The 288358-nt window shown below is 43.5% G+C and overlaps 9 protein-coding genes, 1 long non-coding RNA gene and 1 pseudogene across 42 annotated transcripts in view; 5 read left to right on the forward strand and 6 right to left on the reverse strand.

Moving 5' to 3' along the window:
* Window positions 1-20878: 20878 nt before the first annotated feature.
* On the forward strand, window positions 20879-26747 carry LOC118398019 (protachykinin-like). The gene is made up of 5 exons (XM_035792962.2): window positions 20879-21566; window positions 22489-22591; window positions 22821-22844; window positions 25697-25753; window positions 25912-26747. Exons 1-5 carry the CDS (start codon window positions 21456-21458, stop codon window positions 25956-25958), a joined length of 342 nt encoding a protein of 113 aa, XP_035648855.1. The 5' UTR covers window positions 20879-21455; the 3' UTR covers window positions 25959-26747.
* Window positions 26748-29883: 3136 nt separating this feature from the next.
* Window positions 29884-48622, reverse strand: asns (asparagine synthetase). Of its 3 annotated transcripts, none has more exons than XM_035792964.2 (12): window positions 48152-48622; window positions 46048-46303; window positions 39281-39521; window positions 38781-38966; window positions 38327-38428; window positions 37964-38091; window positions 37022-37148; window positions 36387-36493; window positions 36044-36144; window positions 35742-35823; window positions 34779-34934; window positions 29884-33308 (listed from the first exon to the last, which is right to left on the reverse strand). In XM_035792964.2, exons 2-12 carry the CDS (start codon window positions 46294-46296, stop codon window positions 33099-33101), a joined length of 1689 nt encoding a protein of 562 aa, XP_035648857.1. In that variant the 5' UTR covers window positions 46297-46303; window positions 48152-48622; the 3' UTR covers window positions 29884-33098. The 3 variants fall into 3 exon arrangements, with proteins under 3 accessions (XP_035648857.1, XP_035648856.2, XP_035648858.1); XM_035792963.2 differs by lacking the exon at window positions 48152-48622 and adding an exon at window positions 46422-48107; XM_035792965.2 differs by lacking the exon at window positions 48152-48622 and adding an exon at window positions 44752-45004 and having other exon boundaries at window positions 46048-46188.
* A 338-nt stretch (window positions 48623-48960) lies between these two features.
* On the reverse strand, window positions 48961-62792 carry LOC118398021 (anillin-like). 3 transcript variants are annotated; one of them, XM_035792968.2, is made up of 24 exons: window positions 62567-62792; window positions 61011-61164; window positions 60523-60570; window positions 60079-60438; window positions 59532-59887; window positions 57874-58264; window positions 57446-57696; window positions 57151-57258; window positions 56880-57021; window positions 56450-56655; window positions 56099-56244; window positions 55403-55550; window positions 54898-55033; window positions 54558-54734; window positions 54189-54315; window positions 54045-54093; window positions 53887-53940; window positions 53307-53339; window positions 53016-53034; window positions 52674-52786; window positions 51877-51963; window positions 51523-51630; window positions 51105-51277; window positions 48961-50761 (listed from the first exon to the last, which is right to left on the reverse strand). In XM_035792968.2, the coding sequence occupies exons 1-24, from the start codon at window positions 62582-62584 to the stop codon at window positions 50647-50649; spliced, it is 3519 nt and encodes a 1172-aa protein (XP_035648861.1). In that variant the 5' UTR covers window positions 62585-62792; the 3' UTR covers window positions 48961-50646. The 3 variants fall into 3 exon arrangements, with proteins under 3 accessions (XP_035648861.1, XP_035648860.1, XP_035648859.1); XM_035792967.2 differs by having other exon boundaries at window positions 57874-58261; window positions 60079-60570; XM_035792966.2 differs by having other exon boundaries at window positions 60079-60570.
* An 11632-nt stretch (window positions 62793-74424) lies between these two features.
* Window positions 74425-90048, forward strand: LOC118398022 (putative tyrosine carboxypeptidase MATCAP2). 4 transcript variants are annotated; one of them, XR_004828545.2, is made up of 8 exons: window positions 74425-74777; window positions 76232-77001; window positions 78860-79003; window positions 81020-81152; window positions 81571-81876; window positions 84735-84832; window positions 85560-86079; window positions 89666-90048. XR_004828545.2 is itself a non-coding variant. In XM_035792971.2 (7 exons), exons 1-7 carry the CDS (start codon window positions 74753-74755, stop codon window positions 85731-85733), a joined length of 1650 nt encoding a protein of 549 aa, XP_035648864.1. In that variant the 5' UTR covers window positions 74425-74752; the 3' UTR covers window positions 85734-87241. The 4 variants fall into 4 exon arrangements, 3 of the variants coding, with proteins under 3 accessions (XP_035648864.1, XP_035648866.1, XP_035648865.1); XM_035792971.2 differs by lacking the exon at window positions 89666-90048 and having other exon boundaries at window positions 85560-87241; XM_035792972.2 differs by lacking the exon at window positions 89666-90048 and having other exon boundaries at window positions 74430-74777; window positions 76236-77001; window positions 85560-87241.
* A 1367-nt stretch (window positions 90049-91415) lies between these two features.
* On the reverse strand, window positions 91416-122221 carry LOC118397661 (endonuclease/exonuclease/phosphatase family domain-containing protein 1-like). The gene is made up of 7 exons (XM_052470116.1): window positions 120955-122221; window positions 104768-104819; window positions 97333-97443; window positions 92819-92953; window positions 92529-92661; window positions 92166-92360; window positions 91416-91921 (listed from the first exon to the last, which is right to left on the reverse strand). The coding sequence occupies exons 1-7, from the start codon at window positions 121803-121805 to the stop codon at window positions 91734-91736; spliced, it is 1665 nt and encodes a 554-aa protein (XP_052326076.1). The 5' UTR covers window positions 121806-122221; the 3' UTR covers window positions 91416-91733.
* A 12081-nt stretch (window positions 122222-134302) lies between these two features.
* On the forward strand, window positions 134303-145052 carry LOC127909333 (uncharacterized). Of its 3 annotated transcripts, none has more exons than XR_008070798.1 (7): window positions 134303-136639; window positions 136780-137004; window positions 137146-137329; window positions 144258-144392; window positions 144483-144662; window positions 144752-144841; window positions 144887-145052. It is a non-coding gene; the product is annotated as an uncharacterized LOC127909333 (long non-coding RNA). The 3 variants fall into 3 exon arrangements; XR_008070797.1 differs by lacking the exon at window positions 137146-137329 and adding an exon at window positions 137420-137464 and having other exon boundaries at window positions 134313-136639; window positions 144213-144347; XR_008070799.1 differs by lacking the exon at window positions 137146-137329 and having other exon boundaries at window positions 134314-136639; window positions 136780-136914; window positions 144258-144347.
* LOC127909331 (septin-7) lies at window positions 138092-191324 on the reverse strand. Of its 4 annotated transcripts, XM_052470120.1 has the most exons (14): window positions 190979-191324; window positions 190342-190343; window positions 183162-183264; window positions 173896-174002; window positions 161738-161838; window positions 161489-161623; window positions 160022-160139; window positions 155187-155279; window positions 152077-152173; window positions 148751-148802; window positions 148314-148439; window positions 147221-147356; window positions 145852-145997; window positions 144735-145365 (listed from the first exon to the last, which is right to left on the reverse strand). In XM_052470120.1, exons 1-14 carry the CDS (start codon window positions 191031-191033, stop codon window positions 145329-145331), a joined length of 1308 nt encoding a protein of 435 aa, XP_052326080.1. In that variant the 5' UTR covers window positions 191034-191324; the 3' UTR covers window positions 144735-145328. The 4 variants fall into 4 exon arrangements, with proteins under 4 accessions (XP_052326078.1, XP_052326080.1, XP_052326077.1 ...); XM_052470118.1 differs by lacking the exons at window positions 144735-145365; window positions 190342-190343; window positions 190979-191324 and adding exons at window positions 138092-138741; window positions 147916-147936 and having other exon boundaries at window positions 183162-183283; XM_052470117.1 differs by lacking the exons at window positions 190342-190343; window positions 190979-191324 and adding an exon at window positions 147916-147936 and having other exon boundaries at window positions 183162-183283.
* A 21820-nt stretch (window positions 191325-213144) lies between these two features.
* LOC118398023 (leucine-rich repeat-containing protein 3B-like) lies at window positions 213145-225900 on the reverse strand. 16 transcript variants are annotated; one of them, XM_052470130.1, is made up of 6 exons: window positions 225711-225900; window positions 216558-219778; window positions 215973-216149; window positions 215443-215474; window positions 215182-215271; window positions 213145-215104 (listed from the first exon to the last, which is right to left on the reverse strand). In XM_052470130.1, exon 2 carries the CDS (start codon window positions 219587-219589, stop codon window positions 218768-218770), a length of 822 nt encoding a protein of 273 aa, XP_052326090.1. In that variant the 5' UTR covers window positions 219590-219778; window positions 225711-225900; the 3' UTR covers window positions 213145-215104; window positions 215182-215271; window positions 215443-215474; window positions 215973-216149; window positions 216558-218767. The 16 variants fall into 16 exon arrangements, with proteins under 16 accessions (XP_052326090.1, XP_052326088.1, XP_052326086.1 ...); XM_052470128.1 differs by having other exon boundaries at window positions 213145-215271; XM_052470126.1 differs by having other exon boundaries at window positions 213145-215474.
* A 25338-nt stretch (window positions 225901-251238) lies between these two features.
* On the reverse strand, window positions 251239-259397 carry LOC118398025 (3-oxoacyl-[acyl-carrier-protein] synthase, mitochondrial-like; annotated as a pseudogene).
* A 76-nt stretch (window positions 259398-259473) lies between these two features.
* Window positions 259474-269487, forward strand: ngly1 (N-glycanase 1). Its single transcript, XM_035792976.2, has 12 exons — window positions 259474-259649; window positions 262834-262948; window positions 263126-263326; window positions 263629-263791; window positions 265123-265342; window positions 265580-265701; window positions 265997-266142; window positions 266410-266520; window positions 266881-267057; window positions 267317-267508; window positions 267799-267976; window positions 268220-269487. Exons 1-12 carry the CDS (start codon window positions 259549-259551, stop codon window positions 268396-268398), a joined length of 1905 nt encoding a protein of 634 aa, XP_035648869.1. The 5' UTR covers window positions 259474-259548; the 3' UTR covers window positions 268399-269487.
* Window positions 269488-269657: 170 nt separating this feature from the next.
* Window positions 269658-288358, forward strand: part of LOC118397662 (DNA topoisomerase 2-beta) — a 39282-nt gene continuing 20581 nt past the window's right edge. For 2 of the 6 annotated variants that reach the window (XM_052470138.1, XM_052470140.1), the window contains exons 1-11: window positions 269658-270174; window positions 278634-278867; window positions 279637-279727; window positions 281369-281432; window positions 284997-285142; window positions 285407-285504; window positions 286167-286379; window positions 286620-286793; window positions 287033-287134; window positions 287281-287418; window positions 287669-287807. In XM_052470138.1, the coding sequence (XP_052326098.1) occupies window positions 270133-270174; window positions 278634-278867; window positions 279637-279727; window positions 281369-281432; window positions 284997-285142; window positions 285407-285504; window positions 286167-286379; window positions 286620-286793; window positions 287033-287134; window positions 287281-287418; window positions 287669-287807 (1441 nt within the window). In that variant the 5' untranslated portion in view covers window positions 269658-270132. Of the gene's footprint in view, window positions 270175-278633; window positions 278868-279636; window positions 279728-281368; window positions 281433-284996; window positions 285143-285406; window positions 285505-285605; window positions 285625-286000; window positions 286074-286166; window positions 286380-286619; window positions 286794-287032; window positions 287135-287280; window positions 287419-287668; window positions 287808-288358 lie in introns of those variants that run through there. The other 4 variants (XM_052470137.1, XM_052470139.1, XM_052470142.1 and 1 more) reach the window with 4 other exon arrangements.

Consider the following 288358-nt stretch of genomic DNA (forward strand, 5'->3'; position numbering starts at 1 on the left):
CCGTAAAAATGAAAATTGTGTGCTGACCGCCGATGTAATCACACATAAATTATTGTGTACTACCGTCACATGTAAATTACTGTGTACTCTGGCAGCTAAAGTGGCATGCAACAAGTGGAATAACAGATTACTCAAACATAGTGGTTGAACTCGTGGTGCTTTTGAGTTGATGAGAATAGGGCATAGGCTACCCAGTAAACATGTCATATGCTTCCATAATACTGATGCCCTAGAGGGGGGTCTTTCAAATGCAGGCTTTTTCCACAGACCCTTCCACACTGATGGTTAGAAGGGTTTGTCAAACTGTACATACACCTCTGATACCTCTTAAATAATATGTCAATTATATTACACTTGTCATAATTGTCTACTGTGTATGGTTTGGTATACGTAACAATATGTGGCTTACATTGTGGCTGTAGACAGGGGTATACAGTCTAGACTACACAATAATAACAGAAGAAGTGAGACACGTCAGTAAATACAGTAAACCAGTAAAGTACTGTAAAGTAAATACAGTAAACCAGTAAAGTACTGTAAAGTTTATTTTATGGAGTCTTCACAGTCATCAATAACATCGTATAACTTTCTTTTAGTAGTAAATCTAATGCCGAGCCCCATAAAACATTTTATCAATCGTTTAATCTCTTGCCGTAAAACCTGCTACTATAAATTTAATGTATCTGGTTCAGCTTTGTGTGTACAATGTGAGTTCAGCCTCAGCACCCAGGAAATTTGATATTTTGTGTGGATACAGGAGGAGGCAGATATGGCCTGTACTAAACATAGCTGTATGTGTGCGCGTGTGCGCGTGTGCGCGTGAGCGTATGCAAAGTACTCTGGTTCCTCCAGTGTGTGTGTGTGTGTGTGTGTGTGTGTGTGTTCATGGATCTAATTCTAATAGTACTTACAGTTCCAATATATTAGTACCTACCTGTAGGCCTATGTGGCTGGGATTCAAAATAAAAAGAGAAGTGTATTTTTTACAATTTTAAAGTTAATATGTGGCTGAATAGGAAATAGACGTTTGTAGGGGAGCGTTCCCGTTCATTATTTTGGAAATTCCTGGATTGATCTCTGGTGCTTCTCCCAGTGGGCCTAAGACTGTCGCTGTCCAGTGTCATGTTGTGCTGAGCTTCAGAATTCCAATTCCGTCGCTGCAGTTCATTTCATAAATGTATTAGACCACAAACTAGTCCATGAACTCAATGAAACTCATACAAAACTATATTACCACATGGATATTGATACTCAGAGAAACCTTTACAAACATTTTACTGGACATGTTTGACATTATCTTTCATTAACAGGCATATTTCCTTGTTGGAATTCCTGGAAAAGTCATGACCTTGAAAATCATTTGTTCACAGAATACCATTTTCAAGGTCCTTTTCAAAAGAGAACTTTTACTCTTACTTATGATTTTGCTTCCTTCTTCAATCGATTCAGTTATGGGCATTAGGTCTAGTGTAGGCCTATAAAAAGCAATTTTCTCTAGTCAGCCTCATTCAGTTTAAAGAGAAATTACAAATTACAACCTAACCTTGAGTCAAGGATGTTCCTCCACATACAGTATGTACAAGTATCTGTTCACTACATTTGTTGACCTCTTTTTCTGTGAATGGACTGAAGGACATGTTTTCAGCTTGCCGTTCATTTTACGAGTGTTCAGGAAAGGTGGAGTAATTCACATTGGAAGAGAGATTTGTCAATATCTCATAAATTGGAGTCAGACACATGCAAAGATTGTTTTCGGTTGAAAAACCATCTCCTTAAGGCTCTCTAATGCATTAACTCTCCATGGAATGTCATGCCTACGAGGGATGCATTACACAGAGCCATTTGCCGTGTCTCTTTCTGATTTCGCTCATGCATATTATTTCAGCAAATAAACTGAAACCAGAGTTCAGATAATTGAAAGCAGTGAAAGAAGTAAAAAAGCGTCGAAGAGACTCATCTCAATAGACATATAATTTGACACAACTGACAGTGTATCCCATGCACCTCTCCACTACAGGGACATGACATCTCTAAAGGGACAAAGAGGATTGAACAAGCTAAGGATGCTTTACATGCTTACATTATTCTAAAGCACTTTCTATGTGCTTACATGATTCTATGTGCTTACATGATTCTATGTGCTTACATGATTCTATGTGCTTACATGATTCTATGTGCTTACATGATTCTTACTTATTGTATTTTTTTACCCACTTATTTTTATCTCCAATTTCGTGACATCCAGTTGCGATCTTGTCTCATCGCTGCAACTCAATAACGGGCTCGGGAGAGGCAAAGGTTGAGTCATGCGTCCTCCGAAACATGACCCGCCTAATCGCGCTTCTTTTAACATCCGGGTATGTAGTGACGCCTCAAATTCTGCGATGCAGTGCCTTAGACCGCTGCGCCACTCGAGAGGCCGTGCTTACATTATTCTAAAGCACAATATATACTGAGTGAACAAAACATTAAGAACACCTTCCTGTGGACTGTGTCGAAAGCGTTCCACAGGGATACTGGCTCGCATTGACTCCAATGCTTCCCACAGTTGTGTCAAGTTGGCTGGATGTCCTTCGGGTGCTGGACCATTCTTGATACACATGGGAAACTGTTGAGTGTGAAAAACCCAGCAATGTTGCAGTTCTTGACAGACTCAAACCGGTGCGACTGGCATCTACTACCATACCCCGATCAAAGCCACTTAAATCTTTTGCCTTGCCCATTCACCCTCTGTTGTCTCGAGGCTTAAAAATCCTTCTTTAACGTGTCTCCTCCCCTTCATCTACACTGATTGAAGTGGATTTAACAGGTGACATCAATAAGGGATTATAGCTTGCACCTGGTTACACCTGGTCAGTCTATGTCAAGGAAATAGCAGATGTTCCTAATGTTTTCTACACTCAGTGTACAGTGCCTTCAGAAAGTAATCATACCCCTTGACTTATTCCACATTTTGTTGTGTTACAGCCTGAATTCCAAATGGATTCATTTGTATTTTTTTCTCACCCATCTACACACAGTACCCTATAATGACAAAGTGAAAACATATTTTTAGACATTTTTGCTCATTTACAAAAGTATTCACATCCGGAGTCAATACAGCTTTGCCAGCGATTACAGCTGTGAGACTTTCTAGGTAAGTCTCTGAGTGCTTTGCACACCTGGATTGTACAATATTTGCCCATTATTCTTTTCAACTTTATTTAAACTCTGTCAAATTGGTTGTTGATCATTGCTAGACAACCATTTTCAAGTCTTGCCTTAGATTTTCAAGCAGATTTAAGTCAAAACTGTAAACTCAACCACTCAGGAACATTCACTCTCATCTTGGTAAGCAACTCCAGTGTAGATTTGACCTTGTGTTTAGGTTATTGGCCTTTCTGAAAAGTGAATTAATCTGCCAATGTCTGGTGGAAAGCAGACTGAACCAGGATTTTCTCTAGGATATTGTCTGTGTTTAGCTCCATTTTGTTTATTTTTTATCCTGAAAAACTCCCCAATCCTTAATGATTACAAGCATACCCATTACACGATTCAGCCATCCATATGTTTGAAAATATGGAGAGTGATACTCAGTAACGTGTTGTATTGGATTTGCCCCAAATGTAACACTTTATATTCAGGACAAAAAGTGAATTGCTTTGCCAAATTGTTTTGCAATATTGCTTTAGTGCCTTCTTGCAAACAGGATGCATGTTTTGGAATATTTTTTATTCTGTACAAGTTTCCTTCTTTTCACTCTGTCAATTAGGTTAGTATTGTGAAGAAACTACAATGTTGTTGATCTATCCTCAGTTTTCTCCTATCACAGCCATTAAACTCTGTAACTATTTTAAAGTCAACATTGGCCTCATGGTGAAATCCCTGAGCGGTTTCCTTCCTCTCCGGCAAGTAAGTTAGGAAGGATGCCTATATCTTTGAAGTGACTGGGTGTATTGATACACCATCCAAAGTGTAATGAATAACTTCACCATGGTCAAAAGGATAGTCAATGTCTGCTTTTTTATTTTTACCCATCTACCAATAGGTGCCCTTATTTGCAAGGCATTGGAAAACCTCTCTGGTCTTTTGTGGTTGAATTTGTGTTTGAAATTCACCGCTCGATTGAGGGATCTAACAGATAATTGTATGTGTGGGGTAAAGAGATGAGCTTGTCATTCTAAAATCATGTTAAAGACTATTATTGCACACAGAGTGAGTCCATGTAACTTATTATGTGACTTATTAAGCACATTTTTACTCCTGGACTTATTTATGCTTGACATAAAACAAAATGTTGAATACTTATTAACTTAATTAAGACATTTCAGATGATCATTTTTCATTCATTAGTAAAAGTTTCTAAAAACATAATTCCACTTAGACATTGTGGGGTATTGTGTTTAGGCCAGTGACCAACAATCCCAATTTAATCCATTTAAATGCAGGCTGTAACACAAATAATTTGGAAAGAGTCAAGGGGTGTGAATACTTTCTGAAGGCACTGTATGTACTTAACCAGCCATGACCTCTTAACACCAATCATAAGCCATACAGAAGCATAGACATCAGCCAATAACAATAGAGTGATATGTAGCATGTGATGTGTAAAATAATACTGCCTATTAAGTACTGTGAATGATACTGTATATTTGTCTATGATTCCACAGCCTTGTGAACACTAAATGTTCACATTAAACTAGAGAGCAACAGAGTTCCACAAGAAACACATAATTGCAGTGTAATTATAGCAATGACAATGGAACAGAGACATGTGGCATGTTAAATAGACCTTAATGTACTGTTAATGGGCTTTGTCAACTGTTTTAAACAAAAAGCATCTTTGAGAAACCAAAAGGTTATTCTGTGGTTCGGATGCTTAGGGTGGGGGTTTATATAAAAATTAGACAAGCAGAAATAAGTAGCTATTATCAATCATTAATGCACTCTGGTAGGTATATTGTAATCATGTACAGTGACAGAGTTTTTGTTTGCTTAAGTCTTACAGTCTTACCATGATTTAAAGTCCAGAATCACTTTTAAAAAATTGCAACAGCACAACTGTCTACTTTGACCTCGTTCAACAATCCCTCAATCATGGACCAAAAACCTTCTCATTGGACCACAGCCATTCAGGCTGTCAGATTTAGCTAGAAAATCAAATTCTGTCTAATTTCCATATTTGGTAAAGCAATCTAGGAGTCCTGCATCTTATTCACTCTGACCGACAATCTGTGAATCTGATTTACTTTGTCAAACTTCAGAGAAAAGAGAGGACATCCGTGTCTGTCTATTGGGACTGACGTGCGTGAAGAGCATATGAATAGGACCAGAGCCACAATAGATACCTCTCTATACAGGAATACTGTGTATGTGTATACAGTGCATTCTCAAAGTGTTCAGACCCCCTTGACGTTTTCCCCATTTTGTTACATAACAGCCTATATCTTAAACTTGATTAAATATAACATTTCCTCATCAATCTACACACAGGTTTTTAGAATTTTTTGCAAATGTATTGAAAATTTAAAAAATGAAATACCGAATTCACATACAGTATATCACAAAAGTGAGTACACCCCTCACATTTTCGTAAATATTTGAGTATATCTTTTCATGTGACAACACTGAAGAAATTACACTTTGCTACAATGTAAAGTAGTGAGTGTACAGCTTGTATAACAGTGTAAATTTGCTGTCCCCTCAAAATAAGTCAACACACAGCCATTAATGACTAAACCGCTGGCAACAAAAGTGAGTCCACCCCTAGGTGAAAATGTCGAAATTGGGCCCCAAGTGTCAATATTTTGTGTGGCCACCATCATTTTCCAGCACTGGCTTAATCCTCTTGGGCATGGAGTTCACCAGAGCTTCACAGGTTGCCACTGGAGTCCTCTTCCACTCCTCCATGATGACATCAAGGAGCTGGTGGATGTTAGAGACCTTGCACTCCTCCACCTTCCGTTTGAGGATGCCCCACAGATGCTCAATTAGGTTTAGGTCTGGAGACATGCTTGGCCAGTCCGTCACCTTTACCCTCAGCTTCTTTAGCAAGGCAGTGGTCGTCTTGGAGGTGTGTTTGGGATTGTTATCATGTTGGAATACTGCCCTGCGGCCCAGTCTCCGAAGGGAGGGGATCATGCTCTGCTTCAGTATGTCACAGTACATGTTGGCATTCATGATTCCCTCAATTAACTGTAGCTCCCCAGTGCCGGCAGCACTCATGCAGCCCCAGACCATGACACTCCCACCCCCATGCTGGACTGTAGGCAAGACACATTTGTCTTTGTACTCCTCACCTGATTGCCGCCACACACGCTTGACACCATCTGAACCAAATAAGTTTTGGTCTCATCAGACCACAGGACATGGTTCCAGTAATCCATGTCCTTAGTCTACTTGTCTTCAGCAAACTGTTTGCAGGCTTTCTTGTGCATCATCTTTAGAAGAGGCTTCCTTCTGGGACGACAGCCATGCAGACCAATTTGATGCAGTGTACGGCGTATGGTCTGAGCACTGACAGGCTGACCCCCCACCCCTTCAACCTCTGCAGCAATGCTGGCAGCACTCATACGTCTATTTCCCAAAGACAACCTCTGGATATGAAGCTGAGCACGTGCACTCAAGTTCTTTGGTCGACCATGGCGAGGCCTGTTCTGAGTGGAACCTGTCGAGTTAAACCGCTGTATGGTCTTGACCACCGTGCTGCAGCTCCGTTTCAGGGTCTTGGCAATCTTCTTATAGCCCAGGCCATCTTTATGAAGAGCAACAATTCTTTTTTTCAGAGAGTCATCAGAGAGTTCTTTGCCACGAGGTGCCATGTTGAACTTCCAGTGACCAGTCAGTATGAGGGAGTGTGAGAGCGATGACACCAAATGTAACACACCTGCTCCCCATTCACACCTGAGACCTTGTAACACTAACGAGTAACATGACACCGGGGATGGAAAATGGTTAATTTGGACATTTTCACTTAGGGGTGTACTCACTTTTGTTGCCAGCGGTTTAGACATTAATGGCTGCGTGTTGAGTTATTTTTAGGGGACAGCAAATGTACTGTTATACAAGCTGTACACACACTACTTTACATTGTAGCAAAGTGTCATTTCTTCAGTGTTGTCACATGAAAAGATATACTCAAATATTTACAAAAATGTGAGGGGTGTACTCACTTTTGTGATATACTGTAAGTATTCAGACCCTTTGCTATGAGACTCGAAGTTGAGCTCAGGTGCATTCTGTTTAATTTGATCATCCTTGAGATGTTTCGACAACTTGATTGGAGTCCACCTGTGGTAAATTCAATTGATTGGACATTATTTGGAAAGGAACACAACTGTCTATATAAGGTCCCACAGTTGACAGTGCATGTCAGAGCAAAAACCAAGCCATGAGGTTGAATGCGAGCCAGTATCCCTGTGGAACGCTTTCGACACAGTCCACAGGAAGGTGTTCTTAATGTTTTGTTCACTCAGTATATATTGTGCTTTAGAATAATGTAAGCACGGCCTCTCGAGTGGCGCAGCGGTCTAAGGCACTGCATCGCAGAATTTGAGGCGTCACTACATACCCGGATGTTAAAAGAAGCGCGATTAGGCGGGTCATGTTTCGGAGGACGCATGACTCAACCTTTGCCTCTCCCGAGCCCGTTATTGAGTTGCAGCGATGAGACAAGATCGCAATTGGATGTCACGAAATTGGAGATAAAAATAAGTGGGTAAAAAAAATACTATAAGTAAGAATCATGTAAGCACATAGAATCATGTAAGCACATAGAATCATGTAAGCACATAGAATCATGTAAGCACATAGAATCATGTAAGCACATAGAAAGTGCTTTAGAATAATGTAAGCATGTAAAGCATCCTTAGCTTGTTCAATCCTCTTTGTCCCTTTAGAGATGTCATGTCCCTGTAGTGGAGAGGTGCATGGGATACACTGTCAGTTGTGTCAAATTATATGTCTATTGAGATGAGTCTCTTCGACGCTTTTTTACTTCTTTCACTGCTTTCAATTATCTGAACTCTGGTTTCAGTTTATTTGCTGAAATAATATGCATGAGCGAAATCAGAAAGAGACACGGCAAATGGCTCTGTGTAATGCATCCCTCGTAGGCATGACATTCCATGGAGAGTTAATGCATTAGAGAGCCTTAAGGAGATGGTTTTTCAACCGAAAACAATCTTTGCATGTGTCTGACTCCAATTTATGAGATATTGACAAATCTCTCTTCCAATGTGAATTACTCCACCTTTCCTGAACACTCGTAAAATGAACGGCAAGCTGAAAACATGTCCTTCAGTCCATTCACAGAAAAAGAGGTCAACAAATGTAGTGAACAGATACTTGTACATACTGTATGTGGAGGAACATCCTTGACTCAAGGTTAGGTTGTAATTTGTAATTTCTCTTTAAACTGAATGAGGCTGACTAGAGAAAATTGCTTTTTTATAGGCCTACACTAGACCTAATGCCCATAACTGAATCGATTGAAGAAGGAAGCAAAATCATAAGTAAGAGTAAAAGTTTCTTTTGAAAAGGACCTTGAAAACGGTATTCTGTGAACAAATGATTTTCAAGGTCATGACTTTTCCAGGAATTCCAACAAGGAAATATGCCTGTTAATGAAAGATAATGTCAAACATGTCCAGTAAAATGTTTGTAAAGGTTTCTCTGAGTATCAATATCCATGTGGTAATATAGTTTTGTATGAGTTTCATTGAGTTCATGGACTAGTTTGTGGTCTAATACATTTATGAAATGAACTGCAGCGACGGAATTGGAATTCTGAAGCTCAGCACAACATGACACTGGACAGCGACAGTCTTAGGCCCACTGGGAGAAGCACCGGAGATCAATCCAGGAATTTCCAAAATAATGAACGGGAACGCCTCCCCTACAAACGTCTATTTCCTATTCAGCCACATATTAACTTTAAAATGGTAAAAAATACACTTCTCTTTTTTATTTTGAATCCCAGCCACATAGGCCTACAGGTAGGTACTAATATATTGGAACTGTAAGTACTATTAGAATTAGATCCATGAACACACACACACACACACACACACACACACTGGAGGAACCAGAGTACTTTGCATACGCTCACGCGCACACGCGCACACATACAGCTATGTTTAGTACAGGCCATATCTGCCTCCTCCTGTATCCACACAAAATATCAAATTTCCTGGGTGCTGAGGCTGAACTCACATTGTACACACAAAGCTGAACCAGATACATTAAATTTATAGTAGCAGGTTTTACGGCAAGAGATTAAACGATTGATAAAATGTTTTATGGGGCTCGGCATTAGATTTACTACTAAAAGAAAGTTATACGATGTTATTGATGACTGTGAAGACTCCATAAAATAAACTTTACAGTACTTTACTGGTTTACTGTATTTACTTTACAGTACTTTACTGGTTTACTGTATTTACTGACGTGTCTCACTTCTTCTGTTATTATTGTGTAGTCTAGACTGTATACCCCTGTCTACAGCCACAATGTAAGCCACATATTGTTACGTATACCAAACCATACACAGTAGACAATTATGACAAGTGTAATATAATTGACATATTATTTAAGAGGTATCAGAGGTGTATGTACAGTTTGACAAACCCTTCTACCCATCAGTGTGGAAGGGTCTGTGGAAAAAGCCTGCATTTGAAAGACCCCCCTCTAGGGCATCAGTATTATGGAAGCATATGACATGTTTACTGGGTAGCCTATGCCCTATTCTCATCAACTCAAAAGCACCACGAGTTCAACCACTATGTTTGAGTAATCTGTTATTCCACTTGTTGCATGCCACTTTAGCTGCCAGAGTACACAGTAATTTACATGTGACGGTAGTACACAATAATTTATGTGTGATTACATCGGCGGTCAGCACACAATTTTCATTTTTACGGCATTAGCATATGACTGGTGTGTAAGTATTCAGACCCTTTGCTATGAGACTCGAAGTTGAGCTCAGGTGCATTCTGTTTAATTTGATCATCCTTGAGATGTTTCGACAACTTGATTGGAGTCCACCTGTGGTAAATTCAATTGATTGGACATTATTTGGAAAGGAACACAACTGTCTATATAAGGTCCCACAGTTGACAGTGCATGTCAGAGCAAAAACCAAGCCATGAGGTTGAAGGTATTGTCCGTAGAGCTCCGAGACATGATTGTGTCGAGGCAGAGATTTGGCGAAGGGTACCGAAACATTTCTGAAGCATTGAAGGTCCCCAAGAACACAGTGGCCTCCATCATTCTTAAATGGAAGAAGTTTGGAACCACCAAGACTCTTACTAGAGCTGGCCGCCCGGCCAAACTGATCAATCGGGGGAGAAGGGCCTTGGTCAGGGCGGTAACCAAGAACCCGACGGTTCTCTGGTCTGATGAAACCAAGATTGAACTCTTGGAATGTGAAAAGCTGTCATCAAGGCAAAGCATGGCTGCTTTAAAGAATCTTAAATCTAAAATATATTTTGATTTGCTTCACACTTTTTTGATTACTACATGATTCCATGTCAAATCAAATCAAATGTGTTATTTCATATTTTTGATGTCTTCACCATTATTCTACAATGTAGAAAATAGTTTTAAAAATAAAGAAAAACCCTTCAATGAATAGGTGTGTCCAAACTTTTTACTGGTACTGTATAAAGGAAATCTACATGGATCTGTCTCTGAGTAGGACCAAACATGCAACAAAGGAAGCATAAAGGAGACATGAAGTAGATCCTTGTCTCATCACGCACCAGTGACTCCTGTGGCAGTGCGCGCTAACCAAGGTTGCCAGATGCACGGTGTTTCCTCCGACACATTGGAGCGGCTGGCTTCCGGGTTGGATGCGCGCTGTATTAAGAAGCAGTGCGGCTTGGTTGGGTTGTGTTGTGTATCGGAGGACGCATGACTTTCAACCTTCGTCTCTCCCAAGCCCGTACGGGAGTTGTAGCGATGAGACAAGATAGTAGCTACTAAAAAACAATTGGATACCACTAAATTGGGGAGAAAAAGGGGTACAATTAAATAAATAAATTTAAAAAATTAAATGACCATCCTACCGATCCTCGACTTCGGCGATGTCATCTATAAAATAGCCTCCAACACTCTACTCAACAAATTGGATGCAGTCTATCACAATGCCATCCGTTTTGTCACCAAAGCCCCATATATCACCCACCACTGCGACCTGTACTCTCTCATTGGCTGGCCATCGCTTCATACTCATTGCGAAACCCACTGGCTCCAGGTCATCTACAAGTCTCTGCTAGGTAAAGCCCCACCTTATCTCAGCTCACTGGTCACCATAGCAGTACCCACCCGTAGCACTCGCTCCAGCAGGTATATCTCACTGGTCACCCCCAAAGCCAATTCTCCTTTGGCCGCCTTTCCTTACAGTTGTCTGCTGCCAATAACTGGAACGAACTGCAAAAATCACTGAAGCTGGAGACCCATATCTCCCTCACTAACTTTAAGCACCAGCTGTCAGAGCAGCTCACAGATCACTGCACCTGTACATAGACCATCTGTAAACAGCCCATCCAACTACCTCATCCCCATACTGTATTTATCTTGCTCCTTTGCACCCCAGTATCTCTACTTGCACATTCATCTTCTGCACATCTACCATTCCAGTGTCTAATTGCTATATTGTAATTACTTCTCCACCATGGCCTATTTAATGCCTTACCTATCTTATCTTACCTAATTTGCACTCACTATATATAGATTTTTATTTTTTCTACTGTATTATTGACTGTATGTTTGTTTATTCCATGTGTAACTCTTGTGTTGTTTTATGTGTCGAACTGCTGTGCTTTATCTTGGCCAGGTCGCAGTTGCAAATGAGAACTTGTTCTCAACTAGCCTACCTGGTTAAATAAAGGTGAAATAAAAAAAATATATATATAAATACTGAGTGAACTATGTCATACAGCCTACTACAATTCTATACAGCCTACTACTACAACCCTACTGAGTGAACTATGTCATACATCCATTCTATAGATTCCTACTGCAACACTACTGAGTGCAACACTCTCTACCATGCCCCTTTCTGTTTCCATCCTCACGATTTCTCTCCTCCTAATCCTACTCTCTCTCTCTTTCTCTCTCTATCTCCCTCTTCCTCTCTCTCTCAATCTCTCCCGCCCTATACCCAGTCCCCAAACCTCTTTCTTTCTTTCTCTTTCTCTTTTACTCTCTCTCCCTCACTCTCACTCTCTCGCTCTCTCCCTCTTTCCCTCTTTCCCCTCCCTCCCCCTATCTCTCTCGCTCTCTCTCCCTCTACCAAGAGGAGATCCGGCATATGCCCATATCTGTCTGGCAGTAAATGATGACGTCTGAGGCCAGTTACATAGGCCTTCCCATCACTCAGAGGTGTATCCGATCTCGCTTGGCATAAGGAGGACATCACTCACAATTTTCTACTTCCTTTATCCACCATCGTTTGGATTCCATGACATCTAAACGTTCCTTCTCTGGTCTCTCAATAAGCTACGTACAATGTAATGGTCAGTTAGATTCATTCTGGACAAATGCATACAGCTCAGCTCAGGAGACTGGGTAGACCAGAGAGGATACATTTTATGTCTCTATATTACTGCAGGTGGATCATGAACTCGTTGACCAAAAGACTGTACCAGACGAACAATCAAGAATCAAATATGGCACGATACCACACAGCTTCAGGCATAGCTAATCAATCCAAGCCCTTCTGATCAATAATCTTATTAAATGTGCACTTACACAGCATTCTCTCTTCCTCATGTTAACTTTTAACACCAACTGTAAAACCAATGAGAGACATAAACTCTTTATTGTTCCACAGGCTCTTGAACATGGCTTGGGTCTGTTTGTGGAGCCAGAGATCAATGATAAAGGCACTGATAGTCAGAGTGTTTTAGAACCTGCCCATTCATGTTTCATTCATATTCAATATCTCTCCTGAATTTCCATATCCTTCAAGTTATTCTCTTTGACTGGATCTGTGGGAATAGGTAGGACGGGGGTCCCAGGTGGGCTAGTGATATACTATGGCCTTTCAGACAGGCTCTGTATTTCCACTCTACTCTTGTCTGCTCCTTTGTGTCTCTCTTCAGAAAGAAAGAAGAAGAGCTCTGCTACCTGAACAATGATGTGACCTTCTGCTTCAGATGATCTCCTGAGATACACTCATCTGAATGAGACAGTCGAGTGTATAGCTAGAGGATATACTATTGTGGAGGAAATACTGATAAAAGACACTAGGAAGGGATTGCATTTTCACCCGCTTGGACTCAGTGCCTGCCTGCCTGCCTGCCTGCCTGCCTGCCTGCCTGCCTGCCGTCACAGCCAACTGAGTTCTCTGGTTCTACGAATGAATCATCCCAGTCGTTTTTCAACGGCGCTCCGCCCCGGGGCGCTATTCCATTCAGGATCATTGATAGAGTGCTTTTAATTAAGGTGGCTGGGCTACTTAAGCTGGCGGTGGAACGTTGCCGACGGGCGATGGCAGGGCTTGCCAAGTCTAATGGAGGTATAGCATGGTACTCAGTCACTCTCATCCCCTCCCTCTGCTAGCCAGCCCTCCATTCATCCGCCTCTCACTGAGGTCCCATATGGCAAGCTGCAAAGACAAAATTGTCTATATCGTGAAAATGTATGAACACAACAAATATGTTTTTTGGTGTAGGCTTAAGGTCAGGGTAAGGGCTAGTAGATAGTTAGTTGAACATCTACAAACCACCTGTAGGGGACATTCCAAATAAGGTGTTATCGACTGCTCTAACTTATAAATATTCATGGACATATTTTGGTAATTAATGAATGATTTAATTAATTGGCAATTTAGAGGATTGTCTCTGTTGTTGATCACTCTTCAGATATCTACTGGAATTCAAACAACAACCAATAAGTATCTGCTCCACTGAAGCTGAATATTCATAACTTCCCTTTCAAAGAGACTTTAAGCTTTAACAATCTATAGATGAATTCAAATAACTCAATAGTCAGTACAGTATGTGTACATGTATGTATGGACTGTCCTTAACCTTTAACTCATTCAGCAAACTTCCTTTTATTCCTCCGTATTCTCACACACACTCCGTCACACACACTCCGTCACACACACTCTGTCACACACACTCTGTCACACACACTCTGTCACACACACTCTGTCACACACACATGCAAAAACACACACACAAACAGACACACACACAGACACACCATTGAACACTGGAGTGGAGCCAATGAAGTAACATTGTCTGTGACTCACCAAGCACAGTCTGAATGATGATGAGGCTCCCTCTGAGAAACAACCTACATTAATAGGATTGTTTTCTTGTCTTGCCCAAATAAGGTGGATGGATGGCAGTAGGATGGTCAGCCCTGGACTGAAGGTGTTACCCATATAAGGTGGATGGATGGCAGTAGGATGGTCAGACCTGGACTGAAGGTGTTGCCCATATAAGGTGGATGGATGGCAGTAGGATAGTCAGTGCTGTACTGAAGGTGTTGCCCATATAAGGTGGATGGATGGCAGTAGGATGGTCAGTCCTGGACTGAAGGTGTTGCCCATATAAGGTGGATAGATGACAGTAGGATGGTCAGTCCCGGACTAAAGGTGTTGCCCATGTAAGGTGGATGGATGGCAGTAGGATGGTCAGTCCTGGATTGAAGGTGTTGCCCATATAAGGTGGATGACAGTGAGATGGTCAGTCCTGGACTGAAGGTGTTGCCCATATAAGGTGGATGGCAGTAGGATGGTCAGTCCTGGACAGAAAGTATTGCCCATATAAGGTGGATGACAGTAGGATGGTCAGTCCTGGACTGACGTTTTTGCCAAGTTGGATGACAGTCGGATGGTCAGTCCTGGATTGAAGGTGTTGCCCATATAAGGTGGACGGAGGACTGTAGGATGGTCAGTCCTGGACTGAAGGTGTTGCCCATATAAGGTGGATGGCAGTAGGATGTTCAGTCCTGGACTGAAAGTGTTACCCATATAAGGTGGATGGGTGGCAGTAGGATGGTCAGTCCTGGACTGAAAGTATTGCCCATATAAGGTGGATGACAGTCGGATGGTCAGTCCTGGACAGAAGGTGTTGCCCATATAAGGTGGATGACAGTAGGATAATCAGTCCTGGACAGAAAGTGTTGCCCTTATAAGGTGGATGACAGTAGGATGGTCAGTCCTGGACAGAAATTGTTGCCCAGATAAGGTGGATGACAGAAGGATGGTCAGTCCTGGACTGAAGGTGTTGCCCATATAAGGTGGACGGATGACAGTAGGATGGTCAGTCCTGAACTGAAGGTGTTGCCCATGTAAGGTGGATGGATGGCAGTAGGATGGTCAGTCCTGGATTGAAGGTGTTGCCCATATAAGGTGGATGGCAGTAGGATGGTCAGTCCTGGATTGAAGGTGTTGCCCATATAAGGTGGATGGATGACAGTAGGATGGTCAGTCCTGGACTGAAGGTGTTGCCCAGATAAGGTGGATGAGCGGAGGATGGTCAGTCCTGGACTGAAGGTGTTGCCCAGATAAGGTGGATGACAGTAGGATGGTCAGTCCTGGACAGAAAGTGTTGCCCAGATAAGGTGGATGGATGACAGTAGGATGGCCAGTCCTGGAGAGAAAGTGTTGCCCATATAAGGTGGATGACAGTAGGATGGTCAGTCCTGAAGAGAACGTGTTGCCCAGATAAGGTGGATGACAGTAGGATGGTCAGTCCTGGAGAGAAAGTGTTGCCCATATAAGGTGGATGACAGTAGGATGGTCAGTCCTGGACAGAAAGTGTTGCCCATATAAGGTGGATGACAGTAGGATGGTCAGTCCTGAAGAGAACGTGTTGCCCAGATAAGGTGGATGACAGTAGGATGGTCAGTCCTGGAGAGAAAGTGTTGCCCATATAAGGTGGATGACAGTAGGATGGTCAGTCCTGGACAGAAAGTGTTGCCCACATAAGGTGGATGGATGACAGTAGGATGGTCAGTCCTGGACAGAAAGTGTTGCCCACATAAGATGGATGACAGTAGGATGGTCAGTCCTGGACTGACATTTTTGCCCATAAAAGGAGGATGACAGTAGGATGGTCAGTCCTGGACAGAAAGTGAAATGAATAGGTGAAATAAGTGAAATTGTTCAAGACTGAAACTGAAAAAACCCTGCCTTCAGAAAGTAATCATACCTCTTGACTGGTTCCACATGTTGTTGTGTTACAACCTGAATTCCAAATTGATTAAACTTTTTTCTTTCTCACCTATCTACACACAATACCCCATTATGACAAAATGAAAATATGTTTTTCAATACTTTGTAGAAGCCCATTTTACAGGTGTGAGTCTTTCTGGGTAAGTCTCTGAGAGCTTTCCACACCTAGATTGTGCAACATTTGCCCATTACTCTTTTCAAAGTTCTTCAAGCTCTGTCAAATTGGTTGTTGATCGTTGCTAGACTACCATTTTCAGATCTTTTTTTCAAGTAGATTTATGTCAAAACTGTAACTCGACCACTCAGGAACATTCATTGTCTTCTTGGTAAGCAACTCCAGTGTAGATTTGGAGTTCTGTTATTGTCTTGCTGAAAGCATACTGAACCAGATTTTCGTCTAGGATTTAGCTTGTGCTTAGGTTTATTCCACATATTTTTTATCCTGAAAAACTCTCCATCCTTAACGATTACCAGCATACATACCCATGACATGATGCAGCAACTACTATGCTTGAAAATATGGAGCATGGTACTCAGTAATGTGTTTTATTGGATTTGCCTCTAACATAACACTTTGTATTCAGGACAAAAAGTGAATTGCTTTGCCAAATTGTTTTGCAATATTGCATGTTTTGGAATATTTTTTATTCTGTACAGGTTTCCTTCTTTTCACTCTTTCAATTAGGTTAGTATTGTGGATTAACTGCAATGTTGTTGATCTATCCTCCGTTTTCTCCTATCACAGCCATTAAACTCTGTAACTATTTTAAAGTCCCTATTGGCCTAATGGGGAAATCCCTAAGCAGTTTCCTTCCTCTCCAGCAACTGAGCTAGGAAGGGTCTTTTTGGTTGAATCTGTGTTTGAAATGCACTGCTTGACTGTGGGGCCTTGTAGATAATTGTACTGTATATATGTGCCCCTGGTCCTTTTTGGTTATTGTTACCATGTCCGTTGGACTTGTACCTGTGCTGTTGTATCGGCTTCTATGCTACATGTTATTGTGCAGTTGTTTTACGGGTCTCTTCCTGTGTATTATTTAGAGGTTTACACATCGCTCTTTTGTTTGGGTGGAGAAAATTAAAAACCCTATTACATATTCCTGCACTTGTCCTATCATTATACAGCGTGACAGAACCACTGCAATGTGGTCTGACCTCCAGTCTGGTATAGTTGGTCACCTTGTGAATATGAACATTGATTCATGTTAACAAAAGCCTTATAATCCCTTTGTGACAGTGACACCATTCTGTTTGAACGAAGCCCAGTCATTGATAATCTCACTCAATGTCATTATTCTACACAATCCGAATTAACCAAGTGACAGAAGAGACCATGTACATGAATAGAGAACAGTATCCTTCACCGTGACCTAAGGCTGCATCCAAAATGGCACTAAGTGGTGCACTATATAGTGGATAGGTTGCCCTTTTGGACACAACACTAGTTATCATGGATACATTCATCTGAATCTGTTTCAATGTCCACATGTCATGTGATAAAAACCCAGGATAAACACAGACATGCATTAATCTAACATCAACGGTTTGACATTTGAGAGTCATTATTTCTACCATTGATAGAGCCTACAATTTCTCATGCTGTTTTGAACCTATAATGCTATAGGGATAATACGGAAGGGAGTGGTTTGTGGCACACACCAGTGGAGGCTGGTAGGAGGAGCTATAGGAGGACGGGCTCATTGTAATGTCTGTAATGGAATGAATGGAACGTTATCAAACACATCCAACACATGGAAACCACATGTTTGACTCCGTTCCATTTATTCCATTTTAGCCATTTCAATGAGCTTGTCCTCCTACAGCTCCTCCCACCAGCCTCCACTGATGTCAGCTCATACCGCAGTTACACCTCCAACACCATCAAAACATCTGCTATGTGGATGTCGGCCAACGCTGGTTAACATCTTTTTGGACAGAATAATGTTGTTTCTCTCATATTTTATGTGCTGATTCACTTTAACCTCACGTATTCAGAATTCACTCTGCTTTGCCAAACAATTGCATGTATCACTGTGGGATATGTACAATTGTCCACACACAATCAGACTATCCTTTACTCTTACTATCTGTTTATCTATCTGCAGCAGGCTGACTTGTTGATTACACATTTTATGCACCACATAATGACTCGCAATTCAAATCCACTGACACTTTCAGTAAGGTACAAAAACCACAATATGATCTGGGCCAAGAGACACATTATCCTGTTTTATATGTTTTAGGATTCATTGTTGTGGGAAAGTCTCTGTCTCTAAAAGGAGAGAGAAAGGGAGAGGATACAAGAGGAAAAGGGAAGAAAGAGAGAGAGAATGAGAGGGAAAGAGAGAACATGTTATTTTGTATAGTAAAAGCCCAAACAGAAACATCATATGCTTTTTCAAAAAGATTTTCTGACACGGGACTTGATGACAGTTGGTTGTGATCCTGTAATCTCAGAGTTCCATACAGCCCTGTGTTACGTTATCAGATGGAGATAGTAGTGACATGTTGAGTGATACCTGCTGGGAATCAAGCTTGATTCTATTATCTACATGGTGGTGACATAGAGCCTCACCCCGGTCACCTGCCATGCCATGCTGTGTCATATCATGCCATCATATCTCTACAGCTTTTTATATAAATAGCATAGCTGTCTGTTTCTCTCTGCCTCTCCACCCTGCTAACCTCCCCTTTATCTTCCTTGTCCACCCTGTCTCCTCCTCTATCTACACCTTTACTCCCTCTACCTCCTTTTACCTCTCTCTACCTCCCTCTTACCTCTCACATCTCGCCATGTACCGCCCACCTCTCCCCTTCTACCTCTGCCTTTTATCTTCCTTCTTTACTCCTATAGCTCCCAGGGCTCTCCTCACATTCTTCCTCTACAGCAGCACGCCCACCTCTCACTCCTTCTCTCACTTGCTCCCTCTCCTCATTTCTCTTTCATATTCTCTTTCGCTCAGTCTCCATCTTCCATTGTCTCTCCCACAGAATACCCGCTTCTTCTGATTTAAGAGCCCTTTCCCCTTCCTCCCCCTCCCTCTCCCTCTTTCCCTCTCCGTCCCTCTCTCTTTTTTCCCTTCTTCTCTCTCTCCTCAGTACCTCTCCTCTTCCCACTGTTAATTCGATAAGCAGTCCTAGTTGTGAGGATGATTAAAATCCATCTAAAGTGTCTTGGTGACTACAGATACCGTGGCAGCACAGATAATGTCATTAATATTAGCAGCAGCGTAAATCCATCCACCATAACTCTGTCTTCAGACCCGCCACTGCTGATGAACTAATCCTGATCCATAAATGTAATATTTGTTATTTATAAATTGAACGTTTTAATAATATATGCATGTGATCTAATGACAGGCACAATGTGACGAGGCAAAAGGTCAAATTTCAAAAAGAGGAGTAGATTCAGGTGTCATTAGAACACATCCTATAGGTTGGATCACTGTAAAATGTCCACATTTTGACTGGGTCAATCCTAAAGTACTCATTGTAAATTATGCACATCATCATTGTATCTCTGTCTCAACATATGCTCAAGACTCATGCTCTTTCAAGGCTATTTGTATTATGGTGTATGTGTTATAAATGTACACATCCCACTATGTGATTGATGGTGACAGTGTGACCTATTAGACCATCCATAGACTATATATACTGTACATGACAGTGACATTATATATATATATATATATATGCATCGTGACTGAAAGACACCTCATGTTATTTATTGGTCAAATTAAAATGAGCAATTTTCCATTAACAACATGTTTAAATAAAAGGAGTCCGTTGTGGCTGGGAGAAAGGCACTTGAGTTGTCAAGCACTCGGTGAGCTGCGTGGACACTGTGAACTGTGTGTTGTCAGTGTCAGTGCATCTCTCTCTTCACATCCAACACCTTTCTGCTAAACAAGCCAAGCTTTGTAATGAAAATCAGCTGGCTCCTCTCTGTCTCTGTGGGGTCAGACACCTGTTTAATTCTATTCTATTTCAGTTTAAGGGCTTTATTGGCATGGGAAACATGTTAAAATTGCCAAAGAAAGTGAACTAGATAATAAACAAAAGTGAAATAAACAATAAAAATGAACAGTAAACATTTCACTCACAAAAGTTCCAAAAATAATAAAGACATTACAAATGTCATATTATGTGCAAATAGTTAAAGTACAAAAGGGAAAATAAATAAAACATAAATATGGGTTGTATTTACGATGGTGTTTGTTCTTCACTGGTTACCATTTTTTTGTGGCAACAGGTCACAAATCTTGCTGCTGTGATGGCACACTGTGCTATTTCACCCAATAGATATGGAGTTTATCAAAATTGGGTTTGTATTTGAATTCTTTGTGGGTTTGTGTAATCTCAGGGAAATATGTGTCTCTAATATAGTCGTACATTTGACCGGGAGGTTAGGAAGTGCCGCTCAGTTTCCAGCTCCTTTTTGTGGGCAGTACATATAGCCTGTCTTCTCTTGAGAGCCAGGTCTGCCTACGGCAGCCGTTCTAAATAGCAAGGCTATGCTCAATTATAATGATTCAATTTCCAATGATTCATTTTTAGAAAAGTGACTTTCAGAATCCAAACTATTGTCAATGTGAAGAAAAACATGTTCCACTGATGAGTAAGATGCAAATCAACTTTTTTTGCTTTGGCGTAGGACAGGTCTTAAAGACTTACGTGAAACCTTCAACTTCAGTGCGTCATCAGACTCACTTACTTCCTTCGCTTCACTTGGACAGTCCGATTACAACGGGAACAATACACTGAGTGCCAAGGAGGGTCATAGGGGAACGTTTGAAAGTAATATTGACCATATGCAAAATATCACAACGGATATTAGTCATCACACAGCTCAGAGGAAGTACCTGTCAAGTAAATGTACTTGCTTAATTGATATAAAGCGAATTAGATACCTGTCACCCTTCTATCCCTTGCTATATAACCTAGTGCCGTGTGGTCACAAAGACACAACAGGACCAAAGTGAAGGCATTAAAGAGCAGCAGAGCTCGCTTACTGGAGCAGAGATAGAACTGAGGCGAGGTTGCAACCAAGGAGGGAACATATCATTTTTGTGCACGCTTGAGGCACTTATATGGAGAGAAGATACCAATTTCCGCAGGTGTCAACATCGAGCTCTCAAAAGTCATAGAGAGTGGCTAAAAAACATTTATACTCAGTTTACAAGTGACCGAACAGCCTATTTCTATTTTTGAAAATCGAAAAAAACGAAGAAAGAAGACTTAAACGGCTGAAGAGTTGCACGCAACAGATTGCTGCATCATGAAATTACTGCTACCGCTTGTGATAGCTTTTCTTGCTATCGCCCAAGTTTTTAGTGAAGAAATTGGTCCAAAGGAAGATCTTGATTATTGGATGGACGATCAAATTACGGTAGGCATTAATGATTTGATGTAAGACAAGAAAATATGTTAGGACAATTGTTTGTTAGAATCGCCTGTTAAACGAATTGTAAAAAATTGACATGGGAAAATGTAGGATTGCTTAACTATGGGGAAAATACTTTATTAATTGGATGGCACAGCCTTGTGTTTTGTTTCATCAAAATTATTGAATGGAATTTCAACCAATTTCAATAAAATAAAATAAAATGTAAAATATTTGTATGCTTTTATAAAATAAGTCACCTGTTTGGAGAGCTTGGTCATGCGTAATTACGCATGTATACAGACAAAACATCACACATTCTACCAGCAACACTAATTCTATGTCCGTGAAAGATGTATTATGATTCAATGGGGATAAAGTATGAGCTCTTAGCTCAGTGTGCTTCCACCATTACCTTAGTCCCAGAATGAAGCTCTATTCACATGTAGCGCACGTTCTCCCTCTGACATTGCGGGTTGGGCGACTGCCAAGTCTCCGGGCGGGGCTCTTATTTCTCATCATCTGCAGTCGGTTTGGGAACATTCAGCAGGTTACGCAAAGCGTTTTAACAAAGCTAGGGGGGGCTATACAATAGGGAAGGAACCCACTGAATTGGTTAATTGATGGGCACTTTCATGTGCATGGTCCATTAGCCATAGCAGCGGTTGGACTACTACTTAGACTAATGCTGACCTGTAGGCAACCCCGTCAGATAAAAATAGGTCGGATATAAAAGTTCACACGGGGGTGTCTTTACTGTTTTATATTGATTGCTCTGCGAGATTAGATCTAGTGCTTTACAAGTGTACAATATTTTACGCGAAGGTATAGGTTGGAAGGCAATAAGGGAGTCAGTTTCCCCACCCCTCGTCCTATTCCCTTCTCTGGTGTCTAATGTTGCATTAATTAGATTTTCTCCCTCGTGCAGGACGAGTGGCTGTCATCTGACCCATTCGGAGAGATACTGCGGAGAATGACGCGGAAACCGAGGCCGCATCAGTTCTTTGGCCTAATGGGGAAACGCTCCTCCGGTAAGACTGTGCTTCCTCGCGCCTCGCCCTGTCCTCACCCTTCACGCTCTTGAAGGCACTTTCCCGTTTATTGAAATGAAATGCCAATATTGATATGCATTATTAATGCCTTTAATAATTACATATTGTATATCAATATATTTATGCACGTTTTTAAGCGTATTCATACATTCTTAAATTAGATAATTATAGGCCTACATTGACTGAAGTCCCCCCTTTATTCCAACAGCAAATCCACAGATAACCCGAAAAAGTAAGTGAAAAACGTATTAATAATTACTTAATTCATCTTTTAAATTAATCTTGGAGAACATTTCCCAGGAAATGTTGCAATTGTCCATGCATACCAACAAATGAAGCCATGATTGAGTTATAATGATTTTTTCTGCCATTATGTTACAAATGGAAAGGGACTGTGTGGGCAGTGTGTAAGGCAGGCAGGGGAAGCCAATCAGAACATTTGGCAAAGTTGGGGAAAATCTATTGTGACATCAACCCAAGTGATGATGGCTTTATTTGCACATGGGCCAGGTAGACCATGTGACAAGTGATGAAATGTGATGAGTTAACTCAATGAGTAGGGGGGATTAGGGATGACACAGGTCCTTCACCTGTATTTCACCAGTACTTCACCTGTATTTCACCAGTACTTCACATGTACTTCACCAGTACTTCACCAGTACTTCACCTGTACTTCACCAGTACTTCACCAGTACTTCACCAGTACTTCACCTGTACTTCACCAGTACTTCACCTGTACTTCACCAGTACTTCACCTGTATTTCACCAGTACTTCACCTGTACTTCACCTGTACTTCACCTGTACTTCACCAGTACTTCACCAGTACTTCACCAGTACTTCACCTGTACTTCACCTGTACTTAACCTGTACTTCACCAGTACTTCACCTGTACTTCATCTGTATTTCACCTGTATTTCACCAGTACTTCACCAGTACCTCACCAGTACTTCACCTGTACTTCACCAGTACTTCACCTGTATTTCACCAGTACTTCACCAGTACTTCACCTGTATTTCACCAGTACTTCACCTGTATTTCACCTGTATTTCACCTGTACTTCACCTGTATTTCACCTGTATTTCACCTGTACTTAACCTGTATTTCACCAGTACTTCACCTGTACTTCACCTGTACTTCACCTGTATTTCACCAGTACTTCACCTGTATTTCACCAGTACTTCACCTGTACTTCCCCTGTACCTCAACTGTATTTCACCAGTACTCCTATGTGGGCGAGAGGAGTCGTGCTAACCAGAGTGGTGACATGATGTGAGAGGTGGGGTGAAAAGAGGGGTGTGAGGGAGAAGACAGGCTGGTGTCACATATCCAGTGCCATAGGCCAACAGGTCCTCATTATCATTCATGGGAGGGAGAACACAAACCACATGTTGCCCAGCAGCAAAAAACTAACAAAATGCAGGGGTTGAATAATTATATTTATTTTTGCATAATGGTAAATAAAAGTAGAGAGAGAGAGAGAGAGAGAGATAGAGAGAGAGAGAAAGAGAGAGAGAAAGAGAGAAAGAGAGAGAGAGACCGGAAAATAAACCTGACAAATGTTTTAATTAAATCACAACCCACACAGCTAACAGGTCGTTTGATGGGATTTTAAGATGCAGTAGGTGGTAGTCTTAGTTCTGCCTTGAAGACAACTCTAGTCCCTCGCTAGGATACATAGTCTTAATTCTGCCATGAAGACCCCTCGCTATGTCTCCCCTCTGTTCAGTCATTGAGGCATTTCCTTAATGACTCCCCCACTCAGCGATATGAGGCAGCAAGTATGTCATAAATACGTGTAGACCAACGTGTTGCTGGAGCCTTGATGCAGGCATGACTATGTCAGTCATTACAGGCATAGAGAGAGAGAGAGTGAAGGATAGAGAGAGAGAAGGAGAGAGATAGAGGGAGAGAGAGTGAAGGAGAGAGAGAGTGATGGAGAGAGAGTGAAGGAGAGAGATGGGGGAGAGAAAGGGGGAGAGAGAGGAAGAGAGCGAGTGCTTCGATCAATGCCCCAAGGACATTTAGGCGTTCAATTATATTGGTTACGCTGATGATGGAAAGATGGTTCCGAGCAGCTCACCCTTCCATTGACACAAACCTATAATATAATATATACATTGTACAGTGTGCATATATATAAATATAATATGATCTATACATTTTAAGATATATATAGTATGCTACACACAGCAAGGGGCCAAGCACTTATGATGTCCGGAGGGACAATTGTGAAGTGACTCGTGACTAGACCACCAATGGAAGATGCACATGATGCCATCGTCCCTTTATGATCGTCATGATTCCCATATTTCTGATGGGAATATTGAAGCATTTAAGTAAATTGATCACATTTGAGTTTACCCCACTTAATTTGAATGAGTATGATGGGTGGGTTGACAGATAGGGTATCCCAGGGGTCTCACACAGAGTTTTATAACCCCACTACTCCCCCGTATCCCCATTCCCTCCACCCTTATATTATATTCCATTAGGGGGATTGACAGAGGCTGACAGAGACAACAGTCAGTCTGGGACGCAAATGTCCCCTCAGTACGTACATCCTATCCCCGCCCTCTTAGGAAAAAATCTCCAATCACAACCCTTCGTTCCTAAACCTGTGGGTGGGCGCCGCTCTATCCCTCAGTCACTAGGGCAAGGGGATGGAGTCCGTCAGTCAATTTGTACGATACTAGAGATCAGTAGGAGAGGTCACACTCTGTCACCATCGAGGTTATACACCAGGCATTGCATCATTAACAAAAAATGATGGGTCACACTTTATATGGATATTCCCATATAGATGATCTACACATGGTCATACTATCAACACACTATCTGTTGATAAGCAACCGCTTGCTAAGGTAACGGTTAGGTTTAGAATAAAGGTAAGGGTAAAGGTTAGGGCTAGGTTTAGTTTAGGGTTATGGTGTAAATAATATTGGCAGTTTTTGGAAGAACTCACGCCTTTTTGTTCTGCACACTAGTCACTGCATCACTCGCTGTCTGTAATTGCAGTGACAATGGTTTTAACTGTTACAGGAAGAAACTCACACCTTTTTCTCCTCTCTTATCTTCTCTTTCAGGGCATAAAATTAACTCCTTTGTTGGACTGATGGGTAAGAGGAGCCAAGAGAAACCAGGTAAGGGTCTCATATGAGCTTTTTACACGACTTATCAAACCGAGCTGTTCTTATATGGCCTGGTTACAAATCCACAATAATTGCTGGATCTGTGCTTAAAATGACAATCTGAAAATAAACTGTGCTGTGTTATTTACAAGCTTTTTCTTCAACTACAGATTCATATGAGTGGAACGCACTACAGAACTACGACAAGCGCCGCTAACCGGTTGGTCTTTTTCAGTCCTCTGCTATTGGTCCGCTTCTCATCCAGTCATTCCTACAGACAAGTGGAAGGGGTGTCTGATGCCGAGTTTTGTTTTGTGCAAAATATGGATAGTTAGTCAAAGTTATTGTAAGTTACCATAATAAAATGTCTGTTTTCACATCGTGGTTTTGTAGCTGTATTGTACCTGACAGTGCCAATTTCATTTGTCCAGGAAGAAGGGAGCTCAAAGGAGGGCAGGAGTGTGATCTGAAGAGGGTTACAAAATTACGGTCGTTTTCCCCAAAATTCACAGGTTTTCCGGAAATCCCTGTTTTAAGATTAAATCAGAAGTGAAATCGTAAACCAGAAATTCTCAGAATCCTCCGATCAGGATTTCTGGGAAATCCTGGGACATTTGGGAAAGTTTGCGGAATTTTGCCACGCGCAGTGTGATCTGGTACTCCTACCGTACTTTACAGAAACATAATGTTATTTAATGTATGTCACAGTATTAGTGCCATCAGCATAACATTTGTTCCAAAGAATGCTATTGTCGTGGAACATCAAAGCAAAGCTCTACCCCAGGGTATGTAGAAAATTGCACTGCCAAGCCCACTGTCTAGTGCCTCATAAATGATTGTGCTGTAAATCAACTACACACTCTGGTACATGCTGCTCTATCAGAGCACGCTCTCGTTTAAATTGACTGTAAATCAAACCGTCATGTTTATAAAACCAAGATGTATGGTATGATATGACAATACTTGTGTGTGATTATGGCTTGATATATTAAAACTATTTTCTTTATTGGTGGAACGTGAATTTCTTATTTTCACCGATAGGAATATGCTGTGAAAGCGAAGAAAGGAAATTGTTCAACGGATGTAGATGTCGTGGAGTGGTGCACCCTCTGAGGGACAAAGAAAGTAGCACACAGAGTTGGAAAATTGGGCAACCCCTCCCTCTCACACTGAAGAACAGACAGTACACACATTCAGGCACTTTCCACAGGTGATGGAGTTGTAGGCAGACTCATGGAAAACAGAAAGCAAAACGCTGCACACTGCTGGTCATGCTCCCAGGTGATATTTATTTACGTTTCGACCCTTAGGTCTTCATCAAGCATCCATATCCCAGGTGGGGGTGGAAGGTCCTATATATAGGGGCAGTACCCAGTGACATCACTTCCTGAAACAGGAGGTAAAAAATATATGACAGTTTCACAATTTTAACACTCAATGTATCAAAATATATGATCATACACAGGGAATGTGATCAATATTTACAGTAATATACATACACATACAATATTCAACAAGGATTGTTTTTAAACAATTTGGACATATTGAAACTATAAAAACGGTTTCAAGTCAAACTCCTCGTTAAGGCCAAGAGGAGACAGTGTGTTGAGCCTGTGTATCCAGAAAGATTCCATTTGAAGAAGTTTCCTCTCAATGTCCCCTCCCCTGCATGACATCTTGACCATTTCTATTCCAATGTATCTCAGAGAACTAATAGGAAGTCCAGCTTGTACAAAATGAGCAGCAACAGGATGTTTTGTCTCACCTGTCCGTATATTGCTGCAGTGCTCACTGGTCCGTGTCTTAAGGCTTCTATGGGGTTTCCCTGTGTAAGACGGGCCACAAGGACATTTCAACATGGAAATAACAATGGTGGACATGCAGGTAATCACCACTAACCTCCAACTGTCTTCTTTTCAGAGGAGACATTCCTCCAGACCAAAGGGAGAGCGACGGGGAGTACTATGGCTCCTAATTATGCAAACCTATATCTAGGAATGTTTGAAAAACAGGTGGTGCTGAATCCAGACCTTTACCCCTTTCTCTCCAATATTCTCCTAATTCGGAGATATTTGGATGACATTTTTGCGATCCATACAGGGACCCAGGAACAACTTTTGGAATTCCATGCTTATCTAAACTCTATGACTCTAAACTCTCTAAACACCTTCACCATTAACTATGACCTATCACAAATCTGTTTTCTTGATGTGATGGTTATTATGGACAAAACCACCCTCTCGACAGATCTCTATAGGAAACATACGGACAGGAATACCCTCCTCAGAGGTGACAGATTTCATCCACGTCCACTTATTAAAAAGCCTCCCGAAAAGTAAATTCAGTCGCATCAGAAGAATATGCAGCTCTGATACTTCTTATCAGAAACAGATCACGGACCTCACACAAAGGTTTAAGGAAAGGGGGTACTAAGACAATTGGGTAAAACATGCCAATGATTGTTTTGAAGGACTAACACAGTTGGAAAGCCTTTAACCAAAAGCTGAAGCAAAAGCACATCTTCCATCATGCTTTACCCAACACTCACCATTGGGGAAGGCATTTAAGGACATTATCAGGATACACTGGTACATTATTCATACTGACCCACAATTTAAACCCATTTTTAAATATCCCCCATGTATGATCTTTAAAAGACCCCCAAATGTGAGAGATGTTGTGGTTAAATCTGATTATCCACCAGAGAAAAGGGAAACTTTAGTGGACAAGGTTCCGGAGGATAATTACAAATGTGGCCAACATGCTCATTGCAGCTTCATGTACAAATGCAACTCATTTACCCACCCCCACATAGGACAAAGATCTAACATCAAGGGTCTGATTACCTGCATGTCCACCATTGTTATTTCCATGTTGAAATGTCCTTGTGGCCCGTCTTACACAGGGAAACCCCATAGAAGCCTTAAGACACGGACCAGTGAGCACTGCAGCAATATACGGACAGGTGAGACAAAACATCCTGTTGCTGCTCATTTTGTACAAGCTGGACTTCCTATTGGTTCTCTGAGATACATTGGAATAGAAATGGTCAAGATGTCATGCAGGGGAGGGGACATTGAGAGGAAACTTCTTCAAATGGAATCTTTCTGGATCCACAGGCTCAACACACTGTCTCCTCTTGGCCTTAACGAGGAGTTTGACTTGAAACCGTTTTTATAGTTTCAATATGTCCAAATTGTTTTAAAAACAATCCTTGTTGAATATTGTATGTGTATGTATATTACTGTAAATATTGATCACATTCCCTGTGTATGATCATATATTTTGATACATTGAGTGTTAAAATTATGAAACTGTCATACATTATTTACCTCCTGTTTCAGGATGTGATGTCACTGAGTACTGCCCCTATATATAGGACATTCCACCCCCACCTGGGATATGGATGCTTGATGAAGACCTAAGGGTCGAAACGTTGTAAATAAATATCACCAGTGTGCAAAGCTGTCAAGGCAAAGGGTGGCTACTTTGAAGAATCTCAGATAAAATATATTTTGATTTGTTTAACACTTTTTTGGTTACTAAACAATTCCATATATGTTATTTCATTGTTTTGATGTCTCCACTATTATTTTACAATGTAGAAAATAGTAAAAAATAAAGAAAAACACTGGAATGAGTAGGTGTGTCCAAACTTTTGACTGGTACTGTCATACATTTTTTACTTTCTGTTTCAGGAAGTGATGTCACTGAGTAATGTCCCTATATATAGGACCTTCCACCCCCACCTGGGATATGGATGCTTGATGAAGACTTAGGGGTCGAAAAGTAAATAAATATCACCTGGGAGCATGAGCAGCAGTGTGCAGTGTTTGCCATATTAGGATACCCATAGTACTTAGAATGCATTCCCAATATATTGCGTTATACTTAAGTTGTATGATAATAATAATAATAATATATGCCATTTAGCTGACGCTTTTATCCAAAGCGACTTACAGTCATGTGTGCATACATTCTACGTATGGGTGGTCCCGGGAATCGAACCCACTACCCTGGCGTTACAAGCGCCATGCTCTACCAACTGAGCCACAGAAGGACCACAAGTGCGGATATTGTAATGCAAACTCATGAATATCATGACCACACACACACAACAACAAAAAAACACATCAGATAGATATTGTCAAGGGTATGGGGCACTTTTTATATCAGTAGTGGTTAGGATGAAATACAGTAGACAGACACATAGCATTATGTACATCACTTTAGACATCTAATGCTGTAGTTTCATACATTTCCATCAGTCTAGACTAGATGGATCGTAGTTGAGAAAACAAAGTGCAATTAAATGCACCATGGTTAGCATCCAACTTCCAGTGTGTCTTTTGGTTTCACTATTTTCCTTAAGTAATGTAACCCATTATACGAGTCTGTCTCAAGTATGTTTTGTCTTCAATTGAATCATGTTGTTCCCAGCTTGACATTCAATCTGTAACACATTCGATTGTTATCTCAACGACACACTCACGCAAGAACCCTCACATAAATCTAAAAACACACATCCACGCACACACACTTTATTATGGTTTATAGACCACTATTACACCATGTCATGGTCTTTGCTCTGATTTGGGGGGTGAAAACATGTTATGATTATGGCCCAATAGTCAAGCTTTTATAGTTGCTTCAATAAAATACTACTTTTTTAATGGTGAGTGAGTGTTGAGCATTATCCTTTTCAATAAGAAATGTTCAAAGAAAGAACCTTGGGGATTGATCAAAGCATTACAAAGTTTCATCATAATTCTGTTCTGATATTTAAAATGTTTAAAAGACATGAGTTGAATTGGGGTACTTCTCTTTATCAGGTTGGGTAAAGAACAGGAGAATGTCTATACCATCTATACCAGGGGAGGCTCCTCAGAGGCGGATGGGGAGAACCATCCTCAGTGAATTTTCTAATATATTTTTTTAAGTAAAACTTTTTAAAGTAATTATTTTTTAGATGAAACAATACTATAATAAATATAAGCACTAACCAAATAATTGATTAAAACACTATTTTGCAAAGAAGGTCTACAGTAGACTCAGCAGCACTCTGTAGGGCAGCACCAAGGTGTAGCAGGAGGACAGCTAGCTTCAGTCCTCCTCTGGGTACATCGACTTCAAAACAAAACCTAGGAGGCTCATGGTTCTCAACCCCTTCCATAGAATTACACAGTAATTATAACAACCTCTGGAGGATGTCCTCCTCCCTATCAGAGCTCTTGCAGCAATGGGGATCCATAATCAATACAAATACAAAATGACATGTTGTCCACCCAATCAAAGAATCAGATAATTAATCTAGTACTGAAAGCATAAGCTATAAACTAGCTCGCACTGCAGTGCATGTGGTACATAGTTGACTCAAAGAGAGAGAGAAAGACAATAGTTGAACAGTTTTGAACAAATTAATTTCTTCAATTTGCAGGAGAAGCAAGAGAGAAGTGTATATAGAGTGTGTCGTTTTTTAGCTAGTAAATGCAGCTAGCGAGTTTAGCATACTGAAATACTCCGCCCAAACAGCAGGATGCTGCTATGTTAGCGAGCTGGCTATGACCAACACAACACTGGAACTCTTCCAAGTCAAGGTAAGCTTGTGGTTTTATTAAATTATTGCCCCCGGCTTGGAAAGTTTTTTTTTTGCCTGATCACATACAGCTGATGTGTTGTGCATTGAAGTCCACAAGCGACAGGAAGAGGTAAGAGGAGCGCGCAGATGCGAGAAGAAATACAACGTGGCTGTGTGTTTACGCGTGATCAGTGGTGTATTAATTCCGCGGATTCTGTTGAAACGTGTTTCTTAAACAGTAAGCAAACGGAACAAAACGGGGAGACACAGAGTTGTGTCATTGTTAGACATCGCAAGTGTCACTGATAGTGACAGTCCATATGAGAGACCCAGGCCGTGCAGGGTGTTACCCTCCAGTCTAGGCGGGGGCGCTGTTTCAACTGTTGGACCAATGATTACGTCCTATATCAGCTAGATGCAGGACAGAGTGTACAAGGCGGTATTGACTGTCACCTCAAATATGTCTCTGTGTGCAGCTACGTTATAAATGTTAATTCATAAGCTAGGTTGTAGCAACCTCATGATGGGTATAGGGAAAATATGAGAAGCACGTATTAGCCTGAACCTATCGCTGTTACATTGAACTGGCTGAATGGAATATGAATGACAGTCATCCAACATGCTGAAATAGAACGGCACTGACCGCAACTGATCCATACCTAAAAGCTATCCTGTCTATTGTCTCCTGTGACATAATCAAGACATCTTCTTGCACGGAACTGAACCTATTACAGCCTACTCCCTGTCTGGGTAAGAGGCAAAAGGACAATTGCAGTACCGGTTATACGCATCTAACTTAATGTAAATAACAGAAAAAAACACTCATTAGGAACAGTTAAATATCATGTTAAGGTTTAGCCAATGTCTGAAGCTGTTAAAATATGTATGTAATTAAGATAGTACATATTATTATATGTAATCACCATATGGTACAAAAATCGATGAAAGCATTACAGTAGTGCTACTGAATTCAAGATAGATGGCCTACAGCATCATTCCAGTCTTCCAACATTATCAACTATTCCTAGTGAAACAGCAGTTTCCCAAATCAGTACCGACACTGTAACTGTAATTAACACTGGTTAAGTACTAGAGCTTGATGATTCCTCCATAGAGCTGCCATAATTATCGCATAATTGTGTAACCGACAATTATGGTCAATAACGTGAACTAAAAAAATAGTCTTAATAAATTCATTTTAGGAAAAGGAGGATTCAACTTTATATTCAAGTAGAAATAATTTACCCAATAGCAGTTTTACATGAAATGGGTAGTTGGTAATCATTTTATGAGCGGAACGGCACGGTTGGGAGAAGTTTCATCTCCAAAAGTTCCAAGAGGTCAAATCCATTCGTTTTTGAAACAGGAATGTCACCAATGCTGTGTTCTATTCATTAGGTTTATCGTAGCTAATTAGATATGACTTATCTAAAGATGCATTATGAAGCGTTACAAGGTCAAACCATTTTTAAACAAAAATTACAATAACCGTGACCATTTGCATGAAAAGTAAGCCTAATCGTTACCCAAAATTCCATAAAAATCACAACTTTAGCATCAGACTGTTTCCAGATAGATATGTGGTGAAGGGGGGGTGTAGTAATAGTGTGAAGATGAGGTGTAGTAATAATGGCACAAGTGACTGATTGACAGCTGACAGTCTACGTTCCAATATCTATACTAGCATAGCACTTAGAATGCATGCATGCTCAATAGACTGCTTCACTCTAAGTGCTACGCAAGTGAGGACACTGGAAAAGAGCCACTGTTGTTTCTGTATCACTGGTCCTTGTCAGGCTTGTAGATGGAGAGGGTTCTGGCTGAGGGGTCTGTCGCATTGATCCAGCGGGGCATCCAGTAGTGACTGAGCCACTCAGCTTGGCCCGGGTAAAGCTTCTCAAACACCTGGCGGTAGAAGTACGCCTCTTTAGTTCTGGGAGGGAGGAACGGGAACGTCTTAGGAGACTTCTCCAGCTGGAAGTCGTTCACCTTGGAGGAGTGAAAGAAGGAGTCAGAATGTGTGGGTGTGTATATGTCGTGTGCCAGCGTGCCTGTGTGTGTGTGAACATGCGAGCCTGCTGTGTGTGTATGACTGCGTGTATGTGTACCTTGCTTTTTTCCATTTTTACTAACGACATGCCACTGACTGAGTAAAGCCAGAGTTTATATATATGCGGATAACTCAAAACTATACACGTCAGCTACTACAGCGACTGAAATGACTGCAACACTTAAAGTGCTGCAGTTAGTTTCAGAGTGAGTAGCAAGGAATAAGTTAGCCCGAAATATTTCTAAAACTAAAAGCATTGTATTTGGAACAAAACACTCACTAAACCCTAAACCTCAAATAAATCTTGTAATAAATAATGTGGAAATTGAGATGACTAAACTGCTTGGAGTAACACTAGAATGTAAACTGTCATGGTCAAAACATATTGATACAGTAGTAGCTAAGATGGGGAAAAGTCTGTCCATAATAAAGTGATGCTCTGCCTTCTTAACGACACTATCAACAAGACAGGTCCTAAAGGCACCTAGTTTTGTTGCACCTGGACTACTGTTCAGTCGTGTGGTCAGGTGCCACAAAAAAGGAGTGTTAGGAAAATTGCAATTGGCTCAGAACAAGAGGAGCACAGCTGGCCCTTGGATGTACACAAAGATAATATTAATAATATATATTATTTTTATTTTACCTTTATTTTACTAGGCAAGTCAGTTAAGAACAAATTCTTATTTTCAATGACGGCCTAGGAACAGTGGGTTAACTGCCTGTTCAGGGGCAGAACAACAGATTTGTACCGTGTCAGCTCAGGGATTCGAACTTGCAACCTTTCGGTTACTAGTCCAAAGCTCTAACCACTAGGCTACCCTGCCGCCCACAATTGTATGAATGTCAATCTCTCCTGGCTGAAAGTGGAGGAGAGATTGACTTCATTACTACTTTTATTTATGAATGCACCATGTTGAATGCACCGAGCTGTCTGTCTAAACTACTGGCACACAGCTCGGACACCCATGCATACCCCACAAAACATGCCACAGTCCCAATGTCCAGAACAGACAATGGGAGATACACAGTACTACATAGAGCCATGACACAATGGAACTATATGCCACATCAAGAATTGACGCAAGCAGTAAAATTAGATTTTTTTTTTAAATAAAAAAGATTTTTTTTTAAACGTATGGAACAGCGGGACTGTGAAGCAACAAACATTGTCAGACACGTGCACACACACACACACGACAACACTATACATACACATGGATTTAGTAATGTAGTAATGTTGTGGTGGAGTAAAGGCCTGAGGGAACAAACAGTGTGTTGTGAAATCTGTGAATGTATTGTAATGTTTGAAAATTGTATAAACTGCCTTAATTTGGCTGGACCCCAGGAAGAGTAGCTGCTGCTTTTGCAGTAGCTAATGGGGATCCATAATAATACAAATACAAAAATACCTCAGACTCCATCTGGTCCTGCAGGCTGTTGTACCAGGACTTCTTGACAGACATTATTCCGTCACTGAAGGCCTCTTTACGCCGCCATAGGATCTCGTCTGGGATCAGGTTCAGACCTTTAAATGAGTCTCTGAGGAGGTGCTTCTCCACTCCATCCTGGTTACACAACACATCCCTCAGTCAAACTGAACTGTGTTTGGAATTATAGCACTGGAACCCTTTACATGTTTAGAGACAGATTTTTATTGCAAGGACTCTTGATTTGGATACACAACACTTACAATCACTCAATAGACATCTTTTCCACTTTTGCAATAATACTGATGGGTTCTGACTTCTAAACATGAAAATATGAAATATCCTTATTCATGACACTGAGGGAGAGAAAGGGCATTGAAGACCGTTTATGTTATTGTTAGACATCAGGTATCCTATGGAAAGGACTTGCTACACCAGAAGTTAATGGTAATCTGTAGGAGGAATGTATACGGTGGGGTCAATTAAGGATGGATATGAGCTAGGGCCTTGGAATGTTACTGAGTAAGGGAAAGGCAATCACATGGATGTGGTCATTGATCAGGGTGGAGAGCTGTGGATTAGTGAGGAATGGGGGCCGAGGTCAGGTCACATTAAGGGAGAAGGAACAGTTTATTACCCACATCACTACGCTTCCTGCCTAGCAATAAAGATGTAAAGTTTAGAGGGAAGGAGGAGACTTCACCTAACGTGGGGTAGATATACTTGGGCTGGTGGGAACATGTCTTTGTCTGTGCGTCTGTCTGACCCATTGGGTGAATAAACTTGGTTTGAGCTTTTCATAGTTGCCCGTCAGTTTTTACTCTTATTTAGAACCTAACAGTACATTACTTCCGATTTCATACCCCATTATCTCATCAGAGACAAATGTAGGGGATAGGGAGATTGGGATAGTGAGCATATGGTGATAAGGCTGAGAAAACTGACCTTAGGTTGCCTCATCTCCTCAGGCAGGGAGAGGTAGTATGCTGTGAACCTGTGGTCCAGGAAAGGCACTCTTAGCTCTAGACTGTAGAGAGAAGAGGAAAGTCAGAATCCTAGATCTTCTGTATTAAACCTATAGCTTCTGAAAAGAAAGAAAGAAAGAAAGAAAGAAAGAAAGAAAGAAAGAAAGAAAGAAAGAAAGAAAGAAAGAAAGGAAAGAAAGAAGAGCAGATAGCGGTCTGACAAGTTTGAGGAATGGATGTAAAAATGAATGAATGTATTGAAAAATAGGTTGATGCCCCTACCCATGTGCAGAGGTGGTGCGGTCTGCTCTGAGCACGTCAAACAGGTACAGCTCCTTCAACAGACGAACACTGTCCTCTGCTGCTGCCTTGGGAGTGGGAGCCTGGAACAGGAAACACAACAACTCAGCTCATATTCCCAGACATAACAACTGGTTCCAGGGTTGGGTTCAATTCCAATTTCAATTAAGTCAAACCAGGAATTTCCCATTGATTTCTAATAAATATTTTCAATTCCTGCACTTCCTGAATTGACTACTGCAGTCAACACAACACTGTCTGGTACATGAAATTTGGTGAGGGGGAGAGAACGACACATCTCTGATGTGGAACAGACTTACAGTACCTTGTGGAAGTAGATGTATCCTTGTGTCAGCTCGTCAGAGCCTTCCCCAGAGAAGATCACCACGCTGTCAGTCTTCTCACGGATGTACTTTGACACTAGGTACATGCCTGCAGAATGAGAAAGGATTATTGGAAACAGAATTGAGTTGAAGTACTCCCTTGGCTATAACTTAAGCCTTGCCAAATATACTGTACATTTCTTATAAAAAAAGGTTATCGCGCCATCAAGAGACAAATAAAACCATCTGTATTTAGCAGGAAAAAAGTAAATGAAAGTAAACTGATCATCACATGAACTTTGGTCTTTACTTCAAGTTTGCACTTTTGGGACTGTTCAATTGTACCAGACAAACTGAACCAAGTATTTCATCAACATATTAGGCCAAGGTCTGACTGATTGCTTCTCTCTATTGACAGGCTTTTACAGGCCACACTCACTAATCTCCCAGGATTCCACTGGGATTCAATCCAGCCAATCAGGAGGAAAGGGAATGCAGCCTGTCCAGACTCCCTTTGTCCAGGTCATTGGGCACATTGACAAGGTACAAAGAAGCTGTCTAGTGTCTCGGTATTTCACAAATGTGTCATTCTCATAGCCTATTAATTCATCTTCAATGGGACAGTGTGCTCTCTCACCGACAGAGGCGCGTATGGTGGTGATGTCATAGGTCTCCAGGTGAAAGATGACCTCCTCCACAGCTTTGAGACCCTCCTCAGGGGTGAAGTTCACCTCGTGGTGCTCACTGCCGATGTAGGACGCCACCTGGAACAACACAAGGCATTCACCAAGACATTCATTCATGTTCTATCTATTTATTGCCTTCAGTTTATTGAGAACACATACTCTTTTACAATTACAGGGAGCAATGAGTTCACAGGCTTCTTCACAAAGGAGTCTTTGCTCCTTTGTAATGACCTGGGAGCTGTAATGTATTGGGTAAAAGGTGATACAAAAATAAAGTTAGATTATTACTGATTATGAAGTTTTTTTGTTACGAAACTGATTAACTAGCCTGCTAATATTGTTGGGCTCGCTAAATCTACAAGTCTTAGGCCTGGTTAACTGGTCTGTAACTTGATGTAAGATGTGCAACTATGTGAGAAATCAGCGTATGAGGTCAGTGCTGTATGTACATGCGCTCAGAAGACAGCAAACTTACAGGGATCCAGGGCCAGTTCAGTCCTGAGTCCTATGGGTCAGCTAGCCCAAGCAGATTATTATTTGTTGTTGAAAAGGGTGACCAAAATATATATTTACAAAAATAAACTTCAAAAGACCGCTCCAAAACTGAAAAGGTTAACTAAAACAAAAAAATAAAGACTTGCAGGCCGAGGGGCTCTATGGCCACCTCTCTCTGAATCGTTCACGCTCAACCTGATTGCCTGTACTTATGGGCTTCATCAAGGCTTGACAGAGCACCTGGACCCGGTTGCTGCTGCCCCCCTGGGGATGGAGTGTAGAAGTGGTAGTGTCTAATCATGCTCCTAAAACCTACCCAACCAGTTCCATAACAATATCATCACCATTATATTATAAGGCAGAGTCTCTCTATGGAGGCTGGAGAGAGCCTCACTCACCTTGCGAGCAGCCAGAATGTCTGGGCTGTCTTCAGCCCCGATAGCGAAGGTCTGGATGGGGTACTTCAACTTCTCCTCTTTGGCCAGTTTAACCAGCGTAGCTGCCACCAGACTAGAGTCCAAACCACCTGATAGAAATATATAATAACAGTCATACACCTCATTTACTAGATTATCACACGTTTAATTTGACCTATGGTGTAAAGATAATAAGAATGTATTATCATTGATGTATTTGCACAGACAAGTATTACTGAAAACAACAAGTAAAAGACCTCAAGCATTGCTAACTCAAGGCACAAGCTTTCATGTGTGACACTACACAAAGAGGCAAACATACTCTGTAATAATCATTATTTGTACCTGAGAGAAGACAGCCGATCCTCCTGTGGGCCATGAGGCGTTTCCGGACAGCGTTCTCAAACAAAGACCGGATGTTGCTCTTCACTGTCTCTGGGACAAAACCTAGAGGACAGCAAGACATCTTACTGTCATCACACAGGGACCAGTCAACTGAATGGTTGAAGACCAGCAAATCAACTCTAGCATACTACACATCCAACTCCCATTGTCGGTGACTACAATGATTTCAGTTGGACAACAGGCTTCATTCATGGCAATACCCTTAATACCAAAAACCTGCATCCTAAAAGAACAATCAGTGACCCATTCCTCTCTTCATCTTATGTGTCAAACAACATCTGTCATCTTTCACTGATAGCTAGCGACAGGTAGTGGCACAGTTAAATAATCTGTAACCTTGGCCGCTGTCAATCATGATGCTGACATTATGGAAATACTATGGATGGGTGTGTACCTGAGGGGAGCCTCTCTACTGTGTCATAGGCAGCATGGTTGGGCTCCTGGGTGCAGCAGTGGAAGCGATCCATCTGAATAGACCCTACCTTCCCTGTGGGCTTCAGGTCAAACACCTCAAAGTGTCCTGGGAGGAATGGAGTGATCTTAGGAGGTGAGGACATTGAGTGGGTGATATCAGTCAGACCTGGGAACAAACAGAAAAAAACATGTGTTTAAGAACAAACATGGAAACACTTTACATTAAGTTGTTATCAGACCTGTGTATTAACACTGTTGTTACACACTAGAAACAACATCTTAGCATTTTGTTACAATTGTACTTGACCGAGTGAATTTCCATTGAATAGCAATAGAGTTGAGTAGTTAATTTTTTTCCTACACTCTGTGACAAAGTTCATCCTATCCTATCCTGAATAGGTATTGTTCTTTAATCCACTTGTGTAGCAACCAAAACAGCTCAACCCCAATGGAGATATCAAGTAAGTAGTCCCCTCTAACCTTTTGCCTCAGAGCACACAGCCAGGAAGCCGTCGTCAGTCAGTAGTTTGAACAAAGGCCGCACGCCATACGTATCCCTCCCCAGGAAAACCTTCCTATTGGCTGTGTCCAGGAGGACGAAGGCGAACACTCCATCCAATAGGGACGCCATCTTCTGAATGCCGAAGCGCTCATACAGGTGAAGCAGGATCTCACCATCTACTTTGGTCTGGTAGTCAGTAAACTCAAACCGCTCCTTCAGCTAAAGAAGGAGGAAGATGGAGAAAGGTATTAGGATTATTATGAGACATAAGACATTACAAGTGGTCATACATGCTCATGACATACACTCACCAACATATTTATTTGGACAGTGAAGCAAAAACTTTTAATTTGGCTCTATCAGAGGTGGAAAAAGTACCCAATCATCTTATTCGAGTAAAAGTAAAGATACTTTAATATAAAATGACTCAAGTAAAAGTCACCCAGTAAAATATTACTTGAGTAAAAGTTTAAACTATTTAGTCTTAAGCATCAATAGTAAATGTAATTGCTAAAATATACATAACTTAAGAATCAAGAGTAAAAGTATAAATAATTTCTAATTACTTATATTAAGCAACCAGACGGCACAATTTTCTGTTTTTTTTTTATTTACGGACAGCCAGAGGAACACTCAGACATAATTTACAAACGAAGCATTTGTGTTTAGTGAGTCTGCCAGATCAGAGGCAGTAGGGATGACCAGGGTTGTCCTCTTGATAAGTGAGTGAATTGGACCATTTTCCTGTCCTGCTAAGCATTCACAATGTAAATTCTTTAGAAATGTATCAAAATAAAAAAACTACTTTGTAAGTACTTTAATTTATTTACGTAAGTACTTTACACCACTGGGCTCTATACTCCAGCATATGAGGTGACAGTACAGAATGTCCCCTTTTATTTGAGGGTATTTTCATACTTACAGTGCCTTAGGAATGTATTCAGACCCCTTGATTTTTTCCACATTTTGTTATGTTGGTTACAGCCTTATTCTAAAATGGATCAAATTTTTAAAATCCTCAGCAATCTACACACAATACCCCATAATGACAAAGCGACCCTTTGCTATGACTCAAAATTGAACTCAGATGCATCCTGTTTCCATTGATCATCCTTGAGATGTTTCAACAACTTGATTGGAGTCCACCTGTGATAAATTCAATTGATTGGACATGATTTGAAAAAGGCACACACCTGTCTATATAAAGGTCCCACAGTTGACAGTGCATGTCAGAGCAAAAACTAAGCCATGAGGTTCAGGAAATTGTTAGTGGAGCTCTGAGACAGGATTGTGTATTGAGGCACAGATCTGGGGAAGGGTAGCAAACAATTCAACACAACAACAAGTCTGGAACCACCAAGACTCTTTCTAGAGCTGGCCACCTGGCCGAACAGAGCAATTGGGGGAGAAGAGCCTTCCCTGGTCAGGGAGGTGACCAAGAACCCGATGGTCACTCTGACAGAGTTTCAGAGTTCCTCTGTGGAGATCGGATAACCTACCAGAAAGACAACCTACCAGAAAGACAACCATCTCTACAGCACTCCACCAATCAGGCCTTTACGGTAGAGTGGACAGACAGAAGCCACTCCTCAATAAAAGGCACATGACAGCCTGCTTGGAGTTTACCAAAAGGCACCTAAAGACTCTCAGACCATGAGAAACAAGATTCTCTGGTCTGATGAAACCAAGATAGAACTCCTTGGCCTGAATGCCAAGTGTCACATCTGGAGGAAATCTGGCACCATGTTGCATTTTTCAGCAGCAGGGAATGGGAGACTAGTCAGGATCGAGGCAAAGATGAACGGAGCAAAGTACAGGAAGATCCTTGATGAAAACCTGCCCCAGAGTGCTCTGGAACTCAAACTGGGGTGAAGGTTCACCTTCCAACAGGACAACGACCCTAAGCACACACCCAAGACAATGCAGGAGTGGCTTCAGGACAAGTCTCTGAATGACCTTGAGTGACCCATCCATAGCCCGGACTTGTGGATGCTACAATGATTACAGATAATCATAAATGAATCGTGAATAATGATGAGTGAGAAAGTTACAGATGCACAAGGATCATGCCCTCAAAACATGCTACCCTCTCACCATTACAAATAACAGGGGAGTTTAGCATTTTTAGGGGGTATGATATTTATGCCTCTGATACTTTCTCACTCATTATCTAAACAGTAAATCAGATATGTATGAAAATACCCTAAAATAAAATGTACATTCTGTACTGTCACCTCATATAAAACATTTGATCTCAAATCCATAATGCTAGAGTATGAAGCCAAATTAAACGTTTTAGCTTCACTGTCCAAATACATGCTTATAACTGAATCACAATGGATTGTAAGTAATGTATGCACAATCACATCCAACAATTGTGCATACTACATGTAGTATCTGGGATCTACATCTGTTTATATTAGTTACTGTGCTGTTACTGAGCAGTAATGCATTATGGCAGTGTTACGTTACTCCACCTAATAGGAAATGCACATGCGCACTGGGGTGCCGGGAACTCTCGAGCACGAGGGGTTTTGACTAAACGAAAACTAACTGTACTCCCGTCTCCTCCCTGGTCATTTCTCCACAACACAAATATTAGTGGCAACGAGGTGATTAAACTACATAAACGGACATTGCTTGAAGGGGAGAATTTTGCGTGAATAATGAAACTCAAAATAATTATGTAATTCGTCAGTTATTTTTTATTTTCTTTCGCCAGTAGAGAAGGCTAAGCACTGCTAGTACAGTATTCAGGAGCTGCCAAGTAGCAAGACTATTGGAGTCCAGAATAGCGACACTGCCCTCTGGTGGTTAAAAACGGCCTCATTGAACCCATTGAAATTAGGCGATCTCAGTGGAGAAATATTGTCAAGAAAAAAAAAGGAAGAAGGAACGTAAACACAAATGAGTGCAGTGAATGAAGTAATTGCAGAAACTTCTGAAGTGAAGAATTAGATGAAAATTAAGGAATACAAAGGAATAAGGAAACTGAACAATTAACGGTGAAAATGGCAACCATTGGTCGAGTACCAGAGTTTGATTCCTATTTGGAGCGTTTTGAGCGTTGGCTGGCTGCAAATGAAATCAAAGATGGAAAGAAAGCAGATGTATTTCTCAGTGTTTTGGGTCCAACTGAGTATGGATTGCTGAAAGGTCTCATTGAACCAATGAAAGCAGTGGAGTTGAACTATGCAGAACTGACTGAAACTCTTTCAAGGTATTTCAAGCCTAAGCCAATTCTCATTGCAGAACGTTTCAGATTTTACCAACGTCACCAGAGTCAAGGGGAAACCGTGGCTGACTACATCCTTGTTTTGAAAAGGCTGGCAAGTACATGCGAGTTTGCACGATTTCTTGAAGATGCTCTCCGAGACAAGTTTGTATGTGGTCTCACAGGTGAAGCATATCACAGAAGGACCTGACCTTTAAGAAAGCCTGTGATATAGCACTTTGACTCGAGCTTTCCCACAGGGATACTGAGCTATCGGGACATGCAGAACGTCAGAAAGGTGTTCACAAGGTCAGTGATGCACGTGGTGAAAAAAGCTCACAAAAGTCACACTTTTTTCAGTCCCGTCGTCTAGGTTACACAAGAACAAAGCAGCCCACATCTCAAAGGTTTAAGCCAAGTTGCTACAGATGTGGGGGAGATAATCATCAGCACAGTGAATGTCGATTCCAAAATGAAAAGTGCCACAATTGTGGAAAGGTTGGACATTTACAGAGAGTGTGTAAAGCCTCGAAACGCACGGCAAGAGCACACAAAGTGTCAGACGCAGCACAAGAAGAGGAAGGTACAACTGAAACAGTAGTGGAACTGTTCACAGTGTACACAGCTCAACAACTAAAAGATGGAATCTATCTCAACATGGAGTTAGCGGGAAAACCAGTAAGAATGCAGCTGGACACCGGAGCGTCTGTATCTCTGGTTCCAGAGAGACTCTACAAAAAAAAAGTGCCCTCTTCAGCCCGCGTCCATCCGCCTTTCTTCATACACTGGTGACACTATTCCTGTGTTAGGGCAGATCCAGGTACCAGTCCGGTATGAGGGGAAGGAGTGGACGCTACCGCTTGTCATTGTTAAAGGAGAAAAATCAGCCTTGCTAGGCAGAAACTGGCTACAAAAGATCAAGTTGAACTGGGGAGAAATCTTCAGTCTGAGAAATGACAAACCAGTGAGTCAGGCTACACTCACTAACATGCTGGAGAAGCACAAATAACTTTTCAAAGATGGCTACGGTGAAATACAAGACTTCACAGCAAAAGTCAGAGTGCAAGAAGGAACCAAGCCTATCATTCACAAACCACGTCCAGTTCCCTATGCTCTTAAGGAAGCAGTAGAGAAGGAACTGGACCGCCTACAGAAGAATAACATAATCACGAAAGTAGCGAGAAGCAACTGGGCCGCTCCGATTGTTGTAGTCCCAAAGAAAGACAAGACCGTCAGAATGTGCGGTGACTTCAAGGTCACAGTAAATCACTGCATACTACCAGAGGAATATCCACTACCAAACGCTGAAGATCTGTTTGCCACTCTAGCTGGTGGGAAGGTTCAGTAAGCTGGACCTGGCATTCGCCTATCAGCAACTGAAGCTGGATCCGGAGTCAGAACAGTATCTGACCATCAATACACACAAGGGGCTATTCAGATTCAATCGCTTGGCCTATGGAATCTCGACAGCTCCAGCGATATTCCAACAAATGGATCAGATCTTGGACGGTATAGACCATGTTGTGTGCTTCATGGACGACATCCTCGTGTCAGCACCAACCATTGGAGAGCACCTGGTAGTGCTGGACAAAGTGATGTCAAGACTGGAGAAATACAGAGTGAGAATGAAACGCAGCAAGTGTGAGTTCCTCCAGGACTCAGTTCAGTATCTCGGATACAAGATTGATGCACAAGGTCTGCACCCAACCAACAGCAAGGTGGAAGCAATCGTAAACGCACCAGCACCCACAAATATCTCAGAGCTGAGGTCATTTTTGGGGCTCCTGAACTATTACGGAAAGTTTGTGGCAAACTTGTCCACATTGTTGCATCCGCTTCACCAACTTCTGCAGGCCGATACAAAGTGGAATTGGTCCCCACAATGCGAAGAAGCATTCAAGACTTGCAAACAGCGTCTGCTAAAGAGAAAGTGGCTTGCCCACTACAACACAGAGATGAAGCTGAGACTCGCGTGTGATGCATCTCCATACGGAGTAGGAGCCGTCATCTCACATGTTCTACCCTCAGGTGAAGAACACCCTATTGCATTTGCATCACGGACTCTGTCACCAAGGGAGGAAAATTATGCTCAAATTGAGAAGAAAGCTCATGAGACACTCAAAGAATGTCAGAGAATTAAAAGAGGAAGAGAGGGTGATGGTACGTGATTTCAGACACCCTAAGCGCCTGTGGAACTCAGGTGTGATCTTGCAACGCAGAGGACCTTTGACTTACCAAGTCCAAATTGGTCATCGCCAGGTCAACGTTCATGTGGATCATCTGCCTACGGTCCAACGCCCCAGCAGAGACATGCCGAGAGAACAAGAACAATAACGACCCCCAGGACTATTCTCCTGACTGTGGACGTACAGGAGAGACAGAGCCTGACCTTCCACCCGAACCTGGCCCACCACAGGAAGCCCAGGAGGAGCGGATATATCCTATTCGACATCGAAGGGCACCTCAAAAGCTTGACCTGTGAGTTGAGCTGGTTAAGGAGGTAACAGACAGTAAAACAAACACTTTAATATGTCCTAGATAAAAGGAAAGAAAAAGGACATTACCTGGGTTAGTTATTAGGACACAAACTCCATCTTCGGGGCAGAATAATCCCCTGGATTTGTGCTGGGCTCTGAAAAGTCTGCTTCAACCCAGTAGTTGAAAAATGTTTAAGAATGCATTGTTCAGATATTGCATTAGTAGTTACCTAACATATTTACCTTGTTCTCTGGGAGTTAAACACTATGGGTGAGGAGTGTAGTATCTGGGATCTACATCTGTTTATATAAGTTACTGTGCTGTTACTGAGCAGTAATGCATTACGGCAGTGTTACGTTACTTCACCTAATAGGAAATGCACATGCGCACTGGGGTGCCGGGAACTGTAGAGCACAAGGGGTTTTGATTAAACGAAAACTAACTGTACTCCCGTCTCCTGCCTGGTCATTTCTCCACAACACAAATATTACACTACAAAAGATGAGATAATAATTTAATGCCATTTTTTTTTTAAAGACAGATAATACCATTATCAATATGATCTTTGAAGATATTACGACTTTCTTCCCTCCCTGTTTTCACAAACTCACATTAACAAAAGTTTACTTAACTTCTTTGGCCACGTAAGTCTATTTGTCATAGAAATAGTACCTTTTAAGAAAGGAGGAGTTAACTGGACTAAAGCCATACTATATCCCTGCTTCGTGACCTGCAAGTAGAAACTCAATACGTTCCACACCAAAACTTGGCCAGATACTAGGGTTCCTTGAGGCCTGGTACCATCTCCATTCCTACAGTAGCCTGGGGCCCAGAAGTTTGGATTTCAGGCAATATCTTACTATATGTCTATGGGCCGTAACTACGGTGTGATTTGTAGATCTCCTACCATAGCCTGGGATTTGTGGCATAAAACAGTAACACAATCTGGATTCCAGGCTATACCTTATGTCTATGGGCCATAACTACTGTGGTGTTTGCAAATCTATTGAGCCTGGGATATGTGAAACAATGTGGAGTCCAGGCTAGACCTACCGTATGGTGGTTGTAGATTTCTCCGTTGTAGACAAGCCAGAGGTAGGGGAACTTCTTGATGCGGATGGGCTGCATGCCATACAGCTGGTCTACAATAGCCAGGCGATGGAAGCCGAAACAACAGTTAGTGAAGCCGTTGATGTTCTCAAAGCGAAAGGCGTCAGGGCCCCGGTGGGCAATCTTCATAGCGCTGGTGCACTGAACCGACAGGCACTCATCACTGCCAAACAAGGCCCATATACCACACATCCTGGGGCTGGAGAGAGCGGGGCGGGGGAGATAGAAAGAGGGAGAGGGTGTAATAAATACATGCCACAAAGGGCAGAGAAGATGGTCCAGAGACTAGTGCCCCTTTCGTATCTGTTCTTTACAACCTTTCAACCAGTGGAGGATCCTCAGGAGGAAGGGCAGGACCATCCTCAGTGAATTTCATAAAAATAGTAAAACATGTAAAAAGTTATCCTTTTTAGATAAAACAATACTAAATATAATCACGCCACCAATTAATGATCAAAACACACTATTTTGCAAAGGTCTACAGTAGCCTCAACAGCACTCTGTATGGTAGCACCATGAGGTAGCCGGAGGACAGCTAGCTTCTGTCCTCCTCTGGGTACATTGACTTTTTAAAAAATCTAGGAGGCTCTTGGTTCTAACCCCTTACAATAGACTTACACAGTAATTATGACAACCTCCGGAGGATGTCCTCCTACCTATCAGGGCTCTTGCAGCACCAACTGACATGTTGTCCCCCCAATCAAAGGATCAGAGAATTAATCTAGTACTGAAAGCATAAGATATAGCTAGCTAGCATTGCATGTGGTGAGTAGTTGACTCAAAGAGAGAGAAAGACAATGAAAATTAAGGAGAAGCAAGAGAGAAATGTATAGAGAGATTGTCATTTTTTCCCCCACTTTCAGTTTTACTTACTTAGCTAGCAAATGCAGCTAGCTAGTTTAGCCTACTGAAACACTCCGCCCAAACAGCAGGATGCTATGTTAGCTAGCTGGCTATGACCAACACAACACTGGAACTCTTCCAAGTCAAGGTAAGCTTGTGGTTTTACTAATGTATTGCCACAGGGGCCCGACACTGTAAAGTTACGTTTTTTTTTGCCTGATCACATACAGCTGATGCGTTGTGCATTGAAGTCCACAAGCGACGGGAGGATGTAAGAGGAGCGCACAGAAGGAATAAAACGCAAGAAGAAATACGTGGCTGTGTGTTTACGCATGATCAGCGGTGTATTCATTCCGTGGATTCTGTTGAAAAAAAAGTATCTTAAATGGAAGCAAACGGAACAAAACGGGGATTAACATACTTGAATTTGTCCAATAGAAACTCTCGTTTGCATCAGTCTCTCGGCCTGTGTGCACCTACATTATAAACGTTCATTAATAAGCTAGGTTGTAGCAACCTCGTGATGGGTATAAGGAAAATGTGAGTATCACGTAGTAGTAGCTATACCCATCGCTGTTACAACTGGGTAAATGGAATATGAATGAGTCGTCCAATATGCTGAAATAGAAATGGACATAGTGCACCTTTGCTAATCTGATAGGAAACTATAACACACCACACTATCATACCATACTTTTGGGTGGGGGCCACAAAATCTGAACTCATCATCACGAGGGTGCGCAGTGACTCGCAGGTCTGAGTACCCACATCCATAACCACACATGCAGCGAACTTGCGAGCAAAACATTTTAGCGGCCCTTTTGACAGGGGAGAGAAAATGTTTTCGTTAATTTCCTGCAATTCTACACATTTTGCCATGGTCGGAAAGAAACGTTTGCAGTTAATGACGTCTATAAACTATTGACGTCAACGTATTAAACTGTGTATTCGAAGTAGTATTTATTACTGTTAAGACATCAAAACCGGTTTCACAAAGCGAGCCCCCATCACATTTATTAATAAACAAAATACTGTGTCGCTCTCTGCTCCACACATGGTCATGTAAACGTATGTGCCATGTGGCTTTGTCAAGCCGCACGAACTACCCGGTCATAGAAAAGACAAGTTAAGATTCACACCGTGATAAATACACATTCGATTGAAATGTCTAAAATGCATTAACATAGTTTAGTGAGAAACATACCTTTGTCGTTGACACAAAGGGGTGAATTAATAGTATTCTCCTCAGCGCCTGAAATGATGCAACGACAGAACTTCTGTACACGGTAGTGATGACTATGTCCTTAACTGAACTGGGAGGGGCGTGACTTGCAACTTGATGTTCGGTTGCATCACTTTATGGTTATATTTGAGATTCACATTTGACATACATACATTCTGGTTAGTTTGCGAGCCAAAGGGTAACATGTTACAATAAACATATACTACATGACCAAAAGTATATGGACACCTGCTCGTCGAACATCTCATTCATTAATCATTGCATTAATATGGAGTCAATCTTATTCTAGCAAAGACAGTTTCAATTTATACTGAATAAAAATATAAATGTAACAATTTCTAAGAATTCACTGATTTACAGTTCATATGTAAATCAGTCAAGTGAAATAAATAAATTAGGCCCTAACCTATGGATTTCACATGATTGGGCAGGAGTGCAGCCATGGGTGGAGTTTAGATGGCAAACAGCCCCCCCCAACAAATGTGCACAACATTTTAGATAGAAACTTCATTAGTGTGTGGAACATTTCTGGGATTAAAATAACATGTACAACTTTTTTTTTTTTTTAAATCAGGTCATGAAACATGGGACCTACACTTCACATTTTTGTTCAGTGTAGATAGGTTTTGGAAGTGACCATGTACAATTTAACAAACACTGAAATATTTCTCACCCTTCATAGCCAATTTTAGATTGACATGCTACATATGGTCTAAAACACCAGAAAGTACCTTAAAATGCAACCCTAATTGTCTTTAAACAAAACACTATTTTGGTTAAAGCTGGCATTTATTTAAGTCTCATCGTTTCAGAATTACCAGTACATCAGGAATATTTGGAGTGCTTGTTGTGCCAATGAAAGACCAGAAAGACAGGACAGATCAGAGGATATAATAGAACTGCCAACATGTGGAAAATTAATATTGTGCATTAATTAATGGGTAGATAAGACATACTATTCCCCCCAAAACATCCACGTAAAAGCACAAAAAGGTGATGCACTCAGTCCTCTAAGCACATGCTTACAACTTGGACTGAGAATAAGCTTTGCAGTTCATGACAGTGCATAGCTAAACTAAAATCAGAATAGAAATGTGCCCATAGCTTATTGCAATAACATCAACTGTCAAAGTTCACCATTACAATATAATGGTGGTAAAATACTCATATCTGCTGACCCACACCCAGTTTAACTGTAACCATTTAAAACATGTACACAAAAATAAAACATCTACATAAAACAATATTAAGGGTTCTCATTTTGTAGTCTCATTGACCTAGAAGTTTATAACCAGAGTTTGCAACATGATAAATACAAGATTAGCTATAGTTAAGATTGCAAAGGGGAAAAAGTGAATAGCAAAACAAGAAGGGTATTGGAGTGGATAAGTGTGCGGCTAAATCTAAAATCCTCTTATGGTTGTTCAACAGTGCTTCCAAATCATGCCATTCTCCCAATACTATGAGAAAGAGGAGCATTCACATGTATGTATATAGAATACAATTCTGGTGCATCACCTTGGCACTGACGCAGATTATTCTAGAATTGGGTGTGACAAAGTTAAATATTTAATAATGTTCCTCAAATCATGTGAGTAACAGCACAGAAAACCAAAATGCAACAGTCTCAAAATTCTCTCAAAGTTGGTAGTATGGCCTCAACACGTTGGAAATGCATAGAAAATACAGGGTCAGCATGGATTGTGTAAAAGCACCAGCAGCCCTTGTCAATACTGTAATATCTACTAAAGTACAGCTTTATTGATCTCTCTCGCACTCATAACTTAAACCAGGGATGGGAAACTTCGATGTGGGTGGGGGCCACAAAATCTAAACTCATCACGAGGGGACGCAGTGCTCACAGGTCTGAGTACCCACATCCATAACCACACATGCAGCGACCTTGTGAGCAAAACATTTTTAGCGGCCCTTTTGACAGAGGAGAGAAAATGTTTTAGTTAATTTCCTGCAATTCTACACATTTTGCCATGGTCGGAAAGAAATGTTTGCAGGTAATGTGCCATCTGAGTGAGAGTAACTAAGAAAATCAATGGGGGTCCCCCCCAGACTGTAATTCGACTATGACTACCACAAGTTTAGATAGCTGGTTAGACTAGTTTACCAATCTAAATAAATGTTAGCTGACGCGGGCTTATCGAGTGACTGACAAGATAAAAACTTCTGATTCACAACCAAATTACACCTTGTATAGTCTACTATAACTCTCAACAGTAAATTGAGACCCCGACAGAGTTGAGGGGGGGATTGATCCACCAGTTGCCCATCCCAAACTTAAACTGTCTTAAAGCACCTCTAAAAAATACCACCCACCGGTAAATCTTATTCAATAACTTTCATACTGTATTGCACTTAGTCATCGTGTCACTGATAGTGACAGTCCATATAAGACCCAGAGCCATTCAGGGTGTTAACCTCTGGTCCAGGCGGGGGCCTGCTCAAACAGGCCTGTAGCAGGAGTCTGGCTGCCACATGCGCAAGTCCACTAGGATCTGGTTGAGCTTCTGCATCCACACGTTCCTCTCGTCCTTGGTGTCGGCACACAGCCAGTTTCTGCAGGTACACGGAAAGAGTCATGTGTTCCAGTATACAGGAACGGAGGCCCAAGTCCAATTCAGTTTCCTTCTCCCTTAAGTGTGTACTCGTTAACTTCCTTGAAGGATTTGAAGGCATTGGATTGGTTTAAGAAATATGTTAATACTCGACACTGCCTACTCCAATCCAATTGTTTTAAAATCTTTGAAGGGAGTAAACAAGTGCTCACTTCAGGGAGAAGAGTGCAAAACATAGGAAACTTAGGGTCAAGTGCATTAAATGTAAAAATCAGCCAACATTCTTCACGCAAGGTATTTGCCTATAAAACACAGTGCGATGGCAACTTCGACCAGAGACTTACTTGGTGACACACATTGTGTTTTTACACTGGCTGACAAGCGTCTCTATGTCACTCTCTCTCTGAGGCCGGACGGTGATCAGCTCAAATGTGTTGGGCCGGGCACAGAATTCCCTGTTGGCTGGCTCCACCTTATAACTGGTGCAGTTGGCCAAGTTGATGCGTCCAATTGGCTTCTAGAAAGACATGGATCCGCCCAAAGAAATAAACTGAAAATTAAAATATAAAAAGCTACTAATTGGAGGCAACATGAATTGGCATACGGGTACATTAAAACTCAATTACCTAAATAAAGCCTGAAGGCTGATTTCCACTAGAGTCCTACAGTATTTTGAAATTAGGCTCACAGGGCTATTCATTCAAGAATAAAGGCTCCAATAATAGTGATCAGAGGCAGGTTGGCATCCACGTCCTCTCTTACCTTGCGTTTCTCATCATCAGGGTAGGTCCAGTAGGAGATAGAGTATCCTGACAGGACACACCATCTCCTGTGCCATGCTCCGAACCCACTCACATCCTCAAACATTGTCTGAAAAACAGAAGGAAGCTATTGAAACTGCTTGTGTAATAAACCTTGACAGACATGAAGACATGAATGCCTAGGCTTGGTCTCTGTTTCCTCTGTGGTCTAAGCAGGGTTTCTATAAACACACTGACAATTAATGTGTAAAAAGGGATTGATAAATACATTTCATTGATTGATATGATTTAGCTCAGCATGCCAACAGTCTTGAGGTGTACAGGGGCCCTGCGTTCAAAGCCAGTGTGTACTCACCAAGAAGCCTCTCTCCTCCACAAAGGAGCCCACCTCACACTGCATCCTCAGGTAGAGGTGTCCCTCCAAGGGGCACAGGAAAGGCACCTACAGATTACACAGGACATGTAACAGTCCTCAGCTGTAAGACTACCAACACAAAATGCTTTCATCGGGTGACAGATTGTGTTAATCGGGCTTTAGACTGAAACGCAAGACTTGTCTTCTTTTAGAGAAGATTCAATTGGATGGTGAAATACATTAACTGGACACTGCCTGAAACACCCCAAAAAAACATCCAGCAGAACTTATTTTCCTTACAACAATACCAACCAACTTGTAGATTGAGGTTAGAAATGTTAGATGGTGCCACAACAGAACCACATTATGTCACAAACCCCAAAATATTAGTGGTCGTGGATCGATTAGTAACCTTGCTGTGAAACATATCTCTGAGAAGTGCTCTTTCAATGCCTTCATTGATCTAAGAGAGAGAAACACGGTATGTGTGAGTGAATGAGTGTCAGAGTCTGGCAGGTAGCACACAGACCGTGCAGGTGGGGAAAAAAATAAAATTAAAATAAAAAACTCAGAATGGGAGGTCTTTCTCCCTGTCAGTTCCAAACGCTAGAAATGTTACCCCCTCCCCTACAACTACACTCGACATTAGCTGGCATTGTGTGCAGAGATACAGCCAAACTAGAAATAGAGGGTGAATTCAGGATATAATGAAAGTGACTGCATTGTACAACAGTGAAAGCAAATGAGTTAGACAATTAATATTATATATTTTTATGTAAAAGGTCTATGGATTTTACCTTCTCCAATGAGAACTTGTTTTTCCCAATAGAGGCTAGCGTTAGCTTGTGAGACCCGACCAGGACAAAGTTACTGGTTCGTACTGCATTAGGGCCCCCAGGACTGGCCACCACTGCAAAGAGCATTAGGAGGATGTTTCAGCAATGTTTTTGTAATTGCGCAGACATTATCGTCATCCAGAGACTTGCAACAATAAGTTCCATTTAAGTAGGTGAGACAACCACACATCACAACAACTGCAAGTAAAACCTTCAAAAAAAGATTCACTAGCAGCAGAATTATTTAAACAAGCACAGTAAGACATCAGGGTTCAAATTCATCAATCGAAAAAGTATCCTTACCTGGAGTCAGACTGCTCTTCTACAGGAGCAGCGAGCCAGATATGTTAGAAAGAGAGGCATGTTTTGAATCATTTACAAGATGGCTGGCTGTGCATACAACATGCATGACAGCATAATCTACACTGTAACAGAATATTACTATAATGCATTCACCGATGCAAGTCTACATTTCTCATGTGGCAATCATTCCTACTTATCGCCCCCATAACAGATCCGATGTGTTAAAACATTCCGCATATGACCACAAGGCAGTACGGTCTGTATTAGAGGTTGGTAAGAATGAAAGCTTACAGTGATGGCGAGGAACCTCTTGGGAGTGATGGCCTAGAAAGAGAAACAGTGATTCAGTTTCAGAAGAGGTTACGTTGGGACACAAACAAGTGAATGGGTAATTCAAATCACTGACTAAGCCAACTGCATTGCCAGCTGTGAACAAAGCCTTCCATCGTACAAAAGGGACCCTTCACCGTGTGGAATGAAAAGTAGAGCCTGCAGGCCTAGTGTGTGTATTTGGCAGCAGCAGGCCCAGGGCCTGGTAACACCAGCATTAGATGTGTTCTACTACCGAGTAGTAACATTAATTACAGTACACCCACACAAAAAGGTGAATGGGGGTTTAAAATCAGTCCCTACAGACAAGCACAACGCGTGGGCCTTGTGAACATGGCTCCAGAGTATCTGAACACACACCATCTCATCTTAGAGACAGGACATCATTTGAAAGTGGCTCTACATGCATATTCTGATGCATAACAATGGCAGTGTATTCAAGCAGAAAATAGCAGCCAAGATACAAGACTATACTCAGTTACAACATTCAATAAACTGTTTGTAGTTTGTTATGGCACATTTGAGAAAATATAATAACTACCTTTGACTTGCTGGGCTTCTTCCTCTTGTCAGGGTTCAACTCACGCTTCTGCTCCTGAAGAAATAACTAGGGTTAGAGTAATATCCCAGTCCCAGACCAAAGAAGTCAGAGACCTCCTCAAACAATATTTGCATTTGCCGAAAGTAGCAAAAACTCACCAGGCAATAAACCTCAATATCAATTGCAAATTCATTAGAGACATCAGGCCTAAAATGGAAGCCAGAGAAAGACATTAGAAAACGACATGACAGTGATATTATTCTACAGAATTCCAAAGAGAGAATGTGTGTAGTTTAACTCACATGGTGAACTTGGTAGAGAAGGTGATCGCGTCTCCACTGATAGCGCTACGTGTGCTGGCTAGGGGAGTAGCAACTGTATTCTCAGCTCCAGCACGGATCATGATGAAGAAGTAATGGCTGGACCACTCTTGAATAAACACATACAATAGAAAACTTAACGATTTCAGTCTAACACACTATACATGAAGTATATTGAGCAATGTACATTTGGATCTTGTTTTTGACAGCACAATGTGGGAAACAGGAGATCAAGAACTTTGTCCATTAAAAGCCATTTGGTTGCAGGCAAATTACAAAAAAATATCCATCATAATTCAAATAAATAAATTCTGAGATAACCAAGTAACAATATGCGTGTTGGATCTCTACCTGAATTGTTACCAGTGGAGCAGACAAAGTCAGCTTTGAGGGGCAGACGTAGTTCCAGGAGGGAGATGGATCCCTTGGAGGCTGTGACCCCCATGTCCCCACCCTGCCCCATTTGACCGCTAGGACCCTCTCCCTTCAGACGGTCCAGCTCTGCCTTCAGGGCCCCCCGCTTCTCAGCTGGAGGGAGACAAGAACACAAGACTGATAAGAAAACTGAATGCAATGTTAATGCATGTAGATAATCTCAAGATATAACAGCAGGTCCCCAAGGGGTATGGAGCAAATTGGGATTGGCTGTCAGTATGTCCACCCATGTTGTAGGGGTGGAATGGGAACTCACTGGCTATAAGCAAAAGCCTCTCAGCCTCTGCCTCCACCTGCGAGCCTTTCCCATGCTCCTCATCAGTACAGCAGTTCAGGGCCCGACTAGCCTGGCTGATCACCGTTTGCTGCAGGTTTATTTCATTGGTCAGAACCTACAAGGAATCAGAAAGAAGACATCTCATTGGTCACATGGAATGAGGAAATCAACATCAGTGGTCAGAAGAAACTACACGGAATGAGGGGGAAAGATAATTTATTCTATGAAATCAGGTTTAGTACAGAGTGAGATCCTTCTCACAGTATGACACCGGAATTGTTATTGTGCTGGCATTGTGGTCGAGTCTGTTTCTATCCAGCCAGACTGTTGGGTCTGCACAGTACAGGACCATTCGTTTGCTTGCTGTCAGCACGGCGTGTTATAGGGACCTTGTGCAAATTACAGCCGGCACTCTGTTCAGAGGTGCTAAGTACTCTTGGCCGGCAGACGCACAACAATCCTACCGGTCTGTTCATGCCTTTACCTTCATCTTCTGTTTGATGTTGGTGTGTCCTTGGCTCCTGGGTTCCTCTGCTGCTCTACGAGACACATCCTCCTTCCTCACGATGACCTGCCTCACACGAGGCCTCTCCGTACTCTCCTTGATCCTGGTCGACCTGTACGCATCAATACTGGAGGAGAATGGAAAACATACGTATAGGCTAAAATCGATAGTTATATATGGCAATATTACTTTTTGGACAATAGATATTTAACTCAAAATCTAGATTTGAAAGAAAATATATTAAAAACAAGTTTGCTACTGTAGGTAGCGTTAGCTTGCACTAGTCGGCTGTACCTGCGCCAAAACGCCAGTATTTTCCTCCTATAGTTCGTTACCCCATCTTCGTTAAATAGCGAGCCAACAATTTCAGCACTTTCATTTCACTGACTGATCCAAATGCATTTGCTCATGCCCTCTCTGCAGCAGACAGTGAGCAATATCAAATCGCAATATTCAATCACAATACACACAGAATTGTGAGAATGGCAATAGTATCAATTCATATGAGCACCTATATTGTGGATATATAATATTGTGAGGTCCCTGGCAATTCCCAGCCCTAGCCTACTGAAACTAAATAAAAATTCAAATGAAAGTTGTTGATGTATCAGTAGAAGGGGTGAAGCTCAGCCAGCTACATTAGAGTTTGGGTATGGGCTTTAACTGGTCGGTTACCTGTAGGGCAGCTTGTGGCCATCATCGCTCTCTAGCCTGTCTGATGACCCAGCCCGGAGCATGCGAGCCCTCTGGAACTTACTGGGTCTGGAAACACTGTCAGGAGTTAGGCTCTTAGCGTTGAACGAACTGGCTGGGGTTGACATCTGTGCAGGGATATACATGAAAGTAATTAGGTTGACCCCAAAAAATACATAATTCGCCATAACATTGTATCTAGTCCATGGGGGCAAATAAAATATGACAAGCTGGCATTAAAAAGCAGTTGTACGTCCCCAAGACATTAAATGGCAGAAAGATTTTACTACTTTGTATGCTTTAAGTTGTTTCCAGCTTTGTACTTTAACTCACCATCATCTTCACTGGGCTCTTCACCACAGCAGCCACAGTCTCAGAGAAGGGGGTGAGGATGGACATAGAGGAGATGTTCAATTCATCTTCCTCCTCACCACTCTGCACCTCGCTCTGGTCATGGAGCCCGTCAAAGATCCCGTTGATCACATCAGAGTTGATGGACTGGTCCACGTTCACCTCTAGCTCATGACTCACATCTTCGTCTGCAGTGAGACAATCGTGAGTGGAATATTATATAGTGACGGCAAAGGTATGAACTTAGATTGTAAGGACTGCTCTAATTAAGTTAGTTGTTGACCGAAACCATAGGACATTAAAACACTGACTTGCAAACGATTCAAGCATCCAAATACTTATTTTTATGATCAGTGTACTATTCGAAAGCCAAGTTAGTATGATCAAGTAGTATACTCAGTAAGTACAGTACCTGATTCCTCCACTGAGAATTCTACTCGCTTCACAGGGCTGGAGGTTGGGTTGGTGGCAGCAGGTACATTGGGTTTTTTGGGTGCTGAATTCAGGCTATCCAGAGGGGAATCGGTTTGCTCATCAGGCTGCTCAATCAGATCCTGAGAATAATCATTACAGGATCATTTAACATTTCCTTCCTAATTGCTTTGCAGTCATCCATCATACAACAGTCTGCACATAAAAGGTTGGTCCAAGCGTGGTCAAAAGAAATATACTTCACCACCAACCTTGGCCTCTGTGTTTCTCTTTGTGTCTGCCTCTTCATCCTTGATCTTCCAAATGTTGTTCCCTTTTTGGAACCGGTTCCGAATCTGAGCCAGTTCCGACTCGCGCTCCTGCAATAAAGAACAAGGAAATGACGATGTTTCATCAGTTTGGTAACAAAACAAATGTCGTAATTACATGTGTAATACTATATTTTCAAAAAGAGCGTAGAAAAATAAAATGCCAAAGTGCTGTACAAAGGCAAAACTGAAGACATTAAGGCAGAAGGTCTGAGCAAATAAAGTGAACTGTACGTACCAGTTTCTGTTTCTGTGCAAGATCAGCGGTGGTGGTGTTGGCAACCTGGGCAGCTCTCAGCCTCTCCTGCACCAGCCTGGTGTTGGGGGTTCCAGAATGGCTCACCACAGGGGTATGACCAACCAGGCCTGCCCCAGACGTGTTTACTACAGTTGGAGTATGAGCGGCAGCTCCATGGCTGGTATCAGTGGAACTCAGGCCGGAGCGCTCCTGGCACCTCTCCCCAAAACGCTCCATGAACGACTTGACCCCTGTTGGAAACAGAAAAATATTTAGTAACTCTTGTGAGGACAATGGAAGTGGACAGCAACCGACAAATGAGCAGAGACTGCATATTAAAACATCTGATATTTTAGAACCACCTAATAAGTTGTCAACTTCAGCTTAGGAAAAATAAAAAGCTAAATTGAGTGCTCATTCTAGCTCACCTGGAGTTCCAGTTGCTCCTGCGGTGCCTCTCTGCTGCAGGGGAGTGGCCAGGGTGGCTTCCTTGGTGAACCTCTCCCTGGTCTGCAGGACAGAGGGCCCAGTGTTAGAGGGCTGTGTAGGGAGCTCTGACTTCTTGGGGCTGGCATTGACCTCCAGGGCTCGGGACAGGGCCTGTTTCTTCAGGGGGCTCTGAGGCACAGGTGAGGGAGCACCTTTTTGGGAGCTGGGTGTGAAGGCTGAGGCTCTAACCTGGCAACTCCTCTGGGGACTGGGTAAAGGAGAGGGGAGACCTCTGCTCGTCTGTCTAGCTGGTCTGGCTTCAGGTACTTCAGTCTTCTGGTGGCTGGGGGAAACCACTCCGGTGGACTTGACTGGGGAGTTGAAAGGCTGCTGAAGAAATGCAAGAGGGAAATTTATTAACCAAACAATTTAAAATAACTTGTTACTGCACACTGCTTTCTTGCAAAGCATCACCACTTCCTATCTTAATTTCTACTTTGAATCATTTTCACATCCAAAATGCCTCTGTGGAATCAGCCTCTCCCATGGGAGGACATATTACTCACACAAGTTACGTACATCCTGATTAACCTGTTAATCCTACCCCCTACTTTTTCGAACATTCTGTTAAAAATCACGCAACATTTCAGCGTCCTTCTACTCATGCCAGGAATATAGTATATGCATATGATTAGTATGTGTGGATAGAAAACACTGACGTTTCTAAAACTGGTTAAATCACGGCCGTGACTATAACAGAGCCTGCGTTTCATCGAAAAGCGGAAGAAAATCTGATCACTGAAAAATATATCAATGCGCCACTTGCATGTATTGTTGAATGGAAACCAAATTACATGGGGCTTAGATATCAATTCCTACAGCTTCCACACGATGTCACCAGTCTTGTCAATTGCCTGTGCTTTGTTTCTTGGTCAAACGAGTAAGAGAGAGCCCATTTCTTTCGGTCTCCGACAGGATGTTTTGGATGAGAAATATCCGGACATGATTTGAAGACGTGGAGCTATTGAATACACATCGCCCCGTGATCAATTTGATAGATTATTAACGTTTACTAATACCTAAAGTTGGATTACAAAAGTTTTTCGAAGTGTTTTGTGAAAGTTTATCGTCAACCTTTTTTTTATTAAAAAAGGACGTTGCGTTATAAAACTGTCTTTTTTCCTGGATCACACAATCTTCATAGATCGATAGTTAGGGTATATATGGACCGATTTAATCGAAAAAAAGACCCAATAGTGATGTTTATGGGACATCTAGGAGTGCCAACAAAGAAGATTGTCAAAGGTAATGAATGTTTTATATTTTATTTCTGCGTTTTGTGTAGCGCCGGCTATGCTAATTATTTCGTTTACGTCCCCTTCTGGTATTTTGGGGTGTTGCATGCTATCAGATAATAGCTTCTCATGCTTTCGCCAAAAAGCATTTTAAGAATCTGACTTGTTGGCTGGATTCACAACGAGTGTAGCTTTAATTCAGTACCCTGCATGTGTGTTTTAATGAACGTTTGAGTTTTAACAAGTGCTATTAGCATTTAGCGTAGCGCATTTGCATTTCCAGATGTCTGGATGGGACGCCTGCGTGCCGGGTCGACTTAAGAGGTTTTAATAACCAAACCAACTGTCGCATTATGACTCGCCTGGGTGGAGTCCAGAAAAGGCTTGCTGTTTGATGACTGACTCATTTGTGTCCGGTCTGCAGCCACAGAGATAGGTTTGATACCTGCCTCTCTCCTCCAAGCAGAGGTGGCGATTCTGACACTACCAGGGTTCCCTTGTGCATGGTCTCTGCTACGAGGGGCGGTGTGGCTGAGGTCATCCTCCCAGGACCCAATGCTGGCAGCAAGGTTGGCCAGGCGACCCTTCCTGCCCACGGGGGCTTCTGAGGATGCAGCAGCAGGGACAGGTGTGGGGACCAGGGCCAGAGCCTGCCTAGGGTGGGTCTGGTTCTTTACTGGGGACAGGGCTGCTGGGATGTCTCGAACCTCAGAGGTACCTTCGACAGGAAAAACATGGGCATTCATATTTGTCAGGCAAAAACAAATATGCTTTTAATATGATTGTTAATATGATTGTAGGAGTCCAATTCCAAACTGATATTGTTGTGTAAAAATGTTGGTTTTCAGGTGATCTATAAAGGTTGTGCAAATGAAATTATCTAGCTAGTCAACAGGCCATGTGCCTTACCTTCAGAATCCCAGTACTGCCTTTGTTCAGCCAGTCTGGCCAGGCGAGACTTCATGGCAGCAGGGGTAGAGGAGGTGGGAGCCTCCCTCTGCTCTTCTCGGTTCCCCTGAAGAACCGGGCTAGCAGGCACCACCTCCACATTCTTGGTCCTCTGTGGCTGTGGAGCAGCACTCACATCCACCTTCTCTGGTTCTGGGGCAGAGCGTGCTACCTCCCTGGCCTGCTCCGGGATAAGCTGTGCTGCCAACATGGGCTCTGGTTCAGGAACGGGAGCAGGAGGACGGACAGCCACCCTCTCCAAAGAGGCGGCAGAGCGGACACTGGCTGGGCCCGTTGGGGGCTTCCGGTGAGTCTGGGGGTCTGTCAGAGTAGGGGTCAGGGTACGAGAAGTCATTGAAGGCTCCCTGTTCTCCTCGCCAATCATGGAGGGCTGGCCAAGTTCACCTGAACGACTCCGCTTTGAGGGAGAGGGCTTGCTGGATGGGTGAGGGGCTGGGGGTCAAGTGAGAAAGACCATAAGTTTACAGTGGGAGATTTCCAATCCACAAAATTAATATTTAAGTATTTACCCTGAGTACCATATTAAAGCTCACAAATATACATAAACAGACGATCTAAAACTTCACTATTTTGTCTATATTTGAATACAGCCTAGGGAAAGCTTCAGCCATAGACCCATCCCACCGACTTGATTTGAACATAAATCTCAGTGAGCTGTTTCAAAGGTCAAGCTTCCGGTATGGAAAGCCATACACGTGCAGGGCATGAAGTTCAACCACCTAAAGGCTAATGGAGACATCTATGGGTTAAATTAAAACGATTCCCATCAATGCAATACTTACTATCGCAGCCAGAATGATCACAGGGCTAGAAAATGAATGTATTGAGAAATTATGTTGTATCATATTGATAACAAATGAGTAAGATCGTACCTTCTTCGATGACAGGCACTGTGACCAGGCTGTTGCAGGTCTCAGCAAGAGGCTCCCTAGCTCGCTTGGCCATCTGTCTGTTAGCAGCAGTGGGTCTCTCTGCCATCTTCTTCTGCAGGTTCTCCCTGCGAGCACGGGTCCTCTCCAGGAGTTTCTGAGCAGGTAAAAAAGCACATTAGAAAATGTAACACATTTGCAATTAAAAGCAATGTCTACACCATTTCTTGCTTTTTTTTAATTCTAATTTAAATTTCCTTTCTGCTATTGCACCCATATTGAGCAGTGGTCTATAGCCTTAAAATAGTGAATAAGTTTTAGTCCATGTCATAGGGTAAAGAAAAACGACTAGGTCTGGGGGAGATAGGGCTGCAGTTGTCTCTACACTCCTCCCTGGCCTCCTCTCCTGTCAATTGAACACCAAAACCCTAGCTGGCCTCCCAGTCCAAGGCAAACGGTCCTGAGGCATGATTTATTGCCCTGGCTGTTACAGTGCAAGACTCAACACATTCCTGCCTGTTTCAGTTGCCTACACGTCTCACACCCAGCCAGGATGTGTGGAAAAGTTGTTAAAGTGTGTGTGTCATTCCTCAGGAATGAGCCACTTCTGACGTGTTCTGGCTACTGGATTTGAAATCTCCCAGGCATTTCTATTGGTTGGAATTGACATTTTATGGATTTTGCTGCCAGCCACTGCTTTTCTATATCAGTGTTGTTATGAAACACACTTAGTTCCTAACTTGAGGGACTTTAAAAAAATAATAATATACACTCAATCCCCCTGGCACATTTGGTAAAATTGATAAAGCTGACAGGGTGCATCAGAAAGGGAAATTGACAGACAGATGTATGGAAATGAAGGTGGAAAACATTACTGTATTCATACTGTAGTCGACCAAGGAATCCATTCATTACCTATTAAGGGAATTGTAGTATTCTCAGATTCCTCTCTCCCTGCTCGCACGTTAGTGGAGGGGCTGAGGTTTTTTTGACAAGATGACAATCATCTGACTGCCTTGTGCTGGCATGCAATTTTAGTACAGTATTATGAATTATGAAGAGGAAAGGTAGCAGGCTAACATTAGCTATAAAATGATATACGTATGGAAGGTGTCAGGGTTTAGATGTCACTTCTATACTATTTGACTTGGCTATCTAACGTTAGCAACGTTTCCAACAACTTTCAGTTAACGTCATACATTTGAATTAAGAAAGTTACCCAGCAACACTAGTTAAGATATTTAAATTCACAGTTGTTGAAGAACAAGTATTAGTTTGACTCCAACCAATACTTTCAATGTTTTGTCCCAAACGTTACTACCAGTTAAAGTTAGCTACCTAACATTACCACACAAACGTTAGATATTTAACGTAACTAACGTTGTTTTGAATCCAGGTTTCACAACATTATTTCAGTTCTACAAATATGGGTTTGACAGTGACTATCAAACAAGATCACCATCTTTATGCAATGCAACAAGAAATACTGTTTTGTTGGCTAACGCGTTACGTTATCGTTTGCTGGCCATGGCAGTTAGCTAGAAACAAACTGCACTCACCTCGGTAAACGGATCCATTCCGATAAGAGTTTCTTTGTTCAAATCTATTGATTTAGCTAACGTATACTGAATAATCGTCGTTTATCTATCCTAATACACTAAACGCGGACAGCTTCTCAGTCGCTGTTTCTGCAGACGCGTAGTTCGTTCCTTCTTTTTTTAACAAACAGGTATGTTCAATATTTGAATTTCAGTGCTGTGTTCACTGCGCAGACTCCGACGGTTGGAATCACGCGACAGCCAATGATAAACCCGATGGGCGAGGACAGACGCAGTCCAGCCATTCAAGTCTCTCTCCATTTAATTCAAGGACTTTATCTCTCTCTTTCAATTCAATTTCATTTAAGGGCTTTATTGGCATGGGAAACACATGTTATCATTGCCAAAGCAAGTGAAGTAGATAATGAACAAAAGTGAAATAAACAATAAAAGTTAACAGTACACATCACATTCACAGAAGTTCCAAAATAATAAAGGCATTTCAAATGTCATATGTCTATTTACGGTGTAGTAACGATGTGCAAATAGTTAAAGTACAAAAGGGAAAATAAAAACAAATATGGGTTGTATTTACAACGATGTTTGTTCTTCACTGGTTGCCTTTTTATTTTGGCAACAGGTCACAAATCTTGCTGCTGTGATGGCACACTGTGGTATTTCACCCAATAGATATGGAGTTTATCAAAATTGGGTTTGTTTTTGAACTCTTTGTGGGTCTGTGTATTCTGAGGGAAATGTGTCTCTAATATGGTCATACATTTGGCAGGAGGTCAGGAAGTGCAGCTTTAGTTTCCACCTCATTTGGTGGGCAGTGCGCACATAGCCTGTCTTCTCTCAAAGGTCTTTATTCTCATGGGAAACATGTTTACATTGCCAAAGCAAGTGAAATAAACAAACAAAATAACAGTAAACACTACACTCAAAAGTTCCAAAGGAATAGAGACATTTCAAATGTCACATTATGGCTATATACACAGTACCAGTCAAAAGTTGACACACTTACTAATTCCAGGGTTTTTATGTATTTTTACTATTTTCTACATTGTAGAATAATAGTGAAGACATCAAAACTATGAAATAACACATATGGAATCATGTAGTAAGCCAAAAAGTGTTAAACAAATCAAAATATGTCCAAACTTTTGACTGGTACTGTACGTTGTTGTCTCTCACACACACACACACACACACACACACACACACACACACACACACACACACACACACACACACACACACACACACACACACACACACACACACACACACACACACACACACACACAGTCTTGTACAGCTAACCTTCTGGGGACACACAATTAAGTTCCATTCAAAATCCTATTTTCCCTAACCCATACTCTTACCTTAACCCAAAAGCCTAACCTTAACCCTAGCTCCAAACCGTAACCCTAAAAATAACCTTAAATCCTTATCCAAGCTCCTAACCCTAACACCAATTCTAACCCTAACCATAAACCCCCTAGAAATATAACTTGACCTCGTGGGGACTAACAAAATGTCTTCGGGTCCCCAAAAAGAATAGTTAAACACATCCACTATTCTGTCCTACGTGTGTGTAGACTGGCCACGGTCGGAGACAATGTCCTCCGGAAGGCCATAATGCTGGAAGACCTGCCGGAACAGTGCCTCAGTGACCTGAAGAGAGGTAGGGAGACCAGAGAGAGGAATAAACTGCCATGATTTAGAAAATCTGTCCACAACCACCAGAATGGTGGTAAAACCGTCAGAGGGGAGATCTGTCCATTGTCGTTACTGATGAGACCAGGGACACTGAGGCACGGGATGGAGTTTCCCTGCTGAAGCATGTCGGGGAGACTTAGTTTAGACACACACAGAACAGGAGTTGACATAGCGAGTAACGTCCTGCTTCAAGGTGGGCCACCAATACTTTTCGGAGAGTGATTGTATAGTACAGGTGATCCCAGGATGTCCAGCGATGAGAGATGTGTGTGCCCAGGTCAACAGTCGCGTCCTTATCCCCATGGGAACGTAGAGACGCTCAGGAGGACAGGTAGTGGGAGAGGGTTCCCTCTCCAGAGCCTGGTGAATGTCCACATCTACGTCCCAGACCACAGGGACTATGACACAAGAGAGAACATGAAAACAGGTCCATCGGCATTCGGGGGACCAGTCCGTGATTCTCATCTCTGACCATGAGAGGCCGGCTCATAGCCTGTGGCAAAAATGAGGGGACGCGAACAACAGGTATAGGCCAATCAAAAAGGTTCTTTATTGTAAACCAAAACTATTAACTTTAAACAAATAAAAAGAAATGAGGTGTGACAGTATCATAATGTAAGGTGTATGTAAAGTGCAGGGATGCATGAATCTGTGTGTGTGAATGACTGAGTGAAAACTATGCACAAAGGAACAAACAAAACAGGATCATACCTGGAGGAGCAGAGAGAGAGAGAGAGATTAGTGAAGCAGTTTAAATACCCTGAGCCCAGGTGACTCCAATCACTAACGACACTCCTCTGCCTGCAGGAGGAACCGCCCCTGCACTGCAGAGTGGCCGTGACACCCCCCTCCTTAAAACCCAAATTTCGTCCCAAACATATTCACAACAATAAAATTCCCCAAAAAGAAAAAAAAAGGATACCAGTCCCGGCTCCTAGTAGTGGCCCCGTGTCCCCCAACTGACTGTCCGCCCCTCAAACCCAGCAGCCCTGGTACCTGGGGAGCAATTTAAGAGGAAAGAGGTGCAGACAGCCCGCAGGGGTCAGCAGAGAGAAGATACAAACTAGGTTAAAGGAGCACGGGACAGAGCATCAGCAATGATATTATCCTTACCCCTAATATGTCTAATATCAAGGTTGAATGGTTGCAAGAACAAAGCCCAACGCATCAGGTGCTGGTTCCGATTTTGCAGGGACCTCAGAAAAATAAGTGGGTTGTGGTCAGTGAACACAGTTAAAGGGGTCAAACCAGAACCAACATAGACCTCGAAGTGCTGTAAAGCCCAAATGAGACCTGAAGCCTCCTTTTCAATTACAGAATAGTTTTGCTGATACTTATTACATTTCCGGGAGAAGAAACTGACTGGACACTCAACATTGTTATTATTCTCCTGGAGAAGCACAGCCCCAGCACCGATTTGACTGGCGTCTGTCTACCTGCGATTTGAAAGGTTTCTCAAAATTTGGTGCTACCAACACAGGTGCCAAACACAAAAGAGCCTTAACTGCATCAAATGCCTCTTGACACTGGGTGGACCAGATAAATTCAGACTTGGCCTTCAACAGATTGGTCAGGGGGGACACTACTACCGAAAACTTTTTACAGAAAGCACGGTAGTACCCCGCCATTCCCAGGAAGCTTATCAGTTCTTTCTTTTTGGAGGGCTGTGGGAACTAAAATATATAATTTATTATTTTGTGATATCATTAAGGATAGTATAACAAGACAACTGTAACTCTGAAGGTGTACACTTTCTAGTTATCAGGTTTGCATCTAATGTTGTATAAAATAAATGATTAAGTTTAAGAATATTTTTGTGAAGATAACAATGTGATTTTAGCCTTCTAAATGAGAATTGTTTTTCATGGAAACTTTTGCTCAGTCAGTAATCATGATCAAGTGAGCACAGAAATTGTGTCGGAGTAATGGAACGCCCCATTTTTACTCAAGAATAAAAGGACTCGTGACGAAATTTACATTAGACCAGAGAACGTGAGGACATGGTCCACATGTTGAAATGGTTGGAATTTAAATAGAGACCAGACAGCATGGAGCGGTGGCTACACGGCTGACAAATGGTTTAAAACTACAACACCAGAATGAGTGAAGAAGATAGACTACACCGAAACATTCAGTCTGTAGTTAAGTCTGGTAGCCTAGTAAACTCGACCAAAGACCACCGCGTGTGTAAAATTTGGAGTATACTTTGTAACAAACACTCAGAGACAAAGAAGCCTACAACTGCAAATAACAGTTCTCTCGTAGGTACTCCAGAGTATCCATTCTAAGGACACTCTAAGATAAAGAAGCTTCTACAACTAAATGCATTTTGAGCTCTGGTGGACAACCAGAGATTTACACAACCAGAGACTTACATCGAAATACTCATCATAGATGGATAAAATGGTTTCATCAGAGAGACGACAGAGAAAGACATCTACGTGTAAATATATGTTGCATTTCCAATCCGAATGAGCGGTTGTTAGGGTGCTAAATATTCATATTTACGGCGAGCGTAGTTTCCAAATGTAGGAACATATAAGCCCACTCTCTTTGTCTCTCCCACTCCTTATCGTTCCCGACCTCCTTTCCATTGTGTAACAAGCCGTCATATCGTGTTAGTCCACTAGGGACTGTGTTTCATTGCATTAGGTTAGTAATCAATAATGTGTTTATGTATTTCTGTGTGAATTTTTAGTTAGTTGGTAAATAAATAATTAAGCCAATTTGTGTATCACTTTGCAGATTACATTTTTTATTTATTTATTTAACCTTTATTTAACCAGGTGGACCAGTCGAGAACAAGTTCTCATGTATAACTTTCCTGAAGTCCACAATCATTTCCTGTGTTTTGTTGACATTGAGTGTGAGGTTGTTTTCCTGACACCACACTCCGAGGGCCCTCACCTCCTCCCTGTAGGCCGTCTTGTCGTTGTTGGTAATCAAGCCTACCACTGTAGTGGTGTCTGCAAACTTGATGATTGAGTTGGAGGCATGTATGGCCACGCAGTCATGGGTGAACAGGGAGTACAGGAGAGGGCTTAGAACGCACCCTTGTGGGGCCCCAGTGTTGAGGATCAGCGGGGTGGAGATGTTGTTACCTACCCTCATCACTTGGGGGTGGCCCGTCAGGAAGTCCAGGACCCAGTTACACAGTGCAGGTTCGAGACCCAGGGTCTCGAGCTTAATGGCGAGTTTGGAGGGTACTATGGCATTAAATGCTGAGCTGTAGTCGATGAACAACATTCTTACATAGATATTCCTCTTGTCCAGATGGGTTAGGGCAGTGTGCAATGTGATTGCGATTGCGCCGTCTGTGGACCTATTGGGGCGGTAAGCAAATTGGAGTGGGTCTAGTGTGTCAGGTAGGGTGGAGGTGATAGGATCCTTGACTAGTCTCTCAAAGCACTTCATGATGATGAAAGTGAATGCTCAGTTACCTTAGCTTTTTTGGGAACAGGAACAATGGTGGCCCTCTTGAAGCATGTGGGAACAGCAGACTGAGATAAGGATTGGTTGAATATGTCCGTAAACACACCAGCCAGCTGGTCTGTGCATGCTTTGAGGACATGGCTGGGGATGCCGTCTGGGCTGGCAGCCTTGCGAGGGTTAACACGTTTAAATGTTTTACTCACGTTGGCTGTAGTGAAGGGGAGTCTGCAGGTTTTGGTAGCGGGCCGTGTCAGTGGCACTGTGTTGTCCTCAAAGCAAGCAAATAAGTTGTTTAGTTTGTCTGGGAACAAGACATCGTGGTCCGCGACGGGGCTGGTTCTCCTTTTGTAGTCCGTGATTGACTGTAGATCCTGCCACATACCTCTCGTGTCTGAGCCGTTGAATTGCGACTCTACTTTGTCTCTATACTGACGCTTAGCTTGTTTGATTGCCTTGCGGAGGGAATATAGCTACACTGTTTGTATTCGGTCATGTTTCCAGTCACCTTGCCCTGATTAAAAGCAGTGGTTTGCTCTTTCAGTTTTGCGCGAATGCTGCCATCAATCCACGGTTTCTGGTGGGTACAACATCACCGATGCACTTGCTAATCAACTCGCTCACCGAATCAGCGTATTCATAAATGTTATTGTCCGGCGCTATGCGGAACATATCCCAGTCCACGTGATCGAAGCAATCTTGAAGCGTGGAATCCGACTGTTCGGACCAGTGTTGAACAGACCTGAGCACGGGCGCTTTTAGTTCCTGTTTCGGCTGGGAGCAACAAAATGGGGTTGTGGTCAAATTTTCCCGTCCGGATGAAAAGCATGCCCAAAGTAAACTGCCTGCTACTCAGGCCCAGAAGCTAGGATATGCATATAATTGGAAGATGTGTTAAACTTATGTCTGTGAGTATAAGATAACTAATCTGGCAGGTGAAACCCCAAGGATTTTTAAAATTGAGGTGACAGTTTTTTCACTGGGTTTTCTATGTGGGGTTTCTATGTGGATCTAGATTTCTAAGGCACTGGCTTGCAGTTCCTATCGTTTCCACTGGATGTCAACAGTCTTTAGAAATTGGTTGATGTTTTTCCTTTGTGTAATGAAGAAGTAGGGCTGTTCAGAACGAGGGTTGAGTTTAGTGTACTGTTGTGGTTGGGGCGCACAAACTGAAAGCTCACTCCACTTTGTTTTTATCCGCTATTGAACGCAGTTTGGTTTGGTTCCAACCACTGTGTATTTGTGAGACGTGGTGTGGGTGAACGGATGATCTCCGCATGTGTATTTCCCACCTTAAAGCATGGAGGAGGAGGAGGTGTTATGGTGTGAGGGTGCTTTGCTGGTAACACTGTCTGTGATTTATTTAGAATTGAAGGGACACTTAACCAGCATGGCTACCACAGCATTCTGCAGCATTGCATCATCCCATCTGGTTTGTTTTTCAACAGGATGATGACCCAACACACCTCCAAGCTGTGTAAGGGCTATTTTACCAAGAAGGAGAGTGATGGAGTGCTGCATCAGATAACCTGGCCTCCACAATCCCCCAACCTCAACCAAATTAAGATGGTTTGGGATGAGTCGGACCGCAGAGTGAAGGAAAAGCAGTGCTCTGCATATGTGGGAACTCCTTCAAGACTGTTGGAAAAGCATTACATGTGAAGCTGGTTGAGATAATGCAAAGACTGTGCAAAGCTGTCATCAAGGCAAAGGGTGGCTATTTGAAGAATCTCAAATAAAAAGATATTTTGATTTGTTTAACACTGTTTTGGTTACTACATGATTCCATATGTGTTATTTCATAGTGTTGATGTCTTCACTATTATCCTACAATGTAGAAAATTGTAAAAAATAAAGTAAAACCCTTGAAAGAGTAGTAGCTTTAAAACTTTTGACCGGTAGTGTATGTCATACTATAAGGGTACAGGGCGAGACCCAGATTCAGACACAGGAGGCAGATGGTTCGAGTCTCTGATATTTATTATAATTCAAGGGACAAGCTAGAGAATGGTCGTGGACAGGCAAAAGATCATAAACAAGGTCAGAGTTCAGGAGGTACAGAGTGGCAGGCAGGCTCAAGGTCAGGCCAGGCAGGCGGGATCAGAGTCAAGGCAGGCAAGGGTCAAAACCAGGAGGACTAGCAAACGAGAGATAAGGAAAAAGCAGGCGCACTGAAAAGCACGCGCACGGAAAACTGACTTGACATGACAAGATGAACTGGCAACAGACAAACAGGGAACACCGGAATAAATACCCAGGGACTAATGGGGAAAATGGGTGACACCTGGAGGTGGGTGGAGACAATCACAAAGACAGGTGAAACAGATCAGGGCTTGACACATACAGTTCACAAAATATCAACACATGCTCCACCGTTTTCTCCATTAAACACTCATCACACAGACCTGTTTCATGTCTCCCTGTCATCCGCAACATGGCATTCAAACCTGTGTGCCCAAACCGTAGTCTACTACACATAACTTCCTCTCTCCGACATCCCATACATCCCACTTATTTCTTTACTGACCGATGCACACAATCAAATGTTATCCCCTTACTACTACAGTAGCTTCTGATAAAGTAATTTAATTATGCCAATGTGCTTTCATTAAATGAAAACCCTTAATCTATTTTATGAGAATTTGTATGATTCTTGTTTGCATAAAATAGACGCAGACCAATCTTTCAATAATAGGTAACAGAATTTATTCTCGGAGTGCGCTGCCACTTAACCACGAGCAACAGTTTATATACAGATCATGACGTCATTTCATTGCTTTAACAGAATCCCCTCCTCTCGACCGGGACAAAGTGAGGTGAAAAGTTCATTCTAACTTACTAACACACTCCCAGGTAACTTTTGACCACTCAACTTTTTGTATTATTTCTTACACTGTTACCCCAGGAAATCTTAAGTCTCATTACATACAGCCGGGAGGAACTATTGGATATAAGAACAACATCAACTTACCAACATTACGACCAGGAATACAACTTTCCCGAAGCAGATCCTCTGTTTGGTCCACCACCCAGGACAATGGATTGGATCCCAGCAGGCAACCCAAAACAACAGCGCCGCAGAAGGACCAGACGGAGCGGTCTTCTGGTCCACTGCTCCGAGTATCGCCCACTGCTCCGAGTATACTACTAGCCAATGTCCAGTCTCTTGACAACAAGGTAGATGAAATCCGAGCAAGGGTTGCCTTCCAGAGAAACATCAGAGATTGTAACATTCTCTGTATCACGGAAACATGGCTCACTAGGGACACGTTATAGACACCTGGTTTCTTCACACATCGCACCGACAGAAACAAGCAAGGTAAGAAGAAGGGCGGGGGTGTATGCCTTATGAATAACGAGTCGTGATGTGATCAAAACAACATACAGGAACCCAAGAGAATTATCTTTGATTATAATCACAGTCATGTACACCCCCCCCCCCAAGCAGACACCTCAACGGCCCTGAAAGAACTTCATTGGACTCTATGTAAACTGAAAACCACATATCCTGAGGCTGCATTTATTGTAGCTGGGGATTTTAACAAGGCTAATCTGAAAACAAGGCTCCCTACATTTTATCAGCATATCAAATGCACGACCAGGGCTGGGAAAATTCTGTATCATTGTTATTGTAACTTCCGCAACGCATACAAAGCCACCCCTCGCCCTCCTTTCGGAAAATTTGACCATGACTCCATTTTGTTGCTCCCAGCCTATAGACAGAAACTAAAACAGGAAATGCCCGTGCTCAGGTCTGTTCAATGGTGGTCCAACCAATCTGATTCCACGCTTCAAGATTGCTTCGATCACGTGGACTGGGATATGTTCCGGATAGCGTCGAACAACAACATTAATATATACTCTGATTCGGTGAGCGAGTTTATTAGCAAGTGCATTGGGGATGTTGTACCAACAGCAACTATTAAAACCTTCCCCAACCAGAAACCGTGGATTGATGGCAGCATTCGCGCAAAACTGAAAGCGCGAACCACTGCTTTTAATCAGGGCAAGGAGACCGGAAACATGACTGAATACATGTTCCCTCCGCAAGGCAATCAAACAAGCGAAGCGTCAGAATAGAAACAAAATAGAGTCGCAATTCAACGGCTCAGACACGAGACAGGGTTTACAGTCAATCACGGACTACAAGAAGAAAACCAACCCCGTCGCGGACCCCGATATCTTGCTCCCAGACAAACTAAACTACTTCTTCACTCGCTTGAGGAAAATACAGTGCCACCGACACGGCCCGCTACCAAAACCTGCGGACTCTCCTTCACCGCAGCCAACGTGAGTAAAACATTTCAACGTGTTAACCCTCGCAAGGCTGCAGGCCCAGATGGCATTCCCAGCCGCGTCCTCAGAGCATGCATAGACCAGCTGGCGGGTGTGTTTACGGACATATTCAATCAATCCCTATCCCAGTCTGCTGTTACCACATGCTTCAAGAGGGCCACCATTGTTCCTGTTCCCAAGAAAGCTAAGGTAACTGAGCTAAATGACTATCGCCCCGTAGCACTCACTTCCGTCATCATGAAGTGCTTTGAGAGACTAGTCAAGGATCATATCACCTCCACCCTACGCGACACCCTAGACCCACTAGTGAGGTCTGCACAACGCATCACTGGGGGCAAACTACCTGCCCTCCAAGACACCTGCACCACCCGATGTCACAGGAAGGCCAAAAAGATCATCAAGGACAGCAACCACCCGAGCCACTGCCTGTTCATCCCACTATCATCCAGAAGGCGAGGTCAGCACAGGTGCATCAAAGCAGGGACCGAGAGACTGAAAAACAGCTTATATCTCAAGGCCGTCATACTGTTAAACAGCCATCACTAACATTGAGTGGCTGCTGCCAACATATTGACTCAAATCGCTAGCCACTGTAATAATTAAAAATTGGATGTAATAAATGTATCACTAGTCACTTTAAACAATGCCACTTTATTTAATGTTTACATACCCCACATTACTCATCTCATATGTATATACTGTAATCTATACCATCTACTGAATCTTGCCTATGCCGTTTGGCCATCGCTCAGCCATATATTTTTTGTACATATTCTTATTAATTCCTTTAAACTTGTGTGTATAAGGTAGTTGTTGTGAAATTGTTAGATTACTTGTTAGATATTACTGCACGGTCGGATCTAGAAGCACAAGCATTTCGCTACACTCGCATTAACATCTGCTAAGCATGTGTATGTGTCCAATAAAATTTGATTTGATCACATAACATACCCTATCTCTAGGAGCAGCTTGCCCACAGCCTTCCAACGCCAACTGACTCCCCCTTCCTCTTAAAGACATCTCCATGCTTCTTTAACTTTTCCCTTGTAAAGAATTGCTATTTCTTATGCAAGTGACCAGCCTACTGCTAAATACATGGCTACAACTCACAGTAAAGCCTGTGGGGTCCCCTACAGGATAGCTCCCACATTACACACATAATCTCCCTTTTAGTCGAACACTGTGTGCCCGAAGAGGATTCTACGATGACGGACAGACAACTGAGCCAATGGCGGAAGACTACAGACACCCCAGCTGAACCAATCCAAAGATCCGATCTCCCAGAATCAACCCACTTTCTGCTGTATATTAGGGCTGTACTGATTCTTAACGGCCTCTTTTCCTGCTGTTCTGTGCGAGCGAACGGGAGAGCCGTATTTACGTGTACCAGATATTCTCACTCTGAAATAAACTGTCGCTTGTCGTACAAATTTTACCACCTTGTCTGAATGGATCCTTGACCGGCTCGCCCTTCTACATATCCTATTATCAACACCCTACATCTCCTCTTACTCTCATCACACAGGTGCTCACATCTATGAACCGCTGCAAATGCACCACGTAGGACATTTGACTTTTCTTTACTTGATACAGCTGTGATGTTTCCTTCTACCAACACTGCAATTCCATCAGTTTTATCTTTCCCCGTATTTAAAAAAAAAAAAAACATTTTCCAAAGTGTACCAATTTCGGTTCCTCTAACAATAGTGGAACAAAATTCCTGCCATGCGTCCCTTTTCACTGTCTTAATCATTATTCTGGCCATTGCTCTCTGTCAAGCCATTCTTAAGTACCTGTAGAGTGGTCTGGAGTTCATCTGAAATGTACCATTACGTTTCACATGATAAAAATGTTTTGATTGATGGAACAATCCAGCCAATGGTTAGGCAGCTGTGGTTTTGGCAGAGGAAACTGATTGGTCTTGACTCAGGAGTAAAAGGTCCTGCCCCAGCGCAAATCTCTACAAATGAACAAAACTTTCTACAAATGTACAGATCTCTTGGTAAGGTGATAACAGTGACATAACATAAAGAAATTCAAAATACAAACCCAGGTAGTTCTGTGCTTCTGTCATCATTATAATCCCATGATTCAAGGCCTTTACCTTCAGTGAGACATAAAGAGGATGGAATTTGACCTGCCCGGTTAAATTAAGCATATGCTTTTCTTTATGCCATTGAGTCTGAGTCACAAATGTAAAACATGCAGAAATACATGGAATCAGATGAGCAGATATTGAATGAAGCTACATTTATTAAACAATTTGGTGGAGGTTTAGTAAAAAAAAAAGTGAAAAACATAATGCAAATATGTATAAACTGTAATGACACTATGGAATAATATTAGTTGCAAAAAATCGAATCTCTTGTCTTTTTACTGAAAACGTAATCTCACAGAAGCACAATCGTTTCTGTGTGACGTTGCCTGGGCACCATGGAAACCGCTCTTAGCTTGTGTAATTTCTTTCTTCAGTCTCTATAACAGTTTGAGAGCTCCAGGAGTACGGAATGACTGATGACATTCTCAGTTAGCTGGTTATCTGTTATCGTTATTTGACCATCTAGTTAGTTCGCTAGCTAGCTAATCTTGTTTAGTTTGATCTAGCTAGCTAGTTAGGTTAGTGACAGTTGGTAAACTGGTTAGCTAGCTACATTAGCCAAGGTTACGTATTAGCTAGCTAACGTTAGCTAGCTACTAGTTTTTTTTTGCTTGGAAGACGTTGTTGTCAAGAGGTGGTCCACAGAACAAAGACTCGAATCAATGCTCGAATCAATAAAAGTCACTGGTATGTATGCACTTCATCTGTGTATGACTTGAATTTGCTAGATTTAGCTAACATTAGCTTTCCAATCTGTCCAGTAAGCCATCAACAACAAAAAGACATTGCACTTCAAACAGATTAAATGCTTATAATAAGTTGTGCTGCATATATGCTGCATTTCCACCCACTCTGAAACTGGCTGTTGTTTTGACATCCGTTAATTTTATGTTTTTAATAGTAAAAATGTATTCTATTTTTAAATCCGTTCTAGAGCAAAAAACAACAAGCACTAGTATCATGACAGGTCAACAGATAGAGGCCAAGTTGAAAGCTGCATCCTCTGAAGATGGAGAGGGTCAGTTTATGGCTTGAGCGGGGTGAGCTGGTCAGGGAATGGTAGACGATGGTGCTGGAGTCTGCTGATGATCTTGTAGAGACATAATATGTTAGACATTATAAAGCAGTCATAACGTACATGCTTAACTTTTCAAGCACCTTTCAAGACACCAAAAGTCACTTTTACATACACAAGATAAAAAATCTATAAAAGCACACATTTAAAAGAGTAAGCATATAAAAAGTACACCAACATTGTTATAACAAGTCTAACAATGCATTATTACTGTCAGTAGCTGTTGCAGTACTTGTTAGTAAATTGACATGGTCAAGGGATATTTATCCATTCTTAATGTATTTGTTCCATGACCAGCTACTGACTCATCTTTTGGAATGATTCAGCTTGGGCACTGTTATCTGAAATGGTTTGTTTTGAAATCTGTTGTTGCCATGTGATCTGCAGAAGTCCTGAATTGGTTGAGTTGTTAGTGCAGTGGTTGCATAGCTTCCACATCAGTGCTCCTGTCTGAACAAAGTAGTTATACACAGTGTGATGACGCTCCTGGTCAACCAGCCCATCTCACTGGAGCACAGGACACAAGGCTCTGCACTATGGCTGCTACCCTGTCAGACTCTGGAGGCACGATGGGAATCATTTGGCGACACGCCTACATCATAACTGACTGTGCTTTGTGCATAATAGTCCCACTAAGGACTGCTGGTACAATTGCTATAAAGCTGTAACTGGAGAGGTTGTCGGAAATGTCCATTTGGATATGTCCATTTGAGGTCTATGCACTGTGATTCTATGAAATGGAGGGGGATAGAAGCAGCCTTTATTGCCTTGGGCTGAGTGAGTCAGTGTTGCTCTGCAAACATAAACTAATGATATCACCCTCTGAGCTATTGAATAATCCTCTATTGGGTTCTGTAAACAACACATGCACACATGACATAATTCACAGAAATCTAGCTTTAGAGCTGAACTGGCTGCAAACTGAAGAAGCTCCTCTGTCTCGTTCTGTAAGAGGATTAGTCTATGTACTGTTCAGTGGGTGAGTGAGAGAATCTAAAATAAGTAAGCTGCTGCGTCAGTATTACTGACTCAACCCTCGGTCAGTCATCATCACTTGTTGTTTCAGAAAGGCTTCATTGGCCAGAGATGGAGCAGTCTAAGAAGTACCTCCTGAGCTTGACAGTGCCGGTAGAGATGGAGATCTCTAAGAAGTACTCAAGCCCCACTGTGCCGGACAAGCAGCCTCTGAGCCCCACTCAGGTGTGCCTGGAGAAGCTGTCCTCCAGCATCCTCAAGGACCTCTTCACCACAGGAACCAGCAGCTACAATGTGCTCCTGCAGGGCGAGGAGGAGGAGAGACAGAGCCCAAAACACTCCCCGTACCGCAGGCCCAAGAAGACTTTGAGATGTGCCTCTACATCCAGCAGGTCACACGATAACCACCGCCATCCGTCTGTAACTCCTCTGTTACTGTTGGGCCAGCAGGGCAGCGGAGACACCAGGGACACTAGGCACTCCTCCCACCACCATGTCTTCTCCTCCCGCTCAGGGGGCTTTGCCAGCGGACAAAAGGCAGCCCACAGCATCACGGTCCTGGGTAGCACCATGGGCCTGTCCCCCCGCCCTGTCGCCCGGCCACGGAAGACCTGCTTTTCCAGCTCACCCCGTACCAAGCTGCCCTCTCTGCCCAGAGGAGGGGTGATACGGGAAGGGGAGAACGCCGGAATCAAGAAGCTTTGCATCCTCACTGCCATTAAGCCGTCCAACGTGGAGAAGGAGAAGGTGAAGTTCTTCAAGTCGGACTTTAGCTACAATCCTCAGTTTGAATACAGCAACCCTGTGTCTCCGCTGGTGCTGGCTCGCCACAACAATGCCTCCGACCGCTTCCTGACACAGGTGAGACCCAGGTCAATTAATTAATAGTGTTTTTTTGGGCCATTTTAAACCATAAATGTCCCTACACATCAGCTATAACAGTGGAGAGGTGAGGAGCGAATTATCATGCCAATTACTGTTACAGGTAAGTCTAAGGACAGGAGACACATTTTATACAACTAAGGTAAGAAGTAGACTAGGCACAACAAACAGTAAGCACTTCCAGAGGTCGGTACAGATGACCTACCCTGTCCTAAATCATGTCCCAAGTGCCCAATACTACTGCTGAGCCGGCAGATTTTAAATAGTGAGGCACATTGTGCCGGGGTCAAGCCCAGAGCCTGTGGCCAAACAATTTCTCTCTGCCAAACCTCTTATTCTCCCAGGACTGAGCTGAAGTAAATATGCTCACTCGGTGAAAGCCACGTAGCCAGGCAGCAGACAAACCCTGACAGACAAGCTTGGATAGATTAGTTGGGGGGGAAAGGTGCTTTAAAACTCAAGCTTAGCACACCAGTCAGGGGGTGGAAAGAGACACCAGTGCTCTCTCTGTCTGAGCTGTAGTCTGGAGATCTATCCACATTAGTATTTATCAAATGGCTATCCACATTAGCCCTTAGAAAGGCCAGATAGCCAACAAGCTACTCTAACGACAGATCAATAGCTGGGTGAGTATGTTAAAAGTCATGTTGTGATTACCCCAACAAGAGAGACAAGAGAAATCAGACATCATAAAGGTTATTGGATACATGAATATTACTGCACATCTTTGTACCTCACGCAATAGTTAGCGGAGCTTCAAGAATGAATTGAGGGAGAAATCAATTTCCAAGAAAATATTATTTCAAGCACTACTGTAAATGACAGTGATTGTACTAGGTAGCCTGCTGTATAACATATAGTCCAGTAGAATGAATATAATGTAGTCTGGGCTAGTGTTTTGACTGCGGTTGGAGTTTAATAGCAACCCCTAAGGTGTTCTGTTGTGTGCTTGCTATCTGGGTGACACTAGTATACTGATAGGAACCTATGGCAGCCTCTTTTGTTGAGTGAAGACTACAGAAAATGTAGGTAATGTGATCCTGTGGTGGACGTTGCCGTTTGTGCTATCATGTTTACTTTCTTCCACTCCTGGTATTAGTATCGTTTTACATATTCCCATTGTGTATAGCTGTGTGGCCATTCACTACACTGATGTAAAATAGAACCCCTTTTTTTTTGTTTTGATCCTCAATGCTGACAATCAACTGTTATTAAACTTCAAACGATGAAACACAAATTAGCCTATCTGACCAACTTCATGTTGTTTAGGCTACCTCATGCAGTTATCTTAACCCTGATAAGCTTCAGGAACTCATTTACACTGAGTGACTTCAACAGCTAATTGTGCTGTTGCGCAACAACTCCAGTTACTGTACATTTAACAGAACTGACTTGATTTCCAGTCTCTATTTGATCTCTATGGCGTGTGCGCTGGGGCGAGAGAGAGGATGATCTCTGTAATGATCTGTAGGGAGCAGGGACTGTTTCTATTAAGCCTAGTCCACAGCCCTGACCACACCACAGAGAGAAGAGAGAATGCACTGACCTGTCCTGCCCTGGCCTTGCCACCTGACAAAACAACTCCAAGTGCTATTCCTAAAAGGGAGCTATTTATATAGCCTAATCATAGATAGCTCTTTGCTATGCAGTATATCCCTCCAAACAAATCAACTGAAGGATGGGTCAAGATCTTGTTATTTCCCTCAATATCATCTGAACACAATGTACTCCTGAACTGAATCAAGCCTTTGTAGCTGTATCCTCACTGAGATAACACCTGTCCATCATTAGATTTTAGCATAATGTTTTCTGTTATTGTGTTTCTCTCCCCCTCCAGGCGGTGCGTATCATGGAGTTGGCCCTCCAGAAGTATGGGAATTATGAGAAGTTTGAGCAAGCCACAGGAGGGAACCTGCTCACCAAGTGCCGTATCTGGTACCTGGTCAAGAAGTACATGGAAAAGGAGGGTTGTATTGGGGAGGTGAGAGGACATGAGCCAGCTGGAGTAATCTGATTCTAGAACAGTGGTCAAGGGCAACTTTTACCTGGAGAATGGTAGAAGGAACCCCTTACCACAGATCCAGGGTCAACTACAGTGCCTTCAGAAAGGATTCACACCACTTTATTTTTTCCACATTTTGTTGCTACAGCCTGAATTGAAAATAGATTAAATATATTTTTTTTGTCACTGGCCAACACACAAAACTCCATAATGTCAAAGTGGAATGATGTTTTTAGAAATCTTGAGTCAATAAGTATTCAACCCCTCTGTTGTGGCAAGACTAAGTAAGTTCAGGAGTAATGTGCATAAAAGTCACTTAATAAGTTGCTAACCAAACATAGAGAATAAATAAGGATCTCTAAGGTCAGGACGTGACACCTAGTCACTACAAAGATACAGGCGTCCTTCCTAACTCAGTTGCCGGAGAGGAAGGAAACCGCTCAAGGATTTCACCATGAGGCCAATTTTTTATTTATTTTATGTTTATTTAACTAGGCAAGTCAGTTAAGAACAAATTCTTATTTACAATGATGACCTACCAAAAGGCAAAAGGCCTTCTGCGGGGATGGGGGATTCAAAATAAATAAAATCAAAATATAGAACAAAACACACATCACGACAAGAGAGACAACACTACATAAAGGGAGACCTAAGACAACATAGCATGGCAGCAACACATGACAACACAGCATGGTAGCAACACAATATGACAACAAAATGGTAGAAACACATGGCAGCAGCACAACATGGTAGCAGCACAAAAGAGGGTACAAACATTGTTGGGCACAGACAACAGGACAAAGGGAAAGAAGGTAGTGACAACATGATTGAGTCTTTGAATGAAGATATTGAGATAAAGCTGTCCAGTTTGAGTGTTTGTTGCAGCTTGTTCCAGTTGCTAGCTGCAGCAAACTGAAAAGACAAGCGATCCAGGGATGTGTGTGCTTTGGGCACCTTTTTAACTTAATGTGACTGGCAGAACGGGTGTTGTATTTGGAGGATGAGGGCTGAAGTCGATATCTCAGATAGGGGGGAGTGAGGCCTAAGAGGGTTTTATAAATAAGCATCAACCAGTGGGTCTTGCGACAGGTATACAGAGATGACCAATTTACAGAGGAGTATAGAGTGCAGTGATGTGTCCTATAAGGAGCATTGGTGGCAAATCTGATGGCCAAATGGTCAAGAACATATATTTTGGTGACCAATGGTGACTTTAAAAGAGTTTATTTGCTGTGATAGGAGAAAACTGAGGATGGATCAACAACATTGTAGTTACTCTACAATACCAACCTAATTGACAGAGGGGAAAGAAGGAAGCCTCTACAGAATAGTGTTGACTCAGGGGTGTGAATACTTGTGTAAATTAGATATTTCTGTATTTCATTTAAATACATTTGCAAAAACTAAAAACATGTTTTCACTTTGTCATTATTGGGTAAAATATATGTAATCTATTTTTAATTCAGGCTGTAACACAACAAAATGTGGTTTAAGTCAAGGGTATGAATGCTTTCTGAAGGCACTGTATGTTCATCCATCTCGTGGTTATGTCAGAGAGCAGTTCCCAGGTGTCCTATGGCTATAAAAGAACAGCCACACAGATACAGGAGAAGGCTGACATCCCCGACTTGTACAAGGTTTCCATTTCCATGAGCACATCCGCTTTACAGCCCTGTTGTTTTTGTTGAATAAATGAATAATAACTTCTGACACGTTCTGAGCCATGAAGGTCATAGAGACCATGGGAAACAGACATAAGAAAATACCACTCTCCCAGGGCCTGGTTAATCTTGTTCCTCCTAAATCTCCCAAAAGAACAAACCCCCTAAGATCACTATAATTAACATTCTGCACACCAGAATCAAAGCAATTTCCCACATAGTAACTCCATATTCTGCTATGGTACCATAGCGCTTATTAAGGTAGACGTTTCTTAACCACATATGGTGTCTTTGCCAGAAAAATCTCAAAATCTCTCCCTCTCTCTGTTGTCAGATAGTGGTCAACGTGACAGACGACCTCCTCTCCAGAGCGTCCATGACGGTGGTGAACAGCCGGCCCACTCTGACCATCAACATTGCCACAGCCCGGGAACACTGGCTGGAGGGCATGCTACGACACGAGATCGGTTGGTACTATAACTCCATTATACCTCTAGGGGTGCTTAGTTTTGTCAAGAGGTGCACAAATCCCAGTGTTTGTTCCAGTATTGCAGCCACACAGTAATTCAAGGGTAACAATGCACACAGTTGTCCTGGATCAGGGAGAATGGGTCAGGAGTGCTAGGTGCAAAATATGTATTGGTTAATAAGAGGTACTTCCACAAGCACAGCACATTTAAATGAACACAATCATTACTCATGGTCCTGGACCACTCAATACTGAACTTGCTGTTCGCTCTCAGTAATTCACCGGCCCACTAGTCTGCTCTGCTGTTCTCAGCAGCACTGTTATTTTTTCTAGGATGAGGTCAGCTTGGGACTCCTCACCCTGGTGGTGCAATATAGCCATTGCGATCATTTCCTGTGTCTGTGCCCTCTGCCCAGGCACACACTACTTCCGGGGCATCAACAACGCCCAGCAGCCGTGGAACAACGGAGTCGGCAGGAAGAAGCACAACCTCCGACCTTTGAACCCCACGGAGGAGGGGCTGGCCAGCATCCACTCTGTCCTGTTCCGTAAGGACCCTACCCTGTGGAGGGCTGCCTTGCTCTACTACACTGTGTACCAGGCCAGCCGCATGTCCTTCTCTCAGCTGTTCCACAGCCTGGGACGCTTCGTCCAGGACCCCAACACACGCTGGGACTATTGTGTACGAGCCAAGAGGGGACAGACCAACACCGCACAGCCAGGTAACTAACACAGACATAACCGTTTGTTCACACGCTCATCCAGATGTAGTATCTTAATTTGAGCCGGGTTGCTACAGCAAGAAAATAATCAATCCTACAGCAACAGGAAATGTGAATTATTATGTGGATTATAATTAATGGACATTTTTGTAGGGGTCGATACATCTTTCTTAAGGGAAAATCAAGTCTGAAATTTGAAGGTGTAAATTGCAAACTTCAGAAGCCTTTTTAAACCGCCGATACACTACATGTTCTGAATGTTCTGCATTTCAGGAAAGTTTTCCTGCAACAGGGTGATCAAATTAAGCTCCTCCATCTGTACATAGGCAGTCCTGCATGCAGCTACACGCCTATCTCTTACTTGAGCTTTTCCTCCTACTGGAGTCAGCATTTTCTACCAGGCCTTGGCTGTTTTTAACTTAATGAATGTGGATTTGGCTGTTAATAATTTCTGATGTAATGAATGTGGACTTGGCTGTTTTTAACTTAATGAATGTGGACTTGGCTGTTTTTAACTTCTGATGTAATGAATGTGGACTTGGCTGTTTTTAATTTCTGATGTAATGAATGTGGACTTGGCTGTTTTTAATTTCTGATGTAATGAATGTGGACGTTGTTTTTCATTTCTGATGTAATGAATGTGGACTTGGCTGTTTTTCATTTCTGATGTAATGAATGTGGACTTGGATGTAATGAATGTGGCTGTTTTTAACTTCTGATGTAATGAATGTGGACTTGGCTGTTTTTCATTTCTGATGTAATGAATGTGGCTTGGCTGTTTTTAACTTCTGATGTAATGAATGTGGACTTGGCTGTTTTTCATTTCTGATGTAATGAATGTGGACTTGGCTGTTTTTCATTTCTGATGTAATGAATGTGGACTTGGCTGTTTTTAACTTCTGATGTAATGAATGTGGACTTGGCTGTTTTTCATTTCTGATGTAATGAATGTGGACTTGGCTGTTTTTAATTCTGATGTAATGAATGTGGACTTGGCTGTTTTTCATTTCTGATGTAATGAATGTGGACTTGGCTGTTTTTAACTTCTGATGTAATGAATGTGGACTTGGCTGTTTTTAACTGATGTAATGAATGTGGACTTGGCTTTTTCATTTCTGATGTAATGAATGTGGACTTGGCTGTTTTTAACTTAATGAATGTGGACTTGGCTGTTTTTAACTTCTGATGTAATGAATGTGGACTTGGCTGTTTTTAATTTCTGATGTAATGAATGTGGACTTGGCTGTTTTTCATTTCTGATGTAATGAATGTGGACGTGGCTGTTTTTCATTTCTGATGTAATGAATGTGGACTTGGCTGTTTTTCATTTCTGATGTAATGAATGTGGACTTGGCTGTTTTTAACTTAATGAATGTGGACTTGGCTGTTTTTAACTTCTGATGTAATGAATGTGGACTTGGCTGTTTTTAATTTCTGATGTAATGAATGTGGACGTGGCTGTTTTTCATTTCTGATGTAATGAATGTGGACGTGGCTGTTTTTAACTTCTGATGTAATGAATGTGGACTTGGCTGTTTTTCATTTCTGATGTAATGAATGTGGCTGTTTTTTAATTTCTGATGTAATGAATGTGGACTTGGCTGTTTTTCATTTCTGATGTAATGAATGTGGACTTGGCTGTTTTTAACTTCTGATGTAATGAATGTGGACGTGGCTGTTTTCATTTCTGATGTAATGAATGTGGACGTGGCTGTTTTTCATTTCTGATGTAATGAATGTGGACTTGGCTGTTTTTCATTTCTGATGTAATGAATGTGGACTTGGCTGTTTTTAACATTTGAATGTGGACTTGGCTGTTTTTAACTTCTGATGTAATGAATGTGGACGTGGCTGTTTTCATTTCTGATGTAATGAATGTGGACGTGGCTGTTTTCATTTCTGATGTAATGAATGTGGACTTGGCTGTTTTTAACTTCTGATGTAATGAATGTGGACGTGGCTGTTTTTCATTTCTGATGTAATGAATGTGGACTTGGCTGTTTTTCATTTCTGATGTAATGAATGTGGACTTGGCTGTTTTTAACTTTGATGTAATGAATGTGGGCTGATGATGTAATGAATGTGGACTTGGCTGTTTTTCATTTCTGATGTAATGAATGTGGACGTGGCTGTTTTTAACTTCTGATGTAATGAATGTGGCCTTGGCTGTTTTTAACTTTTGATGTAATGAATGTGGACGTGGCTGTTTTTAACTTCTGATGTAATGAATGTGGACTTGGCTGTTTTTAATTTCTGATGTAATGAATGTGGACTTGGCTGTTTTTCATTTCTGATGTAATGAATGTGGACTTGGCTTGGCTTTTTTAACATTTGAATGTGGACTGATGATGTAATGAATGTGGACTTGGCTGTTTTTAACTTCTGATGTAATGAATGTGGACTTGGCTGTTTTTAACTTCTGATGTAATGAATGTGGACTTGGCTGTTTTTAATTTCTGATGTAATGAATGTGGACTTGGCTGTTTTTAACTTCTGATGTAATGAATGTGGACTTGGCTGTTTTTAACTTCTGATGTAATGAATGTGGACTTGGCTGTTTTTAACTTCTGATGTAATGAATGTGGACTTGGCTGTTTTTAACTTCTGATGTAATGAATGTGGACTGGACTGTTTTTCATTTCTGATGTAATGAATGTGGACTGTTTTTAACTTCTGATGTAATGAATGTGGACTTGGCTGTTTTTCATTTCTGATGTAATGAATGTGGACTTGTTTTTAACTTCTGATGTAATGAATGTGGACTTGGCTGTTTTTAACTTCTGATGTAATGAATGTGGACTTGGCTCTTTCAGTACGTACTGGTGTCATCTCCATGGGCTTGTTGTTGTATATTTCAGGTTGTTTCAGTAAGGACCAGGTTTACCTGGATGGCATCCTGAAGATCCTGAGACACAGAGAGAAGATTGACTTCCAGCTGCTAATGTCCCTGGGGAAGGTGGGTAACAGGGGGTCTGTTTAATATATCAGACTAGGACCCATAGACATAGCAACAGTAGGTTTATCAGGAGGCTGCCTAACCTGCATCCTATGCCTTTTTGTGCGTAATGATTATTTTTCAAAGGGTTTGCATTACACTGCAGACAGGAGACGCAAAGGGCGATGTGTTTGACTGTACAGCTTTCGTATCGCTCTCCTCTCTCCCTCTCTCTCCTTCACCATAACTACAATGCCTATTTGCACATGAATTTAAATGAGATGCCAGGCTGAAAAAGCTTACGTAAATACAGCAGTATGAGGAGAAAGCAGAGCAGACCATAATATGACTTCAGGCATAGAGAGGGAACACATGACTTAATGTGTTTCACACAGATGGGCTTCCAGTGTTACTGCTGTCTGTTCTAGGCATATCTGTATAGCACAGGTGGCCAACCCTCCTCCTAGAGAGCTACTTGGTATGCAGGCTTTTGTTCCTGCCCTGCTCTAGCACATCTGATTCTAATGAGCTGCTCATCAGAGCATGGATTCACAGTTCCTGGTGTGTTAGAGTAGGGCTGGAACAAAAGCCTGCCTGGAGAAGGGTTGGCCAGTGGCACTCCCTGCTGAATAGAAACTTGCTTGTATTACATTATTCCATCTGGATTGTTTCTGTCTGATGTTTTTATTTGCTTGTTCTAAAACACATTAGCATGATCTCGATTGTTTCTGTCTGTCTGCTTGCCCAGGTGTCGTACGAGGACGTGGATCGGCTGAAAGGCCTGGCGCAGATGGAGCCTGTGAGGATACCTCACTTCCTGCAGGACACAGCGTGCTATGCTGAACAGCTGGAGAAGATCATGGAGGTCAACCAGCTGACTGACGAGGAGCTCAGGGTGCTCATCCGAGACATGGAGGACTAATGGGCCTGCACACTCAGTTACTCCAACACATAGATTTTATAGGTTAACAGCAACCGGACCAAGATCCATTTGGGATTGGAACGTTTTGTAAATAACAAAGGCATAGAGGTTGTTATAAGGTTGTTATAAAGGTATGTGTTGGAGTACGTGAGTGTGCGGGTTCTTCTGTCCCAGTACCCCATGAAAAGTGACCATATGCTCCTCATCTGAGCATACCCAGAAAGAAGTGACCCCTGACCCTCCAGCATGCCACACTTCCACCGAGCTACTGAGCTACCGAAACCTCATTAAAGTCAGTGACATCATTCAGTGACAACCCTGCATCTCTCACTACCATCCCCAACAGGTAAAATGGCATATGATGTCATGATGATGTAGTTTTCTGGTTGAAAAATGGTTTTCTACTACGTATGGTAGCTGTGTGACGTGACATGACTTGTGCAGCGTACTGTATTGTATGTAGGGTTTCCCTCTCCATATTTCTCCATCTCTCTATCTCTCTCTTGCACCCCAAAGGTAAGTGCACTTCTATTTTCAATCTTCTGTTCCAAAGACTAATGGGTTCCTATGCTTTTACTGTACCCTTGGTTGGTTGCTGTTCTGATAGTTGATGTTCAGGGAATTACCCATGAACCAGAGAGAGTGTGTGGTTGTCAGGATCGGGCTGCAGTAAGAGACATACAGGAGAGAGATGGCTATGGTGTCATAAAAGCACAACACTGGTTCATGATGTGCCAGGTCACAGTGGAGGAAGGCATGTGGAAGAGGCAAACTAACAAAGCACAAGACAGCAACATAGTGCTGAGATAGTAGGATTGTGATAGCATAGAAGTGCATTGTGGATCATATGTATTTGTGCCCCGTTGATGTATCCGGCAAGAGGTTACCTTGGTGCAGCAGCATCAATCCCTTCAAACACCCACCGTCTTAAGATTTGCACTTTTCTCTCCAGTATTTATAACCTTTCACCTATGAACTTTGAACTGCTTTGTTTCTGGCAGTTTCCTTAGAGATAACCTTATAACCTTACACTGATAATCTCTCCTTGCTGCATTTTAAAACCAACCAATAGGCCTGGTGTTTTCAAAGGCACAGTACAACAGTAATATTGTACTGTAATGTTTTTCTCCATTTGTCAAACATGATTGACAGGTTGTGTATGTTCTTGCTTTTGGTACCTGTTATGAGAACTGAACACTGATATTTGATAAATATTGTTCTATTGACACTTTCACCTAGCCTGGTCCTAGATCAGTTTGTGCTGTCTTGCCAATAGTTATTTCTAATGACCATAGGAGTTGGCAGGACATCACAAACTGATCTGGAACCAGTCTAATTTTGACCTGATGTAGGTAGCATGTTTGCTGCCGATACTTCACCACAATTGGCTCTGGGCATGATCCAACTGTATGATGAGCACTATGTATTGTATTGCACTGTATTTTAATACCTCCTGATGTTCACTGAAGCCCTGGGAAACCCAAATAAAGTGGATCCATCACCTTGGAGACTTCTGTCTCAATCTGAGGAAAGAGGTGTTGCAGTCACCTTGTCGCTTCATTAATCTCCGGTTTCGCTGTGAGACGACTCCATTGTGGCTCTGTGTTTATTGGCACCTACAAGTACTGACATGCTGGACAATAGGCCTTTGTCTACACGGATCACTAACAAGAACAGGGCCTCTTGTCCTGGGCGGTCACTCTGCTCCATAGAACCTGTGTTGTATTCACTTGGCATGAAATGGAAGAAAACAGGCTGAAACAGGGAGGTACTATCTGAACTTGTCCAATAAGAAATGCTTGTTTTAATTTTCTGTTCCAGAATGTTTTTCTACTGGTGTGCCCTGATTTGTTAAACTGATAGGTGCTTGTCCTACTGGAGGAGACAACTTCATAGTGGGGGCTGGTCAGGAGGTGTTTTATATGGTTAGATATGGATGTTTATCAGTGGAGGCTGCTGAGGGGAGGATGGCTCATAATAATGGCTGGAATGGAGTCAGTGGCATGGTATCCACCACATAGAAACCACGTGTTTGATATCATTCCATTGACTCCATTTCAGCCATTATTATGAGCCTTCATTCCCTCAGCAGCCTTCACTGGTGTTTATAGCCTATCGGTCAAGCTTGACCTGGCTGTGTTATACTACTAACAATGGAATCAGGTTCATTTTAACATGGAAACCAGATGATAAATGTAGGAGATTCTACTTTTTACGCAAGACAATGTCAAAAGCCAAGTTTCTAAACATTCTGAGTCAGTTTTTATTTTGTTATGGCGTGTTTCACATGGCTTGGAAGCCAACCATAAATATTTCACAGAGCCATTTTGTTTTAGAAGCTTGTCTGGTAGAAGTGGGTTAAATGTTTGTAGGACATGTGTGACAGCTGATGTGTGGGTGGGCTCAATGAGAGGAGGCCTCTGCAGTCCACATCTTTCACCGCTAGAGGGCAGTCCCATCCACTACTTTTTCCATAGCTCTATTCGCCAGTGATATGATTAGACTATGATATGTGAAATCACTTAAAAAACGGAAGAAAGCGGTAACTCAACTCCCAACATCATATACCAATGATGAAAGTAGAATTATGAACATTATAAAAGGTGCATTTTACTTCAAACACATTCCATCCTAATGTGACAAGAGCCAGTATTGACCGATAATAACCACACTCTTAGTGAGGATATGCTTGTATACATGACATCACAGACCGAAGGTTCCTTCTGAACTTCCTCATCCTGTAATACATGATGTTGACAGTGATGTAACCATAGCAACAGAGGATGTAACATCCCCCAAGCACAGTTCACTCCGACACGTGCCACTGAAAGAAGAACTTGGCTGAACTGAAACAGATAAGCTGTCGCAAGAGCAGAGCTCGAAACTTTCCAGGCACACTTACCTTCAGGATGTCCCGGCTTCCAAAATAGGAACCTCAGCGACGAATAGTCCTTATTTTCACATTAATCATCTGGTTGGAAAGCCAGGTCTACTTTTTTAGGATACTGATAAAGAATACTCTTAAATGTCTGCCCACATGACAAAATTCTACAGTTTACTATAGAATAGTACAATACTTACTATAGAATTATAACAGAAACTGTAGTATACTGTAGAATACTACACCACACACTGTAGGATCCATCGATCATGTGTATTGTAGTACTTACTATAGAATGTTGTATACTGTAGAATACTATAGTAAATACTACAGTGCTATCTGCAAAAAAAACTGTACTAAATACTACAATAAGGTCTGAAAAAACACTGCACTTTCAAATAGTAAATACTACAGTGTTTAATTTGCATATACCTTGCCAATTCCCCTCCCCCATATCGCAGTTTGAGCCACCAACAGACCATATATTGTGTTCCCTACAGATTATAGAAAAGGGCAGAAGCTCTCAACTATCTGTTCCGACCCCAGTCCTACCTACCTACAGGTTATGGAAAATGTGTTATTTTAGTATTTCTCCAGTAGGTTTCCTGAAGAAGAAAGCCTCCACTTCTATGTCAAAGATAATAAAACAAAAACACTACAGTAAATACTACAGTATACTACAATACACAAAAAAACTACATTAATTATTATAGTATATTCTACAGTTGTCTTTTACCACAGTATTTATACCATAGTTAACTGTAAATACTACAGTATACTACAGTAAATACTACAGTATCCACTGTAGTGTTTTTGCAGACTACAGTGAATACTACAGTAAATTCTGCATGAACACTACACTGAATACTATAATAGCCTATCTAATAGGCCCAATTAAATTAGATGCTCATAGTAATTTGTTGTATGGCTACTTCAGAAATATGAAGTCATCATAGCCAGAACAGGTGCAATGGTTATGATATACACTGCATTTACAAAACATTAAGAACACCTTCCTAATATCGAGTTGCACTCCCCCTTTTGCCCTCAGAACAGCCTCACTTCGTGGACACATGGACTCTACAAGGCGTCGAAAATGTTCCACAGGGATGCTGGCCCATGTTGACTCCAATCCTTCCCACAGTTGTGTCAAGTTGGTTGGAAGTCCTTTTTAGCAAAGTAGCTAAAAAGTAGTAAGTAGTTGAAAAGTTGCTAATTAGCTAAAATACTAAAGTTGTCCATGACGAGATTTGAACACACAACCTTTGGGTTGCTAGATCAAATTATATGCCCACCCACCTTTTGTTTTTGCCTTAGGTAACCTTTTGTCTTAAGAATCGTATCACTGGCTGACACACAACACCCCATAATGTCAAAGTGGAAGTATGTTTTTATATATATTTTTACAAATAAATGAAAAATGAAAAGCTGAAACATCTTGAGTCAATAAGTATTCAACTCCTTTGTCAACAGCTGAACTCCAGCCTCCCATTTCCCTCACAGAGTCAAATGTATCAGTATTACTGTGCATCAGTGTGGAAGCTATAGGCTACAGCTACGTTATGTACAGTGCATTCAGAAAGTATTCAGACTCCATGACCTTTTCCACATTTAGTTACATTACAGCCTTATCCTAAAATTGATTATTCTGTCCCTTCATCAATCTACACACAATACCCCATAATGACAAAGCAAAAACTGTTTTTTTTTTTGCAAATATATAACAAATTACTCAGTACTTTGTTGAAGCATCTTTGGCAGCGATTACAGCCTGGAGTCTTCTTGGGTTTGACACTTCTCTGCAGATTCTCTCAAGCTCTGTCAGGTTGGATGGGGAGCGTTGCTGCACAGCTATTTTCAGGTCTCTCCAGAGATGTTCGATTGGGTTCAAGTCCAGGCTCTGGCTGGGCCACTCAAAGACATTCAGAGACTTGTCCCGAAGCCACTCCCGCATGGTCTGGCTGTGTGCTTAGGGTCGTTGTCCTGTTGGAAGGTGAACCTTCACCCCAGTCTGAGGTCCTGAGCAGGTTTTCCATCAAGGATCTCTCTATACTTTGCTCTGTTCATCTTTCCCTAGATCCTGACTAGTCTCCCAGCTCCTGCTGCTGAAAAACCTCCCCACAGCATACAATTGTATGGGGTGGTGCCAGGTTTCCTCCAGTTGTGACGCTTAGCATTCAGGTCAAATAGTTCAATCTTGGTTTCATCAGACCAAAGATTCTTGTTTCTCATGGTCGGAGTCTTTTAGGTGCCTTTTGGCAAACTCCAAGTGGGCTGTCATGTGCCTTTTACAGACAGGTCTAGGTCTGTGCCAAATCATGTCCAATTGAGATGTCCACAGGTGGACTCCATTCAAGTTATAGAAACAGCTCTAGGATGATCAATTGAAACAGGATGCACCTGAGCTCAATTGAGTCTCATAGGGTCTGAATAGTTATGGAAATAATATAAGTTTTTAATAAATGTGCAACAATTCTAAAAGCCTGTTTTCACTTTGTCATTATGGGGTGGCATGTGTAGATTGTCATTATGGGGTGGCGTGTGTAGATGTGGAAACAAAATGTGGAAAAGGGGAAGGGGTAAGAATACCTTCCAAATACACTGTAGGTCACAGGCACAAGTACAACAAAATCATGAGAAATTCACATTAGTTGTGTTTGCTTGTATAGTATTAGGGTAACACATTCAGATTCAATTCCTGGTGGCATTAAAAATCACTCCATAGCCAAGCTCATAACACTGACAGACATGAACATGCTAGGGCTCTAGTGGTTGGATCTCATATCAAAGATGAGCACAGGGAATGTCCATTTCCTTTTATTTCATATACATTTTTAAAATGTTTTGGCACACTGATGTCTAACACACTATCAGTTTTAAATGATTTACTGCAAAACAATGTCATGATAAGTCTCTACTGTACATTGATAAAGGAAACTAAAAAGGCAATCTCGGTGCTTCAATTCACATTCGTCAGGTAAATCCACCCTTCGATCCACTGCAAAACCCAGGCCAAAGCAGGATCCAGTCCAGGGCAAAGTCAAGTCAGTCTGATATCACATCAACCCCACCGTGCCACAATCTTCCTTCTGTATCTCTGTGGCGACCGCGAGCCACAGTCACCGCTCGTGTTTCGACATACTTTCTCCTCTCTCTACCACGGAAACTCTGTTTCTCAGCTCCTTCTGTGCCACGTCCACGTAGAACTCGGCCATGACAGGACAATGGTCGGACACTACCCCGCCCCACGACCAGTTGTCAGGTATCCAGGGGTTGGTCAGGCCCTCTCGCACCACCAGGCAGTGTCCTGCAGGGGGCAGCACACACATGGAGATATAGTCAGGTCAGAGGGTAACACATTCAGATTCAATTCCTGGTGGCACTAAAATCACTCCATAGCCAAGCTCATAACACTAACAGACAAATTCAAGTCTAGCATTCATGTGCCAATGGTTAGATTGGTATGTTAATGCAGTGAGAATATGTAGCGTTCATACCATTTCTAGTTACACCGACACACAGTTACATCAGTAGACATCAAATAGACGTACCTGCGTAGATCTTCTTCAGTGACTTGCTGACCCAGATGTTGTCCAGACAGAGGGAGCCCTTGGGGGAGCGGGTGCTGATGTTGGTGAACATGTTGGGGGGCACCAGTGGGCTCAGCCTCTCCTTCCTCAGCTGGTCCAGCTCACTGCTCTGGGGGGGCAGGCCAAAGTCTCCCAACACCACCAGGCCCTTCTGAGCTGTCACACAGATGAACCACAGATGGACATTAGCAATGTAGCTACATTAGCTTTGTAACTAGGTCAATTCAACTAAAACATTAAACCACTGAAGAGAAAGACGGTAAGAATAAAGGAAGAGGACGTAAGGTTAGTAAAGACAGAATAGGGTGACCTTCAGCTACTGACCTTTCAGTGTGTCCTGGATCCTGGAGGTCAGTCTGTGGGCCTTGACTTCCTCAGAGGTGTGGTTCCTACAGTTGGACTCCCAAGCCCCAGCACTCATGTGGACATTGACCATTGTCATCTCCAACGATCCAACCTAGTCACATATTAACCATTAAAATGATGTTAGTCTCTCTGGCAGGACATTATATGGTTATAATGGTTTTGATAGGGGCAATAAAATGACTCATGCATTCTATTCGTAATATCAGTTTAGGGAGTTCCAACCAAACACACACTCCTTGTTGACTTACATAAAAGTGGGCGAGATATGGCCGGGGGTGGGGGTGCATCCCGTTGCCGTTGACGACAGGACTCTCCAGGACCGAAGCATCTTTCAGGTCAATCCCAGAAGAGCTGTCCCACAGGAACCCAGAATAACTGACTCCCTGGAAGAGAGAGGACAACAGGAGACACAGTCAGACAAATAACGTCTTCCCTTCGCTCAGGGAGTCAGAGAGGAATAAAGAACACTAGTTCAACTTCCAGGATGCCCTTGAAACAGTATTGGAGTCAACTCAGTCTTCAGTGAACTTCTCAAAGCCAGAGCTCAGCCTCTAGCCTCTATACTATATCTATATCACACAGGCTGACAGTACAAGAGGACAGAGCTCAGCCTCTAGCCTCTATACTATATCTATATCACACAGGCTGACAGTACAAGAGGACAGAGCTCAGCCTCTATACTATATCTATATCACACAGGCTGACAGTACAAGAGGACAGAGCTCAGCCTCTATACTATATCTATATCACACAGGCTGACAGTACAAGAGGACAGAGCTCAGCCTCTATACTATATCTATATCACACAGGCTGACAGTACAAGAGGACAGAGCTCAGCCTCTAGCCTCTATACTATATCTATATCACACGGGCTGACAGTACAAGAGGACAGAGCTCAGCCTCTAGCCTCTATACTATATCTATATCACACAGGCTGACAGTACAAGAGGACAGAGCTCAGCCTCTAGCCTCTATACTATATCTATATCACACAGGCTGACAGTACAAGAGGACAGAGCTCAGCCTCTAGCCTCTATACTATATCTATATCACACAGGCTGACAGGACAAGAGGACAGAGCTCAGCCTCTAGACTATATCTATATCACACAGGCTGACAGTACTAGAGGACAGGGCTCAGACTCTAGCCTCTATACTACAGAGCTGGGAGGCTGAAAGTACTAGAGGTCTGAGGGGAGGATTTGTTTTCAACCCCCCCTCCCCTTCACATCATCTGTACTATCATCTGTACTATCCATCTGTACTATCCATCTTATTGACTGGAGGCATCACCACAGAATAAAGTCCAAGTTTATATCAAGGGTCCACAGCGTTCCTCATTGAGTTCCCTGAATTCCTATCGGACCTTGTAGTCATAGAAGATAATATTCTAATTTTTGGTGACTTTAATCTTCACATGGAAAAGTCCACAGATCCACTCCAAAAGGCTTTCGGAGCCATCATTGACTCATTGACCTAGTTTTGTCCCATGGAATAAATGTTGTGGATCTTAATGTTTTTTCTCATAATCCTGGACTATCGGACCACCATTTTATTACGTTTGCAATTGCAACAAATAATCTGCTCAGACCCCAACCAAGGAGCATCAAAAGTCGTGCTATAAATTCACAAACACAAAGATTCCTTGATGTCCTTCCAGACTCCCTCTGTCTACCCAAGGACGTCAGAGGATGAAAATCAGTTAACCACCTAACTGAGGAACTCAATTTAACCTTGCGCAATACCCTAGATGCAGTTGCACCCCTAAAAACATTTCTCATAACAAATTAGCTCCCTGGTATACATAAAATATCCGAGCTCTGAAGCAAGCTTCCAGAAAATTGGAACAGAAATGGTGCCCGACTAGCTTGGAAAGACAGTACCGTGCAGTATCGAAGAGCCCTTACTGCTGCTCGATCATCCTATTTTTCCAACTTAATTGAGGAAAATAAGAACAATCCGAAATGTATTTTTGATACTGTCGCAAAGCTAACTCTAATGTAGCATTCCCCAAGAGCGGATGACTTTCACTTCAGCAGTAATAAATTAATGAACTTCTTTGAGAAAAGATCACAATTATTAGAAAGCAAATTACGGACTCCTCTTTAAATTTGCGTATTCCTTCAAAGCTCAGTTGTCCTGAGTCTGCACAACTCTGGCAGGACCTAGGATCAAGATAGACACTCAAGTGTTTTAGTACTATATCTCTTGACACAATGATGAAAATAATCATGGCCTCTAAACCTTCAAGCTGCATACTGGACCCTATACCAATTAAACTACAGAAAGAGCTGCTTCCTGTGCTTGGCCCTCCGATGTTATATTTTACCTCTATATTTTACCTCTTGGGGATGTCATTCGAAAACATAAATGTTAACTTTCACTGCTATGCGGATGACACACAGCTGTACATTTCAATGAAACATGGTGAAGCCAAAAAAATTGCCCTCGCTAGCAGCCTGTGTTTCAGACATAAGGAAGTGGATGGCTGCAAACTTTCTACTTTTAAACTCGGGACAAAACAGAGATGCTTGTTCTATCTAGGTCCCAAGAAACAAAGAGATCTTCTGATGAATCTGACAATTAATCTTAATGGTTGTACAGTCGTCTCAAATAAAACTGACGGACCTCGGCGTTACTCTGGACCCTGATATCTCTTTTGACTAACATATCAAGACTGTTTCAAGGACAGCTTTTACCCATCTACGTAACATTTCAAAAATCAGAAAGTTTCTGTCCAAAAATTATGCAGAAAAATGTATCCATGCTTTTGTTACTTCTAGGTTAGACTACTGCAATGCTCTACTTTCCGGCTACCTGGATAAAGCACTAAATAAACTTCAGTTAGTGTTAAATACGGCTGCTAGAATCCTGACGAGAACCAAAAAATGTGATCATATTACTCCAGTGCTAGCCTCCCTACACCGGCTTCCTGTCAAGGCAAGGGCTGATTTCAAGGTTTTACTGCTAACTTACAAATCATTACATGGGCTTGCTCCTACCTACCTCTCTGATTTTTGGTCCTGCCGTACATACCTACACATACGCTATGGTCACAAGACGCAGGCCTCCTAATTGTCCCTAGAATTTCTAAGCAAACAGCTGGAGGCAGCGCTTTCTCCTATAGAGCTCCATTTTTATGGAATGGTCTGCCTGTGAGAGACGCAAACTCGGGCTCAACCTTTAAGTCTTTACTGAAGACTCATCTCTTCAGAGGGTCATATGATTGACTGTAGTCTGGCCCAGGAGTGTGAAGATGAACAGAAAGGCTCTGGAGCAACGAACTGCCCTTGCTGTCTCTGCCTGGCCGGTTCCCCTCTTTCCACTGGGATTTTCTGCCTCTAACCCTATTACAGGGGCTGAGTCACTGGCTTACTGGTGCCCTTTCATGCTGTCCCTAGGAGGGGTGCGTCACTTGAGTGGGTTGAGTCACTGATGTGATCTTCCTGTCTGGGTTGGTGTGCCCCCCCCCCCCCCTTGGGTTGTGCCGTGGTGGAGATCTTTGTGGGCTATACTCGGCCTTGTCTCAGGATGGTAAGTTGGTGGTTGAAGAGATCCCTCTAGTGGTGTGGGGTTGTGCTTTGGCAAAGTGGGTGGGGTTATATCCTTCCAGTTTGGCCCTGTCCGGGGGTATCATCGGATGGGGCCACAGTGTCTCATGACCCCTCCTGTCTCAGCCTCCAGTATTTATGCTGCAGTACTTTGTGTCGGGGGGCTAGGGTCAGTTTGTTATATCTGGAGTACTTCTCCCGTCTTATCCGGTGTCCTGTGTGACTTGAAGTATGCTCTCTCTAATTCTCTCTCCCGGAGGACCTGAGCCCTAGGACCATGCCTCAGTACTACCTGGCATGATGACTCCTTGCTGTCCCCAGTCCACCTGGCCATGCTGCTGCTCCAGTTTCAACTGTTCTGCCTGCGGCTATGGAATCCTGACCTGTTCACCGGACGTGCTACCTGTCCCAGACCTATTATTTGACCATGCTGGTCATTTATGAACATTTGAACATCTTGGCCATGTTCTGTTATAATCTCCACCCGGCACAGCCAGAAGAGGACTGGCCACCCCTCATAGCCTGGTTTCTCTCTAGGTTTCTTACTAGGTTTTGGCCTTTCTAGGGAGTTTTGCCTTGCCAATGTGCTTCAACACCTGCATTGCTTGCTGTTTGGGGTTTTAGGCTGGGTTTCTGTACAGCACTTTGAGATATCAGCTGATGTACAAAGGGCTATATAAAATAAAATAAATTTATATCAGGACTAACTTCCTCTGAGGATAAACACTGCTATTTACGCCTTCTGGTGGTCGGGAAGACAGAGTGTGTGTGTGTGTCCTCTCAGAGAGATTCTTAGTGGTTTAAGACAGACATTCTGGGAACTGAAAGGTCCTCTAAAAAGGGTCCCATAAATCAACCCCCTTTTAAATCATACCGTACTAGACCTTTGATCCCTACAGCAGGCCTTAGATCATGTGAACTATTTTGATACGTCTGGTCATCGATAACAACCCCTTAGTTGGTTTTCTTTAATAAGTGCAGAAAGGTTGTTCAAGAGTTTATAGGGTTAGTAAATGTTTTACTGATAATGGCTGTGTTTACATCTTGGCTGTGTGAACTATTGAGATGGGTGGTCTGTTTCAGATGGGATGTGAGAGAGGGGTTGGGGGGGTAAACAGAGCGGGAGAGAGTTGGAAAAAGACAAGCAAGAAAGACAGACAGATTGGGAAAGAAAACAATTTTTTAGTGCAGTGATGTAATCAGTACCCCTACCTTGTTGAACAGTCCTGTGGGTTTCTCAGAGACGGTACTCTTCCATACTCCCCGTGGTCCTCTCCACTTCCGCACACTGTCCAACGAGCCCTGGTTCAGTTCCACACAGAACTGCAACACAATAGAGGGGTACGTATTATTACACAACAACGGACAGTCGACCATTGAAATAGTGTACTAGTCATTCTACATTCTCATCATTCCATTTTAATGAAGTGGGCATTGCATTGGATGTAGGGTGTGTATGACTACACAGAGCAGTACATCACAACTACAGTCAACACTATTTTTGTCTCGGTTTATTTATCCTCTACGATCGGTTCTTAAAATAGCCACAGAAGATATTTAAAATACATACAAATAAATTAGCACTATTTTAGTATGAAGTGAAAGATAACTGAAATGTCTCCTCAAATGATACCTTTAAACCAAAATTATACCATTTGAAATTACCTCAAGTAGTACCGTATTCTACAGGAAATAGACTCAGAAAAAGGAAGCGACCAAATATATTTCAGGGTGCACCAGACACCATTAGTGTTGAAACGTGTGAAAGGTCACTGAAGTTTGTCAACGATGGAATGGGAGAAAGTCCTTCTCTTCCTGGCTGAGCTGCTACCAGGTCTACTATAAGTCCCGGAGGGAGAGCTTCCCTATGGGGAACCAGAAAAGCAGAGGGTCTTTAACGCAGTGTGACTACCATCAATAAATACCCCATCGTCCTCTCCTGTCGGCCTCATTAATGTCAAGAACCAACTCAGTCTGACACAGCGACAAGTAGCCCACCATAAATGATGCTAATAACAAAAGTTTCAAAATGGCAGCCGGAAGAAAGGAAGCAGGATTTACTATCGCCATGATGCCTGGATCCGACAGAAGTGGAGGGAGATATGAGGATGGATGGAAGGCAGCTCTACCCAGGAACAATAAACACACAGCCATAATTCAACCAGGGATGAACCAAGACGTGGGTATAGAGGAGGCCTTGGCACAGCTCCCGAGACCTGCGAATGTATTCATCTAGCACAGCTATTCCCAAACTGGGGTAAGCAATACCGTCGGGGCAATGCAAAATAAAAATGGGATTCACATAATTTTTTTACCCTTCACATTTTCAAACAGTACATTTATATTTTCCAAAGGGGCTATACATTTGGATGAGGGTTTTTCCCCCCCTCGCCTGAGTAGCCTTGTTTCACAGCCAAAAATAAAAGTAAACCATCTGGTGTTCAGCGAAATAACAACGTCAAATACAGGTAGCCTCATAAAAGAATTAACATCCAATCACATTAACCGTTACTCTCTCACTGGAAACCTTCCCTCTTGCGCAGACATTTAGAAACATGACAATTTGAAAACTAGTAAGACATGTATAGTAAGTAGTAAGACGTATAAAAGCAACAGATACCATTAATAGGAAGGGTCTAGAAGCGTCTTATATGGTGAGCTACCGAGTGGCTAGGACAGGCAAGCCCCATACTATTGTGGAGGACTTAATTCTTCCTGCTGCCGTGGATATGGCTGGGACAATGCTGGGGGAAAAAGGCCCCCAAAAAAACACTATACAGACAATGTTTTCATCAAACAACAGTTTCACGACGCATCAGTGACATGGCAGGAGATGGTTTGAAACAATTACTGCTTCGCATACAAGCTAGTGAATTAAATGTGTTACAGCTGGATGAGTCAACAGACGTGGCGGGCCTGGCACAGCTCCTGGTATATGTTCGTTACATTTATGGAGGGTCAATTAAGGAAGACATCCTCTTCTGCAAACCACTGGAAACCAGGACAACACGAGAGGATATGTTTAAAGTACTGGACAGCTTTGTGACATCAAATTGACTTTGGTGGTCAAGATGTGTTGGTATCTGTACTGATGGTGCAAAATCCATGACAGGGAGACATAGTGGAGTGGTAACGCGCGTGCAAGCAGTTGCTCCCGACACCACTTGGGTACACTGCAGCATCCGCCGAGAGGCTCTTGCTGCCAAGGGAATGCATGACAGATTGAAAGACGTTTGGGACAATAAAGTGAAAATGGTTAACTTTGTTAAAGCAAGGCCCCTGAATGTGTATTTTCTGCATTATGCAATGATATGAGCAGCGACCATTTAATGCTCTTACAACATACGGAAAGAAGTGCGCTGGTTATCAAGGGGCAAAGTATTGACACATTTTTTTTTTTAAACAGAGACGAGCTTAAAGTTCTTTACTGACCATAATTTTCCCTTGTCTGACCGCTTGCATGATAGAGTTTGGGTGATGTTTTTTCCTTGCCTGAATGATCTGAATCTAGGATTACAGGGACTCTCCGCAACTATATTCAATGTGCGGGACAAAATTGAGGCTATGATTAAGAAGTTGGACAACTCTTGTCTGCATTAACAAGGACAACACGCAGGTCTTTCCATCATTGTATGATTTTTTTGTGTGCAAATGAACTCAAGCTCACGGACAATGTGAAATTGTCAGAGCACCGGAGTGTCTGGGTGCACAATTACGCAGGTATTCTCTCGAAACGAACTACAAACACCTGGATTCATTATCCATTTCATGCCCTGCCTCCAGTCCACTTACCGATATCTGAACAAGAGAGCCTCATCGAAATCGCAACAAGTTGTTCTCTGAAAATGTAATCTGGATTGGGCTGCGGTCAGAGTATCCTGTCTTGGCAAATCGCGCTGTTAAGACATGGATGCCCTTTGCAACCAAGTACCTATGTGAGAGTGGATTCTCGGCCCTCACTAGCATGAAAACTAAATACAGGTGTAACAGTATAGCTTCCGTCCCTCTCCTCTCCCCAACCTGGGCTCGAACCAGGGACCCTCTGCACACATCGACAACAGCCACCCTCGAAGCATCATTACCCATCGCTCCACAAAAGCCGCGGCCCTTGCAAAGCAAGGGGAACAACTACTTCAAGGTTTCAGAGCGAGTGACGAGTGACGATTTCATGAACAAATAAGGCTTTATATGTAAGATGGCTAAATAAAGAGAAATTATGGATTATTATTATTTGTGCCCTGGTCCTATAAGAGCTCTTTGTCACTTCCCATGAGCCGGGTTGTGACAAAAACTCACACTCGTTCTTAAGTTTAATAAATGTATTGTATAGTGTGTGTGTGTGTGTGTGTGTGTGTGTGTGTGTGTGTGTGTGTGTGTGTGTGTGTAGTAGGCTTACAATGATGGCAAAAAACAAGATTTGAGAGTGCGTTGACCCTGGTGCTAGAGGGGGTACGTAGCTGGAGGTTGAGTGTTTGAAGGGGTACAGGACTATAAAAAATTTTGGGAACCACTAATCTAGCACAATGATGGGAAACTCTGATGGGGTGGGGGCCACAAAAGAAAATCGGAACTGCGGGTGGCAGTTGGGCCACCATACCCCACCATAGAAAACTCCTTTTACGTTGTAGAGTTCATGTTGTGTCATTTCTTTTTGGTTTTAAAACAAGTTTCCTGCAATTCTACACATTTTGCTGTAGGGCGGAGAGAAATGTTTGCAGTTTTTAATGACATCTTAGTCACTGACAACAACAAACAAATCTATGGTGGCCCCACTTGGCAGTTATTCATCCATGAATATTACAAGTTTAGACTAATTTACCAATCAAAAAATATTTAGTTGACATGGACTAACTGACTATCAGTGACTGACATAAGAGAAAAACTTAATGCACCATCAAATTTCAAAATTGCACCCATTGTAACTCGCAACAGTAAGTTGAGACTGACTGAGCCATCCCCCTGGTTGATCAAAGGGCCTTCAAAAGGGGGGCAGCCCTAATTAAAGTTAATCAGCCTTGATCAATACTGCGGACAGGGGGCCATAAAACACTACCTGGTCACCATGGAGACATTGGATATTTTAGCAGCAGTGAGTGCTTTATTCCAGATAGTTACTTGTTGTCATGGAAATAAGGAAGCATAGCAAATCCACACCACTACCACATTTCACTACTGTTACACATAGATACATACAGTACTAGTCTGAGGGAAAGAAAAAAGGAAATGTGTGGGAGTGTGAAACGGGAAGATAGACAGCAATATTGTGGGGGGTGTTCGTAAGGGTGAAAATTGTAAATAGTGTGGGTGTGTGTTGTGATGTAACCAACTGACTAGATGATGGTTACCTCCACCATGTTACTCTACTACTGATTGTTGTTTGGTTAGCTCAGGGTTAACAAGTGCTTGTGTGAAGCAAGGGTAAGTCACCGTGGTCAGATTTAACCTAGGTTTAATGATAGCACTGGGCTAAGAAATGTGAATGTGAAAGTCCCTACTGCCAGTCAGCCTCAGCCCTAATGAAACTCAGGTTGACACAGTCAAGTTGTTCTGAAGCTTACACTAGCAAAGCCTGGTAAACTAGAAGAACACCAAGAGTAATCTTTTAGGGGAAGAGGAATCATTGCTCAGTAATTCACCATAAACCACAGAAGGTTCCTTAACTACAAAACAGAACAAGAAAACAGTGACCAAGACTGCTACATGCTTAGAGTGACTAAACAGTGAAAAATGTCAACTGTCAGTAAATATGCCAACTCAAACTGCTGCTTTAGTCATAGTGTCATAGCGTGTGGTGTGTCATGCTGCATCACAGATGGACACCTCATAAAATGTGTTGACCATATTTGCAGAGATTAAAGGTAAACAAATGACAGAAAGCCAATCAAATAATGTATTTGTGTTGGGGGTTTGTCCAGTAGTAGTGCCATCACCCCTAGAGGCAGCTGCTCAATCAGCGATTACAGCCTGGAGTCTTCTTGGGTTTGACGCTACAAGCGTGGCACACCTTTATTTAGAGAGTTTCTCCCATTCTTCTCTGCAGATCCTCTCAATCTCTATCAGGTTGGATGGGGAGCATCGCTGCACAGCTATTTTCAGGTCTCTCCAGAGATGTTTGATTGGGTTCAAGTCCGGGCTCTTGCTGGGCCACATAAGGATATTCAGACTTGTCCCGAAGCCACTCCTGCATTGTCTTGGCTGTGTGCTTAAGGTCATTGTCCTGTTGGAAAGTGAATTGTTGCCCCAGTCTGAATTCCTGCGAGCTCTGGAGCAGGTTATCAAGCATCTCTCTGTACATCTTTCCCTCGATCCTGACTAGCCTCCCAGTCCCTGCTACTGAAAAACATCCCACAGCATGATGATGCCGCCACCACCGTGCTTCACCGTAGGGATGGTGCCAGGTTTCCTCCAGATGTGACACTTGGCATTCAGGCCAAATAGTTCAATCATCAGACCAGTGAATCTTCTTTCTCATGGTTCATGAGTCCTTTAGGTGCCTTTTGGCAAACTCCAAGTGGGCTGTCATGTGCCTTTTACAGAGGAGTGGTTTCCTTCTGGCCACTTTACCATAAAGGCATGGTGGAAAGCTGCAGAGATGAAAGAACCTTCCAGAAGGTCAACCATCTCCACGGGGGAACTCTGGAGCTCTGTCAGAGTGACCATTGGTCACCTCCCTGACCAAGGCCCTTCTCCCCCGATTGCTCAGTCTTGGTAGTTCCAAATTACTTCCATTTAAAAATGGAGGCCACTGTGTTCTTGGGGACCTTCAATGCTGCAGACATTTTTTGGTGCCCTTCCCCAGATCTGTGCCTTGACACAATCCTGTCAGCTCTACAGACAATTCCTTCGACTTCATGACTTGCTGTCACATGCACTGTCAACGGTGAGACCTTATATAGACAGGTGTGTTCCTTTCCAAATCATTAACAATAATTTGAATTTATCACAGGTGGACTCCAATCAAGTTGTAGAAACATCAAGCATGATCAATGGAAACCGGATGCACCTGAGCTCAATAGCAAGAGTCTGAATACGTATGTAAATAAGCTATCCGTTTTTTATTTGTAATACATTTGCAAGAAATTCTGAAAAACATGTTTTCTTTCTCATTTCGGGAGAAGAGGTATGAATACTTTCTGAATGCACTGTATGTATCTACAGTTAAATCTTGTTTTGTCTGATTATAGGGGGGGTTATGAAACCATTATGGCCCATTAATTGCCTTCCCTCCCTAATCTTACTACATTTGCACACACTGTATATAGACTTTTCTATGTGTAACTCTGTTTTTTTTTTTGTCGCACTGCTTTGCTCTCTTGGCCAGGTCGCAGTTGTAAATGAGAACTTGTTCTCAACTGCCAACCTGGTTAAATAAAGGTGAAAAAATAAAGTCATTTCAGTTTTGGAATTTTATCTAACATTCAATTTGTGGAATTCCATTGGAGAGTTAAAGAAACCCTACAGGGAGTTGATGAATTAGTTGGAGGAATAAGACAAGGAGGACAGATGTGATGTTAGAGCAGTGACTGCGTCGCCTTTGGGTTTGGACATGGTGTGAAATCAGAACCGTTCAGACTTCATGACTCACTGACTGCCTGCACTGCAGAGATAGAGAACATTGTATATGTGGAAGACGAGCGGAAAGAGGAATCGATGGACCATCTCTTCATCGAGCAACCCCCTTCCTTCCGCCTGTATTTTCCTTTCAGCTCTCTTCCCTCCTCTCTTTAGAGAGAAACTATCAATCCCTCTCTTTAGAGAGGACCTTTCTCTCTGTAACTCTCTCTGAGAGACAGCAGCTCTGCCGACCTAGTTCTCTCTCCAGGAGCACATCACATACGGTCTCTCTCCCCCTCGGTGTAAACTGTTCTATTTCAAGGCAAACATTTAGAGTGTGAACTGTGAAGCCACTCTCCTGTGCTTTCACTACTATAAATCAGTCAGTAGTTGCTACGGTAGGTGTGGAGAAAGGGAGAGGGTGTCTTCTTTACGAGTGCGAGGAGATAGAAATGGGGGACACTGCCCTGGTATGCTGCTGTATACCGCTAAAATACCTGCTTCTCCATTACTGGATGTAATGTCATCAACCCGTTAGGGGTTCTCTATGCACATCCGTGCTCTACTTTGGTAATGAGGTCAGGAGAATGTAGCTGTGGACAGAGTCAGAGAAGGTCATATCTAGGGGCTGCCTGATGTACAATAATGAAGCAATAGGACGGTGATGTTTGGTGAATATGCACTCAGTTAAAGGGATAGACGTGTAGATAACAGATCAGATCTAGTCTGAAGATCATTTGTGTGTTTACAAGTAAAATGTTGGCCAGTGTCTAGATGATATTGGTGTTTATAGCAGTGCTGGAGCAGACTTTTAGTAACAGCTGTGTGAGTGAGAGAGAGAGAGAGAGAGAGAGAAAGAGAGGGAGAAAGAGAATTATGCTTAATTGAGAAAGAACAGAAGGTTAAGTGGGTGAGAGAGACAGCAATCGAGGGAGGATCGCTACATGTTTTTATTGTCAAGAGCATCTCATAATTATCAAACATAAAGATGATCTGTACTGGTGGACTTATAGGTACACACAGCTTTACTCCCCAAATCAATAAGAAAAGGTGTTTTATCTAGTAGGTGAAGTAAGGGACTGCTACACTGTACCTTGTCAAGGGCCTCCCGATCTACCAGGTCTTGGACGGCCAGTAACTTGATGCTGGAGAGAGAAAACGAGACAGAAAGATGGTGTAAGACACATGGATGCATCAATAAAACAGTGGTGATTTAATCTCTGTTATCCAAGCCACACACACACACACACACACACACACACACACACACACACACACACACACACACACTAAGAGGCCAATGCATTATTTACACAACAACCACAAAAGTTATGAGTAAACACAGCGGGCCTCCGTCCATATCCAGGATGTTCCTGTCTCTACAACACATAAGATGACTCAGTCTTTTCCCCTGAAGCACCATGTGATTAACTTCAATGGATATGTCTGAAATGGCACACTATTCCTTACATAGTGCACTATACACAGCGGCTCTAATCTAAAGCAGTGCACTATACACAGCGGCTCTAATCTAAAGCAGTGCACTATACACAGCGGCTCTAATCTAAAGCAGTGCACTATACACAGCGGCTCTAATCTAAAACAGTGCACTATACACAGCGGCTCTAATCTAAAGCAGTGCACTATACACAGCGGCTCTAATCTAAAGCAGTGCACTATACACAGCGGCTCTAATCTAAAGCAGTGCACTATACACAGCGGCTCTAATCTAAAGCAGTGCACTATACACAGCGGCTCTAATCTAAAGCAGTGCACTATACACAGCGGCTCTAATCTAAAGCAGTGCACTAGGGAATAGAGTGCCATTTCGGATGCATGCAAATAATGTATTATGCAGAGAATAGCAGAGGGGGGAGAGGAGACTGAACTATGGGTGGCAGGTAGCCTAGTGGTTAAGAACGTTGGGCCAGTTGGTGCAGAGATAGTAAAGTAGGTTCCATGCTCTCGTAAACTTTCATCTATTTACTTTCTAATGGTTTTTCTAGCCCACTAGTCAGCATAATAAAAAAGGGCAAAGCACTATTCTCTCTCTCCATCCTGCTGTACACACTGTGTTCACGTCTCCTTCACTGCTGTCTATTAACTAAATGAGTAAACTGAACATTCCTCACTCGTTCACTGACTCATTCAGACTTGTTTAAAACAAATACGCCCCAGAGAAACCTCATTTGATAATGGGATTTAGATTTTTTTTAATCTCCAACGGAGCGCTTAGACTATGGACTACTGTTATAACAAGAAGAGGTATTTCACAGGCCTATTTCACAGATGGGATAACACACACCACTGTTACATTATGTCCATTATGGAAATATTTCACAGATGGGATAACACACACCACTGTTACATTATGTCCATTATGGAAATATTTCACAGATGGGATAACACACACCACTGTTACATTATGTCCATTATGGAAATATTTCACAGATGGGATAACACACACCACTGTTACATTATGTCCATTATGGAAATATTTCACAGATGGGATAACACACACCACTGTTACATTATGTCCATTATGGAAATATTTCACAGCGCCTCATGTTTTACTGCACATCTTCAGGCTCCAATGCCGACCAGGTAGTGTTTTATGGCCCCCTGTCCACAGTATTGATCAAGGCTGATTAACTTTAATTAGATAATTACATCTACGGCAGTGAAAAATTAAAATCCATTTTCTCCAGGCTAAAACATGTAGTCTAGTGTATTTTATGCCTATTGTGAAGAGCCTCTCGCTATGTGCTAGATAATCCTAAAAAGAGGCAGCGAAATGAGGTTACATAGGCAGGGGGGGGTTCTATTTGTGAAACGCTGCTGCTACTGCAGAGGCCACCACAAGCTTAGCTCCACGCCGATCATTAAAAAAAAGCTTTTCAACAGATTGCATTCTTTCATAAAGTATTTGTGAAACTGGGCTAGTTACATGGTGGGTTGCTGTGGCCCACATGTACTCCATGAATGAAGACAATCTGTTGGGATAACAGTAATGATGTAAGACACAATCACGATATGTGGCTAATGTAGGTGGCAGTAATAATAACGGCCCTAAATGAGTTGGTTCTGCGTAGTTGTGACAGACTTACGTCATGTGATGCAGCAAATGTTGACAAGGCGTTGGGAATGAGATTGGCTGCGGGGATGTTTGTCACGACATGATTTCATAATTTGTGTTCCTACAAGATGGTGAGTGGCCAACCACAGATGCAGTCAGGCTTCTCAATGGTGTATTATTCAAGTTCATACCTCCTCCCTCTCCCCTAAGTACGCTGCTCACATTATCCTTCTGCAAGAAGCCCCATCCTCAATTAGCATTTTCTGCATCAGGGCAATCAATCAATATGAAGGTCAAAGTTGTGGTCTCTACTTCACCTGGTGCCAGGTCCCATAGGTGCTCACTCCACCTAGCTGCTGCACTGGGCACTCACTCACTCACTCACTCACTCACTCACTCACTCACTCACGACAGCACCACCCACAGGGCAGTGGACTTCCGTTCTCTACCACCACGCAACAGCCTGGGGAAACGTTTCTCACGTTAGGCCCCTCACCCCGCAGATCCAGAATGCTGTGGAATCTGTTATCTTCAATCCTCAACCTTCACTTCAGTTAGTTCTGGAACCAGGGGTCCAGTACATTAATATCAACTAAGCAAAAAAAAAGAAAAACGTCCCTTTCTCAGGAAATATCATTCGTAAAAATCCAAATAACTTCATAGATCTCCATTGAAAAAGTTTAAACACTGTTCCCATGCTTGTTCAATGAACCATAAACAATTACTGAACATGCACCTGTGGAATGGTCGTTAAGACACTAACAGCTTACAGACGGTAGGCAATTAAGGTCACAGTTATGAAAACGTAGGACACTAGAGGCCTTTCTACAGACTGAAATAGACCAAAAGAAAGTTGCCCAGGGTCCATGCTCATCTGCGTGAACGTGCCTTAGGCATGTTGCAAGGAGGCATGAGGACTGCAGATGTGGTCAGGATAACGGTAATAAATTGCAATGTCCGTACTGTGAGACGCCTAAGACAACGCTACAGGGAGAAAGGACGGACAGCTGATCATCCTCGCAGTGGCAGACCACGTGTAACACCTGCAAAGGTACATCCGAACATCACACCTGCAGGACAGGTACAGGATGGAAACAACTGCCTGAGTTACACAAGGAACGCACAAGTCCTTCATCAGTGCTCATACTCTCAGCCTATTGCAGTGAGGCTGGACCGAAGGCTTGAAGGCCTGTCGTAAGGCAGGTCCTCACCAGACATCACCGGCAACAACGTCGCCTATGGGCACAAACCCACCGTCACTGGACCAGACAGGACTGGCAAAAAGTGCTCTTCACTGACGAGTCGCGGTTGTCTCACAAGGGGTGATGGTCGGATTCGCGTTTATCGTTGGAGGAATGAGCGTTACACCGAGGCCTGTATTCTGGAGCGGGATCGATTTGGAAGTGGAGGGTCCATCATGGTCTGGGGTGGTGTGTCACAGCATCATCGGACGAGATTGTTGTCATTGCAGGAAATCTCAAAGCTGTGCGTTACAGGGACATGACCTGACATGACGCTCCAGCATGACAATGCCACCAACCATACTGCTCATTCCGTGAGTGATTTCCTGCAAGACAGGAATGTCAGGGTTCTGCCATTGCCAGCGAAGAGCCCGGATCACAATCCCATTGAGCACGTCTGGGACCTGTTGGATCGGAGGGTGAGAGCTAGGGCCTTTCCCCCCAGAAATGTCCGCGAACTTGCAGGTGCCTTGGTGGCAGAGTGGGGTAACATCTCACAGCAAGAACTGGCAAATCTGTTGCAGTCCATGAGGAGATGCACTGCAGTACATAATGCAGCTGGTGTCCACACCAGATACTGACACTTGATTTTGATCCCCCCCCCCCACCCCCTTTGTTTAGGGACACATTATTCAATTTGTGTTAGTCATATGTCTGTGGAACTTGTTCAGTTTGTCTCAGTTGTTGACTCTTATGTTCATACAAATATTTACACGTTAAGTTTGCTGAAAATAAACAGATGTTGACAGTGAGAGGACTTTTCTTTTATTGCTGCGTTTATATCAGGAGACAGACAGGACAGCTAAGCCTAGACTGATATCCTAATTCTAGCATTCAGCTCAGTCACTGTGGATGTGACTGGAGAAGTGGACTAGCAGGATTCGTGCCCTGCCAGTCTCTACTGCCAAACACGTCTCAAGCACAGTAGGTTGGCTGTTTTCCAGCAGTTATTATTGAACATTACACAACACTGCCGTTGCATCTGTTCTGACTTTGACCCATTATGCAACGCCGCATCTGCTAATATAAGTAGAAGAAAAACGTGTCAACGTTAACCTCTCGGTCTTCTCTGCTAGGGTCTGATGAGGTGGTGGTGGTGGTTCACAGGAGCACCCAGTCCATAAAAAGAGGGAGGAAATGACATAAAGAGCATAAACGAGAGAAGGCAGGGATGACTGACGAGACTAAACTGATAAGGACAGCAGAGAGTCCACCCAGAGATAGGAGACTATTTCGCAGCAATATAAATCGACTGATAGTATATGGAGACAAATTATTACATAATGTACTATGGACCCATTTGCAAAGGAACACTCCATAACCAGCACTTAAGGAACTTTTTTTAGCTGCTTTGGTTGTAGTCTTCAAATGGTTTGATGCTTTTGCTTACCCACCACACTAGAGCTTTCACCCTACCCTAAAACCCTAATTCTTTCATAATAGATTGTGAGAGCGATCTCGACATCTCTGGTCTCCAAACAGGAACTACGCAATCAGAGATAGTGAACACAAACAGTTCTGGAGCCAGAGCTCTCTAGGAGGGTGACAACAGCCCTTCCTCTTTAGGTGTGATCACACAATGTGAGGCTACAATAGAAAGCCTCTGGGACTCCACTGCCTCCTCGCACTGACTACGGGTGACCTGGCTGCAGTGCACACATGGGGCCTGATGCTAGTGTGACCACGACCTTATAGGAGAGTGGAATTTACACACACACACAGAAGTTTGGACACACCTACTCATTGAGGCTGAGTCACTGGCTTGCTGGGGCTCTCTCGTGCCGTCCCTGGGGGGGGTGCGTCACCTGGGTGGGTTGATTCACTGTTGTGGTCGGCCTGTCTGGGTTGCCCCCCTTGGGTTGTACCGTGGCGGAGATCTTTGTGGGCTATACTCGGCCTTGTCTCAGGATGGTGAGTTGGTGGTTGAAGATATCCCTCTAGTGGTGTGGGGGCTGTGCTTTGGCAAAGTGGGTAGGGTTATATCCTTCCTGTTTGGCCCTGTCCGGGGTGTCCTCGGATGGGGCCACAGTGTCTCCTGACCCCTCCTGTCTCAGCCTCCAGTATTTATGCTGCAGTAGTTTATGTGTCGGGGGCTAGGGTCAGTTTGTTATATCTGGAGTACTTCTCCTGTCCTATTCGGTGTCCTGTGTGAATCTAAGTGTGCGTTCTCTAATTCTCTCCTTCTCTCTTTCTTTCTCTCTCTCGGAGGACCTGAGCCCTAGGACCATGCCCCAGGACTACCTGACATGATGACTCCTTGCTGTCCCCAGTCCACCTGGCCATGCTCCTGCTCCAGTTTCAACTGTTCTGCCTTACTATTATTCAACCATGCTGGGTCATTTATGAACATTTGAACATCTTGGCCACGTTCTGTTATAATCTCCACCCGGCACAGCCAAAAGAGGACTGGCCACCCCACATATGCTCTCTCTAATTCTCTCTTTCTTTCTCTCTCTCTCGGAGGACCTGAGCCCTAGGACAGTGCCCCAGGACTACCTGACATGATGGCTCCTTGCTGTCCCCATTCCACCTGACTGCTGCTGCTCCAGTTTCAACTGTTCTGCCTTATTATTATTCGACCATGCTGGTCATTTATGAACATTTGAACATCTTGGTCATGTTCTGTTATAATCTCTACCCGGCACAGCCAGAAGAGGACTGGCCACCCCACATAGCCCGGTTCCTCTCTAGGTTTCTTCCTAGGTTTTGGCCTTTCTAGGGAGTTTTTCCTAGCCACCGTGCTTTTACACCTGCATTGTTTGCTGTTTGGGGTTTTTAGGCTGGGTTTCTGTACAGCACTTTGAGATATCAGCTGATGTACGAAGGGCTATATAAATAAATTTGATTTGATTTGATTTGATTTGAAGGGTTTCTTTATTTTGACTATATTTTCTACATTGTAGGAAGACATCAAAACTATGAAATAAGACACATCTATGGAGTCACGTAGTAAGGGTTAAACAAATCAAAATATATTTTACTTTTGAGATTCTTCAAAGTAGCCACCCTTTGCCTTGATGACAGCTTTGCACGCTAAACGACTACCGCCCCGTAGCACTCACTTCCGTCATCATGAAGTGCTTTGAGAGACTAGTCAAGGACCATATCACCTCCACCCTACCTGACACCCTAGACCCACTCCAATTTGCTTACCGCCCAAATAGGTCCACAGACGATGCAATCTCAACCACACTGCACACTGCCCTAACCCATCTGGACAAGAGGAATACCTATGTGAGAAAGCTGTTCATCGACTACAGCTCGGCATTCAACACCATAGTACCCTCCAAGCTCGTCATCAAGCTCGAGACCCTGGGTCTCGACCCCGCCCTGTGCAACTGGGTACTGGACTTCCTGACGGGCCGCCCCCAGGTGGTGAGGGTAGGCAACATCTCCTCCCCGCTGATCCTCAACACGGGGGCCCCACAAGGGTGCGTTCTGAGCCCTCTCCTGTACTCCCTGTTCACCCACGACTGCGTGGCTACGCACGCCTCCAACTCAATCATCAAGTTTGCGGACGACACAACAGTGGTAGGCTTGATTACCAACAACGACGAGACGGCCTACAGGGAGGAGGTGAGGGCCCTCGGAGTGTGGTGTCAGGAAAAACCTCACACTCAACGTCAACAAAACTAAGGAGATGATTGTGGACTTCAGGAAACAGCAGAGGGAACACCCCCCTATCCACATCGATGGAACAGTAGTGGAGAGGGTAGCAAGTTTTAAGTTCCTCGGCATACACATCACAGACAAACTGAAGGTCCACTCACACAGACAGCATCGTGAAGAAGGCGCAGCAGCGCCTCTTCAACCTCAGGAGGAAGGCTTGTCACCAAAAGCACTCACAAACTTCTACAGATGCACAATCGAGAGCATCCTGGCGGGCTGTATCACCGCCTGGTACGGCAACTGCTCCGCCCTCAACCGTAAGGCTCTCCAGAGGGTAGTGAGGTCTGCACAACGCATCACCGGGGGCAAACTACCTGCCCTCCAGGACACCTACATCACCCGATGTCACAGGAAGGCCATAAAGATCATTAAGGACAACAACGACCCGAGCCACTGCCTGTTCACCCCGCTATCATCCAGAAGGCGAGGTCAGTACAGGTGCATCAAAGCTGGGACCGAGAGACTGAAAAACAGCTTCTATCTCAAGGCCATCAGACTGTTAAACAGCCACCACTAACATTGAGTGGCCGCTGCCAACACACTGACTCATCCAGGAGCTTGCTAGCTACAGCAAGTCCACTGTAGCACCTTCTGTCCCCTCTACCTCTGTCCCTTCTGCTCCAACCAGTGGTGTTCACCTGCCCAGATTCATCTCTGCAGGCATGAATGTGCCTCAGGGCAAAAAGGGCACAGTAGGGAGACATCATTGTGCCCTTTGTCACAGGAAATGCCCCATCACCTGCACAACCTGTTCAGTAAGCCTCTGCTTTACAGCAGAAAGAGACTGCTATGGGCCATGGCAGCAGCAGCACAATATTGTGTAGAGGACCGAGGGTCTTCACAATATTGTAAATTGAAAATATGTAAATAGTTTCCCTTGTTAATTGTTTAAAAAAATATTTTTTTATATATATATTTATTTTTGAGGGGGTGTTAGAATAGCATTTTTGTATTTTGTATATAGTTATTTCCTTCAAAATGTAAAACTGTACCAATTTGGCCACTTGGGTACATTTGTGTGGGACACCTGGGTGACTTCATGCTCAATGTCATGTAGCTCGCTCATTTTTGAAGTTCTGTCCAAAACTTTGCTCAGCTATTGTTGCCATCTTATTTTCTTCATCCCCAGCATGTCTGGCTGTTCTTGGTCATTTGAAAGATGATGCAGCAACAATAAAAACAGAAAACGTATGTTATTTCCTTGTATTTTCTTCTACCAGATCTATTGTGTTATATTCTCATACATTCAATTCACATTTCCACAATTCAGGTGTTTCCTTTCAAATGATACCAAGAATATGCATATCCTTAAATTAAAATAAATAAATAAAGACTAAATAAAAAGGTGTAAAAAAATTATTAAAATAAAATAATAGGCCAAATCGGTGTCCAAAAATACCGATTTCCGATTGTTATGAAAACTTGAAAATCGGCCCTAATTAAATCGTCCATTCTGATTAATCGGTCGACCTCTAGTAAAAACATATGAAATAACATTTACATAAGTAATCACACCATTTACTCAGTAGTTTGTTGAAGTACCTTTAGCAGCAATTACAGCCTTGAGTATGATGCTACAAGCTTGTCAAGTCTTGTATGTGGAGTTTCCCCCTATTCTTTTCTACAGAACCTCTCAAGCTTTGTCAGGTTGTATAGGGAGCGTCGCAGTAGAGCTCTTTTCAAGTGTCTTCAGCGATGTTCAATCGGGTTCAAGTCCGGGCTCTGGCTGGGCCACTCAAGGACATTTGTAGACCTGTTCCGAAGCCATTCCTGCATTGTCTTGGCTGTGAGCTTAGGGTCGTTGTCCTGTTGGAAGGTGAACCTTCACCCCAGTCTGAGGTCCTGAGCGCACTGGAGCAGGTTTTCATCAAGGATTTCTGTACTTCGCGCCATTCATCTTTCCCGCGATCCTGACTAGTCTACCAGTCCATGCCACTGAAAAACATCCCCACAGCATGATGCTGCCACCACCATGCTTCACCGTAGGAATGGTGCTCTAGGAATCTCTAGGAGTCTTGGTGATTCCAAACTTCTTCCATTTAAGAATTATGGAAGCCACTGTGTTCTTGGGGACCTTCAATGCGGCAGATTTTTTTTGGTACCCTTCCCCAGATCTGTACCTCGACACAATCCTGTCTCGGAGCTCTACGGACAATTCCTTGGACCACACCATGCCATTATGGGGTATTGTGTGTAGATTAAATAAAACATGTTCCTCTTCAATGAATTTTAGAATAAGGCTGTAATGTAACAAAATGTATAAAAACAACAGGATGTTATTGTGTTCAAACTCCTCCAATGCTCACTCAATTCTCCTCACAGCTCGACAGGATAGGCAGATTAACAAATTCACCCTGTCAACGTCTAAGGCAAGCACCAAAATAAAACATTAAAAAGAATGAGTAAAGGGCTCTACTGCAATGTACAAACAAGTGAGTGTGAGTGTGTGCACACACACACACAGAATGAAAAAAGTTGGAGGGGGCTTGCAGCAAAGGTCATAAAGATCCACACTGCATCAGAGAAGAGGGAGAGCAGAGTCACACTATATACGGCTCAGAGAGAAACTGTAATCCCTCAATGTCATTACAAAGGAGAAAAGACCCACTGTCACGCAGAAACTTAGAATGATTTACTTTGGTAGGAAATCTACTGTAGACGTACGCACACACACACACACACACTGAATACACAATGAAGGAAATGTCTGTACTTGTCAGATAAGAGTAAATCTGATAACACTGATATCGTTTTGTAACTAAAATAAACGAGCTGCAGCATGAAGGTCACCTTGGAATAATCCTGTCTCAGTCTACTGTACTAGATAGTGGTGTATAAGTGCAGACTGGTTTGAGAGATGGTGTCTCAGTGTAGCTTGGTTTTCAGGTCAATTGAGAACCAGTGCATTACTGGTTTCAAGACAGAGTGTACCAGTGTAAACTGTTACAGCTACAGAAGGGACTGGGCATGATGGCTCCTGTCCTGGCACTGAGAGAAGCAGTGTTTTCTGGGCAATGCTTCTCACGCAGTCTGTTGCCACAAACTGCTGCGCTGATGGAATCTTCCACCAGCACCTTCTCCCTCTGGAGCCTGCGTTGAGTGTTAAGAGCACACACACACACTCCTGTCAGCGGCGACCTCCCCAACACCACCGCTCATGACCTCAGCATCATCCTGTCTCACACACACACACACACAAAACACGCTGACAGGGCTGAGAGAAACGGTGCCTCTCAGATAGCTCTCGATTTCATTGGGGTGCACAGAGGGTGTGTACCATTGCAGTAGAGTCCAGCACATAGTCATGCTGTCTGTTTTAAAAGGCAGTCTGTTCTGTGAGTCGGGGGACAGACCTGCTGTTGCAGGTGAGATGTAGATGTGACCTTCCCATCATGCACTAGGACAGGGATTCACATGGTGAGTGGCAGGCAGGCAGCACCAACACCTGCCTTTATGCGTTTTTAGATCATTTATGTTAAACTCTGATTTTGTTACAATTTTCACATACGTTGTAGCTTGGACCCTATTTTACATCGGCGGTGTTTGTGCTGTGCCATCCATCAGCTCTATTTTACATCGGCGGTGTTTGTGCTGTGCCATCCATCAGCTCTATTTTACATCGGCGGTGTTTGTGCTGTGCCATCCATCAGCTCTATTTTACATCGGCGGTGTTTGTGCTGTGCCATCCATCAGCTCTATTTTACATCGGCGGTGTTTGTGCTGTGCCATCCATCAGCTCTATTTTACGTCTGCGGTGTTTGTGCTGTGCCATCCATCAGCTCTATTTTACATCGGCGGTGTTTGTGCTGTGCCATCCATCAGCTCTATTTTACATCGGCGGTGTTTGTGCTGTGCCATCCATCAGCTCTATTTTACATCGGCGGTGTTTGTGCTGTGCCATCCATCAGCTCTATTTTACATCGGCGGTGTTTGTGCTGTGCCATCCATCAGCTCTATTTTACATCGGTGGTGTTTGTGCTGTGCCATCCATCAGCTCTATTTTACATCGGCGGTGTTTGTGCTGTGCCATCCATCAGCTCTATTTTACATCGGCGGTGTTTGTGCTGTGCCATCCATCAGCTCTATTTTACATCGGCGGTGTTTGTGCTGTGCCATCCATCAGCTCTATTTTACATCGGTGGTGTTTGTGCTGTGCCATCCATCAGCTCTATTTTACATCGGCGGTGTTTGTGCTGTGCCATCCATCAGCTCTATTTTACATCGGTGGTGTTTGTGCTGTGCCATCCATCAGCTCTATTTTACATCGGTGGTGTTTGTGCTGTGCCATCCATCAGCTCTATTTTACATCGGCGGTGTTTGTGCTGTGCCATCCATCAGCTCGATTTTACATCGGCGGTGTTTGTGCTGTGCCATCCATCAGCTCTTGAATACAGGGTGCTGTGTTTTTTCAAGAAAGTATCAAATATAGTTTGACAACACTGTTTTTAATCTTTTAAATGATATCAAACATTTATCTTTTGCAGTGATGAAGGCATGGATGTCTCATGGTAGGGTGTGCAAAATGGGTCAACTTTGAACACCTCCATCCTAAATGTTTTGGCATTCAGGTCTTAAAAATCACTTTCTGACCACTTCTTCCACAGATAAATATGTACGGAAAGAACATAATGCTTCAATATTAGAAGCGAGAGAACACAGTTGATCTGTAATGCCAGTAATCTGTTTAGAAGTCGGGAAGATCTTGTCCAGAGATTGTGTGGTGATGGGAATCATTGGATGATTACATTACAAGACTGATCGACTGACCTTTGAATAGCTAACTAGATACGCTGATCCGATTTTCCATTATCAGATCATGTCCATTCAGATGAACACAGAACACATTGTTTCTGTTATTGGGTTGGTCCGGTTGAATCGATTTATATCAGAAACACCGTCAGGGTTCTAATGACAAACCTCACTAATGATGAAAATCAGAACACATTCCAATAGGTATCTAATCCACACCCCCGTCGTCAGTGTGTCAGACATGCCTTGGGGTGGGGGGAGGTTTTTTTAGGGATGATTGTATAGAAGTTCAGACTGCAGTGAAAGCAGTTGTTCATTTGCCCTCAATGTAAAAACAAGAGTGGATTCCTCAGTACATCAAATCAGTTCAGATACATTGAAACCTTGGAAGTTCTTTTTCACTAACCCTGTAGAGGTTGACCTAGAGAGAGAGAGTATGTTTAGGGCAGCATGCGGGTTTATTTTCCCAAGAGCTGCACATCCAAGGTTAACCTATGTGGTTTCTCAGTTTTTACTCATTTATGTCCAAATCCAATTTCCACAGGAGTTATTGCATAACACTGACAAGATCCCCAACCACTAGCTCAGAAAAAAATAAGTTGCCTCTCGTGACAGCCAAAGTGAAAAAATTGCACAAATCAATATCGCAATGCATGGCACCGATCTTGCAAAACTGACATTACAGCATTTCTGTGGCCTATCGTTCCCTCGCCAACCGTTCCCTGACAGCATAGTACACAGAGAGGGTATCGCTGGAGTCTGTAAGTAATGCAGCTGTTCAACATCTTAGCCAGACTACTTGTTTTTCTTCTACAGATGAGTCAACTGTGTCAGCAGCTTCATTCTACACATTCTCTGTACTACTGAACTGATTTAACCCCCTGCTAGCCCTGTAACCTCCCTATCCCTGTCATGTCCCTGCTAGCCTATAGTAACCTCCCTATCCCTGTCATGTCCCTGCTAGCCTATTGTAAACTCCCTGTCATGTCCCTGCTAGCCTAGAGTAACCTCCCTATCCCTGTCATGTCCCTGCTAGCCTAGAGTAACCTCCCTGTCATGTCCCTGCTAGCCTAGAGTAACCTCCCTGTCATGTCCCTGCTAGCCTAGAGTAACCTCCCTGTCATGTCCCTGCTAGCCTAGAGTAACCTCCCTGTCATGTCCCTGCTCCCTGTCATGTCCCTGCTAGCCTAGAGTAACCTCCCTGTCATGTCCCTGCTAGCCTAGAGTAACCTCCCTGTCATGTCCCTGCTAGCCTAGAGTAACCTCCCTGTCATGTCCCTGCTAGCCTAGAGTAACCTCCCTGTCATGTCCCTGCTAGCCTAGAGTAACCTCCCTGTCATGTCCCTGCTAGCCTATAGTAACCTCCCTGTCATGTCCCTGCTAGCCTATAGTAACCTCCCTTTCCCTGTCATGTCCCTGCTAGCCTATAGTAACCTCCCTATCATGTCCCTGCTAGCCTAGAGTAACCTCCCTGTCATGTCCCTGCTAGCCTAGAGTTTCCTCCCTGTCATGTCCCTGCTAGCCTAGAGTAACCTCCCTGTCATGTCCCTGCTAGCCTATAGTAACCTCCCTGTCATGTCCCTGCTAGCCTATAGTAACCTCCCTTTCCCTGTCATGTCCCTGCTAGCCTATAGTAACCTCCCTATCATGTCCCTGCTAGCCTAGAGTAACCTCCCTGTCATGTCCCTGCTAGCCTAGAGTAACCTCCCTGTCATGTCCCTGCTAGCCTAGAGTAACCTCCCTGTCATGTCCCTGCTAGCCTATAGTAACCTCCCTTTCCCTGTCATGTCCCTGCTAGCTAGTTAGCCTGATGGGGCCACTTCCCTTTTCCCTTAGTCTGAGTCTGTGTCTCAGCCAGGGACTGGTAGAAGGAAGACCAACCGCTCAGCTGACTCATTACACAACTCGAGGGGTGTTCCTCTCCTCCAAGGCTGCGTCAGGCTGGTCGGCACTGGTTTACGATTGTCTGTCTAACCTTTGGTCCCGTGTGGTGCAGCACAGAGCAGAGGAGTTCATTGAACTCCAGTGACTCGCTCCCTGTGCTTGCTGGAGGCAGGCCAAGACTATCCAGCTCAGCCTGCACTGTAAACTCAAGTATCAGCCCTGCTGCCTGTGATCTTTCGCTCCACAGCTCAGCGCTAAGCAAACAGACAACACCCTCTCCAACTACCCTCACTCCACCTCCCGTTCCCCTTCTTTCTTCCCTCGCTCTATTCCCATCCACCTTCTCGCCCTCCCTTGCTCCCATTCTCTCCCGTTGTTCCCTCTCCTCTCTACACGTCGATGTCCCCAGCCAGGACCCCCACCTACAGGCTGACAGAACACAGGAAAAGGGAGGGACAGCCAGGGGAAGTATCATAGCTTTGAAAATAGCTTTCGCTTCCTAACCTGTACAGAGGAAGACGAGGAAGGAGGGAAGTATCTGGGGTCAAAGTACTGTGCTAACGGTGGTCAAAATCATTATGAAAGGGCTTTGTTTTCTCTGATTGTAGTGCATGTAGGACTTTCAGTTCTGCATTAGTAGGTGTGCATGTGGGCATGTTTAACTATACTTGTGGGGACCAAAAGAACTCACAAGAGTAAACAAAAACAAACATTTGAACAAGTGGGGTCCACAAAAGGAAAAAAGCTATTTTTAGGCTTAGGGGTAGGGTTTATGGTTAGAATTAGGGTTAGAGGTTCGGGAAAATAGGATTTTCAATGGGAATCAATTGTGTGTCCCCACAAGTTTAGTAAAATAAATAAGTGTGCGTCAGTGTACTTTTTTTAGACTAGTGTGGGGCAGTATTTAGTGTTCTTTATATTAAGCGACAGACACGAGGGGATCATGTGCATGACGACAGTGCTCTCTCGTGACAGATTGGATTTGGGACTGCATGTAAGATTTGACTCTGGGCGCCAAAATTACCATGACAGGTACACACGTTCTGACGGTAGCAGATTCAGGGGCAGCCCACCCATTAGGGCGTTAGGGACGGCCCCCCACTTGTAATTGACAACATTTTTATATAGAAAGTGTACAAAACATTATGAACATCTTCCTAATACTGAGTTGCACATTCACCCTCTGAATGGTACACATAATCAATTAATTGTCTAGGCTTAAAAAAATATTTTTTAACCAGTCTCCTCCCCTTCATCTACACTGATTGAAGTGCATTTAACAAGTATCATAGCTTTCACCCGCTCAGTCTATGTCATGGAAAGAGCAGGCGTTCTAATTGTTTTGTACACCAGTGTATATTATATCATTAATGGATTATGTTTTAAAATGCTCATAAAAGTGCAGTAAATATGTATATATTCCTGTTTCAAAAAAATATATTGTTGAAAACATGCTGTTCAGCTCCTTACTACTCTGCCCCTCAGGGACTGCCAGCGGCAACAGCTCCACTTCCATGGGTGCATAGGCCATGCAAACATTGCTTGGTGTGTTATTCCAGCTATTTGCTATGAGGGGGAACTGCCCCAATGAAATCGCAGAATTTCATAGCATAAATTATACCAGCACAAAGTAAATGGATGGTCCTGGGGCACACATATGTGCATCCGTTCTGTCAAAACTTATGGGTCTGCTCTAGTCTCCTCTTCCCAATGAGTCTCTCATGCCAGACGGCTTACTTCCGAATACACCTACTCTATCAGGTACAGATTACCGTCTCCTTCCTGAGCGGTATTGATGGCTGCGTGGTCCCATGGTGTTCCTACTTGCGTACTATTCTTTGTAAAGATGGACGTGGTACCTCCAGGCGTTTGGAAATTGCTCCCAAGGATGAACCAGACTTGTGGAGGTCTACAGTTTTTTTTCCTGGAGTCTTGGCTGATTTATTTTCCTTTCCTGTGATGTCAAGCAAAGAGGCACCAAGTTTGAAGGTAGGCCTTGAAATACATCCACAGGTACACCTCCAATTGACTCAAATGATGTCAATTAGTTTATCGGAAGCTTCTAAAGAAATGACATCATTTTCTAGAATTTTCCAAGCTGTTTGAAGAAACAGTCAATTTAGTGTATGTAATCTTCTGACCCACTGGAATTGTGATACAGTGAATTATAAGTGAAATAATCTGTCTGTAAACAATTGGAAAAATTACTTGTGTCATGCATAAAGTGGATGTCCTAACCAACTTGCCAAAACTATAGTTTTTTAACAAGAAATTTGTGGAGTGGTTGAAAAACGAGTTAATGACTCCCAACATAAGTGTGTAAACTTCCGACTTCAACTGTATATGCCCACACATCCACCGTGATCAACCACCCTTATTAAAGTAACCATACAAAACATAATATACTAATTTGAGTGACTCTGATTTACATTTACCATGTTATGTCCAGTCTATGAGAGCAGGCTGTGTATTGTCTATTTCCCAACAAAGTTAGGCTGTTCTGAGGGCAAAAGGGGGTGCACAACTCAAAATTAGGAAGTTGTTCCTAAATATTTTGTATATTGTAGATTACACTGTACAATGGACAACATGTCATTATGTCAGGACAACATATGTCTATTAAAAGGACAGTTTGTCTGTAGGTTTCAGATCAATACTTACTCATTTTCAAGCAGTGTCATACACACGACCTCTTTGATGCCAGGGTTGTTGGCTTTTTCACAGGAGCAGTTCTGGAGGTTCCAGGTAGCCACCCTGACCACCGCCTTCCCCTCCCGCATCCCCGAAGGAGGCTCCACGTCGGGCCGCACCGACATGATCCGAGTCGGCCCCCCGGCTGGGAGATCCAGGTCCTCACTCAGGAGACTTAACGATGTGGGGCTCGGATGAGACTTGGTAGTGTATGCCAACCCCCCGTTGGTATTGGTGGAAGGTGTTCTGGAACGCTCCACATACACTTGAAAGCGGATTTTGTCCAATAGAGACGAGTTTATGTGATTGACCCTCACCAAGTCTTCGATGCTTTTAAACGGACCGTTTTCTAACCTGTATTCTACTACGTTATTCGCTATTTTACCCGTGATTCCACGGATGCTCATGAGCTGCGCCGGTGTGGCGGTATTAATGTTCATACCTGTGCATGACAGGTGGGGCTCGAATTCTTTACGCAGAGACGACGGTGAGTGTTGGGACGAACTCGTCCTGCTCGAAACGCATATTTCCAGTCTGATGATCTCCAGTTTTCCGGCACCAATTCCACTCACGAGAGCCAAATCTTCTACCTTTTTAAACCCTGCAATGCAGTCCCGATACTGCACGATATTCTGCGCTACCATACGGTTCACTCCCGGTAGAGTCATCAGCTCCTCCTCGGTGGCCGTGTTGATATTCAACCTCTCCTGGTTCACGAGGATGTGGCTGAAGTTGCACGCTGCGCTAAACTTGCGCTTGCTGTTGCTGAAATCCGTCGGGTCTTTGGGGATCGAGCGGTGGCACCCCAAATTCCCACCCATGGCTGCGGCTCAGTTGGCAGTGCAATTCACCGTGGCGTCGAAGCCTAGAGACCGTGGATAGACCGGGCAGAGCGGCGAAAGCAGCCGCACCACAGCAGCAGGCGCGCAACGTGGAAAAGTAGCCTACAGTGTGATTGATCGACTATTGCTTAGATACATGCCCTGCATTCAAGACTGTTTTTACTCATTGACAAACATATGATCGTGTATTTGCTTATTCACGATTAAAATAGATAGAACATATGCACAAGACAGCGGTTCCCCTCGCAGGTCCAATTATTCAGCTGTCTCTCACTCCATTTTTGTCATGAAGCTTACTGGTGTTATTTCCCTGCTGAGTATTCAGGTAAATTAACAGTCCACACCCGTCAGCTTGCCTCGAGGAACTGTCCAGTGGCAAATTGATGCTGCAGAATCTTGTTCGGATTTAACACCAGCTAGTCTCATCGTCACACCAGGGGGGCGTGGCTCTCATCGTCACACCAGGGGGGCGTGGCTCTAACCTGACCGACGACTCCGTTTTTTCTGTCCACGTGTTCTACTCTGAAGATGACTTCAGATCTGATGCAGAGTACATTATTAAAACACATGCTTAAATCAAGAAGAGAAGAGCTGTCAAAATGTTATTTCTCTATTCAGGCTATATCTCTATTCAGGCTATAATATAATATAATAATAATAATAATAATAATAATATAATAATATATATATGCCATGTAGCCTAATAGTAGCCTAATAGTTTAAACTAGCCTACTTTCACTTGCATACTTTTTTTTTTACAAAAGGATTAATCAACTGTGGATAGGTATAATCCATTGTATGTGTTATAAGGAATATTACTTAATCAACAGGTTATAAAAAACTCCACATCAAAACCCTAAAATTAGATTTTCGATTAAATCTCCTAATCTGTTGGTTGGTCTCTGTTTGACACCTCTGAAGAGGGTCAGAAGGTTACATAAGTGGGTACACAGGATTTATTTCAGTTAAGTAGGCAGCTTTTTTCACCTTATCCTCTTTTCTATTTTACTAAAGAAGCGATTAGGAGTATTTCTGTCTGTAATAAAGCCCTTTTGTGGGAAAAACAAATTCTGATTGGCTGGGCCAAGCTCCCCATTGGGTGGGCCTGACTCCCAAGTGGGTGGGCCTATGCCATCCCAGGCCTGATTTGACTGATTTCCTTATATGAACTGTAACTATTTACATTTTTTACATTTTTTGTACGTTTTGTTAGAATGTTAGGAGTCTTAATTAAAAGCATTGTGGACGTTATGTTGTGTGGGTTCAGCATAACAAAGCAGTGGACTTCCCTTTTGGAACTGTGCATGCAGGCTTTTGCTCTAGCCCTGCTCTAAATACACCTGATTCATCAAATCTAGGCCACCCCTGCCCAGTAATCTACCTAGCATAAACCAGGAAGCTGTAGACAGGAAGCTATCTGATCGCCATGCAGCCTACACCAGTACAGTACCCTCACCAGTACTGATGGGGAAAGCCATGCTTGCAGTGTTACCACCACACCTCTTTATAAAGCATCAGAGTGTTTCATGAAATGGCTCAAAGTCAGAACACTTGCACATTCACTTCAACACTGCTCTCATTACGCAATACCAACATCAGAATCAGTGAGAAAAAAACAACAGGTATGTCTGTATGTCTGCAGATGATAAAACCACAAAACAAGATGTACCAAAACAGTTTGATAATTTTGGATAATCCAAAACAAACAAAGTAAACACAGTCAAAAATAGCTGAGGAGATTTAGATGTCATACGTGATGAACAGACAGATATCGAGCGCCACCTTCCTCTGCCAGTAACCCTGTGCTCTGTTCCATGCCACTTCTTTGCCAATATTGACTTACTAATCCTATAGTTGTGGCAGCCAAGGCTCCTGGCCCCACTTGACCTGCAGAGAGAAAATTGGAGGTTGGTCTACAGAGAATGGAGCTGGAGTGTGACCAGAGGACAACCATCATCTTGTCTTCTTAACCCCTAACCAACTTCTCTCAGTTACTCTGATCATATCACCACTAAAACTTACTTGCCCATGTGGACACAGACAAGTATATGAAGTGTGTCACAGTTGGCAAGACTGGTGCTAGCACTGCCAAGGTAGTGGGTTCAATTCCCACAGGGATCACATACAAAAAATGTATGCCCTCACCAACTGTAAGTGGTTTTGGTATCTAGAACATGTACAGGTTTGGAGAACCCTTTTTGGTTCTCGGTAGAACCCTTTTGCTTCCATGCAGAACCTTTTACACAGAGGGCTCAAGATGGAACCCAAAAGGAGCCCTTTTTTCCTTTTTACTTGAGTTGCGTTTACACAGGCAGCACAATTCTGATATCTTTTTTCATTAATCGGTCTTTAGACCAATCACATCAGATCTTTTTCAGAGTTGATCTGATTGTTCAAAAGACCAATTAGTGGAAAAAAGATCAGAATTGGGCTTCTTCTGTAAACGCAGTCAGAGATACACAAAGACACACAGACACAAACATTGTCTGGTCCAATGACGTAATGGGATTCTGGCTAACAAAAGGCCAGTCTCCATGGTGGCAGAGACCACACGTGGTGAAACGATGCAAACACACAGACAAAATAGAATAGAATCTGGCCCCTGATCCCTTAGTGGGTCCAGAAACTAACGTACTGCTCTGCAACCATACTGCATGGCACAACAAGAGAGAGATAAATAGAGAGAGTGAGTGTGGCACACCAAGCGAGTGCACTGTGTGTGTTGGCTGGGCTCCCTGCTTGTGCCATCAAACCATTGCAACTTATCCAGAATGCCGCAGTTCACCTGAGGTTCAACCAAGTTCTCCCATGTCACCCCGCTCCTCCACAGACTCCACTGGCTTCCAGACGAAGCTCGCATCCACTACAAGACCACGGTGCTTGCCTACGGAGCCAGCAAGCAGGTAGCCTAGCAGTTAGAGCATTGGACTAGTAACCGAAAGGTTGCAAGATAAAATCCCTGAGCTGACAAGGTAAAAATCTGTCGTTCTGGCCCTGAACAAGGCAGTTAACCCACTGTTCCTAGGCCGTCATTGTAAATAAGCATTTGTTCTTAACTGACTTGCCTAGTTAAATAAAGGTAAATTAAATTAAAAGAAGAACTGCCCCTTCCTACTTTCAGGCTATTCTCAAACCCTACACCCCAACTGGAGTACTCTGTTCTCCCACCTTTGGTCTCTTGGCCCTCCCACCCTGGAGGGAGGGCAGCTCCCGCTCAGCCTTCAAAGCTTGCCCCTGAAGCTAGCACAGCAGAGTCCCTGCCCATCTTCAGAAAACATCCGAGACCCTACCTCTTCAAAGAGTATCTTAAATAATCCCACAGCACGCCCCCTCGCAAATGTGTGCGTGTACTGCCTGTGTGTGTGGAACAGCAAGTGTGTGTCGCACAGTGTGTGTTTATGTGTTGCCTTGTCCAAGCCATGGGAACACAGAGAAAAGAGCTTAAACTTGCTGACAGCGCAGCAGCAATTCTTCTCCCTCTGTTGTCTGTTTGCTTGGACCCACTCCAGCACACCACACACAGAGCTCTAAAAAAAAATTAAAGGAGGTCATTGTCAAAACGAGCTATTAAGCAGAACAGACTGTGCAAGCCAAGTCGGGGGATTGCATTTAGCAAGAGCCCCTGTGTTTCACCAGCTATGGAACTGTATTTGGCAAAATGGAGGTCTCGGGGGTGATAGACTAGAGAAAGGCACCGAGCGCTGTGGACAAGATTGGATCCAGTTTCCCATGGACCAGGCAGCAAGAGACTGCTGATGCCAGTGGTTTAGCATTAGTAACCACTCCACTGAGGCATAGAGCTGAATAGGGCACTGTAATTAGTCAGGGATCCTTATACCTAAGTGGATGGATAGAGACGGTCACAGATCCCCCCCCAGTATTGCTGCTCATTCTGTTCACGGAGTTCCGGCTGCACTGAACTGTGTTATTACGCACACCTGGTTCCAATTACTCACTGATTGTATTTGTATAAATGTGCTCTTTGTTTCCCCATTGGACTGTCAATTATTGTTCCCATGTCTGTTGGTGGCGTGAGTACCTATGCGTTGTCTCAGCCTGTGTTGCGTGTTTTGTGCATTGTGTATTACGGGTCCCGTGGCGTTCTACGAGGTTGACCCTTGCTCTTTTGTTTGGGTACATCCCAGTGTTTTGTATACATGTTTGTTTTGGGTGTATTAAAACCCCGGATTATGTATTCCTGCGCCTGTCTCCAAATAATTTATACCAACGTGACAGAGACGCATACAGTGTCTAGAGAAAGCCCACAACTGAGGCAGGCCTAAAAGTGACAATACACAGAGATGATAGAAAAGCTGAGGAAGATATCTTTTTCAGTTTCTTCATTGCTCCCTGGCAGGTCAATACAGGATATGTGTGATCAAAATGCACTATGCCGAACTGAACTTTTATGCAATTACTTTGAGTGGAGTAATTGGCTATTATCTTCAGTTCAATATAAATGATTAAAACCTGGTTTGTAGGGACGTTCATTCTGGACTGCATGGTTCCATGGGTGCTGACTGAGCACAGTGCCGGCAGGATGTGAACCTTGACCTTTGTCCAGTTTGACTTGGCTGGGATGATGTGGTCGACAGACAAACACCAAGGACCAATGCCAACACAGCTTTCTGTGTCAAAGGGTGTCGGTCAACAGTAGACCCAATTTCTATTGGCAGGCTTTTACTGCTTAACTATTACGATCAGCTAATTCCTAGATCACCATCGTATCTTTTACAATAATTCACTTTGGCAACGCTTTACTTGACACCCAGTGTCATAACACGTTATTATGACACGTCATAACTGTATCATAATACAAGCACTTCACTAGATTTGATATTTCTACAGCTGACATAACTTGTCATAACATGATCATAACACTGTCATGACACATGTATTTATAGTTGTTGTGACAACATGGCGTTATTTTATGGCTGGTTTTGACACCTACATAAGAGTTTAAAACCTACCACACAAGGCAAAACATTCCATTACTTGAAAATAAAAGAGAGCCGCACACTCTAGGAGCTCAGATGCAAAAATGTAATCACCAACGTTTCGACAGCCAAGCTGTCTTCATCAGGGTTTATACCTTGATGAAGACAGATTGTCTCTCGAAACGTTGGTAATTACATTTTTGCATCTGAGCTCCTAGAGTGTGCGGCTCTCTTTTATTTTCCAGTTTTCTACTCCGCTAGCCACCTCGTCTTAATAGGTGTGCGTTTCTTTTTCTTCTAAAACATTCCATTACACCATAGCCTACTGGTCAGTAGTATGTTTATGTTATATAGCATTTTCAGAAATGGACCATATTAAATGATCATTGTAATTGTGCACACATTGATGTCAGACATGCAGCTACCTCACTGCTCTGCTTCTGATGACTGGGATGAATGCAGGAGCAGATTTCAGGATTAGGACAAAACACCCTCTTTTTGACTGATGACTGACATAAGGCCATGTACGGGATAGGCCTGGGTGGATTATGTGATTCTGATGGTCATAATGCTTCTTAAGTGTCATAAAGTGCATTTTCTTAGTCCAAGTAACTATGATGAAAAAAAAGCGACAGTAAAAAATGTATTACAACAAAGGACTTAAGAAACCAACTTTCAGGGAAAGTTCTTGGCAGGGAAAAAAGTCAAGCAAAGTCTTACCAATTATTTGGTCTCAAAATCATCCTAACTGGACAGTCCCGAAGTTCATTTAGACGACCAAGATGATATTTAGATATGAACAAAAGTTATTTTGCATTAACTTTACATTGTTCAGTCAGAAAGTAACAGCAAATACACAACAGAATATACTTTACAGAACAGAGTTGTAATCGTCAGGGGTATCAGTTAACTTTTCCTTTGCGGGAGACAATATTGGGAGACAGTCCAATGCCTGGCCTACTTCCCTGTCTCCCCGAATGGTCAGTCAATACCACACTATGGGGGCTGAAACATTGGACCTTTAGACTGGTCTGTTCAGATTGGTCAAGGCACCAATCACCTGGATGACCAGGTAAAACCCTTGACCAATCAGCAAGTAGAAATGTGGGCAAACATAGCCGGCTGACAGAGAGGCTATGGTGTGATTCTAGAGTGGCTGGGGCAGTGTGTGTGAGTTCCACACAGCACTGGGGAGTCCAAAGGGACCCTTTTTGTTTGAATAACACGGAATGAAAAAAGTACAAACAGGAAAAAGTCAACTATACTGTGTTCTTTGGACACTGTGTTAACTAACCTCCAGACAAGCTTCAATGCCATACAACTCTCCTTCTGTGGCCTCCAACTGCTCTTAAATGCAAGTAAAACTAAATGCATGCTCTTCAACCGATCACTGCCCGCACCCGCCCGCCCGTCCAGCATCACTACTCTGGACGGTTCTGGACAATTACAAATACCTAAGTGTCTGGTTAGACTGTAAACTCTCCTTCCAGGCTCAAAATAAGCATCTCCAATCCAAAATTAAATCTAGAATCGGCTGCCTATGTTGCAACAAAGTATCCTTCACTCATGCTGCCAAACATACCCTCGCAAAACTGACTATCCTACCAATCCTCGACTTCGGTGATGTCATTTACAAAATAGCCTCCAACACTCTACTCAGCTAAGTGGATGCAGTCCATCACAGTGCCATCCGTTTTGTCACCAAAGCCCCATATACTACCCACCACTGCGACCTGTATGCTCTCGTTGGCTGGCCCTTGCTATATATTCGTCGCCAAACCCACTGGCTCCAGGTCATCTATAAGTCTTTGCTAGGTAAAGCCCCTTATCTCAGCTCACTGGTCACCATAGCAGCACCCACCCGTAGCACGCGCTCCAGCAGGTATATTTCACTGGTCACCCCCAAAGCCAATTCCTCCTTTGGCTGCCTTTCCTTCCAGTTCTCTGCTGCCAATGACTGGAACGAATTGCAAAATCACTTTAGCTGGAGACTCATATATCCCTCACTAACTTTAAGCATCAGCTGTCAGAGCAGCTCACAGATCATTGCACCTGTACACAGCCCCATCTGTAAATAGCCCATCCAACTACCTATCTCATCCCCATATTGTTTTTATTTTCCTTTGTACCCCAGTATCTCTACTTGCACATTCATCTTCTGCACATCTATTACTCCAGTGTTTAATTGCTAAATTGTAATTACTTCGCCACTATGTCCTATTTGTTGCCTTATCTCCCTAATCTTACCTCATTTGCACACACTGTATATAGATTTTTTTCTATTGTGTTATTGACTTTACATGTGTAACTCTGTGTTGTTGTTTGTGTTGCACTGCATTGCTTTATTATGGCCATGTCGCAATTGTAAATGAGAACTTGTTCTTTAACTGGCCTACCTGGTTAAATAGGTGAAATAAAAAAATAAAATAAAAAATAGGAATTTGGGCAATGAGAAAAGAAAATAGTACAAGTCAACTTATTTCAGCTTGTTGGTCAATTTGTTTTTGTGCTAACTAAGCACTATATTTCCTCCACCAAGGAATTTCTGTTTGCATTAAACGAGAGACTATCTACTTTTACCTTTAGTCTCTTTCACCTGAGGTGGGTAAAAGTCATCAAACATAATCAGCGATCTACCCAATGGACTCATGCAAAATCTGAGTGCATTTCTCTAGTCTGCAGGATTCAGGTTTGGAGTACACCATGATGAGATGATCAGGTACTGAAGTCTAAAGAGATGCATGTTCAAGGACAGAAGCATAGCCTGGAAACTCCTGAGATATGACCTATGACTGTATGGCAGGGACCCAAACTGGACTGTTAAAAACACCAGGAAATCAGCTCAGCTCAGGTGATTACAACTTTGGAAATCTGTTAAAGTATTCTCACGCATAATAGAGATATCACGTTTCAGGCATGACCCAGATGCAGACAGTGTCTAGGAAACAAACATTTATTTCTAATACAGGCGCAGGCAAAGACAGGTCAAAGGCAGGCAGGGGTCTGTAATCCATAGAAGGTGCAAAGGGTCCAGAACGGCAGGCAGTCTCAAGGTCAAGGCAGGCAGGGGTCAAAAATAATATATAATATATGACAAATAATATATGCCATTTAGCAGACGCTTTTATCCAAAGCGACTTACAGTCATGTGTGCATACATTCTACGTATGGGTGGTCCCGGGGATCGAACCCACTACCCTGGCGTTACAAGCGCCATGCTCTACCAACTGAGCTACAGAAGAGGTGGGGCAAGGAGACAAAGGGCTGTGAGACATGGGTTTAACTCTGGGCATATGAAGGGTACGGGGCAACAGAAGATGAACAGCAGAGGGGGTAATGAGTTTGGAGATGGGAAACCGGGGGGAGAGTTTGCGGGATTCCACCCGGAAGGGCAGATCCCGGGTGGACAGCCATACCTTCTGCCCAAGATGATACCGAGGAGCCGGGGTCCGGTGGTGATCTGCTTGGAGGTGGTCTTGAGGAGGGCTTACTGGGCTCTCCTCCAGGTATTACGACAGCGGAGGACAAACATCTGGGCAGATGGTATGCCCACCTCTTCTTCCTGCTCAGGAAAGAGTGGGGGCTGATACCCCAGTGAACACTCAAAAGGTGATAGGCCCATGGCAGAGCAGGGAAGGATGTTGCGGACGTATTCAACCCACACAAGCTGTTGGCTCCAGGTGGTGGGGTTGGCGGAGACCAGGCAGCGCAGAATAATCTCTAGGTCCTGGTTGGCTCACTCCAACTGGCCGTTGGACTGGGGGTGGAACCTGGAGGACAGGCTGGCCAATGACCCAATGAGGGTGCAGAACGCCTTCCAGAACTGGGACGAGAACTGAGGACCCCGGTTGGAGACCATGTCAACTGGCAGTCCATGGATCTGGAAGACGTGCTGCACCATGAGATGGGCCGTCTATTTGGCAGAGGGTAGCTTTGGGAGAGGAATGAGGTGAGCGGCTTTGGAAAACTGATCCACAACGGTCAGGATGGCGGTGTTGCCATCAGACGGGGGGGATCCGTGATAAAGTCCAGGGAGATGTGAGACCATGGATGGTGAGGGACTGGCAGAGGTTGGAGGAGACCAGCCAGAGCTTGCCGAGGAGTCTTGTTCTGTGCACAGACCGTGCAAGCGGGGCGTCAAATGCGGAGACATCAGGAACCATGGTAGGCCACTAAAAGTGTTGTCACACAAAAGCCAGGGTCACGGGAGCCCGGGTGCCAGGCAAGCCTGGAGGAGTGGGCCCACTCCAGGACCGCGGAGCGGACCGCGTCAGGCACGAACATCCGGTTATCTGGACCCCCTCGGGTTTGGCCGGGAACCCTGTGCCTCCCGAATCTGCTTCCCTATTCCCCAGCTGAGTTCCGTCATCAGGCACAGGGTGGGAAGGATGGTCTCAGGTTCTGGGATAGTAGTCGTGGGGCTATAGCACCATGACAGCACTTCCAGCTTGACATTCTTGGATCCCGGCCAGTAAGAGGGGGAGAAATTGAACCGAGTGAACAGTAGGGCCCACCTAGCCTGCCTGGAATTGAGGCGCTTGGCGGTGTGGAGATATTCCAGGTTCTTGTGGTTGGTCCACACAATGAATGGATGTTACACTCACTCCAGCCATTGCCTCCACTCCTCCATCTTTACTGCGAGAAGCTCCCGATTCCCCACATTGTAGTTCCTCTCTGTGGCGTTGAGGCGCATCTGAAGCATTAGCCTCCACCACAAACTGGCGGGACGGTCAGGATGAAATAAGATGGGAGCTGTTTGAAGTGGTGTTTGAGCTCCCGGAACACCCGGTGAGCAGCTGGGGAACACTTGAATTGAACCTTGGGAGAGTTGAGGGAAGACAGGGGGCAAAGCCAGGTGATAAAAGTTGGCAAAATCCAGGAAACGCTGCAGCTGTACTCTGGACGTAGGCTGGGGCCAATCCACCATCGCTCTCACCTTCCCGGGATCCATCTGTACGCTCCCTGCAGCAATGATGTAATCCAAAAAGGGGATAGTGGAGCGATGGAATTCGCACTTCTCTGCTTTTACAAAAAGCTGGTTCTCCAGGAGGTGTGGGAGAACCTGTCGAGATGTAGAGCATGTGTTCCTAGGTAAGGCAGGAGAAGATGAGGATGTCATTGAGGTAGACGAAGACGAACAGTTTCAACATGTCACGGAGAACATCATTAACCAGAGCCTGAAACAGAGTAGGGGCGTTGGTAAGGTCAAGGGCATGACCAGGTACTTGTAGTGGCTGCTGGCCGGGTTGAAGGCAGTCTTCCACTCGTCCACTTCCCGTATCCGCACCAGGTGGTAGGAGTTCTGTAGGTCCAGCTTGGAGAACACGGTGGTCCCCTGGAGCGGCTCGGAGGAGATGAGAGGTAGCGGGTAGCGGTTCTTCACCGTGATGTCGTTGAGACCTCAGTAGTCGATGCACGGGCACAGGGTTTTGTCCTTCTCCACAAAGAAGAACCCTGCGCTGGCAGGGGAGGCAGAAGGACAAATGAACCCAGCAGCTAGGGAGTCCTCAATGTAGGTCTCCATAGCCTTGGTCTCCGGACCCGACAGAGAGTACAGTCATCCCCGGGGTGTAGTGGTACCTGGGAGAAGATCAATCTTGCAGTCATTAGGTCGGTGCTGTGGCAGCGAAGAGGCCGGGGCCTTACTGAGCACCTCCCAGAGGTTCTGGTACTCCGCAGGAATGGTGGAGAGGTCCAGGGCAAATTCCGAGGCCCCAGGAAGACGTCCCGGGGCAGGCTGCGCTGACTTCAGGCAATGGGTGTGGCAGAACAGGCCAGTCAATGAGGGGATTGTGTCCCTGGAGCCAGGAGAATTCCAATACCACAGTAACCTGAGGAGACTTAATGAGCAGGATAATAACTATTATTCTGAACTGGATAATCTCGCTATGGTTCCCTGACACACATAGGTTGAGGGGGGTGGAATGATGGGGGTGGGTGACCCGGCCTATTGATTTGGTCCTGCCGTACATACCTACATATATGCTACGGTCACAAGACACATGCCTCCAAATTGTCCCTAGAATTTCTAAGCAAACAGCTGGAGGCAGGGCTTTCTCCTCCTATAGAGCTAAATTTTTATGGAATGGTCTGCCTACCCATGTGAGAGACACAAACTCGGTCTCAACCTTTGAGAAACTCTGGAGCAACGAACTGCCCTTGCTGTCTCTGCCTGGCCGGTTCCCCTCTTTCCACTGGGATTCTCTGCCTCTAACCCTATTACAGGGGCTGAGTCACCAGCTTACTGGTGCTCTTTCATGCCGTCCCTAGGAGGGGTGTGTCACTTGAGTGGGTTGAGTCACTGATGTGATCTTCCTGTCTGGGTTAGCGCCCCCCTTGGGTTGTGACGTGGCGGAGATCTTTGTGGGCTATACTCGGCCTTGTCTCAGGATGGTAAGTTGGTGGTTGAAGATATCCCTCTAGTGGTGTGGGGGCTGTGCTTTGGCAAAGTGGGTGGGGTTATATCCTTCCTGTTTTGCCCTGTCCGGGGGTATCATCGGATGGGGCCACAGTGTCTCCTGACCCCTCCTGTCTCAGCCTCCAGTATTTATGCTGCAGTACTTTATGTGTCGGGGGGCTAGGGTCAGTTTGTTATATCTGGTGTACTTCTCATGTCTTATGCAGTGTCCTCTGTGAATTGAAGTATGCTCTCTCTAATTCTCTCTTTCTTTCTCTCTCTCGGAGGACCTGAGCCCTAGGACCATGCCCCAGGACTACCTGGCATGATGACTACTTGCTGTCCCCAGTCCACCTGGCCATGCTGCTGCTCCAGTTTCAACTGTTCTGCCTGTGGCTATGGAATCCTGACCTGTTCACCGGACGTGCTACCTGTCCCAGACCTATTATTTGACCATGCTGGTAATTTATGAACATTTGAACATCTTGGCCATGTTCTGTTATAATCTCCACCCGGCACAGCCAGAAGAGGACTGGCCACCCCTCATAGCCTGGTTCCTCTCTAGGTTTCTTCCTAGGTTTTGGCCTTTCTAGGGAGTTTTTCCTAGCCAACGTGCTTCAACACCTACATTGCTTGCTGTTTGGGGTTTTAGGCTGGGTTTCTGTACAGCTGATGTACGAAGGGCTATATAAATTGGGTTCTTGTGGTCAATTTACAATCCTACAAATAATTTGTAATTATGTTCTGGCTCCCAGACCATTTGCTCAAGAAACAAAATCATCCCATGGCTGAATCGAGTTGATGATCCCTGCTATTTGAGATATGACGGAGTCAGTAATTATTGACTGCCCCCTGCTGGTGAAATATAGCGTGCATCTTGGTGAGGAGGACAATGAATTTCAGAAGACAGTTTATGGCTTGTAACTTGACTCAAAGGTGAGCTAAGCCACATCTTACCAAAGTAATCCCCTTCCATCTTCACCAAAACCTTTTCAACAAAAACGTTGATTTCAATAAAACCACATTGGATTGAATCATCACAAGTTTATTATGTGACTATACAGTTGAAGTCGAAAGTCTACATAGACTTAGGTTGGAGTTATTAAAACATGTTTTTCAACCACCCCACAAATTTCTTGTTAACAAACTATAGTTTTTGCAAGTTGGTTAGGATATCTACTTTGTGGATGACATAAGTAATTTTTCCAACAATTGTTTACAGACAGATTATTTCACTCATAATTCACAGTATCACAATTCCAGTGGGTCAGAAGTTTACATGCACTAAATTGACTGTGCCTTTAAACATCTTGGAAAATTCCAGAAAATGATGTCATGACTTTAGAAGCTTCTGATAGGCTAATTGACATAATTTGAGTCAATTGGAGGTGTACCTGTGGATGTATTTCAAGGCCTACCTTCAAACTCAGTGCCTCTTCGCTTGACATCATGGGAAAGACCTCAGCAAAAAAATTGTAGAACTCCACTAGTCTGGTTCATCCTTGGGGGCAATTTCCAAACGCCTGAAGGTACCACGTTCATCTGTACAAACGATAATACGCAAGTATAAACACCATGGGACCACCATGGGAACGCGCAGCCGTCATACCGCGCAGCCGTCATACCGCTCAGGAAGGAGACAGGTTCCGTCTCCTTGAACATACTTTGGTGCGAAAAGTGCAAATCAATCCCAGAACAACAGCAAAGGACCCTGTGAAGATGTTGGAGGAAACAGGTACAAAAGTATCGATATCCACAGTAAAGCAAGTCCTATATCGACATAACCTGAAAGGCCGCTCAGCAAGGAAGAAGCCACTGCTCCAAAACGCCATATAAAACCCAGACTACAGTTTGCAACTGCACATGGGGACAAAGATTGTACTTTTTGGAGTAAAATCCTCTGGTCTGATGAAACAAAAATAGAACTGTTTGGCCATAATGACCATCGTTATGTTTGGGGAAAAAGGGGGAAGCTTGGAAGCCGAAGAACACTATCCCAACCGTGAAGCACGGGGGTGGCAGCATCATGTTGTGGGGGTGCTTGCTGCAGAAGGGACTGGTGCACTTCACAAAATAGATGGCATCATGAGATTGGAAAATTAGGTGGATATATTGAAACAACATCTCAAAAAAGCTTGGTTGCAAATGAGTCTTCCAAATGGACAATGACCCCAAGCATACTTCCAAAGTTGTGACAAAATGGATTAAGGACAACAAAGTCAAGGTATTGGAGTGGCCATCACAAAGCCCTGACCTCAATCCTATAGAACATTTGTGTGCAGAACTGAAAAAGTGTGTGAGAGCAAGGAGGCCTACAAACCCGACTCAGTTACACCAGCTCTGTCAGGAGGAATGGGACAAAATTCACCCAACTTATTGTGGGAAGCTTGTGGAAGGCTACCCGAAACGTTTGAACCAAGTTAAAGAATTTAAAGGCAATGCTACCAAATACTAATTGAGTGTATGTAAACTTCTGACCCACTGGGAATGTGATGAAAGAAATAAAAGCTGAAATAAATAATTCTCTCTACTATTATTCTGACATTTCACATTCTCAAAATAAAGTGGTGATCTTAACTGACCTAAAACAGGGAATTTTTACTAGGATTAAATGTCAGGATTTGTGAAAAACTGAGTTTAAATGTATTTGGCTAAGGTGTATGTAAACTTCTGACTTCAACTGTAAAAACAAAACAACAAAAAATACAGAGATGCAGGACATGAACAGAGTTAAATGTGATGTTTGGGAAGGGAACACGACAGTTGTTTATTACAGTCAATATAGACTTACAGTCATTGGAAATTGTAAGTAAACAACAATAGGGTTGTGTTAACGGGTTGAGTCAACAACTAAGAATTCCTCCCCACAGTCTTCTGGGGAGGAATGCTTGGTTGTTGAGTGAAATCCAGTGTGCACAGTAGACCTCCAAGACCAGACTGGAAAACGCCTGCAAACAAACATGAAACGAATAATGAACAAACGATTACTGTAGCAGGGCCAATATAAGAGAACCAGAAATGTAAAACAGACAAAATAATAATAAATGAAACCTTCCAACGTGACTGAAGTTATACAATGGGGTCCATGGCTAGATCATTTAAATTGCCAGAGATGAAAGAGCATATCAGTTTGGTATGAAGGTAAAACATTTTTTTTTAAATAAAAGTGACGACTAAATAACTGAAAAACCTAAATCATTACAAAACAAACCTCTGAGGTGAGTAGCTTCCTACTCTGCCGTTTGGTCATTTGGCGTTAAATAGAACACTACAACATAGCAGTGCAGTCTGTCTCCAAGGCCATCTAACTAGAAAGAGAATAAGCAGTGCAGTCTGTCTCCAAGGTCATCTAACTAGAAAGAGAATAAGCAGTGCAGTCCGTCTCCAAGGCCATCTAACTAGAAAGAGAATAAGCAGTGCAGTCCGTCTCCAAGGTCATCTAACTAGAAAGAGAATAAGCAGTGCAGTCCGTCTCCAAGGTCATCTAACTAGAAAGAGAATAAGCAGTGCAGTCTGTCTCCAAGGTCATCTAACTAGAAAGAGAATAAGCAGTGCAGTCTGTCTCCAAGGCCATCTAACTAGAAAGAGAATAAGCAGTGCAGTCCGTCATCTAACTAAGGTCATCTAACTAGAAAGAGAATAAGCAGTGCAGTCCGTCTCCAAGGCCATCTAACTAGAAAGAGAATAAGCAGTGCAGTCTGTCTCCAAGGCCATCTAACTAGAAAGAGAATAAGCAGTGCAGTCTGTCTCCAAGGTCATCTAACTAGAAAGAGAATAAGCAGTGCAGTCTGTCTCCAAGGCCATCTAACTAGAAAGAGAATAAGCAGTGCAGTCTGTCTCCAAGGTCATCTAACTAGAAAGAGAATAAGCAGTGCAGTCTGTCTCCAAGGCCATCTAACTAGAAAGAGAATAAGCAGTGCAGTCTGTCTCCAAGGCCAAGGCCATCTAACTAGAAAGAGAATAAGCAGTGCAGTCTGTCTCCAAGGCCAATCTAACTAGAAAGAGAAAAATAAGCAGTGCAGTCCGTCTCCAAGGCCATCTAACTAGAAAGAGAATAAGCAGTGCAGTCTGTCTCCAAGGCCATCTAACTAGAAAGAGAATAAGCAGTGCAGTCTGTCTCCAAGGCCATCTAACTAGAAAGAGAAAAAGCAGTGCAGTCTGTCTCCAAGGTCATCTAACTAGAAAGAGAATAAGCAGTGCAGTCTGTCTCCAAGGCCATCTAACTAGAAAGAGAAAAAGCAGTGCAGTCTGTCTCCAAGGCCATCTAACTAGAAAGAGAAAAAGCAGTGCAGTCTGTCTCCAAGGTCATCTAACTAGAAAGAGAATAAGCAGTGCAGTCTGTCTCCAAGGCCATCTAACTAGAAAGAGAAATAGAAAGTGAAAAGAAAGAAGGAAGAACAGTGCTGTTCCTTTCTGGGGTTCAAAAAGAAAATCCTCTCTGAAATCACAAAAGAGCTGATAACTGTGTGTTTTGTTTTTCTGTGTGTGAGATTGTATGTGTGTGTGTGTGAGACTGTGTGTGTGTGAGACTGTGTGTGTGAGAGACTGTGTGTGTGAGAGAGTGCATGTGTGTGTGTGTGCATGTGAGATTGTGTGAGACTGTGTGTGTATGTGACTGTGTGTGACGGTGTCTGTGATACTGTGTGTGACGGTATGTCTGTGACTATGTTTGTGTGTGAGACTGTGTGTGTGAGAGACTGTGTGTGTGTGTGACTATGAGACTGTGTGTGTGAGACTGTGTGTGACAGTGTCTGTGTGTGTGTTTGTAACACTGTGTGTGTGAGACTGTGTGTGTGTGAGACTGTGTATGTGTGAGACTGTGTGTGTGAGAGACTGTGTGTGTGAGAGAGTGTATGTGTGTGTGTGCATGTGAGAGACTGTGTGTGTGACTGTGTGTGACGGTGTCTGTGATACTGTGTGTGACGGTGTGTCTGTGACTATGTTTGTGTGTGAGACTGTGTGTGTGAGAGACTGTGTGTGTGTGTGACTATGAGACTGTGTGTGTGAGACTGTGTGTGACAGTGTCTGTGTGTGTGTTTGTGACACTGTGTGTGTGAGACTGTGTGTGACAGTGTCTCTCCGTGTGTGTGTGTGACTATGTTTGTGTGTGAGACTGAACAACAAAACATGATTGTACAACCATATAATGTGCCCACATCAGGAAGGAAGAAGGAAAGTATTTGGGGAGGAGAATGAGACAGGGGGAAAGAGAGAGAGAGAGAGAGAGAGAGAGAGAAAGAGAGAAAGAGAGAGAGAGAGAGAGAGAGAGAGAGAGAGAGAGAGAGAGAGAGAAAAGCAAGGAGAAATAGTACAGTGATATAGCATGTTCCAGGACTGAGTCTGTCTGAAAGTGAGTTTGAGTTTAATGGAGGAGCCTCTCTCCCTCTATCCCCCAGTTAGAACCAACTTCCCCCAGACAGACCACGCTGCTCCGTCACACATACAGTATCAGTAACAGGTTGTTGGTTGACAGGCAAACTGACGGTCCAGGCTGATAAATTGGCAACTAGTACATTGTTACATGGTGGTTCTCCTGCAATACTTTTAAAATATCTTATTTTTTTTGTTCTTTTCCAAGGTCCTGTAGGGGCGAGAGAGAGAGCTATGTTGATTTAGAGGCAGAGCTCTTCATAAGGAGCTGTATATACAGTATTGGCTGCAGTGTGTGTGATATCAAGGAGCACTTTGGCTGAGCCCTGTGCCGTTTTCAGACATTCAACAGGTGTGTATTGTCTCAAAGGGTGTGTGTTTTGATCTCTGCCCTTTCCTCCAAACTTTGAGACAAGTCTGTTTCTCAACAAATGGACGCTAAGTAATATTCCATCATATTCTATTAAGGTACAGGAAGAGGTGAGGAGTAGAAAAATAAATACTGTATTATACAACACCACAAAAATAGGTTGAATAATTGTTCATGGTTGACTCCATGTAATGCTGTTGTATAGAAATGTATGTGTTGTAGTAAGTAGTGTGTTGTACCTGGAGGAGTCTAGTTTCTGTTGCTCCAGCACCCTCTGCTGGGCCTCCAGGTTCTTCTCCTTCTGCTCGTGGCGCCGCTGGAACTGCAGACAGAACACAGGACAGTTTGCACGATTTGCATGGCTGGAGTCGTGTGTGTGTGTGTGTGTTATATTCGTATGTGTGCGCGCGCATGTGCATTCACAGTACGTGTGTGTGTCTGAGGGTGTATTTGTAATTAAATCTGAAGTGCCAGGGTGCGCTTTGGACATTCGTAAATGCAGAGCGTTGTCAGATCACATGTTTCTAAATTCAGAGCGCACCCTGGACGCTCTGGCGGAGGAGTAGGGTTGATCCGAGCGTCCTGCCCTCACAACGGCTGTCAAGCACCCGAGCTAACTGGCCAACGTTGGCAGAGCTTGCGTGCTACTTCCAGACACAAATGAGAGAACAGCTCACTCTGACCATTTTACTCGCCCTAGCAGAGCTGGGTTAGGTTGTTTTCATGTTATCCAGTGCATTGGTGACTAACTGTGCTACTAGCAACAATTTAATGACGTTAACTAACACCGGTCATATTCAACGGGTGTTGAGTTTTCGAAAATTCATCAGTTATTCTGTGCTCTGGCACACTCAGACAAAATTGCTCTGAAATAGAGTAGATAGACAGAGTGAATTTATGAACGCACCCTATAAATGTAATCACAGCTATGAACATATTATAACGTTTCATCACGTATGTTGCTAAGAGTCAGTCAGTGATGATTTGAAAGCATTCTTCCGTTCCCTTGGTGATTCTAAATCCTTAGAATACATTACATTAGAATATGATGAGATCACAATTAAATAGAGCAACTTCAGCAGAATGTTTTGAATTTAGAATGTTTGGTGGCAACACCCCAAGACTAGACGTGACCTGTCTCTCCTATCTAAGCTTGAGTGACTTCATCCAGCATTTTGTCCAGGCTGTACCATGGATGGCATCATGGATAGCAGAGGTTGAGGGAGACAGCCCGGGTCTCTGGCAGTGTGAGCAGTACTGGACATCCCAGCTCAGACATGTGACCATTCTCCTTGAACACAGCCAGCACCCGTCTGAGCAGGAGCAGAACCTTCTGGTTGACTGGTACACGGTGGTGAGGAGTATGTTTCTGTTTTACAGAGCGACAGTGTGATAGACCCTAGACAGAATCATGCAACATGAGAGGAGAAAGGCTTTTAAATTGAACCTTTATTTAACTAGGTAAGTCAGTTAAGAACAAATTCCTACTTACAATGATGGCCTACCAGGGAACAGTGGGTTAATTGCCTTGTTCAGGGGCAGAACAACAGATTTTTACCTTGTCAGCTCGGGGATTCGATCCAGCAATCCTTCGCTTACTGGCCCAACACTCTAACCACTAGACTCTAACCACTAAAATACCTGCCACTTTGGATTGGGAGGAGTGACCAGCAGTGTCTCTTTTCTGATGAGAAACTGGAAGCCATTCTGAGGGTGTTGGAGCTGCAGTGATGGGCTTCCTGTCTGCCTCTAAATCATCCTCTGATTGACAGCTCAAGCGCTCTATGGACTGTACCCATTTTGAATTACTAATGATGCATTTTGTAGTGTTAACGTCAGGTAAGATAAGGCCTATTATCTATTTTTCTGTTAATTAAATCAATTTAACCATTCAAAACGGTGGTGCGTCTTTTTAGTGAGATTGCTGTACGGAAAATACACAAATAAACATGGGAACAAACAGAGTATTTCAGTGATTTGATTGAGTGGTGTGAAGGTGTTCTGTTAGGTTCCTGTACCTCTTGCTCAGAGTCTTTGAGCTTCTGGATCTTCATCTCAAACACCCGTTTCATTTCCATCTTGGCCACGTGCTCCCTCCTCTCCTCCTCGATCTGGGCCAGGGGAGTCCTGCAGGGTTTCGGCATGTGCACACACATCCATCAGTTTAAAGCCTTGCACCCCAGCCCAGAGTAGTCAAACTCAGACTTTGGGCCAGGGTGGAAATTCCTGTCACGATCTCTTGCATACACTTATGCCTGGAGGAGGATGAGGACGGGCAGGGGAAGGCCCTGGGTGTGGAAGACCCAGCGATTCAATAGCCATTTCTGCCTGTGTTAGCAAAGCCACCAACAAGCTCTACCGGTACGGATGCTGAGTGAAGCTCACGAAGCAAGCAAGAGCCTAAACACAGGACAACTATTAGAGACTATTCTACCAACAAGCATTCAATGAAGACTTCTGGGCAGTTTGCTAGAGTGCCATAGAATGATATCTATTTCATGACCTGGTAGGGGCCTCTAGTGTCAAATAAAGAGCAGCATCTCTATACAACACAGATATCTGTATGAGGGAAAAACAGAGGAGAGTATAGAAACATAGCTAACAAGGGGTTCTTGAAGAACTGAAATGACACTAGGGAGTTTTTTCTAGCCATCGTGCTTCTACACCTGCATTGCTTGCTGTTTGGGGTTTTAGGCTGGATTTCTGTACAGCACTTTGAGATATCAGCTGATGTACAAAGGGCTATATAAATACATTAGATTTGACACTTACATGCCTTCATTTGTGTCAAATCTAAAAAAAAAAACATTAACATACACATACTTAGCATGCTGATATTATGATGACCGTGCGTGAGAGAGCTATTAGCTAGCTAATGAATGCTGGTGGTTACTGTGATATTACAGTGCATCATTTTAGTGAGGTTCTCTGTACTTGACTGAATCTAAACTCAGCAAAAAAAGAAACTTCCTGTGTCAACTGCATTTATATTCTGCAAACTTAACATGTGCAAATATTTGTATGAACATAAGATTCAACAACTGAGACAAACTGAACAAGTTCCACAGACATGTGACTAACAGAAATGGAATGTGTCCCTGAACAAAGGGGGGGGGGGGTTGAAAATCAGAAGTAACAGTCAGTATCTGGTGTGGCCACCAGCTGCATTAAGTACTGCAGTGCATCTCCTCATGGACTGCACCAGATTTGCCAGTTCTTGCTGTGAGATGTTACCTTGCATCAAGGCACCTGCAAGTTCCCGGACATTTCTGGGGGGAAAGGCCCTAGCTCTCACCCTCCGATCCCAGACGTGCTCAATGGGATTGAGATCCGGGCTCTTCGCCGGACATGGCAGAACACTGACATTCCTGTCTTGCTGGTGGCATTGTCATGCTGGAGGGTCATGTCAGGATGAGCCTGCAGGAAGGGTGCCATATGAGGGAGGAGGATGTCTTCCCTGTAACGCACAGCATTGAGATTTCCTGCAATAACAAGCTCAATCCGACGATGCTGTGACACACCACCCCAGACCATGATGGACCCTCCACTTCCAAATCGATCCCGCTCCAGAGTACAGGCCTCGGTGTAACGCTCATTCCTTCAACGATAAACACAAATCCGACCATCACCCTTGGTGAGACAAAACCATGACTCGTCAGTGAAGAGCACTTTTTGCCAGTCCTGTCTGGTCCAGTGACGGTGGGTTTGTGCCCATAGATGACGATGTTGCCGGTGATGTCTCGTGAGGACCTGCCTTACAACAGGCCTACAAGCCCTTGGTCCAGCCTCCCAGCCTATTGCGGACAGTCTGAGCACTGATGGAGGGATTGTGCTTTCATGGCGTAACTTGAACAGTTGTTGTTGCCATCCTGTACCTGTTCCGCAGGTGTGATGTTCGGATGTACCGATCCTGAGCAGGTGTTGTTACACGTGGTCTGCCACTGCGAGGACGATCAGCTGTCTGTCCTGTAGCACTGTCTTAGGCGTCTCACAGTACGGACATTGCAATTTATTGCCCTGGCCACATCTGCAGTCATGCTTCCTTGCAGCATGCCTAAGGCACGCTCACACAGATGAGCAGGGACCCTGGGCATCTTTCTTTTGGTGTTTTTCCAGAGTCAGTAGAAAGGCCTCTTTAGTGTCCTACGTTTTCATAACTGTGACCTTAATTGCCTATCGTCTGTAAGCTGGTAGTGTCTTAACATGCACCTGTGGAATGGTCGTTAATTGTTTATGGTTCATTGAACAAGCATGGGAAACAGTGTTTAAACCCTTTACAATGAAGATCGGTGAAGTTATTTGGATTGTTGCGAATTATCTTTGTAAGTCAGTGTGCTGAAAAAGGGCCGTTTCTTTTTTTGCTGAGTTTAGTTGATGATCCCTGCTGGGATATGATGGGAGTCAGTAGTTATTGACTGCCCCCTGCTGGTGAAATATAGCATGCATCTTGGTGAGAAGGACAATATACATCTCAGAAGACAGTTTATGGCTTGTAATTTGACTCAAGGGTGAGCTAAGCCACATCTTACCACAATAATTCCCTTCCATTTGCACAAAAACCTTCAATAAAACTACGCTGGGTTGTATCACAAGTTTATTACGGGACTATAAAAACAAAAGACAAATAAAAATAGAGATGCAGTACATGAAGAGTTAAATGTGATGTTTGGGAAGGGAACCCCACAGTTGTTTATTACAGTCAATATAGGCTTGTTTATTTACAGCTATTCAAAATTGTAAGTAAACAACAATAACAACAATAGGGTTGTTAAGCATTCCTCCCCACCGTCTTCTAAAACAGGGTTCTCTAGCCGTGGTCAAGGGGGCCTACTATGTGTCAGCTGGAGTCAAATCCAGTGTGCACAGTAGACCTCCAAGACCAGACTGGAAAACGCCTGCAAACAAACATGAAACGAATGATGAACAAATGATTACTGTAGCAGGGCCAATATAAGAGAACCAAACATTTTAAACAGAAAAAATAATAAATCAATTGTTCTAACACGCCGTCCATGGCTAGATCATTTAAATGACAAGGGATGGAAGAGCATATCATTTTGGGATCAGGCTTACAAAAATAAAAGGGACAACTAAATAACAAAAACGTTACAAAACAAAACGCCTGAGGTGTGTAGCTTGAGGTAAGTAGCTTCCTGCTCCACCGTTTGGTCATTTGGCGTTAAATATAACACTACAACATAGCAGTGCAGTCTGTCTCCAAGGTCATCTAACTAGAAAGAGAATAAGCAGTGCAGTCTGTCTCCAAGGTCATCTAACTAGAAAGAGAATAAGCAGTGCAGTCTGTCTCCAAGGCCATCTAACTAGAAAGAGAATAAGCAGTGCAGTCTGTCTCCAAGGCCATCTAACTAGAAAGAGAATAAGCAGTGCAGTCTGTCTCCAAGGTCATCTAACTAGAAAGAGAATAAGCAGTGCAGTCTGTCTCCAAGGTCATCTAACTAGAAAGAGAATAAGCAGTGCAGTCTGTCTCCAAGGTCATCTAACTAGAAAGAGAATAAGCAGTGCAGTCCGTCTCCAAGGCCATCTAACTAGAAAGAGAATAAGCAGTGCAGTCTGTCTCCAAGGCCATCTAACTAGAAAGAGAATAAGCAGTGCAGTCTGTCTCCAAGGTCATCTAACTAGAAAGAGAATAAGCAGTGCAGTCTGTCTCCAAGGCCATCTAACTAGAAAGAGAATAAGCAGTGCAGTCTGTCTCCAAGGCCATCTAACTAGAAAGAGAATAAGCAGTGCAGTCTGTCTCCAAGGTCATCTAACTAGAAAGAGAATAAGCAGTGCAGTCTGTCTCCAAGGCATCTAACTAGAAAGAGAATAAGCAGTGCAGTCCGTCTCCAAGGCCATCTAACTAGAAAGAGAATAAGCAGTGCAGTCCGTCTCCAAGGCCATCTAACTAGAAAGAGAATAAGCAGTGCAGTCTGTCTCCAAGGTCATGTAACTAGAAAGAGAAAAAGCAGCGCAGTCTGTCTCCAAGGCCATCTAACTAGAAAGAGAATAAGGAAGTGAAAGAAAAACAGTTGTGGCATTCTGGGGTTTAAAGTGGGAAAAAAAATCCTTTCTAAAATCGTTTTTCTGTGTGTCACACTGAACCACAAAACATGATTGTACAACCATCTAATGTGCCCACTTCAGGAAAAAAACACATATATACATAAAAAACTAGGGATAAAAGGAGAAATAGTACAGTGATATAGCATGTTCCAGGACTGAGTCTGTCTGAAAGTGAGTTTGAGTTTAATGGAGGAGCCTCTCTCCCTCTATCCCCCAGTTAGAACCAACTTCCCCCAGACAGACCACGCTGCTCCGTCACACATACAGTATCAGTAACAGGTTGTTGGTTGACAGGCAAACTGACGGTCCAGGCTGGTAAATTGGCAACTAGTACATTGTTACATGGTGGTTCTCCTGCAATACTTTTAAAATATCTTCTTTTTTTTGTTCTTTTCCAAGGTCCTGTAGGGGCGAGAGAGAGAGCTATGTTGATTTAGAGGCAGAGCTCTTCATAAGGAGCTGTATATACAGTATTGGCTGCGGTGTGTGTGATATCATAAGGATGTCATAAGGTGAATGCACCAATTTGTAAGTCGCTCTGGATAAGAGCGTCTGCTAAATGACTTAAATGTAATGTAAATGTATATCAAGGAGCACTTTGGCTGAGCCCTGTGCCGTTTTCAGACATTCAACAGGTGTGTATTGTCTCAAAGGGTGTGTGTTTTGATCTCTGCCCTTTCCTCCAAACTTTGAGACAAGTCTGTTTCTCAACAAATGGACGCTAAGTAATATTCCATCATATTCTATGAAGGTACAGGAAGAGGTGAGGAGTAGAAAAATAAATACTGTATTATACAACACCACAAAAATAGGTTGAATAATTGTTCATGGTTGACTCCATGTAATGCTGTTGTATAGAAATGTATGTGTTGTAGTTGTGTGTTGTACCTGGAGGAGTCTAGTTTCTGTTGCTCCAGCACCCTCTGCTGTGCCTCCCAGTTGTTCTTCTCATCCTCCAGCTGGCGTCTCTTCTCCTCCAGCTCCTTGTGCTGGGCCTCCAGGTTCTTCTTCATCTGCTCGTGGCGCCGCTGGAGCTGCAGACAGGACAATTTGCATCATTTGCATGCTGGAGGTGTGTGTGTGTGTGTGTGTGTGTGTGTGTGTGTGCATATACAGTATGTGTGTGTTTGACTGAGTATGATGTAATCACAGCTATGACCATATTAAAACATTTCATCATGTCTGCTGGTGATGATTTGAAAGCATTCTGCCGTTCCCTTGGTGATTCTAAATCCTAAGAATACATTTACATTTGAATATGATGAGATCACAATTAAATAGAGCAAGAATGTTTTGAATTTAGAATGTTTGGTTGTAAGGCGCCAATGTTGATTTGGAACTCAGATTGGTGGCAACACCCCAAGACTAGACGTGACCCGTCTCTCCTATCTAAGCTTGAGTGACTTCATCCAGCATTTTGTCCAGGCTGTACCATGGATGGCATCATGGATAGCAGAGGTTGAGGGAGACAGCCTGGGTCTCTGGCAGTGTGAGCAGTACTGGACATCCAACTCAGACATGTGACCATTCTCCTTGAACACAGCCAGCACCCGTCTGAGCAGGAGCAGAACCTTCTGGTTGACTGGTACACGGTGGTGAGGAGTATGTTTCTGTTTTACAGAGCGACAGTGTGATAGACCCTAGACAGAATCATGCAGCATGAGGGGAGAAAGGCTTTTAAATTGAACCTATATTTAACTAGGTAAGTCAGTTAAGAACAAATTCCTACTTACAATGACGGCCTACCGGGGAACAGTGGGTTAACTGCCTTGTTCAGGGGCAGAACAACAGATTTTTACCGTGTCAGCTCGGGGATTCGATCCAGCAATCTTTCGCTTACTGGCCCAAAACTCTAACCACTAGACTCTAACCACTAAAATACCTGCCACTTTGGATTGGGAGGAGTGACCAGCAGTGTCTCTTTTCTGATGAGAAACTGGAAGCCATTCTGAGGGTGTTGGAGCTGCAGTGATGGGCTTCCTGTCTGCCTCTAAATCATCCTCTGATTGACAGCTCAAGCGCTCTATGGACTGTACCCATTTTGAATTACTAATGATGCATTTTGTAGTATTAACATCAGGTAAGATAAGGCCTATTATCTCTTTCTGTTAATTAAATCAATTTAACCATTCAAAACGGTGGTGCGTCTTTTTAGTGAGATTGCTGTACGGAAAATACACAAATAAACATGGGAACAAACAGAGTATTTCAGTGATTTGATTGAGTGGTGTGAAGGTGTTCTGTTAGGTTCCTGTACCTCTTGCTCAGAGTCTTTGAGCTTCTGGATCTTCTCCTTGACCTTCATCTCAAACACCTGTTCCATTTCCATCTCCATCTTCATCATCTTGGCCACGTGCTCCCTCCTCTCCTCCTCCATCTGGGCCAATGGACTCCTGCAGGGTTGAGGCATGTGCACACACACAACATCCATCAGTCTAAAGCCTTGCACCCCAGAGCAGTCAAACTCAGACTTCGGGCCAGGGTGGAAATTCCTGTCACGATCTCTACTGCATACACTTATGCCTGGAGGAGGAAGAGGAGGGACATGGGAGAGGAAGACCCAGCGATTCAATAGCCATTTCTGTCTGTGTTAATAAAGCCAAGCCATTGCATCGCTGAGTTAGTGAACGCCAAGTCACCAACATGCTCTACTGGTACGGACGCTGAAAGCTCACAAAGAAAGCAAGAGGCCCCTTCACAGGACAACAAATACGATTTTCCAGGAAGACTATTGGAGACTATTCTGCCAACAAGTATTCAATGAAGACTGGGCAGTTTGCTAGAGTGCCGTAGAATGATATCATCCATTTCATGACCTGGTAGGGGCCTCTAGCGTCAAATAAAGAACAGCATCTCTAAACAACACAGATATCTGTACAATGGAAAAACAGAGAGGAGAGTATGGAAACATAGCTAACAAGAGGGTTCTTGAAGAACTGAAATGACACTTACATGCCTTCATTTGTGTCAAATCTAAAAAAAAAAAACATACACACACTTAGCATGCTGATATTATGATGACTGTGCGTTAGAGAGCTATTAGCTAGCTATTGAATGCTTATGGTTACTGTGATTTTACGGTGCATCATTTTAGTGAGGTTCTCTATACTTGGCTGTGAATTAGCAGTGGCTCAGGCTTATGAGACTGTGTTAGATCCAGCCCAGATGCTGAGCTGTGTGTAGATGACTGTTAGTCCCTGTGATCAGAGGAGTGGATTGCGTTAGTGCAGGGCCTCATCTCCTTCCCTTCATCCACGCTGTTACAGAAGACCTGGCTGGAATGGAGAGAAATGGAAAACAGAACAGAACCACATACAAACACCTTTCGTCAACTTTTGGTTAGTACTCACTTGGTCATTGGTCCCTTGTTCTTGTTGCTGTCCACTCCGTTGTATGTGACGGCTGCTAGCTTCCTGCTGCGGTAGTTCTCATAGTGGACATTGTTGGTCACGTCTTTCAGGTCCTGCATGTGAGTTCTGGATCAAAATCAAATTAAAACTTTATTTAGATGACATGTAAGTTCTGGAACAAGAAGACAGAACCACTGAAATCAAATACAACTTTATTTCAACTAAAATTAACCACAGCAATACACTCTACAGTAAAAAACGATAGTGACACTAAAATCCATTTAAACAGTCAGAGAGAGCAGTGAGGAATGACATTGCACTGAAAACTGGCACCATAATCTCCCTACCATCTGCTACTGCTCATGCAGCGTTTAAACCAGGACACTCAGTGGAGCATGACCATAATGCAGAGGAGAGTGTGTGTGCTGTAACGGTACCTGATGAGCATGTTCCTCAGGATGGTGAAGTCACAGTGCTCTCCATTCTCCACTAGAGAGCGAGACAGAGCGAGGCAGAGCGAGAGAGAAAGGAGAAAGAGTTAGAGAGAGTAGTCAGTAGCCACCAGGGGGTGTGGCAGTCACAGGAGAGAGAGCGTGCTGGAGAGCTAGGCTCAGCTCCAGGGAAGATGCAATTGAGATCTTTTCCTAGAGAGCTGTGGGGAGGAGACAGAGAGGAGTGTATGGGTGTAATATTGTCAGCAGCCACAGGGTGGTGCCAGACACCACATACTCTTCCACATACACTAGTTCCTCTGAGGTTTCTGTTTGACTGCTGTAGGGAGTGGATCACAAAGCTGACGAGTGGCCTTGCCCTCTCCCGCCCTCTCTATATTTACACACTTATATGGTGCCTGAAACATTTTTTAAATTCCAAAACTCACTCCCCATGGGCGGTTAACATGGAACCACCACAGAGGTACTCTCTAGTAGTAGTAACCACACAGTTCATCCAGTCGAGAGCACACAACTATGTCTTATCCAGAACTACAGCCACACACAACTCATTACAGATCAAAGACCATGACTTGTTATCTGGTCATAGACAGAGATAAAGAGCTGTATCTGAATTGTAGAGTTTAGGCTACAACTGATTTTACCATATACTCATGCAGCGGTAGAAAACAGTGGGGAGCAGAGGGGGGACATGAAGAAGTTATGGGGTTAGAGGGTATTTAATGTGTGTGTGATTTGAGCTCTGGGGTGATGACTGCTTGGGTCATGAGGTAAACGTTCAGAATACTTCATAAACATGTCTACTCGACTAAGACCAGTGCTGTAGATTGTAGACTAATTTACAACTGTTCTTAACATGTTTGAGTGAAGAAGACGAGATGCAGAGAGGCATGAACAGGAGCCGCGTGTTAAATGGTAAACCTATCCTCTTTCAAATCATCTCTCCCAGGGAGCTTTTGCATTCCTGCGTGCACATATTTCTTAGTCGGATGCATTCGTTTTCTTTTAGGTAGTGGAAAAATATTTTATTTGTGCTAAGGCACTCCTGCAGCTTCCTGTCATTCTGTCTGTCTAGCATCAAAGAGAACAGAACACACATATCCTGTTGAGTAGAACACGTCTCATCTACATACAGGACTGCCTGCTCAAAACACACCTCTCCATCTAAAGGGCCTGTTCTATTGAGTGGAAGTAGAACTAAATAGTTACAAGTTGATACATAGCAACAGTCATACAATCTCAATGTTTGTCTTTTTTGTGTGTTTTTTTTACATTAACAAATGTCATGTTCGCTGTATGCAATATGACATAAGTGCTACTCTATTTGTTTAGAACATTCCATGGTCATTATGTCACCAGTAGATAATGCTGAGTTTTAGCAGACAGTTTTATCACTCAAGACACACACAGGGCCAGAGAAAGACTTGTTATGTTATGTTGATAACACAACATACCCCTAAATGTCAACTGTTGGGCAGGAGGCTACTGAACTTAACCTGGTTCTAGTAATCTAATGTTTAGTATAGGAATAGTGTGACATTTTAATACACTTTTTGCAGCCATGTAAATACTTGTGTCACTTGAACTATGTGAGCTGAAACTAGAAACATAGATGGGACTCTACGCTGGCTTCGGCTCAGGCTGATTTCAAGGTTTTACTGCTAACATACAAAGCATTACATGGGCTTGCTCGTACCTAACTTTCCGATTTGGTCCTGCCGTACATAGCAACACGTACGCTACGGTCACAAGACGCAGGCCTCCTTACTGTCCCTAGAATTTCTAAGCAAACAGCTGGAGGCAGGGCTTTCTCCTATAGAGCTACATTTTTATGGAATTGTCTGCCTATCCATGTGAGAGTCTTTATTGAATACTTATCTCTTCAGTAGGTCCTATGATTGAGTGTAGTCTGGCCCAGGAGTGTGAAGGTGAACGGAAAGGCACTGGAGCAACAAACCGCCCTGGCTGTCTCTGCCTGGCCGGTTCCCCTCTCTCCACTGGGATTCTCTGCCTCAAACACTATTACAGGGGCTGAGTCACTGGCTTACTGGTGCTCTTCCATGCCATCCCTAGGAGGGGTGCTTCACTTGAGTGGGCTGAGTCACTAACGTGATCTTCTTGTCTGGGTTGGCCCCCCCCCCGGGTTCGTGCCGTGGGCGATACTTGGCCTCGTCTCAGGATAGTAAGTTGGTGGTTGAAGATATCCCTCTAGTGGTGTGGGGGCTGTGCTTTGGCAAAATGGGTGGGGTTATATCCTGCCTGTTTAGCCCTGTCCAGGTGTATCGTCGGACGGGGCCACAGTGTCTCCCTCCTGTCTCAACCTCCAGTATTTATGCTGCAATAGTGTGTGTCGGGGGGCTAGGGTCAGTCTATTATATCTGGAGAATTTCTCCTGTCTTACCCAGTGTCCTGTGTGAATTTAAATCTCCCTCACTCACAGGACCATGCCTCAGGGCTACCTGGCCTGATGACTCCTTGCTGTCCCTAGTCCACCCGGCCGTGCTGCTACTCCAGTTTCAACTGTTCTGCCTGCAGCTATGGAACCCTGACCTGTTCTCCGGACATGCTACCTTATCCCAGACCTGCTGTTTTCAACTCTCTAGAGACAGCAGGTGCGGTAGAGATACTCTGAATGATCGGCTATGAAAAGCCAACTGACATTTACTCCCGAGGTGGTGACCTGTTGCACCCTCTTCAACCACTGTGATTATTATTATCTGACCATGCTGGTCATTTATGACCATTTGAACATCTTGGCCATGTTCTGTTATAATCTCCACCCAGCACAGTCAGAAGAGGACTGGCCACCCCTTATAGCCTGGTTCCTCTCTAGGTTTCTTCCTAGGTTCCGGCCTTTCTAGGGAGTTTTTCCTAGCCACTGTGTTTCTACATCTGAATTGTTTGCTGTTTGGGGTTTTAGGCTGGGTTTCTGTACAGCACTGACGTCAACTGATGTAAGAAGGGCTTTAAATACATTTGATTGATAGAAATGTGAGCATTTGCATTGAGACACAGAGCAGGCCTATGGGGCAAAGCAGAACTGTCACTCTAAATCAACATCACCTGCAGATGCACTTCCCCCAACACACACACAGACGTACAAACTATAAGAAGAGTGCAGTTTCCCAGATAATGTACTGACCCCATAGTAGGGTGAGATAGCTTGTACTTCTTCCAGGCATAAACCTTTCAAATTAAACAGTATGTGTAGGACAACTTTTGTGCTAATATTGAATAACACCCAAAGACTGGTGCGCGTGTGTGTGTCCAGGCCAGTACCTGACTGTGACCTCTGACCCATGACTCCTCACCTTCCGCCACACCCCAGGGGTACTGCCTCCCTCGCACCCGTTTCTCATTGACCACGATGATGGTGTTGCTACCAACAACAGCCAGGGGTAAGCGATCCTGCAGGAGGGAGGGACAAGTGTTACACAGCTGACACACAACAAAAATAAATTAATAGCCTTGTCTAACAGGTTTCTGCACAGACACGGTCTGCAGAAGTCAACTTTAGTGTGACCTTCGCTGCAGTCAAGTATATTCACCAGGTTTCCCTTTTTTAAATTACATGGAAAACTGACTGGAGATAAAGTAGTGTATTGAGATCACACCAGCTCAGTGACAGTTGAGAACAGTGCTTAGTGTGTGTGTACAGTGGCTTGCAAAAGTACTCACCCACCACATTTTGTTGCCTTACAAACTGGAATTAAAATGGATTTTTGGGGGTTTTGTATAATTTGATTTACACAACATGCCTACCACTTTGAAACAAACAAGAAATAAGATGAGAAACAGAAAACTTGAGCATGCTTAACTATTCACCCCCTCAAAGTCAATACTTTGTAGAGACACCTTTTGCAGCAATTACAGCTGCAAGTCTCTCGGAGTATGTCTCTAGAAGCTTGGCACATCTCGCCACTGGGATTGCTCCAGATCCTTCAAGTTGGATGGGTTCTGCTGGTGTACAGCAATCTTTAAGTCATACCACATATTCTCAATTGGATTGAGATCTGGGATTTGATTTGGCCATTCCAAAACATTTAAATGTTTCCCCTTAAACCAGTCGAGTGTTGCTTTATCAGTATGCTTAGGGGTCATTGTCCTGCTGGAAGGTGAACCTCCGTCCCAGACTCAAATATCTGGAAGACTGAAACAGGTTTCCCGCAAGAATTTCCCTGTATTTAGCACCATCCATCATTCCTTCCATTCTGACCAGTTTCCCAGGCTCTGCAGATGAAACACATGGTGTTCTCGGGGTGATGAGAGGTGTTGGGTTTTCAGACATAGCGTTTTGCTTGATGACCAAAAAGCTCAATTTTGGTCTCATCTGATCAGAGAACCTTCTTCCATATGTTTGGGGGAGTCTCCCACATGCCTTTGGCAAAAACCACACGTGTTTGCTTCTTTTTTTCTTTAAGCAATGGCTTAATTCTGGCCTCTCTTCTGTAAAGCCCAGCTCTGTGGAGTGACCGGTTTAAATATGTCCTATGGACAGATACTCCCAACTCCGCTGTGGAGCTTTGCAGCTCCTTCAGGGTTATCTTTGGTCTCTTTGTTGCCTCTGATTAATGCCCTCTTTGCCTGGTCCGTGAGTTTTGGTGGGCGGCCCCGTCTTGGCAGGTTTGTTGTGTTGCCATATTCTTTCCATTTTTTAATAATGGATTTAAAATGGTGCTCCGTGGGATGTTCAAAGTTTCAGATATTTTTTTTATAACCCAACCCTGCTCTGTACTTCTCCACAACTTTGTCCCTGACCTGTTTGGAGAGCTCCTTGGTCTTCATGGTGCCCGCTTGCTTGGTGGTGCCCCTTGCTTAGTGGTGTTGCAGACTCTGGGGCCTTTCTGAACAGGTGTATATATATATAGTGAGATCATGTGACACTTAAAGTCCACCTGTGTGCAATCTAACTAATTATGTGACTTCTGAAGGTAATTGGTTGCACCAGAACTTATTTAGGGGCTTCATAGCAAAGTGGGTGAATACATATGCACGCACCACTTTTCCGCCTAAATGTTTTATAATTTTTTTTAAACAAGTTATTTTTTAAATTTCACTTCATCAATTTGGACTATTTTGTGTATGTTTATTATTATAAAAATCCATTTAAATTACAGGTTGTTATGCAACAAAATAGGAAAAACACCAAGGGGTATGAATACTTTTGCAAGGCACTGTATGTGTGTGTGTGTGTGTATATATGTTTGTGTGTATTTGCTTGCGTGTATATGATTGTGTGTGACACAATATAAGTGCAGAGTATGCTGGACCAGTAGAGGACATCTGATCGTGTGACCTAATCAATATTAATTCTACCTGTATATCTCTATGATAGCTAGCTCACTTCTCTGTATGGCTCTATGGTCAAAATAAACTTTTTTTCAACGGTCGCCAGCGGACCAGTCGGTCTCCGCGGTCGCCAGCGGACCAGTCGGTCTCCGCGGTCGCCAGCGGACCAGTCGGTCTCCGCGGTCGCCAGCGGACCAGTCGGTCGCCAGCGGTCGCCAGCGGACCAGTCGGTCGCCAGCGGACCAGTCGGTCGCCAGCGGACCAGTCGGTCTCCGCGGTCGCCAGCGGACCAGTCGGTCTCCGCGGTCGCCAGCGACCAGTCGGTCTCCGCGGTCGCCAGCGGACCAGTCGGTCTCCGCGGTCGCCAGCGGACCAGTCGGTCTCCGCGGTCGCCAGCGACCAGTCGGTCTCCGCGGTCGCCAGCGGACCAGTCGGTCTCCGCGGTCGCCAGCGGACCAGTCGGTCTCCGCGGTCGCCAGCGGACCAGTCGGTCTCCGCGGTCGCCAGCGGACCAGTCGGTCTCCGCGGTCGCCAGCGGACCAGTCGGTCTCCGCGGTCGCCAGCGGACCAGTCGGTCTCCGCGGTCGCCAGCGGACCAGTCGGTCTCCGCGGTCGCCAGCGGACCAGTCGGTCTCCGCGGTCGCCAGCGGACCAGTCGGTCTCCGCGGTCGCCAGCGGACCAGTCGGTCTCCGCGGTCGCCAACGAACCAGTCAGTCTCCGCGGTCGCCAACGAACCAGTCAGTCTCCACGGTCGCCAACGAACCAGTCAGTCTCCACGGTCGCCAACGAACCAGTCAGTCTCCACAGTCGCCAACGGACCAGTCAGTCATTCTCCACGGTCGCCAATGGACCAGTCAGTCAGTCTCCACGGAAGCTAACAAACCAGTCAGTCTTCTCTTGTCAATACTGGGGCTGTTGGGACCAGCTCAGCCAAAATACTAGTGTTAGATTTTATTGGATTTATGTTATGGGGGCTGTAAACATGACATATAGCAATTGGGATAAAGATAGTGATGCATGTTCATGTTTGTTTGTCAGGTCAAGTTTTTTTTCTCCTATTCAATTCCATCTCTTGTGTGGAGAATAAAAGCAGCGTTTATGTGTGTATGAGCGCATTGGGAGAAACCAAACCTTGATCTTCTTGACTATCTTGTTCTCCTCCTCATCGTCAGTTTCTGGGAACTCGTAGATCTTGATTTTGTGCTCTGTGATTTCTCGCATGATCTATAAAGAGATTAGGGGAGGGAGGGAGGGGAAGAATAGAGGGGAGGAGAAAAATATAGAAAGGTCAGAGCAATGGGGGTGGAGAAGGAGACAGCGATGAGAGAGAGAGCTAGAGATGACAGATGAGACCAAGAGAGGAGACAGAGCGAGGAGAAGAGACAGAGCAAGACAGAAATATAGAGGGAAGCCTAGTGGTTAGAGCATTGGACTAATAACCGGAAGGTTGCAAGTTCAAACCCCCGAGCTGACAAGGTACAAATCTGTCGTTCTGCCCCTGAACAGGCAGTTAACCCACTGTTCCTAGGCCGTCATTGAAAATAAGAATCTGTTCTTAACTGACTTGCCTGGTTAAATAAAGGTTAAAAAAAAATATATATATATAGATGAGACTGAGAGAATAGATGACAGAGAGACAGAGAGAGACTAGACAGAGAGAGACTAGACAGAGAGACAGACAGAGAGAGAGAGAGAGAGAGACACACAGAGAGAGACACAGACAGAGAGAGACACAGACAGAGAGAGAGACACACAGAGAGAGACACACAGAGAGAGACACAGAGAGAGACACACAGAGAGAGACACACAGAGAGAGACACACAGAGAGAGACACACAGAGAGAGACACACAGAGAGAGACACACAGAGAGAGACACACAGAGAGAGACACACAGAGAGAGACACACAGAGAGAGACACACAGAGAGAGACACAGAGAGAGACACAGAGAGAGACACAGAGAGAGACACAGAGAGAGACACAGAGAGAGACACAGAGAGAGACACAGAGAGAGACACAGAGAGAGACACCGACAGACAGAGAGAGACACAGACAGACAGAGAGAGACAGACAGACCGACCGACCGACAGAGAGAGACCACACAGAGAGACCGACACACAGAGAGACCGACCGACCGACAGAGAGACCGACCGACCGACAGAGAGACCGACCGACCGACAGAGAGACAGACACCGACAGAGAGACAGACCGACCGACAGAGAGACAGACCGACCGACAGAGAGACAGACCGACCGACAGAGAGACAGACCGACCGACAGAGAGACAGACCGACCGACAGACCACAGAGAGACAGACAGAGAGACCGACAGAGAGACAGACCGACCGACAGACAGACCGACAGAGAGACCGACAGAGAGACCGACAGAGAGACCGACAGAGAGACCGACAGAGAGACCGACAGAGAGACCGACAGAGAGACAGACAGAGAGACAGACCGACAGAGAGAGACAGACAGAGAGACAGACCGACAGAGAGAGACAGACAGAGAGACAGACCGACAGAGAGAGACAGACAGACCGACAGAGAGACCGACAGAGAGACCGACAGAGAGACAGACAGAGAGACAGACCGACAGAGAGACAGACAGACCGACAAAGACAGACAGACCGACAGAGAGACAGACAGACCGACAGAGAGACAGACCGACCGACAGAGAGACCGACAGAGAGACCGACAGAGAGACCGACAGAGAGACCGACAGAGAGACCGACAGAGAGACAGACCGACAGACAGACCGACAGACAGAGACCGCCCGACAGAGAGAGAGACCGACAGACCGACAGAGAGACCGACAGACCGACAGAGAGACCGCCCGACCGACAGAGAGACCGCCCGACCGACAGAGAGACCGCCCGCCCGACAGAGAGACCGCCCGCCCGACAGAGAGACCGCCCGCCCGACAGAGAGACCGCCCGCCCGACAGAGAGACCGCCCGACCGACAGAGAGACCGACAGAGAGACCGACAGAGAGACCGACAGAGAGACCGACAGAGAGACAGACAGAGAGACAGACCGACAGAGAGACCGACAGACAGACAGACCGACAGAGACCGACAGACCGACAGAGACAGACAGACCGACAGAGACAGACAGACCGACAGAGACAGACAGACCGACAGAGAGACCGCCCGCCCGACAGAGAGACCGCCCGCCCGACAGAGAGACCGCCCGCCCGACAGAGAGACCGCCCGCCCGACAGAGAGACCGCCCGCCCGACAGAGAGACCGCCCGCCCGACAGAGAGACCGCCCGCCCGACAGAGAGACCGACAGAGAGACCGACAGAGAGACCGACAGAGAGACCGACAGAGAGACAGAGAGACAGACAGACCGACAGAGAGACAGACAGACCGACAGAGAGACAGACAGACCGACAGAGAGACAGAGAGACAGACCGACAGAGAGACAGACAGACCGACAGAGAGACAGACAGACCGACAGAGAGACAGACAGACCGACAGAGAGACAGACAGACCGACAGAGAGACAGACAGACCGACAGAGAGACAGACAGACCGACAGAGAGACAGACAGACCGACAGAGAGACAGACAGACCGACAGAGAGACAGACAGACCGACAGAGAGACAGACAGACCGACAGAGAGACAGACAGACCGACAGAGAGACCGACAGACCGACAGAGAGACCGACAGAGAGACAGAGAGACAGAGAGACAGAGAGACCGACAGAGAGACAGACAGACCGACAGAGAGACAGAGAGACAGACAGACCGACAGACAGACCGACAGAGAGACCGCCAGACCGACAGAGAGACCGCCCGACCGACAGAGAGACCGCCCGCCCGACAGAGAGACCCGCCCGCCCGACAGAGAGACCGCCCGCCCGACAGAGAGACCGCCCGCCCGACAGAGAGACCGCCCGCCCGACAGAGAGACCGCCCGCCCGACAGAGAGACCGCCCGCCCGACAGAGAGACCGCCCGCCCGACAGAGAGACCGCCCGCCCGACAGACAGAGAGACCGCCCGCCCGACAGACAGACCGCCCGCCCGACAGACAGAGAGACCGCCCGCCCGACAGAGAGACCGCCCGCCCGACAGACAGAGAGACCGCCCGCCCGACAGACAGAGAGACCGCCCGCCCGACAGACAGAGAGACCGCCCGCCCGACAGAGAGACCGCCCGCCCGACAGAGAGACCGCCCGCCCGACAGAGAGACCGCCCGCCCGACAGAGAGACCGCCCGCCCGACAGAGAGACCGCCCGCCCGACAGAGAGACCGCCCGCCCGACAGAGAGACCGCCCGCCCGACAGAGAGACCGCCCGCCCGACAGAGAGACCGCCCGCCCGACAGAGAGACCGCCCGCCCGACAGAGAGGCCGCCCGCCCGACAGAGAGGCCGCCCGCCCGACAGAGAGGCCGCCCGCCCGACCGACAGAGAGGCCGCCCGCCCGACCGACAGAGAGGCCGCCCGCCCGACCGACAGAGAGGCCGCCCGCCCGACCGACAGAGAGGCCGCCCGACCGACCGACAGAGAGGCCGCCCGACCGACCGACAGAGAGGCCGCCCGACCGACCGACAGAGAGGCCGCCCGACCGACCGACAGAGAGGCCGCCCGACCGACCGACAGAGAGGCCGCCCGACCGACCGACAGAGAGGCCGCCCGACCGACCGACAGAGAGGCCGCCCGACCGACCGACAGAGAGGCCGCCCGACCGACCGACAGAGAGGCCGCCCGACCGACCGACCGACAGAGAGGCCGCCCGACCGACCGAGAGACAGACCGACCGACAGAGAGACAGACCGACAGACGAGACCGAGACAGACAGCAGCAGACAGCGGCGAGACCGAGACAGACAGCGGAGAGACCGAGACAGACAGCGGAGAGACCGAGACAGACAGCGGAGAGACCGAGACAGACAGCGGACAGACAGCGGACAGACAGCGGAGAGACCGAGGACAGACAGCGGAGAGACCGAGACAGACAGCGGAGAGACCGCGACAGACAGCGGAGAGACCGAGACAGACAGCGGAGAGACCGCGGAGAGACAGCGGAGAGACCGCGACAGACAGCGGAGAGACCGCGACAGACAGCGGAGAGACCGCGACAGACAGCGGAGAGACCGCGACAGACAGCGGAGAGACCCGACAGACAGCGGAGAGACCGCGACAGACAGCGGAGAGACCGCGACAGACAGCGGAGAGACCGCGAAGATAGCGGAGAGACCGCGAAAAGACAGCGGAGAGACCGCGAAAGACAGCGGAGAGACCGCGAAAGACAGCGGAGAGACCGCGAAAGACAGCGGAGAGACCGAGACAGACAGCGGAGAGACCGAGACAGACAGCGGAGAGACCGAGACAGACAGCGGAGAGACCGCGAAAGACAGCGGAGAGACCGCGAAGACAGCGGAGAGACCGCGAAAGACAGCGGAGAGACCGCGAAGAGACAGCGGAGAGACCGAGACAGACAGCGGAGAGACCGAGACAGACAGCGGAGAGACCGAGACAGACAGCGGAGAGACCGAGACAGACAGCGGAGAGACCGAGACAGACAGCGGAGAGACCGAGACAGACAGCGGAGAGACCGAGACAGACAGCGGAGAGACCGAGACAGACAGCGGAGAGACCGAGACAGACAGCGGAGAGACCGAGACAGACAGCGGAGAGACCGAGACAGACAGCGGAGAGACCGAGACAGACAGCGGAGAGACCGAGACAGACAGCGGAGAGACCGAGACAGACAGCGGAGAGGGTCAGTCAATACACAGGATGAGGAAACTGTGCTCAGCACACACACGCGCTTTGTGCAACAACTGTGCAACAACTTATTTATTGCATGTGTTCTCTCCCACAGGAATAGTTTGCATAAACTACTGATCACACACCCAAACTGTTGACTTCTGCATTCAGATAAAGAAGTGTTTTTTTTAACAAACCATAAACACACAGGCCACCCATAGAACACGGTATGTACACAGAGCCAACACACACACCTGCTTCTTGAACTGTTGGCACTCCTCAGGAGTCATTGTGTCCGCTTTGGCGATGAGGGGGATGATGTTCACTTTTTCATGTAACCGCTTCATGAACTCTATATCAAGAGGCTTCAACCTGGAGAGAGAGAAGAGAAAAACTCAGATTGCACAGCTTGGCCCACCTCGGGACTAAAAAACAGCATTTCTTGTTTCCAGAATGAATCTCTAGCACCATGGCAGCATTGCTGCTGAAACTGCACATCTGGCCGGCCCACAACACATTGTAAATCCACTGAGCAGAACAGGATTCTTCTGTTCTGTCTGCCTGAAAACAGCTCTAATTTAAACAGCCATCACATTGGTATTTCATACAGAATTACAGACTCCAGACTGTTTGTGAAAGGAGATGCTGGGACATCTTAGCAACGTTGAATCTTGGCACGCAGACAAGAAAAAGTTAAAGGGCATGCCAACAAGTACAAGTCTCCGGTCTGACTTGGCTGGCTGTGGCTAAATGAAACTTTACGTTCAGAGAGATCGCACAAAAGAACAGAATAAATCATCGCACTTGAGAAATTATTGTGTTTTAAGTCTTCATTTTGAAAGATCAGTTTGTGCACACACACACACACACACACACACACACACACACACACACACACACACACACACACACACGCTCTCTGCCCTGGTTCCAGCTGTGCTGGTAATGTGCTATGAGAGTCCCGTGGGGACACAGAGGAGGCAGATGTTAACTGTGAATGGAGCCATACGGTGCTAGTCCTCTTGGATGACCACAGACTGCTGCCAGCCAGCCAGGCACATGAAGAACAGAACAGAACAAGGACTTGGTCAGAGATCGAGACACTTTGGGCCAAGATGGTGAGGGGCACTGACACCCAAATGGAGAGAGCGCTGGCCTGTCAAATGAACCTTTGTTTATGGGGAGCACAGAGCAGCCCAGTGTTGGGATGTAATGTAACAGCAGGGACAGCTGTGTGTTGAGCAGAGCAGAGCACAGACTGGAGCCAAGATACAGAGGAGAAACAGCCTCAAACAAAGTGAACCCAGGAGAGTACAGATTACATAAACGTTGTCCCAGTGTGCCTCTCAGCAGTCCTAGTAGGGGTTCAGCGTGGGGTCGAGGGTGGGGCGGGCAGCTAGGCCTAATTGAAAACTGACAGCTATACTCCTCACCAGGGGCAGGAGTGTTGATGACCAGCTAGTAACATGTAAACAGTCTTAGGCTACACAGTAGTTGTACTACTGATTTCATCCCGTGACCAATACCCCAACTGCCCTGTTAGGGAACATTCTCAAGAGCTATAGGATCATGCTCAATCTCAAATGAGAGAATGAAAACACTAGATTCTTCACCCTTCAAGAATTATTCACATTTTGAGAAGCGACAATATCAACTGTGATTCAACACTGAATTTCAATGTTGTGTTTCAGAATGGAGACCATACCAGCTGCAGTACCTACCCATGTCCAGAGGGGGTGATGAAGTAGAGGCAGCAGTGCACTCTGTTGTCAGGCATCTGCCGTCTATTGACCCGGGACTCTGAGTTGAGGTAATCCTCAAACTTACTGTCGATGTGATCAATGACTGGCTGCCAGCTATAGGAGAGCAGAGCACAGACATTACTTAATGTCAGGTAACAGTGACTACATTTAATTAAGAATATACACATTCAGATAGAGATATAGGGCAGGTTAGTCAGTCAGACGTACCAGTTACTGTTGTCGACAGCGTCTCCGAACCCCGGTGTGTCAACGATGGTGAGAAGAAGCTGAACTCCTCCTTCCTTTACCAGCACCTTAGACTGCTCCACCTGAGATTATAGAAAACACTAAATAATTACAAGACAGACAGCATGGAATCATAGTGAACTTCTAAAAACACCATGACATCAATATCTCCCCAAGGGGTACACATTCTGGTTTTTGCCCTAACACTACACAGCTGATAAAATAATAAACTAATCGTCAAGCTTGGGGGGGGGATGCACCCCTTGGAGTTTGGGAAACGCTGGAATAGGGACATGTACAAACATGCATTGCATCATAGTATGTGTATAACTTGCGCTAATTGTGACAGTTTGCAAGAACTCCACCTCAGGGCACTTCTCCTCTGAGGGGATGGGCTCAGACTCAGGGGCTTGGTCGGGAAGTCTGACATAGTCCTTTCATCTTAATCTAAAATGTCTCTGTTTGGAGAAGTTAGCTATACATCAAACTACAAAAGCCCAGGTAAATATTTTGTTGAGCATTAACAAATATAAATCACAGATGGTGATACACTTGGAGGGTTGCCAGCCAGGCAGACTGAAGATGAATCCAGCAACATAGTCTTAGAAGATCTTTGACCTCAGACCCAGAGAGAGCTCTAGTTATATTTGGCTGCCCACCTGGAGTGTCCAGTACAGGGTGTACAGAGCTGCTTGCAGATTGGCCTCTTAGCTGATCAGAGCTTTAAAATCAGCAGGCAATCCAGACCAGCCCTTGTAATTAGCAGATGAGCTGCACTTCAATGATTAAACCAGGAGGAACAGGTGAGTGAGTGCATGTCGTGTTCCGCTGAGATTGCAATGGAAGCCATCATCAAATCAAATTTTATTTGTCACATACACATGGTCAGCAGATGTTAATGCGAGTGTAGCGAAATGCTTGTTACATTTTACATTTAAGTCATTTAGCAGACGCTCTTATCCAGAGCGACTTACAAATTGGTGCATTCACCTTATGACATCCAGTAGAACAGTCACTTTACAATAGTGCATCTAAATCTTAAAGGGGGGGGGTGAGAAGGATTACTTATGATGTGTATGCCGAGGAACTTAAAACTTGCTACCCTCTAAACTACTGTTCCATCGATGTGGATAGGGAGGTGTTCCCTCTGCTGTTTCCTGAAGTCCACAATCATCTCCTTAGTTTTGTTGACGTTGAGTGTGAGGTTATTTTCCTGACACCACACTCCGAGGGCCCTCACCTCCTCCCTGTAGGCCGTCTCGTCGTTGTTGGTAATCAAGCCTACCACTGTTGTGTCGTCCGCAAACTTGATTGAGTTGGAGGCGTGCGTGGCCACGCAGTCATGGGTGAACAGGGAGTACAGGAGAGGGCTCAGAACGCACCCTTGTGGGGCCCCAGTGTTGAGGATCAGCGGGGAGGAGATGTTGTTGCCTACCCTCACCACCTGGGGGCAGCCCGTCAGGAAGTCCAGTACCCAGTTGCACAGGGCGGGGTCGAGACCCAGGGTCTCGAGCTTAATGACGAGCTTGGAGGGTACTATGGTGTTGAATGCCGAGCTGTAGTCGACGAACAGCATTCTCACATAGGTATTCCTCTTGTCCAGATGGGTTAGGGCAGTGTGCAGTGTGGTTGAGATTGCATCGTCTGTGGACCTATTTGGGCAGTAAGCAAATTGGAGTGGGTCTAGGGTGTCAGGTAGGGTGGAGGTGATATGGTCCTTGACTAGTCTCTCAAAGCACTTCATGATGACGGAAGTGAGTGCTATGGGGCGGTAGTCGTTTAGCTCAGTTACCTTAGCTTTCTTGGGAACAAGAACAATGGTGGCCCTCTTGAAGCATGTGGGAACAGCAGACTGGTATAGGGATTGATTGAATATGTCCGTAAACACACCGGCCAGCTGGTCTGCGCATGCTCCGAGGGCGCGGCTGGGGATGCCGTGGGCCTGCAGCCTTGCGAGGGTTAACACGTTTAAATGTCTTACTCACCTCGGCTGCAGTGAAGGAGATACCGCACGTTTCCGTTGCAGGCCGTGTCAGTGACACTGTATTGTCCTCGAAGCGGGCAAAAAGTTATTTAGTCTGCCTGGGAGCAAGACATCCTGGTCCGTGACGGGGCTGGATTTCTTCCTGTAGTCCGTGATTGACTGTAGACCCTGCCACATGCCTCTTGTGTCTGAGCCGTTGAATTGAGATTCTACTTTGTCTCTGTACTGACGCTTAGCTTGTTTGATAGCCTTGCGGAGGGAATAGCTGCACTGTTTGTATTCGGTCATGTTACCAGACACCTTGCCCTGATTAAAAGCAGTGGTTCGCGCTTTCAGTTTCACGCGAATGCTGCCATCAATCCACGGTTTCTGGTTAGGGAATGTTTTTATCGTTGCTATGGGAATGACCTCTTCAACGCACGTTCGAATGAACTCGCACACCGAATCAGCGTATTCGTCAATATTGTTAACTGACGCAATACGAAACATATCCCAGTCCACGTGATGGAAGCAGTCTTGGGGTGTGGAGTCAGCTTGGTCGGACCAGCGTTGGAGCATTGTGTGTGTTAAATGCAAATCTCTGTACAGCGAAAGCAAGCTCAGTTTTATTAAATTGTACACAGACCACAACATAAAACCCTACTATACCTCATGCTTTCACACACATCATGTCACAACCGGATGTACTTTGTGATATAAGCAGCCTTTTGTTTACTTGATAACATGCTTCATTGACGTAGGAACATTTTGACAAAGCCAGCCCAGCTGGCAGCCATTGGTTTTCCAAAGAGCAGCACATTTGGGTTTAACCACAGGCAGCCAAACTGAGCCGTCATCTTCCACTTTGACAGAACCACAGAACGCCCACGGTCTGGGCCTGAGGCTGGGTTATGGCTGCTCTCACTCAGCCCACTAGCTGGGCCCTGGCTAAAGGCTTCCTCTTCCCCACACAGCCCTACTGTGGGCAGGCCACCCCTTGACTGGCTAACACAGAGCAACACCCTGAGAGCTGATTTAGCTAGACCACTGAAATAAAAAGAGAAAACTAGGGTGTTTTGTTTGGTGATAATCAAACGGATTTAGGCGAGAGAGAGAAGGGAGAGTGAGAGAATGAGAAAAACTGATTCAAAGTCCCCAAAAAATGACAAAAAAAGGAGAGACTGAGGTAATAAAATAGAAAACAAGTGTTTAGTGGGTGAGCATCTATTTCCAGTCAGCTAGTGAAAGGGATCAGTGTTGAACCTAAAGAGGTGTGTCCTGCCAGGCCGCGAGGTAGGTCTGCTTTCTGGGTGGGTGACTCGTGTTCCAGATGGCATTCTATTCCTTATAGTGCACTACTTGGACCAGGCCCATAGAGCTCTGGTCAAAAGTAGTGCACTATGTAGGATGCAGACATGCGGCTGTTTGAACAGGCCACAGCACTAATAATGAAACCATTTAGAACAGCTAGCTGTCTGGGCAGAAAGAAATAACACTAAAAGCAGGTGTAACTTTCACTTATTTTTCACAGCTATCATCTTATCAGTTCATCTACGTACATCCTCAACAGTTTACAGGTATCATCTTATCAGTTCATCTACGTACATCCTCAACAGTTTACAGAAAATACCGCCAACTTTGATTTAAAAGACTACATTCACAAGCAGGAAATGGATACTTTCGACAACCATTCTTGACCCTGAAAAATCGCATACTTTTCAAAACCGATGGGTTCTCGTCTGAGGCAAGTTTTGAAAACAAAGATGATATGTCACATGTGTGAACTAATCTGTGTGTGTGTGTGTGTGTGTGTGTGTTCTAGCCACAGAACAGTTTAACTTCAGGGAAAACAATGAGGGAAAAATTGCACGGTTCGATTTATATTTATTTCCAGGCAGTAAATCTACAGAGTTGTCGGTTGACGAGAATCACTCAATCGTCAGCGCTGGAATGCACACAGCTTTTTATTTTTTTTATTTTTTTATTTTTTTAAATAGGGCAGCGTGACAACACGTCTGTCACCCCCTGGAGGATTCTTTACTGTGTGTGTGTGAAACGTTGACCTCCTTCCTCATCCATTAACCCTGCTAGAACCAAACATTAAAACCAGTAGATGGTGATAGCACTGACGTCATTCACGTATTCCTATGGAAAACTCACAATGTCGCATGAAGCCAGAAGTACTTGAATTTGAAGCGTGCCAAATTGCTGAATGGCACCAACAACAAAAATTGATAAGGATAAGGTCAATGTAGTCATTCTCATCCTGCCTGAGAGTGTCAACCGGGAGACTCCCGACCCGTGATTGGTCTGTGTCAGCACTGTGTTACAAGAACGTAGTATTCAGAACGGTTTTCTATTTAATAAAATATCTTGATTTGTAGCCACATTTTTTATAAATCACAGTGGGGATCAAACTTCATAAACTAATTTGAGCCCAAAATCAGTCACCAACAAAAATTGTGGGGGTCGTTCTGGCGATCGTAATTTACATAGGCTTTCAAGGGCAGACCAGGGCTTTTGGCAATAATAGGTTGCTATGCACCAGACCAGACACTGGGGGTAAAAACACAGCTGTTCATTCCAGCTCACAGTGTATGTGTGTAGTGCTGCCTTTTACTGCCCTACCCTTACATTTACAGGAATCGATCAGAATGCACATTAAACTCCTTTCTCTTTACTTGACCTCTAACCCCCTATTCATAGACTTCACCCTGGTCCTTTAAGCACCATCAGACTAGGACTTTTTCCCTTTTTCCTCTCTTTTTCCTCTCTCCTTTCTCGGTCATACTCCCTTTCCCTCCCTCATATCTTGGCTGTCTTGTTGTAGCCACAACTCAACTGGTTACAGATAGGTGAAGTCGGAAGTTTACATACACCTTAGCCAAATACATTTAAACTCAGTTTTTCACAATTCCTGACATTTAGTCCTAGTAAAAATTCCCTGTCTCAGGTCAGTTAGGTTCACCAAGTTATTTTAAGAATGAGAAATGTCAGAATAATAGTAGAGAGAATTATTTATTTCAGCTTTTATTTCTTTCATCACATTCCCAGTGGGTCAGAAGTTTACATAAAGGCAATACTAATTGAGTGTAAATTGTTTAACTTGGGTCAAACATTTCAGGTAGCCTTCACACGTTTTCCACAATAAGTTGGGTGAATTATGGCCCATTCCTCCTGACCGAGCAGGTGTAACTGAGTCAGGTTTGTAGGCCTCCTTGCTCGCACACGCTTTTTCAGTTCTGCCCACACATTTTCTATAGGACAGAGGTCAGGGCTTTGTGATGGCCACTCCAATACCTTGACTTTGTTGTCCTTAATCCATTTTGCCACAACTGGAGGTATGCTTGGGGTCATTGTCCATTTGGAAGACCCATTTGCAACCAAGTTTTAACTTCCTGACTGATGTCTGGAGATGTTGATTCAATATATCCACAATTTTCCAACCTCATGATGCCATCTATTTTGTGAAGTGCGCCAGTCCCTCCTGCAGCAAAGCACCCCCAGAACATGATGCTGCCACCCATGTGCGTCATGGTTCGGATGGTGTTCCTCTGCTTGCAAGCCTGCCCATTTTTCCTCCAAACATAATGATGTTCATTATGGCCAAACAGTTCTATTTTTGTTTCATCAGACCAGAGAACATTTCTCCAAAAAGTACGATCATTGTCCCCATGTGCAGTTGCAAACCGTAGCATGGCTTTTTTATGGCGGTTTTGGAGCAGTGGCTTCCTCCTTGCTGAGCGGCCTTTCAGGTTATGTCGATATAGGACTCGTTTTACTGTGGATATAGATACTTTTGTACCTGTTTCCTCCAGCATCTTCACAAGGTCCTTCGCTGTTGTTCTGGGATTGATTTGCACTTTTTGCACCAAAGTACATTAATCTCTAGGAGACAGAACGCATCTCCTTCCTGAGCGGTATGACGGCTGTGTGGTGCCATGGTGTTTATACATGCGTACTATTGTTTATACAGATGAATGTGGTACCTCCAGGCGTTTGGAAATTGTTCCCAAGGATGAACCAGACTTGTGGAGGTCTACACTTTTTTTTTCTCAGGTCTTGGCTGATTTTCCTATGATGTCAAGCAAAGAGGCACTGGGTTTGAAGGTAGGCCTTGAAATACATCTGCAGGTATGACTCAACTGATGTCAATTAGCCTATCAGAAGCTTCTAAAGCCATGACATCATTTTCTGGAATTTTCCAAGCTGTTGAAGGCACAGTTAACTTAGTGTATGTAAACGTCTGACCCACTGGAATTGTGATACAGTGAGTTATAAGTGAAATAATCTGTCTCTAAACAGTTGTTGGAAAAATGACTTGTGTCATGCACAAAGTAGATGTCCTAACCGACTTGCCAAAACTATTGTTTGTTAACAAGAAATTTGTGGAGTGGTTGTAAAACAAGCTAATGACTCCAACCTAAGTGTATGACAACTTCCCACTTCAACTGTATCTTCTCAGGCTCCATCATAGCAAAGATGATTGACACTGGCATAAATTATTATTATTATTATTTTTAAATGGTTTCATTCATGCTATTCAACCGATTGCACCCTTTACAGTGTCATGAATGGCAAGAGCTAGTGTGAGACATTGAATGAACAAAAACAACTGACATGGACCACTCCCTGTTTGGCATGAGTGGTACTAAACAGTGTAACGGTAGGAGGAGAGGGATCTTCTGTGTGTGTGTGTGTGTGTGTGTGTGTGTGTGTGTGTGTGTGTGTGTGTGTGTGTGTGTGTATCTAACCACAATGACCTCACAGACAGACAGGGAAGAGGAACAACACTGACTGTTTCGCCACACTCCTCTCCACTACAGTTGGTTTGCTCAGCTGTTGTTTCACAAGGACATTGGGCTGACAGACTAAGCACGCTAAGCGCTAGCCTCATCCCATACCCTCTCCATCTGTTCTTAACTAACCGACAGACACCTACCCTAGCCAGGTCCAGATTTGTTCAGCCAACTCCTTTGGTCAGTGGCAATGAGCACTGGAGTTGGCTGAACAGGACAAATACATCTGGGACCAGGCTAGTGCCATCCCTCCAATAACATAATATACCATAACATAACCGTCATCAGGCTATAGTCATTCATCCCTCCTCCTCCTCTGGGATAAACAAGCATAGGGTTCCCACTAATTACTCTTTCCTCCTTGGATCCTGACCCTGCAAAGTTTATCACCAAACCTCTGGCATAATGCTCACTATTGGAGCCAAAGGAAGCAGAGAAAACACAGATACACTCTAATCTCATTTAAACTTTAATAAGTGCTTAAGGGTGTGTAATGCGCAGGTAAACACATTGGTGGGTGCTGGGTGAAAACAGAGCAGACTGCTGTCTGGGCTTAGTGGAGATTTAGACTAGTGTTGAGATGGAACAATTCAAGAGAAATGCTGGAGCTTCTGTGGGTGAAAGCTAGCTACATGGAATACCACACACCCAGGCAGAGGCTGTTTCTATTGGCAGTGAATCATAGAAACGGGATCACTTTCATGCAACTTCAAAAGGGAGGTACAATACAAAGTGGGCATCGTTCTTGGAGGGATATTTCTGTGAAGTCTGAAAACGAGATAGCACTCCTGCTGCACACCTACTGTAACCTGATGCTGAAGGCCCAGGAGAGGAAGCAGGTCCAACTAAATGGCTAACCATTGATCAGGTGATGTCATCTTAAGACAGTAAACCACAAGTCTGGCACCTTCAGTACTACTTCTTGTTAGTACTATGACTACTTCCTCTTCTTCAACTGGCATGGCGGCAAGTAGTGGTAGTAGTGACTCAGACAGATCAGATCCTCCTGCTCCCTTCTCTTTCTCCCGCTCTCTCCTTGTCAGTCTCCCTCTGTTCCTCCCTCAACCTTCAAATCCAGAACCCTTAGTAAGGACTGGGACTTTTACTGCCAGTGCTGCCCCAACAAACAAATACACAAATAACCTGGGTAGTCAACCCAGGAGCAGAGGAGAGATCGACTGCATCACTTCTTGTGTTACAAATTCCAAATTGTCTGTTCAATCAGCTAACATAAGGCATGCAACAAGTTTCTTCACAGTCCCAAAATATAAAACTGAGTCAATGCGATGCAAAGTATTATATAGAGGCATGATTGAATGGAACTACCTGCCTTCTCAAATCCCTCAAGCAAAATGCAACATTTGCTTTCAGAAAACAAATAAACCAGCACCTCACAAAACCTCTCCTTACTGAAAAAAAAAAAAAAAAAAATCTATCCACTCCTCTTCCTCCCAAGAACATCTGGTGTTTGGGTTAAAGATAAGATGTGCCATTGGCACTGTGAACTCAGGCTGTAAGAGAAACAGTGGCGAGATATGGAGAGACCTAAATCTGTTCCTGTCTTTTTCTCCACATGACATTAGCTAGGCTTTAGCTGGAGGAAACTGATGTATGGGACTGTGTTCATTTTGTGAATGGCTCCACCCCAGTGTAACTCTGTTCAGCACCACTAACTTATACTTCAACCAACTATATCTGGAGGTGACTCAAATTGTATGTAAAGTCAAGGCCTTCACGGTTGCTGAGGCAACATACAGTATATATGGGATTGGGTAAACGGCTCCAACCTGGTGTGACTTTTTTTTTTAAAGAACTCCACCAAGATTACCACAAGAGAACCACTGGGTGGTATTTATCATCTTAAGATTAACAAAATAGTATCTATGTCCCGGCTTTTGTGTAATGTTACTAAGCATATGGACTGTTGAGACTTAAGTGTATGAAAGTGTGTATTGTTTTCAATTTAGGGAAAGGGGGATACCTAGTCAGTTGTACAACAATGCATTCAACTGAAAATGTGTCTTCTGCATTTAACCCAACCCCTCTGAATCAGAGAGGTGCGGGGGGCTGCCTTAATCCACATCTTCGGCGACCGGGGAACAGTGAGTTAATTGCCTTGCTCAGGGGCAGCACGACAGATTTGTACCTTGTCAGCTTGGGGATTCAATCCTGCAACCTTGAGGTTACTGGCCCAACACTAACCTGTCCATGAGTTGTCATTGTCTATAATGTTCTGTATTATTTCATGTTTTGTGCTGACCGCAGGAGGATAAGGGCTTCGTTAGCGGCAGCTAATGGGGATCCTAACTAAATACTCAGTGACTCACCAGCAGACTGAAGATTGCACAGCTATGAAGCAACAGGCTTGCAGAAGTACAGTATATCATCCTGGCAGGCCCTAAAACCTGGCACGACTCAACCACTTCACTAACTTTGGGCCCTCTACAGGCACACCAGGACCAGCCCAATGACATTACCATCACTATAGTACTTAACACATGCATCCTCACCTAACTTAGCCTGGGGGCGAGTCACCCGTTCAATCATCACAGGAAAGTCTGTTTGGAGCGCCCCTCTGTGCTGTGATGCACGTGCATAGCCAATCCAATAGCGTTCACACACACACTGCAGGCTGTTTATGGCTTTCAACACCAGGAATTGGCCTGGAGGCCATACTTGACATTAAATGAGATCCAATGACAGACAGAGCGTGTGTGTGTGTGTGTGTGTGTGTGTGTGTGTGTGTGTGTGTGTGTGTGTGTGTGAGAGAGAGAGTTGGGGAACTCATTCAGGCAGCAACATGACGAATAGAATAAACCAAAAGGATGGGGCATTTTTGGGAATCCTCTTAACTATACATTTGGCTCATTAAAACAGATAGCCAGCTCTCTCAGCAAAACTGACATTTACAAATAGGTGTCTGCAGTGGTGTAGACATGTTGCAAATCAACTGTGATGTTTTACAGACACTTCTTTCACAGACGTTTGAATATTCCATATACAGAAACATGGCAGTGTCAGTGATAAAACTGGACGGGAGACGACAAGTATTTCTCAACGTGTGGGCTAATAGAGTAGGAGGGACTATCTATAAAATCACTAATACCATTCATATCCCACTGTCAATACCACTACCACTATATCAGTAGAAAAACTCTGGTTTGGACCAGTGTAGGTGAATCCATAATCCTACACAAAAATATTAAATCTTTCAACCATTTCAATGCTTCAATGAAAAATGACATTATGAGTGCGTGTGTGGTCTGGTTGGTTGTAAACTGATTTCCCAGATCCCTTGTTTAAAAAATGACTTGTGTCATGCACAAAGTAGATGTGCTAACCGACTTGCCAACACTATAGTTTGTTAACAAGAAATTTGTGGAGTGTTTGAGAAAAAAGTGAGTTAAGGATTCCAACCTAAGTGTATGTAAACTTCCCACTTCCCACTTTTTGGGGGCCAGTAGGAGGCACCCTTTCCTCTGGTCTAAAACAAAATATTCCAATGCCCCAAGGCCGTGATTGGGGACATTGCCCTGTGTAGGGTGCCGTCTTTCGGATGGGACGTTAAACGGGTGTCCTGACTCTCTGTGGTCAATAAAGATCCCATGGCACTTGTTGTAAGAGTAGGGGTGTTAACCCCATTGTCCTGGCTAAATTCCCAATCTGGCCTTCTACCATCATTGCCACCTAATCATCCCCAGTTTACAATTGGCTCATTCATCCCCACTCCTCTCCCCTGTAACTACTCCCCAGGTCCTTGCAGTAAATGAAAATTGTGTTCCCAGTCAACTTACCGTGTGAAATAAGACAGACCCATCTTTGTTCATTCTTGGCCTGTAATTCCAGTAATGTGTGTGGTATTAAAAAAGACTCTGCTAATATGTAAAATGACATAGAATTACATTAAATGTTTTTAAAAAGGCAATTTCTCAGGCCTGCAAATATGATGATAGCGCACAGGGCTGAATCTATCAAAATTCCTGCGTTGCCATGTAATACTTAGAGAATTAAAAACTGTTTCTAAAACAGCATATCTAAGGCTGTGGTCTGTCCAATAAGTGATGGTAAACGGTAGACATGTTCTCTGCTATCCACTTTGTTTTCATAATTATTTTGCGTACGGGGTAGAGGTTTTATTTTTTATTTAACCTTTATTTAACTAGGCAAGTCAGTTAAGAACAAATTCTATTCACAATGACGGCCTACTCCGGCCAAACCCCGATGACGCTGGGCCAACTGGTAGTCCCATAGGGCAGCGCGCAATCATGGTCGGATGTGACGCAGCCTGGATTCTAACCAGGTACTATAGTGACGCCTCTTGCACTGAGATGCAGTGTCTTGCGCCGCTCGGGAGCAGGCAGGGTCACTTGAATTGTTTTTTTTTTTATAAAAAAAAAAAAAGCTTTCACGGAGGGTTTAGGTACACATATATTTTCTTGAAGGGAAGGCCATCCATTTCAGAGATGTCTGATTATCTCCATGTAACCCTGATTTTAAATAACGTTCACTCCCTTAGCGAGCGCAACTAATTTCCCGACCTGAACATCATCTTCTGTCTCAGTAGTCCGTACTATTCCACCAACAGAGAGGAGGAACGTGACTCCAGTTATAATGAAATGTACTAGTTATCTTCCCAGCAAAAACTCCCTGTTGCTATTTGTTTTGCACACCATTCGTTTTCCCAGTCGATGAGTCAGTCGCCACCCCCTGATATTCTGTATGGTTACAGAGGCCCATCTCTTTGCAGTCAGTCATTCCTCCTAGTCTAAGTAGATGAACTGGTTGTAGGCCTTGTTATTCAGACAGAAGACATGGCAACGGTGGTACCAGGTGATGAGTAGATACCACCCTGTCGGAGTGTAACAGTTTAGGAGTGGCCTAGTCTGAAGCATGTCAGAGGGCAGGCATGAAGTGGAGGGAGGGCCAGGGCTGTGACATTAACGACCCAAAACAACACAGAAAGGGCTGGGTGGGAGCTGGCTGGGGCACATCAGATAATTTACCAGAGAAGAGCAGGCCGTTTGTGTCCAAAAGAGGAACTTATGGGTAAGTCAGACAGGATGGAGACACGTTACCTAGCTTCCACCCTGCACTTAAAGCAACAGAAAGGGGAAACGGCTTTTTTAATGTGGCGAGTGAGCTGAAATATTTATCTTCTTTGGGAAAAGAACAGTCATTTCCTTTTAGAGGCGGGAGAGACGGTATCTACTAATCTGCTACAAAAGGGACAGAAGTATGTTTTCTCCTAGAGAGAAACACAAGTAGGGTGTTGAAAATGAGTTGAAGCTTTGGTGCATAGTTTATTCCTTGCGTTTCTATCTGTTCCCAATCAAATATTCCATGAACAAATCAAATAGATGGGGCATCTTAGTGTTTACCTGTACAGTCTTCTTGATTCTGTGGGAGGGACCAGGGTATTCAGGAGAATACAAGTCTGTCAGGAAGAGGGAATTGATCAGCGTAGACTTCCCCAAACCAGATTCACCTAGAGAAGGGGGGCAAAGAGAGGGGTAGAAAGATTACATTTAACACCGTTTTCTAATCCTTGTTCACACCAGACCGAGTGGCAACATGACATCAATGTCGAGATTTTAACAGGAAATAAAACCATGTGAGCTGCCTCAACTGATGGAACAAGCATTAAGTTAAGTCAACTTTTATTATTAGTCATATGTGAAGGATACACATGGTATACACCATCCAACGAAATGCTTACTTGCAGGTTCCTTCTTGATGCAACAAGAAATAAAAGATAATACAAACAAAGTAAATGGCTCAGTAGAATAGAATAAACATTTTATCACAAGTATTATACAGGGATTTATAGTCAATATTTACACTTGTAAATTGTGCAGTGTTTAAATGTAATATGCGATGGAGAGAAGGAAAGGGAAAGGCGAGGGAGGGAGGGTGGGCTGAATATCTTTCCTCCCTGTCAAATTATTTTCCTGTCTGCATTTCAGGAATCTAAATAGGGGATTATTCTGATGAGGGAAGCCTGGGGATGGCAAAGTCATACTGTTACAGTGACTAAGTCTAACCACAAAAGATTTAGGTCATTTGTCTTGGACACAATAATGGTTCAACTTAATTGTGTGTCTCCCTTTCCAACATGCTGTATATTGTGACTATATCCAACCCTTTTCCATTATTTTAATTGACTTACAGTATATTTCAATGAACATTCCCAAATATTTGTTCCATAGTACTCTCATTCAATAATATGCTCTGGAATTTGTATATGGGCTACATTTTCCTTCAACGTCTGTCAGACTTTCAGAGAACAATCCCAGGTGCCTCTTTATGTCTGGGTAACCCAACGCCATCAACAGTATACATAGCAACGGTTGGCATGGGGTCGGGGGCAATGAGAGTGGCTGAACAATGGGAGCTGTGTGATGAAGGGGGCGGGTCTGGAGTCACATGCTGGGCTGGCACAGGACCGCATCACACTGCTGCTGCGTGCACCAACCGTACTGCCCCTGCCCTGCGTTTTTCCTGACCTTCAGAAGTGGTTAGGCCCAGCCTCCAACAACTCACTACTGCCAATTAACCAGCTACTGAACACTTGTGTGCAGGGAAAGAGTGAGAGCGAGAAAGAGGCAGAGATGGAGAGAGCAAGAGAGACACCACACAAAGGAGAGCACTCTTTCGCTCTCCATCCCTCAAAGAAGCTCTCTCTACGCACTCTTTCACATGGTAAATGTTTCCTGCAAGGGCTACAGCCACACTGACCTCACAATAACGGAAATGTTCTAGCGGTTGGTCTGTTGAGGAACAACGTGGACTTCCGTCTTCAGGACGGAAGTCAGGATTTAGGGCCTACTCCCCTCACCGACAGCTGGCTGGAGAATGATGGAAGGTGGGGAGGGGGACGTGTTGCGGTCTTGTGAAAACGGCTGGCTTAAATACACCTGTCTTGAAAATGTCAGCTTGCATTAGGGAAACCATAAGCTGACAGAATGGCAGACCCAAGCGGATTCAGCCTTCAGTGTCTGAAGCTGGTCCAATACAGATTCAGATCCAGCAGCATTGATGGGCAGAGAGAAAGGAAGCTTAGCTCTTATGGCCACATAGAAGACCGGAGCCAGAACACTACACATCTCTCTGGGTGGGAGGATGGAGTGAGGGATAGAGAGAAGGAAGGGAACGGGAGGGATGGAGCAAAGACTGGGATGGCGGGATACCAGAAAGCAAGTTGTCTATTCAGACTTCAGAGCTGGGTCTGCTTGTTTTCTAAGGAGAGGGAGGGAGGGAGTGATAGATGAAGAAAGGATGGGAAAGAGGGTGAGGGGGGATATAAAAGCTGATAAGCTACTCAGAGCTTGAGTTGCAGAATTTGTTTACAGAGTAGGCCTCACAGACAGGCCTCTTAAATCCCTATGGCCATGGAAATGAGGATTGGGATTTCCCTACACTGGGCTGTAGCTGGGGCCTGCGAAGGGATCTCCCTGCACTGGGATGGGATCATCCGCAGTGGTCTGATGACAGGGAAAACCGGAGAGCAGTTAGCATGGATGCTACTGTTTTAGCCTAACCCCCCAACGCAAAATATGTCATTGTTTGAAAACCAGTCAATTGATTATCTATCTACAAACGGCAATGGAATAGACTTAGCCTTGAAGCACTGCAGTGTTTGTAACGATGTGACAGATCTGACACATTAACAGTATTAGGTGAAGCCTCCGATTGTACAGCTAGATCTGGATGCTATGCTGGTCTATGTGACCTGGACCTAGAAATTAGCATTCAAGTGCCACCAGACCAGAGCATGACCCTCTCAGTGCAGCCCTGCCTAGCCCGTCCCCGCCAGTGGCACTCCTTGGTCAGCAACCAACCCAACCAGCAGTATACTTCCTTTAAAGGAAATTTCCAGCAGCTGTATCAACCATGGAGGCTTATTCAGAGGAACTTCACCCTGCTCTGCGTGCAAGGAGAGAGGAGCTTCCTGGGGCGGGGGAAGCAGGAAAAGTTTGGATTGCAGAGAGGGAGGGGAGACAGTTTGTTAGTTCATTTGACGGCGCTGCCTTCTACTGCATTGACACGGGACAGAAAATACACTGACTGCTGAAATTAAAAGTGCTTCTGTTCAGAAACTGGCTGAGGTAACCCTGCTTTCACTGTATTTAAAGTTCAGGTAAAGTATGTCTCAGATGATAGCGCGTGTGTGTGTGTTGAAAAAGGGGATTTTCCCTTCAAATAGGGAACAGGAAAAAAGATAAAACTTTATAAGTCTGGCTAGCACGTGACAATACTCTTTAAATATATTCTGGCAAACCCATCAATTTCCTTTAACGAGTCAGTGTGCAAGTCAAATCCTACTTGTTAGGTCGGGGACAGTTTCCAGAGAAGAGAAATACTTAAATGCATTAAAAAGTGTGTCGACGAAGGGCAACCACAATGAGCTGAACTACGGCTGCCTGCGGTGCAGTAGCCATTCTGGCCAAGATCAAGGTCAAACATGGTAAATCATTAGCAAATATAGACTTTTTCCGATGGATGCAAACATCTGACTGCTGTGGCCCACTTTCACCGACTTGGGCTGCTGACAATCAGTTCTGACCAAGAGAGCCTAAAGCCTGTCGTATGCTTGCTTTCCAGTAGAAACAGTTCACACATATATTATGACAATTGTGTCACGTTTTTGTTAATTTTAGTGTTTGGCAGTTTTTGGGGGTTGCTGCTCGTGCACACAACTTTTTCACCTGAAATCTATGCCTCTTTGTTGGTGATTGGTCAACAGTACTACTCCTAGGAGTAGGAACTATGGATGGGATTCTTCAATTAAATGCTTGTTCAACGAGAGACTGGTTCATGCGCCTTTTTTTCCCACTTGAGAAATACTGCAACAAACATCTGATGTAAAATTGCTCAACTAAGACCCCCCCCCTAAAAAAGTTCAAATTTAATTACAGATACTCTTTTACCCCTTTTTCTCCCAAATTTCATGATGTCCAAGTGGTAGTTAGTCTTGTCTCATCGCTGCAACTCCCATATGGACTTGGGAGAGGCGAAGGTCAAGAACCATGCCTCCTCTGAAACACGACCCTGTCATGCCGCACTGCTCGCTTAACCTGGAAGCCAGCCGCACAAATGTGTCGGTGGAAACACTGCCCAGCTGGCGACCGAAGTAAGCTTGCAGGCACCACAAGGAGTCGCTAGAGTGTAATGGGACGAGGAAATCCCGGCCGGCCAAACCCTCCCCTAAACCCAGACGACGCTGGGCCAATTGTGCACCACCACACGTGTCTCCCGGTCATGGCCAGCTGTGACACAGCCTTGGATTCAACCCAGGGCTGTAGTGACGCCTCAAGCACTACAATGCAGTCCCTTAGACGACTGTTCCACTTGGGAGGCCTAATTACAGATTTCTTGATTCATTTTCAATATTTTGAGGAAGTGTATACAGGCTGTTGTTCAAAAAGGCTTTACAGCGAAAGCACCACAAATGATTATGTTAGGTCACCACCAAGTCACAGAAAAACACAGCCATTTTTCCAGCCAAAGAGAGGAGTCACAAAAAGCATAAATATAGATACAATGAATCACTACCCTTTGATGATCATCAGATGACACTCACAGGACTTCATGTTACACAATACATGTAGGTTTTGTTCGGTATAGTTCATATTTATATCCAAAAATCCAAAGAATTATGTTCAATAGTTCTGAAACATGAGGTGATTTTGCAGAGAGCCACATCAATTTACATTGATAAACGATACAACTATTATACATGGAATTTCTCCTTAATGCAACCGCTGTGTCAGATTTCAAAAACACTTTACGGAAAAAGAATACAATGCAATAATCTGAGTACAGCACTCAGAGACCAAAACAGCCAAAGAGATATCCGCCATGTTGTGGAGTCAACATTAGTCAGAAATAGCATAATAAATATTCACTTACCTTTAATGATCTTCATCAGAATGCACTCCCAGGAATCCCAGTTGCACAATAAATGTTTGATTTGTTCGATAAAGTTCATAATTCCAAATAAAGTTCATATGTCCAAATACCTCCTTTTGTTAGGGCGTTTGGTAAACAAATCCAAATGCGCGTTCAAGTCCAGCCGAAAGGTCAGACAAAAAGTCCAAAAAGTTATATTACAGGTCGTAGAAACATGTCAAACGAAGTATAGAATCAATCTTTAGGATGTTTTTATCATAAATCGTCAATAATGTTCCAACCGGAGAATTCCTGTGTCTGTAGAAAAGCAATGGAACGCAAGCTAACTTTCACATGACCGCGCATCACGAGCTCGTGGCAATCTGCCAGACACCTGGCTCAATCGCCTCTCATTCGGGCCCCCTTCACAGTAGAAGCATCAAACAAGGTTCAAAAGACTTGACATCTAGTGGAAGCCTTGGAAAGCGCAAAATGACCCCACAGACACTGAATGTCGGAATGGCAATGAGTTGAAAAACTACAAACCTCAGATTTCCCACTTCCTGGTTGGATTTTTCTCAGGTTTTCGCCTGCCATATGAGTTCTGTTATACTCATGACATCATTCAAACAGTTTTAGAAAATTCAGAGTGTTTTCTATCCAAATATACTAATTATATACATATTCTAGCTTTTATGGCTGAGTAGCAGGCCGTTGACTCTGGGCACCTTATTCATCCAAGCTACTCAATACTGCCCCCCAGTCACCAAGAAGTTAAAGAAGTATGCGAGACGTTTGCGTCATCTTGCAGAGTTCTGCTAGGAGAAAAATAAACCTAGTATACGGGCACCTTTAAAATACTTTGGCACACTTCACATTGCAACCAGGGACATTACATGAGTTCTCTGGTAATTAAGAAAACACACAGAGCGAAGCAGCAGAGTAAACAACATGTACTACTATCAGACGATGCATCTCCTACAGCATGACATGAGCTCAGATTCAATTACCCTGCCATTCTAATTACATACTCAAGACAATTGAACCTATAAACTGTCTTTTTCCTGCGAGCGCAGCAGAGGGGAAATTCCAGGGAGAGACCACTTGAATGCTTCTCAACTCTACTCAGACTGACAGCAGTGAGTCTGGAATAACAGGCAGGCATTCCCCCTTTTCTCCTCCTCCCTCATTATTTATCTTGCTCCCACTCTCCTGGCCCTGGGGCAGGTGGGCATGGGTTGACTCAACAGCCCGCAGCCAACCACAGGGCCAGGGGACAGAAAATGACCTCACTAGGGTGTTCACAGCCATTTCCTGTACAGCCAAGTTTGGTACAGTGCCTTCAGAAAGTATTCATACCCCTTGACTTATTCCACATTATATGGTGTTACAGCCCAAATTCAAAATGGATGACATTGCTTTTCTTTTTTTCCACACAATACCCCATAATGACAACATGAAAACATCTTTTTAGAAGTGTGTGCAAATTTATTGAAAATGAAATACAGAAAATCTTATTCGCACCCCTCAGTGAATAAATGTTAGAATCACCTTTGGCAACAATTACAGCTGTGAGTCTTACAGGGTAAGTCTAAGAGCTTTTTACACACCTGGATTGTAAAATATTTGCACATTATTCCATTTTCAAGTTCTGTCAAGTTGATTGTTGATCATTGCTCGACAGCCATTTCCAAGTCAAGCCATTAATTGTCAAGCCGATTTCAGTCAAAACTGTACAACATTCAATGTCGTCTTGGTAAGCAACTCCAGTGTATATTTGCCCTTATTATTGTCCAGCTGAAAGGTGAATTTGTCTCCCAGTGTCTGTTGGAAAGCAGAAAACTAGGTTTTCCTTAGATTTTGCCTGTGTTTACCTCTATTCTGTTTCTTTTTATCCTTAAAAAAAACTCCCTAGTCCTTGCCGATGACCAACACACGCATAACATGATGCAGCCACCACCATGCTTGAAAATATGAAGTGTTACTCAGTGATGTGTAGTGTTTGCCCTAAGCATAACGCTTTCTATTCAGGACATGAGGTTCGGGCAGCCTTCTATTCACTGACATTTAGTTCTCTTTTCCACATTTTTTGCAGTTTTACTTCAGTGCCTTATTGCAAACAGGCATCATTTTTTGGACTGTCAATTAGGAGGTTAGTATTGTGGAGTAACTACAATGTTTTTGATTCATAAATCAGTTTTATCCCATCACAACAACTCTGTTTTAAAGTCACCATTGGCCTAATGGTGAAATCCCTGAGCGGTTTCCTTCCTTAGGACGGACGCCTGTATCTTTGCAGTGACTGGGTGTATTGATACACCATCCAAGTGTAATTAATAACTGCACCATGCTCAAAGGGATATTCAACGTCTTTTTTTCTTTCTTTTTCCCCTCTTCCAAATAGGTGCCATTCTTTGCGAGGCATTGGAAAACCTCCCTGGTCTTTGTGGTAAAATGTGTTTGAAATTCATATGTGGGATACAGAGATGAGGTAGTCATTCATACAGTTGAAGTCGGAAGTTTACATACACTTAGGTTGGAGTCAATAAAACTCTTTTCAACCACTCCAAAAATTTATTGTTAACAAACTATAGTTTTGGCAAGTCAGTTTGGACATTACTTTGTGCATGACAAGTCATTTTCCCATCAATTGTTAGCATACAGATTATTTCACTTATAATTCACAATTCCAGTGGGTCAGACTTTTACATACACTAAGTTGACTGTGCCTTCAAAATGCTTGGATAATTCCAGAAAATTATGTCATGGCTCTAGAAGTTTCAGATAAATGATGTCAATTAGCCTGGGTCAATAGGAGGTGTACCTGTGGATGTATTTCAAGGCCTACCTTCAAACTCAGTGCCTCTTCGCTTGACATCATGGGAAAATCAAAAGAAATCAGCCAAGATCTCAAAAAAAAAAGTGTAGACCTCCACAAGATGCTGGAAGAAACAGGTACAAAAGTATCTATATCCACAGAAAAACGAGTCCTATATCGACAACCTGAAAGGGCTCTCAGCAAGGAAGAAGCCACTGTTCCAAAACCGTGAAGCATGGGGGTGGCAGCAGCATTATGTTGTGGGGGTTCTTTGCTGCAGGAGGGGCTGGTGCACTTCACAAAATAGATGGCATCATGAAGGAGGGAAATTATATGGATATATTGAAGCAACATCAAGACATCAGTCAGGAAGTTAAAGCGTGGTCGCAAATGGGTCTTCCAAATGGACAATGACCCTAAGCATACTTCCAAAGTTGTGGCAGAATGGCTTAAGAACAACAAAGTCAAGGTATTGGAGTGGCCATCACAAAGCACTGACCCCAATCCTATAGAAAATTTGTGGGCAGAGCTGAAAAAGCATGTGCAAGAAAGGAGGCCTACAAACCTGACTCAGTTACACCAGCTCTGTCAGGAGGAATGGGCCATAATTCACCCAACTTATTGTGGGAAGCTTGTGGAAGGCTACCCGAAATGTTTGACCCAAGTTAAACTATTTAAAGGCAATGCTGCCAAATACTAATTGAGTGTATGTAAACTTCTGACCTACTGGGAATGTGAAATAAATCATCCTCTCCACTATTATTCTGATATTTCACATTCTTAAAATAAAGCAGTGAGCCTAACTGACCTAAGACAGGGAATTTGTACTAGGACTAAATGTCAGGAATTGTGAAAAACTGAGTTTAAATGTATTTGGCTAAGATGTATGTAAACGTCCAACTTCAATTTTACATGCAACTTATGTGACTTGTGCAGCAACTTTTTGCTATAACAACAGGGTTGAATACGTTTTGACAAGACATTTCAGCATTTTTCATTACATTTGTAAACATTACTAAAAGCAAAATTGACACACAATCTCAATTTAATCCATTTAGAATTCAGGCTGTAGCAACAAAATGTGGAAAAAGTCAAGTGTTGTGAATACTTTCTGAAGGCACTGTACCTCTGGGCAGGACTTATGGAAAAGAGAGGACGGAGTGGAGAATGGCAGGGATGTAACGGTGCCTACACCCTGTGTCTCTTTCCCTCTATCCCTCGCTCTCTTCCGATGTTCAGGCTCCAACTCTGGCTGCATGAATGGAATTACAGGAAACCTTCCACCCACAATCCAAAAGGTATATTATACACACACCTCAAACACAAATGTACACACACCGACACAAATGTACAAACACATTCCACATTATGGGTGAAATAAACCCTGCCTACCCTCCATTGCTCAAGCACATTTGTTTAAATATGGTTTCTTCAAGTCCCGCTTTACATGCAAGACAAATTATCCCAACGTAACAGAAAGCATCGCTAATGCATTTTAACAGCCAGCTGCCAGCACTACGGCATGACAAGATTCCTGACTGTAAAATTGAACATAGACATGAACGTCTATGGCCATATGTAGGCTATATTACATATCCACATATATTTCTTACACAGATGTGTCCGCATCTTTCGAACAGAGACGGCACCCTATTCCCCATACTAACCTACTTTTGATCAGCGCTCTATGGACCCTGGTCAAAAGTAGTGCACTACATAGGGATTACGGTGCCATTTGGGACACAGACAGTGCCTCTAACAGTCATTTTCATTCATACTTCACTAATCCATACAATAATATGCAAACAGCTTTTTACACAGCAGTAAAATCTCCATTTGTTTTTCCAGATGAATACCGGGTTCTTTTTTCTGTTCTTTTGGAGTCTTACTTGGAAAAGAGCGGGAGACGTAAAATAGGATGCAAAGACCTCTACTCACCCACAACCATGAGAGTGAACTCGAAGCCTCTCTTGACAGACTTTCTGTACACTTGGTTTGGGAGATTGGCAAAGCCCACATAACCTTCCAGAAGCTTCTGTTGCTGTAGACCAAAACATCAGTTAATGGTTTTCCCCAACTGTCCAGGCAGGTAACAAGGCTAAACAAAAGTCTGGTTACCAACACTTGACTTATTGCTTCAGTAGCTGGGATATCACTTGCCTATAAAAACTGATGACTTGACAGGTTCAGGAAATACATTTTTTTTTAAAAACAGCAACATGGACAATTTGTTGAATAGAATTCAATCTTTCATCAGATAATTTAATTCTTATGCCCAATCTAACATTCTTAAACTATACATACACAAAAGTATGTGGACACCTTCAAATGAGTAGTTTTGGTTAATTCAGCCACACCCATTGCTGACAGGTGTATAAAATCGAGAACACAGTCATGCAATCTCCATAGACAAACATTGGCAGTAGAAAGGCCTTACTGAAGAGCTCAGAGACTTTCAACATGGCACAGTCATAGGATGACGCCTTTCCAACAAGGCAGTTCGTCAAATTTCTACCCTGCTAGGGCTGCTCTGGTCAACTATAAGTGCTGTTATTGTGAAATGGAAACGTCTAGAAGCAACAACGACTTAGCCTCGAAGTGGTAGCCCACACAAGCTCACAGAACGGGAACGCCGAGTGCTGACGGGAGTAGTACGTAAAAATCGTCTGTCCTCTACAGAGTTCCAAACTGCCTCTGGAAGCAACATCAAACCATTCTTGTACTGTCGGGAGCTTCATAAAATGTGTTTTCATGGCCGAGCAACCGTACACAAGCCTAAGATATCCATTCACAAAGCCAAGAGTCAGCTGGAGTGGTGTAAAGCTCGCCGCCATTAGACTGGAGCAGTGGAAACACATTCTCTGGAATGATGAATCACGCGTCACCATCTGGCAGTCCGACAGACTAATCTGGGTTTGGAGAACACCACCTACCCCAATACATAATGCCAACTGTAAAGTTTGGTGGAGGAGGAATAATGGCCTGGGACTGTTTTTCATGGTTCGGGCTAGGCCCCTTAGTTCCAGTGCAGGGACATTTTCACATTAAGTTATTTTGCAGACGCTCTTTTCCAGAGCGAGTGAGTGAAAATCTTTACGCTGCAGCATACAATGACAATCTAGACGATTCTGTGCTTCCAACTTTGTGGCAACAGTCTGGGGAAGGCCCTTTCCTGTTTCAGTATGACAATGCCCCTCGTGCACAAAGCGAGGTCGATACAGAAACGGTTTGTCGAGATCGGTGTGGAAGAACTTGACTGGCCTGCACAGAGCCCTGACCTCACTAATGTGCTTCTGGCTGAATGAAAGCAAGTCCCCGCAGCAATCTTCCAACATCTGGTGGAAAGTCTTCCCAGAAGAGTGAAGGCTGTTATAGCAGCAAAGGGGGACCAACTCCATATTAATGCCCATCATTTTGGAAAGAGAAGCAGGTGTCCACATATACTTGTGTTCATGTTGTGTCTCTTAACAGTGTCAAATAAGTAAATATTATAGCCTAAATGTACAGTGGTAATCAGTCACAATAATACTTACAGCTGGTTTGGAGAGTGTGCAGGTCAAGATGGTTGACAGTGAGGTGGTGGTGGATGAGAGGAGATGCAGAATGATTCACAGACCACGGTAGACAGGTGGAGCACCACACCATAAAAGAAAAAAGAAAAGTGAAATACAATATATAAGTTAAGACCGACAAATGAGTCCACTATCCATCTTGTGTCAGAATAACACATTCATGCCTGCAGATAAAAGCCCTGACGCACTCTCAGGTGTCAATCACACCTGATAGGTCTTGCTTCTCTATTTTGCCTATAGCACTCAATCAGAACAGCAGATGTGTGGTGGGGGTACACATCATTTTGGTTTGCTTGGTTAATGCTAGTTCCTGCATCTTTCACCAAAAATGTAATTTTGATCAAATAACTAGGAGTATAACCATTCTTTTCCAACTCAGTTTCTTTATTCTATTTGAAGAGATGTTACCAATGTTTTATTGGGCTAGGTTATTCGTAGTCAAACCCACACATAAACATCTCAGACAGACACACATACACAGTACCGTTCAAAAGTTTGGGGTCACTTAGAAAATGTCCTCGTCTTTGAAAGGAAAGCACATTTTTGTCCATTAAAATAACATCAAATTGATCAGAAATAGAGTGTAGACATTGTTAATGTTGTAAATTACTATTGTAGCTGGAAACGGCAGATTTTTTATGGCGTATTTACATAGGCGAACAGAGTCTCAACGTCAAAGGTGAAGAGGCGACTCCGGGATGCTGGCGTTCTAGGCAAGAGTTCATCTCTCCAGTGTCTCTTTTGCCCATCTTAAATATTTTATATTTTTATTGGCCAGTCTGAGATATGGCTTTTTCTTTGCAACTGACTAGAAGGTCAGCATCCCGGAGTCACCTCTTCACTGTTGACGTTGAGACTGGTGTTTTGCAGGTACTATTTAATGAAGCTACCAGTTGAGGACTTGAGGCATTTAACTAGTTTGAGAAACAATCTAGTGTACTTATACTCTTGCTCAGATGTGCACCGGGGCATCCCACTCTTTCTATTCTGGTGAGAGCCAGTTTACCCTGTTCTGTGAAGGGAGTTTCTTGGCAATTTCTAACATGGAATAGCCTTAATTTCTCAGAACAAGAAGACTGCGTTTCAGAAAAAAAGTTTTGTTTCTGGCCATTTTGAGCCTGTAATCGAACCCACAAATGTCCTGATGCTCCAAATACTCAACTAGTCTAAAGGTCAGTTTCATTGCTTACTTACTCAGGACAACAGTTTTCAGTTGTGCTAACATAATTGCAAAAGTGTTTTCTAATGATTAATTAGCCTTTTAAAATGATAAACTTGGATTAGCTAACAACGTGCCATTGGAACACAAGAGTGAAGGTTGCTGATAATGGGCCTCTAAACGCTTATCTAGATATTCAATATTTTTGAGAGCGAGAGAGAGGATGATAGTAGTTGTAGTACTGATGTAATGGTAAAGATGACCGTTATTTAGTTACAAGTTAGTTAGTTTCATTTTCCATATTTATATTTATTACATTACATTCTACTATTGACTGTTACCATTTTATTGTTATTATTTTTGTATTTAATTTTATTATTATCAACTATCATTTTATATTATTTGTTATTGTTTATAATTTTATTACAATGTATATTGTATAGATTGTTGCTTTGGCAATATTGACACAATGTTTTTCAGCAGCTTGAATTTGAATTTGAGAGAGAGTAAAACATGGAGATTGATCACAATTCATGATGAGTCTATTCTGGAAAACTGGATTTTAGCCTCAGATTATTTTACAGCTCCCTGGCTGCCAGTAAAGTGACATGAAAGACCCTCGGTAACGGGTCTTTACCTAAATACGATAGCAGCCATTACTAAAGAGGAGTGTGGGCCCAGATGCCAAAAAAATGTCTCAGTTAAGAGAAGAAAAATAACCTATTTACCAACTGTAATGACACAGACAAGTTCAGGCTAAAGCACGGTCAACCTACCTAGCATTCCAATAGCCTAATCCTGCACTCATACAGCTCACTTCAGACGGTCAGTGTTGTTGGAGTTACAACTCAAACTTCCTACAGTATTTTAGTCTGTTTATGGGAGCTGTCATTGGTTAATCCCAGAGTTGAGGTGATGACGCATCCTTCAGTCATTTCACTGGCTAATGTGAAATGAGATCCAATTGGCTACCAGCCCACAGCTGTGAAATCCCATTGGCCGACAGCCCACAGGCCTCGTCACACGGCTTCCAGTGTTGGAGAGACTGACGAATAGCAAATCATCCCGAGTCAGTAGTTAGGCTCCATGTTTCAGTCCTCACACTAACAAAAAGCAATTTCCTACATGTTTCATCTCTCAAACATTGTAGTGTAAAGCCATCAACATCAGGGTGGCAAGAATTTGAGCATTCACTCAGGTTATCCCAGACCCAGACAGTTGGGCCAAAAATATTGAGATTATTATGCCGAGGAGCTGTTTTTGCCAGTAAAGCACTGCTCAGAGCAGGAGGCTGTTCATTCCTCTACAGTTTTTCAGATCATTGGCTTTTGAGATCATGCTCTCCATAGGAGAGGATCTGCCCCACCTATCCTTCACTCAAGCTCATTGTCTTTGAGGGTTATAAATTGAAAGATGTAGCCTACTGTAGCATGCCTCACAGCCCAAGCCACTTCTTCCTGTTGTCTGTCTGTCTGCTCTGGAGCAGAAGCGTCTGTCACGTATACAGTACAACTGTCAGTGGTGCCTGTCGCTGATCAGACAAATGGCAACCACTTCAGCACATAGCCGAGACAGCAGCAGCATCATCATCATCATCATCATCATGTTGATCTCTTTGCTAGCTTGCACTGAGAAGATACATTTGATGTGCAAGTCAGAGCCAATAACAATGAGCCGTCCATTCTTTTCCGTGAGTCCAAGGGGAGGGTCATAAAAGTTAGCCTCATCTTATGAAAAAAAGAAAGAGTAAAATATAGGCTACATCTACCGCAGCTTCCTGACTCATATAGCAGGCATAAGAGCCTTGTTGACATATACTAAAGGAAGTCAGGTCTTCTTCAAGGCAACACCCATGATACATTTCCAATACCACTGTTAAGATTGGAGAGAGAGCTTCCACCTAGGCCAGAGTCACTGAGAGGGACATGTGGTGTGGTGGACATCTGTGTCTTGGCTGTTCACCTCAACCTTTGTTAAAGCAATTGTTATGAAAGGCCACTACATACCTCCAGGAAAGCAGCACTGCCTTCTCCTTTAGGCCTCCACCACTCTTCCCCATGCTTTTCAATGCACTGATAGCCTGATACATTATGTTCCCACTCACATTGCTACATGGTCCCTTCAAGCAGAGTAGATTTGTTATTCTTCTTTGCTGGTGGTGGGTAAACTGCCAGAAGAGATGTGGTGGGATTAAGGCCAGCCTGCCTCAGAGAGCCCAAGGTTAGAAAGAGGTGTGTTAAGCTAACCATAAAGCAAGGCCTAGCAGGTTAGCCTAGCACAGTAAACCGACATTGGCTTGCAAATACTAGAGGATACACAGTAGAGAATGTTGTTCTGTGCTGCTTCAGAAAGTCTGACCCCTCCCATGACCTTTCTGCATCGTCCCAGACGCTGGACTTACCAGTGTGTGTTTGTGTGTAGTTTTTCCTTCCTCTCCATCAGTCTGTCTTGCATGCTATAGAGTGTCTTCATCACAATCCATTTTATTTCTATACTGTAACTTAGGAATTATGTTAAGTCTGTAGGAGTAAGATAGTCCTGAGTGGTCTACATGGACGGTTGATCCATTCTCCCTTCACTAGTAGAGCGATATTATTATGAGGTCCCTCGCAATTCTCAGCCCTACAACCTACCCGGTTCATCTGAGGCTAAATTTCATGAGTGGATACCATATCTCACACCAAAACAATGCTTTTACAATATTTGAGGGGGACTGAACAAATATGACAGAAGAATACAAAAATTGAGCTTTTATGGGAACCTAAACAAACTGATGTCTGTGACATCACAGACACCCTGGCAGTCCCAGGCCTCGCCATGTGACACACTGACTCACAGACTGGACTCATTCTGTTGTGTCACTGTGGACAATAGGTCATCACACTGAGGAAGGCTTGGCCTGTAGTGCATAGGAAACATCTGTCACGCATTCAATTGGCCTTACAACCCAGAAATGCTCAGTTTCCAACCAATTGAAATGACAAAAATCAATTTTCCAGACTCCTCGTTTAGAAGAGCCTGAGGATTTTTCAGAAAAGGACAAGCCCGATGGCATTTATCCTATGAATAACAAAACACAGGTGTCGCCTCCCGGGTGGCGCAGTGGTTAAGGGCCATCAGAGTCCCTGGGTTCGCGCCCAGGCTCTGTCGTAACCGGCCGCGACCGGGAGGTCCGTGGGGCGACGCACAATTGGCCTAGCGTCGCCCGGGTTAGGATGTCCTTGTCTCATCGCGCACCAGCGACTTCTGTGGCGGGCCGGGCGCAATGCGCGCTAACCAAGGTTGCCAGGTGCACGGTGTACCCTCCGACACATCGGTGCGGCTGGCTTCCGGGTTGGATGCGCGCTGTGTTAAGAAGCAGTACGGCTGGTTGGGTTGTGTATCGGACTTTCAACCTTCGTCTCTACCGAGCCCGTACGGGAGTTGTAGCGATGAGACAAGATAGTAGCTACTACAACAATTGGATACCACGAAATTGGGGAGAAAAAGGGGTAAAATTAAAAATGTTAATAAAAAACACAGGTGTCACCAACACCCCTACCCCTGAATGATACAAAACTTATTAGGGAAAGGGGGATACCTAGACAGTTGTACAACTGAATGTCTTCCACATTTAACCCTCTGAATCAGAGAGGTGCAGGGGGCTGCCTTAATCAACGTCTTCGGCGCCTGGGGAACAGTAGGTTAACTGCCTTGCTCAGGGGCGGAACGAAAGATTTGTACCTTGTCAGCTCGGAATTCAATCCAGCAACCTTTCGGTTACTGGCCCAACGCTCTAACCACTAGGCTACCTTAGCCACAATAATGGAGAGATGGCAATTGTTCAATAACAACAGAGATATGGTGGGAAACCGCATTTATTTACTCAAGCTAAAGTAATAACATTGCATGCGTTCCATAGCGACTAGAGAAAACATTTGAATGGCTAGGGTGAATATCTGACTGCCTCTACACCCACTGCAAGCCATTCCATGACAGACGCTACAGGTCACATGGAGGAATAACAGAGGCACAGTCGCTCAGTCAGAGCATCCACCATGTGAGTACAGTACCACAGTATGAATCCAGTCTCATGTAAAGGACTAGGTTTTCTAAAAAAGTAGATACTGCAGTCATCCTACCCCACTCCGAGTAAAACATTTTGTTGATGCTCAATAGAACGTTTTTGTTTGACATTTTGATACCTACATCATTCGAGTGTATCCAACTAGATGTTTGAGGAAGTTAGTAGATTCATAACTTTGCTCCAGGTTCCCCCCCACACTGACTTTAGCATTGATTAAACCTAATTGAATTAACTAATGGTTATTTGACCAACAATGACATTTTACATCTAAAACCAAGCTAACATTAGCTACGTCGGCTTTTCAGAATAGCAGCCATTCACAGCTAGCAAGCAAACTGCGACGTCAACTATCCAGGCATCACAACCCACTAACTAGCGAGTTCGTGGCAAACGTGTTTATAACTAACCTCGTTCTATCTGTACTAGTAGCTAGTAAGCTAACTTAACTATGTAACGTTAGTTCTGTTAGCTACTGTAGGTAAGTTAATGTAGCTAGCTAGAAACGTAACGTTAGTTATGATGAGCCTTTGTTGGGGTTGCCAACTTCTCACAAGCACCACAACTGGCATCTGAAGTTGCTCAGTTGACATTCTTCACACAGCATATCCTTTGGCCAGTAACGTGGCCAAAGTATATGCTGTGTGAAGAATATCAACTTAAGAACTTCACTGTTTGTATCTCAAAATGCTAGTTGGGTATCTACCTACTGTATCGTTAGCTAAGTTAGTTATCGTTTGCTAGTACTAGCCGACTCTGTGTCAGGGACCAAACACACTTCACAGTCGAACAAATACAGTTAATGCCACAGAGTACTCAGTCATTTTCGAGCTATCGTTGTTTTTCTAGTTAAACACGTTAACTTACCTAACTAATTCTGGCAAGTTTTTTAGTAGCTAACGTTAGCTGACTTCCCCGAGGACACAACCGATAGCAAAAGTTCCAGTATGAATTAACTTACCCATAATGTTGCCGTTCCCAGGCGCTTCACTAACGGACCTTTCACCGCTCGGCATTCCCTTCCACGAATTCACCTGAGACCACAGAACTGTAAAAGTAGTACGCTACTTAATTCACGTAAGACCAAAAATGTCTGCTTGACGTGAAGGAGACATAGAGATAGATAGAGAACTAGTACCGCAAAAAAAAAGCCTTATTCTTCTTTGGTGAGGTCTTATAGCGAACTACATACAAAAGGAGTACTGGCGTCGCCAACTGGACGGGGGTATAAAAAAATGCACAAAAGAAACATCAATTCCACACAGGCAGTGCTATTTACCACCATTGATAAAAATGACAGAATTGTCCACTTTCTTCACATTAAAAATGTCTTGGTACTGCTGGTGATACTCAGCCTGCGGTGTAGGCCTACCTATCCGGTTCATCTGAGGCTAAATTCCAAGTCTCTCACCATGAGTAGATACCATATTTCACACCAATCCAATGCTTTTAAAATCTTTGAGGGGGAGTGAGCGAATACGCTACAGGATACAGGATGAATACAAAAATGTGGCTTTTATGGGCACCTAAACAAACTCCTTCCGTTGATATTTGATCTTTCTGCCCTTTTGACAACTTTCGCATAGGAGACTCTCTTAACTTCCCTGATTTTGCCAACCTTAGTCTCTTTCACCCAAATCGGGCATTCCAAGGATTTCGCTTCAGGTGCCCCACCCCAGTTAAAAGGCTTTGCTCCTTGGTCATTCTCTTCTACTAAACATTCAACATCTCCTTCATAGTGATCTATCTCACACGTCCCACATCTCGACTTCTCCCATCCAAACATTTTACAGCAAGAACATTGTAAAGGGTGGGGATACGAAAGCTTTGATAGGATAGTACACATATCCCAGCAACACTACCTAAAAGCCTGGGCAGCACCATTGAGGACTTTCATCAGAGGTGGAAAAGGAAGCGAGACATCTCACTCGCTGCTTTTTCCTGGTTCATATACAGTCAATGAACGAAGCAGACCAGACCCAGTTGCTAATGCATTGGTGCCTATAGGAGAGCCACTCCTTAAGCAGACAAGAACTGTGACCATTTTTTCAATGGTAAATGGCCCGAGTTGGACATCTTCATTTATCCACAATCTTTGCTTACCACTCTGCATCCCACTGCTGGCTTGCCTTTTAAGGTAAGCAAGGTTGGTCCTGGATGGGAGACCAGATGCTGCTGAAAGTGGTGTTGGAGGGCCAGTAGGAGGCACTCTTTCCTCTGGTCTAAAAAAACACATTCCAATGCCCCAGGGCAGTGATTTGAGACATTGCACTGTGTAGATAAATACATTAGATGTTCTAAGTCCATAACAATGCTTAAACCACACCAGGAGCCCACTTTTGAGGTCTGGGAATAATCTACTATTTTTTTTTAAAAGTGTAGATCCCTTTAATTCATGTGCACAGGCACTGTTGTTTGGTTACCAGTGTTTCTGTAGCACGAGATGGAGTTTGCAAAGGAAATGGCCACTGCATTGATGCAAATAATCTTGATATCCTTCTGCCATTTAAGCATAAGCTACTTTGTAACATTTAATTGAGACAGTGTTTGGGAAAGCCTTTCCGTCTACAAGAAGATGGTTAGGCCTATCATTAACTTTGATATATTTTTCTTGTTCCTTAATTTATTTACTTCCTACAGATGTAGGATCTTAATTGTATCACTCTTTTGTTGCTGAGAATGTTCCTGTACAGCAGAAAATGCAAACCTGTAGTGTATTCAAGGTTTCAAAAGGCTTCTAAAGTTTGCAAATGACACTTTAATTGTCAGACTTAATTTGCCCAAATGAAAAATGTATCAACCCCTACAAAAAAATGTCTTCAATTATAATCCCCATAATAATTCACATTTCCTGTTGCTGCAGGATATTTTCCTGCGGAATGAAATGGCTCAAATTAAGATCCTGCATCTGTACTATGAAGCATATAAATAAAATCCCACCATAGAAACGTGGAGGCAATTATTTTATAAAGACTCGCTCATATGCGTCCTCCTGTTCTAGTGGTTTTCTTTCAACTTTATTTTATTGTCGAGCAGCCATATTAGCAATCCATGACAGTTGTTGCATCTTTAGGTCTCTACATTTCTTATGGATATTTCCATTTCTGTTCATGAAACCGCTTGCATGTGCAGTGCACCTTTTAGAAAGGTGTTTTCCGCTAATTGCATTTTGGAACATTAGCACGTAGGCCTACCGCCGTGCGCACATTTCTGCGCTTAAAATATTGAAGAAATAGCCTAATAGTTTATCAACATTTTAAGCTAAACATTTTCATCTGTTCCATCAGCCTTATTAATTGATACAGTGTATACTCCCACTACACTACTTTGATATACAACGTGGGGATTAACAAGTGACTATGTGCAATGCTCACTGTAAAATAAGTGGGTATATGGTGTATACCTGCGTACACCCTCCACTACACCACTGGCTGGGGCATCCTATGGGTTAAGGAAGGATCACATAATTCCATCCAGGTCACCAGGCGGGATCAGCCAATGAACTATACTTATGAGCAAACATTACATAACTGCAGGTGGCAGTAACCTTAGCTTTATACCTATTCAAACAACACACTCCAGGTGCCAGTATTCACCCTTTCAGTTTGTTTACCAACTCGTAGATGTAGTAGAAAAAGAAAATTGACTACTTCAATGGAGCAAGCAGCCCATGCTGCATAGACACCATAGGACAGATACAATGTTGCATCGTCAAACTATCTCTATGGGAGGAGATTAGAAATGGTATGGTACCTACCCTTGGTGAAGAACAATGGAGAGAAATGAGAGGAATGTATCGCGAGATTTTAGGACCACACCAGAAAGATTACTGAGCAGAGGTCCCAGATCATCACTCTTTTCTTAAACCCCTGATTTACTAACATCATTATAACTGACTCACATCAGCTATAAGGTATGTATATTGCCGTAGGCCTATAGTAAAGTAGGTTATAAATCATTTCTACCCGTATGCCATGGTTGGTTTATGAAACCCTATACCATGATATATATGATGGAATGATTCATTCATGGATTGATAATGTGACCTATGGTGCCACCTAGTGGTTATTGTATGAAAGATAGACCATAATCAACAGGCAAACAGGACATCTTTATTTAAAGAACTTCACAATATACACAACAGGATCTTCGCCCAAGAGGTCTTGACATCTACGGCACAGGAGATAGCATTCCTTCCCTATCACCATAGTGTCACTGGATCAAGCATCCTGATTGCTCCCTTCTAAGTCCAACACATTAGCTACATTAAAATTAAATTTAAAATCAACTGTATTATTGACTGTATGTTTGTTTATCCCATGTGCAACTCTGTGTGTGTCGAACTGCTTTGCTTCATCTTGGCCAAGTCGCAGTTGTAAATGAGAACTTGTTCTCAACTAGCCTACCTGGTTAAATAAAGGTGAAATAAATAAAAATAAAAATTGGTGGCAACGTTGGGATGATGCCACAGTACCTCAGGCCTTTTAAAATCATCACCAACACTGTAACATTGAGCCCTAAACAGCCTTGAAAACCTGAATCCACCAACTAACCACATGACAACCTCTGTGTTGAGATGAAATAGGATGTGGCACTAGAGGAATGAGAATGTCGCTTTACATATCTGATATGCGAGAGATCATCAGCTGAATGACTGACTTTGTGCCACCTGTGTGTGTGTGTTATTACTGTGGCATGGATTCAGCCCTTCAAATGAACAAATACTCTAACCAGTTATAGAGAAGTCTGAATATATTACTGTGAGAAAATTGACAAATTACAGGGCTGCCCAATGATGTAATTGAGGAGTGATTGGTTGAAGGTTACACATGACAAGTGTATTGGAGTAGTTACAGTGTATTTGTCTTTTGCTTTATCACACACTATAATTTGCCTTCTGAGACACACCCTCTCATTTACATATTCAATATTCTAAATGAATAAAGCACTCAATTAGACAATATTAGTTATAGCATGAAATGTCCACAAGATGTCAGTGTTGGTGATATCAAAAGCAACTATATGGCCATGCAGTTCAGTATTTCTTCTCATAGGAGTGAACAGCGGCGGGATTGGCCGTACAATCAAGTCTAGGCCCTGGGAATGGGCTCTCCTGTAGAGGACTGTTTATGTCTGAGTCATAAAGAGTATTGCAATTCATTCACAGTCGATCTAAGTGAAGTAATGACTGTAATGACTCAGACTCTTCTGAAACCCTTCACAGCATCTCATAGCAGAGCTCAGTCAATATCCTCGACTCGCATAGTAGTTCTATAACATCTGAATGCTAATCACACTGTGTGTGTGTGTGTGTGTGTGTTATGTTTTATGTGGATATAATTTCCGTAAACTTTATATTCCCTCATTCAAAGAAAGAGAACTGAGAGGCGATTGCTCATTCATTCGTTATTTCACATGGATCCTGGTGTGCTTGGGAAGAAGCCATGCTGTGAAGTAGCGTGCCTTGGCACAGGGGACCTTTTCCTGCTACAATGATAAGAGACAATTATAGTAAATGGTATATACATTTTTCATAGATTATCCCAAAATAGGCTCAGATATATAGTTATCATTTATTTAGTTTCAAGTCTATTGCAAGTTCTAAATGTAGGCTCCATTCCCATGAGATTTAAGACAATGAAGTACAGAATGTTTGTAGTCAGTGAAATAATGATATTCAGAACATGCATGTTCTTCATGTCATGTGTGTCCTTGCCCGTGTAAAACTGTGTTCGTCTATAATTATTCTATACCCACCTTTGTCACAAAGCAATGTCACTGTTGCCAGTGTAGTGATCTTTTTAGTGTAATTTAAAATGTAAAATCAAATCATGAAACATGCATCCACTTCTTAGAATGGATTTATTGGGTGAGCGTTAGTGTGGGCGTGTACATGAGGGTAATGCATGCATGAACATGTGGTGTGTGTGTACGTGCGTATGTGTGTTATAATTACAAGCCATTAGAGACACTGCTTGTCATCTTCAGCCATAGCTCATTAGAGAGGCTAAAGAAAGAAAGAGAAATATGGGGGGGAAATGTAGCTATGATGTGTGTGTGTGTGTGTGTGTGTGTGTGTGTGTGTGTGTGTGTGTGTGTGTGTGTGTGTGTGTGTGTGTGTGTGTGTGTGTGTGTGTGTGTGTGTGTGTGTGTGTGTGTGTGTGCGTGTGTGTCCAACCCCTACCCATCCTACAGGGTGTTTTAATCAGTGGTGGAAAAAGTATCCAATTGTCATACTTGAGTAAAAGTAAGAATATCTAAATAGAAAATGACTCAAATAAAAGTGAAGGTCACCCAGTAAAATACTACTTGAGTAAAAGTCTTCAAGTGTTTGGTTTTAAATATACTTAAGTATCAAAAGTAAAAGTGAAAATATAAATAATTTCAAATTCCATATGTTAAGCAAACTAGATGGCACAATTGTTCATGTTTTTTTTAATTTACTGACAGCCAGGGGCACATTCCAAATCTCAGAATTGGACCATTTCTGTCCTGCTAAGCATTCAAAGTGTAACGAGTCCTTTCAGGCATCAGGGATTATATATGGAGTAAAAAGTACATAATTTTCTTTAGGAATGTAGTGAAGTAAAAGTTGTCAAAAATATAAATAGTAAAGTACAGATACCCCAAAAAACGACTTCAGTAGTACTTTAAAGTATTTTTACTTAAGTACTTTACACCATTGCTTTTTAATGTACGGAAACACTACAGACAGACCATGACGCCTTCTTCTCCACACCACGACCCTGCTTATGATACCAGCAGAAAGAGCTGTATGGGACTCAAACCCCACTACGCCTTCTGAGAGGCTTAATTTGAATAAGCTGCGGCCCGAGGGCTGGGCACTGGGAGTGATGGGCCTACAGTACACCGTTAATTCCAACACGTGTGTGTCCGTGTGTATGTCTGTGTGTCTGTCTTCGTGGGGTCCTTCATAATAACAAAGAAATATCCTCCTGGACCTCTCAAAAGTGTCAACTTGAAAGCTGCAGGAGAAAATCATCAAGTTTTTTAAAACGAGAGGCTTACTCGATAGAGAACAAGCATTGTTTTGGGGCCTGCAGGTGTATTTCTACGTAGGCACTCTGTTTTGTTCCCATCACATGCGACACCTCTTTGTCTATATGTGAATACATTTGTCTCTGCCACTGCAGCAGCTTGTTGGCTTCTGTGTACCTGGTTCCAGCAGCCTCGCTGGCTTTGAAGTTTCCATGAGTTGGACATAAAACAGTCCTGTTATGTCATTATTGATTTTCATCAGTGGGAGTTTTTGTGTTTCATACACTGTTAAGACATTTCTCCCGCTTGATCCCCTCGAGGCTAAGGCTTCTTTTATGTGCCATCTTCCAGGCGATAGTAGGCTTGCACACGTGAGCAGTACGATGAGACAAGGACTCAGGAGAATTCAATGACAACAGTAATATGCAGTTATCTTCCATGGACTTCAAATAACATACAGTTACAGCAACAACACTGTTCTCCTGTCAACATGGTCTCATTAGACTACTGTGTGTCTTAATAGTGCCATTTAACCATTGTACTTACATGTTACCTACAGTAAGCTGAGCTATGTCTGACTCTGTACTCCAATACTTTCCATGGACTAACTTAACTCTGGGAGTTACGAGTCCCTGGCAGTGTTCACATGGAAAGATATGGATCCTAGATGTCCGGGGGTGTTCCACATTCTTCAGTATGATTAAAGACTCAGGGGGGTCCTGTGAAAACCATTAGCATATTCAGGGTTTCTTTAAAGAATAATTGCATATAACCATTCATCTGAATTAAATACCCTTTTTAGACGCATTGGAATACAGGGGAGGGGGTGCCGCGGGTAGGGAGAGAGTGCCTGTAAGGCCATCGGTAGGCATAGATCCTGGGAAGTTAAAGTTACTGGCCAGCATTTTCCAAACTAGGTGACTTGAATATGGGGTTGAGAGAGAAACTGAAATCAAATAAAAGACAAGACTCTCAGGAACACGTATGTGTCTTCTGTTTCCCTTTACAATTTCCCGCTCAGCCCAGTCAAAACTGTTCGCTGCTCTGGCTCCCCAATGGTGGAACACACTCCCTCACGACGCCAGGACAGCGGAGTCAATCACCACCTTCCGGAGACACCTGAAACCCCACCTCTTTAAGGAATACCTAGGATAGGATAAAGTAATCCTTCTCACCCCCCTTAAAAGATTTAGATGCACTATTGTAAAGTGGCTGTTCCACTGGATGTCATAAGGTGAATGCACCAATTTGTAAGTCGCTCTGGATAAGAGCGTCTGCTAAATGACTTAAATGTAAATGTAATGTATGGGCCGGTAGTCATTTAGGCAGGTTACCTTGGGCACAGAGAATATGGTGGTCAGCTTAAAACATGTTATTACAGACTTGGACAGGGAGAGCTTGCAAATGTCCGTGAAGACACTGGTCAGCGCATGCTCGCAGTAAACGTCCTAGTAATCCATCTGGCCTTCCGGCCTTGTGAATATTGATCTATTTAAAGGTCTTACTTACGTTGACTGCGGAGAGTATGATCACACAGTCTTCCGGAACAGCTGGTGCTCTCATGCATGTTTCAGTGTTATTTGCCTTGAAACGAGCATAGAAGTCCAATTTGTAAGTCGCTCTGGATAAGAGCGTCTGCTAAATGACTTAAATGTAAATGTAAATGTACAATGTTTCCCTTTACAATGCCCACAAGCCTCATCAGAACAAAGTGGACAAGACCAGACATTAAAGCAGACTGGGGGGAAAGACAACCAATGATGGGGTTCTTTTCTACACAGAAGAACATACAACATTATTGCCTGATGATCTTCTGAACTTCCCAGTACCTTTCTGCTGCATTTCAGTCACTTCAAACCATACTTCCTTCAGATTGAAACACTGTCAAAAGTACTGTCATAATGATTTGTAACAGACTGTCATAGCCAGAAATAAAAAAATAAAAAATGATTGCATCACCTTTTTGTTTTACATGGTGGGGTTGCTAAAAAATGCTGATGTCAAAAAGGGTCACGGGCCAAAAAATGTTTGGGAACCCTGTATAGACCATCCAAGTGAATGAGTTCCTATTTTTTCAGATGCGCTGTTGCTATGGCCATCCTCACTTCCAACACCAGATTAGTTGTGATTCACTGGCACCAATAGCTACACATGTTTAAGACAACTTAACATATATACAGACACATTTTGCCATCTCTCCACAAAGAGTAAATAAACATAGCATGTGTTTTTAAGTCTTATTTACTTAAGTTTGTCTTTATCCCTTGTATGCGCAAACCATGTCATTGGTTTAGTGTCTCTCTTTCTCTCTGGAGTCCTGACTATCATGCAGCCTTTGCTCCCTGCCCTGGCCTCTATCCTACATGGTAGGATAGCATGAGGGCATAAGCGTCATGCTGAAACAGGGATAAACACACTTTACCATGATCCTGTTTATAGGCAACACATGCCTTGTTTGGCCCTATGAGAGGAAATCATGTGAGTATGGTAATGAAGAGTGTAATTACTCACAAACTGAACGTGAGGTTTTTATAACCCTTATTATATACTGTGAGTCCTATAATGTTCTATACATCCTTCAGAAACTTGTGTAAATCATGTGATTAGATACATCAAACGATGAGAAAACACAGAGAAATTCAATTGGCAACATGTCAATAGGCAGTATGTTAATATCACTATCGGCAGTGTCACACATGCAAAGTGTGCCCATATGGTGGTACACAGCTAATTTAATTGAATTAACGCCTTCACATCTAACATTGTTGTACCCTTGTGATCTGCTCCCTTGTCATCCTAGTGTAGTGTTGTACCTGAGAAACTCTGAAATGTTTTACATTTACCCTCCTAATGAGGCTGATATCTACTTGTCATGGAGAAATAATTAACCGTGGACTCCCTTCCAAACAAGAGACAGCAAAAATATATAGAACTCAACTCAATAAGCCCAGTTTGGGGAAAATAAGCAGAATGAAAATCCAGTTCCTAAGCAAAAAGCCTTGTATTGTCAAAGAGACCTCTTTGCCAACTGGCTGCCAAAGCCTTCTGCTGGGTGAGTTGTGATGTGTAGAGCTGTACTCCGCTAACAAGCTGCACAAATCCCACATAAAAGCAAACAGGCAGACAGTGGCACGAGCTAGCTGGCTGCATTTACATATTCCATCCTCTCTGGAAGAGAAGAGACCCTAAAGTCTGTCGAGAAACTGATGATCAACACACTGAAACGAGACCACAAAAACTAGAAAGAAAATACAAATGTCTGAGTCTTGTCCACATGTTGAGGAGGACAACATTCAGCTGTCAGAAACACTGTCAGAGCCAGTAAAGGGACATAGAGAAAAATACTTCTTATGTGTTACTTTCGAATAGGAGTAGAATTTACATTTTCCACATGACTATAACATTGTAAGAAGTTGAACCTTGTTAATGTTATTCAGGGAAAGAAAGACTGAGATTGAGACTGTTTCACGCTTTAAAATAGCACTATCTTGTATACATTTCTTCATAGGGAAGTAATGATGTTTGGTGGAATGGTGTTTGGCTTGAAAATGTGAAACAAAATTAACTACAAAGATGATGGTTTGAGGCATCCATTAGCAGTAGAAACCTCAAGTCAGTAGATCAAGTCTAATTAGCCCGTAAAGGTTTAGCTGAGGAGTTTCCCAAAGGATACAAGTTCCAAGAAGTCAGTGAGAAAGAGGTAGCACCATATATCATCAGAACAATGGTCCTAAAACAGAGCCTTGAGGAACTCCATACACATCGTATTTCACCATAAATATGTTATAGTTCTTAGTATCCCAACATACAAGGACCATCCTCTGGCTATGAATGGTCTTGCTCCTTCTCATGTTTTCTTTCTCCTATAGCACAGCACCACCATGAGAGTGCCATCTCCGTCACGCTAAATCGAGCTGATTATTGCAATGAGGTTTCACACCTTTGATTTCCTCCAGAGCCTTGGGGAGAGGTTGTGAAGATGAACATGAGAGGGTGAAAGAAACCAGGCGAGATGGTGGGAGGGACAGAAGGAAGGAACATGGTGTGAGTGAAGACTAAAAACAGCATCCCTCCACAGGCGTGCCATGCTTCTTCCAGGTCAGCTGCGATACACTAATATACAGTTGATGAAAGTTGTACTCCCTGAAAAACAGGCACTGACTTCATCTCACAAGTAGCGTGCAAGAGATTTATGCAATTTGCAACATTTGTGGAGAGCTGAGGACTTGACAGAGTTACAATAATTCCCATACGAATTTCAGACTATCCAGACAGAAAGTCTTCAAAAGCAGTCTGGTATTTAAGCAGAAAAGGGAGCTTGGACCTTTGAGGTATTTCTGTAGCGGTGGACAAAGAAGCATATACTATTGTGTATAACCAGTCCTGTGGAGAGGGAATATGTTTCTACACATACATGACTATAACTTTAATAGCTGATTTTCAACATGTAATTTCTCCTATAATGTTTTTTTCTGTGGATAGGGGTGTCAGACCCTGGAACTGGATCGTGTTATGCATTTTTAGTTTCAGGGGTCTGATTTGGTTTGATTAAAGTTATAGAGAATCCCAGGAACTCCCAGCTATATGTTTAATTCCTGATTAACATAAAACTCACTCACATACTGTACAATCTAGGATTGGGTAGGTCTGTCTGACCATCCCAGGAAAATCATTATTAAGAGGCTACATTTGCAATGTGAATGAGGCTTAGTGTAAATAACCCAGGTTTCAGAACCTAACTAGGCACAATAATACCTGGTTCTAGCTAGTTTGATAGGGCTACCCACAGCCGGTTTGTAATCACCTGCACTACACACATCTTCAAATGCATGCAGGTTCATGTGACGTCTCAGCTGGGCTGGCTTAGTCACACAACCCTGGCTGCTTAACTCCGATAAGGTGGAGGAGAGACGTTCTGACTACACACACACACACACACACACACACACACACACACACACACACACACACACACACACACACACACACACACACACATGGAGTGGCCCTGTGGACATATTACACTGTGGCTTTATTTGAAGGGCTTATTGACGCCAATTAATAGTCTGTTGCTTTCTCCTCATAATTCCACCCACCAACTTCCCCTACGGTTGTATTTACACTCACACTTCATGTGTTATCATCAGCTTAATGGCTGTGGTGGTTCATACCTAATACCTAATACACCTTGCATGGTTACATTAGTAAAATAGAGAGAGAGAAATTGCAAATAGCCAGGTATCATAACCTGTGTTGTCATTGAGTGGATTATTCCAGTGTTTGGGGGTCATTGAATACACTTGTGCATTCATTGCGACCTTTGGCCTTGGATAATCACTGGGCCAGGTCACTGGCATCACAGAGGATGACACAGAAAGTTCAATAATTAGGCCTACTGCCTGTTTTATAGCCTCAGCAATGTGTTACTGGTTTTGCTGTCAAAGGTGTAATCAATTCAGTTTTTTTTCCATAATAGCAGTCTGAGTAATTTAATGTGTGACATTTTCACATGGACAGCAGTCGTTTATCAGTCTCACTCTTTAGCAAGATATATGATGTTGTTAATTTCTTAAATAAAATGTATGATATATGAATTACTTTTATTATTTGTTAACCATTTATAAACCCTCCGCCCACCCTTTATAGATGGGACCTCCATCTTAGGTGATGGTGTTATGGGTGTTATTTTAACATGCTGGAATTACAGTCGTCATACATAAACTCAGTAAAAAAATAAACGTCCTCTCACTGTCAGCTGTGTTAATTTTCAGCAAACTTAACATGTGTAAATATTTGTATGAACATAACCAGATTCAACAACTTACACATAAAGTGACTAACAGAAATGGAATAATGTGTCCCTGAACAAAGGGGTGGTCAAAATCAAAAGTAACACTCAATATCTGGTGTGGCCACCAGCTGCATTAAGTACTGTAGTGCATCTCCTCATCATGCCAGTGATGTCTGTTCTAGCGACGGTGGGTTTGTGCCCATAGGCGGCGTTGTTGCTGGTGGTGTCTGGTGAGGACCTGCCTTACAACAGGCCTACAAGCCCTAATTCCAGCCTCTCTCAGCCTATTGAGGACAGTCTGAGCACTGATGGAGGGATTGTGCGTTCCTGGTATAACTCGGGCAGTTGTTGCCATCCTGTACCTGTCCCGTATAACTGTGACCTTAATTGCCTACCGTCTGTAAGCTGTTAGTGTCTTAACGACCGTTCCACAGGTGCATGTTCATTAATTGTTTATGGTTCATTGAACAAGCATGGAAAACAGTGTTTAAACCCTTTATAATGAAGATCTGTGAAGTTATTTGGATTTTTACAAATTATATTTGAAGACAGGGTCCTTTTTTTGCTGAGTTTTTGAAATTATTCATTGTTGACTGCCCTTGACTGCCCTTGACCAGCACAAAAACACCCTGTGGCGTATTGCACTAGTTTCGAATAGTCGCCGCGATATGCAACTTTTCAGGGAAGTCAGGAACCAATACACACAGTCAGTTAGGAAAGCAAAGGCTAGCTTTTTCAAATAGAAATTTGCCTCCTGCAGCACTAATTACAAAAAGTTTGGGGACACTGTAAAGTCCATGGAAAATAAGAGTACCTCCTCCCAGCTCCCAGCTAAATCCACTATAATTGAGAATGTCAATAAGCATTTCTCTACGGTCGGCCATGCTTTCCACCTGGCTACCCCAAACCCGGCCAACAGCTCTTCACCCCCCCCCATTTCCAAATGCCTGGAGGTACCACGTTCATCTGTACAAACAAAAGTACACAAGTATAAACACAAGTATAAACACCATGGGACCACGCAGCTGTCATACCGCTCAGGAAGGCAACACGTTCTGTCTCCTAGAGATGAATGTACTTTAAATGCTTTATTTAAAAAATTGTACCCCTTTTTTCTCCCCAATTTTGTGGTATCCAATTGTTACAGTCTTGTCTCATCGCTGCAACTCCCGTACAGACTCGGGAGAGGCGAAGGTCGAGAGCCATGCATCCTCCAAAATACAGCCCAACTGCTTCTTGACACAATGCCCATCCAACCTGGAAGCCAGCCGTACCAATGTGTCGGAGGAAACACCGTACACCTGGCGACCTGGTCAGCGTGCACTGCGCGGCCTGCCACAGGAGTCACTAGTGCACAATGAGACAAGGATATCCCTGCCAGTCAAACCCTCCCTAACCCGGTCAATTGTGCACCACCCCATGGGCCTCCCTGTCGCGGTTGGCTGCGACAGAGCCTGGGCTTGAACCCAGAATCGCTGGTGGCACAGCTAGCACTGCGATACAGTTCCTTAGACCACTGCGCCACCGGAGAGGCAGAGATTAATGTACTTTGATGCGAAAAGTGCAAATAAATCCCAGAGCAACAGCAAAGGACCTTGTGAAGATACTGGAAGAAAAAGGTTCTTAAGTATCTATATCCACAGCAAATTGAGTCCGGGCTTTGACTAGACCATTCCAAGACCTTTAAATGTTTCCCCTTAAACCAGTCGAGTGCTGCTTTAGCAGTATGCTTAGGGTCATTGTCCTCCTGGAAGGTGAACCTCCGTCCCAGTCTCAAATCTCTGGAAGACTGAAACAGGTTTCCCTCAAGAATTTCCCTGTAAAAAGCTCAATTTTAGTCTCATCTGACCAGAGTACCTTCTTCCATATGTTTGAGGAGTCTCCCACATGCCTTTTGGTGAACACCAAACATGTTTGCTTATTTTTTCTGGCCACTCTTCCGTAAAGCCCAGTTCTTTGGAGTGTAAGGCTGAAAGTGGTCTTATGGACAGATTCTTCAATCTCTGATGTGGAGCTTTGCAGCTCCTTCAGGGTTACCTTTGGTCTCTTTGTTGCCTCTCTGATTAATGCCCTCCCCTGCCTGGTTCGTGAGTTTTGGTGGGCAGCCCTTTCTTGGCAGGTTTGTTGTGGTTCCATATTCTTTCCATTGTTTAATAATGGATTTAATTGTGCTCCATGGGATGTTCAAAGTTTCAGATTTTTTTTTTTAGAACCCAACCCTGATCTGTACTTCTTCACAACTTTGTCCCTGACCTGTTTTGGAGAGCTCCTTGGTCTTCATAGTGCCACTTGCTTGGTGGTGCACCTTGCTTAGTGGTGTTGCAGACTTTGGGGCCTTTCAGAACAGGTGTATATATACTGAGATCATGTGACAGATCATGTGAAGGTAATTGGTTGCACCAGATCTTATTTAGAGGCTTCATAGTAAAGGGGTGAACACATATGCACGCACCCATTTTCCATTTTTTGGGGGGAATTGTTTGAAACATGTAATTATTTTCATTTCACTTCACCAATTTGGACTATTTTTAAATCAAAATAAAAATCCATTTAAATGACAGGTTGTGTAACGCTCATCGTATGAAGTAGACCAAGGTGCAGCGTGGTATGTGTTCGTGATTCTTTATTTTCTCAGACCACTAAACAAAACAACAAAAGAACAACGAACGTAACCTTCTGTAGGCTTTACAGAGCTAACAAAAACAACATCCCACAACCTAAGGTGGCAAAACAGGCTGCCTAAGTATAATTCCCAATCAGAGACAACGATAGACAGCTGTCCCTGATTGAGAACCATACCCGGCCAAAACATAGAAACACAAAACATATAATGCCCACCCCACATCACACCCTGACCTAACCAAATAGAGAAATAAAACGTCCCTCTAAGGTCAGGGCGTGACAGGTTATAATGCAACAAAATAGGAAAAACGCCAAGGGGGTGGATACTTTTGCAAGGCACTGTAAATACGCAATTTAGGCTGTGGATGAGCTAATACCTTGTGTCAAAGGATATCATCATAGGAAGACAGATTGACAGGAGATCCTCATTTGATATCATCATACATATACAGTAAAGGCATGCAGAAATAGTTGTATGCTACGTAAAACAGGTGGAGAAGTGTAATGGTTTGTTGTCACCCCCCCCCCCCTAAAAGATTTAGATGCACTATTGTAAAGTGGCTGTTCCACTGGATGTCATAAGGTGAATGCACCAATTTGTAAGTCGCTCTGGGTAAGAGCGTCTGCTAAATGACTTAAATGTAAATGTAAATGTTAAATGTAAATGTTGATGGTCTTGCAACCTGCAACTAATCCACTCAGACAGTATGAAAAGCTTTGTTCAGTGGCTGGGTTGTGAATGTTTTATTTTATATGACCATAATTCTGATGAAAGCCACAGTGATGGTTTTTGTATGAGCCAATCAACCACTTAACCTTCTCCAGTACCTCTGGCATGAGAGGTACACCGCCACCATAACAAGTGGTTTTGGATTAGATAAGGACTTCCTCTACCGGCAGTCCTAGTTGGCACCCCAAATGGCACCCTAATGGGCCCTGGTCATAAGTAGTGCACTATGTAGTGAATAGCATTCCATTTGGGTTGCAGACCTAGTTCCCAATTAGGCTCTGCAGTGAGTGTTCATTTTGTCTCAATGAAACTGAACATTGCTCAAAGGGGGAAGTAGAGTGTCAAAGGGGACCAATTTAACCGTAGATGGGGATCGTTTGACATATCTACCTCCTGGCTAGTCTGAGGTTTCAGGAAGGATTACCTCTTCTGTGATACTATGACACTGTAATGTTTAGGAAATTAAGGGCGATACAATACAGTAAAAAAACACTTCCCCCCCCTATATAATATAATACCTAATTGCTGCTCTTTGTGAGGCTGCATAAACTCACCAGATTACCAATTTCCCTTTGTCTCATGTTTGGCAATTAACTGAAATAAGAACAAGGGAAAAAATCTGTATGGTTGAGATATTATTGCCTAAGGAATTACAATGTCTCGTTACAAAAGACTGTGAGTGGTCTTGTGTGTGGCTCAGTTGGCACTAGCCTTGTCAAGGTTGGGGGTTCAATTCCTGGCGGGATCACATACTTAAAATGGCATGCATATATACAATATCAGTCGGAAGTTTGGACTCACCTACTCATTCAAGGGTTTTTCTTTATTTGTACTATTTTACTATAAAAGGCACACCTATTAACTGAAATGCGTCCCAAAAAAGTGCTGTACAGTATATACAGTACCAGTCAAAGGTTTAGACACCTACTCACTCAAGGATTTTTCTTTCTTTTTACTATTTTCTACATTGTAGAATAATAGTGAAGACATCAAAACTATTAAATAACACATATGGAATCATGTAGTCATCAAAAAGTGTTTTATATTTATAGTTGAGATTCTTCAAAGTAGCCACCCTAGGCCTTAATGGCAGCTTTGCACACTCTTGGAATTCTCTTAACCAGCTTCATGAGATTAGTCACCTGGAATGCATTTTATTTAACAAGTGTACCTTGTTAATTTGTGGAATTTCTTTCCATCTTAATGCGTTTGAGCCAATCCGTTGTGTTGTGACAAGGTAGGGTTGGTATACAGAAGATAGTCCTATTTGGGAAAAGAGCAAGTCCGTATTATGTCAAGAACAGCTCAAACAAGTAAAGTGAAATGACAGTCCATCATTACTTCAGGACATGAAGGTCAGTCAATATGGAAAATGTCAAGAACTTTGAAAGTTTCTTCAAGTGCAGTCACAAAAACCATCAAGTGCAATTATGAAACTGGCTCTCGTGAGGACCGCCACAGGAATGGAAGACCCAGAGTTACCTCTGCTGCAGAGGATAAGTTATCAGCCTCCGAAGTTGCAGCCCAATTAAATGCTTCAAAAAGTTCAGACACGTCTCAATGTTAACTGTTCAGAGGAGACTGCGTAAATCAGGCCTTCATGGTCAAATTTCTGCAAAGAAACCACTACTAAAGGACACCAATAAGAAGAAGAGACTTGCTTGGGACAAGAAACACGGACAATGGACATTAGACCGGTGGAAATCTGTCCTTGGTTTGAGGAGTCCAAATTTGTGATTTTTGGTTCCAACTGCCGTGTTTTTGTGAGATGCAGAGTAGGTGAACAGATGATCTCCGCATGTGTAGTTCCCACTGTGAAGCATGGATGAGGAGATGTGATGGTGTGGGGGTGCTTTGCTGGTAACACTGTCAGTGATTTTACTTAGAATCCAAGGCACACTTAACCAGTATGGCTACCACAGCATTCTGCAGCAATACGCCATCCCATCTGGTTTACGCTTAGAGGGACTATCACTTGTTTTTCAACAGGACAATGACCCAACACACCTCCAGGCTGTGTCAGGGCTATTTGACTAAGAAGAATAGTGATGGAGTGTTGCATCGCATGACCTGGCCTCCACAATCACCCGACCTCAACCCAATTTAGATGGTTTGAGATGAGTTGGACCGCAGAATGAACAAAAAGCAGCCAACAAGTGCTCAGTATATGTGGGAAGTCCTCCAAGACTGTTGGAAAAGCATTCCAGGTGAAGCTTATTGAGAGAATGCCAAGAGTGTGCGAAGCTGTCAAAGACAAAGGGTGGCTACTTTGAAGAATCACAAATATAAAATGTGTTTTTATTTGTTTAACACTTTTTTGGTTACTACATGATTTCATATGTGTTATTTCATAGTTTTGATGTCTTCACTGTTATCCTCTACTGGATCGGTGTCCCGATACTGGCACGGTTGTTGCTAACGTGCGCTAATGTGACTGGAATGACGTTGTAAGTAACATCCAACCAGGACATAGGCATTTTTATATCTGCAGAAAGCTTACATTCGTGTTAATCTAACTGCACTGTCCAATTTACAGTAACTATTTCAGTAAAAAAATACCATGCTATTGTTTGAGGAGAGGACACAACAACAAAACACTTTTATCACAGCAACTGGTTTGATACATTCACCTCTGAAGGTAAATAATGTACTTACATTCAGTAATCTTGCTCTGATTTGTCATCCTGAGGGTCTCAGAGATAAAAATGTAGCATTGTTTTGTTTGATACATATATTTTTATATTAAAATGTAGGAACTGGGTTCTACAGTTTTAACCCCTGCTGGTTCTGTATGCTTTGTATGTTCTCTATTGTTATGTACTTGAAAATGTATCAATTGTCCAGTTCGGCACATTTGGGCAGACATGATTCAAAATGTTGTGCGTAATGTAATGCTTCACTGGATCAGTCTGAAACATTGCACACACACTGCTGCCATCTGTTGGTCAAAATCTAAATTGTGCCTAAACTCCTATTTGATTTTTATGGCCTTTCTCTTGCATTTCAAAGATGATGGAACAAATGTTTTTTGAAAATGAGAGTATTTACATGCCATCATTCATTTATTATACAGTAGTGATAAGCAAAATGCCAAACACTGAGGGTGGAAATTAATATGAGGAATTAGCAACTAATAACATAAGGTTGAAACGTATTTGGGGCCAGTTTCCTGGACCCAGATTAAGCTTATTCCTGGACCAAAAAGCACTTTCAATTAAGATTTTCCATATACTTTTTATTTCAGTGGGAGGTTTAATCTGAATCTGGGAAACCATCCCTTGATGTTTAGTTTCATACAGAGAGCTTGTCCCCGAGGACAATACCTTGAATTACCATAAATTGATGCCCATGAAGATCACTTTCAATGGCTCTGACTTTATGAACTTAAGATCGGTCTTGTCCCTAGGAGAATTATTAAGTCTAGGTCCAACCAGTACTGTTGGCATGCCTGATGCTAAGCAATATGCAGAGACAGATAAGGAATCATTGCCAGCTCCCTCCCATCAGACACCAGGAGGAAATGAAAACACATCACAATCAGGCAGTGTTTTAGCTGGCTCACGGTCTGTTTTAACTGGCTCAGTCTGGTCTGGTCTCTGTATGAGTTGTAGTGCTACACGCCTGGTGCTCACTGGATAGCAAGGTGTGTATTCAAATGTAATTCTCTCCTGTTTTGCCTGGCATAAACAGAGTAGCCTACTTTTATATAATCCATATAAAATACAGTTAGCTATCTGATCATTTCAGATAGGCCTAGTTTGGTTAAGTTAATTATTAGACTGTACAGTGCATTCGAAAAGTATTCAGACCCCTTGACTTTTTCCACATTTTGCTACATTACAGCCTTATTCTAACATTGATTAAATAGTTTTCCCCCCTAATCAATCTACACACAATACCCCATGTTGACAAAGCAAAAACAGATTTTATAAAATGTATGCAAATGTATACAAATAAAAAAGGAAATATCCCGTTTACTTAAGTATTCAGACCCTTTACTCATTACTTTGTTGAAGCACCTTTGGCAGCGATACAGCCTTGAGTCTTCTTGGGTATGACGCTACAAGCTTGGCACACCTGTATTTGGGGAGTGTCTCCCATTCTTCTCTGCAGAACCTCTGTCAGGTTGGATAGGGAGTGTCGCTACAGAGCTAATTTCAGGTCTCTCCCGAGATGTTCGATCGATCGGGTTCAAGTCCGGGCTCTGGCTGGGCCACTCAAGGACATTGAGAGACTTGTCCCAAAGCCACTCCTGCGTTGTTTTGGCTGTGTGCTTAGGGTTGTCCTGTTGAAAGGTGAACCTTTGCCCGTGTCTGACGTCCTGGGCTCTCTGGAGCAGGTTTTCATCAAGGATCTCTCTGTACTTTGCTCCGTTCACCTTTTCCTCCATCCTGACTAGTCTCCTAGTCCCTGCCGCTGAAAAACATCTCCACAGCATGATGCTTCCACCACCATGCTTCACCGTAGGGATGGTGACAGGTTTCCTCCAGACGTGATGCTTGGCATTCAGGCCAAGAAGTTAAATCTTGGTTTCATCCGACCAGAGAATCTTGTTTCTCATGGTCTGAGAGTCTTTAGGTGTCTTTTGGCAAACTCCAAGCAATGTGCCTTTTACTGAGGAGTGGCTTCTGTCTGGCCATTCTACCATAAAGGCCTGATTGGTGGAGTGCTGCAGAGATGGTTGTCCTTCTGGAATGTTCTCCCATCTCCACAGAGGAACTCTGGAGCTCTGTCAGAGTTACCATTGTGTTCTTGTTCACCTTTCATGATCATGGCCCTTCTACCCCGATTGCTCAGTTTGGCCGGGCGGCCAGCTCTAGCAAGAGTCTGGGTGGTTCCAAACTTCTTCCATTTAAGAATGATGGAGGCCACTGCGTTCTTGGGGACCTTCAATGCGGCATAATTTATTTGGTACCCATCCCCAGATCTGTGCTTTGACACAATCCAGTCTCAGTCGCAGTTTAAAATCCAGTCTCAGTTTATTTCTGTATCTTGCGTTTTGAAAATGCATCACCGTTTATTGCGGTAATGAAAGGCTACAGGGATTGTGTTCGTGTCTGCACGCTATGAACCAACTTCTGTTTGGGGGTAGAGGGTCAAAACATGTGAGAACCACTGAGCTAGAGAACAGATTGCTGATTTTCTGTACAGCTAACTATAGGAGCAGTTGCGGAGCAAACATCAAATTGTAAAGAGAGAGGATTACCATAAATACATTGGTGATCAAGAATATGAACAGTTTCCTTTGCAAACTCACCAGCGATGGGGCATCATTTTGGTATGTCAAAATAGCTTGAAATTTATTATTTACTTATGAAGGTTGATTTTGGAATTTGTTGTTCAAATGAATTATTACATAACCAAAATGTGTTGTAAACAAAAATAATGAAAAGGGCTGTCTGGTAGCCTAAATAAATAGACAAAGTCATTGCATGTATAGATTTGTATTTTTATTGAGACTTACAGTAATTTCCAATGTTCATGTAGTCATGCATTGATGGCCGTGTTGGACAAAGTGCAAGTTAGGATTCAACTTAAGGGACCGGGTACCTAACCCAACCTCTCTGGTATTTCTCTATCTTTTAAAGTCCTTTTAATTTCTCTAAGTTCACATCTTAGTCAGATTTTATGGTGCACTCTTCAATAATATTTCAAACCCTCTGATACTGGTCCTTGGAGACATATATGTCTGAGAAATGTCCATGTGTACATTCATTTGACCTGACTCTGTCATACTGTGGCGTGAGAGTAGGGGGTGTGGCTGGGAGAATGGGGGTGGGGGTGTGGCTGGGAGAATGGGGGTGGGGGTGTGGCTGGGAGAATGGGGGTATAGCTGGGAGAATGGGGGTATGGCTGGGAGAGTGGGAGTATAGCTGGGAGAATAGGGGTATGGCTGGGAGAGTGGGGGTGTGGCTGGGAGAGTGGGGATGTGGCTGGTCAGGGGACAGCTGGGAGGAAGTGGTTCATAGGGAGAGATTGTAGGGGTTGGGGGGTGTTGGCAGAGAACATGAAGTATGACTCTGGGTGTACCTTGAGTATAAAAATAGATCTAATTTAAGGATCTAATTTTAGTCTGTGACAGTTTATAATTCAGAAGAGAATTCAGAACAGTCGGGCATCCATCCTATCCCAGCCTTAAATACAGACGGATGGAGGGATGGAGGGAGGGAGGGAGGAAGCCAGGAGACATTGAACAGATGTAGCCATGGTGTCGAGGGGAAGAAAGAAGCGAGTAATTGTTTTGAGACAGACAGGAGCACTCATGTATGGCAGGCAGCGTTTGTTCATCTGTGCTTTTAGCGAAACGTTGACAAGAGGCCTCTAGTCTCAACTTCAAACACTATTTCCCTTTGTTTCAATTTAGCCATGATTGGCTCCTCATCAGTGTGTGTGTTTGTCTGTGTGTGTGTCTGTGTTTTCTGAACATGCCTTATTCATGATCTGTCGTACTTTGCATTTAAAGATAGAATCCGCAGTACAGTGCCACGGGCCTCCCCACCACCCTTGTAATTGTTTTTGTTGCCGAGCAGAAAAACGTTGTGAGCAGAGAAACGTCGTGCAGAATGGTAAAAACATTGCAGTACATATTGTGCTCTTCTATCACTCGTGCAATGATGTCAGAGGGGGAAAACTGTGTTCGTTGTTTGCAGTAACTTCTTTGTTGTTGTAATATTGCAAACAGACTTGGCTATTTCGACATCAAGGATTCCAGCTTTAAAGACAAATGCTAATAAACATACTGAAGCTCATTATTCAAAGAGAAACATGTTGTTTCGCTAAAACGTGAACAAGTGATTGATACAATGTTATCAGCGCATGGCAAATGTCCCTCTGTAAAGTGTATTGAAAACTTCTGACAATAAACTTTAAATAAAGTTGACTGGACTTCACAGGCATATGGGTGCCCCTCTCTACTCCTGATGCTAAGTATTGGGTAGAAGGCTACAACAATCATTATGACCATCCAAAGTTAAGTTCAAATAAATCACGAGTGTCCATATTTCCTTTATTTCCTTTTATGACATGCCTTTACAACGTGTGGATGGTTGTATCAGTGCTGGGTCTTCAGTTTTATCACAAAGCATCAGACAATGTTTTGTCCGTCTCGAAAAAGAAAATGAACAGGCAGAGAAGACAATAACCACATTCTCTCTGTTTTATGCTACTTTCACGTTTTTGCTTCTTTATTTAGATGGCGGGAAACTAGGATATCAACGTCCATTTCATTTCGATCAGCTCTTTCAAAGACAACCCATACAGAGTTCATGTCTCCTTTGTGTTGGTTCGGTATACACTATGCTGGACATGAAAGGAATCCAAAACACAGAAACCTTTGACTGTGAAACGCAGTGCTTTTTTCATTCATGTCCAGAAAACAACTCTGAATGTGAAATTATTTGGTTAAAATGAGAAACAGAAAATATGAGAGAAGTTTTTCAGGCACTTAATTAAATATTCTTCCAGAGTCCTTAGCTTGGCTACACTGTGCTTTTTTAATTTGCGGTATGGGTACATGCATTGAAGTCTCCTCTCCGAAACCCATTACAAATACATGAGACATGAACTCATGGCCTCTGCTCTGCAGGACAAGACAGTGCAAAAGGCTGTACAGTAGCACAACATTAAAATACAACAATTTATTAAATGGATTTCAAATTCCTTCTCACACACAACAACAATGTACCTATTTACATTTAGTTTGATGAATGTGTGTTGTGACTAGGCCTACTTGTCTATCAACCTGTTGTAACTACAACCTGTTGTAACTACAACCTGCTGTAACTACAACCTGTTTTAACGACTTGTTGTAACTACAACCTGCTGTAACTACAACCTACTGTAACTACAACCTGTTGTAACTACTACTTGTTGTACCTACAACCTGCTTTAACTACACCCTGTTTTAACGACTTGTTCTAACTACAACCTGCTATAACTACAACCTACTGTAACTACAACCTGTTGTAACTACAACCTACTGTAACTACAACCTGTTGTAACTACTACCTGTTGTAACGACTTGTTGTAACTACAAGCTGTTGTAACTACAACCTGTTGTAACGACTTGTTGTAACTACAACCTGTTGTAACTACAACCTGTTGTAACTACAACCTACTGTAACTACACCCTGTTTTAACGACTTGTTGTAATTACAACCTGCTATAACTACAACCTACTGTAACGACAACCTGTTGTAACTACAACCTACTGTAACTACACCCTGTTTTAACGACTTGTTGTAACTACAACCTGCTGTAACTACAACCTGTTGTAACGACTTGTTGTAACTACAACCTGCTGTAACGACAACCTGTTGTAACTACAACCTACTGTAACTACACCCTGTTTTAACGACTTGTTGTAACTACAACCTGCTGTAACTACAACCTGTTGTAACTACAACCTGTTGTAACTACAACCTGTTGTAACTACTACCTGTTGTTACTACTACCTGTTGTAACAACCTGTTGTAACTACTACCTATTGTAACAACCTGTTGTAACTACTACCTATTGTAACAACCTGTTGTAACTACTACCTGTTGTAACTACAACCTGCTGTAACTACAACCTGTTGTAACTACAACCTGTTGTAACAACCTGTTGTAACTACTACCTGTTGTTACTACTACCTGTTGTAACAATCTGTTGTAACTACAACCTGTTGTAACTACTATCTGTTGTAACGACCTGTTGTAACAACCTGTTGTAACTACTACCTGTTGCTACTACTACCTGTTGTAACAACCTGTTGTAACTACTACCTGTTGTTACTACTACCTGTTGTAACAACCTGTTGTAACTACAACCTGTTGTAACTACAACCTGTTGTAACTACAACCTGTTGTAACAACCTGTTGTAACTACAACCTGCTGTAACTACAACCTGTTGTAACAACCTGTTGTAACTACTACCTGTTGTAACGACTTGTTGTAACTACAACCTGCTGTAACTACAACCTGTTGTAACTACTACCTGTTGTAATGACTTGTTGTAACTACAACCTGTTGTAACTACAACCTGTTGTAACTACAACCTGCTGTAACTACAACCTGTTGTAACAACCTGTTGTAACTACTACCTGTTGCTACTACTACCTGTTGTAACAACCTGCTGTAACTACAACCTGTTGTAACAACCTGTTGTAACTACCTGTTGTAACAACCTGTTGTAACTGCTACCTGTTGTTACTACTACCTGTTGTAACAACCTGTTGTAACTACTACCTGTTGCTACTACTACCTGTTGTAACGACCTGTTGTAACAACCTGTTGTAACTACTACCTGTTGCTACTACTACCTGTTGTAACAACCTGTTGTAACTACAACCTGTTGTAACTACTACCTGTTGTTACTACTACCTGTTGTAACGACTTGTTGTAACTACAACCTGCTGTAACTACAACCTGTTGTAACAACTTGTTGTAATTACTACCTGTTGCTACTACTACCTGTTGTAACAATCTGTTGTAACTACAACCTGCTGTAACTACAACCTGTTGTAAGAATCTGTTGTAACTAGTACCTGTTGTAACAACCTGTTGTAACTATTACCTGTTATAACTACTTGTTGTAACTACTACCTGTTGTAACTACAACCTGTTGTAAATACTACCTATTGTAACAACCTGTTGTAACTACTACCTGTTGTAACGACTTGTTGTAACTACAACCTGTTGTAACTACAACCTGCTGTAACTACAACCTGTTGTAACTACAACCTGTTGTAACAACCTGTTGTAACTACTACCTGTTGCTACTACTACCTGTTGTAACAACTACCTGTTGCTACTACTACCTGTTGCAACAACCTGCTGTAACTACAACCTGTTGTAACAACCTGTTGTAACTACTACCTGTTGTTACTACTACCTGTTGTAACAACCTGTTGTAACTACTACCTGTTGCTACTACTACCTGTTGTAACGACCTGTTGTAACAACTTGTTGTAACTACTACCTGTTGCTACTACTACCTGTTGTAACAACCTGTTGTAACTACTACCTGTTGTTACTACTACCTGTTGTAACAACCTGTTGTAACTACAACCTGCTGTAACTACAACCTGTTGTAACAACCTGTTGTAACTACAACCTGCTGTAACTACAACCTGTTGTAACAACCTGTTGTAACTACTACCTGTTGTAACGACTTGTTGTAACTACAACCTGCTGTAACTACAACCTTTTGTAACTACTACCTGTTGTAACGACTTGTTGTAACTACAACCTGTTGTAACTACAACCTGTTGTAACAACCTGTTGTAACTACTACCTGTTGCTACTACTACCTGTTGTAACAACCTGCTGTAACTACAACCTGTTGCTACTACTACCTGTTGTAACAACCTGTTGTAACTACTACCTGTTGCTACTACTACCTGTTGCTACTACTACCTGTTGTAACAACCTGTTGTAACAACCTGTTGTAACTACAACCTGCTGTAACTACAACCTGTTGTAAGAACCTGTTGTAACTATTACCTGTTGTAACAACTTGTTGTAACTACTACCTGTTGTAACGACAACCTGTTGTAACTACAACCTCTTGTAACAACCTGTTGTAACTACTACCTGTTGTAACAACCTGTTGTAACTACAACCTGTTGTAACAACCTGTTGTTACTACTACCTATCGTAACTACTACCTGTTGTAACTACTACCTGTTGTAACAACCTGTGCTCATCATATCATCAAATCCTTCCAAATGACCTGGCCACCTTGCAGCACTGGGGGGGAATCTAAACTGTGTAACATTCCTTGTACATAATACATCATTTTTTAACCACATTGAATATGGATAGAAGCTTTTACTTTTTTCATTCTCTCACTCTCCTGCCCATATCGCTCCTTCGCCCACTTACCTATCCTCTCTCCTTCTCTCTCTCACTTTCTCTCTCACTTTCTATCCCTCTCTGCCCTGCCCTGCCCTCCCCTCCCCTCTCTCTCCATCTTTCTCTCTATGGGATGTTTTAGTGAACCCATGTCACTGTGATGCAAGTGAAAGCCATTTAAACGAATGACAGCTGTAATTTTCTCTTCTCACATTGCTGGGGATAGAACTCTACACACAGTGTTATTAAAGGCAAGGTAAATGATGCATGCATCTATCTGCATTCTGAACGCAGCATGGGGGCTGAACAGAAAGGGGATGTTTGTGTTGAAATTATTACAGTCTTCCCATCGACAGGTTTGTGACGCTGTGGGTGTGTCCCAAATTGCACCCTATTCTCTACATAGTGCATTACTTTCCACCAGGGCCCATAGGGCTATATGTAGGGAATAGGGTCCCATTTGGGACACTGAGTATTTCTCCACTTTGGCTGAGAAAGGAATCTATGTGTGAAACACATTTCTATGAATATGAATATGTATTCTATTTCAGGAAGCATAGACTGAGTCATTAGAAATCTTAGCAAATGAGTTTTGTGGAAAAGCCAAATGCACAGTATTGTTTTTGGGTGTTGTTGTGTATGTGTTGTGTTAACATGTAACACAAAACGCTTGTTGGTTCTCAGGACTTGAGCACTTGGACACTACTAGGGTACTGGTAAATCACATGACACACATACGAATCACTTGAATCTACCGAATTTTTTGGGAGTCATTTGATTTGATATCTACCCCAAACCATTGTGCTACGTTATCTGACCATCACAAATCTACTAAGATGCAATGAATCAACTTTGTCATTTCAAGACAACAAGAACATACAGTACAGGGACTTGACAAAATGAAAGAAGAAATGTTTAGTATTTTTACAGCACATCAGTCGTTTTTCAACATTGGTGATGTCATGATCATTTTAACAAATCATTGATTCTAATTATTTCACATTTGGAAAGTAAAGGTAAGTTTCATGATTGATGTTTGGGTCCTGTTATTTATTCAAATTAAATTAAACAAAGTATGCAGTTGGATGCACAAGCACAGAGAACACCCTCTAGATCAAAGGGCTGTTATCATTACCTTACAAAAATGTTGTCCAAAAACCATTTCTCCAGATTTTGCTCTAAAAAAATACTTATCAACCTATCAAAATGTAAACCTGAGATTCAGATTTTCAAAACAATCTCAGAACAGATCTCAATGAAGCCATCTGTGGTACCCCCATAGACTTTACCCTTCTGTTAATGTGATCTGAACTAACTGCTGTTGTCTATGCACATGTGCATTCCAAAATGCTTGTCTTTAGATTGACGTCTACAGACAAACACTAACGTTTAAGCATTTCTCCTCTTTAAAAATTGGGCTTTCTCAGTGTTTACTTTTGTAATTAACACATATTGGGTGTGAAGCTTCAAATGCAAGGATCCAGGTTTAATCTATCATGATTTCTTTTGAGTACATCAAAAAAAACATTTTCACAACAGAAGACGTTACATCCATTTTGAAATATGGGTCCTTTATCTCCGGGTTTAGTTCTGAACTTCTGCTGTTCATGCATAGAATTAGAATCAATTAGTCATTCTAATTCTAGAACTAATTAGGCAATCTAATTATATTGTATACAGTCAGTTCTCACTATAGTGATGTCAGTTCTCACTACAGGGATGTCACACTGTAGTACTGATGTCCTATAGTGTCTAGTAGTGATGATGTCCTGCTACACCACAGTACTGATGTCCTCCACCTCGTTGGGCTTCACAGGCTTGCTGGGCAGCGACTTAAGGTACTCCAAGTGTCGCCGGGCATCCTCCTGGTTCTGCCGTACGTAATACACCACGTAGGAGATGACCATGGCGAACCAGCCGAACATCGTCACCAGCATTGCGTAGTCCGTGGTCCTCTTGGCCAGGTTACACAGGTCTGTGTCCACCGCCAGGAAATGGCGTCCCTCCTGCTCCTGGAGCTCGGAGCTCCGGCAGAGGACGCGTGCAGCCGCCTCGTGGTTGTGGGCCATGCCGCCCAGTGCCTGCTGCAGGGTGCAGTCACAGTGCCAGGGGTTGTCATCCACCAGGACCCGCGCTTTGAGCCGGGCGAATGCATCCTTGTGCACGCTAGTGATGCGGTTGTGTGAGAGGTCGAGGACCTGCAGTGTGGCCTCCACGCCACTGAAGGCACCCTCCTCCAGCGTCTCCACAGCGTTGTGGGACAGGTTGAGCTCCCGCAGCAGCCTCAGGCCCCGGAAGGCATGGTCGGGAACGGCCATGATCTGGTTGTGGTCGAGGCGGAGCACGGCGGTGTCTGGAGGCAGGTCCGGGGGGATCTCTTTGAGCCGGGACCCGGTACAGGTGACATTGAGGCCAAGGAAGAGCCCCAGGGGCCCCGGGCCGAGGTGGAGGCCCGGGTCGGGTCGGGCCCGCTGGCAGACGCAGCCCTTGGGACACATGGAGGCGGAGGGGAAGCACAGGGCCATGAGGACCAGGCTCTGGAGGAGCAGGCACATGGGGATGGAGCGGGACAGCCACAGGTCCAGGGGAGTCATACTGGTGGGGACCACCTGCCCTCAGCATCCCGCCAAGGGACAGGGACACCTCACCACTGGACCGGCCCAAGGACTAACAGACCGGCCACGGCTCATACCAAACACTCCATACTGGAGACTGATGAGCCTCCACCAACACACTCACGGTCTGTTCAGGTCTAGCAGGACCTGCCACCAGTTGAACTCATGCTGAAATAAAAACAGATAGAAGCATTAAAAAATATAAAACTGCTTAATGAAGGACTATACATATTTCGAACAACTTTTTTAGTGTGGACCTTTTGGTTTTTGCTGTAGTCAAAAAGACAAAACAGGAGCACCACAGTGTATAAATGACAATAAACCATTGATTTACTCTGTTGTATACACATCATCATAATTTCACTGTTATTGATAGAAACAATATTGCACTACTTGTTCTATTTATGACATGCAAGGTTACACGATAAGGTTAAGGTGCTGACCTGTTGCACCCTCAATAAACACTGTGATTATTATTTGACCCTGTTGGTCATCTATAAATGTTTGAACATATTGAAGAACAATCTGGCCTTAATGGCAATTTATTGGCCAGAAGATAATCTTATAATTTCCACCCGGCAAAGCCAGAAGAGGACTGGCCACCCCTCAGAGCCTGGTAACTCTCTATATTTCTTCCTAGGTTCATGCCTTTCTAGGGAGGAATTCCTACAGTAGCCACCGTGCTTCTACATCTGCATTTCTTGCTCTCTGGGATTTTAGGCTCTGTTTCTGTACAAGCACTTTGTGACAACTGCTGATGTAAAAAGGACTTTATAAATACATTTGATTGATTAAGCTAGGTTAGAAGAATTACTGTCCTTAAAAGAACACATTCTTTACTGAGATGTGGCAATAAGGATAGACCTGTGAATCAAACACTAGCCAGCTACAAACTATTTTTATTTAACCAGGCAAGCTAGTTAAGAGCAAATTCTTATTTACAATGAGAGCCTAGGAACAGTGCGTTAACTGCCATGTTCAGGGGCAGAATGACAGATTTTTACCTTGTCAGCACGGGGATTTGATCTAGCAACCTTTCAGTTACTGGCCCAACGCTCTAACCACTAGGCTCTAACCACTATGCTCTAACCACTAGCCTCTAACCACTAGGCTCTAACCACTATGCTCTAACCACTAGGCTCTAACCACTAGGCTCTAACCACTAGGCTCTGACCACTAGGCTTTAACCACTAGGCTCTAACCACTAGACTCTAACCACTAGACCCACTAGACTCTAACCACTAGACCCACTAGCCTCTAACCACTAGCCTCTAACCACTAGACTCTAACCACTAGACTCTAACCACTAGACTCTAACCACTAGGCTCTAACCACTAGACCCACTAGACTCTAACCACTAGACTCTAACCACTAGACCCACTAGACTCTAACCACTAGACCCACTAGACTCTAACCACTCAACCCACTAGACTCTAACCACTCAACCCACTAGACTCTAACCACTAGACCCACTAGACTCTAACCACTAGACCCACTAGACTCTAACCACTCAACCCACTAGACTCTAACCACTAGGCTACAACTATGTTGTGTATTTAGTCAATTAACCTCTTACTGCAGTGTGCTAAATCAGGGTCACACAGAGTGTTTCTTGGTAGTCTTAAACAAATCTCATTTGAAACCAAAGTATATACCTCACACACATGGTTATGGGATTAAAAAAAGAAGGCACCTGCATAATTTCAGATATAGAGTTGAAATATGGTTAATTTTGAGTTTGCATCCCAATATTACACTTTATTTACATCACAGAAGACTGAAATAAAACAAAACCGTTTGACATAGAAACACCGGATTTTCGCAGTCGAATATATATATATACAATTTTTGAATAATTCAGAAATTCTGAAAAATATGAACATTCCACCCATGAGGCCACTAGCAGGGCGATTTAATCATTTGACTGCAGGAACAAGTTTTTATCTGTCAAACATATACATTGCCTGTTGTGACATGTACATTTTATTATCTGTGTAAGAGTAAGAATAAGGTAAGTGCACAGTAATGTGAAGTTAGAGCGGACAATGGAATCAATGTTTACTTACGTTCCCAATCATGACATGATCGGTATTGTTAGTAAAAAAAAAACATATACCTGCTCTATTGTAAGCTTGCGTACTGTGGATAACAACAACACATTGCCTGCATTCCAAATGGCACCCTATTCTCTATGTGTGCACTACATTTTACCAGGTCCCATAGGGAATAGGGTGCCATTTGGGACTCACACATTGTGTGATAGGGACTCAGCCATTGTGTGATAAGTGCTAAGTACAGTGGAATGCAGCAGGCTGGTTATATCATGCCCCCCTCATTCTCCCTCTGTCACACTGTGTATTGTCACCTTCTCAAAACAGATCCTTGTCTGCAGAACATCACATGGGGAAGACACAGCACAGGGTGAATGTGTGGAATTCACTTACAGTGCAGGAACTCTACATTAACCCAAGTGTACAATGCAGCCCTATTCAAATCATAAAAATGCTAGGCACCTTTATTCAGCCATAGCTGTATTTTCCCCATATTGAGAGCCTATCTATCCTGTAGTCTGTAAGTTAACTGTACAATACAGCCCTATTCAATTATAAAAGTGCTATGCACTTATTTTCCGTCGTATGACTTTCCCCATATCGAGGCCCTACCTATCATGTATATAAACACATACTAACATCTGTCTGTCAGATCTGCCTGAGGTACTGATAAAACACATTCATTACCGAGTTCGAACAGGATAAGATCCTGAAAAATGTATCCACTTAGACATACGATCAATTCTGATTCTACACAACTTTTACTATACTGCCCAGCAGCTTGATGGGAGGAATTGTAGAACGCTCTAGAATACAGTGATTGTTAATGGATATGGGCATCTCCACATATCTGGGGGAAAAAATAGATACTAAAAACTATATAAATAATAATAACCTAGTGTGAGGGAGTGGCCCTATCTCCGTACAGCTTGTGTTGTTCACTAGATCCTATGAGGATGAGAGAGATTTAGAAAGGGAAGAATCTTAGTTGACTGTCTGAGGCCCAGTCTCCCCTGGGAGCACCAGGCACAGCTCAAAGATATGACAGAGAGACTAAAATAGAATAGAATAGAATTTATGTTTATTTATCAATTTCAGGGAGGGAAGCATCTGTGTTGTCTGAGGCTCAGCCTCCCTCAAGTGTGTCGAGGTTCAAACGCCAACTGCCAAAACGTTGAATTGCATGCAGGCCTGTCATCCACCATCCGCAAGTAGAAAAATGGCAAAGCAAGACAAGTGACAGTTGGTATCCGCGGTGATGAGGGATTTTGAATGCATCATCTTCAGAGGCCCTTGGAGGGGAGAATGTAGGCTATGTGTCACTGGGAGTGTGTGAGCTTTGAGTCATACCATCATACCCAACAGGTATTTCACAGTAATGACCTGACTGAATTCAGCTGCTGGCCCTCTTCCGTCTCTGGTCACACTGCAGTGTCAAAGGTTTTTCACATACAGGTTGAAATGGGCAACTTTGAAATCTATAATTGGCCAAACGTTAATTGATATGTAAATGTTGTGTGTCCACAGTCCATTAACAACTAGCATACAGCCTCAGCTGCGAGTCTGCAACCATTTCTATTTTTGCCATCACTTCAATTTTCTTTTCACAAATCGAGAAGGACATGATTTCCCTGTCATTCAGATTCAGTGGAACCATGAAAACATTCATAAATTGAATAGTCCTTACTTTCTACCTGCAGTCTTTATATGACCATATTGTTTAGCAGTATGGTTTAAACCATTTTGAAACTCTGACCAATTACAGATGTATGATCTTAATTTGAGCCAGCTTGCTACAGCAAGAAAATAATCCTGCAGCAACACGAAATGTGAATTATTATGTGGATAATAATTTACATTTCTTGCAGGGGATAATACATTTTTCGTTAGTGTAAATCAAGTCTGACAGTTTAAAGTCAAAATTACATACTTTATAATCCTTTTTAAACCCACAAGTTTATACAAGCTTTATACACTACAAGTATGCATTTCCTACTGTGCAGGAAAATATCTGTCATCATATGATTTTAAGGGGTAGATGCCAGAGTGGATTGGGGATAGAGAATAATACAACCTTTAACATTACTGTAAAAAGAGCCATCCTTTACGAAAATCTGATTTTCAAATGCAACTAAATCGGTCTGCAATCACAATTTAGCAGGCACTCTAGAAGTGGGATGGGCTCCCAATCAACTACAATCATGCATGGGCTTTGTAAATAGCACTTAGGCTATGTAGAGGTTGCTCAATTATTTTCTCGCCCATGTTTTTTCTCTCCTTGCAAGAGCTTAGCTGTGACTTCCACTGGTGTCAACCAAAGCTTACAGGTAACGCTAGTTCTTATGACAAATCTCAACATGGCAGTAAGGATCATGAAATAAAGAAAAATAAATACAGCTATAACTATTTTAGGTTAAGTAATATTGACGCCACCCATTGCAAAAAACTGTCAGCCTGGAAGCATTAGCCTGAAGATGAATGAATGGTCAAGAGTTCAATGAAATAGCTCTTTGATATGACCCCACCATAAAGTCAGAGAATAAATCATGTCGATTGTTCCATTACTATGCATTTACAAAACAATTACTAGAATACTATGTAACATCAATGGTGTTACTGTAGTGTTACTACACAGGTATAAGAGCAACTTGATGTACACCATCATGGTATTAAGAGGCAGAGTGATTAGACAGAATTGAATTTTTTTTTGACACAACCACAACACTATTTTGATCATTTATCATAGGATATGGCCATTCTCTTACTTAAGTTACATGTTCCTGCCAAGGCCATATTTATGAAATTCAACAAAGATGTGGGGCTGCATCCCAAATGGCACCCTATTACATACATAGTGCACTGCTTTTGACCAGAGCCGTCGTGCACTACATAGGAATAGGGTGCAATTTGGGACATAGACTTAGATCTACAGTAGACTAGTCTACTATGTTTTTTTTTTAAGCATACAGCCCCACATCACTTGATACAGTTTGTGTTAATCCAATTAACATTATTATTAAGGGTGAACCATTTATGCAAATAGTCTTGATGCATTGAGGGGTTTCGAATTACCATAGAAATGGACCTGAGCAAATAATAGCCAAGCTATTCCTCAAAGACAATAGTCTGCAAGTGTTATAAATGGCATGGCATTTCCCAAACAAATAAGCCCCATGGTAAATACTTAGATTTATGAGTAGCCAAGCCTACACAGATTTGTACACTTTTTTTTAGGTAGGCCTATAGGTCTAAATGTATGCCTTTTGTTTATCGGTTATATATTATCATTCTGATATTACAAGATGTTATTATATAGTATGAGTTTTTATATGATATAATGAGTGTGTATCTGCTAAACAATTTTCATATGAACACTAAAGAAAAGGACACCCTGCTGTGTGAGCCTGCTCGTCACCAAGGCGAATTCCTTCCTATAGCGCACTCCTGGGCTCAACCGTCAACGGTTAACCCTGCCCTCGAGCTCCGCCGCCAAATGCGACGTAACCTACTACAGGGTTCCCGGCTTCCCTTTCTGACCAGCGCAGCTGTTGTTTTCTACATGGGAACAACTCACTGCCACGATTAAACTATGTCATTGCGGCATGGATGTAAAGATGACACCCATTGAACTCTGTTATGTCCAAGTATTTATCAAGGACATAACAGCAATATTATTGCAGGCATCCTATCATAACATTATTATAACAGAAAAATAACAGTATATTCGACAGTCCAACAATAAACTATATTTGAGTGATCAGAAGAGATGAATGAGGCTGTGAAGCAACAAATTGAATCGTCACATGACAACGTTTAATAATAATATTAATTTAAAACATGGTGGATATTGAAATCATCCCAAAAACGGATATATGACTACCCCAACTCATCTATTTGTCCTGTTTGTTTCCTTATCTGACTAACAACAACCACCAGACAAGATAAATAAAGGTGGAAAGCCAGCATGAAAATTATTCCATACATACGTGTGTGTGCTGCGCGTGTAACGGAACTGCGGAGCAACAGGCGACATATGTTTCCATTCTCACCTGCAATAACAACAACCCCTCTCAATTCCATACGTTGACAATTCCATACGGATCGTTCCAACCCAATCTCCCTTCTGTAATTTTTGCCTATCCTCGTCAAAGATGTTCGAATATCCTAAGTTGAAATTCACATTGTTGCAATTGCTTGTTGCTGCTCAGTATTGAACATGAAAGGAATGTGACTGGGCTCGAGCTGGTAAGGGAGGGGTTTGCGAGACAAGAATTGGCCGCGACGGTATTTACCCAGAGCGCGCGCGGGGATGAATGGAATGCACGCCGCAGTCAGACAGAAAGTAGGTATTGCCATACTGTCTGTTGGGTTCTTCTGACTAATTCAATCCACTTGTAATACATCATCAGACATTTTCATTGTATTGTATTCTTGTAAAACTAAATGGAGTTGTTAAGTTAAGACAAATTGTAGGTGCATTTCACTGTTAGTCTACACCTGTTGTTTACGAAGCATGCGTCAGTCACCACCCTCAATCTGCATAACACTTAAATGAGTCCATGGTAGAAATAATTGTCAAAATATTGCTCTTTCAGTGTTGCATACTTGAATTGTAGCCGATCACATTGTTCCACATTTGAAAATACCCTATACTAAATACTTTTCTGTTACTATGTGTCTGCTCACACAAGTTTCCTACAGGTAGCCTACATAATGTAATCAGGAGCCCACATTTGCCATGTGGCCTACACAGTAAATTCCATGGTAAATGTGGCCTACACAATAAGTACTATGGTAAATGTGGCCTACGCAGTAAGGACCATTTACCATGGTATTTATGAGTCACATGAAGATGTCACACTGCCACGTGACAGTCAGGGGAATCTGTGTCTATGCAACATGCCCATGGTGGCCACCAGTCTGGCAGTCAAGCAGGATCTCCCTCAATTTCTCACATAACAGGCAGGGAAGGAATGGGGACACCCATATACATCATTTCTATGGGAACACCCAACTGTGGTGATGACATGAGGGGCCCTAGAGATTCCCTGGGGGCCAGACACCACATGACATCAAGTGCTTTCTGAGTTTGGTCATAGCCTGGCCAGGCAACCATGGACACAGTATACAAAGACATTCAGGACTCAGGAGTCTATATTTTGTAATCAGACGTCTCCGATCGCCACCATTCCACCACAAGACTGTGTTAGCCCGCTGAACAAAAGCCTCAACATTAGCTCAGGGAGCTAATGCAAGTCCTCAGATCTCAGGCAAGATTATTCATCACTTCATCATGTGGTTAGTCAAACCACCTCCGCTACACCTTATGTATAATTCCCCAACAGATGTTGATTCGAGATAAATAGCCATCTATTTACATGTAACAGTCCTTTACTCATATTAAGCAGTTAGTGATCAGCTGAGGTATATCAACCACACACAAATCATCCAGCGATGTATTTGAGAGGTTCTAGCTGTCACGCCTTGGTCATAGTGTTTTGTGTTTCGTTATATATTTGGTCAGGCCAGGGTGTGACATGGGTTTATTTTGTGGTATTTCGTATTGGGGTTTTGTAGTTATTGGGATTGCGGCTGAGTAGGGGTGTTGCATAGGCTTGGCTGCCTGAGGCGGTTCTTAATCAGAGTCAGGTGATTCTCGTTGTCTCTGATTGGGAACCGTATTTATGTAGCCTGGGTTTCACATTGTATTTCGTGGGTGATTGTTCCTGTCTCTGTGTAGTTTCACCAGATAGGCTGTAATTAGGTTTCACGTTCCGTTTGTTGTTTTGTATTTGTATTCAGTTATTTCATGTACCGCGATTCATTCATTAAAGACATGAGTAACCACCATGCTGCATTTCGGTCCGACTCTCTTTCAACAGACGAAGAACGCCGTTACACTAGCTGCTCCGATGAGGAGACATTTTCCTTTTCGCCCATAAAAGGTTATGTTTTGTTACGGTTATTTGCATACTGAGTGGCTAATTATTTCCAGCCAATAAGCAGTTATCTGATGGATGATTTAGAGGGGAAAGAATGATGAATTGTTAGTACAATTTGTCAGGCCATTAGCCTATTTGGGTGACCACTAACCACCTAATGCATTCAACCAAAATGTGTCTTCCGCATTTAACCCAACCCCTGTCTATAATTTCTCAATTGCCATGTAAGGCCTACCAATACATTTGCAATGTTTAAGTCTGTCTTCAAGCAATAATTTTCTCAAACCTGTCATTTCATATATATCTGAATGGAATAAATTAATTCAATAAATTATGGCCTGTTTTCCGATGTCACAGAGATTTTCTGCAGCAACCAGCAGCCTCTCGGTTTAACTCTGTTAACCGAACCTGTAGAGTAAAACTTGGAAAACACCAGGACCTGTCCCTTTCAACCCAATCTGATAAAAGTGTATATGTCACCAATTGAAATGATCAAAAATGGCTGTAGTGGGCCTTTAAACACAATCCGATTGTGTTTTTATTGACCTTTGTTTTATCTCAAAGGTAAGGCTATTTGACATAGCACAGCAGCATCAGGCGGTCGATACACACACACACACACACACACACACACACACACACACACACACACACACACACACACACACACACACACACACACACACACACACACACACACACACACACACACACACACACACACACACACACACACACACACACAAAACAGCAAGGGGGCGGCCAGTTGATACGAGAACATCAAAAGTAGTGCACTATGTATAGGAAACAGGGTGCCATGTTGATTGTCTCCTAGATGAAGCCCCTCCTCCTAAGGCTTGACAGATTGATGTAGCACACTGTTCCTCCTCCATTTCTAAGGGGGTATAGAGGATAAGTATGTTGTTTGTGTGGTGTTGTACAGACAAAGATGAGGTTGAATGGCACTCTAAGGGAAAAGGTTGAAAGAGACCCTTAATACAAACACACCCCCATAAAGAATATGAGAAGAAAAACAGGTTCAGCTCCTGGTTCGACCGTGATCTTGAAGAGTTACTCCACCTCAAGAATTGCATTTGGCGAAAGGCTCGGGACACGCATACTCAGGCTGACTGGCTCTCGTTCAGGCAAATGAGAAATAAGTGCACTCAGGCTATCCGGAAGGCCAAAGTTAGTTACTTTAAGGAGCAGTTCTCTCTCGGTGGGTCTAAACCCAAGAAGTTCTGGAAAACAGTTAAAGACCTGGAGAATAAACCCTCCTCCTCACAGCTGCCCATGTCCCTTAATGTTGATGATGTGGTTGTTACTGACAAGAAGAACATGGCTGAGCTCTTTAATCACCACTTCATTAAGTCAGGATTCCTGGCCCGTCCAACATTTCCTCATCTCCCACCCCTTCTAATGTGACTATCCTCGATGCTTCTCCCTCTTTTTCCCCTGTCCTGCTACAAAGTTTCTCCCTGCAGGCAGTCACTGAGCCCAAGGTGCTAAAGAAGCTCCTGAAACTTGAACCCCCAAAAATATTTGGGTCAGATGGTTTAGACTCTTTCTTCTTTAAGGTTGCTGCCCCTATCATCACCAAGCCTATCTCCAACCTTTTTAACCTGTCTCTTCTTTCTGGGGAGGTTCCCATTGCTTGGAAGGCAGCCACAGTTCATCCTTTATTTAAAGGGGGATATCAAGCTTATCGTAACTGTTATAGGCCTATTTCTATTTTGCCCTGTTTATCAAAAGTGTTGGAAAAACGTATCAATAATCAACTGTCTGACTGTTCCGGCGGTGTTCGGCGGTCGACGTCACCGACCTTCTAGCCATCATTGATCCATTTTTAATTTTCCATTGGTTTTGTCTTGTCTTCCTACACACCTGGTTCCAATCCCATCAATTACATGTTGTGTATTTAACCCTCTGTTTCCCCTCATGTCCTTGTCGGAGATTGTTTGTTGTATATAGGTGTTTATTGTATATTCTGGTGTGCGACGGGTTTTGCACCCTCTATTTGTTATTTTCGATATACTTTGGTTTTCGGAGGTTTTGATGTTTATTAAACAGCTACGTTTTTACCAAGTTCCTTCTCCTGCGCCTGACTTCCCTGCCACCAGCACGCACCACATTACAGCCGGCTAAGGAGTATTGGTGTCTCAGAGGGGTCTTTGGCATGGTTTGCTAACTACCTCTTTCAAAGAGTGCAGTGTATAATGTCCGAAAATCTGCTGTCTCAGCCTCTTCCTGTCACCAAGGGAGTACCCCAAGGCTCGAACCTAGGCCCCACGCTCTTCTCAATTTAGATCAACAACATAGCTCAGACAGTAGGAAGCTCTCTTGTCCATTTATATGTAGATGATACAGTCTTATACTGAGTTGGTCCCTCCACAGATGTTGTGTTAAATGCTCTACAACAAAGCTTTCTTAGTGTCTAACAAGCTTTCTCTACCCGTAACCTTGTTTTGAACACCTCCAAAACAAAGGTCATGTGGTTTGGTAAGAAGAATGCCCCTCTCCCCACAGGTGTGATTACTACCTCTGAGGGTTTAGAGCTTGAGGTAGTCACCTCATACAAGTACTTCGGAGTATGTCTAGACAGTACACTGTCCTTCTCTCAGCACATATCAAAGCTGCAGGCTAAAGTTAAGTCTAGACTCCTCTATCTTAATTGCTCCTCTTTCACTCCAGCTGCCAAACTAACCCTAATTCAGATGACCATCCTACCCACGCTCGATTACAGAGACATCATTTATAGATCGGCGGGTAAAGGTTCTCTCGAGCGGCTAGATGTTCTCTACCATTTGGCCATCAGATTTGCTCCCAATGCTCCTTTTTGGACACATCACTGCACTCTATACTCCTCTGTAAACTGGTCATCTCTGTATACCCGTCACAAGACCCACTGGTTGATGCTTATTTATAAAACACTCTTCACCCCCCCTCTGAGAAATCTACTACAGCCCTCATCCTCCACATACAACACCTGTTCTGCCAGTCACATTCTGTTAAAGGTCCCCAAACCACACACATCCCTGGGTCGCTCCTCTTTTCAGTTCGCTGCAGCTAGCGACTGGAACGAGCTGCGACAAACATCAAACTGGACAGTTTTATCTCAATATCTTCATTCAAAGACTCAATCATGGACACTCTTACTGACAGTTGTGGCTGCTTAGTGCGATATAATGTTTTCTCCACCTTCTTACCCTTTGTGCTGTTGTCTGTGTCCAATAATGTTTGTACCATGTTTTGTGCTGCTACCATGTTGTGTTGCTACCATGCTGTTGTCATGTTGTGTTGCTGCCTTGCTATGTTGTTGTCTTACGTCTCTCTTTATGTAGTGTTGTGTTGTCTTTCTTGTTGTGATGTGTGTTTTGTCCAATATTTCTCTATATATACACACACATTTTAATCCCAGCCCACGTCCCGGCAGGAGGCCTTTTGGTAGGCCGTCATTGTAAATAAGAATTTGTTCTTAACTGACTTGCCTAGTTAAATATAGTTTCAAATAAACACAGCGAGGTATTTGTATCAAGAAAAGCCACAAAGCCCCTAAAAAATCAGTGCATTTTTTTCCATTAAAAAAATCACAAAAGTTGCGAACTGGGCCTTTAATAGTCCTTTATTAGCAGACCGATATAGCCATTTGTAGCGCGCCACCCCCCCTACACAAGCCTACACAATGTCCTCTATCAAGTGCTTCTGACTTGACAAGACACATTCATCAGAGCAGCAAAATCAGCTTAATGTTATAACTAGATAATGGTAAAGGGGGAAAGGGTGTGTGTTTCTGTGTGTGTGTGCTCGTGCAATTGTGTTTTGCAAAGCTCAAGCTCAATAAAGAAGCTCATGATTGAAATTGTGACAATGGGTTAATGAGGGGTTAATGACGTAAATGGTATTTCTGTCTGTTGGTCAGCTGTGAATAAGCCAATGTATTACATAGACAGAGACAGGGTATTCCGGGAACACAGTGAAAGTGACATGCCATTGACTCATTGACTCTTCACAGGTACAGCTCACCATACACACACACACACACACACACACACACACACACACACACCATGTTGCCTTAATTATAAAGAGTATATAAATAGATTCTTGGTTCATATGGCAATTAAACCTGGAAGAGGCATGATTATCAAAGCATTTCACTTTACCATCTCAACTAGCCACTCTTCTGGGCTCTGTGTGTGTGTGTGTGTGTGTGTGTGTGTGTGTGTGTGTGTGTGTGTGTGTGTGTGTGTGTGTGTGTGTGTGTGTGTGTGTGTGTGTGTGTGTGTGCGTGTGCGTGTGCGTGTGCGCGTGCGTCTGTGTGTGTGTGTGTGTGTGTGTGTGCGTGCGTGCGTGCGCGTGCGCGTGCGTGTGCGTGCGTCTGTGTCTGTGTGTGTGTGTGTGTGTGCGTGTGTGTGTCTGTGCATTATGCATTATGGAACATTTAACATGACTGTCAAGAACAGGAAGCAACTATTTTCTTTCTCGTATCAATGGTTCGTCATTTAGCATGTGTAAACTGGAGTTGAGCTCTGTATCATGAGCCTACACTTAGATAATAGGGAGCCAATACAAAAGAGAGACATTTATGATTAATTTGACAATAAAAAATACAATTTAGCCACTCATGTGGATACACTGCATTTAAAATCATAGAGGATAACAAAATAGAGTTGATCAACTTATTCCATTGGGGTCTTCTTGCTTTATACCAAAAACAGATAATATTATGGTACTGTTTCAAATTGGTGTGGGGACTTTTTTAATGAATCTAATCAGAAGAGCGATGCTAACTTTATTTGTAGAGCCAATATATGAAAGCAATAGTAAGTGAGTAATATTGGGGCAGTTTTCTATGATTCCTCATGTGGAGAGAGGGGAAAGACCGCTTCTTCAGCTTCATGGTTCTCCAATAAAAGGGGGAAATCCCTGTGTGGCAAGTGCCAGTGTAAGCTGCAAGAAAACCTGCCTTGAGGGAGAGGTGGAGAGTGTTGTACGGTAAGACTGTCTACAAGTCCATTCAACAAACTGGGTGGGATGCACGCCACAGAAGACTGCATTAGCCTGCTGAGCTAAAGCTGAGGTATTAGCTTGGGGAGCTAATGCAACTAAACCATCTCTATTACACTTACTGGTGGACTGCAGTGCTCCTGTTGAGAAGAGCACTGTTGCTGGCTCATGTCATGACCTCAGCAATTTATTCTAACATTGAGATAGAGAAAACACCATTTCAGCCCTTTGTGAGCACAGCTAAAAACAAATCCAATCTCTGTGCATAGTTGCCCGAAAGCCTAAAGGCTATCCTTTGAAGTGCTTAGACAGAACTCAACTAATGTCTTAGAAAGCATGTGTGACCACGCTGCTTTAAATAGACTGGATGCACACCATTAGCAAGAGAGAGGATCAAATTGAATTGGCATTAAAACGTTGGGCTGTTCTCTCTTCCTGATCTGCTTGGCAGTGTGCTATCTCATCTCAGTGGATATGGTAATTACCATTTTGCTTTTGTATAACATCCGTTCAAATGGCCTCTTTCGCCCTGCTCTGGGCCACATCAGATTTAGTCAGTGGCAAATGACACCGGAGCTCTGGTTAAAAGTGGTGCACTATATAGGGAATAGGGTGCCATTTGGGATGCAGGCAGTGCCTCCGTAGCCTCTCCTTTGAAATGTCTTTATCCCCAGTCAGTCTGTCTGGGACTTTGTGGAAAATATGAACAGAATCACTGACCTTGGAATCATAACCCTGGAGTGTAGCCACTTGTCTGGGTAACAATGTATGTGTGTTTGTGTAGCCACTTGTCTGACTGTGTCATGATTGACGGTTTCTGGAATTTTGCCAGGACCGGGCCGTTCTCTTGACATCATTTTTTAATAATCTCTGTCTGCATTGACTGAGTGCACAGACAGTTGCAGCTGGGGTCCCTCGTTCCTTTCATCCCTCCTTTCCTTCAACCCTCCTTCCCTCCATTACGCCTTGTCTCATCCGTTCTTCCATTCCTCCTTCCTTCCACCTCTTCTTCCCTCCATTCTTCCATTCCTCCTTCTGTCCACCTCTTCTTCCCTCCATTCTTCCATTCCTCCTTCTGTCCACCTCTTCTTCCCTCCATTCCTCCATTCCTCCTTCTGTCCACCTCTTCTTCCCTCCATTCTTCCATTCCTCCTTCTGTCCACCTCTTCTTCCCTCCATTCTTCCATTCCTCCTTCTGTCCACCTCTTCTTCCCTCCATTCTTCCATTCCTCCTTCCTTCTACCTCTTCTTCCCTCCATTCTTCCATTCCTCCTTCTGTCCACCTCTTCTTCCCTCCATTCTTCCATTCCTCCTTCTGTCCACCTCTTCTTCCCTCCATTCTTCCATTCCTCCTTCTGTCCACCTCTTCTTCCCTCCATTCTTCCATTCCTCCTTCCTTCTACCTCTTCTTCCCTCCATTCTTCCATTCCTCCTTCCTTCTACCTCTTCTTCCCTCCATTCTTCCATTCCTCCTTCCTGTCCACCTCTTCTTCCCTCCATTTATCCATTCCTCCTCCTGTCCACCTCTTCTTCCCTCCATTTATTCATTCCTCCTTCCCTCTGCATTCATCCCTCTTATCTCTATCACTCAGTCCTTCTATCCCTCCTTATCTCATGTAATTCTTCCTTCTCTCCATCCCTCAGTCCTTATCATCCCTCTATAATCATATACACTGATACATTCAATGTTGAGATGTGTTCAAGGTTAGATCAGCCAATTACTTGCTATGAATGGACCAACAGCTGTATGCCCTTGGGTCCTCACTGATGTCAATGTCACATTGAGTGTGAAGTGTGAGGGCACACTGGGGAGCAGGTGAAGGAGGGGGGAAAAGAGGGGGAAATGGGGGAGGAGAGGAGGGAGGATGAGGCTGAGAGGAGGAGGGATGGAGGAAGAGAGGAGGATGATGGGGAGGAGGGAGGGAGGATGAGAGAGGAGGAGGAGCAGAGGGGAGAAGAAGGGGGATGAGGAGGAAGAGGACGACTATAGAAGGTGTAAATCCCAATGACAATATAGAGTAATCCACAGTTAATAGTGGTAGCGTCAGCAGCCAGTAGTCCCATATGGACCTACAGTAGAGGAGACCAAGGTGATTGTTGCCTGCCTGTCAAACAAATGTCATACAGATGCTCAGTACAGATTCAATATTACATTACTCACCCCTCTGTCCACAGCACCAGGGGCAAGGTCTCTCACCCTCACAACTGTCTGCCACTATTGTTTAATCAATCAAACCATAAACAGTACTGTACTCTCACTAATAACTACAATATGTCATTGTTTTTCTGTAAATCCACTCTGATCGAAAATCTGTTCCCATGTATTGAATCCAAAAATGAAGGTTGTGGGGTTTGCCTGAGCTCCGGAGATGTGCCTGCTTCAGTATCTTTTTAAGAAGAAGTCTGAGTGGGCGACGTGACTGTCAAGGTAATTGTCACTGTATCCACACAAGACTATAGAAATCAATAAAAAATAATACATGTGTGTGTGTGTGTGTATTTCTCTCTCTCTCTCTCTCTCTCTCTCTCTCTCTCTCTCTCTCTCTCTCTCTCTCTCTCTCTCTCTCTCTCTCTCTCTCTCTCTCTCTCTCTCTCTCTCTCTCTCTCTTTCTCTTTCTCTTTCTCTTTTGGAGAAACAAGGGTTATAGAATAATGTGCCAGATATCCACAGAAAAAAATATATACTGTATTGTGGACACCCAACTTAACATACAAAAACTGTCCAAACACACAACCCAGAATAGTGAAATACCACTTGAACCAAACAAAACCCTTAGAGTGTTGCAAAATGAAAACAGCAAAGCTAAAACCATACATCATGCAATAGGAAGAATAACAAAGGCATTCAGTCAGTGGCGAGAACTATGAGTCAGCTGGGCAATGAGGAGAAAGTCTTTGTATCCTAAAGAGTCAACTGGGTTTTTCTGTCTCATTGTAACGTAGGGTTTGAAACATGATGGGCTCTTTTAACAACATGCAATTCATGTCCCCCGCAACCCTCTCTCCGAGCGCATGGCTTTGAAACGTCTCTCTGCTTTAAAAGTCGGAATTTCCATGTTCTCTTCATTATAAGTAGAATCCCTCATCCAAGCTAGGCTTTTTCATGTATAAAACATAGAAGTCTAGATACAGCCTTCACAGATGTGGATGGAGAGGGATACTCCACTATACCAGCAGCATTCTGACTCAAAATATTACATTTGCTTTTCATACCTTTCACCAGAGGAATTCATCAAATGTCTCATATTTACAAATTTTCCCTAATTTCATCTGTAAATATTCAGAAACGTGGCATTTAAAGGTAATATTACTCCAACTCTGGAAAACCCTGGTATTTTACAGAGATCAGGGGGATTCTGTGAATCTTTAAGGAGATGGCCTAATGGTCCAGGAGTTCTTTCAGGGAAGTTCTTTCCATCCAATTAAGAAAGGAATTAACAGTGATAAGGAGGACATTTATCTAACCGCTCTGTGACTCCAAAATCCACCGGAGCTCCAAGATTCCTATTTAAGGAATATTCTCACTCTCATTGTCAGTCTTCCCTTTCTGTACTTTGTCCCTTCCTCCTTCCACACCCCCCACGTCATGACCCTTCCTCCTTCCACACCCCCCACATCATGACCCTTCCTCCTTCCACACCCCCCACATCATGACCCTTCCTCCTTCCACACCCCCCACATCATGACCCTTCCTCCTTCCACACCCCCACATCATGACCCTTCCTCTTTCCACACCCCCACGTCATGACCCTTCCTCCTTCCACACCCCCACATCATGACCCTTCCTCCTTCCACACCCCCCACGTCATGACCCTTCCTCCTTCCACACCCCCACATCATGACCCTTCCTCCTTCCACACCCCCACATCATGACCCTTCCTCCTTCCACACCCCCATATCATGACCCTTCCTCCTTCCACACCCCCCACATCATGACCCTTCCTCCTTCCACCCCCCCACATCATGACCCTTCCTCCTTCCACACCCCCACATCATGACCCTTCCTGCTTCCACCCCCCATCATTACCCCTCCTCCTTCCACACCCCCCACACATCATTACCCCTCCTCCTTCCACACCCCCACATCATGACCCTTCCTCCTTCCACACCCCCACATCATGACCCTTCCTCCTTCCACACCCCCACATCATGACCCTTCCTCCTTCCGCACCCCCCCACATCATGACCCTTCCTCCTTCCACACCCCCCACATCATGACCCTTCCTCCTTCCACACCCCCACATCATTACCCTTCCTCCTTCCACACCCCCACATCATGACCCTTCCTCCTTCCACACCCCCATATCATGACCCTTCCTCCTTCCACACCCCCACATCATGACCCTTCCTCCTTCCACCCCCCACATCATGACCCTTCCTCCTTCCACACCCCCACATCATGACCCTTCCTGCTTCCACCCCCCACATCATTACCCCTCCTCCTTCCACACCCCCACATCATGACCCTTCCTCCTTCCACACCCCCACATCATGACCCTTCCTCCTTCCACACCCCCCACATCATGACCCTTCCTCCTTCCGCACCCCCACATCATGACCCTTCCTCCTTCCACCCCCCACATCATGACCCTTCCTCCTTCCACCCCCCCCACATCATTACCCTTCCTCCTTCCACACCCCCCACATCATGACCCTTCCTCCTTCCACACCCCCCATATCATGACCCTTCCTCCTTCCACACCCCCCACATCATGACCCTTCCTCCTTCCACCCCCCCACATCATGACCCTTCCTCCTTCCACACCCCCCACATCATGACCCTTCCTGCTTCCACCCCCCACATCATGACCCTTCCTCCTTCCACACCCCCATATCATGACCCTTCCTCCTTCCACACCCCCACATCATGACCCTTCCTCCTTCCACCCCCCACATCATGACCCTTCCTCCTTCCACACCCCCCACATCATGACCCTTCCTGCTTCCACCCCCCCACATCATTACCCCTCCTCCTTCCACACCCCCCACATCATGACCCTTCCTCCTTCCACACCCCCCACATCATGACCCTTCCTCCTTCCACACCCCCACATCATGACCCTTCCTCCTTCCGCACCCCCCACATCATGACCCTTCCTCCTTCCACCCCCCACATCATGACCCTTCCTCCTTCCACACCCCCCACATCATTACCCTTCCTCCTTCCACACCCCCCACATCATGACCCTTCGTCCTTGTTAGAAATCCTAACGTTTACACATACAAATATGCACTTGATTTTATGTGTTGCACTTGAGTTTATGTAGGCATATATTTAATAACGTGTCCTGAAAGGTGTCTGCCAAACAAAATCCATTATTATCATTATTATTATTATTAATAGTTAGCCGAGGTCGTCCTTGTAGATGATTAGATTTACATTGAAACTGAACACAAACTCAGCCACAACAAGTCTAAACAACAGCCTCTCTCTATGAGCTGAATGTCCCAAGAGTTACATAGGAGAGATGAAAGGTTACCTCTCTCCTCCTCTCCCCCTCTCTCTCTCTATCTCTCGTGCTTTCTCTGTCTCTGTTTCTCTTTCTGTCTCTCTCACACTTTCTCCGTCTCTGTTTCTCTCTCTGTCTCTCTCTCTCTTTCTCTCTCTCTCTCTCTCAGAGTACAATAGAGTCAACACGTTTTCATGTCCTTGGGGAAAGTAAAGGCAGAATTGGTAGCTATAATGCTATAAAAAAAAAGAAGCAGTCACTTCAACTTGTATGGGTTGGAGACAGAAACATCCTTGACAAATAATTAGCCAGCTACACTTCATGGACAAAGGTAAAGTAATTTCCTACTTTTAATGCTCAGGGGGGGAACGTTCACTTCTTGTCCCACGCTAAACCACAAAGAACAGAGATTGACCCTTGTCCTGCGAGACGTGAGTGAGTTGTGTTTCACCATTCATATTAACACCACTTAACATAGCACACAAGGAAGTTGTTATTAGCAATCCAATGAGGAAGGAAACAAAGAGGATAATAGTATAGTAATAGGCAGGTAAAGTTCTGTGGCCTGCCATGGAACACATGATCTAGACAGGCAGCTTCCTGTGTGGAAGTATTATGTTCAACATATAGGAATGAAGAGGATGAATTACAGATGTAAGATTTTTTTGGGGGGCTGGTTTGCTACATCAGGAAATAATCGTGCAGCAACAGGAAATATGAATTATTATGTGGATTATAATTAATAGACATTTTTGCAGGGTTTGATACATTTTTCATTTTTCATGTCTGAAATTTAAAAGAGGAAATTACAAACTTCAGAAGTAATTTCAAACCTCAAATACACTACAAATGCAGGACATTTCTGCAACAGGGTGATTAAATTAAGATCCTGCATTGTAGCCTATGTGGGCAGTTCTTAAAAATAAATTCAGAACATTGTCCTCCTGTGCAGTCATTATAATACACCGTATAGGTCTGAATGTATCATTTCTTAGAAGTACCTTATAATCTACAGCAAAACAGCAACGGGGGGAGAAGACCGACTCATCTTGATTGTGAGAAATAAGCATGTTCCCTGGAACCCATCAGAACATGCCGAGAGGACAAAAACTACATCCATTTACACAGGAGGGCTACATTGAACAGGACAGGAGTATACTGTATGTAGGGGGCTGGTTGGCTGGCATATCAATATCTTCATTGTCTCAGGAGACCCTGAGTGTGTGTGGGTGTGTGTGTGAGAGAAAGCCTCGGGTGTGCAGCATATCCCTCCCTCCTTCATCCCTCCATTTCAGTGTCCTTCTGGTAGAGGAGGAGAAGATAGGTACCCATTGGGAATGTCTTCCTTGGCTGTGTGTGTGTGTGTGTGTGTGTGTGTGTGTGTGTGTGTGTGTGTGTGTGTGTGTGTGTGTGTGTGTGTGTGTGTGTGTGTGTGTGTGTGTGTGTGTGTGTGTGTTAATTAGGTAGTATTTACTCAGGCCCTCAGTTCATAAAGAATGCTAATTCAACCATTGGTGGTACTAGTTTAACTCTGTCTCTGTATTTACAAGACAGCACAGATTGTGTGTGTGTGGTGTGGTGTGGTGTGGTGTGGTGTGGTGTGGTGTGGTGTGGTGTGGTGTGGTGTGGTGTGGTGTGGTGTGGTGTGTGTGTGTGTGTGTGTGTGTGTGTGTGTGTGTGTGTGTGTGTGTGGTGAGGGGTAATCCATGCGTTAGCCCTCTAGAGCCCTACGCATTAGTCTGACAACAGAAAGGCATGCTGCACCATTCTCTCCGGTTCTATCTCTAATGCTGAGGAACCCCAGACACAGTGGGCTACATAATGATCATTCAAATAATGCACAGTATAACATAGCTTCTATAATTGATGCTCTTACCAGTTAATTCAACTAAACACTTACCCAGTAATTTCCAGTTATAAATGTAACACAGATCACTATGTGGGGACACTAATACGCTGCGTATCATCACAGGTTGTTCAATGGAGAGTGTCCAGGACTAAACACTGTAGGTATAAACTAGGTCTGGGAAACATATTGCTTTGTGATGCTACTCAATAGATGTTGGACCACATTAATGTGTCACACAATATTCACTATAGCCAGATGAGAGCACTGTTTGTTCAGCGGTCTGTCTGGTCAGTCAAATATGTCATGCAGGTCATTAATTACTTGATATGCTATATGTCACTTCTCACTGACTCCATTTACAGTACATGGCTGAGCATTAGGAGTATTGGAGCTGCTGAGGTAGACAAGAGTTTCTCAATCAGCCTTGGACTAGTTTAAGTCAGTAGTGCTCCAAGGAGGAAGAATTATATAGCTTGCCTGTCCCTGGTACTAAACAGGTTGAGAAACACTGAGGTAATAGAGAACCTCACCCCAGTAGTTACAAAAACATGTTGGTACCTTGAACCCACCCAACATCTTTGGAGTTTCTATGCGACCCTGCAAGTCACATCTTTTTATATACCGGAACTGTTGAGTGGAACAGACTACCACAACAACTCAAAGCCATGCAGACCATAACTTCATTTCAAAATAATGTCAAAATCTGGCTAATGATCGGGCAATTGAACAACTGTTAATGTCTGTATCTATGAAATGTATCTGTATCTAAGTAATGTTTTTTCACCATGGAATTTAGGGAGCACAATGGAAATAAGTCAGACTTTTTTGTGATATCCCAGTCATGTTTTTAAAATGTACAGTGCCTTCGGAAAGTATTCAGACCCCTTGACTTTTTCCACATTTTGTTAGAATACAGGCTCATTCTAAAATTGATAAAATATTTTTTCCCCCCTCACCAATCTACACACAGTACCCCATAATGACAAAGCCAATACAGTTTTTTTAGACATTTTCGCTCATGTATCAAAATAAAATAAAAGGAAATATCACATTTACATAAGTATTCAGATCCTTCAATCAGTACTTTGTTGAAGCACCTTTGGCAGCGATTACAGCCTGGAGTCTTCTTGGGTATGACGCTACAAGCATGGCACACCTGTATTTGGGGAGTTTCTCACATTCTTCTCTGCAGATCTTCTCAAGCTCTGTCAGGTTGGATGGGGAGCGTTGCTGCACAGCTATTTTCAGGTCTCTCCAGAGATATTCGATCAGGTTCAAGTCTGGACTCTGGTTGGGCCACTCAAAGACATTCAGAGACTTGTCCCAAAGCCACTCCTGCATTGTCTTGGCTGTGTGCTTAGGGTCGTTGTCCTGTTGGAAGGTGAACCTCCGCCTGCGTCTGAGGTCCAGGGCGCTGTGTAGCAGATTTTCATCAAGAATCTCACTGTACTTTGCTCCGTTCATCTTTGCCTAGTTCCTGGCTAGTCTCCCAGTCCTTGCTGCTGAAAAACATACCCACAGCACGATGCTACAATCACTATTCTTCACCGTAGGATGGTGCCAGGTTTCCTCCAGACGTGACGCTTGGCATTCAGGACAAAGAGTTCAATCTTGGCTTCCTCAAACCAGAGAATCTTGTTTCTCATGGTCTGAGAGTCTTTAGGTGACTTTTGGCAAACTCCAAGCAGGCTGTCATGTGCCTTTTACTGAGGAGTGGCTTTTGTCTGGCCACTCTACCATTAAGGCCTGATTGGTGGAGTGCTGCAGAGATGGTTGTCCTTCTGGAAGATTCTCCCATCTCCACAGAGAAACTCTAGTGCTCTGTCAGAGTGATCATCGCATTCTTGGTCTACACCTGCTTCAAAGTGCTTCTACATCTGCGTTGCTTGCTGTTTGGGGTTTTAGGCTGGGGTTTCTGTACAGCACTTTTTGACATCAGCTGATGTAAGAAGGGCTTTATAAATAAATTTGATTTCCCCCAATTGCTCAGTTTGGCTGGGCGGCCAGCTCTAGGAAGAGTCTTGGTGGTTCCAAACTTATTCCATTTAAGAATGATGGAGGCCACTGAGTTCTTGGGGACCTTCAATGCTGCAGAAATGTTTTGGTACCCTTCCCCAGATCTGTTTCTTGACACAATCCTGTCTCGGAACTCTATGGACAATTCCTTCGACTTCATGGCTTGGTTTTTGCTCTGACATGCTGTCACGCCCTGGTCGAAGTATTTTGTGTTTATCTGCATGTATTGGGTTAGGCCAGGGTGTGGCATGGGTTTTTTGTATGTGGTGTGTATCTATTGGGATTGTAGCTAGTGGGGTGATCTAGCAAAGTCTATGGCTGTCTGGAGTGGTTCTCAATCAGAGGCAGGTGTTTATCGTTGTCTCTGATTGGGAACCATATTTAGGCAGCCATATTCTTTGAGTTTGTCATGGGTGATTGTCCTTAGTGTCTTTGTTCCTGTCGCTGTATTAGTTGACAAGTATAGGCTGTTTCGGTTTTCGTTACGTTTATTGTTTTGTAGTGTTTGTGTTATTTCGTGTTTACGTTTGTTTGATTAAACATGGATCGCAATCTACACGTTGCGTTTTGGTCCGACTCTCCTTCACCACACCTAGAAAACCGTTACACTGTCATCGGTGGGACCTTCTATAGACAGTTGTGTGCCTTTCCAAATCATGTCCAATCATTTGAATTTAACACAAGTGGACTCCAACAATTAAGTTGTAAAAACATCTCAAGGATGATCAATGGAAACAGGATGCACCTGAGCTCAGTTTCGAGTCTCATAGCAAAGGGTCTGAATACTCATGTAAATAAGGTATTTTTTTATTTGGAGTTTCATACATTTGCAAACATTTCTAAAAATCTGTTTTTGTTTTGCCATTATGGGGTATTGTGTGTAGATTGATGAGGATTTGTATTTATTTAATCTATTTTAGAATAAGGCTGTAACGTAACAAAATGTTGAAAAATTCAAGCGGTCTGAATACTTTCCGAATCAACAATTTGTACTGTGTGTGTGTACAAAACCAGTGTTTGTAGCCAAGCCAGAGTCTTAATTAAACCGGGAAAATAACTTGCTGAGACCCATCATCAATGAGTTCTTACCCACAGTTTGGGAAACACTGCCCATGGAGTGGAACACAGCAACAGAGGCTCACACTTGGCTGTAAAATCCATGACCCCTAGGTTCATTAGTTTCTTTACCAGGTTAGTGGAACATATCTTTGACCATTCGTTATATTCCTCTCTATACATTACCATGCTGTAGTAAAAATCTCTAGGCTAACACACATAATCTGAACTATGCCATTTGAAGAATATGCATGGTCTTCCATCCTCCCTGTGTCGACTCTAGTGCATCATATTCCAGAGCCTTTTAGCCCATTGATCCGAATATAAGCATCTCTGCCTGTGGTGATGTGATATACGGCGACATCAGGTGCTACTGTATATTGACCCTCATTAAACCAGCACTAGGGCTCAATGAACGGCCATGAATGGCCGATAGAGAGAGAGAGAGGCTATAATTTTAGCATGCATAAATGTTTCTGTAGAGGAGCTAAACCCCGTTCCTCTCCTCTGGGACGGTTGGTTGGCTCGGCCGGATATCAAAGGGAATACATGCCGACTCTGTTGCCATGGTGAGCCTAATTCGGCTTGGATGTCTCCTAATTGGAAAGCACGGATGGAGAAAACGAGAAAAAATAAGAGAAAAACATCAGAGTCATTATCATTAATAGGAATCAATAGTCCCTGGCCTAGGTGCTCGGGCTGTGGCAGTATCGATAGGTGAAGGGGGAGAGGTGAGGGGGGAGGAATCAGAGGAGGGCTGTGACACGGAGAGGGAGGGAGGAAATGATTAAATGATTGCCGCTCAGAGTAGAAAAGCCAGTCAGAGAAATACTTTAAAGCTGAACGTACGGTATACCACAGATCATTTACATACTCAGGGTCCGCTCTCTCTGGCTGTCAGTGTTTTACCACCTGACGTACTGTGCACTAAATGGCAGTGTGAGTGCATTACAGTACCGTGAGGTGGGAAGGCAAGGGCCCTTACTTCTGTCAATGCTGTAGGTGGGAGCTAGCCTTTTGTTCATAACGCTATAAAAACAAATGGAACTGTAAATGTCAATCTCCAATTTCATGCACAAAAATGCAGCATTGCGGAATGGAATGAGAAGACCTAAAACTCCTCTGTCTGTTAAACCAACAAACGAAGAAACAACAAGTCAATTGGAAATAGAGGTCGACCGATTAATTGGAATGGCCGATTAATTAGGGCCGATTTAAATCATAACAATCGGTATTTTTGGGCGCCGATATTGCAGATTTTCACCATGTCAGCTCGGGTGATCCAATCTCTCAACCTTACAGTTAACTAGTCCAACGCTCTAACCACCTGCCTCTCATTGCACTCCACGAGGAGCCTGCCTGTTACGCGAATACAGTAGAAGCCTAGGTAAGTTGCTCGCTAGCATTAAACTTATCTTATAAAAAACAATCAATCAATCATAATCACTAGTTGTAACTACACATGGTTGATGATATTACTAGTTTATCTAGCATGTCCTGAGTTGCATATAATCGATGCAGTGCGTATCGTTGCTCCAATGTGTACCTAACCATAAACACCAATGCCTTTCTTAAAATCAATACACAGAAGTATATATTTTTAAACCTGCATATGGAGCTAAAAGAAATCTAGGTCAGCAGGCAATATTAACCAGGTGAAATTGTGACACTTCTCTTGCGTTCATTGCACGCAGAGTCAGGGTATATGCAACAGTTTGGGCAGCCTGGCTCATTGCGAACAATTTGTCAGACTTTTACGTAATTATGACATAACATTGAAGGTTGTGCAATGTAACAAGAATATTTAGACTTAGGGATGCCACCTGTTAGATAAAATACCAAACGGTTCCGTATTTCACTGAAATAATAAATGTTTTATTTTCGAAATGATAGTTTCCGGATTCTAACATATTAATGACCAAAGGCTCGTATTTCTGTGTGTTATTATATTATAATTAAGTCTATGATTTGATAGAGCAGTCTGACTGAGCAATGGTAGGCAGCAGCAGGTTCGTAAGCATTCATTCAAACAGCACTTTTGTGCGTTTTGCCAGCAGTTCTTCACAAGCACAGCACTGTTTATGACTTCAAGCCTATCAGCCTAATGGCTGGTGTAACCGATGTGAAATGTCTAGCTAGTTAGCGGGTGCCCTTGCTCTGCATGGGTAACGGTGCTTCGAGTGTGGCTGTTGTCGATGTGTTCCTGGATCCCAGGTAGGGGCGAGGAGAGGGACGGAAGCTATACTGTTACACTGGCAATGCTATAGTGCCTATAAGAACATCCAATTGTCAAAGGTATATGAAATACAAATGGTATAGAGAGAAATAGTCCTATAAATACTATATTAACTACAACCTAAAACCTCTTACCTTGGAATATTGAAGTCTCATGTTAAAAGGAACCACCAGCTTTCAAATGTTCTCATGTTCTGAGCAAGGAACTCAAACATTAGCTTTTTTTACATGGCACATATTGTACTTTTACTTCTCCAACACTTTGTTTTTGTAACTGCTCTCTTCTATCTCCTCCTCTGACGAAGAGGTAGAACAAGGATCGGACCAAAATGCAGCGTGATGATGGTTCATGATATTTTAATGAAAGAAAAACTATACATACAGAAACTACAAAAATAACGAAATGAAATAACGAAAACCGAAACAGCCCTATCTGGTGCAAACACAAAGACAGGAACAATCACCCACAAAACACTCACAGAATATGGCTGCCTAAATATGGTTCCCAATCAGAGACAACGATAATCACCTGACTCTGATTGAGAACTGCCTCAGGCAGCCATAGACTACGTAGACACCCCACAAAACCCCAAGACAAAAAAAACACACCACAATAACCCATGTCACACCCTGGCCTGACAAAATAAAGAAAGAAAACACAAAATACTAAGACCAAGGCGTGACAGAACCCCCCCCTAAGGTGCGGACTCCCGGACGCACATCAAAACCATAGGGAGGGTCCGGGTGGGCGTCTGTCCATGGTGGCGGCTCGGGACGTGGACCCCACTCCATTAATGTCTTAGTTCCTCCCCCTCGTGTCCTGGGATAGTCCACCCTCGCCGCCGACCATGGCCTAGTAGTCCTCACCCAGAACCCCACTGGACTGAGGGGCAGCTCGGGACTGAGGGGCAGCTCGGGACTGAGGGGCAGCTCAGGACTGAGGGGCAGCTCGGGACTGAGGGGCAGCTCGGGACTGAGGCAGCTCGGGACTGAGGGGTAGCTCGGGACTGAGGGGTAGCTCGGGACTGAGGGGCAGCTCGGGACTGAGGGGCAGCTCGGGACTGAGGGGCAGCTCGGGACTGAGGGGCAGCTCGGGACTGAGGCAGCTCGGGACTGAGGGGTAGCTCGGGACTGAGGGGTAGCTCGGGACTGAGGGGAAGCTCGGGACTGAGGGGAAGCTCGGGACTGAGGGGAAGCTCGGGACTGAGGGGCAGCTCGGGACTGAGGGGAAGCCCAGCACTGAGGGGAAGCCCAGCACTGAGGGAAAGCCCAGCACTGAGGGGAAGCCCAGCACTGAGGGAAAGCCCAGCACTGAGGGGAAGCTCAGCACTGAGAGGAAGCTCAGCACTGAGAGGAAGCTCAGCACTGAGAGGAAACTCAGGCAGGTAGTTGGCTCCAGCAGATCCTGGCTGGCTGGCGGATCTGGAAGAGTCTGGTTGACTGGCAGATCTGGAAGAGTCTGGTTGACTGGCAGATCTGGAAGAGTTTGGTTGACTGGCAGATCTGGAAGAGTCTGGCTGACTGGCAGATCTGGAAGAGTCTGGCTGACTGGCAGATCTGGAAGAGTCTGGCTGACTGGCGGATCGAGCTGCTCTATGCAGACTGGCAGCTCTATGCAGACTGGCAGCTCTGGCTGCTCCATGCAACCTGGCAGCTCTAGCTGCTCCATGCAGACTGGCAGCTCTGGCTGCTCCATGCAGACTGGCAGCTCTGGCTGCTCCATGCAGACTGGCAGCTCTGGCTGCTCCATGCAGTCTGACTGCTCAGGCTGCTCCATGCAGACTGGCAGCTCAGGCTGCTCCATGCAGGCTGGCAGCTCTGGCTGCGCTGAACAGGCAGGAGACTCCAGCAGCGCTGTAGAGGAGGAAGGCTCTGGCAGCGCTGAACAGGCGGGAGGCTCCGGTAGCGCTGGAGAGGCAAGGCGCACTGTAGGCCTGATGCGTGGTGCTGGCACTGGTGGAACTGGACCGAGAACACGCACAGGAAGCCTGGTGCGGGGAGCTGCCACCGGAGGACTGGTGTGTGGAGGTGGCTCTGACCGGACCGTGCAGGCGCACTGGAGCTCTTGAGCACCGAGCCTGCCCAACCTTACCTGGCTCGATGCCCACTCTAGCCTGGCCAATACGAAGAGCTGGTATGAACCGCACCGGGCTATGCACCCGCACTGGAAACACCGTGCACTCCATAGCATAACACGGTGCCTGCCCGGTCTCTCTAGCCCCCCGGTAAGCACAGGGAGTTTGCGCAGGTCTCTTACCTGGCATAGCCATACTCCCTGTGAACCCCCCAAGAGATTTTTGGGGCTGACTCTCAGGCTTCCATCCGCGTCGCCGTGCTGCCTCCTCATACCAGCGCCTCTCCTTTCGCCGCCTCCTTCGCCGTCCATTTCGTCCTCCCATGTCCAGTCCCTCTCTCGCTGCACCTTGGTGCGGCTACACTCCCCTGGTTTAGCCCAGGGTCCTCTCCCGTCGAGGATTTCCTCCCAAGTCCAGACATTCTTGTCGCGCTGCTCCTGCTGCCGCTGTTGCCTGTTACCATGTTGCTTGGTCCATTTGTGGTGGGTGATTCTGTAACGGCTCTCTTCTATCTCCTCCTCTGACGAAGAGGTAGAACAAGGATCGGACCAAAATGCAGCGTGATGATGGTTCATGATATTTTAATGAAGGAAAAACTATACATACAGAAACTACAAAAATAACGAAATGAAATAACGAAAACCCAAACAGCCCTATCTGGTGCAAACACAAAGACAGGAACAATCACCCACGAAACACTCACAGAATATGGCTGCCTAAATATGGTTCCCAATCAGAGACAACAATAATCACCTGACTCTGATTGAGAACCGCCTCAGGCAGCCATAGACTACGTAGACACCCCACAAAACCCCAAGACAAAAAAACACACCACAATATCCCATGTCACACCCTGGCCTGACCAAATAAATAAAGAAAACACAAAATACTAAGACCAAGGCGTGACAGTTTTTGCATTATTTAAACCAAATTGAACATGTTTCATTATTTATTTGAGGCTAAATTGATTTTATTGATGTATTATATTAAGTTAAAATAAGTGTTCATTCATTATTGTTGTAATTGTCATTATTACAAATAGATGTCTAAAAATCGGCCAATTAATCGGGTATCGGCTTTTTTTTGGTCCTCCAATAATCGGTATCTGCGTTGAAAAACCATAATCGGTCGACCTCTAATTGGAAACCATATTTGTGATCTCGTGATCCCACATTTCTTCGTCTATACTGTACATGGAATAGATCAGTAGCATCTCTTGATCTATAATCAGTCATAACAGCACAATACTGCAGTGTGTCAATGGCAGTACTTTTGATACATGAGGGATGGTAATGCAATGGCAGCCTTTGAGGGGGGTGTTAGGTCATCACTGAATAAACCTTCCTACAGTGAATCTGTTATTATTGTGTTCTGTCTGATACATTAGGTTCACTTTCCATTAATCTCCTTCCCAAACACTTCCGCCCAAAGGCACTTTGCACAATAGCCAGGGGATGAGGTTAACTTTCCACAAATAACTTTGTGAAAATACCACAGATAACAGCACCTGCTGCTGGTTTAGGCCAGTTCCCCCTACAAAACTCTAAAAAGGTTCAAGACACAGATAAGGACTTTCCTTCCTTCCCAACTCGAAAAAAATGTTCCCCTATCATTTATCCATGTCAAATTATTTTAAATTAAAATGGAGAATTAATAATTGATTTATTCATTAGTGGAAGATGACATCCTGTAAGAGTTAATAAAACTTCATCTCTAAAAATGGCTTTGAGACATACATCCCCCTGTAATTCATCATGCGAGTTAGTTTCCTGTATTGCATCTTCTATTCACTTCAGTCATGACTCGTGACTGAACAAACTATTGAAGAATTCATACACTGAAGAGTATGTTTTGCACAGTGTTTCAAATACATAGAAAGCCTGCATTTTGTTCATATCAACTGATGTTCTCACCAGTCAATATTTACAGTTAAATACACTACTAGTACATCATACTGTATGCACCTCTCTATATACTCCTGCGCCAACAGGTTGCAAGAAGCTAGTCTTCTTTTGCAATCACATTCATAGTAGCTTTTCCTCAGACTGAGCAACCCACATCCAGTGATCCAGAGGGAATACAAAGAGGATAAGAGATCCCCAAATCACCCTTCATATTCCCTCTATGCAATCATTACACATCTCCCCCAGGAGGACCACGTTGGTTCAACAACTCTGTTTCTGTTTTCCACAAGAGAGCGGCTAGCACTGATTATGGCTTTTACATATTGGAGGAACAAATGTGAAAGCTTATTTTCCTGGTCCCCTCTGGGCCACGTTTCTCCCATTACCTCTACATCTCCCTTGAAATAATGTATGCGTCCCAAATGAGTACTCATTTTGTTTTGACCAGAACCCTGTAGTAGCGTGCTAGGGGGAATAGGGTGCCATTTAGGATGCAGATAATGCCACATTGTCTCCACTGAACCTTCCCCTATATCATATCACCACTGTGCTCTCCTCTGTCTGAGAATGAGACCTTATTGTTCACACAGAGCCCAAACAAATACAATGCCGGTTTACCTGACAATTTCCCTGAGAATCTCCATTGAAAGCTATTTTTTTGTCCAGGACAAGGCTTTGTAATCTGTGTCCGGGAAACCGGCCCCCCAGTATCTAGAATAGATCTTAGTAACAAAGCTTCATCTGAAATGTCATTGCCAGAATCCATAAATGAAATTGTGTAATGAAGCATATATGGGACTGTATGAATTGAAGGTCTTCAGTTAAAACATTCTACTGCAATGGTTTTACAAGTTGGATTGTACAACCCACAATGAAGGGTTTGAAAGTGTCTGTGGTTTTATGAGTTGACTTTGTTTACTTACTCCTTTGATAGTTTAAATAATAACCAAATTAATACAATGTAATAATAATTATCACAGTGAGTGATGAGAGGTAATGTGATGGAAAATGTTTGCTTTTCTAATAACCAATTTCTGTTTTCTATGTTTGTGCTTTTCTAATAACCATTTTCTGTGTTCATGCAAGTGACTGATTGATCATGCCTGGGAGGAATCCTCACTATCAGTATCTGCAATTTGGCAGTACGCCCAGAACCTTGTTTTGAGAACAGAAAGGGACATCTGTTAAGGTCTCAGCTTGGAGAGAAGAAGCCTTGTGAGGTATTGGTCAGTCACATGCATGAACCAAATGTTAATGTCAAATTAATTATGAATAAGCTAAATCGTGCAAATATAACTTGTCTGTGTAAGCAGCATATAAGAGAACTAACGGGACAGTCCTGGGGGAGCTCCTGACTGACATGTGTACATGATGCATTGAGTTGGTTGGAACCTCTCCAGCACGCTGATAACAAAGAATGATTCATTTAATATTGACTTCAGGTGTCCCTGGTGGTAATTTCCACGACACTAGGATGGATTAACACCGTAAATACCAGTACATACACAAAATGCTCTGCTTGCATGTATTGCTGATTTAACAAACAAAACCCTAAACACTTTCAGTTAGAAATGTTAGATCATCTATCCTCCAATAAACAGCAGTGCTAAATCCGGTTGTAGAATTACACCAGTGGTTCTTTGGTCACTCTATCCGCAATCACATTTTGCTCTACCATCCTCTATAGGTCAAGTATCCCCAGGTTTACCCATAACCCAGGTTGAGAACCACTGAATTCCACCATTAAAAACCCTGTTTTGGAGGACAGGAAGTGGGCATTTGGGACCCAAATGAGTGACTGTGATGTGGTGGATGGTGGATCCAGGAAGCCTTGGGAAGTTACACTTTATGACTAACCAACTGCTCATTACTGGGCTGGGACACATTCTTCTATTACAATAGGCTCTGAGATGGAGCTGAACTTCCTGTATAGACTGTCTAAATATAAAAGGTAATAAACCCATAGCTTCTCCAGTGTAGTCTCCATGTGAGACAGTGCCACCTGCTGGTGATAAATATATATACTACTGGTATTCAAGTACACAAAGTATATCTGTATTTTAATAAACAAAATGCAAACATCGATCATAATTTCATGCAAATTATTTACTGTTACATGTCCCAATATAATATTGAGAACATATTGAAACTGAAATACTAGGAATCTATAAAGGATCTGTTGCGAAATCAAATCCCATACAAAACCAGTAAGAAGTGAATCCTTCAGACAAGCTTTTCAGACACTGGTGAAACACAGCGACACATTAGTCACCCCAAAAGCAAAAGAGTTTGAGAAATACCCATCTGCCCCCTGTCTTCCACTGCTATGCAGTGCAGGGCACATAGTTCAGGTCAAACTCTGGCTCAGTGAAGTCCAGGTTGAGGGTGGGTGTGTGGCAAAATGCTGTGGTAGCAGGCCAGAGCAGTGAAGGCTGCCTCTAGGGCCCCGGCAGCCCCCAGGAGAAGCCCCATGGCCCCTTTAGTGGAGGGGACAGCCAGGGTGGCGGCGTGCTGCTGGAACAGTCTCTTGATGGCAGTGTTCTCTGCAGAATCACCTAGTGGTGTAGAGGTGGCATGTGCATTCCCATACGTCACATGGGCTGGTTCCACACTAGTGTCTCAGAGTGCTGCAGACATGCACCTGGAAGAAGAACAGGAGAATGAAAGTGGACTGTAAAAATGCCATGACTTCAAATACGTTCACAATTTCATTTAAAAAAATAATTTTAAAACGTTTTAAAATAGGCCTAAGATTTTTAAATGTTTTATGTCATGGTCAAGTTGATAGATTTTGATAATGGTACTGGCTACAGTACATCTCAATGATTCATTAACACAAATAGTATGCACCTGGTGAAAGAGTGCTATAAACCCCATCCATGACTATTACCCGATGGCTCCATCTCCATCAGCAGTGGGGGCTGTGATGTGGCTGGCGTCCCTTGACAGGCCATACCCCAGCACCCCAGCATACACCCTGGCCCCCCTCCTCACAGCATACTCCCACTCCTCCAGGAACACCACCGCAGACCCTTCACCCATCACAAACCCACCCCTCTCTGGGTGTAAGGGCCGTGATGCCAGCCTGGGCTGGTCGTTCCAATGGGTACCCAAAGCCTTTCAAGTAAATGTAAAAGTTGAATTACACCCACATAGCAGTCAATACCAACTGAAATCCATGAACATACAAATGGCGTAGGCATATCTTAATACATATGTAAAAATGTATAAAAAGGACAGACTAGATGTATACTAACAACAACAATAACACAAAAAAAACAAATATCCTGGGATCTTCAAGATTTACCTCGCCCTCACAAACCCTGCAATTGACAGAGGTCCCACACAGGCTTCTGTCCCACCCACTACCATGGCGACAGCGTCTCCGTGGGCATGGTGTCCAGTTTTGCAGGCGGTGGACACGGAGTGGTTGGGGCCTTTTAGTTTGTGCTTAATGCTGACGTGACCTGCAGCCATGTTGACCAGGATACGAGGCACAAAGGGGCTGACCTAGAATACAATCGAAATGGAAATGGGTGTTTATTTGCAGACTGTTCTTATATAATCCCAAGTTCTCAACCCTCCTCTGCAAATAGGACACATTCAGACTACAAAGGGAAGCACAGCTGCAAGCTGCCCAGTGACACGAGCCTACCAGACGAGCTAAATCACTTCTATGCTCGCTTCGAGGCAAGCAACACTGAGGCAAGCAACACTGAGGCAAGCAACACTGAGGCATGCATGAGAGCATCAGCTGTTCCGGGCAACTGTATGATCACGCTCTCCATAGCTGACGTGAGTAAGACCTTTAAACAGGTCAACATACACAAGGCTGCGGGGCCAGACGGATTACCAGGACGTGTGCTCCCGGCATGTGCTGACCAACTGGCAGGTGTCTTTACTGACATTTTCAACATGTCCCTGATTGAGTCTGTAATGCCAACATGTTTCAAGCAGACCATCATAGTCCCTGTGCCCAAGAACACAAAGGTAACCTGCCTAAATGACTACAGACCCGTAGTACTCACGCCCATAGCCATGAAATGCTTTGAAAGGTTGGTAATGGCTCACATCAACACCATTATTCCAGAAACCTTAGACCCACTTCAATTTGCATACCGCCCAAACAGATCCAGTGTATGCAATCTCTATTGCACTCCACACTGCCCTTTCCCACCTGGACAAAAGGAACACCGATGTGAGAATGCTATTCATTGACGACAGCTCAGCGTTCAACACCATAGTGCCCTCAAAGCTCATCACTAAGCTAAGGATCCTGGGACTAAACACCTCCCTCTGCAACTGGATCCTGGACTTCCTGACGGGCCACCCCCAGGTTGTGAGGGTAGGTAGCAACACATCTGCCACACTGATCCTCAACACTGGAGTTCCCCAGGGGTGCCTGCTCTGTCCCCTCCTGTACTCCCTGTTCACCCACGACTGCATGGCCAGGCACGACTCCAACACCATCATTAAGTTTGCAGACGACACAACCGTGATCACCGACAACGACGAGACAGCCTATAGGGAGGAGGTCAGAGACCTGGCCGGGTGGTGCCAGAATAAAAACCTATCCCACAATGTAACCAAGACTAAGGAGATGATTGTGGACTACAGGAAAAGTAGGATCGATGGGGCTGTAGTAGAGCAGGTGGAGAGCTTCAAGTTCCTTGGTGTCCACATCAGCAACAAACTAGAATGGTCCAAACACACCAAGACAGTCATTTTTTATTTTTTTATTTCACCTTTATTTAACCAGGTAGGCTAGTTGAGAACAAGTTCTCATTTGCAACTGCGACCTGGCCAAGATAAAGCATAGCAGTGTGAACAGACAACACAGAGTTCCACATGGAGTAAACAATTAACAAGTCAATAACACAGTAGAAAAAAAGGGGAGTCTATATACAATGTGTGCAAAAGGCATGAGGAGGTAGGCGAATAATTACAATATTGCAGATTAACACTGGAGTGATAAATGATCAGATGATCATGTACAGGTAGAGATATTGGTGTGCAAAAGAGCAGAAAAGTAAATAAATAAAAACTGTGGGGATGAGGTAGGTGAAAATGGGTGGGCTATTTACCAATAGATTATGTACAGCTGCAGCGATCGGTTAGCTGCTCAGATAGCTGATGTTTGAAGTTGGTGAGGGAGATAAAAGTCTCCAACTTCAGCGATTTTTGCAATTCGTTCCAATCACAGGCAGCAGAGTACTGGAACGAAAGGCGGCCGAATGAGGTGTTGGCTTTAGGGATGATCAGTGAGATACACCTGCTGGAGCGAGTGCTACAGATGGGTGTTGCCAACGTGACCAGTGAACTGAGATAAGGCTGAGCTTTACCTAGCTTTACCTAGCATGGCCTTGTAGACCTGGAGCCAGTGGGTCTGGCGACGAATATGTAGCGAGGGCCAGCCACCTAGAGCATACAAATCGCAGTTGTGGGTAGTATAAGGTGCTTTAGTGACAAAACGGATGGCACTGTGATAAACTGCATCCAGTTTGCTGAGTAGAGTGTTGGAGGCAATTTTGTAGATGACATCGCCGAAGTCGAGGATCGGTAGGATAGTCAGTTTTACTAGGGTAAGCTTGGCAGCGTGAGTGAAGGAGGCTTTGTTGCGGAATAGAAAGCTGACTCTTGATTTGATTTTCGATTGGAGATGTTTGATATGGGTCTGGAAGGAGAGTTTGCAGTCTAGCCAGACACCTAGGTACTTATAGGTGTCCACATATTCAAGGTCGGAACCATCCAGTGTGGTGATGCTAGTCGGGCATGCGGGTGCAGGCAGCGATCGGTTGAAAAACATGCATTTGGTTTTACTAGCGTTTAAGAGCAGTTGGAGGCCACGGAAGGAGTGTTGTATGGCATTGAAGCTTGTTTGGAGGTTAGATAGCACAGTGTCCAATGGCGGACCGAAAGTATATAGAATGGTGTCGTCTGCGTAGAGGTGGATCAGGGAATCGCCCGCAGCAAGAGCAACATCATTGATATATACAGAGAAAAGAGTCGGCCCGAGAATTGAACCCTGTGGCACCCCCATAGAGACTGCCAGAGGACCGGACAGCACGCCCTCCGATTTGACACACTGAACTCTGTCTGCAAAGTAATTGGTGAACCAGGCAAGGCAGTCATCCGAAAAACCGAGGCTACTGAGTCTGCCGATAAGAATATGGTGATTGACAGTCGAAAGCCTTGGCAAGGTCGATGAAGATGGCTGCACAGTACTGTCTTTTATCGATGGCGGTTATGATGTCGTTTAGTACCTTGAGTGTGGCTGAGGTGCACCCGTGACCGGCTCGGAAACCAGATTGCATAGCGGAGACGGTACGGTGGGATTCGAGATGGTCAGTGACCTGTTTGTTGACTTGGCTTTCGAAGACCTTAGATAGGCAGGGCAGAATGGATATAGGTCTGTAACAGTTTGGGTCCAGGGTGTCTCCCTCTTTGAAGAGGGGGATGACTGCAGCAGCTTTCCAATCCTTGGGGATCTCAGACGATATGAAAGAGAGGTTGAACAGGCTGGTAATAGGGGTTGCGACAATGGCGGCGGATAGTTTCAGAAATAGAGGGTCCAGATTGTCAAGCCCAGCTGATTTATACGGGTCCAGGTTTTGCAGCTCTTTCAGAACATCTGCTATCTGGATTTGGGTAAAGGAGAACCTGGAGAGGCTTGGGCGAGGAGCTGCGGGGGGGCCGGAGCTGTTGGCCCGAGGTAGGAGTAGCCAGGCGGAAGGCATGGCCAGCCGTTGAGAAATGCTTGTTGAAGTTTTCGATAATCATGGATTTGTCGGTGGTGACCGTGTTCCCTAGCCTCAGTGCAGTGGGCAGCTGGGAGGAGGTGCTCTTGTTCTCCATGGACTTCACAGTGTCCCAGAACTTTTTGGAGTTGGAGCTACAGGATGCAAACTTCTGCCTGAAGAAGCTGGCCTTAGCTTTCCTGACTGACTGCGTGTATTGGTTCCTGACTTCCCTGAACAGTTGCATATCGCAGGGACTGTTCGATGCTATTGTAGTCCGCCACAGGATGTTTTTGTGCTGGTCGAGGGCAGTCAGGTCTGGAGTTAACCAAGGGCTGTATCTGTTCTTAGTTCTGCATTTTTTGAACGGCGCATGCTTATCTAAAATGGTGAGGAAGTTACTCTTAAAGAATGACCAGGCATCCTCAACTGACGGGATGAGGTCAATGTCCTTCCAGGATACCCGGGCCAGGTCGATTAGAAAGGCCTGCTCACAGAAGTGTTTTAGGGAGCGTTTGACAGTGATGAGGGGTGGTCGTTTGACTGCGGCACCGTAGCGGATACAGGCAATGAGGCAGTGGTCGCTGAGATCCTGGTTGAAGACAGCGGAGGTGTATTTGGAGGGCCAGTTGGTCAGGATGACGTCTATGAGGGTGCCCTTGCTTACAGAGTTAGGGTTTTACCTGGTGGGTTCCTTGATGATTTGTGTGAGATTGAGGGCATCTAGCTTAGATTGTAGGACTGCCGGGGTGTTAAGCATATCCCAGTTTAGGTCAACTAACAGAACAAACTCTGAAGCTAGATGGGGGGCAATCAGTTCACAAATGGTGTCCAGGGCACCGCTGGGAGCTGAGGGGGGTCGGTAGCAGGCGGCAACACTGAGAGACTTATTTCTGGAGAGAGTAATTTTCAGAATTAGTAGTTCGAACTGTTTGGGTATGGACCTGGAAAGTATGACATTACTTTGCAGGCTATCTCTGCAGTAGACTGCAACTCCTCCCCCTTTGGCAGTTCTATCTTGACGGAAGATGTTATAGTTGGGTATGAAAATCTCTGAATTTTTGGTGGCCTTCCTGAGCCAGGATTCAGACACGGCAAGGACATCAGGGTTAGCAGAGTGTGCTAAAGCAGTGAGTAAAACAAACTTAGGGAGGAGGCTTCTGATGTTGACATGCATGAAACCAAGGCTTTTTCGATCACAGAAGTCAACAAATGAGGGTGCCTGGGGACATGCAAGGCCTGGGTTTACCTCCACATCACCCGCGGAACAGAGAAGGAGTAGTATGAGGGTGCGGCTAAAGACTATCAAAACTGGTCGCCTAGAGCGTTGGGGACAGAGAATAAGAGGAGCAGGTTTCTGGGCATGGTAGAATATATTCAGGGCATAATGCGCAGACAGGGGTATGGTGGGGTGCGGGTACGGCGGAGGTAAGCCCAGGCACTGGGTGATGATGAGAGAGGTTTTATCTCTGGACATGCTGGTTGTAATGGGTGAGGTCACCGCATATGTGGGAGGTGGGACAAAGGAGGTATCAGGGGTATGAGGAGTGGGACTAGGGGCTTCATTGTGAACTAAAACAATGATAACTAACCTGAGCAACAGTATACAAGGCATATTGACATGAAGAGGGCACAACAAAGCCTAATCCCCCCCTAGGAAACTAAAAAGATTTGGCATGGGTCCTGAGATCCTCAAAAGGTTCTACAGCTGCAACATCGAGAGCATCCTGACTGGTTGCATCACTGCCTGGTAAGGCAATTGCTAGGCCTCTGACCGCAAGGCACTACAGAGGGTAGTGCGTATGGCCCAGTACATTACTGGGGCTAAGCTGCCTGCCATCCAGGACCTCTACACCAGGCGGTGTCAGAGGAAGGCCCTAAAAATTGTCAAAGACCCCAGCCACCCCAGTCATAGACTGTTCTCTCTTCTACCGCATGGCAAGCAGAACCGGAGTGCCAAGTCTAGGACAAAAAGGCTTCTCAACAGTTTTTACCCTCAAGCCATAAGACTCCTGAACAGGTAATCAAATGGCTACCCAGACTATTTGCATTGCGTGCCCCCCCCCAAACCCTCTTTTTACGCTGCTGCTACTCTCTGTTTATCATATATGCATAGTCACTTTAACTATACATTCATGTACATACTACCTCAATCGGGCCGACCAACCAGTGCTCCCACACGTTGGCTAACCTGCATTGTGTCCCGCCACCTTCCAAACCCTCTTTTACGCTTCTGCTACTTTCTGTTCATCATATATGCATAGTGACTTCAACCATATCTACATAAACATACTACTTCAATCAGCCTGACTAACCGGTGGCTGTATGTAGCCTCGCTACATCCTCGCTACTGTGTATATAGCCTGTCTTTTTAATGTTGTTTTATTTCTTTACTTACCTATTGTATCCCTAATACCTTTTTTGCACTATTGGTTAGAGCCTGTAAGTAAGCATTTCACTATAAGGTTTTGTTTATTCCATGTGTAACTCTGTGTTGTTGTTTGTGTCACACTGTTATGCTTTATCTTGGCCAGGTCGCAGTTGCAAATGAGAACTTGTTCTCAACTAGCCTACCTGGTTAAATAAAAGGTGAAATAAAAAAATGTAATAAAAAATAGAATAAATCATACCAAGTTTGATGATTCTGTTATAATCAGTGAAAACGTTATTGATTTATATAGCTTTAAATGGCATTTTATAGATGTGTATTTCTATCATGTCAAAACTGGATTTTCTCTCTCAAAACAAAGGTTGTAAAAGTATGCTAGACATTTATAGAATACATCATATCTAGTTTGATGTTTCTATGACAAACGGTGAATTAGTTATTGATTTATACAGTTTTAAATGGCATTTGATAGATTTGATGTATTTCTATCAAGTCAAAACTGGATTTTTTCCTCAAAACAAAGGTTGTAAAACTATGCTAGACATTTATAGAATAAACCATATCTAGTTTTATGTTTCTGTGACAATCAATGAATTAGTTATTTTAAATGGCTTTTGGCAAATGTCTTATGAATGTCTATTGAAAGTCCGAATGTGTGAATATAAAACCAACTTTATCCTTACTGCTCCAGCCTGGACCCAGGCTGTCAATGACTGATCCCTCACCAACACGACAACATAACAGGCTATTAGTGTTGTAATTTGTCCAACTACGAAATACACCTCCCTGAATCATCTATTTGCCTCTTACCACGTGAAAGCGACGATATATTATGTCATTATACCTCTGAAATCCTCTGCAAATGTCAAATGTGTCTTGCTCACACACTGGCATCCAAGCAAGTGAGTTCATTCAACGGGGATACTATCGTATTGCCTGGAACCATACATTGAACATAGAAGTGTAGATTACAATGTATATACAACAGAACAATGTCAATTAATTTATACATTTGGGAAATATTGATTTATGGATGTCATTACCATATTTTACATCGATTTCTGAATAGTTTTTATTTTTAATATTCGTGATTTGTTCAGGCATTGCAATGGCAGCTATTTGGATTATTTACTTGAAGTTGCTAGCAGCAATGAAATCGTCGTTCATATAACTAGCTACCCTAGTGAGTAAAATACGTCCAGGGAAGGAGGTTGTAGCAGAGAGGACATGGCTGGGTCTCAAGGATTCTCAACACTATGCGAAAATTCGAATGAAGTGTTTCTAGACGTCGCGAAATTGTTGATCACCTATGCCGACAACATTCTTAGGTAATACTGTCTGTGTGCTTGAATGTAAGCGGAAAAGATTGCCTAGCTAACTTTGCTAGTTAGCTTATAATGCTAGCTTCCTTACTAACTAACTTAGATTCTTTAGCTCATAGTTATACATTATGCAGTGTCATCTTGTTGAAAAGAAAATGGAAATATGAGGCTACTGAAACGGGCAAAGCTGTCATCCGCTCGAGTTGCGAACGCTTGTTACATTGTAACGGCATTTATTTTCCTATTGGAAACGATTGTAACAAATTTAACTACTTATCTCTAACTCAACTTTATCTCACGCAGCTGCTGAGTAACGTATGAAAATTGCTTTAAAGGAACTCAAAGACCTGCCTGTTCTTTATACCGACATAACATACAATGCCTTGCAAAAATATGCAGACCCCTTGCCTGTTGGATTTAATTTAAATTGAAGAAAGTCAGACACAATCATGTCTAAGTGGATTTCTTTTTTTAAAATTAATAAAATGTAATAACTAAAATATAGTCGTATTCAGCTCCCTAAGTCGATACGTGTTAGGAAAACCCATTAGCATCGATTACAGCTGTCTTCTTGGGCAGCTGCAAAATGCAGAATTTGCTCCTCCATTTCCTTGTTGCTAAAATTCTAATTGTTCGCCTAATTTCAGTTTGACAAAACAATGTACAATCATTGTACCATCTCTAAACCGCTGTGAAATATTTGCAATAACCTAAAATATGGTATTTTATGCTTTATTTAAGCTACCTAAAGTAACATACTGACCACACCGCTCCCATCGCGTGCACAAGCGTTGCGAAATAAATGTACACATGCATGTTATTCAATCATTGCGTCTGCGTTGCCAAGCGCTAAAATAGAAGTCAGTTCTATTTGTGATACCTTGTGCAAGCCCTGCCTCTCCCATCTCCTCATTGGTTATACCCACTTGGGTGATTGAAAGATGAACTGAAGTCGGTTGTTGTGGTATTATTATGAAAGTTAGATGCCAATTGCCATATAAATTGGCGATCACGACACACAGGTTGAAATATCAAAACTCTGACCCAATTATAGTAATTTAGTCAAAAAGCATTAAACATTTATGCCAATTTAGCCAGCTAGCTTGCTGTTGCTAGCTAATTTGTCCTGGGATATAAATGTTTAGTTGTTTTACCTGAAATCCACAAGGTCCTCTACTCTAAAAATTAATACACACATAAAACGGTCAACCGAATTGTTTCTAGTCATCTCTCCACCTTCCAGGCCTTTTCTTCTTTGGACATTATATGGCGTTAGATGCCAAACTTTCATAGTATTACCACGACGACCAACAGACCTCAGTTTCTCTTTCAATCACCCCCGTGGGTATAACCAATGAGGAGATGGCACGTGGGTATCTGCTTCTATAAACCAATGAGGAGATGGGAGAGGCAGGACTTCGTCACAAATAGAACTGACTTCTATTTTAGCGCTTGGCAACGCAGATGCTTGTTGGCACGCGTGAGCAGTGTGGGTGCAATGGTTGAATAACATGTATGTGTACATTTACTTTTGCGCCGTGAGCGGTGTGTGTTAGTTCTATGTTAATTTGGTCAGTCTTCCAAAAAGTTACGTATTGCAGCTTTAAAGTTATGGGAGTTGTCTTGAGTATTTCTGGGTAAATCTCTACTCGATTTGCACACCTGGATTGTGCAATATTTGCCCATTTTATTACTTTCAAAATTATTCAAGGTCTGTCGAGCTGTTGTGGGATCATGGCTACACAGCAATTGTCATGTCTTGTCATAGATTTTAAAGCAGATTTGTCAAAACTGTAACTTGGCCACTCCAGAAAGTTCAGTCTTCTTGGTAAGCAACTCCAGTGTAGATTTGGCCTTGTATTTTAGGTTGTCCTGCTGAAAGGTGAATTCCTCTCCCAGTGACTGGTGTATGGCAGACTGACTGAAGCAGGTTTTCCTCTAGCATTTTGCATGTGCTTAGGTCCACCCCATTTATTTTTATTCTGGAAAAAAAACTCCATTATTTGCCAATGTCAAGCATACCATACCATGATTCAGCCACCACCATGCTTGAAAATAAAGAGGCAGTTACTCAATGATGTGTTGGCTTTGCCCCAAACATAAGGCTTTACATTTAGGCCAAATGATGTGTTCCTTTGCTGTGTTTTTTGTCGTTGTTGCAGTATTACTTTAGTTCCTTGTTGCATACAAGATGCATGTTTTGGAATATTTTTATTCTGTATATTTCTATTATTTTCACTCTGTCATATAGGTTATTATTGTGGAGTTCCTACAATGTTGTTCCACCCTTATTTCTCTCCCATCACAGCCATTGAACTCTAGCCATTATGGCCTCATGGTATTTTGTTAATTTAACCTTCATTTAACTAGGCAAGTCAGATAAGAACTAATTCTTATTTACAATGACTGCCTATCCCACCCGACTCTGGGCCAATTGTGCACCGCCCTATGGGACTCCCAATCACGGCTGGTTGTGATACAGCCTGGAATCAAACCAGGGTGTCTGTAGTGACGCCTCTAGTACTGAGATGCAGTGCCTTAGACCGCTGCGCCACGCGGGAGCCCATGGTAACATCCCTGAGCAGTTTCATTCCTGTCCTGCAGCTCAGTTCAGAAGGACAACCATCTTTGCTGTGTCTGGGTGGTTGAATACATAAACAAAAGCATAGTTATCTTGACCATGCTTAAGGAGATATTCAATGTCTGATTTTGTTTTTAAAGTTTTAATTTAAAACAATTTGTTATTATTACCCGTCTACCAATCACTGCCCTCTTTTATGAGGCTTTTGAAAAGCTCCCTGATCTTTGTAGTTAAATTCAATACTTGATTGAGTGACCTGACAGATGTTGTATGCATGGGGGACAGAGGAACGTTTAGTCATTCAAAAATGTCAACCTGTATTATATCACACTGAAATAGTCCATTTGATTTGTTCAGCCAAATTGTATTCCTGGGCTAATTTAGTCTAAACAGAAGGGCTGAATACGTATGCAACAAATTCATAATTTTAAATCTTAAAAAATAGTTTTTCTTCCACTGAGTATTTTGTGTGGATTGACAAATTACAATCCATTTTAATCCCACTGCATCACAAAACGTTAAGAAATCCACAGGGTCTGAATACATTTGCAAGGCACTGTGCATCCAATACATTTTCACTAGCTAAGATATTTGTGAATGTCCTTGCAGGAATCCCAATGAAGGCAAATACAGGTCTATTCGAATAGGGAACCCTACATTTTCCACCAAACTCCTTCCTATCAGAGGGGCAGTGGAGTGCCTCTTTGAGATGGGCTTTGAGGAGGTAGGCTACTGTTGTCATCCTTATTCCAAAAACACACTTGATTGCATGTCATTGAAATGTCAGGAAAGATGTATGCATGACTGCCTTTGAAAAGTTCTCCATAAGTAAACATGCCAGAAGCCTCGATGCATGTATTTTGGGATGCATTTTTATCTGGATGTCTCCCTCTCTCCTCAGGCTGAAACTCACCTGGTGTTCCCCAAGTCTGCCTCTGTGGACCAGCTGAGGAGAATCCGGGAGTCCATCGCTGCAGAAAGGGATCAGAGACTGGGTGTGGGGCAGCCCCAACAGTCTCCTGTGACAGCAAGTGCCACACCCCTGGCCTCAGCTCCGGCCTCGGCAGCAGCCCAGGGTCCACCTGTTACTGTACCCTCCTTGGTAAAGCTTCAGTCTTGTGTGATAATTTCTCTCTGATACACTTTTGTATTTTTTTATTTGTATTTTATTAGGATCCCCATTAGCAGTTGCAAAAGCAGCAGCTCCTCTTCCTGGGGTCCACATGAAACATAATACAGAACATCAGTAGACAAGAACAGCTCAAGGACAGAACTACATACATGTTCTTACTTTGTCAGTAAACAATTGCATCCCTTCAATTGAACTCTTATCTCTCTCACCCCCCCCCTCTCTCCCTTTTTAATCTATCTATCTATCTCCCTCCCTCTGTTTCTGTTCATCAGGAAAGCAGTATGATCTTCCTGACCACCCTCCAGTCTAACTTCCAGCATGTGATGGAGTATGAGAACTCAGAGCTACAGCAGAAGGCTTTAGGTGTTATACCACACCAGCAGCTGACCACCACAGCCAAGGAGAAACTACAGCAGGCCAAGCAGGCTGATCCAGGTAACACCAACCCCGTAGTTCAGAGTTCCTATTCAGGTTTAACCTCGTTCCCAGTCTCAATTGCTATTGCTGGTTGGCAGATGAGATGAATTCCGGCTAAACCAGTTCTACTGTGCTTTATAAACAAGCATTTCGCTACACTCGCATTAACATCTGCTAACCATGTGTATGTGACAAATAAAATTTGATTTGATGATTTGATAAACGCTGGGTGGATTGAAACAAAGATGTGGAACTTCACATGGTGCACCGTGGTTGTACAGTTTTTCTTAATGATACTGAGTGCTAAAATAAGCTTGATTGGAATGAAAAACTCACAACAACAAACCAGTGATTTTGGCTGATCTTCAGGGGTGCAAACTAGTCACCTTTTGGTGAAATTCGCCTTTTTGAATCCAAAATAGGTGACGTACGTGATTCGTGTAGATCCAATGAGAAGTTTGGGGGTGGGGGGCTTTGGCTGACTACTGGCTGTATGCGAACGAGTGATACGCGTTTGGAGCAATACTGGATGTATCCAAGGCTTAGCCAACGTTCACGTAACAGAATGCAGAGCGTGACTGAAGAGAGAAGAGACAATCAATTTGTTAGTTACAACCGCATCAGTGCACGCTCTGGAAAGAGTGGTAAATCAGTGGCCAATGATAGTTGCATTTGAGATCAGCAGTGCGGATAATTTTAGCACTTATTGTTGATTTAACGAGACAGTAAGCTAGCTTCAATAGGCGTAATAATAATTAAAACGACAACAAGAACACTGTTGCTACTTCACTCGACACAGAAGGTGCATGAATAAAGGAGCAAACTCTTCAGAGCTTGTAATCAAACAGTTGATGTATATTGTATTTCAGGATGTCCATGAACATTTTTATTTTATTTTTAATTTGACCCCTTTTTCTCCAATTTCGTGGTGTCCAATTGTTTTAGTAGTTACTATCTTGTCTCATCGCTACAACTCCTGTACAGGCTCGGGAGAGACGAAGGTTGAAAGTCATGCATCCTCCGATACACAACCCAACCAAGCTGCACTGCTTTTTAACACAGCGCGCATCCAACCCGGAAGCCAGCCGCACCAGTGTGTCGGAGGAAACACCGTGCAACCTTGGTTAGTGCGCACTGCGCCCGGCCCGCCACAGGAGTCGCTGGTGCGCGATGAGACAAGGACATCCCTACCAGCCGGTTACGACAGAGCCTGGGCGCGAACCCAGGGTCTCTGGTGGCACAGCTGGCGCTGCGCAGCTGGCACACTGCGCCACCCGGGAGGCCGTCCATGAACTTTAAAGACATTTGTTCTTGCTTTGACCTTATTCCTCTCTCTCTCCGGTCTTCAGATTGCAACCTGAGTGAAGAGGACCTACTGGTGCTGGAGCTGCTCCGCTGGTTTAAAGGGGATTTCTTCTCCTGGGTGGACTGCCTGCCGTGCAACCACTGTGGGGGTCCAACCCAGTCCTCAGGCCCACTGGCCCCTTCTACAGAGGACCTTCGCTGGGGAGCCCAGAGGGTAGAGAACCATCACTGTCAGGCCTGTAACCACTCTACCAGGTTCCCCAGGTGGGTTCAATGAGTCAGTGTTTTCTCTATCATTATATATCCCACCTGTTTCAAAGAAGAGCTGGAACGTGATCCTACGTGGCCAGTTGGTAGGAGCGTGGCGCTAACAATTCCAAGGTCGTGGGTTCAATTTCTGCCGGGATTTTAATAAAAAAATGTATGCACTCACTACTGTATGTCACATTGGATAAAACATCTGCCAAGCTACATATTAAGACATCACTCTCCTGTGTGCAGGTACAACAACCCTGAGAAGCTGCTGGAAACCAGGAGAGGGCGCTGTGGGGAGTGGGCCAACTGTTTTACCCTGTGCTGCAGAGCCCTGGACCTGGAGGCCAGGTATATCTGGGACAGCACAGGTACTGTAACACTATTCATTCATGTTAAAGCACAGAAGCTGTTACTGGAGGCTCTACTAATTAAGACTGGTTCAGGAGGGGGACTCTCGACATGTTCCAATTCTGTGATAGTGTGACTGCTTTCCCATTCTCTGCTATTATCCCTGGAGAGGTTAATTGACTACGTGGAGCTATTGGCTCCGTGGCGGTTTATCCTATCTCAACTATTTCTAACTGGCCATAACTGTGTATCTCCGCAAATACTGTATGGCAGATATGTCGTTAAAATGTTCTCCTGTTCTTTGTCCTGTCCCAGACCATGTGTGGACGGAAGTGTACTCTGCATCTCAGCATCGCTGGCTGCACTGTGACTCCTGTGAGAACGCCTGTGACAAACCTTTGCTCTATGAGATTGGCTGGGGGAAGAAACTAGACTACGTTCTGGCTTTTTCCAAGGACCAGGTGAGGAACACACTCGCTCTCACACAGAATGTACACTTCGAAGGTGCCGGAGAGGGTTGGCGTTTCCCACTGAAAATGCAGCGTTCAAACACAATGCAATAGTGAGCATTCACTTAGGCCCAATCTGTTAAAGTATGATGCGATGCTTACCTAATCTCTTCACCCATGCTTAGCTTGATTACACACACTTCAGAAACAAATGAGTCAATAAGTCTCTAGCTGTGGCTTGCAGAGTTTTCAGGATGTTAGGAGTGTGTTGTGCTGCAGGTGGTGGATGTGACCTGGAGGTATTCCTGTTACCACCCAGAGGTCCTGTCCAGACGGAACAAGGTCCAGGAGCCCTGGCTGCTATACACCATCAACGGGCTCAATGCTGTGGTAGGTTCACCTCAGACCTCCACCACTTTTTAACCTCATATATTCATCACCAAACCCGTATCTACATATGTGTAAACCGGTATAGTGCTTCACGTGTTATGAGCATATATGTTATGCAATTTGTGTAGAGACCTCTTATCTGGTGAGGTAGATTGTAAACATACAAGCAACTGTATTCAAAAGGAGGCTTATTAAATGTACTTTTTAAACTAGACTTTTTTAAAGCTTAATGGCCCTGAATTTGCCAGTGGTGCCTCTATAGACAAAAGTCTCTTTACCCAGAGCCTGATAACATTCCTATCTGTTCATCTGTAGAGGATAGAGCTCAGTCACCCATCACTTTTCTGTATTCATGTCCAGAGGCAGCAGTCCCTGAGCTCTGAGAGGAAGAAGGAGCTGTTAGAGAGACTCCTAGTGGAGCTGGTGGAGTTTATATCTCCTAAGACACCCAAACAGGGCGAGCTGGGAGGACGCAACTCTGGCTCCCTGGCCTGGAGGAATGCCCGCGGCGAAACAGGGCCAGGGACTACTCCATCGGTGAGCTATACAGCTGTGTTACTGAGTCAAATAACTTGTTACTTCCTTGCATCTTTGTGGACCCACTGGGACCACTGATTCGAACAGGTATGACTGTAGTCGCTTTGGATAAAAGTGTCTGCTAAATGGTGTTGTTGTTATTATTAATAATAACTGTAATGGTCCTTTGAGTCAGATAGTTACAAGACAATTGTTCCTTGGGGACCAATGGGGGAAACGTTTCTTTTTAAATGAACGTATTTGTGTTTCTCTCTACCAGGCTGCTGCAGCAGAGTTTGTGTTTGTTCCGACTGAGAAGGAGAAGAGTGGGAGAGTATTCCATCTGCGGTACAACTCCACCAAGGATCACTACTGCAGGGTGTCCAATGACAGTGAGGACATCCAGGGCTGGGACAAGACTGTGTGGAGGAAAGAGTCTGTCTTCAGGAAGCTGGAGAATGACTGGCAGATGGTTAGTTTTTATCCATGATATATCATAAACGACAAGATGCAATGCTCTTATTGACTCAATCTAGTTCTTATATTGACACATCAATGGGATACTTTGTTGCTTTTCTGTCTTTTTAATATTGGTCAGTCTTTGATTGTTAATTCAAGGGCGTTCCTTTTTTTCAGAACCAATAATAAAGAAGTAGCCTTTATCAATATATCCTAACTTGTATGATGTATGTATCGCAACTGTAAATGTTTCCATATTTCTGCTGTCTTTTTCCTGTCAGTAAATGCGCTCTGTCCTGTCAGGTATATCTAGCTCGTACAGAGGGCTCATCGTCAGGGAAGATCAGTTGGAAGTTGGACTGTGCTCCTGTAAGGATGAAGATAAAGACTGTCTCAGTCAGAGCATGCAGCCAGACCTTTCACTCTGGAACCGTCCGCTGGGGTCTGCAGTCTGGACAGAACACCACAGAGTTCTCAGGAGGTTGATGGATGATTGATAGATTTGGCTGGTTTATGTGACCCATCCCTTTCACTATTAAGTCGGAAGCATTTTTTCAAATTGACTTGAAGTGCTAATTGTAATACTTAGTGATTTGTAAATGTAAAACAGATATTATGATTTGATAATCGGGTATGCTTTGCTTGTGCACTTAAATGTATATATTTTTCTTCTTTATCCTGCATAACAATGGCTTTATGTTTTGTCATGTTTTTGAACACCCAGACGGGGAGATGCATTTGCTTCTGGGTCTTTCTGGATCCTCTGAGTTGGTCTTGGAGGCGGAGCTAGCCGGAGGAGAGGGCGAGTCGTCATGGCAACACTCCCAGCTGTTCCGGCGGAGTTTGAATGAGCCGGAGGAATCCTCGTTGGAAATCCTTGTTGAGATGGAGGAGGATGCTTAATGATGGAGACACTGTGCATTCGATCGCTCTGAGCAAGGCGCTGCTACGTTAATCTTCATCACGTAATGAGTAGTTATTTTGGGATGCAACATGATGTATAGATCAGTGATTCTTCTCAGTGCCTTGCTCAAGATCAGGGGAGTCTAACTCATTCCATGGAGGGCCTAGTCTCTGCTTTTTTTTCGTTCTTTCAATTAAGACTTAGACTACCAGGTGAGGGGAGTTCCTTACTAATTAGTGACCATAATTCATCAATGAATTACAAGGGAGGTGTGAAAATCCAGACATACTGCCCTCTGTGGAATGAGATCGACACATGCTCAATATGATCACCTTGAATACACCGACTCTGTACATAGACATGTATAGTATAGTATATTCATATGAGTCTTGGCACTTATGAGACAAACGAAGGGTTAGTAGTTTGGTGATGATGATGGTTGTGGGTACAGGATGGATGGTTGGTCAATTAGTCCAATAATCCTTTGGGATCTGTGTGTCTTGAATCAATAATCTTATATTGATTACAGATTTTGTAATGAGGCTGGTTGGATATTTACTGCCAGGAATGTAGCAAGACCCAGACCCAGCTTCTGTATGACACAAAAGCCTCTTACCTAGACTGTCTCTGCCCAATAAGGAGTAACTTAATCCTCTTGGACCTCTTGGGAGCATATGGTGTCCAACAATGGCTTTCCACCTCAAAGGGGACAGTGGATCAATATGGCCTGGCTGCAAACCCCTGCCATAAGGTTCTGGCTCCTGGACATAGGAATATGACCTGTGAGCCTAAAGTCCATCTGATATGGATTTTCCACTTGTCTTTTGAAGAAAAGCAATATAATATCTGTGTATTTGTTGAATGGACCTCCAGAAAGCAAATTAACTATTGATAGGTTTTTATGTCAGTATCCACTTATGGACATACAGGTATTCTATATTTTATTTGTGGTGAATGCATGATGAAGACCTTTGTTAAAATATTTTAACTACAACTACCTTGCAGAAATATGAAAGAAGTTAATGTGTCCTTGTTCAAATATGTCAATTGTGCAATCGGTATAATAAAGGATACGCTTTTTTGATTAACTGGTTTCATGCAGTCTATGGACCACATAGGTCCCTAAGTAAGAAAAGTAGTGCGGGCGGTGTTTCTTCTACCACCTACTGGTTAAAAATTACAAGTACATCGTGGGGCATGTATTTTTGTTTCTTCCCCATTCGCTCAAGTACCGGCTCCTAGAAAAGCGAGCACCGGATTGGTGGGTTCCGCTGTGGGGGATTGTCGCCTTGCGGATGGTGGAACCTGACGGAGGCAGGCGGCGGTGTTATTATTTGTGAATGAACATTTTGGTATTGATTTACAGCCGTATTTTAAAGTAATTTTGTTTATACAGTATTTCAATTTATTTTGTACTAAATTACATTTTGTGGAACTATTTAATGTCTGGATTTTGTACAGTAATTTATACACATCGGCATGTAGCACGCAATCGTTGACGATTTCAGGCCTAGTTCTAACCACCGCTCGTCGATTTTAACAATAGCCGCGCTATAGTCCCTCATCTTGAACTATTTTGACAGACATTTTATACTTGTACTGACACAGAAAATAACAGAATGGGGTCCGTTAACTGAAAGCATTCCTGAGTTTATGGACTATATTGTATGCCGGACTTTTCAGTATTTTATCTGCTTAGTAGCATCACTCAAATTTAGGGAAACAAAAGGAAGATGTCCAACGGCGCAGCAGGAAGTGGGGGTCTGACTTGGGTGGTAAGTTACTCTTTTGTTATGTTGCATTCACTGGACATGTTTGCTTTATCGCTTCAGCTAGCGTTGATCATTTTGCCGGGATGCATGAGAGAAATTCCCAAGTTTCAAGAGCTGGATATCTGTAAAATGGCCAGTGATAACTAGCCAGCAGCTAATGCATTCCTTTAAACTATCATGCGCCTATTCAAGATGGGCCATGATTTGGGATATTCATTTAGCTACGATTGCCCGGCACATACTCCCACAGATTGGTCCACCAACGTCAGATACATTTTTTTTTATTTTTTCATGTCATTCGGCAACATTGCTTTTCAGTGAGTGAGCCACTTGGCCAATGGCAATGCCCCAAGAAGTTCTTTGTTGCAATACACGTCAAGTGTGATTGATTGATAGTCAGTTTGTATATTTTACATACACGCCGTTTAAATATAGAATCTTGAATGTGTCTCAAATACCGTTATTCGTAGGTAGCCTTATATATATATATATATATAAAAACAAATATGCGACATATTCCTTAAACGTATTTGCACGACATTTGGTCAGCTAACGTTAGCTTTAGAAGCGACCAGCCCGTAGATACGGCAGCAAAATTTGGGACCTGTGTAAAGCGAGCCACAAGGATTAGCCACAATAGTGGAATTTGCGGTTTTCCTTCTAAATAAAAGTCCCCCATTTGACAGTGATTCAAACGGATATAAATAGTGGAATAGTGACATATTTGGACTAGATAATGCTAAACAAAAGACAATTAGTTAATTTGACAAAAATCTGTTGAAATCATACCGTGGATGTATTAGACCTTAGAATTGCATCGGGGGCATACTTGTATGTGATATTTGAAGGGCAGCGGTGCATTTTGAACCCACAACCTCTGTTTTTCAATTAGTTCTTCAGAACCGCACCGGTCCGTTTAATTGAACATTGAATTATGTTTTTTTGGGCCTGATTGCAGCCCTGTTTTCTATTTAAAAAATGTATGAAAATAAAATGGAGACAATTTTAAAATGTCACACCAAAAATGAGCATAGCAACATATTGGGCCATATTATCAGGCTGGTGTGTTATTTAGCAATAAGCAATTATCACCTGTAGCCCAACTGATGCAGTATAGTTGCTATAAATAAATAGATGGGGTTGCCCATCTGTATTTGTGCTAATCATTAGTTAGAGTTGTATTTTTAAAATTTAACCAGGCAAGTCAGTTAAGAACAAATTCTTAATTACAATGACGGTCTAGGAAAAATGGGTTAACTGCCTTGTTCAGGGGCAGAACGACAGATTTTTACCATGTCCGCTCGGGAATTCAATCTAGCAACCTTTTGGTTACTGGCCCAGTGCTCTAACCACTAGGCTACCTGCCGATCAGTGCTTCCCAAACTTTTTCAGTCTTGGCCCCTTCATCATGGGGGGAAGTAAGGCGGATAGGTTGCTGCTGGTCAGAGTCTGAGACAGGCATTGCTGCCTCTGACTGGGGAGAGAAACAGGCTAGCTTGAGCCAACTGCCTGAGGTTCAGAGAAACAGCCCTTCTGTAATTATGTGGTTTCCTGGAACCCAGTTTCAAAGTTTATAATACTTCCAAAGTTGACTTTGAACTCCCAAAATTGAGCACAATTTAACAGGGACCAATAATCACTTGTTTTTCATGCCGTCACTTCGCAATAGAAACCTTCTCCATTTAAAAAATATTAATTCATTTGAATTAATTATTATTTATGCTTATGAATTTACCATGTTAAATATGATTGTACATCTTAATTTATTACAAGTTAGCTCAGAGAATTAAGTGTTTTAAGAGAGTGGAGAGAAAGAGGCGTTATTGGGCAACTTTTTTCTCTTCACAAACTGAGGACCGGGCAAAAGTAAGCATAATTGGTGGCGGGGGGATCCAATCATAAAATGAAGAATAGAGGAGGACTGTGTAGTTTAAAGCCACAGAAGGCCAGTAGCTAAGGTGGGAAAATAATTTCCAATTCATCAAGATCATCATGGTACACTACCGGTCAAAAGTTTAACGTTTCTTTATTTGTACTATTTTACTACATTGTAGAATAATAGTGAAGACATCAAAACTGTGAAAAAACACATATGGAATCATGTAGTAACCAAAAAAGTGTTAAACAAATCAAAATATATTTGAGATTCTTCAAATGATCACCCTTTGCCTTGATGACAGCTTTGCACACTCTTGGCATTCTCTCAACCAGCTTAAACTGGAATGCCTTTCCAGCAGTCTTGAAGGGGTTCCCACATATGCTGAGCACTCGTTGGCTGCTTTTCTTTCGCTCTGCACTCTGACTCATCCAAAACCATCTTAATTTGGTTGAGGTTGGGGGATTGTGGAGTCCAGGTCATCTGATGCAGCACTCCATCACTCTCTTTGTCAAATAGCCCTGACACAGCCTGGAGGTGTGATGGGTCATTGTCCTGTTGAAAAACAAGTGATAGTCCCACTAAGCCCAAACCAGATGGGATGGTGTATTGCTGCAGAATGCTGTGGTAGCATGCTTGTTAAGTGTGCCTTGAGTTCTAAATAAATCACAGTCTCACCAGCAATGCACCCCCACATCATAACACCTCCTCATCCATGCTTCATAATAACTACAACCTATTTTTGGACACCGATTACATTGCATTCCACAGGGAAACTGCGTTGCAGGTTGACCAACTGTTATGCGAGTGCAGCAAGGAGACAAGGTTGCTAGCTAGTATTAAACTTATCTTATAAAAAAACAATCAATCTTCACAATCACTAATTAACCACACATGGTTGATGATATTACTAGGTTAACTAGCTTGTCCTGCTTTGCATATAATCAATGCGGTGCTTGTTAATTTATTATTGAATCACAGCCTACTTTGCAAACTGGGAGATGATTTAACAAAAGCGCATTTGCGAAAAAAGCACAATCGTTGCGCGAATGTACCTAACCATAAACATCAATGCCTTTCTTAAAATCTGCATATTTAGTTACAAGAAATTCATGTTTGCAAGGCAATATTAACTAGGGAAATTGTGTCACTCTTGCGTTCATTGCATGCAGAGTCAGGGTATATGCAAGAGTTTGGGCTGTCTGGCTCGTTGTGTACTAAGTTGCCAGAGTATTACATAATTATGATTGAAGGTTGTGCAATGTAACAGCAATATTTAGACTTATGGATGCCGCCCGTTTGATGAAATGCGGAACGGTTCCGTATTTCACTCAAAGAATAAACGTTTCGTTTTCTAAATGATAGTTTCCGGATTTGACCATATTAATGACCAACGGCTTGTATTTCTGTGTTAATTATATTATAATTAAGTCTATGATTTGATAGAGCAGTCTGACTGAGTGGTGGTAGGCTCGTAAGCATTCATTCCAACTTCACTGCGTTTGCCAGCAGCTCTTACCAATGCTTGCATCACAGCGCTGTTTATGACTTCAAGCCTATCAACTCCTGAGATTAGGCTGGCAATACTAAAGTGCCTATTAGAACATCCTATAGTCAAAGGTATATGAAATACAAATGGTATAGAGAGAAATAGTCAACGCATTATAATAACTACAACCTAAAACTTCTTAACTGGGAGTATTGAAGAACTGGGAATATTGAACCACCAGCTTTCATATGTTCTCATGTTCTGAGCAAGGAACTTAAACGTTAGCTTTTTTACATGGCACATATTGCACTTTTACTTTCTTCTCCAAAACTGTTTTTGCATTATTTAAACCAAATTGGGCATGTTTCATTATTTTAGAATAAATACATTTTATTTATGTATTATATTAAAGTTAAAATAAGTGTTAATTGTTAATTCAGTGTGGTTGTAAATGGCATTATTACATATATATACACTGCTCAAAAAAATAAAGGGAACACTAAAATAACACATCCTAGATCTGAATGAATGAAATATTCTTATTAAATACTTTTTTCTTTACATAGTAAATGTGCTGACAACAAAATCACACAAATTATCAATGGAAATCAAATTTATCAACCCATGGAGGTCTGGATTTGGAGTCACACTCAGAATTAAAGTGGAAAACCACACTACAGGCTGATCCAACTTTGATGTAATGTCCTTAAAACAAGTCAAAATGAGGCTCTGTAGTGTGTGTGGCCTCCACGTGCCTGTATGACCTCCCTACAATGCCTGGGCATGCTACTGATGAGGTGGCGGATGGTCTCCTGAGGGATCTCCTCCCAGACCTGGACTAAAGCATCCGTCAACTCCTGGACAGTCTGTGGTGCAACGTGGCGTTGGTGGATGGAGCGAGACATGATGTCCCAGATGTGCTCAATTGGATTCAGGTCTGGGGAACGGGCGGGCCAGTCCATAGCATCAATGCCTTCCTCTTGCAGGAACTGCTGACACACTCCAGCCACATGAGGTCTAGCATTGTCTTGCATTAGGAGGAACCCAGGGCCAACCGCACCAGCATATGGTCTCACAAGGGGTCTGAGGATCTCATCTCGGTACCTAATGGCAGTCAGGCTACCTCTGACGAGCAATGTCAGAGCCGCATTGAATAAGATACAGTGAAATAGTATAGAAAACAGTGTAGACATTTTGACATGAGTAATGCAAGATATGTAAACATTATTAAAATGACTAGTGTTCCATTTATTAAAGTGGCCAGTGATTTCAAGTCTATGTATATAGGCAGCAGCCTCTATGTGCTAGTGATGGCTATTTAACAGTCTGATGGCCTTGAGAAATAAGCTGTTTTTCAGTCTCTCGGTCCCAGCGTTGATGCTCCTATATTGACCTCGCCTTCTGGATGATAGCGGAGTGAACAGGCAGTGGCTCGGGTGGTTGTTGTCCTTGATGTTCTTTTTGGCCTTCCTGTGACATTGGGTGCTGTAGGTGTCCTGGAGGGCAGGTAGCCCCCTCAGGATGCTGAAAAGATTTGGCATGGGCCCTCAGATCCTCAGAAAGTTCTACAGCTGCACCACTGAGAGCATCTTGACCGGCTGCATCACCGCTTGGTATGGAAACTGTTTGGCATCCAACTGCAAGGCGCTACAGAGGGTACTGCGGTGTCAAAGGAAGGCCCTAAAAATGAGACTCCAGGCACCCAAGTCACAGTCTGTTCTCTCTTCTGCCGCACGGCAAGCAGCACCGGAGCTGAAAAGGTACCCGATCAGCTTCTACCCCAAAGTCCTAAGACTGCTGAACAGTTAATCAAATGGCTACCGGGACTTTCTGCATTTCACCCCTACCTACATGTAGATAGTACTTTATTCAATCACCTAACCAAACCTACACGTACATATTACCTCAATCAATCGCCCCAATTATCTCGTACCCCAAAAATAATTGTTTATTGCCTGTGTATAAATAGTGCCTTGCAAAAGTATTCATCCCCCTTGGCATTTTTCCTGTTTTGTTGCATTACAACCTGTAATTGAAATATATTTTTATTTGGATTTCATGTAATGGACATACACAAAATAGTCCATATTGGTGAAGTGAAATTAAAAAAAGAACTTGTTTCAAAAAAATAAAAAACGGTGTTGCGTGCATATGTATTCAGCCCCTTTGCTATGAAGCCCCTGAATAAGATCTGGTGCAACCAATTACCTTCAGAAGTCACATAATTAGTTAGTTTGCACACAGGTGGACTTTAAGTGTCACATGATCTCACTATATATACACCTGTTCCGAAAGGCCCCAGAGTCTGCAACACCACTCAGCAAGGGGCACCACCAAGCAAGCGGCACCATGAACACCAAGGAGCTCTCCAAACAGGTCAGGGACAAAGTTGTGGAGAAGTACAGATCAGGGTTGGGTTATAAAAAAAAATATCAGAAACTTTGAACATCCCACGGAGCACCGTGAAATCCATTATTAAAAAATGGAAAGAATATGGCACCACAACAAACCTGCCATGAGAGGGCCACCCACGAAAACTCACGGACCTGGCAAGGAGGGCATTAATCAGTGAGGCAACAAAGAGACCAAAGATAACCCTGAATGAGCTGCAAAGCTCCACAGTGGCGATTGGAGTATATGTCCATAGAACCACTTTAAGCTGTACACTCCACAGAGCTGGGCTTTACAGAAGAGTGGCCAGAATTAAGCCATTGCTTAATGAAAAAAATAAGCAAACACGTTTTTTGTTCGGCATGTGGGAGGCTCCTCAAACATATGGAAGAAAGTACTCTGGTCAGATGAGATTAAAATTGAGCTTTTTGGCCATCAAAGAAAACACTATGTCTGGCACAAACCCAACACCTCATCACCCTGAGAACACAATCCCCACTGTGAAGCATGGTGGTGGCAGCATCATGCTGTGGGGATGTTTTTCATCGGCAGGGACTGGGAAACTGTTAAGAATTGAAGGAATGATGGATGGCGCTAACCGCCATCCATCAAGAAATTCTTGAAGGAAACCTGTTTCTGTCTTCCACAGATTTGGGACTGGGACGGAGGTTCACCTTCCAGCAGGACAATGACCCGAAGCATACTGCTAAAGCAACACTTGAGTGGTTTAAGGGGAAACATTTAAATGTCTTGGAATGGCCTAGTCAAAGCCCAGACCTCGATCTAATTGAGAATCTGTGGTATGACTTAAAGATTGCTGTACACCAGCAGATCCCATCCAACTTGAAGTATCTGGAGCATTTTTGCCTTGAATAATGGGAAAAAATCCCAGTGGCTAGATGTGCCAAGCTTATAGAGACATATCCCAAGAGACTTGCAGCTGTAATTGCTGCAAAAGGTGAATAGTTAAGCACGCTCAAGTTTTCAATTTTTTTTGTGTTATTTCTTGTTTGTTTCACAATAAAAAATATTTTACATCTTCAAAGTGGTAGGCATGTTGTGTAAATCAAATGATACAAACCTCCAAAAAAGGTTGTAAGGCAACGAAATAGGAAAAATGCCAAGGGGGTGAATACTTTCGCAAGCCACTGTAGCCACGTCATTGATATTTTATTTGTATCTATTTGCAAATGTTCTTGCTTTTTATCTGCATTGTTTGGAAAGGGCTCGTAAGTAAATATTTCACGCTATAGTCCACACTTGTTTTATTCGGCGCATGTGACAAATAAAATTTTATTTTGATTTGTGCAGTTTGTATAAGTATGCCCCCCAATGCAATTCTAAAGTCTCATTTATCCAATGAGTTTTTACTTTTGTTGTGTCAAATTAACAAATTATTATAATTTGTTGAATTTATAACAATATTCCGACCTTGTTTAGCATATCTAGTGCAAATATGGCATGCATCCACTTTGTATCCGTTTGAATCACTTTCAATGGAGGACTTTTATTTTGATGGCGAAGTGCAAATTCCACTATTGTGGCGAATCCTTATTGTGGCTAGCTTCACACAGGTCAATTTGGGTGCCACTGGCAGCAGATAGACAATGGAGCAGCTGGCTGTCTGATAGAAGATGCTATAATGAGGTCATGCAGAATTATTTTAGTGTGTTTGAGCAACCAAGATTAGGTTCTTAGCAGACCTAATATATAATACTCTCAAGATTCATTTTTTGTACATATCTTGTCAAAGCAAATATCCCAGAATGGTGGACTGTCGTGAGCTAAATGGCTGCTTTGGCTTGATAATCTGATTATGACTTGCTGTGAGAGTTTGGGTAAACCATAGACCATATGGAGTGAACTGTCTTGGGTCCCCTGTTTGTTACTAGTAGGCTGATGAGAATTGTTAGGGTCTGTTGCTCAGATACCTCCCCATAGAGAAATGTAAACAGATCTCAAGGGCCACAGGTGACAGGGACTGCATTTTACTCAACCACTGTGTTTGTTATTGCACAGTAGATTATTTGCTCAGTTTATATGAGCCTATTGCATGCTCAACGGCTCTCAATCAATTATATACATTCATTACCACAACAATACCGTTTAGATTTCCCTATGCTTGAAACATTAAAATTTTTATTTGATAAAGTTTTCTCCTCAGGCTCAGTCACTTTTTGGCCTCTCCTTGGGTGCAATCCAAAGTATTTAACAATGAGATCCACTGCCTTGGTGTCTACTGTGGGTCTGTGCCGGGCAATTAGCCTAACCAAGGAAACCTTCCAAGTTCCATCCAACCCACTAATCAACCAACCAACCAAAGCGTAAAGGAGCATTGATGGAAACATTTGAGGCTACACTGGACTAGTGGGATTTAGACCAGGGGTGTCAAACTCATTCCATGGAGGGCTGGTTTTTGTTTCAGTTAATACCTAGACAACCAGGTGTGGGGAGTTCTTACTAATTAGTGACCTTAATTCATCAATCAAGTACAAGGGAGGAGTGTGAACCTGCAGACCTTCGGCCCTCCGTGGAATGAGTTTGTCTGGTCTGTCTAAATCCCGTGTCAAACAATAAAATTCAAACAAATGGCTACTGCTGTGCCTTAGTTCTGATAATCAGCTGCCAGTGCCTGCAGACACAGAGTTCAATCATTTATCTCTAGTGTAATTTTTAACAAAGTTGTGCACATGTGTCTAATACCAGACCCTCTTTGATAAGAAGAATGCTGCCAAAAAGAGGGAGGAGGAGGCGGCAGCAGCAGCAGCGGCGGCGAACGGCAGGGGCGATGGGGGCAAGCCCGAGGGAGGAGGTGGAGGAGCCAAGAAGAAGGGAGGAGAGAAGTTGTCAGTGGAGAGGGTGTACCAGAAGAAGACCCAGCTGGAGCACATCCTACTGAGGCCCGACACCTACATCGGCTCTGTGGAACCTGTCACCCAGGTGGGTTCGGTTTCTTCATGACTGTGGACGTCTCGCTTGTGTTCAGGAGGGTGCAAAAGAAAAAAATAATTGTGAGAAAAAAAATGTCACTCCTGTTTTGTGCCAAATTAACTTTACTCCTATTCTACACCAATGGATCCCAAACGGAGGGGTTCGGCTTTAAACTTACTCTTGAAAGTTAGTAATAGGTGAATGCACAAGGTGTAGTTTTGAAATTGGGTATTGAATCATCAGCTCCTCTTGTCATGTTAGTCATTGCAGACCTTAGAGCTATTTATAATTGGTCAGAAATGTCCAGATACATGTGTCAGCTAACGGTTTTTTATTAGGTTTCTTTGCCCATAGATATTGTTGTAATTTTCTTGTCACTCAAATATCACATGAATACACACTAGACATGGCAAAGTTTATAGAATTGAAACAAAATTTTATTGAAAACTGCTAAATGTTCTTTGCACCCCATGACAAAATGTGTAGAATTGCAGGAAATAAGCTTCAAACCTGCAAGATTCTCTCTACCAATGAGGGGTGTGAACAGTTTGTGTCATGAACAGTACTTGTGTCCTTAGAAATAAGACATTCCACATGCTGGAAGGGGGGCCCGAATGAAACAGTTTGGGAAGCCCTGTTCTACACAACGTTAGCCACAACAACATCCAGTTCTATAGATGGATCTAACAGAGAAATCTGGTGTTGCTCTTTGTTGTTGTTGCGTAGTCAAGTATTATGAATGGTTGATCAATAGACCTATCTATTTCAACCCTTTCAGCAAATGTGGGTTTTCGATGAAGACCTTGGAATGAATCTACGAGAAATCACCTACGTCCCTGGATTATACAAAATCTTTGATGAAATTCTTGGTAAGTCTATTTATCAGGGTATTTTAAAGCAGAACATACACAGGCAACACGGTGGTCATTATGAGCTAGCCATAGCACTCAGTTAATTGTTATTAGGCTGTTATTAATCAGTTATTATCCCTTTATATCAGGCCCAGTTATTACTGTAATGGCCTCTGATGGACTTTTCCTCAAGATCCTCCCGAGTGACGCAGCGTTCTAAGGCATTGTATAGCAGTGCTAGAGGTGTTACTACAGACCCTGGTTCATTCCCAGACTGTGCCACAACCAGACGTGGCCGGGAGTCCCATAGGACGGCACACAATTGACCCAGCGTCGTCCAGGTTGGGAGTGTTTGGCCGGTAAAGCTACTCCTTGTGGTGGGCTTGGTACCTGCAGGCTGACCCCGGTCACCAGTTTAACGGTGTTTCCTCTGACACATTAGTGCGGCTGACTTCCAGGTTAAGCTGGCAGGTGTTAAGGGGCGCGGTTAGGCGGATCATGTTTCGGAGGACGAATGACTCCACCTTCGCCTCTCCTGAGCCCGTGTTGCAGCGATGAGAGAAGATCGGAATTAGGAAGAAAAGGGGGTAAAAAAGCGGCAGGTAGCCTAATAATTAGCCAGAAGGTCGCTGGATCGAATCCCAGAGCAGACTAGGGAAGAAATCTAGTTGCTACTGTAAGTCTCAGGATAAGAGCTGCTGCTAATTGACTAAAATGTAAATGTAAGCGATCATAAAAATCTCAATTGTTTGATGTAGATTCTATTTTAGGCATACTTTGCTATGCCAGTCGACCGATTAATTTAGCAGACACTTTTATCCAGACAGATTAGATGTAACCAGTTGTGTAGAGGAGCTAGCTTGTCCTTGTGTGTTCTGTGTCCCCCTCCTCGCTCCTACTCCTCATGTAGTAATTTGTCTGGAATGAAGAGCCGTCTGAGGAAATCTTTTATTGGTTATCAGTCGCACACTGATGAAGGCAAGCGGCAGTAGAATCCAGCACTACTCTCGCTTATGTGTTTGGCTGACTGGCACATTAACACGGTGTACAACCAATTATTGTACCGGAAAATGTTAGGCTCATGCATTGATTAAAAGATGAACACCCCTGTCCTGTAACAGTACGTTTATACTAGGCAGTACCTTGAGCGATCAAACTACTGGAACTCGGTCATATGCAATGGAAGGAGACACGAGAAGTCATCAAGTTTATTTTGCTCCCCACACTGTGCTCATTTAGCTGTTTTATACTGGTGATAAGGTAAAGACAGCCGCCTGTCCTCGCTGCCCAAATATTCACTAATTCTTACCACATCTCTGTAATTACTGACTAGACATAACTCACACAGGGTCAGTCACACAATGTCACATTACAACCAAAGCAAATGCTTTCTAATGCAAACCGTATAACACACAGGAGACTTGATTGAGGCTATTTGACTTTTCAATATGTTTTCAGTATGAGAGACTTGCTGTGTTGAAAGGATGTGGTTTTGCATTTTATAGGCCAGGCAACATTTAGGCTATTGATTCTCAAGTGTGTCTAAAGCTCTTGATGAAAGTGCCAGTACCAAGTATCTTTTCGATAGTTTTTATCAACACAATTGAATCCCTGCAGCCTACTACTTGTCATTTCAACATGTTTTTCTCTACTCCACAGTCAACGCGGCCGACAACAAACAGCGGGATAAGAGCATGTCGACCATAAAGATCTCCATTGATCCGTAAGTACACATGGACCAGCAAGCAGTTGTCAATCATTAGTCAAGTCCAAGAACCGTACTGTGCACGTGGCTTAGGTAGGCACAGCAGCTTCTATCTGATGCAGGTGTCATGAATCCGACATTATCATAAGTTCTGTTTAACAGTCCTGTTTTGTGTCGGCAAAGCCCTCAGCTCGTGCGTAGGAGTCAAATCATTTGAGCATAGCAGCGCCACCTCAAAAAAAAATGCACAGTGCATGATGCCTAGGTGGGTGCAGCCGCTTCTTTTCATCGGAAAACAATGGCTCACCCATTGCCATTTTTGCTGTTAGAATGTGAAAGCCCTTTCAAGCATCACTTTGAGGTAGTTGAGTGAATGGCTGTTCAGAAGATTTAAACTAAATGAATAAATGTAACATGGTGCTTTCACTCTTTAATGCCATCAGATTGTCATGCTGCCTGGGTCTCTCTAGACTTCTTGCCGTGAAATGATTGATCTTTTAGCGGCGTTAGGTGGAAATGGTTCTGGTTGACCAATAAAACCCAATAGTTAAACTCACTAAGTAGCCTTATAAACATACACTGCCTTCAGAAAGTATTCATACCCCTTGACTTATTCCACTTTTTTTTTATTTTTTTTTAACTTTACAGCGTGAATTCAAAGTAGATTTAATGCATGTTGTTTTTCTCACCCATCTACACACAATACCCAATAATGACAAAGTGAAAAAATGTTAATTGTTTTGTGCAAATTTATTAAAAATAGAATACAGAAATATCTTATTTACAGTATTCACACTCCTGAGTCTTTACAGCTGTGAGTGTTTCTTTTACTCCTAAACTAATTTAGGCTTGCTGTAATAAAGGGGTTGAATACTTAATAGCTCAATACATTTCAGCTTTTCATTTTTCATTAATTTGTAAGATTTCAAAAAACATTATTCCACTTTGACATAATGGGGTATTGTGTGTAGGCCAGTAACAAAAACATCTACATTTAATCCATTTTAAATTCAGGCTGAAATGCAACAATATTGCAAAAAGTCAAGGTCTGTGATTACTTTCTGAAGGCACTGTATCAAAGCATGAGGATTTTTCTGTGGGAGGATGTCTTTGGAAATGCAGAGCATCCAATTTGTTGAAGTGATCGGACCACTGTGATGCCTGTGTGGTATGTTTGTGTTAAAGTCTGCATTGTGCATGGATCAGCTGAGTATTTAGCTGTAGGTTGATCTGTGGCACAGTTCTTGGTGGCCTTGGTAGTTAGCTAGCAGCAAGGGGTTTTAGGGGATGGGTTTAGGGAGAACAGAGTGAAGACGTGGAGGAGAGAAGCTCCAGAGGAGAAAGAGATGAGAGGGGAGCGGTGGAGAGGTAAGAGAGAAGAGGAGATGGAAGAGAGGAAGGAGGGTGTGAGGGAGATAACAGGACCATGGAGAGACAGGGAGGTACTGTAGAGGCTGATAGATATCTGGGTAGAGAGCGAGACAGGGCGGTACTGAAGAGGCTGATAGATCTCTGGGTAGAGAGCGAGACAGGGAGGTACTGTAGAGGCTGACAGATCTCTGGGTAGGTCTTAATGAACAGTCGGTTCTGGAATTCAGGGAGCTCATTTAACATGCTGTTTACCTACGGCACGGCAACCACAGCAATCTGCCGAACGCTCGTATTCCTCTGGGGTTTCTGTCTTCACTCACAGGGAGAGAAAGAGCAGACCGCTTAGCACCAGTATCCTTAAGCGGAGCTCCCGGTCTTCTCCCTGTGAGGCCTGTCTGCACGTCTCTCTCCCTATAAGGCCCTGTCATATCTCTCCTCTTATGCACTCAGGACATGCGTTGGGAGTCCAGAACCCCCTAACGATCATCAGGTCGCTAATGGCCTGGTACTCAGGGCTCGATTGTCCCTCTAACCACTCAATGCAAATGCTATCGAAAATCACATCAAACACATCATCAAAACAGTATGTGCGTTTAAAACTCACCTCACTGTGATCAATTTGATGAAAGGAGTTCAACAATGGGTTGAAACTGAGTGGATACCTGCTCATTGTGGATGTTGTTTCAAAACCTAAAGGTGTCCACATGCTTCCCAGCTGAAACAGTTCAGAACAGTTTGTGCATATATTATGACAACATTTTGTGATGTCTTTGTTCGTTTCGGACTTCGTGAGGGATTTGTCAGTTGTTCGGGCACACAACATTTTTTTCTTGCGGCAAATCACTGAGGCCGTCATTGTAAATAAGAATTTGTTCTTAACTGACTTGCCAAGTTAAATAAAGGTTAAATAAAAAGTCTACGCCCCTTCGTCGGTGATAGGTAAACAGTAAGGATTCTTCAGGAAAGTCTTTCTTGTCATTCAATGAGAGAAGACTTATTTTCATGCACATTGTTTGGTGCAGTATTTCCAAATAAAACCTCTTAGTTTGATGTAAAATTGCACAAAAAAAATTGCTCCTTAACTCAGTAAATGTCATTCATTTTGACGTTTTTGTCATCTTAGATGAATTCTGACTAGTTTGAGGAAGTGTATACTGATTACGGCGTCTCAAAATGGACAAACAGTACTATTTCCTCTTATTTAGCTTTTTTTTCAAGCGAATGTCTTTTTAAGGGAGTATACGAGCACACTCGTTCGCCTTGCCGACTTCAGCTAGCCGGCAGCCGAAATAAAGCATGCTGACACCTTTACACAACGAAATGAACAGCACTTTATAAGGTGACGATTAATTCAAAACCTCCATATGAATATTAGAGCGTATGCATACGCATAGAACTATATATGAGCCCAAGCCCGAAAAAATATATAAAAAAATGCTAAAATGAATTATTTTGCCGTTATACGATACATAGCCTACTGCATATAATGCACGACTGACACATGACCTTTAGCTACGGAATATCTCACCACCACCATCTCGTCCCCTCTCTCCTTCATTCCTTTCTCGACTGTGCATAGAGGGATTGTCTTTGTTTTGTTTTTTGGAATTTTACCCCTTTTTCTCCCCAATTTCGTGGCATCCAATTGTTTTTAAACAGCACTAACTGCCAATAAAGGGAACATATAAGCATATCTTGTCTGCTAACTGAACAAGTCTACAGTCTATGGCATGGCATGGCACATAGCCAGGTAACATACAGTAGACAAACTCATATTCTGTTCTTCTGAAATACATTTTCTTCATATCATAATGTTTCTTTAGACCTGAATAAAATAAATAATGTATGTATTGTGATGGTGTATATTAAATAGATTTATTAGACTTTTTAAAATGTAGATGTTCTAAAAGCACACCTCAGTGGCTTGTATGCATGGAGGCCTGGAGATGCTCAACATGTTGTTAATTAACGGTCAGTTACCGTGAGAACGGATGTATTTTGCATGACAGTAACCAGCTGACAAAATATCATGACCGCCAGAGCACTAATCTAAAGGTTAGTACATCTAAATGGAAATACGTAATGATTATTCAAGTTGGGTCATGATGTTTCTGTCTGTCCTGTGAATTTCTTTGGCATGCATTGTTTATCCCTCCTTGTTTATCCCGCCTAGTTTATTCCTACATTCATCATCCTCCTCTCTTCCTTCAGTGAGTCCAACACCATCACCATCTGGAACAATGGTAAAGGCATCCCTGTGGTGGAACACAAAGATGAGAAGATGTACGTTCCCGCTCTCATCTTCGGACACCTCCTCACCTCCAGTAACTACGACGACGAGCAGAAGAAGGTCACAGGTGACAAAATCACTCTGAAAACGAGAATCTAATGAAATAATTATTGTCCATTTGTGTAACACCATTTCATATGGTTTCGATAAAGCTTCAGACAGAACGTCCAATCTAAGCCATTTTTACTGTCTGCTTTTATGATCTCAACTAGTTTTGTGGTACCCCTTGCAGTGCTTAGTAACACAACACTGGAGTGAGTGAATGACTATAGCTCTTCAAGGACAATCTCTCCATAGATGAAAGCATGTCTCCCTTCTGTTTTCCTCCTAGGTGGAAGGAACGGGTACGGTGCTAAACTCTGCAATATCTTCAGCACAAAGTTCACAGTGGAAACTGCCTGCAAGGAGTACAAACACAGCTTCAAACAGGTACAGACAATGAGAAAGCACAGTGTGATTGACATCTGTTGTTTAGTCAACCTTGAAAAGAACATTCTTCAAACAGCTGAACTCCAGTTGATGTTTTGCAGGAGTACAGTATGTAAGGGGGTGAGTATGAGTTGATTTGCACTGTCTGGGGTGGTCTCACAGGACTTTTATGTTGATATTGTAGGATTCTACATAGTTCTGGGGTATTTTGGTTATTTCTCTATATAGATGGTTGTTGTCTTTGTTTGTGTGGTTTGTCCTACAATTGTCACTTTCAATGAAATGACTCACCAAAATAGTGATGGTTTGTTCAATCAGTTTCACAAGGCTTTTTATTAACTCGTATCTCTTTGATGGAATTTCACCATTCACCATATTTAATTGGGGCAGCAGGGTAGCCTAGTGGTTAGAGCGTTGGACTAGTAACCGAAAGGTTGCAAGTTCAAATCCCTGAGCTGACAAGGTACAAATCTTTCGTTCTGCCCCTGAACAGGTAGTTAACCCACTGTTCCTAGGCTGTCATTGAAATTAAGAATTTGTTCTTAACTGACTTGCCCAGTTAAGTAAAGGTAAAATAAATAACTTGAATTCATTTCTTAATGTGAATAATGTAGTGCATTTCATGACAATCTCTGTCCCCTTCTTTCTCTCTCCCTCCTTAGACCTGGCAGAACAACATGGGGAAGACGAGCGACCCCAAGATAAAGTTCTTTGATGGGGACGACTTCACGTGCGTGACCTTCCAGCCGGACCTGTCCAAGTTCAAGATGGAGAAGCTGGACAAGGACATCGTGGCTCTGCTCACCAAGAGGGCTTACGACATTGCTGGCTCCTGCAAGGGCATCAAAGTCATGCTCAACGGGAAGAAACTCCCTGTAAGTCTCCCTGCCCCATGTAACCGCACATAGTAAGATGGGCTGTTCCATATACACAGACTATATGCTGTACATAAGGTGCCAACTCTTGGAAGACCCTGGGAAGAACGTTTTGACTTGAAAAGAAAACATTTCACTACACCTGTTTAATTACAATGTCATTTGCTAATAACCTTTCCACAACCAGAGCCACTATCCAGACCCGGTTTAGGCTCCTCTCACCTGTCCTTGTCCTCCCAGGTGACAGGGTTCCGCAGCTATGTGGACCTGTACGTGAAGGACAAGCTGGATGAGGTGGGCGTGGCCCTAAAGGTGGTCAACGAGTCCGTCAACGAGCGTTGGGAGGTGTGTCTTACCATGAGTGAGAAGGGATTCCAACAGATCAGCTTTGTCAACAGTATCGCCACCACCAAGGTAACATCCCCTCAGGGAATTATGTTGTTATTTTACCAGAAATCTACCCTTTGATTTAGAAAACTATGACTTGACCAATCTAGGAATAAAGGACAGAAATGAAGTGCCATTTGCACGTGTAAATATGCTGGGATGAGTATGCATTTGAATGGTATTCACATCTTGGAGTATGACTTGAATCACTTTCTACCACATTAGACATGTTTTATGTACTACACTGCTTGTTTTGTGTCATTCAGGGTGGCAGACACATTGATTACGTGGTGGACCAGATAGTAGCCAAGCTGATAGAGGTGGTGAAGAAGAAGAACAAAGCTGGTGTCTCCGTCAAACCCTTCCAGGTTAATTATTGCTATCTTATTACTGTGTTATTACTGTCATGTTACTACAATAGTGTTACTAGTGATTACATTCTTAGTACACTGGTATAGGAGCAACCTAATGTAAAGTCTGGTCAGTCTTAATGCTTTGTTTTTCTCTCCATCAGGTGAAGAACCACATCTGGGTGTTTGTGAATGCGTTGATCGAGAACCCAACGTTTGACTCCCAGACCAAGGAGAACATGACCCTCCAAACCAAGAGCTTTGGTTCTAAGTGTCCTCTGTCTGAGAAGTTCATCAGAGCGGTAAGGAGATTCTTCTTCTTAAATTACTTTTCTTTACCACAGTGAAATATCACTACCTCCTTCATAGTATACATGCTATGTTGTGCATTTACTCTCTACATACACTGTTTCCTCACTGAGAAAGCAAAGTTATTTAGATTGAATTGATATCATATGATCCTAAAATCTGTTCCATGTCCTCTTGTGTTCTCAGTTCACCTGGAGTATTAAACAATGATATATCATATTCAATTATTTATTTTGTCTGCAGGCGACTAATTGTGGTATTGTGGAGAGTATCCTGAACTGGGTGAAGTTCAAGGCCCAGACACAACTCAACAAGAAGTGTTCTTCAGTGAAGTACAGCAAGATTAAAGGCATCCCCAAGCTGGACGATGCCAACGATGCTGGTAAGACAACCACAACGACTCTGCCCTGCTATGTTCCTAATCAATTATCCACCAAGAGGGCCTATTTTACCAAATGTTTATTGACACTAGTTGAAGATATTTAATTAGGCTGGGGGAACAGAGCTAGACGGTGGGGCCCCACCCCACTTATAAAACATTAGGGGAATTGCCGTCACACCTCATCAGAGTGAGCAGTTGAACACTGTATGCTGGAAAACACCCGGTTTGTTATTTTTGATTAAAACAAAACCGCTGTTAATGAAATAAGAATACCAAACTTGTTTTTGTGTGGATTCTGCGACGTGTTTAGCTTTTAACAGCCAGAAAACACTGTTAACTAAACAACAGTGCTAGGTGGCTGTATTACAGACACCAGTTGTCGTCATGGAAAGACGCATTGTTAAAAACTTTTGAAAAACAGTAAAGAGACAATCTGGATACTAAGGAGATCCTGAGGGAAATCGACGAGTACCAACAGCTTTACGCTATGGAGGAACAACATACTCCTTCATGGAAAGATCCGACTACCTCTCATAAACCTAATTAGACAT

The sequence above is a fragment of the Oncorhynchus keta genome, chromosome 19 (genome assembly GCF_023373465.1).
Source record: "Oncorhynchus keta strain PuntledgeMale-10-30-2019 chromosome 19, Oket_V2, whole genome shotgun sequence".
Lineage (NCBI taxonomy): Eukaryota > Metazoa > Chordata > Actinopteri > Salmoniformes > Salmonidae > Oncorhynchus > Oncorhynchus keta.

Excerpts from the sequence above, each read along its gene's own strand:
- LOC118398019 (XM_035792962.2), top strand. The coding sequence starts at position 21,456 with ATGAAATTACTGCTACCGCTTGTGATAGCTTTTCTTGCTATCGCCCAA. Across the intron at positions 22,845-25,696 it reads TCCACAGATAACCCGAAAAA|GGCATAAAATTAACTCCTTT; the intron begins GTAAGTGAAAAA and ends CTTCTCTTTCAG. Across the intron at positions 25,754-25,911 it reads GAGGAGCCAAGAGAAACCAG|ATTCATATGAGTGGAACGCA; the intron begins GTAAGGGTCTCA and ends CTTCAACTACAG.
- asns (XM_035792963.2), bottom strand. The coding sequence starts at position 46,480 with ATGAAATTCACTGAGGATGGTCCTGCCCTTCCTCCTGAGGATCCTCCA. Across the intron at positions 38,967-39,280 it reads TGTGTGCTCTGAGGCAAAAG|GTCTGACTGATATCACCCAC; the intron begins GTTAGAGGGGAC and ends GTTTGTTCCCAG. Across the intron at positions 36,145-36,386 it reads GATACATCTACTTCCACAAG|GCTCCCACTCCCAAGGCAGC; the intron begins GTACTGTAAGTC and ends TTCCTGTTCCAG.
- LOC118398021 (XM_035792966.2), bottom strand. Across the intron at positions 56,245-56,449 it reads AGAGCCCAGTGAAGATGATG|ATGTCAACCCCAGCCAGTTC; the intron begins GTGAGTTAAAGT and ends ATCCCTGCACAG. Across the intron at positions 51,631-51,876 it reads TGGAGGAGAGAGGCTTCTTG|ACAATGTTTGAGGATGTGAG; the intron begins GTGAGTACACAC and ends TCTGTTTTTCAG.
- LOC118398022 (XM_035792971.2), top strand. The coding sequence starts at position 74,753 with ATGCTCGAATCAATAAAAGTCACTG. Across the intron at positions 74,778-76,231 it reads CGAATCAATAAAAGTCACTG|AAAGGCTTCATTGGCCAGAG; the intron begins GTATGTATGCAC and ends TTGTTGTTTCAG. Across the intron at positions 79,004-81,019 it reads AGGAGGGTTGTATTGGGGAG|ATAGTGGTCAACGTGACAGA; the intron begins GTGAGAGGACAT and ends CTCTGTTGTCAG.
- LOC118397661 (XM_052470116.1), bottom strand. The coding sequence starts at position 121,805 with ATGGGTGGGAATTTGGGGTGCCACCGCTCGATCCCCAAAGACCCGACG. Across the intron at positions 97,444-104,767 it reads ATCGGGAGGCCCTTGACAAG|TTCTGTGTGGAACTGAACCA; the intron begins GTACAGTGTAGC and ends ATTGTGTTGCAG. Across the intron at positions 91,922-92,165 it reads ACTGAAGAAGATCTACGCAG|GACACTGCCTGGTGGTGCGA; the intron begins GTACGTCTATTT and ends TGCCCCCTGCAG.
- LOC127909331 (XM_052470120.1), bottom strand. The coding sequence starts at position 191,033 with ATGCCGAGCGGTGAAAGGTCCGTTAGTGAAGCGCCTGGGAACGGCAAC. Across the intron at positions 155,280-160,021 it reads GCCAACAGTTCAAGAAGCAG|ATCATGCGAGAAATCACAGA; the intron begins GTGTGTGTGTTG and ends ATCTCTTTATAG. Across the intron at positions 148,803-152,076 it reads CCCCTGGGGTGTGGCGGAAG|TGGAGAATGGAGAGCACTGT; the intron begins GTGAGGAGTCAT and ends CTCGCTCTCTAG.
- LOC118398023 (XM_052470129.1), bottom strand. The coding sequence starts at position 219,589 with ATGACTCCCCTGGACCTGTGGCTGTCCCGCTCCATCCCCATGTGCCTG.
- ngly1 (XM_035792976.2), top strand. The coding sequence starts at position 259,549 with ATGGCTGGGTCTCAAGGATTCTCAACACTATGCGAAAATTCGAATGAA. Across the intron at positions 266,521-266,880 it reads TCAACGGGCTCAATGCTGTG|AGGCAGCAGTCCCTGAGCTC; the intron begins GTAGGTTCACCT and ends ATTCATGTCCAG. Across the intron at positions 267,977-268,219 it reads CACCACAGAGTTCTCAGGAG|ACGGGGAGATGCATTTGCTT; the intron begins GTTGATGGATGA and ends TTGAACACCCAG.